This window comes from Hyla sarda, chromosome 4, assembly GCF_029499605.1.
Source record: "Hyla sarda isolate aHylSar1 chromosome 4, aHylSar1.hap1, whole genome shotgun sequence".
Taxonomy (NCBI): Eukaryota; Metazoa; Chordata; class Amphibia; order Anura; family Hylidae; genus Hyla; species Hyla sarda.
The window spans coordinates 419,756,652-420,026,731 of record NC_079192.1 but is presented as its reverse complement, the minus strand read 5'-3'; the positions used below and the strand labels follow the sequence as shown (position 1 = coordinate 420,026,731).

Below are 270,080 nucleotides of genomic sequence, written 5' to 3'. Positions count from 1 at the left end.
AAGGTAAATGAAGGCGACAGAAGCGCCATTTCCTTGTACGCCATTTTCTCCGCTTGTTCGCTCTGCCATAAAACAAATATATAAATAAGCATCTGTCCCCAAAATAGCGAAACATATTAAGATGCCGGTCCGTTCAGAAGCGAATCAGAGGTTCAAGAAATGACCTCACAAGAGGCGGAGCTACGTACTGTGTGATGTCATCATCACCGTGTGAATAGGCGCGCTCGGCCTCAGTTCTTACCTTTTTATTGACGCTGACGTATTTCCCGGAATCCTCTGCAGGAAGACATTCAGCCCGACCCTTTCCATCGCGGTCTTGAGACGCAGAGGAGTCATCCACCGCCCGATGATGTCAGACAGGTCACCGTCAACGCTGGACACGGACGCCAGCCGGCACTGCTCATCCTGCACCGGAAGGACACCATTAACACGGCGCTAACACGACCGGTCATTGGTCCGGCGTCTTGTTCTAAATTATATTAACCCTTAAAATCCACCATTTTTTTTTGTTTATAAGGCTCCAACCACATTGCGGAATATCCTTCATATTCCGCACAAATTCCGTTAACTAAAGCTTGAACGGAACTGCGTCAGAATTTGTGTGCGCAAAACACAGAATTCTGCTGAAGGTCAATGCCTCATTGAGTTCAATGGGATTCTGCCCGCAATTCCGTAAAATTTGAAGACTGGTCTATAAATTTTGCGAAATGTGGAATTTCCACCAAAAAATCCTGTTAAACATAAAGAAAACTCCACAACACTTAGTAAATCGGGGCCTTTGTGGGTTTTGATTCCCAACAGGTTTTTCCCCTACATTTTATCTGTCGTCTGACCACAGGAGGGCCCCCTGCGATCTCCCTGCTGCACCCGGCGTTCATTTAGAGCGTCTAGTTCTGCGCCAGAGGCTCGTGACGTCACAGCCATGCCCCCTCAATGCAAGTCTATGGGAGGGGGCGTGACGGTAGTCACGCCCCCTCCCATAGACTTGCATTGAGGGGGCGCGGCCGTGACGTCACGAGCCTCTGGCGCAGAACTAGACGCTCTAAATGAACGCCGGGTGCAGCAGGGAGATCGTAGGGGGCCCCCGCGGTCAGACGGCACAGTTGTGACATCAGGAGCTTCCGCCCTGCATCGCCAGTCATTCGCATGCAGTGTGCGGCACAATTTGGGCGCACAACCCGAGGAAAAACTGTCAGGAAAACGTTAGTAAATCAGGGCAAATGTGCTTTAAATTTCGGCAGAGTTCTGCCATGTGAGCCTAATGCTTTAAAAAATAAATAAAAAATGATATGATATACATTAATAAATTGTCACACGTGTCCCATTATTAGGGTGCATTCACACGCCCGTCTGTCGCTGTTTTTTTTTTTTTTCCATCCCTGTTTCGGTTAACGGATTAAAAACGGATTTTAAAAAATTCCATTTATGTCAACAGGATTTTTTTTTTTACAATCCGTTTACATGCGTCTGCGCTCATTTCCGTTTTGTTGACGGCAGAAAAAAACGGCACGTGCAGTATTTTTTTTTTTTCTATCAAAAAAAAAATGGAAGAATAAAATTGATACAGTAAATTTAACATTAAAGTTATGGAAAACGAATGAGCCTTTGATGTCATCCGTTTGCATCCGTTGTTTTCGAATCGGTTTTTGATCCGTTTTTTTACTTCTGAGCATGCTCAGAACAAAAAATATTTTTTTGGGGTTTATTAACTGAACAATAACGGACGCAAATGGATAACATCCATTTGCATCAGTTATTGTCCTTTTTTTTATTTTATTTTTTAGTCTTTATTTTTGACGTGTGAACGCAGCCTTATAACTCAATGGAAATACTCCCCATAATTCACACTGTAAATATTGGGGCTTTTTTTTTTGTTTTGTTTTTTGCCACCACTTATTTTACTGAAAACAGGACCACTTTGCATCCAAAAAACGTCACTAGGTTTGAGACACCGCTCTGTATTGTTGCAGCACTTTATTATTTCCTGTTTATTATATTTAACAATGTTAGTGTGGGTAAAGTTTGAAGTTCCTTTTTTTTTTATTTTTTAAATTTTTTATTTATTTTTGTTCTTGCGTTAAATGTATAAAAAAAAAAAAAGTGCACACTGCCTTTGGCTGTCCGGGCATGCTGGGAGTTGTAGTTTAGCAACAGCTGGAGGCACCCTGGTTGGGAAACACTGGACTAAACGCAAGGGAAGAACAATCCTCCAGCCATGGTTCCCTATAGGTTTCCTCCCTCACCTAAGTGCTGGACTCTGTCCGTATTGCTGGGAGTTGTAGTTTTGCAACAGCTGGAGGCGCACTGGTTGGAAAACACGGTCAGGGCAACATGAAAGGGGTACTCCATTGGAAAACATTTTTTTTTTCTATATCAACAGGTGCCAGAAAGTTAAACAGATTTGTATTACTTCTATTTAAAAAAAAAAATGTTAGTCCTTCCAGTACTTATCAGCTGCTGTATACTACAGAGGAAGTTCTTTTCTTTTTGAATTTCCTTTCTCTCTGACCACACTGCTCTCTGCTGACACCTCTTACCATGTCAGGAATTGTCCAGAGAAGGAGCAAAACCCCCATAGAAAACCTCTCCTGCTCTGGACAGTTCCTGACATGGACAGAGGTACTGTGGTCAGACAGGAAGGAAATTCAAAAAGAAAAGAACTTCCTCTGTAGTGTACAGCAGCTGATAAGTACTGGAAGGATTCAGATTTTCAAATAGAAGTAATTTTTCTGGCACCAGTTGATTTAGAATTTTTTTCCAGTGGAGTACCCCTTTAAATGTAAACATTCACTGTCGGCAAGCAGAGGTATTGAAACTTAAAATGATATTAGAAAGTGCGGATGACGCGCGCTCCTCACCTTGATGTCGATCTGGATGTCGGTGAAGGCGGAGGTGATAGTCAGGGACACCTCATTGTCGCCCTTGGGGGTCAGCTCCCAGGACTCGTAGGGCATGTGTAGGTGAGACTCCTGGATGAGGGTGAAGGTGGAGAAGGCGCCCGTCCTGAAGCTCAGCTCGCGCCTCTCTGCGTCGTATTTCGTCTTGGCGATCGCGTCCGTCTTCCAGTTCCCGCCTGAAGAATAAACACAAGGGGTTCAATCAGGAAAAATATGGGAAACTGATTACATATGCAAATGAGGGGGAGCGGCCTGGGGCAGCATCAGCAAAGAACATGTCCCTCTGGTGGTTATTAAGATGTATTACATCACACTCACTGTAGGAGACGCTCTACCCAACTATAAGACAGGACGACCCCCAAACGATTGTGTTTTTATCGTTACACAACAGTATATCCCAACCCACGTGCCTCCAGCTGTTACAAGTCTACAACTCCCAGCATGCCCGGACAGCCAACGGCCTGTCTGCCTCCTCCAGAGGATCCACACTGCCCTTAAAAGGTAAATCAAGGCTTCCCTCATCTCAACCATTAGTACATTTTCCTTTAAACTGTGCCTCTCAAGCCTTTGCAAAATTACAACTCCCAGCATGCACGGACAGCCGTTGGCTGTCTGGGCATGCTGAGAGTTGTAATTTTACAACAGCTGGAGGCACCGTGATTGGGAAACACTGCTATACACTATATAAGACTAGAGTTCATTATGTTACGTTACTTTCTGGGTCCCATCGAGCCACCTGAGGTTCCTCGAAGAAGATCACGTTGTTCAGAACTTTAAAGGTGATTCCAACCGGAGACATCAGACCCTCCATGTCCTTCTCCTGGAGCGAGACCCCCAGACTGGAGGAGAGGAGGGGCTCCTGAGGAAACGGGAACCACCGCAGACCACCTGACACCAGCTGTAGGGACGCAGGAGAGAGACCATCAGTATAAGGAGGATCCTATCATCCTGTATTATACTGCAGAGCTGTACTCACTATTCTGCTGGTGAGGTCACTGTGTACATACATTACATTACTTATCCTGTACTGATCCTGAGTTATATCCTGTATTATACCCCAGAGCTGTACTCACTATTCTGCTGGTGAGGTCACTGTGTACATACATTACATTACTTATCCTGTACTGATCCTGAGTTATATCCTGTATTATACTCCAGAGCTGTACTCACTATTCTGCTGGTGAGGTCACTGTGTACATACATTACATTACTTATCCTGTACTGATCCTGAGTTATATCCTGTATTATACCCCAGAGCTGTACTCACTATTCTGCTGGTGAGATCACTGTGTACATACATTACATTACTTATCCTGTACTGATCTTGAGTTATATCCTGTATTATACTCCAGAGCTGCACTCACTATTCTGCTGGTGAGGTCACTGTGTACATACATTACTTATCCTGTACTGATCCTGAGTTATATCCTGTATTATACCCCAGAGCTGTACTCACTATTCTGCTCCTGAGGTCACTGTGTACATACATTACATTACTTATCCTGTACTGATCCTGAGTTATATCCTGTATTATGCTCCAGAGCTGTACTCACTATTCTGCTGGTGAGATCACTGTGTACATACATTACATTACTTATCCTGTACTGATCCTGAGTTATATCCTGTATTATACTCCAGAGCTGTACTCACTATTCTGCTGGTGAGATCACTGTGTACATACATTACATTACTTATCCTGTACTGATCCTCAGTTATATCCTGTATTATACCCCAGAGCTGTACTCACTATTCTGCTGGTGAGGTCACTGTGTATATACATTACTACATTACATTACTTATCCTGTACTGATCCTGAGTTATATCCTGTATTATACCCCAGAGCTGTACTCACTATTCTGCTGGTGAGGTCACTGTGTATATACATTACTTATCCTGTACTGATCCTGAGATATATCCTGTATTATACTCCAGAGCTGCACTCACTATTCTGCTGGTGAGGTCACTGTGTACATACATTACATTACTTATCCTGTACTGATCCTGAGTTATATCCTGTATTATACTCCAGAGCTGTACTCACTATTCTGCTGGTGAGATCACTGTGTACATACATTACATTACTTATCCTGTACTGATCCTGAGTTATACCCTGTATTATACTCCAGAGCTGTACTCACTATTCTGCTGGTGAGATCACTGTGTACATACATTACATTACTTATCCTGTACTGATCCTGAGTTATACCCTGTATTATACTCCAGAGCTGTACTCACTATTCTGCTGGTGGGGTCACTGTGTACATACATTACATTACTTATCCTGTACTGATCCTGAGTTATATCCTGTATTATACTCCAGAGCTGTACTCACTATTCTGCTGGTGAGGTCACTGTGTACATACATTACTTATCCTGTACTGATCCTGAGTTATATCCTGTATTATACCCCAGAGCTGTACTCACTATTCTGCTGGTGAGGTCACTGTGTACATACATTACATTACTTATCCTGTACTGATCCTGAGTTATATCCTGTATTATGCTCCAGAGCTGTACTCACTATTCTGCTGGTGAGATCACTGTGTACATACATTACATTACTTATCCTGTACTGATCCTGAGTTATATCCTGTATTATACCCCAGAGCTGTACTCACTATTCTGCTGGTGAGGTCACTATGTACATACATTACATTACTTATCCTGTACTGATCCTGAGTTATATCCTGTATTATACTCCAGAGCTGTACTCACTATTCTGCTGGTGAGATCACTGTGTACATACATTACTAATCCTGTACTGATCCTGAGTTATATCCTGTATTATACCCCAGAGCTGTACTCACTATTCTGCTGGTGAGGTCACTGTGTACATACATTACTTATCCTGTACTGATCCTGAGTTATATCCTGTATTATACTCCAGAGCTGTACTCACTATTCTGCTGGTGAGATCACTGTGTACATACATTACATTACTTATCCTGTACTGATCCTGAGTTATATCCTGTATTATACTCCAGAGCTGTACTCACTATTCTGCTGGTGGGGTCACTGTGTACATACATTACATTACTTATCCTGTACTGATCCTGAGTTATATCCTGTATTATACTCCAGAGCTGTACTCACTATTCTGCTGGTGAGATCACTGTGTACATACATTACATTACTTATCCTGTACTGATCCTGAGTTATATCCTGTATTATACTCCAGAGCTGTACTCACTATTCTGCTGGTGAGGTCACTGTGTACATACATTAATTATCCTGTACTGATCCTGAGTTATATCCTGTATTATACTCCAGAGCTGTACTCACTATTCTGCTGGTGAGATCACTATGTACATACATTACATTACTTATCCTGTACTGATCCTGAGTTATATCCTGTAATATATCCCAGAGCTGTACTCACTATTCTGCAGGTGAGGTCACTGTGTACATACATTACATTACTTATACTGTACTGATCCTCAGTTATATCCTGTATTATACTCCAGAGCTGCGCTCACTATTCTGCTGTGTCCTCTCACCTGCACCATGCTCCAGCCGTTCACTTGCTTACACTGTGGCGGCAGAACAAGGACATCAAAATAATAGACTCCGCCCAGACTCGTGAACTGACGTAAATCCACCACGTCGTCCTCCAGCATTTCCTGCTCGTTCAGTGTCGGGGTTGGGGAGGGACCTGAACGAAATACATCGCGCTCCTTTAATACAGTTTTTGATAATCCAGGACGATATAACCGCCATCTGCTTTGATGATGTCACAGCCTCTTAACAATGCTCACACCCACCATCACTACTCCTACGGCTCTATCTGTATCATTCCAGCTCAGCTGCATCCATGGGATTAGTATATATAGTAGTTATACACCTCCCCTCCTGCTCTATCTGTATACTGCTGCTATCTCTAGGGGATGGATCAGTATATATAGTAGTTATACACCTCCCCTCCAGCTCTATCTATATACTGCTGCTATCCCTATGAGATCAGGATATATAGCAGTTATACACCTCCCCTCCAGCTCTATCTATATACTGCTGCTGCTATCGCTATGAGATCAGGATATATAGTAGTTATACACCTCCCCTCCAGCTCTATCTATATACTGCTGCTATCCCTAGGAGATCAGGATATATAGCAGTTATACACCTCCCCCTCCCCCTCCAGCTCTATCTATATACTGCTGCTATCTCTATGAGATCAGGATATATAGTAGTTATACACCTCCCCTCCTGCTATCTCTATGGGATCAGTGTATATAGTAGTTATACACCTCCCCTCCAGCTCTATCTATATACTGCTGCTATCCCTATGAGATCAGGATATATAGTAGTTATACACCTCCCCTCCTGCTATCTCTATGGGATCAGTGTATATAGCAGTTATACACCTCCCCCTCCAGCTCTATCTATATGAGATCAGGATATATAGTAGTAATTCACCTCCCCTCCAGGATTAGGCAGCATTAGGAAATCATTTCAGTGATGGAATTGGAATAAATATAGCTGAAAAACTCCATGTCTAAAACATCAGCTAAAACAGGTTAGCGCATGAACTGCAACACATAATCTGTCTAAGGGGATAGCGCTGTCTATGCTTTCTTCCTGAAACAGCGCCACCACTGTCCTCAGGATGTGTGCGACATTGGAACTTTGCTCCATTCGCATGATGGAACTGAGCTGTAATGCGGAACATGACCTGAGGACAGGGGTAGCGCTGTTTCTGGAAGAAGTTTTCCTAATCCTCGGACCCCACACCCACCTTCAGTGCCGTCTCCCCCTGGACTCTCGCTCTTCCTCTCCGCCTCATTCGCCGTCTTCTCCTCTTGTTCGGTCACATCGTCCCCCGGCGGCGCAGCACTCAGAACGCTCTGCGGGGCAGAAAACAGGGCGCGGTTTTGCATGAGTCCCTCTGTGCTGCTGTGACATCCAGCTTATGAACCAGAAAGCTCAGGATGAGAACTTCCACAGGTCTATGTGATGCTGTCTTAGGCCGCATTCACATCTCGTTTTTGCAATACGTGTCCCGTATCCAGTTTAAGTGTAAAAACCGTATATATAGACATATCATAGAAAACCGTACGTATAGACATCATAGAAAACCATATGTATAGACGTCATAGAAAACCGTATGTATAGACGTCATAGAAAACCGTACGTATAGACATCATAGAAAACCATATGTATAGACATGTCATAGAAAACCGTATGTATAGACGTCATAGAAAACCGTATGTATAGACACGTCATAGAAAACCGTATGTATAGACACGTCATAGAAAACCGTATGTATAGACGTCATAGAAAACCGTATGTATAGACATGTCATAGAAAACCGTATGTATAGACACGTCATAGAAAACCGTATGTATAGACGTCATAGAAAACCGTATGTATAGACATGTCATAAAAAACCGTATCTATAGACGTCATAGAAAACCGTATATATAGACGTCATAGAAAACCGTATGTATAGACGTCATAGAAAACCGTATATATAGACATATCATAGAAAACCGTATGTATAGACGTCATAGAAAACCGTATGTATAGACGTCATAGAAAACCGTATATATAGATACGTCATAGAAAACCGTATGTATAGACGTCATAGAAAACCGTATGTATAGACGTCATAGAAAACCATATGTATAGACGTCATAGAAAACCGTATGTACAGACACGTCATAGAAAACCGTATGTATAGACGTCATAGAAAACCGTATGTATAGACGTCATAGAAAACCATATGTATAGACGTCATAGAAAACCGTATATATAGACACGTCATAGAAAACCGTATGTATAGACGTCATAGAAAACCGTATATATAGACGTCATAGAAAACCGAATGTATAGACGTCATAGAAAACCGTATATATAGACATATCATAGAAAACCGTACGTATAGACATCATAGAAAACCATATGTATAGACGTCATAGAAAACCGTATGTATAGACGTCATAGAAAACCGTATGTATAGACGTCATAGAAAACCGTATATATAGACATGTCATAAAAAACCGTATCTATAGACGTCATAGAAAACCGTATATATAGACGTCATAGAAAACCGTATGTATAGACGTCATAGAAAACCGTATCTATAGACATCATAGAAAACCGTATATATAGACATATCATAGAAAACCGTATGTATAGACGTCATAGAAAACCGTATGTATAGACGTCATAGAAAACCGTATATATAGATACGTCATAGAAAACCGTATGTATAGACGTCATAGAAAACCGTATGTATAGACGTCATAGAAAACCATATGTATAGACGTCATAGAAAACCGTATGTATAGACGTCATAGAAAACCGTATGTACAGACACGTCATAGAAAACCGTATGTATAGACGTCATAGAAAACCGTATGTATAGACGTCATAGAAAACCGTATGTACAGACGTCATAGAAAACCGTATGTATAGACACGTCATAGAAAACCGTATATATAGACATCATAGAAAACCGTATATATAGACGTCATAGAAAACCGAATGTATAGACGTCATAGAAAACCGTATGTACAGACACGTCATAGAAAACCGTATATATAGACATCATAGAAAACCGTATATATAGACGTCATAGAAAACCGTATGTATAGACGTCATAGAAAACCGAATGTATAGACATCATAGAAAACCGTATGTATAGACGTCATAGAAAACCGTATGTATAGACACGTCATAGAAAACCGTATATATAGACGTCATAGAAAACCATATGTATAGACATCATAGAAAACCGTATGTATAGACGTCATAGAAAACCGTATATATAGACACGTCATAGAAAACCGTATGAATAGACGTCATAGAAAACCGTATGTATAGAGACGTCATAGAAAACCGTACGTATAGACGTCATAGAAAACCGTATGTATAGACGTCATAGAAAACCGTATGTATAGACATATCATAGAAAACCGTATGTATAGACGTCATAGAAAACCGTATGTATAGACGTCATAGAAAACCGTATGTATAGACATGTCATAGAAAACCGTATGTATAGACGTCATAGAAAACCGTATGTATAGACGTCATAGAAAACCGTATGTATAGACGTCATAGAAAACCGAATGTATAGACGTCATAGAAAACCGTATATATAGACACGTCATAGAAAACCGTATATATAGACGTCATAGAAAACCGTATGTATAGACGTCATAGAAAACCGTATGTATAGACACGTCATAGAAAACCGTATGTATAGACGTCATAGAAAACCGTATGTATAGACGTCATAGAAAACCGTATGTATAGACGTCATAGAAAACCGTATGTATAGACGTCATAGAAAACCGTATGTATAGACGTCATAGAAAACCGTATGTATAGACGTCATAGAAAACCGTATGTATAGACATCATAGAAAACCGTATGTATAGACACGTCATAGAAAACCGTATGTATAGACGTCATAGAAAACCGTATGTATAGACGTCATAGAAAACCGTATGTATAGACACGTCATAGAAAACCGTATGTATAGACACGTCATAGAAAACCGTATGTATAGACGTCATAGAAAACCGTATGTATAGACGTCATAGAAAACCGAATATATAGACGTCATAGAAAACCGTATGTATAGAGACGTCATAGAAAACCGTATGTATAGACGTCATAGAAAACCGTATATATAGACACGTCATAGAAAACCGTATGTATAGACACGTCATAGAAAACCGTATATATAGACGTCATAGAAAACCGTATGTATAGACGTCATAGAAAACCGTATATATAGACATGTCATAGAAAACCGAATGTATAGACGTCATAGAAAACCGTATATATAGACACGTCATAGAAAACCGTATATATAGACGTCATAGAAAACCGTATGTATAGACGTCATAGAAAACCGTATGTATAGACACGTCATAGAAAACCGTATGTATAGACGTCATAGAAAACCGTATGTATAGACACGTCATAGAAAACCGTATGTATAGACGTCATAGAAAACCGTATGTATAGACACGTCATAGAAAACCGTATGTATAGACGTCATAGAAAACCGTATGTATAGACGTCATAGAAAACCGTATGTATAGACACGTCATAGAAAACCGTATGTATAGACGTCATAGAAAACCATATGTATAGACATCATAGAAAACCATATGTATAGACGTCATAGAAAACCGTATGTACAGACACGTCATAGAAAACCGTATGTATAGACATATCATAGAAAACCGTATGTATAGACATCATAGAAAACCATATGTATAGACGTCATAGAAAACCGTATGTATAGACATCATAGAAAACCGTATGTATAGACATATCATAGAAAACCGTATGTACAGACATCATAGAAAACCGTATGTATAGACGTCATGGAAAACCGTATGTACAGACACGTCATAGAAAACCGTATATATAGACGTCATAGAAAACCGTATGTATAGACGTCATAGAAAACCGTATATATAGACATGTCATAGAAAACCGAATGTATAGACGTCATAGAAAACCGTATGTATAGACATGTCATAGAAAACCGTACGTATAGACGTCATAGAAAACCGTATGTATAGACTTCATAGAAAACCGTATGTATAGACGTCATAGAAAACCGTATGTATAGACGTCATAGAAAACCGTATGTATAGACACGTCATAGAAAACCGTATGTATAGACGTCATAGAAAACCGTATGTATAGACGTCATAGAAAACCGTATGTATAGACACGTCATAGAAAACCGTATGTATAGACGTCATAGAAAACCGTATGTATAGACACGTCATAGAAAACCGTATGTATAGACGTCATAGAAAACCGTATGTATAGACGTCATAGAAAACCGAATGTATAGACGTCATAGAAAACCGTATGTATAGACACGTCATAGAAAACCGTATGTATAGACGTCATAGAAAACCGTATGTATAGACGTCATAGAAAACCGTATGTATAGACGTCATAGAAAACCGTATGTATAGACACGTCATAGAAAACCGTATGTATAGACGTCATAGAAAACCGTATGTATAGACACGTCATAGAAAACCGTATGTATAGACGTCATAGAAAACCGTATGTATAGACGTCATAGAAAACCGTATGTATAGACATGTCATAGAAAACCGTATGTATAGACGTCATAGAAAACCGTATGTATAGACGTCATAGAAAACCGTATGTATAGACGTCATAGAAAACCGAATGTATAGACGTCATAGAAAACCGTATATATAGACACGTCATAGAAAACCGTATATATAGACGTCATAGAAAACCGTATGTATAGACGTCATAGAAAACCGTATGTATAGACACGTCATAGAAAACCGTATGTATAGACGTCATAGAAAACCGTATGTATAGACGTCATAGAAAACCGTATGTATAGACACGTCATAGAAAACCGTATGTATAGACGTCATAGAAAACCGTATGTATAGACGTCATAGAAAACCGTATGTATAGACGTCATAGAAAACCGTATGTATAGACGTCATAGAAAACCGTATGTATAGACGTCATAGAAAACCGTATGTATAGACATCATAGAAAACCGTATGTATAGACACGTCATAGAAAACCGTATGTATAGACGTCATAGAAAACCGTATGTATAGACGTCATAGAAAACCGTATGTATAGACACGTCATAGAAAACCGTATGTATAGACACGTCATAGAAAACCGTATGTATAGACGTCATAGAAAACCGTATGTATAGACGTCATAGAAAACCGAATATATAGACGTCATAGAAAACCGTATGTATAGAGACGTCATAGAAAACCGTATGTATAGACGTCATAGAAAACCGTATATATAGACACGTCATAGAAAACCGTATGTATAGACACGTCATAGAAAACCGTATATATAGACGTCATAGAAAACCGTATGTATAGACGTCATAGAAAACCGTATATATAGACATGTCATAGAAAACCGAATGTATAGACGTCATAGAAAACCGTATATATAGACACGTCATAGAAAACCGTATATATAGACGTCATAGAAAACCGTATGTATAGACGTCATAGAAAACCGTATGTATAGACACGTCATAGAAAACCGTATGTATAGACGTCATAGAAAACCGTATGTATAGACACGTCATAGAAAACCGTATGTATAGACGTCATAGAAAACCGTATGTATAGACACGTCATAGAAAACCGTATGTATAGACGTCATAGAAAACCGTATGTATAGACGTCATAGAAAACCGTATGTATAGACACGTCATAGAAAACCGTATGTATAGACGTCATAGAAAACCATATGTATAGACATCATAGAAAACCATATGTATAGACGTCATAGAAAACCGTATGTACAGACACGTCATAGAAAACCGTATGTATAGACATATCATAGAAAACCGTATGTATAGACATCATAGAAAACCATATGTATAGACGTCATAGAAAACCGTATGTATAGACATCATAGAAAACCGTATGTATAGACACGTCATGGAAAACCGTATGTACAGACACGTCATAGAAAACCGTATATATAGACGTCATAGAAAACCGTATGTATAGACGTCATAGAAAACCGTATATATAGACATGTCATAGAAAACCGAATGTATAGACGTCATAGAAAACCGTATGTATAGACATGTCATAGAAAACCGTACGTATAGACGTCATAGAAAACCGTATGTATAGACTTCATAGAAAACCGTATGTATAGACGTCATAGAAAACCGTATGTATAGACGTCATAGAAAACCGTATGTATAGACACGTCATAGAAAACCGTATGTATAGACGTCATAGAAAACCGTATGTATAGACGTCATAGAAAACCGTATGTATAGACACGTCATAGAAAACCGTATGTATAGACGTCATAGAAAACCGTATGTATAGACACGTCATAGAAAACCGTATGTATAGACGTCATAGAAAACCGTATGTATAGACGTCATAGAAAACCGAATGTATAGACGTCATAGAAAACCGTATGTATAGACACGTCATAGAAAACCGTATGTATAGACGTCATAGAAAACCGTATGTATAGACGTCATAGAAAACCGTATGTATAGACGTCATAGAAAACCGTATGTATAGACACGTCATAGAAAACCGTATGTATAGACGTCATAGAAAACCGTATGTATAGACGTCATAGAAAACCGTATGTATAGACGTCATAGAAAACCGTATGTATAGACGTCATTGAAAACCGTATGTATAGACATGTCATAGAAAACTGATGTATAGACGTCATAGAAAACCGTATGTATAGACGTCATAGAAAACTGTATGTATAGACGTCATAGAAAACCGTATGTATAGACACGTCATAGAAAACCGTATGTATAGACGTCATAGAAAACCGTATGTATAGACGTCATAGAAAACCGTATGTATAGACGTCATAGAAAACCGTATGTATAGACATCATAGAAAACCGTATGTATAGACGTCATTGAAAACCGTATGTATAGACATGTCATAGAAAACCGTATGTATAGACGTCATAGAAAACCGTATGTATAGACGTCATAGAAAACTGTATATATAGACGTCATAGAAAACCGTATGTATAGACACGTCATAGAAAACCGTATGTATAGACATGTCATAGAAAACCGTATGTATAGACACGTCATAGAAAACCGTATGTATAGACGTCATAGAAAACCGTATGTATAGACACGTCATAGAAAACCGTATGTATAGACACGTCATAGAAAACCGTATGTATAGACGTCATAGAAAACCGTATGTATAGACGTCATAGAAAACCGTATGTATAGACATCATAGAAAACCGTATGTATAGACGTCATAGAAAACCGTACGCCAAACGTAGGATACGGTTGTTTACGTTTTGCATCATTTACGGTTTTATCTGTTTTTTTCCTGTACACAAAACCATAATCTACTACAGTTTTATGTCTGGGTGAAAAACCAGATACAACCCGTATACGTATTATTATTTTTTTATTAGTGGTCAATGGGAGCCGTATAGAACCGTATGTGCGAGCGATTTGCATAATGCGGTTTTGCAGTTTGCACATGCGCAGTGCACGCCGAAAGTTCTTCCCACAAATAGAACAAGAAGAACTTTATTTAACCCCTTAAGGACCACAGGTTTTTCCGTTTTTGCATTTTCGTTCTTTTCCTCCTTACCTTTTAAAAATCATAAAACTTTCAATTTTCAATTTTGCACCTATAAAATCCATATGATGCTTATTTTTGGCGTCACCAATTCTACTTTGCAGTGACATCAGTCATTTTACCCAAAAATCTACAGCGAAATGGAATAAAAAATCATTGTGCAACGAAGTTAAAGAAAAAACACCATTTTGTAACTTTTGGGGGCTTCCGTTTCTACGCAGTACATTTTTCGGAGAAAATGACACCTTATCATTATTCTGTAGGTCCATACGATTAAAATGATACCCGACTTAGGCTGGGTTCACACTACGTTTTTCAACTACGGTTCCCGCATACGTTTTCTATCAAAAACCGTATGGGAAAAAAAATGGATGGAACAGTATGGGAAAAAGTAAACCGTATGGGTTTTTAAAAGTGCATACAGTTCCGTCAGTTTTTATAGAAAAAAAAACCATACGTTTTTGAAAATTTTGTCCATTTTTAATGGGAGGGGTCTTGGGTGGGGACTTTAGGATTCAATGTGCAAAGTAAAAACCGTATACGTTTTCCCGTATGGAACCGTATACATGCGCGTTTCCCATTGACGTCCATGTTAAAAAAACGTATGCGGTTGCAGTACGGTTTTTAAACTGGAGTCAAAACCGTGGTTGACCACAATTTTGTCTCCGGTTTAAAAACCGTACTGCAACCGCATACATTTTTTTTTAACATGGAGGTCAATGGGAAACGCGCATGTATACGGTTCCATACGGGAAAACATATACGTTTTTACTTTGCACATTGAATCCTAAAGTCCCCACCCAAGACCCCTCCCATTAAAAATGGACAACATTTTCAAAAACGTATAGGTTTTTTCTTTATAAAAACTGACGGAACTGTATGCACTTTTAAAAACGCATACAGTTTACTTTTTCCCATACTGTTCCATCCGTTTTTTCCCCATACTGTTTTTGATAGAAAACGTATGCGGGAACCGTAGTTGAAAAACGTAGTGTGAACCCAGCCTTAAGGTTTGATTTTTTTGTACTTCTGGGAAAATTCATAACTACATGCAGGAAAATTTATATGTTTAAAAATGTCACCTTCTGACCCCTATAACGTTTTTATTTGACCACGTTTGGGGCGGTATGAGGGCTCATTTTTTGCGCCGTGATCTGAAGTTTTTAACGGTACCATTTTTGTATTGATCGGACTTTTTGATCGCTTTTTATTCATTTTTTCATGATATAAAAAGTGACCAAAAATACGTTATTTTGGACTTTGGATTTTTTTTGCGTGTACGCCATTGATTTGAACTTTTATTAGGGAAAGGGTTAAATGACATTTAGTAACGGTTTTATTTTAAACTTTTTTTTTGCAGTGTTATAGCCCCCATAGGAAACCATAACACTGAACACACTGATCTTTTACACTGATCACTGCAAAGCCATAACTTTGCATTGATCAGTGTTATCGGCGGTCGATTGCTCAAGCCTGCTTCTCAGGCTTGGAGCAATCAATCGCCGAACAGACGCCCCGGAGGAAGGTAAGAGGACCTCCGCTCGCGTCCTAACTTATCGGGACACCGCATTTTCACTGCGGTGGTCCCGATCAGCCCCACTGAGCAGCCAGGAAGCTTTTACTTTCGTTTTTGAGATGGTGTTCAACTTTGAATGCCGCGTCTAAAGGGTTAATAGCGCGAGCCACCGTGATCGCTGCCGCGCGCTATTAGCCCCGGGTCCGCATTATATCGCGGGAGCCGGCCAAGGACGTAAATATACGTTTTGTTTTTCAAAAAAGTATTAAATCGTATGCAACCGGACATCCGTTTTCAAACCGTACAGAGGTATATACGGTTGTACGCGGTTGTACGCGGTTCGGTCCGGTTTTGAGACATACGTTTTACAAAAAACCTGATACAGGAACCGTATTGCAAAAACAAGATGTGAATGCGGCCTTAACCAGTGTGCCTCCGTAAAGGGGACCTGTAGGGATAACCATGGCTGGAGGATTGTCCTTCCCTTGGGCTTAGAGAAGTGTTTCCCAACCAGGGTGCCTCCAGCTGTTGCACAACTACAACTTCCAGCATGCCCAGAGAGCTTCCTGCACTTAGGATAGTGGAAAAACCCCAGTGGAGGAAACCTGTAGGGAAACCATGGCTGGAGAATTGCCCTCCCAACCAGTGTCCTTCTATATGTTGCAAAACTACAACTCCCAGCATGCCTGGACAGCCAAAGGTTGTCCTGGCATGCTGGGAGTTGTAGTTTTGCAACAGCTGGAGGCACCCTGGTTTGGAAACACAGATGTAGAGACATGATTACCTTCCTCTCCTCGGATTTTGTCGCCTCCTCCTCCGCCGCAGTGACATCATCGGGCGCCGCTTTCTCTTCTTCCTCCGAGGCGACCGGTTTGCAGTCCCCGCCCTCGCTCTCTGGGTCGGCGTCGCCGGCGGGTGGTTTCTCTTCCGGCTCCTTGCCGTGAGGCTGGTAGGTCTGACTCTGACAGGACAGGTGGTCGTAGTCGGTGCGAAGGATTCGGACCGCAATGTTGCTCAGGGCCAGAGTTCTCGGCAAATCGAAAGAGATCGCCTCCTCCTGGAAGTCGTAACCCCGGAACCTGTATAGATGAGAGCAGTGAGTGTCTGGTACTATAATAGGCGGTATATGGCGGTCTGTACTATGGTGGGGGGTTACCTGGGGTTCTTGTTGAGGTTCGCCCATATGCACAGGGTAACGTTTTGATTTTTTATGACTTTCTGCATGTTTCCCGTGTCGATGTCTGACAGCGCCGCCGCATTCTGAAAAAAGGTGACGACCAGATCAGCGCAAGTTCATATAAAGTGTTAAGTCGTTTTGCAAATATTTGTTACATGTTTTAAACACTAGTCACATCCAGAGCTGTCAGGGTGCAGAAAGTTACATCTCCCTGCTGGCTGGTGTCATGTGTGCAGGAATGTTAGTGCAGCATGTGGTACACTGTATAGCTCAGGGAACCTGTGCTATATATTATGCTGTCATGTATATAATGTGTACAGGAATGTTAGTGCAGCATGTGGTACAGTGTATAGCGTAGGGAACCTGTGCTGTATATTGTACTGTCATGTATCTAATGTGTGCAGGAATGTTGGTGTAGCATGTGGTAGTGTATAGCGCAGGGAACCTGTGCTGTATATTATACTGTCATGTATATAATGTGTGCAGGAATGTTAGTGCAGCATGTGATATAGTGTATAGCTCAAGGAATCTGTGCTGTATATTATACTGTCATGTATATAATGTGTGCAGGAATGTTAGTGTAGAATGTGGTATGATGTACAGTGTAGGAAACCTGTGCTGTATATTATACTGTCATGTATATAATGTGCGCAGGAATGTAAGTGCAGCATGTGGTACAGTGTATAGCGTAGGGAACCTGTGCTGTATATTGTACTGTCATGTATCTAATGTGTGCAGGAATGTTGGTGTAGCATGTGGTACAGTGTATAGCGCAGGGAACCTGTGCTGTATATTATACTGTCATGTATATAATGTGTGCAGGAATGTTAGTGCAGCATGTGATATAGTGTATAGCTCAAGGAATCTGTGCTGTATATTATACTGTCATGTATATAATGTGTGCAGGAATGTTAGTGTAGCATGTGGTATGATGTACAGTGTAGGAAACCTGTGCTGTATATTATACTGTCATGTATATAATGTGCGCAGGAATGTAAGTGCAGCATGTGGTACAGTGTATAGCGTAGGGAACCTGTGCTGTATATTGTACTGTCATGTATCTAATGTGTGCAGGAATGTTAGTGTAGCATGTGGTATAGTTTATAGCTCAGGGAACCTGTGCTGTATATTGTACTGTCATGTATATAATGTGTGCAGGAATGTTAGTGCAGCATGTGGTACAGTGTATAGCTCAGGGAACCTGTGCTGTATATTGTACTGTCATGTATACAATGTGTGCAGGAATGTTAGTGCAGCATGTGGTATAGTCTATAGCTTAGGGAACCTGTGCTGTATATTTTACTGTCATGTATATAATGTGTACAGGAATGTTAGTGCAGCATGTGGTATGATGTATAGTGTAGGAAACCTGTGTTGTATATTATACTGTCATGTATATAATGTATGCAGGAATGTTGGTGTAGCATGTGGTACAGTGTATAGCGCAGGGAACCTGTGCTGTATATTATACTGTCATGTATATAATGTGTGCAGGAATGTTAGTGTAGCATGTAGTATAGTTTATAGCTTAGGGAACCTGTGCTGTATATTGTACTGTCATGTATATAATGTGTACAGGAATGTTAGTGTAGCATGTGGTACAGTGTATAGCTTAGGGAGCATGTGCTGTATATTTTACTGTCATGTATATAATGTGTGCAGGAATGTTAGTGTAGCATGTGGTATAGTTTATAGCTTAGGGAACCTGTGCTGCATATTGTACTGTCATGTATATAATGTGTGCAGGAATGTTAGTGTAGCATGTGGTATAGTTTATAGCTTAGGGAACCTGTGCTGTATATTATACTGTCATGTATATAATGTGTGCAGGAATGTTAGTGTAGCATGTTGTATAGTGTATAGCTCAGGGAACCTGTGCTGTATATTGTACTGTCATGTATATAATGTGTGCAGGAATGTTAGTGTAGCATGTGGTATAGTGTATAGCGTAGGGAACCTGTGCTGTATATTGTACTGTCATGTATATAATGTGTGCAGGAATGTTAGTGTAGCATGTGGTATAGTGTATAGCGTAGGGAACCTGTGCTGTATGTTATACTGTCATGTATATAATGTGTACAGGAATGTTAGTGCAGAATGTGGTATGATGTATAGTGTAGGAAATCTGTGCTGTATATTATACTGTCATGTATATAATGTGTGCAGGAATGTTAGTTTAGCATGTGGTATAGTGTATAGCTCAGGGAACCTGTGCTGTATATAATACTGTCATGTATATAATGTGTGCAGGAATGTTAGTGTAGCCTGTAGTATTATATATAGTATAGAGAACCTGTGCTGTATATTGTACTGTCATGTATATAATGTGTGCAGGAATGTTAGTGCAGCATGAGATACAGTGTATAGCGTGTGGAACCTGTGCTGTATATTATACTGTGATGTATATAATGTATGCAGGAATGTTAGTGTAGCATATGGTATAGTGTATAGCGTAGGGAACCTGTGCTGTATATTGTACTGTCATGTATATAATGTGTGCAGGAATGTTAGTGCAGCATGTGATATAGTGTATAGCTCAAGGAATCTGTGCTGTATATTATACTGTCATGTATATAATGTGTGCAGGAATGTTAGTGCAGCATGTGGTATAGTGTATAGCTCAGGGAACCTGTGCTGTATATTGTACGGTCATGTATATAATGTGTGCAGGAATGTTAGTGTAGCATGTGGTATAGTGTATAGCGTAGGGAACTTGTGCTGTATATTGTACTGTCATGTATATAATGTGTACACGAATGTTAGTGTAGCATGTGGTATAGTGTATAGCGTAGGGAACCTGTGCTGTATATTGTACTGTCATGTATATAATGTGTGCAGGAATGTTAGTGTAGCATGTGGTATGATGTATAGTGTAGAGAACCCTCACTGTATTTGGTGCTGTCATGCTATATACGGTGAATGTATTATTAATTGTATAGGTGATTGACGATTGATTGCTAATAAAGATATTATCAATCTGCAGCGCAGAGTTCACATTTATTTTGGATTTTCGCCATTGATCTCATTAGGGAATTGTAAATCTGTGAGTGTTGCGGATCTGCGTTTGGCTTCATGCAGCAGAATTTCCATCAGATTCCGCATTAAAATTCCGCTGTGACAGGGTTTTCTGTGTGGAATAATGAAAAATCTGCAGCAAATTCTTCAGCACAGAAATAACATGAGGTGCGGTTTTTTTTTTACCCTGACGATTAATGTTTCAGATTTTCCGCACAGAATTCGATCTGTTCTGAATCTGCATCATTTCTGATATCCGCAGAATATGAAGCAGATATTTTTTCTTCCCATCTGGTGTGTATTTACCCCAAGAGCACCAGCAGAGGGCAGCACTGCCCGGATGATTTACTCCCCTCGGGTGTTCCGTACCTTCAGGAGGTGCTCGGTGGCGTCATCGAATTTGCGCTGTAGCAGGGTCTGGAGCTGGCGGACGGTCTGTGTGTACTGCGCGGCCTCCGCCTCTCCCAGCTCCTCCGGCGGGGTGTCATGGAGGAGGAACTCCAACTCCTCGATCAGCTGAAAAGACACAGGAAACAAGTTTACACAAAGGTGTCACATCCCAGGGGGTCATATCCTGGGGGGGGGGGGTTATATACTCGGGGGGTAGTTATATCCCAGGGGTGGGGGCTCATGGGAGCAAGGGGGGGGTTCTATACTCGGGGGGAATCATATCCATCGGGGGTATATACTTAGGGGTGCAGGAAGGAGGGGGGGGGGGGGTTACATACCAGACAGCCATATCCTGGGGGAGTCAAATCCCAGGGGGACTTATCCTGGGGAAAGGAGGGGCGTCTGGGTGCCAGGGGGGGATTTATATACTCAGTAGGGGTATCACATCCCAGGGGGTCATATTGTAGGGGGAGGGGGGGGGGGAATAGTGCCTGGGTGCTAGAGAGGGTTTATATAATCGGGGGCGGGGGTGATTTGGGTAGTCATATCCTAGGGGTGGGGTTGGGGCACCAGGGCATTATGGATGGTTTCTATGCTCAGGGGGAATCACATCCCAGGGGGGCATATACTTGGGGGTGCAGGAGTGGGGGGGGGGGGGTCACATACCCGACAGCCATATCCTGGGGGAGTCAAATCCCGGGAAAAGGAGGGGCGCCTGGGTGCCAGGGGGGATTTATATACTTAGTAGGGGTGTCACATCCCAGGGGTGGGGTGGTGTGCGGGGCCCTAGGGGTTCTATATCCCAGGGGGGCACATCCCAGGGTGTCATATCACGGGGGGATGAGTGCCTGGGTGCCAGGGGGGTTGGGGTGTCATATTCAAGGAGTGGGGGTTGGGGCACCAGGGGGGTTTCTAGGAGGGGGCGGAAATCAAATTCCAGACGGCCATACCCAACCATAGGGTGAGGGGGTATATACTTGTTGGAGGGGCAGGTTGCCATCCCAGGAGGGTTGGTGCATTGTGTGGGTCATATCCAGGGGGGGTTACATCCCAGGGCAGCAGTCTGTATTCCGTACCCCCTGGGGGGACCGTATACTCACACTCAGGACCAGGCGGCTTTTGTTGAGCACGGACTGGAAATCCTGGTCGGCCTCCTCGCTCCACAGACTCATGAACGTGTTGATCTCCTGGGGGATTGTGGGATCGGGGCTCCCGTCACACAGCATGTAGCGGTCCCACTGCAAGGATAGAGGTAGGTGACGGCGCAGGCAGACGTGGGGCAACTCATCGCTCCATACCGCCCCCTATACCGCCCCCAGGGGGAGCACAAACCAAACTGCAGCCTGATGGGACTTTCTGTGCTGTTCTGTCTCCCTCCGGTGGACAATACACAACATTACACGCTGCGGATCTGATCATGAGATGATGAGGATGTCCGGGAGGAAGCGGCGCCCCCATCAGGACAGATGTTACAGGAAGTGAATATATATATATATATATATATGTCGCACCTTGGCTCGTATCCGCAGATCCTTCCTCCACCGGGCCGCGGCCTCCAGCTTCTCGTCCACCAGCGCTCGGATCTCCCCCAGCTCCTCCTCGCGATGCTCCAGTTGCTGGGATAAGATGTGAACAGAGACGTCAATGATGTTGCTGCAAAACTACAACTCCCAGCATGCCCTGACAGCCGGAGGCTGTCAGGGCATGCTGGGAGTTGTAGTTTTGCAGCAGCTGGCCTTACACTTGCTCTATTGCTCCCTGTTATCAGCCATCAGAGGATCAGACCCCGCCCCCGGCCTCACCTTGGCCTCCAGACGTTCCAGCTCTTCCCGTTCCAGTCGCTCCTTCTCCAGCCGCGCCGCTTCGATCTGCTCAGCGAGGAGGCGAGCTTCTTCTAGAGAACGACCAAGAAGCGGGGAGGAAAGAGTTAAATACAAAATTACACCTAAGGGGTCATCCAGTCTAATAAACATATAACGAGCTGCAACTTTCTTATAAACTCCTTTTTTTTTTCCTTCAAAATCTCAGCTTGCAGTCAGTGAATGGAAACCTAATGCAGCTCACAGGTGAAGGGTTGTTACAATGGCATCCAGTGTAGACAATCCTCTGAACTAAACAGCCTGATACATTGTAACAACCAATGAGGACAGATCAGTGCTGCTGACCATTCTCTGCTTGCTGTCAGTGAATGGAAACATTCTGTTTTGCAAACCTATTGCAGCTCACAGGTGAAGGGTTGTTACAATTGTATTCAGTGTAGAGAATCTCAGACTCCAGACTGATATATTGTAAAAACCAATGAGGACAGATCGGTGCTGCTGACCATTCTCTGCTTGCTGTCAGTGAATGGAAACATTCTGTTTTGCAAACCTAATGCAGCTCACAGGTGAAGGGTTGTTACAATTGTATCCAGTGTAGAGAATCTCAGACTCCAGACTGATACATTGTAACAGCCGGTGAGGACAGATCAGTGCTGGTGGCCATTTTCAAGATCTCTGCTTGTTTTCAGTGAATGGGAACATCTAAGTTTGTACTGAAAACCTGTACAGACATAATGAAACTCATAGCTGAGGGTTTGTTACACTTGTATCCAGTCTAGTACTCCACTGGCCAGCATTGGGAACATTTAGTTCCGAACGCTGTGCGCGCGCTGCGGGGGTCGGCCACGCCCCCTTGTGTCATTAGGCCACGCCCCCTCAATGCAAGTCTATTGGAGGGGGCGTGGCGGCCGTAACAGTGGAGTACCCCTTTAACAGCCTGGACTCCAGACTGATACATTGTAACAACCGATGAGGATAGATCAGCGCTGATGACCATTTTCAAGATCTCTGCTTGCTGTCAGTGAATGGGAACATTCTTGTTTGTACCGAGAGGCTGAAAACCTGTACAGACCTGATGATTCTCATAGCTGAGGGTTTGTTACAATTGTGTCCAGTCTAAACGATCATCTTTGAGTGTCTAATACACTGTAATAAAGGAAGGATATTAGTGCTGCTAACCATTTTCAAGATCTCTGCTTGCTGTCAGTAAATAGGAACATTTCAGTTTGTACTGAAAACCTGTACAGACCTAATGATTCTATAATGTTACAATTATATCCAGTGCAGACAATCCTCTGTGAGCTAAACTGAATGACATGGACTCCAGACTGATACATTGTAACAGCCGGTGAGGACAGATCAGTGCTGAAGGCCATTTTCAAGATCTCTGCTTGCTGTCAGTGAATGGGAACATTCTTGTTTGTACAGAGAGGCTGAAAACCTGTACAGACCTAATGATTCTTATAGCTGAGGGTTTGTTACTAATTGTATACAGTCTGGACAATCCTCTGTGAGTGCTGATAAGTTTTTTACATCCACTAATACACTGTAGCAAATTATCAGGACAGATCTCTACTTGCTTTCAGCGAATGGGAACATTTCAGGTTGTACTGAAAACCTGTACAGACCTCATTCTTATAGCTGAGGGTTTGTTACAATTGTATCAGTGGAACCTGGAGTCAAGACGACTGTCTACAATAAATACAGAATCATTAGGTCTGTACTGGAATGTTCACATTCACTGACAGCAAGTAGAGATCTTGAAACTTGTCAGCACCATTAATAACCCTCGTGTCCTGATAATTTGTCACAATGTATCAGCGCAGGTAAAATATAACAAAGATATTAGCGCTGGTGACCAATTTCCAGATCTCTGCTTGCTGTCTGTGAATTGGAACATTCTTGTTTATAGCCGGAGGCTAAAAATCCCTTCTAACTTAATGCTTCTTGCAGCTGAGGGTTTGTTACAATGTATGAACCATCCGGCAGTAAGGAGTGAGGGAGAAGTGATCAGATGCGATCAGCAGCTTGATCTATGATGGGGGTCATGTGATTATTGACACGTTAAGGGTTAAATCACATGACTGGTAGGAAGGAGTAGACACATGGGCCCCTCTGGGCCCCTCTCACCTTCCTCTCTCTCCCTCCTCTCCTCTTCCTCCTTCTGCAGTCGCAGTTTTTCTGCTTTGCTGACTTTTCCCTTCTTCCGAGAAGCGGCCGACGTCCCTTTCGATGACTAAAATAGGAAACGGGAAGTGATAATAATAATATAAGGAAACCGAAAACGATAACGGCTCCACCCGACACCTGATCTTCTGTAAATTCCCCTGTACGGACATTCGGGGCAGATAATGGGTCACACACCGCACTCTCACCCTCCTCTATCTGTCCCTACTGTTTATGGAATCTGTCTGCTCTATACGGTGCTCACATGGCTGATAGGAAGATAAAAACAATGATATGTGATGGCAAAGTCATAACATCAGGTATCATTGGTTTTATCTGCCCATATAGAGAAGACACATAGAAATAATACAGAACTATGTCAGCTGTCTCCACCTCCCTGTATCTCAGCTTCACCTCTCTGTATCGTGGCTCCACCTCCCTGTATCTCGGCTCCACCTCTCTGTATCTCAGCTCCACCTCCCTTTATCTCAGCTCCACCTCCCTGTATCTCAGCTCCACCTCCCTGTATCTCAGCTCCACCTCCCTGTATCTCAGCTCCACCTCCCTGTATCTCAGCTCCACCTCCCTGTATCGTGGCTCCACCTCTCTGTATCTCAGCTCCACCTCTCTGTATCTCAGCTCCACCTCCCTGTATCTCAGCTCCACCTCTCTGTATCTCAGCTCCACCTCCCTGTATCTCGGCTCGACCTCTCTGTATCTCGGCTCCACCTCTCTGTATCTTGGCTCCACCTCTCTGTATCTCGGCTCCACCTCCCCGTATCTCGGCTCCACCTCCCCGTATCTCGGCTCCACCTCCCCGTGTCTCGGCTCCACCTCCCCGTGTCTCGGCTCCACCTCCCCGTATCTCGGCTCCACCTCCCCGTATCTCGGCTCCACCTCCCCGTATCTCGGCTCCACCTCCCCGTATCTCGGCTCCACCTCCCCGTATCTCGGCCCCACCTCCCCGTATCTCGGCCCCACCTCCCCGTATCTCGGCCCCACCTCCCCGTATCTCGGCCCCACCTCCCCGTATCTCGGCCCCCCCTCCCCGTATCTCGGCCCCACCTCCCCGTATCTCGGCCCCACCTCCCCGTATCTCGGCGCCACCTCCCCGTATCTCGGCCCCACCTCCCCGTATCTCGGCCCCACCTCCCCGTATCTCGGCCCCACCTCCCCGTATCTCGGCCCCACCTCCCCGTATCTCGGCCCCCTCCTAATAAATAACCCCAAATTATTACCCCAATACACCAGTGACCCCTCTATAACTGCCCCCTCCTAATAAATAACCCCAAATTATTACCCCAATACACCAGTGACCCCTCTATAACTGCCCCCTCCTAATAAATACCCCAGATTATTACTCCCAATACACCAGTGACCCCTCTATAACTGCCCCCTCCTAATAAATAACCCCAGATTATTACCCCAATACACCAGTGTACCCTCTATAACTGCCCCCTCCTAATAAATAACCCCAGATTATTACCCCAATACACCAGTGTACCCTCTATAACTGCCCCCTCCTAACAAATAACCCCAGATTATTACCCCAATACACCAGTGTACCTTCTATAACTGCCCCCTCCTAATAAATAACCCCAGATTATTACCCCAATACACCAGTGTACCCTCTATAACTGCCCCCTCCTAATAAATAACCCCAGATTATTACCCCAATACACCAGTGACCCCTCTATAACTGCCCCCTCCTAATAAATAACCCCAATTACCCCAATACACCAGTGACCCCTCTATAACTGCCCCCTCCTAATAAATAACCCCAGATTATTACCTCAATACACCAGTGACCCCTCTATAACTGCCCCTCCTAATAAATACCCCAGATTATTACCCCCAATACACCAGTGTACCTTCTATAACTGCCCCCTCCTAATAAATAACCCCAGATTATTACCCCAATACACCAGTGTACCCTCTATAACTGCCCCCTCCTAATAAATAACCCCAGATTATTACCCCAATACACCAGTGACCCCTCTATAACTGCCCCCTCCTAATAAATAACCCCAGATTATTACCCCAATACACCAGTGTACCCTCTATAACTGCCCCTCCTAATAAATAACCCCAAATTATTACCCCAATACACCAGTGACCCCTCTATAACTGCCCCCTCCAAATAACCCCAGATTATTACCCCAATACACCAGTGACCCCTCTATAACTGCCCCCTCCTAATAAATACCCCAGATTATTACTCCCAATACACCAGTGACCCCTCTATAACTGCCCCCTCCTAATAAATAACCCCAGATTATTACCCCAATACACCAGTGTACCCTCTATAACTGCCCCCTCCTAATAAATAACCCCAGATTATTACCCCAATACACCAGTGTACCCTCTATAACTGCCCCCTCCTAACAAATAACCCCAGATTATTACCCCAATACACCAGTGTACCTTCTATAACTGCCCCCTCCTAATAAATAACCCCAGATTATTACCCCAATACACCAGTGTACCCTCTATAACTGCCCCCTCCTAATAAATAACCCCAGATTATTACCCCAATACACCAGTGACCCCTCTATAACTGCCCCCTCCTAATAAATAACCCCAAATTATTACCCCAATACACCAGTGACCCCTCTATAACTGCCCCCTCCTAATAAATAACCCCAGATTATTACCCCAATACACCAGTGACCCCTCTATAACTGCCCCTCCTAATAAATACCCCAGATTATTACCCCCAATACACCAGTGTACCTTCTATAACTGCCCCCTCCTAATAAATAACCCCAGATTATTACCCCAATACACCAGTGTACCCTCTATAACTGCCCCCTCCTAATAAATAACCCCAGATTATTACCCCAATACACCAGTGACCCCTCTATAACTGCCCCCTCCTAATAAATAACCCCAAATTATTACCCCAATACACCAGTGACCCCTCTATAACTGCCCCCTCCAAATAACCCCAGATTATTACCCCAATACACCAGTGACCCCTCTATAACTGCCCCCTCCTAATAAATACCCCAGATTATTACTCCCAATACACCAGTGACCCCTCTATAACTGCCCCCTCCTAATAAATAACCCCAGATTATTACCCCAATACACCAGTGTACCCTCTATAACTGCCCCCTCCTAATAAATAACCCCAGATTATTACCCCAATACACCAGTGTACCCTCTATAACTGCCCCTCCTAATAAATAACCCCAGATTATTACCCCAATACACCAGTGACCCCTCTATAACTGCCCCCTCCTAACAAATAACCCGATTATTACCCCAATACACCAGTGACCCCTCTATAACTGCCCCCTCCTAATAAATAACCCCAGATTATTACCCCAATACACCAGTGACCCCTCTATAACTGCCCCCTCCTAATAAATAACGCCAAATTATTACCCCAATACACCAGTGACCCCTCTATAACTGCCCCCTCCTAATAAATAACCCCAGATTATTACCTCAATACACCAGTGACCCCTCTATAACTGCCCCCTCCTAATAAATAACCCCAAATTATTACCTCAATACACCAGTGACCCCTCTATAACTGCCCCCTCCTAATAAATAACCCCAGATTATTACCTCAATACACCAGTGACCCCTCTATAACTGCCCCCTCCTAATAAATAACCCCAGATTATTACCCCAATACACCAGTGACCCCTCTATAACTGCCCCCTCCTAATAAATAACCCCAGATTATTACCCCAATACACCAGTGACCCCTCTATAACTGCCCCCTCCTAATAAATAACCCCAGATTATTACCCCCAATACACCAGTGACCCCTCTATAACTGCCCCCTCCTAATAAATAACCCCAGATTATTACCCCCAATACACCAGTGTACCTTCTATAACTGCCCCCTCCTAATAAATAACCCCAGATTATTACCCCAATACACCAGTGTACCCTCTATAACTACCCCCTCCTAATAAATAACCCCAGATTATTACCCCAATACACCAGTGACCCCTCTATAACTGCCCCCTCCTAATAAATAACCCCAAATTATTACCCCAATACACCAGTGACCCCTCTATAACTGCCCCCTCCTAACAAATAACCCCAAATTATTACCCCAATACACCAGTGACCCCTCTATAACTGCCCCCTCCTAATAAATACCCCAGATTATTACTCCCAATACACCAGTGACCCCTCTATAACTGCCCCCCTCCTAATAAATAACCCCAGATTATTACGCCAATACACCAGTGTACCCTCTATAACTGCCCCCTCCTAATAAATAACCCCAGATTATTACCCCAATACACCAGTGACCCCTCTATAACTGCCCCTCCTAATACCCCCAGATTATTACCCCAATACACCAGTTACCCCTCTATAACTGCCCCCTCCTAATAAATACCCCCAGATTATTACCCCAATACACCAGTGACCCCCCTCTATAACTGCCCCCTCCTAATAACCCCAGATTATTACCCCCAATACACCAGTGACCCCTCTATAACTGCCCCCTCCTAATAAATACCCCCAGATTATTACCCCAATACACCAGTGACCCCCCTCTATAACTGCCCCCTCCTAATAACCCCAGATTATTACCCCCAATACACCAGTGACCCCTCTATAACTGCCCCCTCCTAATAAATAACCCCAGATTATTACCCCCAATACACCAGTGACCCCTCTATAACTGCCCCCTCCTAATAAATAACCCCAGATTATTACCCCAATACACCAGTGACCCCTCTATAACTGCCCCATCCTAATAAATAACCCCAGATTATTACCCCAATACACCAGTGACCCCTCTATAACTGCCCCCTCCTAATAAATAACCCCAGATTATTACCCCAATACACCAGTGACCCCTCTATAACTGCCCCTCCTAATAAATACCCCCAGATTATTACCCCCAATACACCAGTTACCCCTCTATAACTGCCCCCTCCTAATAAATACCCCCAGATTATTACCCCAATACACCAGTGACCCCCTCTATAACTGCCCCCTCCTAATAAATAACCCCAGATTATTACCCCAATACACCAGTGTACCCTCTATAACTGCCCCCTCCTAATAAATAACCCCAGATTATTACCCCAATACACCAGTGACCCCTCTATAACTGCCCCATCCTAATAAATAACCCCAGATTATTACCCCAATACACCAGTGACCCCTCTATAACTGCCCCCTCCTAATAAATACCCCCATATTATTACCCCAATACACCAGTGACCCCTCTATAACTGCCCCATCCTAATAAATAACCCCAGATTATTACCCCAATACACCAGTGACCCCTCTATAACTGCCCCCTCCTAATAAATACCCCCAGATTATTACCCCAATACACCAGTGACCCCTCTATAACTGATCCTCCTAACAAATAACCCCAGATTACCCCAATACACCAGTGACCCTTTTTAACTGCCCCCTCCTAATAAATAACACCATATTATTACCCCAATACACCAGTGTACCCTCTATAACTGCCCCCCTCCTAATAAATACCCCCAGATTATTACCCCAATACACCACTGTACCCTCTATAACTGCCCCTCCTAATAAATACCCCAGATTATTACCCCAATACACCAGTGACCCCTCTATAACTGCCCCTTCCTAATAAATAACCCCAAATTATTACCCCAATACACCAGTGACCCCTCTACAACTGCCCCCTCCTAATAAATAACCCCAGATTATTACCCCAATACACCAGTGACCCCTCTATAACTGCCCCCTCCTAATAAATACCCCCAGATTATTACCCCAATACACCAGTGACCCCTCTATAACTGCCCCCTCCTAATAAATAACCCCAGATTATTACCCCAATACACCAGTGTACCCTCTAAAACTGCCCCCTCCTAATAAATACCCCCAGATTATTACCCAAATACACCACTGTACCCTCTATAACTGCCCCTCCTAATAAATACCCCAGATTATTACCCCAATACACCAGTGACCCCTCTATAACTGCCCCCTCCTAATAAATAACCCCAAATGATTACCCCAATACACCAGTGACCCCTCTATAACTCCCCCTCCTAATAAATAACCCCAAATTATTACCCCAATACACCAGTGACCCCTTTATTACTGCCCCCTCCTAATAAATACCCCGATTATTACCCCAATACACCAGTGACCCCTCTATAACTGCCCTTCCTAATAAATACCCCCAGATTATTACCCCAATACACCAGTGACCCCTCTATAACTGCCCTTCCTAATAAATACCCCCAGATTATTACCCCAATACACCAGTGACCCCTCTATAACTGCCCCCTCCTAATAAATAACCCCAGATTATTACCCCAATACACCAGTGACCCCTTTATAACTACCCCTCCTAATAAATACCCCCAGATTATTACCCCAATACACCAGTGACCCCTCTATAACTGCCCCCTCCTAATAAATACCCCCAGATTATTACCCCAATACACCAGTGTACCCTCTATAACTGCCCCTCCTAATAAATAACCCCAGATTATTACCCCAATACACCAGTGACCCCTCTATAACTGCCCTCCTAATAAATAACCCCAAATTATTACCCCAATACACCAGTGACCCCTCTATAACTGCCCCTCCTAATAAATAACCCCAGATTATTACCCCAATACACCAGTGACCCCTCTATAACTGCCCCTCCTAATAAATACCCCCATATTATTACCCCAATACACCAGTGTACCTTCTATAACTGCCCCCTCCTAATAAATAACCCCAGATTATTACCCCAATACACCAGTGACCCCTCTATAACTGCCCCTCCTAATAAATACCCCCAGATTATTACCCCAATACACCAGTGTACCCTCTATAACTGCCCCTCCTAATAAATACCCCCAGATTATTACCCCAATACACCAGTGTACCCTCTATAACTGCCCCTCCTAATAAATAACCCCAGATTATTACCCCAATACACCAGTGACCCCTCTATAACTGCCCCCTCCTAATAAATACCCCCCAGATTATTACCTCAATACACCAGTGACCCCTCTATAACTGCCCCCTCCTAATAAATACCCCCAGATTATTACCCCAATACACCAGTGTACCCTCTATAACTGCCCCCTCCTAATAAATACCCCCAGATTATTACCCCCAATACACCAGTGACCCCTCTATAACTGCCCCTCCTAATAAATACCCCAGATTATTACCCCAATACACCAGTGACCCCTCTATAACGGCCCCTCCTTATAATGTATTACCCCAGATTATTACCCCAATACACCAGTGACCCCTCTATAACTGCCCCTCCTAATAAATACCCCCAGATTATTACCCCAATACACCAGTGTACCTTCTATAACTGCCCCCTCCTAATAAATAACCCCAGATTATTACCCCAATACACCAGTGTACCCTCTATAACTACCCCCTCCTAATAAATAACCCCAGATTATTACCCCAATACACCAGTGACCCCTCTATAACTGCCCCCTCCTAATAAATAACCCCAAATTATTACCCCAATACACCAGTGACCCCTCTATAACTGCCCCCTCCTAACAAATAACCCCAAATTATTACCCCAATACACCAGTGACCCCTCTATAACTGCCCCCTCCTAATAAATACCCCAGATTATTACTCCCAATACACCAGTGACCCCTCTATAACTGCCCCCCTCCTAATAAATAACCCCAGATTATTACGCCAATACACCAGTGTACCCTCTATAACTGCCCCCTCCTAATAAATAACCCCAGATTATTACCCCAATACACCAGTGACCCCTCTATAACTGCCCCTCCTAATACCCCCAGATTATTACCCCAATACACCAGTTACCCCTCTATAACTGCCCCCTCCTAATAAATACCCCCAGATTATTACCCCAATACACCAGTGACCCCCCTCTATAACTGCCCCCTCCTAATAACCCCAGATTATTACCCCCAATACACCAGTGACCCCTCTATAACTGCCCCCTCCTAATAAATACCCCCAGATTATTACCCCAATACACCAGTGACCCCCCTCTATAACTGCCCCCTCCTAATAACCCCAGATTATTACCCCCAATACACCAGTGACCCCTCTATAACTGCCCCCTCCTAATAAATAACCCCAGATTATTACCCCCAATACACCAGTGACCCCTCTATAACTGCCCCCTCCTAATAAATAACCCCAGATTATTACCCCAATACACCAGTGACCCCTCTATAACTGCCCCATCCTAATAAATAACCCCAGATTATTACCCCAATACACCAGTGACCCCTCTATAACTGCCCCCTCCTAATAAATAACCCCAGATTATTACCCCAATACACCAGTGACCCCTCTATAACTGCCCCTCCTAATAAATACCCCCAGATTATTACCCCCAATACACCAGTTACCCCTCTATAACTGCCCCCTCCTAATAAATACCCCCAGATTATTACCCCAATACACCAGTGACCCCCTCTATAACTGCCCCCTCCTAATAAATAACCCCAGATTATTACCCCAATACACCAGTGTACCCTCTATAACTGCCCCCTCCTAATAAATAACCCCAGATTATTACCCCAATACACCAGTGACCCCTCTATAACTGCCCCATCCTAATAAATAACCCCAGATTATTACCCCAATACACCAGTGACCCCTCTATAACTGCCCCCTCCTAATAAATACCCCCATATTATTACCCCAATACACCAGTGACCCCTCTATAACTGCCCCATCCTAATAAATAACCCCAGATTATTACCCCAATACACCAGTGACCCCTCTATAACTGCCCCCTCCTAATAAATACCCCCAGATTATTACCCCAATACACCAGTGACCCCTCTATAACTGATCCTCCTAACAAATAACCCCAGATTACCCCAATACACCAGTGACCCTTTTTAACTGCCCCCTCCTAATAAATAACACCATATTATTACCCCAATACACCAGTGTACCCTCTATAACTGCCCCCTCCTAATAAATACCCCCAGATTATTACCCCAATACACCACTGTACCCTCTATAACTGCCCCTCCTAATAAATACCCCAGATTATTACCCCAATACACCAGTGACCCCTCTATAACTGCCCCTTCCTAATAAATAACCCCAAATTATTACCCCAATACACCAGTGACCCCTCTACAACTGCCCCCTCCTAACAAATAACCCCAGATTATTACCCCAATACACCAGTGACCCCTCTATAACTGCCCCCTCCTAATAAATACCCCCAGATTATTACCCCAATACACCAGTGACCCCTCTATAACTGCCCCCTCCTAATAAATAACCCCAGATTATTACCCCAATACACCAGTGTACCCTCTAAAACTGCCCCCTCCTAATAAATACCCCCAGATTATTACCCAAATACACCACTGTACCCTCTATAACTGCCCCTCCTAATAAATACCCCAGATTATTACCCCAATACACCAGTGACCCCTCTATAACTGCCCCCTCCTAATAAATAACCCCAAATGATTACCCCAATACACCAGTGACCCCTCTATAACTCCCCCTCCTAATAAATAACCCCAAATTATTACCCCAATACACCAGTGACCCCTTTATTACTGCCCCCTCCTAATAAATACCCCGATTATTACCCCAATACACCAGTGACCCCTCTATAACTGCCCTTCCTAATAAATACCCCCAGATTATTACCCCAATACACCAGTGACCCCTCTATAACTGCCCTTCCTAATAAATACCCCCAGATTATTACCCCAATACACCAGTGACCCCTCTATAACTGCCCCCTCCTAATAAATAACCCCAGATTATTACCCCAATACACCAGTGACCCCTTTATAACTACCCCTCCTAATAAATACCCCCAGATTATTACCCCAATACACCAGTGACCCCTCTATAACTGCCCCCTCCTAATAAATACCCCCAGATTATTACCCCAATACACCAGTGTACCCTCTATAACTGCCCCTCCTAATAAATAACCCCAGATTATTACCCCAATACACCAGTGACCCCTCTATAACTGCCCTCCTAATAAATAACCCCAAATTATTACCCCAATACACCAGTGACCCCTCTATAACTGCCCCTCCTAATAAATAACCCCAGATTATTACCCCAATACACCAGTGACCCCTCTATAACTGCCCCTCCTAATAAATACCCCCATATTATTACCCCAATACACCAGTGTACCTTCTATAACTGCCCCCTCCTAATAAATAACCCCAGATTATTACCCCAATACACCAGTGACCCCTCTATAACTGCCCCTCCTAATAAATACCCCCAGATTATTACCCCAATACACCAGTGTACCCTCTATAACTGCCCCTCCTAATAAATACCCCCAGATTATTACCCCAATACACCAGTGTACCCTCTATAACTGCCCCTCCTAATAAATAACCCCAGATTATTACCCCAATACACCAGTGACCCCTCTATAACTGCCCCCTCCTAATAAATACCCCCCAGATTATTACCTCAATACACCAGTGACCCCTCTATAACTGCCCCCTCCTAATAAATACCCCCAGATTATTACCCCAATACACCAGTGTACCCTCTATAACTGCCCCCTCCTAATAAATACCCCCAGATTATTACCCCCAATACACCAGTGACCCCTCTATAACTGCCCCTCCTAATAAATACCCCAGATTATTACCCCAATACACCAGTGACCCCTCTATAACGGCCCCTCCTTATAATGTATTACCCCAGATTATTACCCCAATACACCAGTGACCCCTCTATAACTGCCCCTCCTAATAAATACCCCCAGATTATTACCCCAATACACCAGTGACCCCTCTATAACGGCCCCTCCTTATAATGTATTACCCCAATACCTTAGTGAACCCTCTATACCTGCCCCGTATTATTAGTATTTGCCCCTCCCGTCCTCACCATGTTGCCCCTGATCTTCGTTTTGATCCGGCTGCAGCGTCCTCGTTGCCGTGGTAACCGCGCCGGGCCTGCTGGGAGCGGCGCATCCGGTGACGTCAGGAGGAGCCGCCAGGTTGTTGCCGGAAGTGGTTTGGAGGTCAGTGCCGGGGAGCGAGAGAAAGACTACAACTCCCAGATACCCCTCCACCGGGCGCCGCACCCCTCCGGGCATGCTGGGAGTTGTAGTTAGTTTCTCATCTGCTGTAGATTGGTCACATTACATGTCACCATGGTAACCGGGAGAGTCGGGAGGTCTCCTGATCATCTCCGGCCTGTGAGGGGTTAATAGAAATGTCTGGAAAATCTGAAATCCTAATTTAACCATTTTCTTTGTTTTTGTGTCACTTTTAGACAAACTTTATAGTTTACATTAGTGTTTCCCAACCAGGGTGCCTCCAGCTGTTGCAAAACTACTGTCCGGGCATACTGGGAGTTGTAGTTTTGCAACAGCTGGAGGCACCCTGGTTGGGAAACACTATTTTACATCTCTGACAATTATTATCGGTAAAAATATCTATACTTACCGTCACCTCCCGAAAAATATAAGAAGGGAACAAAACGCCGTCTGGGCCCCAAAATGGCGCCAATAAAAACCACAGATAGAAAAAAAGCAAATAAAAAAATAAAGAATCCAGAAATATTTGTAAGGAAATTATATATAAATTTTTAAATCAGAAAAAAAATCTCCATAATCTGATATCACCGTAACCGCCACCCCGAACCGCAGCACAAAGAACAGCAGGTCCGAAACGCAAAAAACAATGGCGCAATAAATTCCCTTATTTTTCTCTTGTAGAAAACTCATAAATCTTGTTTTGTTTTGATTTTTTTCTATCACTTTTGCAACCTTCAATCACTTTATATGGTAAAAAAAAAAAATTGCGCACTTTATTGGTGTCGTTTATTTTAACACTTTTGTAAACTTATTCAAATTTATAAGGAGCCCAAAATTATTTGCACATTTTGTGAGCCAGCGCTGGGAGCTCGTGATGTCATAGCCCCGCCCCCTCAATGCAAGTCTATGGGAGGGGGCGTGACGGCCGTCACGCCCCCTCCCATAGACTTGCATTGAGGGGGTGGGGTGTGATGTAATGAGGGGGCGGGGCTATTGCGTCATGAGCAGCGGAGTACCCCTATAAATGACTTTTTATGGGATCTGTTCACTTAGTTTTTTCAAACACTTTTGAAAACATAAACCAATTTATATGGGAAAATAAACATTAAAAGAGGGGACAGGGAATGCTGGGAGTTGTAGTTTTGCACAGTTTGGAGACCACTGGATGAGATTACATAACGCTAATGTCTCTTTTTCGTACAGCTCTGCCATGATGTGCTGACTGAAGATCCATCCGTCCTGCTGCCCGGAGATGATGGCGAATCCATTGCGAGGAGAGGTGGTGAAGCTCTATAAGAACGTAAGACCCCCCCCCCCGTCCCAGGTCTCTCTATACATATTCACTGACCACTTTATTAGGTGCACCTCTAGGCCCAGCAGTGATCTATAGGATGTGATCTGGTGACTGTGGAGGTGATCTATTGGATGAGATCTGGTGACTGTGGAGGGGATCTATTGGATGAGATCTGGTGACTGTGGAGGTGATCTATTGGATGAGATCTGGTGACTGTGGAGGGGATCTATTGGATGAGATGTGGTGACTGTGGAGGTGATCTATTGGATGATATGTGGTGACTGTGGAGGTGATCTATTGGATGACATGTGGTGACTGTGGAGGTGATCTATTGGATGACATGTGGTGACTGTGGAGGTGATCTATTGGATGACATGTGGTGACTGTGGAGGTGATCTATTGGATGAGATCTGGTGACTGTGGAGGTGATCTATTGGATGACATGTGGTGACTGTGGAGGTGATCTATTGGATGACATGTGGTGACTGTGGAGGTGATCTATTGGATGACATGTGGTGACTGTGGAGGTGATCTATTGGATGAGATGTGGTGACTGTGGAGGTGATCTATTGGATGACATGTGGTGACTGTGGAGGTGATCTATTGGATGACATGTGGTGACTGTGGAGGTGATCTATTGGATGAGATCTGGTGACTGTGGAGGTGATCTATTGGATGACATGTGGTGACTGTGGAGGTGATCTATTGGATGACATGTGGTGACTGTGGAGGTGATCTATTGGATGACATGTGGTGACTGTGGAGGTGATCTATTGGATGACATGTGGTGACTGTGGAGGTGATCTATTGGATGACATGTGGTGACTGTGGAGGTGATCTATTGGATGACATGTGGTGACTGTGGAGGGGATCTATTGGATGACATGTGGTGACTGTGGAGGTGATCTATTGGATGACATGTGGTGACTGTGGAGGTGATCTATTGGATGAGATGTGGTGACTGTGGAGGGGATCTATTGGATGAGATCTGGTGACTGTGGAGGTGATCTATTGGATGACATGTGGTGACTGTGGAGGTGATCTATTGGATGACATGTGGTGACTGTGGAGGTGATCTATTGGATGACATGTGGTGACTGTGGAGGTGATCTATTGGATGAGATCTGGTGACTGTGGAGGTGATCTATTGGATGAGATCTGGTGACTGTGGAGGTGATCTATTGGATGACATGTGGTGACTGTGGAGGTGATCTATAGGATGAGATCTGGTGACTGTGGAGGTGATCTAATGGATGAGATGTGGTGACTGTGGAGGTGATCTATTGGATGAGATGTGGTGACTGTGGAGGTGATCTATTGGATGTGATCTATAGGATGAGATCTGGTGACTGTGGAGGTGATCTGAAGGATGAGATCTGGTGACTGTGGAGGTGATCTATAGGATTAGATGTGGTGACTGTGGAGGGGATCTATTGGATGAGATCTGATGACTGTGGAGGTGATCTATAGGATGAGATCTGGTGACTGTGGAGGTGATCTATTGGATGTGATCTATAGGATGAGATCTGGTGACTGTGGAGGTGATCTATAGGATGAGATCTGGTGACTGTGGAGGTGATCTATTGGATGTGATCTATAGGATGAGATCTGGTGACTGTGGAGGTGATCTATAGGATGAGATCTGGTGACTGTGGAGGTGATCTATTGGATGAGATCTGGTGACTGTGGAGGCCATTGGAGTCCAGCAACCTCATTGTCCTGTATGAGATGATGTCATGTGACCTCATTGTCCTGTATGAGATGATGTCATGTGACCTCATTGTCCTGTATGAGATGATGTCATGTGACCTCATTGTCCTGTATGAGATGTTGTCATGTGACCTCATTGTCCTGTATGAGATGACATCATGTGACCTCATTGTCCTGTATGAGATGACATCATGTGACCTCATTGTCCCGTATGAGATGACGTCATGTGACCTCATTGTCCTGTATGAGATGACATCATGTGACCTCATTGTCCTGTATGAGATGACATCATGTGACCTCATTCTCCTGTATGAGATGACATCATGTGCCTCATTGTCCAGTATGAGATGTTGTCATGTGACCTCATTGTCCTGTATGAGATGTCATGTGACCTCATTGTCCAGTATGAGATGATGTCATGTGACCTCATTGTCCTGTATGAGATGATGTCATGTGACCTCATTGTCCTGTATGAGATGACATCATGTGACCTCATTGTCCTGTATGAGATGACATCATGTGACCTCATTGTCCTGTATGAGATGATGTCATGTGACCTCATTGTCCTGTATGAGATGACATCATGTGACCTCATTGTCCTGTATGAGATGATGTCATGTGACCTCATTGTCCTGTATGAGATGATGTCATGTGACCTCATTGTCCTGTACGAGATGATGTCATGTGACCTCATTGTCCTGTATGAGATGATGTCATGTGACCTCATTGTCCTGTATGAGATGACATCATGTGACCTCATTGTCCTGTATGAGATGACATCATGTGACCTCATTGTCCTGTATGAGATGACATCATGTGACCTCATTGTCCTGTATGAGATGATGTCATGTGACCTCATTGTCCTGTATGGGATGTTGTCATGTGACCTCATTGTCCTGTATGGGATGTTGTCATGTGACCTCATTGTCCTGTATGAGATGATGTCATGTGACCTCATTGTCCTGTATGAGATGTCATGTGACCTCATTGTCCAGTATGAGATGTCATGTGACATGGGGCATTATCCTTCTGGAAGTATCATCAGATGGCTCCACTGTGGTCATAAAGGGATGGACATGGTCAGTAACAATACTCAGGTAGGTAGGCTGTGGGGTTTATACCAGGCTCATTTGGTACAAAGGTGGCAAGAAAATGCCCCACCCCCCACCATTACACCACCACCAGCATGAACCTCCGATACAAAGCAAGAGGGATCCCTGCTGTCATATTGTTCACACCAAATTCTGACCCAGCTAAATGTCACCGCTGTAATGGAGACTTCTCTGACCAGACAATGTTCCTCCAGTTTGTGGTTCGTGGGTGAATTGCCTCAGTTTCCTGTTCTTAGCTGACAGGAGGGGCCCCCAGTGTGGTCTTCTGCTGTTGTAGCCCATCTGCTTCCAGGTTGGACATGTTGTTCGATGAGACATGGTATTCTGCAGACCTTGGGTGTTACCAGTGCTTATTTGAGTTACTGTTGACTTTCTGTCATCTCGAACCAGTCTGCCTATTCTCCCCTGACACCAACAAGGCATTTTCCTCCACACAACAGATATTTTTTATTTTTCAGAACATTCTATGTAAACCCTGGAGATGATTGTGCATGGAAATCCCAGTAGATGAGCAATTTGAATTGATATACTCAACAACCATACCACGTTCAGTCACTTACATCATCTTTTTCCCCATTCTGATACTCAGTTTGAGCTTCAAGTTGTCTTGACCAGGTCCACATGCCGAAACACATTGAGTTGCTGCCATATCATTGGCTGATTAGCTTTCTGTGTTAACTAACAATTGAACTGATGTACCTAATAAATTAGTCAGTGCGTGTATGTGCCCATCAGGGTCAGTGTAAAGCTGGGTGATGTTACAAGTAAGGCTGGGTTCACACTACGTTTTGACCCATACGGGAGCGCATACGGCAGGAGGGAGCTAAAAGCTCGCGCTCCGGTATGTGACCGTATGCGCTCCCGTATGCCATTCACTTCAATGAGCCGACCGGAGTGAAACGTTCGGTCCGGTCAGCTCATTTTTGCGCCGTATGCGCTTTTACAACCGGACCTAAAACCGTGGTTGACCACGGTTTTAGGTCCGGTTGTAAAAGCGCATACGGCGCAAAAATGAGCCGACCGGACCGAACGTTTCACTGCGGTCGGCTCATTGAAGTGAATGACATACGGGAGCGCATACGGTTACATACGGGAGCGCGAGCTTTTAGCTCCCTCCTGCCGTATGCGCTCCCGTATGGGACAAAACGTAGTGTGAACCCAGCCTAAGGCTGGGTTCACACTACGTTTTTCAACTACGGTTCCCGCATAAGTTTTCTATCAAAAACCGTATGGGAAAAAACGGATGGAACAGTATGGGAAAAAGTAAACCGTATGCGTTTTTAAACAGTATACTGTTTTTAAAAGTGCATACAGTTCCGTCAGTTTTTATAGAAAAAAACCCATAAGTTTTTGAAAATGTTGTCCATTTTTAATGGGAGGGGTCTTGGGTGGGGACTGTAGGATTCAAATGCGCATGTGCAAAGTAAAAACGTATACGTTTGTCCCGTATGGAACCGTATGCATGTGCGTTTCCCATTGACGTCCATTTAAAAAAAAACTTATGCGGTTGCAGTACGGTTTTTTAACCGGAGTCAAAACCGTGGTTGACCACAATTTTGTCTCCGGTTTAAAAACCGTACTGCAACCGCATACATGGACGTCAATGGGAAACGCACATGTATACGGTTCCATACGGGACAAATGTATACTTTTTTACTTTGCACATGCGCATTTGAATCCTACAGTCCCCACCCAAGACCCCTCCCATTAAAAATGGACAAAATTTTCAAAAGCGTATGGTTTTTTTTTCTATAAAAACTGACGGAACCGTATGCACTTTTAAAAACAGTATACTGTTTAAAAACGCATACGTTTACTATTTCCCATACTGTTCCATCCGTTTTTTCCCCATACGGTTTTTGATAGAAAACGTATGCGGGAACCGTAGTTGAAAAACGTAGTGTGAACCCAGCCTAATACAGGGGATATCTCCAACTTGTGGTCCCCTCCTGTATCACATAGTAACATAGTCCATGACAAATCAAGTTCACCATTCATCCTTTTCTCCTCCCTGCAGCTTCTCTACTTGGGGCGAGAATACCCGAAAGGCGAGGTGTTCTTCAAGGAACGTCTAAAGAAAGCCTTCATGAAGAACAAAGACGTCTCCGACCCCGAGAAGATCCGGGAGCTCGTCACTCGGGGGGAATTTGTTGTTAAGGAGCTGGAAGCATTATATTTTCTGCGCAAGTATCGGGCGATGAAACAGCGATATTACCAGGACGGCCCCAGCTCCTAGTGGTCTCCGACCAACTGCAGCGTCCCCCGATATTACAGGGGAGGAAAGAGGCCAAAATCCAGAGCTGACCCCGTCTGCTCCAGAAGAGACACATTCTCGTGCCTTACACCTCGCGATGTTCACATCCGTCCTGATGTATATAAGATTCTGCTTCATGACAAATCAGTAAAAACGTCGACACAAAGACGCACAAAAGATCAAACATAGATCGACTGTGGAAAAGGCCAAATAAAAAGCTTAATCACTGACTCGTGAGGTCTCCGCTCTGTTAGATGGGTCGTGTTTTAGGCTCGAGGCTGAAACTTATCCTGATCTAATCATTTTCACAGCTATGGGCTTGTTACAGTGTGTCGGTGTAGGACTGGGGATCAGTTGTCGCAGACCAGCGAAGACGCCTGACAGATCATGTTCTACATCGCTTACGACATCCCGATATTATATTGCATAAAGACCAGTGTGCAGACCACGGCCAGGAAGAGAAGACCCTTGGGAGAAATGTCTGATTAGGGGCCTGGTCTGGAGTCTGAAATAATTCAGAGGCCTAGTCTGAATATATTTAGGGGCCTGATCTGATGTCTGGATATATTTTAGGGGTCTGCTCTGGAGTCTGAATATATTTTAGGGATCTGCTCTAGAGTCTGAATTGATTTAGGGGTCTGCTGTTGAGTCTGAATTTATTTAGGTGTTTGCTCTGAAGTCTGAACTGATTCAGGAGTCTGCTTTGGAGTATTAATCGATTTAATAGTCTGCTCTGGGGTTTTAATTTATAACGCATTTGCTATGCAGTCTGAATTGATTTAGGGGTCTTTTCTGGAGTCTGAATAGATTTAGGGGTCTTTTCTGGAGTCCGAATAGATTTAGGGGTCTTTTCTGGAGTCCGAATAGATTTAGGTGTCTTTTCTGGAGTCCGAATAGTTTTAGGGGTCTTTTCTGGAGTCCGAATAGATTTAGGGGTCTTTTCTGGAGTCCGAATAGATTTAGGGGTCTTTTCTGGAGTCTGAATTGATTTAGGGGTCTTTTCTGGAGTCTGAATTGATTTAGGGGTCTTTTCTGGAGTCGTCTGAATTGATTTAGGGGTCTTTTCTGGAGTCGTCTGAATTGATTTAGGGGTCTTTTCTGGAGTCCGAATAGATTTAGGGGTCTTTTCTGGAGTCCGAATAGTTTTAGGGGTCTTTTCTGGAGTCCGAATAGATTTAGGGGTCTTTTCTGGAGTCTGAATTGATTTAGGGGTCTTTTCTGGAGTCGTCTGAATTGATTTAGGGGTCTTTTCTGGAGTCGTCTGAATTGATTTAGGGGTCTTTTCTGGAGTCCGAATAGATTTAGGGGTCTTTTCTGGAGTCGTCTGAATTGATTTAGTCACCTGATATGGAGTCTGAATTGATTTAGGAGTAATGATTTAAGCACTTGTGTGTTAGGCTGTTTTCACACTATAAAGTTGCTACATTTTAAAGACACTTTATAACGTCCCGTTAGGAAAACCCTTAAAAACGGCCTTTATAAAATCCCATTCAAGTGTATGGGATTTTGAGATTAGCCGTTATCACCCGTTATAGCCGGTTATGAATAACGGACATTATTTGTGATGGGAGAAAATAAAACGTTACATGCACTAATTTTTCTCCCGTCACAAATAACATCAGTTATTCATAACCGGCTATAACGGGTGATAACGGCTAATCACAAAATCCCATAGACTTGAATGGGATTTTGTAGGGGCCCTTTTTAAGGGTTTTCCTAATGGGACATTATAACGGGTCTTTAAAATGGAGCAACTTTATAGTGTGAAGGCAGCCTTACTTGTGTGTTTTATTAAAAAAATAAATTGGGAAACCCTGGTGCAGATCTATCCGTAACACACGTTTCACATCCTTAAATGTTTGTTACAATGTACCAGGTCAAAGTCCAAGCCGGTTAAAACTCTAAGCCTGGCTACAACTGTAACAATCCTCAGCTGTGAGAAGTAGTAGATTAGGACAGGTTTTTAGCCTTTTTGTAGTCACCGACAGGAAGCAGACATCTTGAGGAATTTAAATAAAGGGAAATATTCTTTCCAGGCTTGCAGGGATTCTCCTATGAACATGGAGATAAAAGTCTGAAAGGTTGAAGTACAATTTCGGGGAAAAACTGGAGTTTTCTAACCCCATTTCCTGGAGATACTCTAGGTCAGCGTTTCCCAACCACAGTGTCTCCAGCTGTTTTAAAACTACAACTCCCAGCAAGCCTGGATAGCCTTTGGCTCTATTTTTCGTTCAGTTTTCTGCACATTTGATGTGCAGGATTTGAAGCAGTTTTCAGCTACATACACCAAAGGGTAGGGTCACACGTAGCACATTCACAGAGTATTTCACGTTACTAAAGCGCCAATGCAGGCACAAGAGTGAGCTCACTTCTGCAGCTGGGCAGCTCTGTGTGTCCACTCGTAGTGGCAAATTTCAAGCTGTGCATCTGCTACGAGCAGGCACAGTGTCTACAGCAGAAAATCTGCCGCTACGAGCAGACTCACAGAGCTACCCAGCTGCAGCAGGGAGCTCGCTCTTGTGCCTGCTGTCGGCGCATCCGCACCATGAAATACGCTTTGGATGTGCTACGTGAGACCCTGCCCTCAATGGGGAAAGATCAAAAATCTTTCACATGTACAGCCATTTTATGCACACAAACACACACAAAAAAGCACCTTTATGTATATTGATAAAAAAATAAAAACTAAGTGAAAAACTATAGGCAAAGACCGGATTTGTATAAAAAAAAAATTATAATAATTGTAAAGCCCTTTTTGAGCCGCATAATACACTGTGTGAACATTAAACAGGGGATCACAGGGACACAGTAAAGTAGTGACAATTCTAAGGGTCTATTCACACGGCAAAATTTCTTCAAACGGAATTCTGCAGCAGAAATTCTGAAGTGTCAATGGGAGTGCGGAATCCCATAGGAATTGTGGCCAGGATTCAGCTTGTGGAAATTCTGCCGTGTGTATAGACCCTAAGGCTGTGTTTACCGTCCAGAGATTCCAAGGCCAGTTAGTGCTGACAATAGTCGGCACTAGGAACGTGCAGACTGCATTACCGTCCCCCATAGACAGATATGCATTTCTCAGCTGACCTATAATGTTCATCCTTTCGGTGGATTCACTCAATGCAGAGCTGTCTATGGGGACGGTACTGCAGCCTGCGTGGTCCTAGCTCTGACTATTATTGCCACTGGCTTCCCCCGGGAACTCTGGCCACAATACGGTATATTCACCTACTGTATTTTGTCCTGGAGTAAAATGATACAAAATATTTAGCAGGAATTACATCTATGGGACATAGATTGGTCCCATTTTATTGGGGTTTATCTGCGGCCTCTGACATTCACTCCCGCGCAATATTATGGGATCTAATCCGGGGTGGAGCGTGTCTGAGATGGATACATATGCAGGCTACAGATAATAGACCACACACACATGTAATACACACCAAATAAGTACAAAAGTACTATGTGAACTTGTTCTTAAGACAAAGCTGGGGCACCCTCCACTGGCGCGCACACACACTGTAATAGTCACCAGAAGTCCTTTATTACATTACAATAAATAGGAGCGTTACAGTTAATGACAAAAATAAAATGGCGACGACGATGACTACATCCCCCACGGGAACAAACTCCTATAAAATCCTACAAATCCAGATCAGAAAAAAAAAAAAACAGTGGTCATCGTAAAAGGTCGCAATTCATCACGTCGACACCGTGGCCACCACAATGTATGAAAAACAGCCAAAAAAATGTAATAAAAAGCACAAATGTACAAAATGTGCACGTTCTATACAAAAATAGTCCAAATACATTCCAAGTAAACAGAGTCCGGGGTCTCCTATCACGCTGGAGGGAGGAGCGCGACACGGTGGCGAAGTGGGTACCAGATTGTGTCGCCCCACAAGGTGTCACCCGATACCTTGGATGTAGCTGAGACGATCTCAGAGTCTTCACGTTGGTTGTAGCCGGATGATGACGACCGGTTAAGCGGCAAAAACCAATCCCCCCTCCAGACGGACAGAGCGTTTGTTTTTGTTTACCAGTCCATAATAACAATTTATGTGACATTTGGTTAATACAAATTATTCTCACACAACTGATCAGAAATATTAACCCTCAAATAATATTAGAGACCACCCCCCCCCCCCCCAACCCAGGAGTCACCGACTAACCACCCACAGGTCACATACGTTCTTCACATGCGTTGGGCTGATTGAGTTTTAGGTTTACTGCATCTTTAAATAAGACCCCACCCATCTTATTGAGGCCCCTCCCACTATGTGCAGACCCATTCCCCATCCCTTTCTCCCTGTCTCTTTAGTTCCTGTGGTTTATAATATTACTGCAAGGGCAGGAGACCATTTTTTCATGTAAGGATTGCTTGCTGAGCTTGGGCCTATACAAGGCACCAAGCAGCGCTGCAGTGTAAAGCATGGAGGCAAGAGAGCAGCTGACGGGAATTTAGCTGACATTGTTTAAAGTCATCTTTCCCGCCATTTTCCCTCTGTGTACGTCATGTGTACTCCTGCCAAAGTTCAAATAAAGCGCACACTTTTTCATTAATATCTTACATTTTGCTCTTAAAGGATAGAAGTTGCAGTGTAAAGCATGGAGAGGCAGCTGGAGCCTGTAATGATAGAGTAGTATTTCCCAACCAGGGTGCCTCCAGCTGTTGCAAAACTACAACTCCCAGCATGCCCGGACAGCCAAAGGCTGTCCGGGCATGCAGGGAGTTGTAGTTTTGCAACAGCTGGAGGCACCCTGGTTGGGAAACCTTGATATAGTAGGTAGGAGTTCTACTGCAACTGAAGCTAGTTGTTATAATTATACCCTAAGGGTACATTCACACGAGCGGAACTACAGCATATTTTACGCTGCGGATCTGCCGCTGAAGGACCGCTGCATGGTGGCTTTCATGTGTGAATCGCAGCGCGCATGCGCAGTACACTCGCACATCGCGGCAGCTCTCGGCCTAGCTCATGGAGCAGGCGCAATGTGTGCGAGTACAACGCGCATGTGCGGCGACTCGCACATCGCTTCAGCGTGTCTGCGCGTAGCGGCGCTCAGAGCAGGCACATGTAAAGCCACCATGCAGCGGTCCTTAAGGGGCGGATCCGCTGCGTAAAATACGCTGTGGGTCCTATCGTGTGAACGTACCCTAATGGAGAATAGCTGCAGCGTAAAGCATGGGTTGCACGGAATAGCAAGTCTGAGCCTCTAAAGAGACAGTAAGTGGGAATAACACTACATTGTACTCCAATAGAAAATGCAACTAAAAAGGAGGAAGATTATACATAGAAGGTACCTTTCAGGCTTATACAGCAACAAGCACAGCTGCAGTATAAAGCATAGGGGTGAAGCTAAGCTTCAGTTTGAGCCTAATGAGACAATAGGTGGGGATTAAGACTGCACTAGACAACGCTCAATGTATATATAGCAGGTATCACCCGGAGCTGGGGCCTAAAACAGGTGGGACAGCAGGACTTCCAGTTTTAGAAGAAGCACTCCGCTGTATTACCAGTTACGATTACAGAGAGGTAGATGTGGGCTCCCGGCTACAGTTCAGGAGCCAAAGCCGCCACAAGGGGGGTAGTGTCACCATCTCGAAAAGCTGAGCCCAAAACTTTTACAATTATCTTCGAGTCCCCATCGGGATCACTGTTGGTTCTGTTTAAGCCTAGTCTCTGCCTGATTGATTGCTCATGTCTGCATGGTACAGACCGAACTAGTTCATCCCAGGGGGAAAAAAAAAAAAAAAATGGAAAAAAGTCTCCAGATCTCCCATTATCTCCCTTAATGTACATGGTAAAGCACTCCAAGAAGTGCCGCCACCTCCACAGCAGAGGTCACACGGCTCAGCTATGCCGTATAGAGCAAAGCTGCTCCACACTCACTTCTAATGGCACATGATGTAATAAAAAAAAAAAAAAAGAGTGCGGCAGCACCCCAGGGTGACAAGGTCCTATCCACCAGTAACGCAGAGCATCAATAAGGTGGCACCCTCGCAAGTCTGTCTCCCAGACTCCTCTACACTGGATGCTGGGGACTATAGTTCTACCATAGCTGCACATAGAAAAGGGTCATAACATGTACTTGCTGGTTGTAGTAGTTCTTCTACAGTTGGGGGGGGAGGGCGCTACATAAATGGCACAAAACTAAAAATTATTGTTAACACAAAACCCATTCAGACTATGGAAGATTTGATTGACATGCTGACTCCACCCCCTGTAGAAATGTAGGAGGGGCAATCTAAGACACAACACTGAGTCCTCTGGCCACTTACAGGAGATCATTGCTGATGGATCAATGCATTGTAATAAGCTTATCGACTGAGCTGGTCTGGAATGTATGTAATATTGCTTCCCTACAGGGGGCGCCACCACATGGGAGAACATGAGCGATCGCCGCCAGTATCGGATACAGTAATGTATTTATTCTATAAAACAATGAGTCCAGAATCTAGAGACAGAACAGGAAGAGACGCTTCTCCCGAAAGAGTCCAGACCCCCGGATACTAGCGGGAGGAGGAGGAGGGAGCAACATTCATCTAATAACCTGTCATCATGCATAATCACTCAGCTTCAATCATTGCCCTTAGCACCAGTATGCCACATTGTAGGTACAGTAAGGGGGGGGGGGGTTGTTGCATTTAGTAGAGTCATAAAAATCACCAACACGGCTGTAGTAGTGGCGGCGTGCAAGAAACCGATGAAGCACTGTAAGTCCCAGGAGCCTCACACAACGGTAAAAGAGTTGAGATGGCGGCATTTACGTCACACGATACAAACGTCTATGGTCTGTGAAGCTTGAAGGAGAAGTGGGACACCGTACGCGGCATGCACACAATGGAGGCTCCAGACGATCCCACCGGGGCTTCCGTCCGGGCCCCGATACACTGGCACGACAGGATGCAGTGCTGGAAGCAAGGAGACCGAGTGCTAATAATTTAGTGTATAATGTACAGAGGCGATGGGGAGATTGAGGTGGGGGCCCACGTTCCAGGGTGGAGCCCGGTCACAGGATCACACACTTTGACTTGGATTTCTTCTTCTTCTTTTTGCCTTCCTTGCTCATCTTCTCTTTGTGTTTTCGGATTTCTCGTACTAACGTGTAGAAGGCATCGTCAACCCCCTGGAGGAAGACAAAGTCCGGTTAATATGGAGACTGGACAGGACAGAGAACAGCCCCCCCCCCCCAAACCAAAGACCCCGGTCCCCACATGGGGCACCCCACCTGCACATACCACTGGTCACCAATAAACGTAAGAAGAAAAGAGCAGAAAATTCATAAGCCCCGCACCAAGCTAGAAACAACCTGAACCTGTGGCAAAACTACAACTCCCATCATGACACATCAGATTCCGTCTGAGAAACTACACCAAATAATGACCCCCTCCCCCCCCCCAAACGTATGGCTCTGCAGAAATGGCAAAACTACAACTATCATGCTCCCTCTGCCACCCAAGGAAGATGCAGCTTATTATCAAAGGCTGTTAGGCATAAGAGATGTAGTTCAGTTTAATCTGCAGCCATCCATCTTCTGCTAAGTGCTGAAAGCTATCTGGGCATTCTGGGAGTTGTAGTTTTGCAACAGCTGGAAGCACCATAGTTGGGAAACACTGGTCTAGACCATAGGTCTGCATGTATTAGGGCATGCTGCGAGTTGTGGTGTGGAAAGCTGCAGCCCTTTAGCTGTTGCAAAGCTACAACTCCCAGCATGCCCTGATAGATGCAAAATAAGGGTCTAGATGAGTGTTTCCCCAACCATGCTGCCTCCAGCTGTTGCAAAACTACAACTTCCAGCATGCCCGGACAGCTTTAAGCTAGGGGGGGGAAAAAAAAAAAAAAAAACAGTGGTGAAAACCATGGCTGAAGAATTGCCCTTCACTTGTGCTTTGTGCCTCCAGATGTTGCAAACACTGCCCTCTGGTTGGGAAAGACTGTCCAGGCATGCTGGGAGCTGTAGTTTTGCAACAGTTGGATGGAGCCTGGTTGTCTATCAGGGCATGCTGAGAGTTGTCACTCTTCAACAGCTGGAGGGCTGCAGGTTTGGACACCACAGGTCTAGAGCCTTAGATTGTAGATGTCCGTGCATACTGGGAGTTCTTTCATATATGCTACTGGCATGCTCCGATAACAGCAATCTGTAAAGTAAAAGCAGGTGGTTGTTCAAGGACATCCGTTGCATGATGGGAGCTGTAGTCCTGCAACAGCTGAAGAGCCACTGTTTAATGAGCACTGGTCTAGACTGATAGTTGTAGTTTGCAAACAGCCAAGATCCACAACTCCTAGCATGCTCTGCAGGCCAAACTAAAATGTAATGGGCCACCAGGGCATGATGGGAGTGATAGTTATGCCACTAGTTAGAGAACATAACTCTAATCAGACAGATTAAGACTACACACCCATCCCCCTCATCCCTACATTTTGGGGGGGCTCCCTAGAGAAGACTCTGCTCCTTACACATTTTCTCCCCCACAAGACCCGATTAGTGCATTTTTTTGGGTGCGCTCCGCCAGGATCACTTACCCGCTCACATTACAAGGCATTTTTTTATTTTCACACAGCCGGGCGTCTTTTCTTCTTTGCTCATCTTTTTCAATCTGTATTGTCGGATTTCTCTCACCAATGTATAAAAAGCATCCTCCACTCTCTGCATTGTAAAACACAACTCTTATCACTTCTATAGGGAGAAGGGGACCGTCGGGGGGAGGGGCAGCACTACGCCACAAAAAAAACGTATGCAACATGTCATTCTTGATGGAAAATACAATGAAAAGCCTGAGTTGTCTGTTGTGGGGAAAGTTGGGTAGTGGCTTGATTTTGCTACCCACTGAAATACTGGATGATCTGCTGCGGACCCATTGAAGTCAATGGGTAGCATAATCCATTGCGGGAAATCCAGTGGTGGCCATATTAGTCACCAACTTTTCCAGAAACAGACAAGAAATCTCTTTAGCCTTTTCTAACTATAAAGGGTTACTCTGAGACAAATCGATTTAGGGGTTTAAAGCTAGTTAGGGCTGGGGCCAAATAGGTCTAGAGGGATCATGCTGAATTGCAGCTATTGTAAGTGAATGGGGTTGCGCTGTGACTTACAAGTGGCTGGACCAGACAGCCACAAGAAAACAATCCGGGATGGTTCTCTCCAACAGTCAGGTGGCAGCATCTTGTGTGTCGTGACGTGTTTGCTTGCATTAACTGCAACACTAACGTGGACTGCAACTTCACCACATATTGGATCGATTTCTTGTGGCGGTCAGGTGACAGCCACATGTGTCCCAACGTGACCGCGTTCGCTTGTATTAGCTTCCAGCAGTGCGGCATGGAGATTTTTGGCAGAGCCAGTATGTAGTCTGCGCCAAAACATTTGCAGCTCGGGGGGGGGGGGGGATTCACTATGAGGTCAGTCCATGTAATGGTCCCTTATCAGCTTTATATAGAAGGACATTAAAACATAGGAGTGGCAGTGCCTCCAGATTATAATTGCACCAAATTTATTAAAAAGGAGCCTCTATAAATCATGTCAAATTTATTGTGAAATTTCTGTGATTGGATTTCTGGGAATCATTGAGGAAGCAGAGTGTTTTATCAATGCAGAGAGAAGAAGAGCAGAAGATGAGACCAACACCAAGAGCAGTGATCAGACGGCTGAATTTATACATGCAATTATTGAGGGAAGTCACTACCAGGGGGTCCGAGACAATGTCATTAGTCATCTGCCTATGAGACAGAAGTGACCAAGGACCAGAGGCTCCAGTAGTGAGGAGACCCTTATCTGGATTATGCACCAATAACTCATAGGAGACCATAGGGAGGGGACACAACACGTAGCGGCTCGGCTGAGATTTTCCAATACTGAAAGCAAAACCACTGTGTGTAGCCTGACGCCAAATGATTTGAGGTCTTAAAGCAAATCATGTCCTCATCTGTGTCACTCACCACCCAAAATCCTCTCACAGTCCTGTCACAATCTGGGAGTCTAGCCGAGCGTCCGCCAGTGAAGACGTGCCCAGGGGCAGAGCCGAGCGTCCGCCAGTGAAGACGTGCTCAGAGGCCGAGCCGAGGGTCCGCCAGTGAAGACGTGCCCAGAGGCAGAGCCGAGGGTCCGCCAGTGAAGACGTGCCCAGAGGCAGAGCCGAGGGTCCGCCAGTGAAGACGTGCTATGGGGCAGAGCCGAGCGTCCGCCAGTGAAGACGTGCCCAGGGGCAGAGCCGAGCGTCCGCCAGTGAAGACGTGCCCAGGGGCAGAGCCGAGCGTCCGCCAGTGAAGACGTGCCCAGGGGCAGAGCCGAGCGTCCGCCAGTGAAGACGTGCCCAGGGGCAGAGCCGAGCGTCCGCCAGTGAAGACGTGCCCAGGGGCAGAGCCGAGGGTCCGCCAGTGAAGACGTGCTCAGAGGCAGAGGCACACCCAGGGCGTCCACCAGTGAAGACATGCGCAAGGGCAGAGCCAAGGGTCCGCCAGTGAAGACGTGCCCAGGGGCAGAGCCGAGGGTCCGCCAGTGAAGACGTGCCCAGGGGCAGAGCCGAGGGTCCGCCAGTGAAGACGTGCTCAGAGGCAGAGCCGAGGGTCCGCCAGTGAAGACGTGCTCAGAGGCAGAGCCGAGGGTCCGCCAGTGAAGATGTGCTCAGAGGCAGAGCCGAGGGTCCGCCAGTGAAGACGTGCTCAGAAGCAGAGCCGAGGGTCCGCCAGTGAAGACATGCGCAGGGGCAGAGCCGAGCGTCCACCAGTGAAGAATTGTCATTGGACAAGTCAGTCTGGAGTCTCTAGTGCTGGCACCCAACCTGTGTTCAATTCCCCTGCAGCTCCCCCCACAGGCACACACACCTTGGAATGTAGGAGATGGCAGATGAGGTAAACACTTTTTTTTTGCAGCTATTCTCTGCTCTGGATAATAAAGGGAGCTCTGGAGTAGGGGCTGGACATCTCTCCCCTCCATTACCTCAGAAGTACACTTGAAAATAGATTTTCTAGTAGAAAGTTTTAGAAATGCTCACTGGAAAACTATTATAGTTTATGTAAACCCCTCGCCGTCTTCAACAATGTTTATAGGTGGTAATCTCTCCGTTCACCATCAGCCTCCTCAAGTAGTAAAACATTAACTTGTGAGAACCCAGGACACCGAGGATGTGAGTGCAGCGGTGCACCCTGCCCGTATGTCAAAGGGTAGATTCACGTGGCAGTGTTATTCCAGTCGAATGTGGATTTTACCCATTGCATTAGGAGAAATCCACACTTTGGGGCAGGCAGGACATAGAATGCAATGAAATCTGCTGCAACTCTACACAGTTGATCCATAACAGACACCATATGTAAGGTCTCAAATCATTTCTGCTCCAGAGGCTTTGACTGGACCCGCTCAATGGACACCAATAGACCCCAATGTCATTAACAGGGTCCGTAGCAAAATGTATCCACTCAGGTCCCACTAAATAAAAAAAGATTCTGTGACCGCACCTCCAACACAGATGTGAACAAGGCCCAAGACATGTAGCTTTTGCAGCAGACTGATTGTGACCTTCTGCTCCTCAGGGGGGGGGGGGGGGTCTGATCCTGGATGGCAGGTCCTTTAACTGCACATCTGCTAATACACCGGTATCATCGCACTTTACACAAGTTACTGGAGAGCCCTCTAGGACCCGGAGCAGAGAACCCACTACAAAAGAAAAAGCTCTAGCACTGCAAGTACCAGCAGGTCCATGAATCGAAAGGAAAGGTACCAATACAATATAGAGAGAGGTCCCTCCTCACCTGTCTGGTTTTCGCAGAGGTCTCGATAAAAGGAATCCCGTAACTTCTCGCTAGATCTTGAGCTTGTTTGGTGTCTACGGTTCTAGATGGTAAGTCACATTTATTGCCCACTAAGACCATCGGTACATCCTCGGAGTCCTTTACTCTCTTTATTTGTTCTCTGTCGAGGAGGAGAGAGAGAAAACAGAAGGTCAAGACACTATGCACTGATCCAATACTGCTGCCCTACATCATCCCCTGCTGGTTCAGGATCTCTGTACGTCAGTGTTCCCCCATCCTGTGGCTCTCCAGCTGCAGCAGAACTATGTTGGCCAGATCATGTGATATCTGAAGGTTCAGGTTCAACACCCATGTTACTCACTGTTTGGCTTTACAGCTGCTGCAGAACTCCATTTGCCATCATACCCAGCATGATGAAAGTTCTAGTTTCACCATAGCTTGGGAGCCATAGGTTGTGGAGGGGGCATTGATGTATGGCATCTTAACATAAGTTAATATGTCCAGTAAAACAACCACCTTCCTGCATTATAGGAGGGTACCTATTTCTAAGCCTGCCGATGGTTTCTGGATTGATCCTGACCCACTTACCTATAATGGTGAATGTCCTCGAACGATTTAGTGTTATTGATGGCGAACACGCACAAGAATCCCTCCCCCGTCCGCATGTACTGGTCCCTCATTGCACTGTACTCCTCTTGACCTGCAGTGTCCAGTATATCCAGCAGGCATGTCTCCCCATCGATTACTACCTGCTTTCTGTAGGAGTCCTGCGGAAAGAAAATAATGCCAATAATTAAGCAGGAAACCATCTAAGCTACAATGCCAACATGGTGCTGCCCAAAGTGAACAAGACCCACCCCCCAATATGCCATCACAGCCTATATCCAAGGGGATAAAGACAGTATGGCAGAAGAGTTGCATGTGAAGTATGCACACAGTGACTGCCCCAGCAGAATAGCGAGTGCAGCTCTGAAGTATAGTACAGAATTTAACTCTGGATTAGTACAGGATAAGTAATGTATGTACACAGTGACCTCACCAGCAGAATAGTGAGTACAGCTCTGGGGTATAATACAGGATATAACTCAGGATCAGTATTGTTCACATTATCAGGGACCAACTCTCACCTCTATAGTGGGATCATACTCGTCGACAAAATGATTCTGTATGAGTTGTATTGTAAGGGCGCTTTTCCCTACGCCTCCAGCGCCGACCACGACCAATTTATATTCTGTCATTTTTTGATAGATCTGAAACACAAAAAAAAGAAAACGTTAATATTTTGATCCAAATTTAGGAGTAGAAAACAGGAAGAGGTGTTCTATAAATACACCAGTGGCCATCGTTGTGGTCCGGCAGAGCGGTGTACGAGGCCATCACCTGCCTTCTGTACTAACAGATTCCAACCCAATGCAGACAGTGGCCTGGCGAGTCTCTGCCTATAATTATATTCTATAAATGAAGTTGAAAACAGACAAGATGTCCCCTACAATTTGGAGGGGCTGTGTATACAGAGAGGATGGTGGTGTAGGGAGCGTTATCCCACAATACCAGGCACCTCGAGGCCCAACAAATGCACTAAAAAGGTAAAAACCAACCTCATAAAAGCTGCAGCAGATAAAACATTAAACACAGTAAGCAACATCTAGGGGACACTCAGAGCCAAGGTCAGGATTGAAGTCATATGTCCAAGATGGTGGAGATGAGTGATAACCCTTGTTGTAGATTAACCAGAGTACCCAAGGCTTCTTAATCCACCTGGAGCCAGAGCGGGATTCCAAAGTCTCTGGCAGGTACACGTGATGCCAGACGCAGTTTACACATGACTGCTGGGGCACAGGTTACAGTGATAAGAATTGTTCGGGTCCTTTAAGAAACTCAAGCTATACATACCGCAACCACACTAATGGGCAACTATGCTGGATAGATAAAAATCAGGTGCGACGCCAAACCTCTACAGTACAGTACTCTGCGCAGATTTGATGGGCAGTATTTTCTCCTGCAGATTTCAATGTAAACTGAATGACTGAACACAGCTTGAAATCCTTCGCATCAAATCTGTGCAGAATACTGTACGTTTGAATAGACCCTAAAAAGGTTTTGGGGGTTTTACCAAGTGAGAAGTCCCAATCACTGCCATCATGGTATATCATAGCCACCTCCAGCCTGGACTTTCAAGTCACGTCATAACCCTTGCAGTCATATTCTCACAGATCAGGTTACGACTTCCTATCGAACCAACTTTGAGGTCTGTCGTTACCACCATTCCTGCACCTTGAATCCACCAGGCCCCCACTGTTTACCGTTATCGATCTCTGGCCATATCTGCTGTCGTCGTCATACCCTAGTCCTGCACGCACCAGTCAGCTTCTCCTCAGGCTCTCAGGAGTTCATAGTGATATGGCTGACACGTTCCTTCTATGCAGGAGAAGGAGGTGGAAACTCCACCCGCTGACATTTATGGAAGATTCTCCAGGCGGCAAATAAACGTAACATGGCGTAGATGTGACCGCTACTGTGGGAGACACCTGTAACTGCAGGTGAGACAAGGAAGAGTGCCAGACAGGTGCAGGACGGGCGTGGTAACCTGTCAAGCAGGCTCTGGCACAAGTTTTACACTGGAGCATATGTGGTTTATGTACACAGCCGAGGCCAGAATCCTCCATTTATAAATAAGGGGAGAGTACACATTGTAGCGTCAGACAAAAAGAATCACAGCAACGCCAGTCATCGAAAGCCATGGTCAGAGCATCGCACCACACGACTAAGGTTAAGAATACCTCACAAGGATCATTAATATATGGTTTGAGTTTTATATCAGAGCTTATCACAGCTGAGGGTTTGTTACAACTCTAACCAGTGTGGACAGCCCTACATGCTCTTTGTGATGACCCCAAAATAGGGTTATCAAGACTGTCCAACTATTAACATTTAACAAATGATTGTGGTGGGGGATCCAACAGTAGGACCTCGAAAAGAAGATTCAGTGTCTCCCATCAGAATGGTTGTACTTTTGCACTGCCGCTTCAGACTGTGTGTGTGTGCTCTGCCACACTATTGCGATGGAGACTTGGAAGTTGGAACCCTGTTTTCATGAGCACAGGGGGTCCCAGCATTCAGACGCTTCTTCCCTATCCTGCATATAGTGGACAAGTATTAATTGTCAGATTACCCCTTTAAAAGGGGGGTTATCCAGCTTAGAAAAAAAAAAATTATTTCCTATCCAGAATCTAGGGGATAAGTGCCAGATTGCTGGGGGTCTGACCACTAGGTCCCCACTCCCTGTAATCTCCTGCATGGTGCCCTGACTGTCCTTCTGCATGGGACTGTGTCAACCACTGCACAAAGCGGTGGTTTACATGTCCCCTCCATGCATCTCTTTGGTAGAGCCGGAGATCCCAGAGGGCTGCATGGAGAGCACATGCTGACCCCCGCTCAATGCAGGAGGTGAGCCGGGGCAACTGGCAGGAAATCACGGGGGTTCCTAGTTGTCAGACCCCCCCAGCAATCTGGCACTTATCCCTTGGATAGAGGATCATTTTTTCTAAGCTGGACTACTCTTTTAAGAAAACACTAACGAAATGCTTAGCCTCCACTGTATGATCTTAAAAGGGCCAGTTACTTCTGCTGTCTGGAGTTTATAATAATGGTGAAATGCCACATATTTGGGGGTGTCAGAAAGGTTCTTGCACGACAAGTTAGCCTCCACTACAGCAAGTCTTTCAACAGTATGTCTGATAAGACAGAGCAATAGATCGTATTCACTGGTGGAGAACATCTGTAGGTTGGATGTCCCCTATAAATTATACATGAATAGCATAAGTCCTGGCCCCGCGCCAAACCCTTATAAATATGAAGTTGAGTGGCTGTAGCGGAGGAGGGGGAATATTCACTCTTCATACACTTATTATTTGGCTCCTTTTTCTTTGCACTATATTGTGTATTGTAAGAGTCACATCCACAGCATACACTTGTCGTCCCTTGATCCTCAGAACATTTATGGTTTGCAAACTTTTCTGTCCATCTCCAGCTTAAATTTCTCTGGTCAGAAACTTCTCAACTAGTCCATATTATGAAAGGAGCTGATCCCTGAATTATCTGCAGTCAGTTAATGGATTGGGTCAGGTGACCCGTCTTGACTGCGCCAAACGGCAGAGAGCTTTGGGGAGAATAGAAGTGGTGGAGAGGTTTCCAGCCCTCATTGGGCACTTTGGAATTTATTGTTCTTATATTACCCATAATTCCCCTAAAACTGGGTCATGTTGGGAATTTTATAGTGTATACAGCAAAACTTCTACAGTGTTTACAGCAAAGGTGACATTAACTTGAACTTGTAGAGTAACATCTCCACCCTCATAGGTCGGTTCCAGCCAATGTCATCTGAAGTTTTTTTTTTATTTATGGTGAAGCTCATGTCACAGACCCGGTCATCCAGAAATTCTGATAAATCCGAAATACATCCGTCTTCCTCATTGCGAATTGGTGGGAACGTTTCCTGGCATAGACATCTATTGTTCCAGTAGAAACAGTATGAACCCCAGAACTAACCCCAAGAAGTTTACTGAGGAACCATCAGGACTCGATGGCAGAAAACTGTATATACTGTGGCAATTTTAGCCACAACCTGGGTCACGCAGCCAAATATGACTCCGCTGCTGCATTGCAGCTAGTGAAATTGAATGGGGTCACATTACAACCTGCAAGTAGCCTACCACCACAATAATCCAAAAGAGTGCCTTTGAAGCTCTGACTTCTTTAAAGAGATATTTCCAGCAGAAAATCTCCCTACCCATCTACTATTCCTATGGGAGAATTGGGTCCATGTCCAGATTGGTAGAGGACACCAGTAGTCAGACACACTGTGATAATCTAAAGGTGAGCATGTGCACACGAAAAAAAAATTCTGTACAGAATTCCGCAGAAGAATTCAGCTGTAATTTAATGCTTATTGCTTTCAATGGGATTCCGTTGTCCCATTCACACAGTAGAATTTACGTGGCAGACAATCAGCCTTATATTCTGCAGAATTGTGTCAGAATCCCAATTGAAGTCAAGTATTTGGGCAGAATCTTGTGTTCTGAGAAGTTCTGCCGAGTTGAGGAAAATCCGCCGTGTGATCATAGCCTCAGGTTACCATATTAAAAACATTTTTTTTTTTAACTGGACTCCGCAGGATGGAAGAATGTAGTCTACACTACTCTATGCATCTTTTTCTCAGTATACGGACGTGCGTAAGACAGATAGCAGCTTGGAGGATAGCCTGTAGGGTACTTGAAGCCTATGGACACATAAAAGTGCGTATGTCAGGAGCTTCCCTTATATATCAGTTCCCCCCCCCCCAAACACATTTAGCTTATTGAGTTTGCAAAAAAAATAAAATAAAAACAGCGGCTAGATGTTAGCAGGGAGTCAACAGGGAAATATGAAACACCAATCTTCCCTGGGCATATATTCCTTTAGTGGTTTTTGCACAGTTTTTGTAATTTTTTGGACTCCATAGCAGTTTACAAAAATGACCACTTGCCAAGACTAAGGGTAGGGTCACATACAGCACATCCACAGGGTATTCGCCAAACTACACAGCGAGCTCACTGCTGCGGCCGGGTAGCTCTGTGTGTCTGTTCGTGAGTGCCGGCGGGAAATCCGCCGCTACAATCGGATACAGAGCTACAGGGAACTCACTCTGCCATTGCTCTGTCAGCAATGCATCCGCATCATCACATACGCTGCGGATGCGCTGTGTGAAAACTTTGCCAGACTCTACAGCCTGGCCTATAGCAAAGTAGACCTAATACATCCCTAACATGGGCTCATGGCACCAACACAGTCCCTACAGGACTTAAACGGGTGGTTGGGATTGATAGTTCAGAGGACCCTCCTAAAACTTTTAAGTATCATCACTTAAGACTTCAAAATTCTTCATCCGTGGCAGAGGTTTGGGGGGAAGATAGAGAGGACATGCTGAATTTCAATTTGGCTCCTAGAGCAATACACCACCATACCCTCTCCATTGATTACACGAACATTTGGCTGAGCAGGGTGTGCAGGAATACAAGGTAGAGATGGACGACGGCTGAAGGAACATTAGGGCCGAACATTCTCCAATGTGTACGGCCAGCTTAAAGGGCCTCACCGGGTGAATCATGTTCGGGTATGAAGATGAGCTAATAGGAGTCTCGACGCTGAGGTCCCGAAATGTCACCTTTAAGTCACAGATTCAGAGATCACATGTCCCGACTAAAAAACTGAGCAGGAAAAAATAAAAAATAGAGCATCTGCAACACGTCCATATCCTAGTCACGTGATAAGAGCCCTGAGGTCACTAACTAGGCGGTCATGTGATTAGATGATAAAGGGACAGATACATTGTCTCCATTACTGATTGCATATATAAGAAAAACAGTAATGAGAGACACCAGAAATAATGTGATTAATAAGGGGCCCCAAGATGTGGTTTAAGGGCCACAAATTGCAAAAGGTCCAGTTATAAACATCTGCACCATTCATATGAACTATAGATTCCCATATCCTTGGGGGGGGGGGGGGGGGGGGACTCCTGCCTGTGATGAGGGCCCCCAGAACCCACAAGTGACAACCGCTCTCCCCCCCCCTCCATAGCAGATAGGGGCTCTAACCAGTAATGTGGGCTCCCAGCACCCACAAATGACCCCCAAACCATATAGTAGGAGGGTGGGATCCAGTTAGTTATTAAGGCCTCCAAAACCCACAAGTTACCCATAAACCCTATGTGGTCCCCGGTTCCATCCGCTCACTCCCCTCCAGTAGTCTCCGGTTCCGTCCGCTCACTACCCCTCGGTGGTCTCCGGTTCTGTATGCCCCCCCCCTCCCCGGTTCCATCCGCTCACTCCACCCCCCCCCCCCCTTGGTCTCCGGTTCCTTCCGCTCACTCCCCCCGGTGATACCCGGTTCCGTCCGCTCACTCCCCCCAGTGGTCCCCGGTTCCGTCCGCTCACTCCCCCCAGTGGTCCCCGGTTCCGTCCGCTCACTCCCCCCAGTGGTCCCCGGTTCCGTCCGCTCACTCCCCCCAGTGGTCCCCGGTTCCGTCCGCTCACTCCCCCCAGTGGTCTCCGGTTCCGTCCGCTCACTCCCCCCAGTGGTCCCCGGTTCCTTCCGCTCACTCCCCCCAGTGGTCCCCGGTTCCGTCCGCTCACTCCCCCCAGTGGTCCCCGGTTCCGTCCGCTCACTCCCCCCAGTGGTCCCCGGTTCCGTCCGCTCACTCCCCCCAGTGGTCCCCGGTTCCGTCCGCTCACTCCCCCCAGTGGTCCCCGGTTCCGTCCGCTCACTCCCCCCAGTGGTCCCCGGTTCCTTCCGCTCACTCCCCCCAGTGGTCCCCGGTTCCGTCCGCTCACTCCCCCCAGTGGTCCCCGGTTCCGTCCGCTCACTCCCCCCAGTGGTCCCCGGTTCCGTCCGCTCACTCCCCCCAGTGGTCCCCGGTTCCGTCCGCTCACTCCCCCCAGTGGTCCCCGGTTCCGTCCGCTCACTCCCCCCAGTGGTCTCCGGTTCGGTCCGCTCACTCCCCCCCCCCCCCCCGTGGTCTCCGGTTCGGTCCGCTCACTCCCCCCCCCCCCCCCTCGGTGGTCTCCGGTTCGGTCCGCTAACCCCCCCCCCCTCGGTGGTCTCCGGTTCGGTCCGCTAACCCCCCCCCCCTCGGTGGTCTCCGGTTCGGTCCGCTAACCCCCCCCCCGTGGTCTCCGGTTCGGTCCGCTCACTCCCCCCCCCCCCCCTCGGTGGTCTCCGGTTCGGTCCGCTCACTCCCCCCACCCCCCCCCGGTGGTCTCCGGTTCTGTCCGCTCACTCCCTCCCGGTGGTCCCCGGCTCTGTCCGCTCACTCCCCCCCGGTGGTCTCCGGTTCTGTCCGCTCACTCCCCCCCGGTGGTCTCCGGTTCTGTCCGCTCACTCCCCCCCCGGTGGTCCCCGGGTCTGTCCGCTCACTCCCCCCCCGGTGGTCTCCGGTTCTGTCCGCTCACTCCCTCCCCCCGGTGGTCCCCGGCTCTGTCCGCTCACACCCCCGGACACTCACCGGCTACACAGGCCGCTCACGGCTGCACATCCATAATCCCGTCACTGAGGGAATCACAGTCCGATCCCAGAGAGGAGAAGCCGCTCAGGCCGAGTCCTCGTCACCAGGCCGCGCAGCCGGAGACTCCCAGGGGCTCTTTAAATACGATCTATAAATACTACAGCCGCTCTGCGTGACGTCACCAGCCTATAGCGCCACCGATTGGTCGGCAGGAGGGGACTCGCTGGTAAAAACTACGCCCTCCCCAGGAGCGCCACGCCTCCTAATCCGCCCTGTTCTGACAGGATTCTACACAGCGCGGGCGCAGAGCGGGAGGGCACGTGACCCCGGGGGCGCGCAAACCTGCAGGGCGCGAAGGACGTGGGCGCGCAAATCTGGAGAAGAGCTGTAGTAATACGAGATTATATGGTGTAATAGAGAGGTCATGAGGAGAAACGTACTAAATTACCTCAGTCTCAGGTATGTGTACAGAATTACCTCAGAATATACTCCAGTCATCAGTATATATACAGAAGTACCTCAGAATATACTCCAGTCATCAGTATAAATACAGAAGTCCCTCAGAATATACTCCAGTCATCAGTATATATATACAAAAGTACCTCAGAATATACTCCAGTCATCAGTATAAATACAGAAGTACCTCAGAATATACTCCAGTCATCAGTATATATACAAAAGTACCTCAGAATATACTCCAGTCATCAGTATATATATATACAAAAGTACCTCAGAATATACTCCAGTCATCAGTATAAATACAGAAGTACCTCAGAATATACTCCAGTCATCAGTATATAAACAAAAGTACCTCAGAATATACTCCAGTCATCAGTATATATTCAAAAGTACCTCAGAATATACTCCAGTCATCAGTATAAATACAGAAGTACCTCAGAATATACTCCAGTCATCAGTATATATACAGAAGTACCTCAGAATATACTCCAGTCATCAGTATATATACAGAAGTACCTCAGAATATACTCCAGTCATCAGTATATATATACAAAAGTACCTCAGAATATACTCCAGTCATCAGTATAAATACAGAAGTACCTCAGAATATACTCCAGTCATCAGTATAAATACAGAAGTACCTCAGAATATACTCCAGTCATCAGTATATATACAAAAGTACCTCAGAATATACTCCAGTTATCAGTATATATACAAAAGTACCTCAGAATATACTCGAGTCATCAGTACATATACAGAAGTACCTCAGAATATACTCCAGTCATCAGTATATATACAGAAGTACCTCAGAATATACTCCAGTCATCAGTATATATACAGAAGTACCTCAGAATATACTCCAGTCATCAGTATAAATACAGAAGTCCCTCAGAATATACTCCAGTCATCAGTATATATATACAAAAGTACCTCAGAATATACTCCAGTCATCAGTATAAATACAGAAGTACCTCAGAATATACTCCAGTCATCAGTATATATACAAAAGTACCTCAGAATATACTCCAGTCATCGGTATATATACAGAAGTTATACTCCAGTCATCAGTATATATACAGAATTATCTTAGAATATTCTTCAGTCATCAGTATTTATACAGAATTACCCTAGAATATACCTCAGACACCAGTATACAGTGGGGCAAAAAAGTATTTAGTCAGCCACCAATTGTGAAAGTTCTCCCACTTGAGAGATGAGAGAGGCCTGTAATTTCCATCATAGGTTATAACCTCAATTATGAGAGACAGAATGAGTGAAAAAAAATACATAAAATCACATTGTCTGATTTTTAAAGAATTTATTTGCAAATTATGGTATAAAATAAGTATTTGGTCAATAAGAAAAGTTAATCTCAATACTTTGTTATATACCCTTTGTTGGCAATGACAGAGGTCACATGTTTTCTGTCTTCACAAGGTTTTCACACACTGTTGCTGGTATTTTGGCCCATTCTTTCATGCAGATCTCCTCTAGAGCAGTGATGTTTTGGGAATGTCGCTGGGCAACACAGACTTTCAACTACCTCCAAAGGTTTTCTATCGGGTTGAGATCTGGAGACTGGCTAGGCCATTCCAGGACCTTGAAATGCTTCTTACAAAGCCACTCTTCGTTGCCTTCGTTCCGTGTCTTTGGGATCATTGTCATTGTCACGATCACACCCTATCGGTCCAGCCAAGACGCTAGAGAGAGTGTGATGGTGCAAGGGTTAAAGCCGCCAGACCTCTGGGTATCCACTACTAGTCCCAGCAAGTCACCAAATTAACCCTTTAGATAAACGTGTTTCACCCGAGCTGCCTTCAGAAAGGTGAGCTCATATATTTAGAGATCAAAAACCAGAGCTGATTAATTAAACAATTGTCAGCCCTGTGACTAAAAGATAGACACTAACAAGGCTGTTAAAATTGCATATAAAGGGATTGCCCCACAGATGCAAAAGCCAAATTCAATTGTATGCTGCTATTAGATGATTAGATAGAGATACTAGCTATGCCCAACGCGTTTCAGCACATTGTTACATGTGACCTCATCAGGGGCTAACTGGCATAGAACAATACAGTCATTGCATATGATAATTAATATCGGGGTAACTAGATACATTAGCGACCCCTACAAAAAGCGTGCTGGATGTAATGCACAATTACTCAGTACAGCATATAGATGACAGGACCCGGACGCAACGGTTATGGCGTCTATCTGGGATAAATCCTGACGATGTGTGTGTAACCCGCAGTGGCGGGGAGCCTAGCATCCAAGCCGGCTGCTAACACACCATGTGTGTTAGCAGCCGGCTTGGATGCTAGGCTCCCCGCCACTGCGGGTTACACACACATCGTCAGGATTTATCCCAGATAGACGCCATAACCGTTGCGTCCGGGTCCTGTCATCTATATGCTGTACTGAGTAATTGTGCATTACATCCAGCACGCTTTTTGTAGGGGTCGCTAATGTATCTAGTTACCCCGATATTAATTATCATATGCAATGACTGTATTGTTCTATGCCAGTTAGCCCCTGATGAGGTCACATGTAACAATGTGCTGAAACGCGTTGGGCATAGCTAGTATCTCTATCTAATCATCTAATAGCAGCATACAATTGAATTTGGCTTTTGCATCTGTGGGGCAATCCCTTTATATGCAATTTTAACAGCCTTGTTAGTGTCTATCTTTTAGTCACAGGGCTGACAATTGCCTTGTCACTTATCTATACATCACTTTGTTTAATCAGTGTGTTTTATACGATTTATTAAAAGCTATGTTTTATTAGCACTTATATAGTTTTCTCCCCCTGTAATCATTTGTATAATTTTTGGGAGTTGTCTATACTAGGTAGTGGACACCATTACCTGTCCACAAGATTATTATCTGATTAATTAAACATTTAATCTGATAAAAGGTATCACAGTGCTGACTATATAAAAATACAGAAACAAATGACATACAGTTACAAAAATATATAAAAGAGTTTAGCAAGTTCAGAAAGCAAAAATGAAGTTCTTACAGCGTAATAGTATAGCAGTCCATGAGAGTGGGTCTCCAGCTGTTCTTAGGATGGTCTTGTCAGCTTATGGCACAGATCTTAAAGGGGTAGTCCAGTGGTGAAAAACTTATCCCCTATCCTAAGGATAGGGCATAAGTTTGAGATCGCGGGGGGTCCGACCGCTGGGGCCCCCTGCGATCTCTCTGTACGGGGCCCCGGCTCTCGGCCCAGATAGCGGGTGTCGACTCCCGCACGAGGCGGCGGCCGACACGCCCCCTCAATACATCTCTATGGCAGAGCCGGAGATTGCCGAAGGCAGCGCTTCGGCTCTGCCATAGAGTTGTATTGAGGGGGTGTGTCAGCCGCCGCCTCGTGCGGAGGTCGACACGCCCCCTTCCCGCGGGCTGTCGGGGCTCCGTACAGGAGATCGCAGGGGGCCCCAGCGGTCGGACCCCCCGCGATCTGCAACTTATCCCCTATCCTTAGGATAGGGGATAAGTTGCTCACCACTGAGTCACCACTGGACTACTCCTTTAACAACCAACTTCTAGTCTAGCATTATTTAAATATCATATCTGCTTGTTTTTTGGAGGGAAGCTCCACTCCCCCCTCCCCTCTTATCCCACCAAGGGGCATCTGTTATCTCCCATCCTGCCGCTTCAAAGAAACTCCTGACTTCAAACAAACAACCAGCCAGGCCCCCTAATAAAATGCAATACACAAACAGGGACACACCGTCTCAATGACCCCTCACCCATGTCCTGGATAATACAGTACACACAGATGCAATTATAATACACATATATGATTTAATACTCAGGCCTGGGCCTGACAGTCATGCTAAAAGACCCAGCTACGTTTCATCTTCAATGCCCTTGCTGATGGAAGGAGGTTTTCACTCAAAATCTCACGATACATGGCCCCATACATTCTTTCCTTTACACAGATCAGTTGTCCTGGTCCCTTAGCAGAAAAACAGCCCCAAAGCATGATGTTTCCACCCCCATGCTTCACAGTAGGTATGGGGTTCTTTGGATGCAACTCAGCATTCTTTCTCCTCCAAACACGATGAGTTGAGTTTTTACCAAAAAGTTCTACTTAGGTTTCATCTGACCACATGACAATACTCTTCTGGATCATCCAAATGCTCTCTAGCAAACTTCAGACGGGCCCGGACATGTACTGTCTTAAGCAATGGGACACGTCTGGCACCGCATGATTTGAGTCCCTGGTGGCGTAGTGTGTTACTGATGGTAGCCCTTACATGCGGTTACTTTGGTCCCAGCTCTCTGCAGGTCATTCACTAGGTCCCCCCGTGTGGTTTTGGGATTTTTGCTCACCATTCTTGTGATCATTTTGACACCACGGGGTGAAATCTTGCGTGGAGCCCCAGATCCAGGGAGATTATCAGTGGTCTTGTATGTCTTCCATTTTCTAATAATTGCTCCCACAGTTGATTTCTTCATACCAAGCTGCTTGCCTATAGCAGATTCAGTCTTCCCAGCCTGGTGTAGGTCTACAATTTTGTTTCTGGTGTCCTTCAACAGCTCTTGGGTCTTGGCCATAGTGGAGTTTGGAGTGTGACTGTTTGAGGTTGTGGACAGGTGTCTTTTATACTGATAACAAGTTCAAACAGGAGCCATTAATACAGGTAACGAGTGGAGGACAGAGGAGACTCTTAAAGAAGAAGTTAGAGGCAGGGGTGTGAAAATTTAAAACAAAACTTCTTCAAAGGACTAAAACGGAGCACAATCTACTTGTCCCTCATGACAATCTACTTGTCCTGGTACATAAAATAATTTCAACCAAAATAGTCTGTAAATAAGGTTTTTATTAATAGAAACTTAATAGGCAGACCAGTATGTTACCCCATTAGGTGGATAGGGTCCCTGATAAGTAAGTCTGCCCCATTAAGTAGGTAGTCCCCCCTTCAGGTAGGTACGTCCCCTCATCAGGTAAGCAGACATGTAGGGCTTGCCTGGTATGTAAATAGGGCCCCAGATATATATGTCCCCCCAGTTAGTAAAAAGGTAGTGCTCTCAGACAGAGCCCCAGATAGAAATGACCCCCATGAGGTAGAGCTCCCCCAGTAGGTAGACAGTCCCCCAGATAGATATGACCCCCCATCAAGTAGGGCTCCCATTTAAACAATTATACCCTCTAAGTCAAAACTTTCCAAACTTTTAATGGTGACGCCCTTGCGAAGTTTGGGGACACTGTACTTACTGCATGCATTGCATTGCATGTTGACAATGCACAACGCAGTACCAGTATCAGCATTAGAAATGTGGCTTCCACCATCCTGTGCCAGTCCCCCCCCCCCCTTTTATCACCCCATGTGCCACATCTTTCCCCCCTTGATCCTCTCCTGTGCCATATCATTCCCCTGTGACATTATATTCCCCCCTCTGATGCCCCTGTGCCATTATATTCCTCCCCTCTCTGATGCTCCCTGTGCCATTATATTCCCTCCCCTACCCCCTTTGACATTATATTTCAGCCCCCCTCCCCCTGTGCCTTTATATTTCAGCCCCCTCCCCCTGTGCCATTATATTTCACCCCGTCCCCCTGTGCCATTATATTTAAGCCACTACCCCTGTGTCATTATATTTAAGCCCCCTCCCCCTGTGCCATTATATTTCAGCCCCCCTCCCCTGTGCCATTATATTTCAGCCACCTCCCCTTCCCCCTGTGCCATTATATTTCAGCCCCCTTCCCCTGTGCCATTATATTTCAGCCCCCTCCCCTGTGCCATTATATTTCATCCCCCTCCCCTTTGCCATTACATTTCATCCCCCCACTGTGCCATTATATTTCAGCCTCCTCCCCCTGTGCCATTATATTTCATCCCCCTCCCCTGTGCCATTATATTTCAGCCCCCTCCCCTGTGCCATTATATTTCATCCCCCTCCCCAGTGCCATTATATTTCATCCCCCTCCCCTGTGCCTTTATATTTAAGCCTCCTCCCCCTGTGCCATTATATTTCAACACCCTGTCACGATTTGGCTGGCAGGAGGTGGATCCTCTGTGCCAGAGAGGGATTGGCGTGGACCGTGCTAGTGGACCGGTTCTAAGCTGCTACTGGTTTTCACCAGAGCCCGCCGCAAAGCGGGATGGTCTTGCAGCGGCGGTAGCAACCAGGTCGTATCCACTAGCAACGGCTCAACCTCTCTGACTGCTGAAGATAGGCGCGGTACAAGGGAGTAGACAAGAGCAAGGTCGGACGTAGCAGAAGGTCGGGGCAGGCAGCAAGGATCGTAGTCAGGGGCAACGGCAGGAGGTCTGGAACACAGGCTAGGAACACACTGGGAAACGCTTTCACTGGCACGATGGCAACAAGATCCGGCAAGGAAGGGAAGGGGAAGTGAGGTTATATAGGGAAGTGCACAGGTGAATTCACTAATTAGAACCAGGCGCCAATCAGCGGCACACTGGCCCTTTAAATCGCAGAGACCCGGCGCGCGCGCGCCCTAGGGAGCGGGGCCACGCGCGCCGGGACAAGACCGACGGAGAGCGAGTCAGGTACGGGAGCCGGGATGCGCATCGCGAGCGGGCGCCTGCCGCATAGCGAATCGCATCCCGGCTGGGAGAGGTATCGCAGCGCACCCGGTCAGCAGGTCTGACCGGGGCGCTGCAATTGCGAGAATGTTGCGAGCGCTCCGGGGAGGAGCGGGGACCCGGAGCGCTCGGCGTAACAGTACCCCCCCCTTGGGTCTCCCCCTCCTCTTGGAGCCTGAGAACCTGAGGATAAGACTTTTGTCTAGGATGTTGTCCTCAGGTTCCCAGGATCTCTCTTCAGGACCACAGCCCTCCCAATCCACCAGAAAATTTTTTTTTCCTCTGACCGTCTTGGAGGCCAGAATCTCCTTCACGGAGAAGACGTCAGAAGAGCCGGAAACAGGAGTGGGAGAAACAAATTTGGGAGAGAAGCGATTAATGATGAGTGGTTTAAGGAGAGAGACATGGAAGGCATTGGGAATACGGAGAGAAGGAGGAAGAAGGAGTTTGTAAGAGACAGGATTAATCTGGCACAAGACTTTGAAAGGACCAAGATAGCGTGGTCCCAGTTTGTAACTGGGGACACGAAAGCGGACATATTTAGCGGAGAGCCATACCTTGTCTCCGGGCGCAAAAATGGGGGGAGTTCTTCTTTTCTTATCGGCAAACCTTTTCATGCGGGATGAAGCCTGTAAAAGAGAATTTTGGGTCTCTTTCCATATGGTGGAAAGATCACGAGTCACTTCATCCACAGCGGGCAAATCAGAGGGCAAGGGAGTAGGGAGGGGGGGAAGAGGGTGACGGCCGTACACCACGAAAAATGGGGACTTAGCAGAAGATTCTGAGACTCTGAAGTTGTATGAAAATTCGGCCCATGGTAGAAGATCTGCCCAGTCATCCTGGCGGGAGGAAACAAAATGGCGTAAATAGTCACCCAGGACCTGGTTAATTCTTTCTACTTGCCCATTGGATTGGGGATGATAAGAAGAAGAGAAGTTTAATTTAATCTTGAGCTGTTTACAGAGGGCCCTCCAGAATTTAGACACGAATTGGACGCCTCTATCCGAGACGATCTGTGTGGGCAAACCGTGAAGACGAAAAATGTGTACAAAAAATTGTTTTGCCAACTGAGGCGCTGAAGGGAGACCAGGAAGAGGAATAAAATGTGCCATCTTGGAAAATCGATCAACGACCACCCAAACAACAGTGTTGCCACGGGATGGGGGTAAGTCTGTAATAAAGTCCATACCAATCAGAGACCAAGGCTGTTCGGGGACAGGCAGAGGATGAAGGAGACCAGCAGGCTTCTGGCGAGGAGTCTTATCCCGGGCACAGACAGTACAGGCCCGCACAAAATCAACAACATCCGTCTCCAGAGTCGGCCACCAATAGAAACGAGAGATGAGTTGCAAGGATTTTTTGATGCCCGCATGGCCTGCGAGGTGGGAGGAGTGTCCCCATTTGAGAATCCCGAGACGTTGGCGTGGAGAAACGAAGGTCTTCCCTGGAGGAGTTTGCCTGATGGAGACTGGAGAAGTGGAGATCAGACAGTCAGGAGGAATGATGTGTTGCGGAGAGACCTCTACTTCCGAGGTATCCGAGGAACGAGAGAGAGCATCGGCCCTAATGTTCTTGTCGGCAGGGCGAAAATGAATTTCAAAGTTAAAACGGGCAAAGAACAACGACCACCTGGCCTGGCGAGGATTCAGCCGTTGGGCAGACTGGAGATAGGAGAGATTCTTGTGATCGGTGTAAATGATAACTGGAAATTTTGATCCCTCCAGCAGATGCCTCCATTCCTCAAGTGCCAATTTAATGGCCAGTAGTTCTCGATCCCCGATGGAGTAGTTCCTCTCCGCCGGAGAGAAGGTCCTAGAAAAAAAACCACAAGTAACAGCATGCCCAGAAGAATTTTTTTGTAGAAGGACCGCTCCAGCTCCCACTGAGGAGGCATCAACCTCCAATAGGAAGGGTTTAGATGGGTCAGGTCTGGAGAGCACGGGAGCAGAAGAAAAGGCAGACTTGAGCCGTTTAAATGCGTCTTCCGCTTGGGGAGACCAGGACTTAGGATTGGCATTCTTCTTGGTTAAAGCCACGATAGGAGCCACAATAGTGGAAAAATGTGGAATGAATTGTCTGTAATAATTGGCGAACCCCAAAAAACGTTGGATAGCACGGAGTCCGGAGGGGCGTGGCCAATCTAAGACGGCAGAGAGTTTATCTGGATCCATTTGTAGTCCCTGGCCAGAGACCAAGTATCCTAGGAAAGGAAGAGATTGACATTCAAACAGACATTTCTCCATTTTGGCATAAAGTTGATTGTCTCGAAGTCTCTGAAGAACCATGCGGACATGCTGGCGATGTTCTTCTAAGTTGGCAGAAAAAATCAGAATATCGTCCAGATACACAACAACACAGGAATATAAGAGATCACGAAAAATTTCATTAACAAAGTCTTGGAAGACGGCAGGGGCGTTGCACAGGCCAAAGGGCATGACCAGATACTCAAAGTGTCCATCTCTGGTGTTAAATGCAGTTTTCCATTCGTCCCCCTCCCTGATGCGGATGAGATTATATGCACCTCTTAAGTCCAGTTTGGTAAAGATGTGGGCACCTTGAAGGCGATCAAAGAGTTCAGAGATAAGAGGTAGGGGGTAGCGGTTCTTTACCGTGATTTTATTAAGTCCGCGGTAATCAAGCAAGAGTCTCTGGGGCGGACAGAGGATAAATTCTGCCCCGGGGTGGAGTAGTGCCCGGGAGGAGGTCAATAGGACAGTCAAAAGGCCTGTGAGGGGGTAAAGTCTCAGCTTGCTTTTTGCAAAATACGTCAGCATAGTCCATATAAGCCTTAGGGAGACCGGTTACAGGGGGAACCACAGGGTCACGGCAGGGAGTACTGGGAACCGGTTTAAGACAGTCCTTGAAACAAGAAGTACCCCAGCTCTTGATCTCTCCTGTGGACCAATCAAGGGTTGGGGAATGGCGTTGAAGCCACGGTAGTCCAAGGAGAATTTCGGAAGTGCAATTGGAGAGGACCAAAAACTCAATCTTTTCGTGATGAGGTCCGATGCACATTAGGAGGGGTTCCGTGCGGTAACGCACGTCACAGTCCAATCTTTCATTGTTAACACAATTGATGTAGAGGGGTCTGGCGAGACTGGTCACTGGGATGTTGAACCTGTTGATGAGAGAGGCCAAAATAAAATTTCCTGCAGATCCGGAATCCAAGAAGGCCTTAGTAGAGAAGGAGAAGGTAGAGGCAGATATCCGCACAGGCACAGTAAGGCGTGGAGAAGCAGAGTTGACATCAAGAACTGTCTCACCTTTGTGCGGAGTCAGCGTACGTCTTTCCAGGCGGGGAGGACGGATAGGACAATCCTTCAGGAAGTGTTCGGTACCGGCACAGTACAGGCAAAGATTCTCCATGCGGCGTCGTGTCCTCTCTTGAGGTGTCAAGCGAGACCGGTCAACTTGCATAGCCTCCACGGCGGGAGGCACAGGAACGGATTGCAGAGGACCAGAGGAGAGAGGAGCCGGGGAGAAAAAACGCCTCGTGCGAACAAAGTCCATATCCTGGCGGAGCTCCTGACGCCTTTCGGAAAAACGCATGTCAATGCGAGTGGCAAGATGAATGAGTTCATGCAGGTTAGCAGGAATTTCTCGTGCGGCCAGAACATCTTTAATGTTGCTGGATAGGCCTTTTTTAAAGGTCACGCAGAGGGCCTCATTATTCCAGGATAATTCAGAAGCAAGAGTACGGAATTGGATGGCGTACTCGCCAACGGAAGAATTACCCTGGACCAGGTTCAGCAGGGCAGTCTCAGCAGAAGAGGCTCGGGCAGGTTCCTCAAAGACACTTCGAATTTCCGAGAAGAAGGAGTGTACAGAGGCAGTGACGGGGTCATTGCGGTCCCAGAGTGGTGTGGCCCATGACAGAGCTTTCCCAGACAGAAGGCTGACTACGAAAGCCACCTTAGACCTTTCAGTAGGAAACTGGTCCGACATCATCTCCAAGTGCAGGGAACATTGTGAAAGAAAGCCACGGCAAAAGTTAGAGTCCCCATCAAATTTATCCGGCAAGGAAAGTCGTAGGCCGGAAGCGGCCACTCGCTGCGGAGGAGGTGCAGGAGCTGGCGGAGGAGATGATTGCTGAAGCTGTGGTAGTAGCTGCTGTAGCATCACGGTCAGTTGAGACAGCTGGTGGCCTTGTTGCGCTATCTGTTGCGACTGCTGGGCGATCACAGTGGTGAGGTCGGCGACAACTGGCAGTGGAACTTCAGCGGGATCCATGGCCGGATCTACTGTCACGATTCGGCTGGCAGGAGGTGGATCCTCTGTGCCAGAGAGGGATTGGCGTGGACCGTGCTAGTGGACCGGTTCTAAGCTGCTACTGGTTTTCACCAGAGCCCGCCGCAAAGCGGGATGGTCTTGCAGCGGCGGTAGCAACCAGGTCGTATCCACTAGCAACGGCTCAACCTCTCTGACTGCTGAAGATAGGCGCGGTACAAGGGAGTAGACAAGAGCAAGGTCGGACGTAGCAGAAGGTCGGGGCAGGCAGCAAGGATCGTAGTCAGGGGCAACGGCAGGAGGTCTGGAACACAGGCTAGGAACACACTGGGAAACGCTTTCACTGGCACGATGGCAACAAGATCCGGCAAGGAAGGGAAGGGGAAGTGAGGTTATATAGGGAAGTGCACAGGTGAATTCACTAATTAGAACCAGGCGCCAATGAGCGGCACACTGGCCCTTTAAATCGCAGAGACCCGGCGCGCGCGCGCCCTAGGGAGCTGGGCCGCGCGCGCCGGGACAAGACCGACGGAGAGCGAGTCAGGTACGGGAGCCGGGATGCGCATCGCGAGCGGGCGCCTGCCGCATAGCGAATCGCATCCCGGCTGGGAGAGGTATCGCTGCGCACCCGGTCAGCAGGTCTGACCGGGGCGCTGCAATTGCGAGAATGTTGCGAGCGCTCCGGGGAGGAGCGGGGACCCGGAGCGCTCGGCGTAACACACCCCTGTGCCTTTATATTTCAGCCCCCTCCCCTGTGCCAATATTTCATCCCCCTCCCCTGTGCCATTATATTTCAGCCTCCTCCCCCTGTGCCATTATATTTCAGCCCCCTCCCCCTGTGCCATTATATTTCAGCCCCTCCCCTTGCGCCATTATATTTCAGCCCCCCTTCCACCTGTGCCATTATATTTCAGCCCCCTTCCCATTTGTCGTTATATTTCAGCCCCCTCCCCCTGTGCCATTATATTTCAGCCCCCTCCCCCTGTGCCATTATATTTCAGCCCCCTCCCTCCTGTGCCATTATATTTCAGCCCCCTCCCCCTGTGCCATTGTATTTCAGCCTCCCTCCCCCTGTACCTTTATAGTTCAGCCCCCCTTCCCCTTTGCCATTATATTTCAGCCCCCTCCTGAGCCACATAATTTACTCATTCACCAAACTCCCCTCACCCTCTGATCCCCTGCTATTACGTGTCCTCCGCTCCGTCCCATGTGCCCTCCAGCAGGCTCACGGATGCGGCGGTTGTTTATGTTGCTGGGCTGCATCCTCGGTCCTGACGGAGGTGCACGCAATGAGTGACGTCATCGCAGGTGCCTACGCCGGGACGCCGACATCCTACGCGACTCGCTATAGGCTGCAGCATACATCTGCAGTCTATAGGAGTCTAGTGACGGGGCCCCGTAATATGTGAATTCCTCAGGTATTTAGCCCTGCTAACCCAAAATATACTACCTCACTACCTCAAAATATACGTCAGTCATCAGTGTATATATATATATATATATATATATATAAACACACACAGAATTACCTCAAAATATCCATCAGTATACAGTAACCACCCCGACATGCGATGGCCCCGACATATGATAAAATCGAAATACGATGGCCTCTCAGAGGCTTTTATATGTCGGGGCCATCGCATTAACTGCTATCCGACAGCGCAAAATGCTTAAGCTGCTGTCAGATCGCAGTTTAAGCATCCCGGGCAGGTTTGCTTACCTATTCCCGCTGCTCCGGGTCCACTTCGCGATCCTCCGGCATCTTCCACATCTTCTCCAGGGTCCGGGCCTCGCTTTCCGGCGTAGTTATTACGTCACTACGCACGCCGTGCCAGCGCAGCAGCGTAATAACGTCACCAGAAAGCAAGGCCCGGACCCTGCAGAAGATGTGGAAGAAGCCGGAGGATCGCGAAGAAGACACCGGAGCAGCGGGACAGCATCGGGAGCCTATGGGACAGCATCGGGAGAGGTGAGGACCTGGTCCGGAGTGGCGGGGACAGGTGAGTACAGCTTCCTATACTTTACATTGCGCGGATCCCTCAACATACGATGGATTTGACAAACGATGGGTCGTTTGGAACGAATTACCATCATATGTTGAGGGACCACTGTATATACAGAATTACCCCAGAATATACCTTAGTCACCAGTATATATACAGAATTACCTCAAAATATACCTTAGTCACAAGTATGAATTACTTTAAAATTCAACTATAATATAGAGGATGGGATGACTCAGAGATCTGGATCATCTGACCAGGCCATGTTTCTCCACAGATATCTGGATCCCTCTGACTAGGCCATGTTTCTCTATAGAGATCTGGATCATATGACCAGGCCATGTTTCTCCACAGAGATCTGGATCCATCTGACCAGGCCATGTTTCTCCACAGAGATCTGAATCCATCTGACCAGGACATGTTTCTCTATAGAGATCTGGATCATCTGACCAGGCCATGTTTCTCCACAGATATCTGGATCCCTCTGACTAGGCCATGTTTCTCTATAGAGATCTGGATCATATGACCAGGCCATGTTTCTCCACAGAGATCTGGATCCATCTGACCAGGCCATGTTTCTCCACAGAGATCTGAATCCATCTGACCAGGACATGTTTCTCTATAGAGATCTGGATCATCTGACCAGGCCATGTTTCTCCACAGAGATCTGAATCCATCTGACCAGGTCATGTTTCTCTATAGAGATCTGGATCCATCTGACCAGGTCATGTATCTTTATAGAGATCTGGATCATCTGACCTGGCCATGTTTCTCTATAGAGATCTGGATCCATCTGACCAGGCCATGTTTCTCCACAGAGATCTGGATCCATCTGACCAGGCCATGTTTCTCGAAAGAGATCTGGATCCATCTGACCAGGTCATGTTTCTCTATAGAGATCTGGATCCATCTGACCAGGCCATGTTTCTCTAAAGAGATCTGGATCCATCTGACAAGGCCATGTTTCTCTACAGAGATCTGGATCCATCTGACAAGGCCATGTTTCTCTACAGAGATCTGGATCGATCTGACCAGGCCATGTTTCTCCACAAAGATGTGGACCATCTGACCAGGTCAAGTTTCTCTATAGAGATCTGGATCCATCCGACCAGGCCATGTTTCTCTATAGAGATCTGGATCCATCTGACCAGGCCATGTTTCTCCACAGAGATCTGGATCCATCTGACCAGGCCATGTTTCTCCACAGAGATCTGGATCCATCTGACCAGGCCATATTTCTCTAAAGAGATCTGGATCCATCTGACCAGGCCATGTTTCTCCCCAGAGATCTGGATCCATCTGACCAGGTCATGTTTCTCTATAGAGATCTGGATCCATCTGACAGGACATGTTTCTCTATAGAGATCGGGATCCATCTGACCAGACCATGTTTCTCCATAGAGATCTGGATCCATCTAACCACGCCATTTTTCTCCACAGAATTGTTAAAAAGGAGGGCTTATAGGAGTACTCTGCCCCTAGACATGTTGAGGATAACATATCTGATTGCGGGGGGTCTGGCCGCGGGGACCCCACCACCATCTCTGGGGCCTGGGGCTTCTGTGATCATGACGTCACGCTACTCCCCCTCCTTTCATGTCTATTGGAGGGGCGTGAATGCTAGTACACAGTCGACACGCCTCCTTCTATGGACATGAATGGAGGGTGCATGGCGGCTGTGATTGCCAGTCAGTGATTGGCACGGAGCAGATGTCGCTTCGTGCATCGGATGACTGGGGTGTCATGACATATTGCAGGGGTCCTTGGCCTTCCGCAATCAGACATGTTACCCCAGCGGAGTACTCTTTTAAAATTGAATGAAATCTCATGCAAAACAACAAAATTGTATGTGTCTAAAAATCATATCTGTCAGATGTATAGTAAGTAGCTTTTGTTTTCACATGATTTTACATATTTTATTAAAAAAACAAACATCTGTTTTTATGTTTTTCAATCTTTCTAGACTATTTTAAAGCTATGGCGCATGTGTAAAAAAAATGTGTACGACTAAACTGATCAAGACATACAGTTATATGATGCAATATGATTTACATAGACAGTAATCTGCACAAAAAATCATGGTCAACCACAATTTAGCATCTGACAAAAAATTTAAAGAAAATGTAACGGGTGCATGTGTTGGATATGCATCATCAATAGAATTCAGTGGAGATACATCAGTGGTATGTGGGAGAAAACCAGAGTACCCAGAGGAGATGCAGAACAGAATAACTCCATGCAAAGTAAAATCTTCATGGGAGGTACTTACTTTTACACATTACTATACATTGAATGTTAACTAAAAGGAGTTATTTTAGAAATATTTGCTTTATGTCTAATGTTAAAAAGGCCTTATGTCTGATGTTAAATATATAAGTAGATTACGTATACTTCATAGGTTTATACTTTGTATACTTTAGAGGTTTTGTTCCTTTTCCTCCATGTTTGCTGAGCCATTTTCCCTAACCGCATGGATTTTCTTATAGGAAATGGCTGAAGAAGCATGTATCACTATGGGATACATGGAGGGGGTGTGTCGGCCGCCACTTCATGTGGGGACGGAACGCCCCCTTCCTGTGCACTGCCGTGGCCGCATAGAGGCCCCGTTATCTAAAACTTAATAAGTTATATTGCACTAAATTTTTCCTTTAACCCCTTAGGAACTTAGCCCATTTTCACCTTAAAGTGTACCCGTCAGATCCAACAAAAAAAACATTTTTTTATATATCACTCAGTACCTAACCCTGACCATGTACATCTAATTTTTATGTGTCTAGCACCTTTATTTATTTTTTTATTACACTTTTAATTTAGCTCACTAGTCTGAATTCCTCTCAAAGGGAGGGGGCGTGGCCTCACTGTGCAGGTCTCCACCCCCTTCCCCTGTATGCTGTCTGCTCACATCTCCCCTAGCATTAGCAAAACTACAACTCCCAGCTTGTCCTCACTGGCAGTAGCAGGACACAAGCTGACAGTGGGAGGATTTTTCCTCCAGCTGTGAGCCCTGTGCTCACAGCTGTCAATCAAGTATGTGTGTCCATGACATAGGTGATGATGCATGGACACAGCAGGATTAGTATGTGTCCAAGCAGGCAGGGGGGGGGGGGGGCAGTTGTTTGACTGGATTTTTCAGTATGAAATGAAAGTAATTGCATAACCTATTGGTTGTACATGCTTTACAACATATCAACATTTTTTGCATCTAACAGTGCCCATTTAAGGACTCAGTCCTTGTTTTGCAATTCTGACCACTGACACTTTATGTATTAAAGGGGTAGTCCAGTGTTGAAAAACTTATCCCCTATCCTAAGGATATTGGATAAGTTTGAGATTGCGGGGGTCCGACCGCTGGCGCCCCCCGTGAACTCTCTGTACGGGGGCCAGGCTCTCCAGCCAGATAGCGGGTGTCAACCACAGCACGAAGTGACATCCAACACGCCCCCTCAATACATCGCTATGGCAGAGCCGGAGATTGCCGAAGGCAGCGCTCCGGCTCTGCCATAGAGTTGTATTGAGGGGGCGTGTCAGCCGCCGCTTCGTGCGGTGGTCAACATGCCCCCTTCCCACGGGCTGTCGGGGACCCGTACAGGAGATCGCAGGGGGCCCCAGCGGTCAGACCCCCTGCGATCTGAAACTTATCCCCTATCCTTAGGATAGGGGATAAGTTGTTCTCCACTGGATATCTCCTTTAATAACTCTGGTATGCTTTTACCTTTTATTCTGATGTTTTTTTGTGACATATTCTACTTTACCATAATGGTAAATTTTTGTCGTTACTTTCATCCTTTCTTGGTGAAAAATCCCCAAATTTTGAACTTTGAAACTCTCTGCTTGTAAGGAAAATGGACATTCCAAATAAATTATATATTGATTCACAAATACAATATGTCTACTTTATGCTGGCATCATAAAGTTGACATGTTTTAAAAAAAATTTAGGACATTAGAGGCTTCAAAGTATAGCAGCAATTTTACAAATTTTCATGAAAACATTTTCAGGGACCATTTAAAGGGGAACTCCGGCGCTAAGACATCTTATCCCCTATCCAAAGGAGCGAACATGCTCCGGGGACTGATTAGAATGGTGTGCTGCGTGCAAGATCACGGGGGTCCCCAGCGGCGGGACCCCCGCGATCAGGCATCTTATCCCCTATCCTTTGGATAGTTGATAAGATGTCTTAGCACCGGAGTACCCCTTCATGTTTGAAGTGGATTTGGGGGGCCTTTCTGTGAGATATACAACACAAATGACCCCATTATTGAAACTGCACCCCTCAAAGTATTCAAAATGACATTCAGAAAGTTTGTTAACCCTTTAGGTGTTTCACAGGAACAGCAGCAAAGTGAAGGAGAAAAATCTAAATCTCCATTTTATACACTAACATGTTCATGTAGCCCAATCTTTTTCATTTTTACAAGGGTTATAAGGAGAAAAAGCCTGCAAAATTTGTAGTCCAATTTCTCTCGAGAAAGGAAATACCTCATATGTTGACCTAAAGTGCTTTGCGGGCGCACAACATGGCTCAAGAGGGAAAGAGCAACTGTGGGATTTTGGAGGGTGAATTTAGCTGAAATGGTTTTTGGGGGGCATGTTGCATTTAGGAAGCCCCCATGGTGCCAGAACAGCAAGAAGAAAAAAAAAACACATGGCACACAATTTGGGAAACTACACCCATCAAGGAACGTAACAAGGGGTATAGTGAGCCTTAACACCTCACAGTTGTTTGACAGGCTTGCATTGAAGTTGGACGTGAAAATGAAAAATTTGATTTTTAACACTAAAATGATGGTGTTACTCCAAATTTTTCATTTTTACAAGGGGTAAAAGGAGAAAATGGACCCCAAAATGTGAAGCCCAATTTCTCCTGAGTAAGGAAATACCCCATATGTGGATGTAAAGCACCCCTGCCACCATACCCCAGCCCCGATCCCCCTTATTTTCTGGGTCATCGGAGATCCGTATGACCCAGAATCGCCGCAAATCGCTGGTCTGAATTGACCAATGTTTTGTGGTGATCGCCGATAAGGTGGGGTCCTCAGCGTCGAGGAATTCCGGTCCCCACCTAGCGAGCAGCAGGGACCGGAAATTCTCAGGGCGCATACACCCTGCGTCCCCAAGAGGTTAAAGGATACAAGAAGGAAAAGGTGTGCACCTCGTGCAGGTAAACAGGGTAACTTCGTGTATAGATAGTGATAAATGGGCCAGCAGGGTGGTCCCTTACCTTACGGTGTTATGCTCAGAGCATAACACCTGCAGTCACTTTAAGTTTGGAGAGAGAGGTCACAGCATCCAGGTTCCTCTGGGCTCTGGGCAGCGGAGTCCAGTACATCAATAGAGAAGTGAAACGGATGATCCGATCACGAAAAAAAGGGGAACATCTGAAGGAGCGCAGACCTCTAGAGGCTGAGTAAAATGAATTATTTATTTTAAAAGATGCAACGCAACATAAAAACAGCGTTTCCAGCCCGTACCGGGCTCTTCCTCAGGCAGTGATAGAAACAGGTAGTTACACGTATACATTTAAGACAGACTTGTGTTTTACTTCCGGGTCCGGTATCAGAGCCGAACCGGAACTGAACCATACGATCCAAAGTGAAAAATGACATTAATGAATATAAAGAAAATAAACAATATACATTAAAATTAAGAAGAGGACGTTCCTAAGCAGGTGGCTATGCTGGGGGAGGTGTGTGTAAATGAAATTTCAAACATTATCGATGTCGTTGAGGGACCGGTGGCGCAGGCGCAATGGTATTGGTTTTCTGAGAGGCTGAAGGTCAGATGTAGAGAGTCATAGTTGGCGCATGTGCAGCAGTGTGAAGAACCTAAACGCTGGACCTGTATGGTGCTTCTATATCTGTAAGGACAGTTGGTAAGTTTCATCCAATTACTTCTTTTACTTCATTTAACCCATGAGGGGACAATGTATGGAGTGTAAACATCCAAAATATTTCAAGTTTCTTCAGCTGTTCAAAACGGTTGTTAGCTGTTTTGGGTACAGAGTCAATAGGTTTAATGGTGATGGCGGGATCCAGTCCTGGGTGTGAAATGGTGGTATGTTTGGATAATCCGTGTAAGAGAAATTGTCTTTTCATATTTACCCTGTGTTGATTTAGTCTCAAATGGAGAGGTCTAGTGGTCCGACCTATATATTGAAGTGAACAGCGGGTGCATTCTATCAGATAGATGACGTAATCTGTGGTGCAGTTATGATGATATTTGATCGGGAATGTGTCTCCTGTAGTGGTAGATTTGAAAGTAGTATGACCATGGCATATTTGGGTGCAGCATAAGCATCTTGATTTATAGCACTTATAGCTTCCCTTCTTCTGTGATGTTCCAGGGACGGTTTGGTTCTTAATATGCCGTCTGACCTGGCTTGGTGCTAGTATGGTTTTAAGTGATGCTTCTTTCCGATAGGTGCATCTCGGTTGTGTTGGAATTTTACAGGAGAGAAAGGGGTCTGCACGTAAAATATGCCAGTGCCTGGCTAGTATTGACTTGATCCTACTTGCATCTTTACTGTAAGTCATGATTAAGTTGGTGTAGAAGTTATTGTTTGTTTGTATGGTATTATCCTGTGTTTGCTTTCGGACACACTCAAGTTGAGACAAAGATTTTGTACGGTTGTAAGCGTCATTAAGTACCTGTTCTGGATATGTACACATGTACACACTATTTTTATGTCTCTATCATCCATATTTAGCTAACAATAGCATATTACAATTGCTCAATGTTTTTTTTTCTTTTCCCAAAGGGAGGAGTTGTGTCCTTCTCTTGTCTGCACTGTATTGACTCCTCCCTATCCCTCACTCTGCTGACTCACTGCTCTTGGGAGCCTGGCAGCCCCTACTCTGTAACCCTTTCCTCTCTGGATTTATGCTGTATACAGACACACAATGATTATTGGAGATTGCCTGCACTCTACAACCAAAGACAATATGGTAAGTGTTTAACTTACATCTTCCTATGTCATTCATGTGTATCATCCTTTGCCAGTCCTGTAATGCTGGGACTTGTAGTTTTGGAATAGTTGGAGGTACAGTGTTTGGATAACTCTTTTTTTGCAGCAGTGTTGCCTTCAGCTTTTTACAGCTTTTGCAAAGCTACAACTCCCAGCAAGCCCAGACATCCTTTGTTCAGGCATGCTTAGAGTTGTAGTTTTGCAACAGCTGGAGGCACATGTTTGGTAAAACTCTGTGTTACTGCATTGTTGCTGCAAGCTGTGTTCCTCCTGCAGCCTTGTCAATTAGCCATCTCGTGTCCACGACCCTTGGACACCCTCATGGTGCTGTGGGACTCATCAGTGTCCCAGGAGGTATGGGGAACCCTAATGGTGGGATTTTCGAAGGCAGTTTTTTTTTTTAACAAAATGTGAAGTTTTGCCAAGATGTACAGCACATAAAAAGTTTTTATATCTGACAGTGCCCATTTCAGATCAGGTGTTTAAACAGTACAAGGTCACGCGGATGTCCAAAATCTAGTACAAACAAATTAGTGGTAGAACTTGTTCAGATGGCGTTGTACACTTCCTGTATCATCTATAGGAGCCACTGCTCACCAGGGGACATACTTGAAATACCAAGTAAAGATGAAAAAATGTGACATGATTGGTAAAGAGTTCTGCCTCTGCAAGTCATTTGCCATAATAAAGTTCCAGGACAGTACTATACTATGAAAACAACATTCCCTTTATATGGAAAGCCATCATATACTATCAGGATACCTGTCACTCAAATTGGAGACTTTGCATCACAGCATTCCTCCTCATTGACCTCTCTTTTCTACATTATTAGATTTATTAATTAATTTGTTTTTTAAAATGTTGGGCTATCCTCCAGTCAACATCTGTCATTTGGCCAGGCATACTGTCTGAATATGAGGCCCTCTCTATCTGAAGCCTACCTGACATCCAAAGACTGGGACCTTGAGCTCTGGTCCCGCCAAACGTCACTGCCTCTTCAAAGCCCTTTCCTGACATCTTATATGCAACACCTGGGCCAGGTTTGTGATAAATAGCAGAGCTAACCACTACAGAAACCTTCCTGAGCCACCATTTTCCAAGGTGCTGGCCTCAAAGGGTTACTCCTGTGCTACAGAATTATTAAATTATCTATTACTGTTGCATAGTTGTGCAACTTTGTAATTTTATTATATTACCTTTTTGGCCTGCATGTTCCTTTTTATCTGGGTGCCCCCTGCGCCGGAAGTTCAGTAGTTCTGTGAATTTCTGACTGTCGACCACTTAGCCATGGCACCATTTTGTGACAATATGTCACATACTATCATCATCTTTTGGGTTTGGCCAGCTCCTGTCCTCTCAGTCATGCCAGCCCCCTGAGGTGACAACATTATGTTAGTACCTTGCACAGCTTTGATTTTCTGTGAGGCGTGTGAAAGCCACAGCAGGAGTGAATGAGTGGAGGATCGCGCACCACAGTAGAGGTCACATTGCATCATGGACATGGTAGTTTCCAGGCAGCACCAAATCCAGAACAGAAGGGTTGTAACGCTATCCAAATCTAGAACGGAAGTGGTTTTGAAGAGGAGAAGAGCGAGTTTCCGGGTGTCCACAGAGTTGGAGTTTCTCTCAAGAAGCAACTTGGGTGACAAGGGAATTAATCATAAAATTGTCTCCTGCATTTTTTTTCATCCACCCTTTTTTAAAGAGTACAAAGAAGAAAAAGCGTATACGGACCATATGTAATTGCAACCAACTTTATTGTACATAACTACAAAAATGAACATACATTTAAAAAACAAGTAAATGCATAGTCATGGGTAAATTTACACTCAGAGATAGAACTGCATGGTGCAGAGAGGGAGGTCCTTAGGGCTATACAGATAATTAGTCAATGCAAAAATAAATGCTGTGTGTTATGGGACTCGCTGTCGGCCTAATAACCAACAGTGTAACATATCCATAGTGGGAAAAACTAAGCCCTACTACATCATTTCTAGGGTAAGGCTGCGTTCACACTTCATTTTTACATTCCAGTGGCCGGATTCGGCTGGGGGAGGGGCAAACCGGGCTCTCCCGTACCCCAGCCGGACCAGCGCTTAGCTCCATTTACTTTAATGAGCCGACCGGAGTCAAAGGGTGACTCCGGTCGGCTCATTTTTTACCTGTATCCGGTTTTGTGACCGGACCTAAAACCTTAGTATACTACGGTTTTAGGTCCGGTAAGGAAACCGCATAAAGGTCAAAAATGAGCCTACCAGAGTCACCGTTTGGCTCCGGTCGGCTAATTAAAGTAAATGGAGTTAAGCGCTGGTCCGGCTGGGGTACGGGAGAGCCCGGTTTGCCCCTCCCTCAGCCGGATCTGGCAACCGTAATGTAAAAACGAAGTGTGAATGCAGCCTAAACAAGGAACCGCAACTATAAAATCATCACTGTGGTATGCCTATTGCAAAATAGCTAAATCAACGGTTACCTGTGGAAATACACAGGACCTCCGAAACCCAACGTTTTGCTTATCCCAGCTTCTGGGGAGTAGTCAAGTGGGGTGAAAGACCTTCTATTTATATGTAATGAGAGTTACTTATGTGAGTCTAATTCTAACGTGTCACACTCACGGGAACGGCATTGATGTCAATTTTAATAACTTTTCATCTTATTTGCATGTGCATCCCCTGGAGCCCTTATTGTCACTTTCGGTATGATATCTTATTGGTATGGTATCTTTCCACCTTTTCTTCACTTGGGTATTCAGTGTGTTTCACTTTGTGTGTTTTGTTTTGCGTGCGTCTTGTATGTAAAGTTTACACTTCATATACAGTCATGGCTGTAAATGTTGGCACCCCTGACATTTTTCAAGAAAATTAAGTATTTCTCACAGAAAAGGATTGCAGTAACACATGTTTTGCTATACACATGTTTATTCTCTTTGTGTGTACTGAAACTAAACCAAAAAAGGGAGGGAAAAAAATCAAATTGGACATAATGCCACACCAAATTCCAAAAATGGTCTGGACAAAATTATTGGCACCCTTTCAAAATTGTGGAAAAATAAGATTGTTTCAAGCATGTGATGGTCCTCTAAACTCACACGGGGCAAGTAACAGGTGTAGGCAATATAAATATCACATCTGAAAGCAGATAAAAAGGAGAGAAGTTCACTTAGTCTGTGCATTGTGTGTCTGTGTGTGTCACACTAAGCATGGTCAACAGAAAGGGGAGAAGAGAACTGTCTGAGGACTTGAGAACCAAAATTGTGGAAAAATATACACAATCTCCAGGTTACAAGTCCATCTCCAGGGATCTAGATTTGCCTTTGTCCACAGTGCGCAACATTATCAAGAAGTTTACAACCCATGGAACTGTAGATAATCTCCCTGGGCGTGGACAGAAGAGAAAAATTGATGAAAGGTGTCAATGCAGGATAGTCTGGATGTTGGATAAGCAGCCCCAAACAAGTTCCAAAGATATTTAAGCTGTCCTGCAGGCTCAGGGAGCATCAGTGTCAGCGCAAACTATCTGTTGACATTTAAATTAAATTAAACACTATGGAGGAGACCCAGGAGGACCCTACTATGGAGGAGACCCAGGAGGACCCCACTATGGAAGAGACCCAGGATGACCCCACTATGGAGGAGACCCAGGAGGACCCCACTATGGAGGAGACCCAGGAGGACCCCACTATGGAGGAGACCCAGGAGGACCCCACTTTGGAAGAGACCCAGGAGGACCCCACTGCTGACACAGAGACATAAAAAAGCAAGATTACATTTTACCAAAATGAACTTGAGTAAGCAAAATCCTTCTGGGAAAACGTCTTGTGGACAGATGAGACCAAGATAGAGCTTTTTGGTAAAGCCCATCATTCTACTGTTTACCGAAAACGGAATGAGGCCTACAAAGAAAAGAACACAGTACCTACAGTGAAATATAGTGGAGGTCAATGATGTTTTGGGTTGTTTTGCTGCCTCTGGCACTGGGGGCCTTGAATGTGTACAAGACATCATGAAATCTGAGGATTACCAGCAGATTTTGGGTCGCACTGTACAGCCCAGTGTCAGAAAGCTGGGTTTGTGTCCGAGATCTTGGGTCCTCCAGCAGGACAATGACCCCAAACATACGTCAAAAAGCCCCAGAAATGGATGGTAACAAAGCGCTGGAGAGTTCTGAAGTGTCAGCAATGAGTCCAGATCTAAATCCCATTGATCACCTGTGGAGAGATCTTAAAATTACTGTTGGGAAAAGGCGCCTTCCAATAAGAGACCTGGGGCAGTTTGTAAAGGAAGAGTGGTCCAACATTCCAGCTGAGAGGTGTAAGAAGCTTATTGATGGTTATAGGAAGAGTGGTCCAACATTCCGTCTGAGAGGTGTAAGAAGCTTATTGATGGTTATAGGAAGACACTGATTTCACTTATTTTTCCAAAGGGTGTGCAACCAAATATTAAGTTAAAGTAGAACTACGGGATTGAAAAATGTATCCCCTATCCTAAGGATAGGGGATAAGTTTCAGAACGCGGGGGGTCCGACCGCTGGGGCCCCTCGCAATCTCCCATACGGGGCCCCGGCTCTCTGGTAAGAGAGGGCGTGTTGACCACCGCACGAAGCAGCGGCCGACACGCCCCCTCCATACACTGCTATGGGAGAGCCGGAAATTGCCGAAGGCAGCGCTTCGGCTCTCCCATAGCAGTAAATGGAGGGCGCGTGTCAGCCGCCGCCTCGTGTGGTGGTCGACACGCGCTCTCTATGCAGAGAGCCGCGGCCCCGTACGGACCCCCGCGATCTGAAGCAAAATTTGCAATACCATAGTTCTCCTTTAAGGGTGCCAATAATTTTGTCCAGACCATTTTTGGAGTTTGGGGACATTATGTCCAATTTGCTTTTTTTCCTCCATTTTTTGGTTTAGTTCCAATACACACAAAGGGAATAAACATGTATATAGCAAAACATGTGTTACTGCAATCCTTTCCTGTGAGAAATACTTCATTTTCTTGAAAAATTTCAGGGGTGCCAACATTTACGGCCATGATTGTATACATTTTTTGGCCATTGGTGTCCCTTCTATGTGTGGGACATTCATCATTGTATAATAAAATCATCTTTTGCACCTTATAATTCATAATTGGGTGGACATTGTCTGGACTCCTGCTGCCCAGTCTGGTATTACAGACTGGGCAGCCATATTCCCGACTTTGTCTCTCCTTTTTATATTTACAATTTCATGACACTTATCTTTTGGTTCCAGTATAGGGTATAACATGTAATTGAATATAATATGTTTATTATTTACTATGTTTTGTTTATTAACTATTAATTACTATTGGTTTACTGAGAATTCTGTATGCCATTCATTCCTTAGCAGGGGTAATCTTATTGGTTACCCCGATTTGCCCTCCCATTTAAGTTACGTAATGCAGTATGTTTTACCTAAGAGCAGTCCCCAAGCGAAGTCTCGCGATCTCGGAACATAGTTGGTCACATGACTTGGTCACATGATCTGAACACAGCACTGTGAATCACAGTGCTGTGAAGTGTATTCTCGGGGATGCACGTGATCGTGATATTTACCATAGCGACGGAGTCACGTGTAAATTGGCGTGCCAGTAGTTGGTATTTCTAACTAATCCTATTCTAGATTCTAGGATGCGAGCGTAGTCTGGCGTTAACATAGTGACGTCACTTCGGGATCTTGCGATTCCCGTGAGTGTGACGCATGTTAGCATTAGACTCACAAGATTTGCTCTCATTACATATAAATAGAAGGTCTTTCACCCCATTTGACTACGCCGTGGAAGAAGCTGGGATAAGCAAAACGTTGGGTGTCGGAGGTCCTGTGTATTTCCACAGGTAACCATTGATTCAGCTATTATGCAATAGGCATACCACCGTGAGGATTTTGTAGTTGTGGTTCCTTGTTTACCCTAGTAATGATGTAGTAGGGTTTAGTTTTTTCCACTATGGATATGTTACACTGTTGGTTATTAGGCCGACAACGAGTCCCATAACACACAAAATGTATTTTTGCATTGACTAATTATCTGTATAGCTCTGGGGACCTCCATCTCTGCACCATGCAGTTCTATCTCTGAGTGTAAATGTACACATGGCTATGCTTTTACTTGTTTTTTAAATGTATGTTCATTTTTGTAGTTATATACAATAAAGTTGGTTGAAATTACATTTGGTCCATATACGCTTTTTCTTCTTTGTATTGTATAATCTTCAGCATAGGATTGTAGTTATGAACAGACACATTTTTGTGTATATTATACCCTTTTTTAAAGAGGACAGGTGTCTTGAGCCTTGGCATAAGGGCTGGAAAGAAGCTTTTCTAAGATGCCAGCTGGTCATTACTCTTTCTTTTCATTCTCCATGACCGTGATTGCGAATAAAGTTTAAAAAAGTTTGAAAAATGTCCCAGAGGGTGAGTACTGCAACCTTTAGTCTTCTGAAAAAGTGTGTGACAAGCTGTGTGACTATTGGAGCTGGGTTTACTGAGCATCACTAATTGAAGTGTGCATGAAAATGAATCAGGGCATTGCAAACAACTTGGCTTTTGTGCTGTGAGATTCTATATTGTGTGCAATGCCAACATTCTCAATTATACACAAAGTAGTTGTCACGATGCCGGCTGGCAGGAGGTGGATCCTCTGTGCCAGAGAGGGATAGCGAGGACCGTGCTAGTGGACCGGTTCTAAGACACTACTGGTTTTCACCAGAGCCCGCCGCAAAGCGGGATGGTCTTGCTGCGGCGGTAGTGACCAGGTCGTATCCACTAGCAACGGCTCACCTCTCTGGCTGCTGAAGATAGGCGAGGTACAAGGGAGTAGGCAGAAGCAAAGTCGGACGTAGCAGAAGGTCGGGGGCAGGCGGCAAGGTTCGTAGTCAGGGGAGATAGCAGAAGTTCTGGTACACAGGCTTTAAACACACAAAACGCTTTCACTAGGCACAAGGGCAACAAGATCCGGCAAGGAAGTGCATGGGAGGAGGATAGATATAGTCAGGGACCAGGTGGAAGCCAATTAAGCTAATTGGGCCAGGCACCAATCATTGGTGCACTGGCCCTTTAAGTCTCAGGGAGCTGGCGCGCGCGCGCCCTAGAGAGCGGAGCCGCGCGCGCCAGCACATGACAGCAGGGGACGGGAACGGGTAAGTGACCTGGGATGCGATTCGCGAGCGGGCGCGTCCCGCTGTGCGAATCGCATCCCCAACGGCCATGACAGAGCAGCGCTCCCGGTCAGCGGGACTGACCGGGGAGCTGCAGGGAGAAAGACGCCGTGAGCGCTCCGGGGAGGAGCGGGGACCCGGAGCGCTAGGCGTAACAGTACCCCCCCCCTTAGGTCTCCCCTTCTCTTTATCCGGTAACTGCCTCCCCTGGGATGAGGACACCGGGAAAGGATGGAGGGATTCCTCAACGGCAGGCAGAACAGCAGGAGTAGGAATGGGGAGAGAGGGCAGAGGGCGAGACCTGGCACGGGGCAGTGTGACACCAGGACGAGGGCCATGCGGGGACACAGGGGCTTGCCAGATGGGACTGGGAGGGGGGGAGAGGCATTTCCTGTGGCAGGCAGAGTCCTTAATGACCTTAGGGGGACCGGATACAGGAGGAACCACAGGGTCACGGCAGGGAGTACTGGGAACCGGTTGAAGGCAGTCCTTGGAACAAGAGGGGCCCCAACTCTTGATCTCCCCAGTGGACCAATCCAGGGTTGGGGAATGGTGTTGAAGCCAGGGTAGTCCAAGGAGAACTTCAGAAGTGCAATTAGGAAGGACCAAAAATACAATTTCCTCGTGATGAGGTCCGATGCACATTAGGAGGGGCTCCGTGCGGAAACGCACGGTGCAATCCAACCTGGCTCCGTTGACCGCGGAAACGTGGAGTGGCTTGACAAGACGGGTCACCGGAATGCGGAATTTATTCACTAAGGACTCCCGAATAAAATTCCCAGAAGCTCCAGAGTCCAGGCAGGCCACGGCTGAGAGGGAAGAGCTGGCTGAAGTAGAGATCCGAACAGGCACCGTGAGACGTGGAGAAGCCGACTTAGCATCAAGAGACGCCACACCCACGAGAGCTGGGTGCGAGCGTGCGTTTCCCAGACGTGGAGGACGGATTGGGCAATCCACCAAAAAATGTTCAGTACTGGCACAGTACAGACAAAGATTCTCTTCCTTACGGCGATTCCTCTCTTCCAGGGTCAGGCGAGACCGATCCACTTGCATGGCCTCCTCGGCGGGAGGCCTAGGCGCAGATTGCAGTGGAGACTGTGGGAGAGGTGTCCAGAGATCTAAGTCTTTTTCCTGGCGGAGCTCTTGATGCCTCTCAGAAAAACGCATGTCAATGCGAGTGGCTAGATGAATGAGTTCATGCAGGTTAGCAGGAGTCTCTCGTGCGGCCAGAACATCTTTAATGTTGCTGGATAGGCCTTTTTTAAAGGTCGCGCAGAGAGCCTCATTATTCCAGGATAGTTCAGAGGCAAGAGTACGGAATTGTATGGCGTACTCGCCAACGGAGGAATTACCCTGGACCAGGTTCAGCAGGGCAGTCTCAGCAGAAGAGGCTCGGGCAGGTTCCTCAAAGACACTTCGAATTTCCGAGAAGAAGGAGTGTACAGAGGCAGTGACGGGGTCATTGCGGTCCCAGAGCGGTGTGGCCCATGACAGAGCTTTTCCAGACAGAAGGCTGACTACGAAAGCCACCTTAGACCTTTCAGTAGGAAACTGGTCCGACATCATCTCCATGTGCAGGGAACATTGCGAAAGAAAGCCACGGCAAAACTTAGAGTCCCCATTAAATTTGTCCGGCAAGGACAGGCGGAGGCTAGGAGTGGCCACTCGCTGCGGAAGGGGTGCAGGAGCTGGCGGAGGAGATGGTTGTTGCTGCTGTAGCTGTGACTGTACTTGCTGTAGTTGTGACTGGAGTTGCTGTGTCATGGTGGTCAAGTACGACAGCTGGTGATCTTGTTGGGCGATCTGACGAGCTTGCTGGGCGACCAGCGTAGGGAGGTCAGCGACAACTGGCAGAGGAACTTCAGCGGGATCCATGGCCGGATCTACTGTCACGATGCCGGCTGGCAGGAGGTGGATCCTCTGTGCCAGAGAGGGATAGCGAGGACCGTGCTAGTGGACCGATTCTAAGACACTACTGGTTTTCACCAGAGCCCGCCGCAAAGCGGGATGGTCTTGCTGCGGCGGTAGTGACTAGGTCGTATCCACTAGCAACGGCTCACCTCTCTGGCTGCTGAAGATAGGCGAGGTACAAGGGAGTAGGCAGAAGCAAAGTCGGACGTAGCAGAAGGTCGGGGGCAGGCGGCAAGGTTCGTAGTCAGGGGAGATAGCAGAAGTTCTGGTACACAGGCTTTAAACACACAAAACGCTTTCACTAGGCACAAGGGCAACAAGATCCGGCAAGGAAGTGCATGGGAGGAGGATAGATATAGTCAGGGACCAGGTGGAAGCCAATTAAGCTAATTGGGCCAGGCACCAATCATTGGTGCACTGGCCCTTTAAGTCTCAGGGAGCTGGCGCGCGCGCGCCCTAGAGAGCGGAGCCGCGCGCGCCAGCACATGACAGCAGGGGACGGGAACGGGTAAGTGACCTGGGATGCGATTCGCGAGCGGGCGCGTCCCGCTGTGCGAATCGCATCCCCAACGGCCATGACAGAGCAGCGCTCCCGGTCAGCGGGACTGACCGGGGAGCTGCAGGGAGAAAGACGCCGTGAGCGCTCCGGGGAGGAGCGGGGACCCGGAGCGCTAGGCGTAACAGTAGTCTTGAGCTTTGAACTGGTTGAGCCTTCCTCCTCCTCCACCACATAGTGCACCCAACCCTTTCCTGGAGCCATCTCTTTCTCTGTCATGGAAGGAACTCCAATTTCTGCCAGATCTGTTCATACTGGACTGGCGGGTCATCCTGATGAAGTACCGGCCTACTCCTCCCACTGCTTGGTCACTGTAACACTCACATTTCAGTAGACTGGAACACTGATGATAGTGGATCCGCTGGACCTGTGTGGTAGATGACTCGGACCATACCAGGAAGCAAAGTCTAAGGTGCCGCTGGTTTTCACCAGAGCCTGCCGCAAAGCGGGATGGAATTGCTGCGGCAGGCGGCACCCAAGTCGCTACCCCTGTCACGGCTCGACCACACAGGCGGCTGAGGAGATTTGAGGCACAGGTGGGATAAGGCAACTCGTGGTCTGGATAGCAGGAGGTCAGGGCAGACTGCACAGTAGCGTAGTCAGGAACATAGCAAATGGTCCGTAGGCAGGTGGCAAAGGAGCAAGGTCAGGTCACGGAGCAAGAGTATGATACACTGCAAGGCAATACACAGGAATGCTTTCTCTAAGGCTCTAGGGCAACAAAGATCTGGCAGGGAAGTGTGGGAGGTGGAAGAATTTATCAATGAGCCACAGGTGTTACTTCACTAATGGGCGCATTAAGCTCCAGCGCGTGCGCACCCTAGGGGATGGGGACACATGTGCCGGAGCAGAGAGGCAGGGGCAGCAGAAGAACCAGGTGAGTGACAGGCTGGAATTTGCGTGTAGGCACGTCCCTCGATGTGAATCCCAGCCCCCCCAGCAGCAGCAGGTAACGGGACCATAATGTAACAGTCACTGCAGCACAGTCTTGGAAGTTGCATGACCTTGTGCTTCAATTCACCACTTGTATCCTGTTGCCACTTAAATGCCAATGACCTATAAGTGGATTTACAACCCCTTAATGACATCAACAGTGGTTTTACACCACTCACCTTCCTAGTTTAATTACATTCAAAGTGTCAAACTTCCCATCCCCTCAGGGCATGCACATACAGACTGCTGCACTGCAACATACTGAGAATTTCCTAAATCAGAAACATGCTCTTCCCTTAGGTTAGTGTGTTTTGCATAAGGTAGGATTTCTAGGTACAGGAATTTTATATATATTTTTTTACTTGAAGGTTGCGCATAGCGACAGGGGTACTTGCAAATGGCAACAAGAATAAAAACTTGTTACAGTTTGCAGTTTCATTGTCGCGTTGCTGACCATTTTGGCCACCATCTGGAAAGCTGCAATTGAATTCTTTCGTTCACCAGCTGGCATTCAAGTATGTCATTGGCAACTAAATGAGAGGCTCCTTAAGTATCCCATTCATGGAGAAACAATTAGAAATCACCCATCTTCATACTTTACCCTACTTTCACACTATGAGTAGCTTCGCAAACTTGTGTTCTTGGGGTATTCTATTTAATTATTTAGTCACTTGTTGAAAGAAAACTAACTAAATCTTTAGACTTACAACACATTGGTCTCTCTATTTTCTTTTATATCCCTGTCAACAAAAAATATTACTCAGCTTTATACCCCTTTTATCCACTATCTATGAAACATACAATATGCACAATACATTTCTAATATTTTCTTTCCAAATTACAACTCCACGGGCTGAACCTGAGCCCTTTGCCTTTGTTGTAAGATTTGAATAGAAATATTGGCAGAGAAATGGTTCAGAGTCAAGTGAGTGGTGAATCTGCATGTTCAAATAGATTCCTTTGTTTGTATTATAGAACGAAAACAACCATTATAGGCCAATTATTACTCTCAGTTCCAAATTTAAAGGGGTACTCCGCCCCTAGACTTCTCATCCCCTATTTAAAGGACATCACGAGCCTCTGCCTTGCATTGCAAGTCATCTGGCACAGAGTAAAGTTCGCTCCTTGCACCTGATGTGGGGGTCCCCAGCGGCTGGACCCCTGCGATCTAGGCTGCGGTACCCCAGACATCCGGTGCACTGAGCAAACTTCGCTCCGTGTCGGATGACTGGCGATGCAGGGTGGAGGCTCGTGACGGTCACGTTCAGCTCGTGCATGGCCATGCCCCCTCAATGTAAGTTTTGGGAGGGGGAGTGGTTTTGACGTCACAAGCAGGCGTGGCCGTGACGAGCCTCTGGCGCTGTACCTGACGCTCTAAACGAACGCCAGATGCAGCTGGAAGATCGCGGGGCTACCCAGCGGTGGGACCCCCACGATCAGAAATCTTTTCTCCTATTCTTTGGATAGGGGATAAAATGTCTAGGGGCAGAGTACCCCTTAAAGATCTTCACTAAAATGTTGGTGGGAGATTGAATGCTTGACTGCCTCAGCTTATTCACGAAGATTAGGTTGGTTTTATACCATTTTGTCCAGCTTGTGATAATTTATGGCTTATTATTAACCTGATAGATGACATTAACAAACAATGGCTCAGATGTTGCTGCTTAGTCTGGGTGCCAAAAAGGCATTCAATCACAGTAAGTCCCATTTAAGTTTATTGCTCTCAAACATATGGGCTTACAGGGTTAATTTGTTGAAGCGTTGAGAGCTCTATACATGACATCTACATCCAAAATAATACTTACCTACACTACCTCCTTAAAGGAGTACTCCAGGATAAGAAAACATATCCCCTATCCTAAGGATAGGGGATGAGTTTCACATCACGGGGGGTCCGACCGCTGGGGCCACCCGTGATCTCCTGTACGGGGCCCTCGGCTCTTTGCCGAAATAGCGTATTTCGACCACCGCATGACGCGGGGGCCGACACGCCCCATCAATACATTTCTATGGCACAGATGGAGGCTGCCAAATGCAGCGCTCCGGCTCTCCCATAGAGGTGTATTGAGGGGGCGTGTCGACTGCCGCGTCATGCGTTGGTCGAAACTTTCCGCATTAATAATGGTGCAGGTCAAGGCTTTCCTCTTTCCCTATCATTTTTTGCTTTGTGCATTGAATCACTTGTCTTCCTCATGTGTTTCCTCAGATATTTGGGGTTCGGTGGACTGGCAAAGAGAATTTACGATACAGTATGCAGAAAATAATCTTCTGAAAATTACCTAGCCCTTTAAGCCTTTCCCTAACTTTCCAGTCTGATCCTTGAATTCCGCTGATTTGAATACCTCTGACGCAACTTAAATGAGTACTGAAACAAAGATACAAAAAAGTTATTTATGAATCAATGATCCAACACTTTATTAATATACCGTAGTAAGAAAAAAACATACATTTAAAATTCATAAAATACATATATTGGGAGATTAAGACTTGGTGGAAAACTGAACAAAAATGGAAGCATATGTAGAAAATGTGATCACAATGTTGGAAATGCTATAGTAAAACAAGTCTAAGTACCCCAAACACAATCTGCATTCTACAAAGAAAAGGTAAAGGCAAAAAGTGCCAAGGATAGAGGTCAAAAGTGCTTAGCAAAAATAGCCTACCACATAAATAATCATATAGACATACAGAGTAATGATACACTATAAGTAGTAACAGTTATTACCAAGTGGACCGGGTGCAGACAATATGCTTCCACCACCCAACGTTTCACTCAAGGCTTCTTCCGGGGTGGAAGAGGCCTTGAGCGAAACGTCGGGTGCTGGAAGCATATTGTCTGCACCTGGTCCACTTGGTAATAACTGTTACTACTTATAGGGGGAGATTTATCAAAACCTGTGCAGAGGAAAAGTTGCCCATAGCAAGCTATCAGATCGCTTCTTTCAATTTTTCAGAGTTCTTGTTAAAAATGAAAGAAGCGAGATGATTGGTTGCTCTGGGCAACTTTTTCTCTGGACAGGTTTTGATAAATCTCCCCATAGTGTATCAGTAATCTGTGTTTCTATATGATTATCTATGTGATATGCTATTTTTGCCTCCTACTTTCTGCTAAGCACTTTTGACCTTTATCCTTGGCCTTTTTTGCCTTTACCTTTTCTTTGTAGCATGCAGATTGTGTTTGGGGTACTTAGACTTGTTTTACTATAGCATTTCCAACATTGTGGTCACATTTTCTACATATGCTTCCATTTTTGTTCGGTTTTCCACCAAGTCTTATTCTCACAATATATGTATTTTATGAATTTTAAATGCATGTCTTTTTTCTTACTACTGTATATTAATAAAGTTTTGGATCATTGATTCATAAACACCTTTTTTTTGCCTCTTTGTTTCTTTATATTAGTGTTAGGTGGGGATCAGTCTTGCATGGGGATTATCTGTGTATAGTTAAATGAGTACTGACTAAATGGACACCCTTCTGCCTTTTGAAAAGTTTTCAAACCCTTTTACTTTTGTCACATTTTGTTCTGTTGCTCCTTGTATTCCCCATCATTCTACACTCAATACCCCATAATGACAAAGTGAAAACAGAATGTTACAAATCTTTGTTATTCTGTTGAAAAGGAAATACTATCTTTGAAGCTCAGACAGAGTGCTGTGCTGTAAGAGATCTCCATAGTACCTATCTCCAGCATCAAGACCCTGCACCATCGAATTATATCTCAGTGGGTCTTATTGCTGGCGAGGGCCATACAGAGATGCAGCAGAAAGCTCCTATCATACTGCACAGCTATATACAGCTGGAAGCACAGTGCTAAATGACTCTTTTAGAGGTTTGCTGGAGGGGATATATTGGATCATAGTCCAGTGATCTATTTTAGCCTAATGTTTCTCTGTATCCTTCATATTTCCTCTCTGTCTGACCACAGTGCTCTCTGTTGACACCTCTGTCCATGTCAGGAACTGTTTAAAGCAGGATAGGTTTTCCATGAGGATTTGCCCCTACTCTGGACAGTTCCTAAAATGGACAGAGGTGTCAGCAGAGAGCACTGTGGTCAGACAGATAGGACATTTCAAAAGAAAAGAACTTCCTGTGGAGCATATAGCAGCTCATTAGTACTGGAAGGATTAAGATTTTTAAGTAGAAGTAATTTACAAATCTGTTTAACTTTCTGGCATCAGTTGATTAAATTTTTTTCCCCAGCAGAGTACCCCTTTAACCCCTTAATGACACATGACGTACTGGAACGTCATGTGTCCACTCCCGATCTATAACGCGGGGCCACGGCGTGGCCCCACGTCATAGCGGGTCGGGCCCGGCCTCTAACAACGGCTGGGACCCGTGGCTAATAGCGCGCAGCATTGATCGCTGTGCCGCGCGCTATTAACCCTTTAGACGCGGCGTTCAAAGTTGAACGCCGCGTCTAAAGTGAAACCGAAAGCATGCCGGCTAGCTCAGCGGGCTGTTCGGGATAGCAGCGGTGAAATCGCGGCATCCCGAACAGCTGACAGGACAGCGGGAGGGCCCCTACCTGCCTCCTCGCTGTCCGATCGCCGAATGACTGCTCAGTGCCTGAGATCCAGGCATTAGCAGTCATGCGGCAGAATCATCGATCACTGGTTTCTTATGAGAAACCAGTGATCAATGTAAAAGATCAGTGTGTGCAGTGTTATAGGTCCCTATGGGACCTATAACACTGCATAAAAAAAGTGAACAAACATCATTTAACCCCTTCCCTATTAAAAGTTTGAATCACCCCCCTTTTCCCATAAAAAAAAAACACAGTGTAAATAAAAATAAACATATATGGTATCGCCGCATGCAGAAATGTCCGAATTATAAAAATATATCATTAATTAAACCGCACGGTCAATGGGGTGCGCGCAAAAAAATTCCAAAGTCCAAAATAGTGCATTTTTGGTCACTTTTTATATCATGAAAAAATGAATAAAAAGCGATCAATAAGTCCTATCAATGCAAAAATGCTACAGTTAAAAACTTCAGATCACGGTGCAAAAAATGAGCCCTCATACCGCCCCATACACGGAAAAATAAAAAAGTTATAGGGGTCAGAAGATGACAATTAACGTATACATTTTTCTGCATGAAGTTATGATTTTTTCCAGAAGTGCGACAAATTCAAACCTATATAAGTAGGGGATCATTTTAATCGTATGGACCTACAGAATAAAGATAAGGTATCATTTTTACCGAAAAATGTACTACGTAGAAACGGAAGCCCCCAAAAGTTACAAAATGGCGTTTTTTTTTTCAATTTTGTCTCACTATGATTTTTTTTTCCGTTTCACCGTAGATTTTTGGGCACAATGACTGACGTCATTACAAAGTAGAATTGGTGGCGCAAAAAATAAGCATCATATGGATTTTTAGGTGTAAAATTTAAAGAGTTATGATTTTTTAAAGGCAAGGAGCAAAAAACGAAAATGCAAAAACGGAAAAAACCCCGGTCCTTAAGGGGTTAATATCGTCCCAAAAGAGACTTGACAAGCAGCTTTCAGGTTGCACCTTTCCCTCCTTATGGCCACAACATAGCTTATAGCCCTATAATAGAAACAAACTTTCACAATTTAATTTGCATTTCAAGATCAGTGATGTCTACAAGAGATATACGATTACCAAGATCCAATCTAGGCTGAGATGAAGCCATCTAGCAGAAAAGTTTTATCCCATACACCTTTGGATAGTCAGTTGCCACAACATATAAGATGCATCCTTGGCAAGGAATGGGTTAACAATGTCACTTTCAATCTTAACCCCTTAAGGACTGGGGTTTTTTCCGTTTTTGCATTTTCGTTTTTTGCTCCTTGCCTTTAAAAAATCATAACTCTTTCAATTTTGCACCCAAAAATCGATATGATTGCTTATTTTTTTTGCGCCACCAATTCTACTTTGTAATGACGTCAGTCATTTTGCCGAAAAATCTACGGTGAAACGGAAAAAAAAATCATTGTGCGACAAAATTGAAAAAAAAACCGCCGTTTTGTAACTTTTGGGGGCTTCCGTTTCTACGTAGTACATTTTTCGGTAAAAATGACACCTTATCATTATTCTGTAGGTCCATACGATTACAATGATCCCCTACTTATATACGTTGGATTTTGTCGGACTTCTGGAAAAAATCATAACTACTTGCAGGAAAATGTATACGTTTAAAATTGTCATCTTCTGACCCCTATAACTTTTTTATTTTTCCGTGTATGGGGCGGTATGAGGGCTCATCTTTTGCGTCGTGATCTGAAATATTTAACGGTACCATTTTTGCATTGATAGGACTTATTGACTTATAGGACTTTTTATTCATTTTTTAATGGTATAAAAAGTGACCAAAAATGCACTATTTTGGACTTTGGAATTTTTTTGCGCGCACGCCATTGATCGAGCGGTTTAATTAATGATATATTTTAATAATACGGACATTTCAGCATGCGGTGATACCATATATGTTTATTTTTATTTTTATTTACACTGTGTTTTTTTTTATGGGGAGGAGTTAAATGATCTTTATTCACTTTTTTTTCCCCTTTTTTTTTGCAGTGTTATAGGTCCCATAGGGACCTATAACACTGCACACACTGATCTCTTATACTGATCATTGTTATCCCATAGGGACCTATAACATTGCACACACTGATCTTTATCATTGATCAATGGTTTCTCATAGGAAACCAGCGATCAATGATTCTGCCGCATGACTGCTCATGCCTGGATCTCAGGCACTGAGCAGTCATTCGGCGATCGGACAGCGAGGAGGCAGGTAAGGGCCCTCCCGCTGTCCTTTAAGCTGTTCGGGATGCCGCGATTTCGCCGCGGCTATCCCGAACAGCCCACTGAGTTAACCGGCATCTTTCGCTTTCGGTTTTAGCCGCGTGGCTCAGCTCTGAGCTGCTCAGTCGGGCTATACGGGACCGCCGCGGTGAAATCGCTGCGTCCCGAACAGCTGACCGGACACCGGGAGGGCCCTTACCTGCCTCCTCGGTGTCCGATCGACGAATGACTGCTCCGTGCCTGAGATCCAGGCAGGAGTAGTCAAGCGCCGATAATGCTGATCACAGGCGTGTTAATACACGCCAGTGATCAGCATAGGAGATCAGTGTGTGCAGTGTTATAGGTCCCTATGGGACCTATAACACTGCAAAAAAAAACTAAAAAAAAAGTGTTAATAAAGGTCATTTAACTCCTTCCCTAATAAAAGTTTGAATCACCCCCCTTTTCCCATAAAAAAAAATAAAACAGTGTAAACAAAATAAACATATGTGGTATCGCCGCGTGCGTAAATGTCCGAACTATAAAAATATATCATTAATTAAACCGCACGGTCAATGGCGTACGCGCACAAAAATTACAAAGTCCAAAAAAGCGTATTTTGGTCACTTTTTATACCATTAAAAAAATGAATAAAAAGTGATCAAAAAGAAAATCAAAACAAAAATCTTACCGATAAAAACTTCAGATCACGGCGCAAAAAATTAGTCCTCATACCGCCCTGTACGTGGAAAAATAAAAAAGTTATAGGGGTCAGAAGATGAAATTTTTAAATGTATAAATTTTCCTGCATGTAGTTATGATTTTTTCCAGAAGTGCGACAAAATCAAACCTATATAAGTAGGGGATCATTGTAATCGTATGGACCGACAGAATAATGATAAGGTGTCATTTTTACTGAAATATGCACTGCGTAGAAACGGAAGCCCCCAAAATGTACAAATTTTTTTTCGATTTTGTCGCACAATGATTTTTTTTTCCGTTTTACCGTGCATTTTTGGGTAAAATGACTAATGTCACTGCAAAGTAGAATTGGTGACGCAAAAAATAAGCCATAATATGGATTTTTAGGTGGAAAATTGAAAGGGTTATGATTTTTAAAAGGTAAGGAGGAAAAAACGAAAGTGCAAAAACGGAAAAACCCTGAGTCCTTAAGGAGTTAAAGGGGTACTCCGGTGAAAACCTTTTTTCTTTTCAATCAACTGGTGCCAGAAAGTTAAACATATTTGTAAATTACTTCTATTAAAAATTCTTAATCCTTCCTGTACTTATTAGCTGCTGAATACTACAGAGGAAATTCTTTTCTTTTTGGAAGGCTCTCTGATGACATCACGAGCACAGTTCTCTCTGCTGACGTTATTATAATAATAAGTCTTTATTTATTTATTGTTGTCCTTAGTGGGATTTGAACCCAAGGCCCCAGCGCTGTAAGGTAGCAGTGCTAACCACTGAGCCACCATTCTGCCCTTAGCATACATCTGCTACGCACAGTTGCAAAAAAAAGGACAGATGTCAGCAGAGAGCACTGTGCTCGTGATGTCATCAGTGTTCCAAAAAGAAAGGAATTTCCTCTGTAGCATTCAGCAGCTAATAAGGATTAAGATTTTTTAATAGAAGTAATTTACAAATATGTTTAAATTTCTGGCACCAGTTGATTTAAAAGAAAAAAGGTTTTCACCGGAGTACCCCTTTAAGCATCCCAAAGCTTTCCAAATCTCGTTTGTGCATGCGACTTTGCTACCCTTGACCTCGATGCAAGTCAGATGTGGTTGCGACCTGCTTGCGACTGTTTTATACAGCCAAATCTCAACTGTAATATAGTCGCGTGACAGCAAGTCATACAAATCACTTTGGTCACACAACTGAGATGTGACTTGCTGTTGCGCAACCAAAGTTGCCATGTAACTCCATATGGTCGGATGTCTCCAGCTTTTTAATTCTCTAAAGATTAAAAAAAGAAGCAAATCCTAAATCCTGGAAGAAAAGTCTTCACTGGAAATATTGACAGTAGCAAAAAGGGACAAATATGAGTAGCGCCTAATGTTTTTGTATGAATTAAAAGTTCAGACTTTGTTTCCAATCCATAAAATCTAGTGCAGATCGGGTAGACATGACAGGGAGAACTGTTCAAGTGACAAATATTCTACATGAGCGCTAACACCGCCAAATCAATTTACCACGTGTGGTTTCCTGCTTCAATAAGAACGGTGTTGATAAACTTCAGAACTTAAAGTGGTTATCCAGGAAAAAACTTTTTTATATATATCAACTGGCTCCAGAAAGTTAAACAGATTTGTAAATGACTTCTATTAAAAAATCTTAATCCTTTCATTACTTATGAGCTGCTGAAGTTGAGTTGTTTTTTCTTTCTAAGTGCTCTCTGATGACACCTGTCTCGGGAACTGTCCAGAGTAGAAGCAAATCCCCATAGCAAACCTCTTCTACTCTGTGTAGTTCCCGAGACAAGCAGAGATGTCAGCAGAGAGCACTGTTGCCAGACAGAAAAGAACAACTCAACTTCAGCAGCTATATTAATAATTATTGGAAGGATTAAGATTTTTTTAATAGAAGTAATTTACAAATCTATTTAACTTTCTGGAGCCAGTTGATATATAAAAAAAGTTTTTTCCTGGAATACCCCTTAACGACGCAGGACGTAAATGTACGTCCTGGTGATGTGGTACTTAACACACCAGGACAAACATTTACGTCCTATGCATAACCGCGGGCATCGGAGCGATGCCCAGATCACGCGTGGCAGGTCCCGGCTGCTGATCGCAGCCAGGGACCCGCCGGTAATGGCGGACATCCGCGATCGCGCGGATGTCCGCCATTAACCCCTCAGATGCCGTGATCAATACAGATCACGGCATCTGCAGCATTGCAGACACTAAACAGCATGATCGGATCGCCCGCAGCGCTGCTGCGGTGATCCGATCATCCAGCACGGCAGACGGAGGTCCCCTCACCTGCCTCCGCTGCCTTCCGGGAGTCTTCTGCTCTGATCTGCCTTCCCGCAGACCAGAGCAGAAGATGACCGATACATAGCACTGAACAGCATTAGCAATCGAATGATTGCTATAAATAGCCCCTATGGGGACTATTAGAGTGTAAGAATAAAAGTAAAAAAATAAAAAAAGGTTAAAAAAAAATGTTAAAAACCCCCTCCCCCAATAAAAACGTAAATTGTCCCATTTTCCCTATGTCACCCCCAAAAAGTGTAAACAAATTATTTTATATACATATTTGGTATCGCCGCATGCGTAAATATCCGAACTATTAAAATAAAATGTTAATGGTAACGTACGCTTAAAGGCGTAAACGTAGAAAAAATAAAAGTCCAAAATAGCTGCTTTTTTTTATAACATTTTATTCCAAAAAAAAATCATAAAAAATCTAATAAAAGTTTTATATAAGCAAATATTGTATTTATAAAAAGTACAGATCAGGCGCAAAAAATGAGCCCTCATACCGCCGCTTATACGGAAAAATGAAAAAGTTATAGGTCTTCAAAATAGGGGGATTTTAAACTTACTAATTTGGTTAAAAAGTTTGCGATTTTTTTAAGCGCAACAGTAATAGAAAAGTATATTATCATGGGTATCATTTTATTCGTATTGACCCAAAGAATAAAGAACACGTGTCATTTTTACCGTAAATTGTACGGCGTGAAAACGAAACCTTCCAAAATTTGCAAAATTGCGGCTTTCTTTTTAATTTCTCCACACAAATAGTATTTTTTTGGTTGTGCCATACATTTTATGGTAAAGTGAGTGATGGCATTACAACGGACAACTGGTTGCGCAAAAAACAAGCCCTCATACTAGTCTGTGGATGAAAATATAAAAGAGTTATGATTTTTTTGAAGGCAAAGAGGAAAAAACAAAAACGTAAAAATTTAATTGTCTGCGTCCTTAAGGTCCAAATGGGCTGCGTCCTTAAGGGGTTAACATTGCAGTGTCGACTTTGCTTTTTTTTTTTTAAATGGGCACTGTCATTAAAATTATTTTTTGCTATTGCACTCCTTATGGTAAATAAAAACATAAAATACAGAGCAATATCAAGGTAGAAAACTAAAAAAATAATAAAAATAAAGGCAGGGGGTTGTTTATGATGATGGGGGCCGTGACCTGGGGGGATTATAAAATTAAAAGATTATAAAAAGATCATGAGAGGTTCTCTTTAAAGGAAAACTACAGTGGGGATCTAAAGTTTGGGCCCCCCAGGTAAAAATTTGTATTAATGTGCATAAAGAAGCCAAGGAAAGATGGAAAAATCTCCAAAAGGCATCAAATTACAGATTAGAGATTCTTATAATATGTCACCAAAAGTTACATTTTATTTCCATCATTTACACTTTCAAAATAACAGAAAACAAAAAAATGGCGTCTGCAAAAGTTTGGGCCCCCTGCAGAGTTAATATCTTGTACTGCCCCCTTTGCCAAGTATCACAGCTTGTAAACGCTTTTTGTAGCCAGCCAAGAGTCTTTCAATTCTTGTTTGAGGTATCTTTGCCCATTCTTCCTTACAAAAGTCTTCCAGTTCTTTGAGATTTCTGGGCTGCCTGTCACGCACTGCTCTTTTAAGGTCTATCCATAGATTGTCAATTATGTTGAGGTCAGGAGATTGTGAAGGCCATGGCCTTCATGTTCCCCTTCTCCAAATGTACCTTTGCTCATTCCGTCCAAAAAGTTCAATTTTAACCTCATCGGTCCACAGAACTTGTTTCCAAAATGCATCAGCTCTTGTCTATATGTTCATTTGCAAAGTTCAAACGCTGATTTTTGTGGTGAGGACGTAGAAGAGGTTTTCTTCTGATGATTCTTCCATGAAGACCATATTTGTACAAGTATCTCTTTATAGTGGAATAGTGAACCACAACTCCAGTGTCTGCCAGATCTTTCTGGAGGGAATGTGCAGTCAAACGTGGGTTTTGAATTGTTTTTCTCACAATCCTGCCATTTTTTAATTACATTCCGAACAGAGGATATTGACATCTGAAAACGTTTTGCTATCTTCTTATAGCCTTCTCCAGCTTTGTGAGCGTCAACTATTTTCAGTTTCAGATTTCTAGACAACTGCTTAGAAGAACCCGTGGTGCTGATTGTTGGGGCAAGGTCAGATGAGTCTGGGCATTTATAACCTTTGAGATTGACATCACCTGGTCTTCCCAGATGATGATTGAGAACAATCCATGACACTGACCGGTCTCAGCTTTATAAAGGGGGCAGTGCATGCTATAAATTCTGCAGGGGGCACAAACTTTTGCAGACGCCATTTTTTTGGTTTCTGTTATTTTGAAAGTGTAAATGATGGAAATAAAATGTAACTTTTGTTGATATATTATAAGAATGTCTAATCTGTAATTTGATCCTTTTGGAGATTTTTCCATCTTTCCTTGGCTTCTTTATGCACATTAAAACAAACTATTACCTGGGGTGCCCAAACTTTTGATCCCTTCTGTATCAGCAGTCACCCAGACTAACAAGTAGTACTGGCTGGTAGTGTGGGTGACGTGCTCGGATGCGCGGCATTCCTTCGTTATCTTCTGAATGGTAATTATGCAAATGAGCAGTCAGTGGCACGGGCGGAGTTACAATGGCGACCTTAAAAGTTTTGAGGTTGACACTTTGGTTTTCACACAGTTTGCTGCTTCATTGATATAAGATATTTCAGTCATATGTTTCTGTAGTTACTGATGTACAATTAAAAGCATTTTTATAAGATTTTAAACTTTTATTGACAAATATATCAAGTTTATGCAAAGACGGATTATTTACAGTAGTTAAAGGAAAACTGTCAGCAGAGTCTCCTGCACTAACCACTGGTACTGGCTGGTAGTGCGGGTGACGCTGATTAAAACGATACCTACCATGCCCAGATCCCTTGCAGTGTTTCTCCTTTATAACTGTATTCATAATTGTGATATGGGCTACGAAACAATGGCGCCCTCAGGCACTGTGATGTCTCAGCGCTCGGCTCGCTCATACATATTCATACAATCCCCTTCGCTTCTCCGCTCTTTATTCACTCCTACTGCGCATGTGCTGCTGATCCGATCTTGGATCATCAGCACATGCGCAGTAGAAGTAAAAACAGAGCCGGAAAGCGGATGGGATTGTATGAATATGTATGAGCGAGCCGAGCGCTGAGACATCACAGTGCCTGAGGCCGCCATCGTTACTTGGCCCGTGCCACAATAGCAATTATGAAGATAAAGAAGAAACACTGCAAGGGATCTGGGCATGGTAGGTATCGTTTTAATCAGCGTCACCCGCACTACCAGCCAGTACTAGCGCGGGAGACTCTGCTGACAGTTTTCCTTTAACTTTTTCTACTGTAAATATTCTGTCTTTGCATAAACTTGATATATTTTGTCAATAAAAGTTTAAAATCTTATAAAAATGTTTTCATTGTACATCAGTAACTATAGAAACATCTGACTGAAAGATCTTATATCAATGAAGCAGCAAACTGTGTGAAAACCAAAATCTGTGTCAATTTCAAACTTTAAGCCACGGCCGTACTATCCTAGATGGCTGTAGCTGATGTGGTGCAAATTGTAGACTCAACACAGTATAAAGACAGGTAAGTCCGGCACTGGATGCAAATAGAGGTGTGTAGGTCTGTCACTGGTCACGGCTACTTATATTTGAGAACGGTGGTGCCCAGACTGAGTCAAATGCAGATAAATCATAAAGGACGAAGAATAATGCAGTCGGCACTCACCATGTTCTTCCATCTTCGTGTCTTTATTCACATATACGCACGTATACAGTAACAGGATGGGAGACGATGCGGGGGGGGGGGGGTACCACCAGGCTACAGCACTGTTTTGCTCTTTACATAGCTTCAACAGCCCCCCTCCTATGCACCGTCTCCCGTCCTGTTACTGTATACGTGCGTATATGTGAATAAAGACACGAAGATTGAAGAACATGGTGAGTGCCGACTGCATTATTCTTCGTCCTTTATGATAAATCGTAGACTCATATAATCACTTTGGGGGAGATTTATCAAACAGTTTAGACCAGTTTAGACATCTATATTTGTCTCTCAGAAAGTCTCAGTCTATTTAGTTGAGACTTTTATGAGACTTTTGCTTTAGAGCCTTTCTCCGCAGAAATAGTATAGTGTCTACACTAGAGGATAAAATGCAGTGGTCAGGAATTTATCAACTGAGACTTTTATTGGAAAGTCTCAAAAAAAAGTCTCATCAACAGAAAATACGCCGAAATGTCAGACCTGGCGGAATTCCAATCTACATAGTTATTAGGAAGCCTTTTATTAAACTTTTAGGATGTACCGTGCGACACAGTGCAGCTTACATTTCAAATGACATTTTAGCTTGAATCTGAAGGGTAATCTAATCTAATATATAACATTCTAAAATAATACAGTTTAATCCCAATGAGCCCTAATTTATTAATTAAATTTTTTGGTCATTTTTGTTATCCTTGTAGATGTCTGATGCTATTTTTTTTTGTTTGTTTTGTTTTTCTATATTTTAGTGCTCCAATTTCACTTATGCAGCTGATTCGAAGAAAGCATATGAATTTACGCCATGCGCATGGTGCAATTTAGTCTCTGCAGAATTCTGAAAACATGTCGTGGAAGCATGGTGCAGTTTCCTATGGCAACCAATCCGATTCCTTCTTTATTTTTATTTTTTTAATTGTTGAGACCTGCAAAAAATTGAAAAAGCAATCTAATTGGTTGATCTGATCACTGCACCACTCCTTCTCTACACGTTGTCATCGATCTCCCCCTTTCCAATTCCACGACACTATGCTGCTGAATAATGACTGTGCCTACGGCTGTGTTCTCCCGACAGAATGTCCACATGGAGAATCTCTTTAAGCGCACATTCCGTACAGTTCGTGCACTGGCAGAATCTTTTTGCGCTTGGACCCCACAGGAATTCGCTGTCTCATAGACAGTTATGCATTCTGTGTGGCCTCCGCACAATGAATGACTGCGTTCATTCTGTGCGGACACGGACAGAGGTTTCCGTTCTTTCCGTTCAGGAACGATCTGGCATATAAATTCCACCGTGTGCACTGAGCAGCAGAGTCGCATTGAATTAAACATGACTCTGCTGCAGCGGAATCTCCGTCCCAATTTCCTATCCGGAATTCGTAATTGAATTTCCATCGTGTGAACCTAGCCTACGATTCTGGTCGATTACCACATGGATCATCCTCTTTTTAACTTAGACTAACAAAGTTGAGGGCTAATTTAGAATGCTTTAAAAAGAAAATTATAAAAAAATTATAAACATTAAAGAATAGATAGAGAAATACTTGGTTTGGAGAGGTTAAATTTATTGTACAAAATATCAGAACCTAAGAACGAAAGCAAGTGAAACCATCCGACACCTCACAGAAGACATACAAGATGTTCGCTTTATAGGATACTTTCTGGGTGGCGGGAAGTCCATGATAATAAACCTGCAACTTTTGATATATTTGTCTCAGGCTCTGAGACTTTTATGAGACTTTTCTCGTCTAAAGTGCTGTGTAGAATAGACAATAAAGTCCATTCGCAAGATTTACTAAATGCTGTGCGACTTTTGATAAATTGCACGGACAATAGACCCATGATCAGAGACTTTTCTCGTCTAATGCACCTGCGGAATATAGGCAATGATAGTAGCTGGATCTACCCAATTCTCATAATCGAATAATGTAATAGTAACTGAGGAATATGAAGCAAAACGAACAGAGGTGATCTGCTATTGCCAAGGTATAAATGGGCAAAACAATGTCACAAGACCTTGGAAGGAATTGTAGAAAAAGGCACTCACCATTGTACTAGATAAAACTAAGATTCTTTTTTGGAGATCCATAATACAGTGGTCCCTCAACATACGATGGTAATCTGTTCCAAATGGACCATCGTTTGTTGAAACCGTCACATGTTGAGGGATCCGTGCAATGTAAAGTATAGGACAGTGGTCTACAACCTGCGGACCTCCAGATGTTGCAAAACTACAACACCCAGCATGTCCGGACAGCCGTTGGCTGTCCGGGCATGCTGGGTGTTGTAATTTTGCAACATCTGGAGGTCCACAAGTTGTAAACCACTGTTAGAGGAAGTTGTACTCACCTGTCCCCGCCGCTCCGGACCGTCACCGCTCGTCACCGCTGCCCGGAATGTCGCTGTCCATCGCTGTCGCCGCGTCCCCGAGGTGTCCCCGCTCGGCTCCAGCAAGGCCTCTGCTTCCCCGGCATCCGCGCTCTCCGTCGCCGCCATTACGTCGCTACGCACGCCGCTCCTATTGGATGACGGGACGGCGTGCGCAGCGACGTGATGATGTCGATGGAGAGCGCCGATGATGCAGAGGATCCCGAAGAAGACGCGCCAGAGCCCCGAGGACAGGTAAGTGATTGTCAGCACGGGGCACCGTAAACGGCTATCCGGTGGTGGCTGAAGCAGTCTGCGCTGCCGGATAGCCGTTTATGCGATGACCCCGACATACAAAAGCATCGAATGTTGATGCTGCCTTCACCATGTGATGGACTCTGAGAGTGATCGTATATTGAAATTATCGTATGTCGGGGCCATCGTAGGTCGAGGGGGTCACTGTAAGAGTTTCATGAGAAGCAATAAAGAGAAGTAACAGCTGCTTCGCACCTACTTTACGCCTATACTTGGATAAACCTGACGAAATGCAAGTATGCGCAAAGCAGCTGTCGCTTCCCTCTGTGTTTCTTTACCTGAAAATCTAATCAAGCTCTTATTTTAACGGATCTCCAATAAAGAATCTTTTTTTTTTTTTCTACTGCAATGGTGAGTGCCGCCTTCTACAATTCCTTCTAAGGTCTGCCATGTTATAATCATGTTTTACCACCAGATGTCAGTATTGCACTTGTCTAGAAGTCAAATTTTGTTTAAAAAAAAAAAAAAAAGACATAGAACTTTTTATTAAAAAAGATAAAACAGAGATGAGAACACATTTTAAACCTAATGATGCAAATAGATACATTGATTTCAAAAGTAGTCACTTAAGGGTACGTTCACATGGGGGGATTTGATTGTGAATTCGCAGCCTGCTTCCTGCTGTGAGTTTGAATGGGGGCAGGTTCTCCACAGCAACTTTTCGGCAGCAAAATTGATTTGTTCCGTGTCCATCTATGCGCAGCTTCCCGCTGCGTGTCTGTCTTTTGCACCAAAGATGATATTCTGAATAAAGTTCTCAGAACCAGAATGCTGTTTGAGTGAGTGACAGCTTTCAATTCTTGTTTTGATCACTTAAAGGGGTATTCCAGGAAAAAAACTTTTTTTTATATAAATCAACTGGCTCCAGAAATTAAACAGATTTGTAAATGACTTCAATTAAAAAATCTTAATCCTTTCAGTACTTATGAGCTTCTGAAGTTAAGGTTGTTCTTTTCTGTCTAAGTGCTCTCTGATGACACCTGTCTCGGCAAACGCCCAGTTTAGAAGAGGTTTGCTATGGGGATTTTCTTCTAAACTGGGCGTTTCCCGAGACAGGTGTCATCAGAGAGCACTTAGATGGAAAAGATCAATCTTAACTTCAGAAGCTCTTAAGTACTGAAAGGATTAAGATTTTTTAATAGAAGTAATTTACAAATCTGTTTAGTTTTCTGGAGCCAGTGATATATATAAAAAAAAGTTTTTTTCTGGATAACCCCTTTAAGGGTACATTCACATGGGCGTGTTTCCCCGCTGTGAGTTTGAATGGGAGCAGGCTCTCCACAGCAAATTTTCGGCAGCGGAAAATCCGCTTTTGACCCCATTGCGTTCAATAGGGGCTGCAGCGGATTTCCACAGCCGGAGAGCCTGCTCCCATTCAAACTCACAGGGGGAAACACGCAGCAAGTTCGCAATTGAAAGATTGTAGCCCTGTCATTTTATCTTAAAAAAGAATAAATAAATGTGATAAAGCTGACACTTACTTGTAACAGTACATTTGTGAAGTGGTGCTCAAAAGTTTGCATCCTCTTGGAGAATTGGTGATATATGAACACATACATAATAACATATATTAGTTGTTATTTGATTATACAAGAATGGCCCAATAATAAAATAACACATGGCAACAAATAAAACAATGAAATGAGCGCTGTTCAAAAATCTCCTTAGTTGTTCATATTATGCGTTGCCTCTTTAGCATCGGTGACAGCATGCAGGCTTTTGTAGTAAGTATCTATGAGGCCCATCATTCTTGCCTCCACACCATGCAAAGTCTTTGGTCGTCTTGCATAAACCAACCTGGTTCGGCCTTAAAGGGGTACTTCGGTGAGAAAATCTTTATTTTTTATTTTTTTCAAATCAACTGGTGCCAAAAAGTTAAATAGATGTATAAATTACTTCTATAACAAAATCTAAATCCTTCCAGTGCTTATTAGCTGCTGAATACTACAGAGGAAATTCTTTTCTTTTTGGATTTCTTTTCTGTCTGAGCACAGAGCTCTCTGCTGACACCTCTGTCCATTTTAGGGACTGTCCGGAGCAGCATATGTTTGCTATGGGGATTTTCTCCTGCTCTGGACAGTTCCTGACATGGACAGCAGAGGTGTCAGCAGAGAGCACTGTGGTTTAGACAGAAAAGAAATCCAAAAAGAAAATAATTTCCTCTGTACTATACAGCAGCTGATAAGTACTGGAAGGATTAAGATTTTTTTTTTATAGACATAATTTACAAATCTGTTTAACTTTCTAGCACCAGTTGATTTAAAAAAAAAAAAAAAAAATGTTTTCCACCGGAGTACCCCTTTAAGGACCCAGCCAAATTTTTCCTATTGGGCCCGTGTCACTTGCATTTATGCATTAATAACGCTGAGCTGCTTTTACCTATCGTCCTAATTAGTGACATATTCCATTTTATAATAATAATAATACAAGACAAACGAAGGTTTCCAGCTGGCCCGATTCCTTAAAACAATAGGCTTTATTTCAAATCTTTAAAATCTTATTCCATACAAAGAGAGACATGTTAAAAAAAAACTCTGACGCGTTTCGACCATAATGGTCTTAGTCATAAATGATTAATCATCTACGACTAAGATCACTATGGTCAAAACGCGTCAGAGTTTTAAAAATGTCTCTTTGTATGGAATAAGATATTAAAGATTTGAAATAAAGCCTATTGTTTTAAGGAATCGGGCCAGCTGGAAACCTTTGTTTGTTTTGTAATGCTGCTGCGGTCTTGCTCCAGATTTCCTATTCCCAGATGAGAACTGGTTTAGCACTGTTTAGTTTAGTAACATTTCATGAAAGATTTGCATTTTTGTACCTTGGAAATTCTGTGTTTGTTAGAAAAAAGGGTCTGTAATGGCAGATCGCAGAACCCTAAAGTAGGGCCTGGGTCACACAGCTGACGGTGCTGGGGACCCTCGAATTGCTACTGGGGGCAGATAGTGCCGAATGTACGCAGAACATCAGTGACCCCCACCATGTCTCACAATGCTCCTCCATCCGAAACTTGGTGTCCTTCCTGAGGGGGCTGCAATTCTTACAGGGAATGTTACTACTATCTACTACTCGGAGGGCTGTTGCTACCCACAGGGGGTTTGCAACTACCTACAGGGGGGACAAGCACTACCTTCAGCTCTATTTAGGTCTTGTGCTGGAAGCTGTGATCCGTCAGGGTGTTGTGGAACATATTGTATCCTGGCTTTTTTGTGAATTTGTCACAGTAAAGGCAATACTTTTCTGCTCCTGATGTTCTAGTAAGTCGCCTGCTCAGTGCATCCATGTGCGAGGGAACAAACTCATTGATTATATATATATATATATATATATATATATATACCGTATTTATAAGACGCACTTTTTCTTCCCCAAAACTGGGGGGGAAAAGTTGGTTTGTCTTATACAGCGAATACACACCTATCGGGTCGGTCCCTGCGGCCATCAACGGCCGGGACCCGCGGCTAATACAGGACATCACCGATCGCGGTGATGCCCTGTATTAACCCTTCAGACGCGGCGATCAAAGCTGACCGCCGCGTCTGAAGCGAAAGTCGGGCTGTTCGGGACCGTCGTGGTGAAATCGCCGCGTCCCAAACAGCTTACAGGACACCGGGAGCGACCTTACCTGCCTCCTCTCCGTGTCGGCATCCCCTGCATGGCGGCGCTCTCCTTCGACGTCATCACGTCGTCGCACTCGCCGTCCCGTCATCCAATAGGAGCGGCGTGCATAGCGACGTGATGACGGCGACGGAGAGTGTGGATCCCGGGGAAGAAGATGTCCAGAGCATCGAGGACACCCCAGGGATGCGGCGACAGCGATGGAGCGACATCCAGGGCAGCGGTGACGGGTCCTGAGCGGCGGGGACATGTGAGTACTACCTCCTATCGAGTGGTCTTCAACCTGCGGACCTCCAGATGTTGCAAAACTACAACTCCCAGCATGCCCGGAGGGCCCGGACTAGTATGTGTCCAAGCAAGCAGGGGGGGCAGTTGTTTGACTGGATTTATCAGTATGAGATACTGAAAATTTTCTGATGAAAGCCATTGCAAAACCTCTTGGTTATACATGCTTTACAACATATCAAAAGTTTTCGTATCTGACAGCGCCCATTTAACCACTTGGTTGCAGTGCTGAATACTCTTTCTCTTCTACATTGATGCTTCATACGATCACCATGTTTTTTTGCATGATCAGTCTTATTTTTTAATTTAATGTCGAAATTTAACAGTTGCTGTCAACGTATGCAAACTTTTGAGCACAACTGTACATGCAGGAACATAGTGTCTCAAAGCACTTTGTACGGCATTATTAGGGAAGGGTTAAGCAATTGACAATAACCCTTACGGAGTAAACTCCTGATTGTCTGAATAGAATAGAATGTTGTCTGCTATGAATGCATCTTTGTAGCATATTGTGTAGCATATGTGCTGCATTTAAAATTGTTTTAATATGAGTTTTATCATGTTTTGTATTTTATAATTTGCCGTTGCACTTAATGCTGTATTTGTGTATATGGGCAGCGTATGTAACATTATAGGAGGGTTTGAAAATGATAATGTTTGAGCATGGTGATGAAGGAGTTACTCTGTAGGCAGGAAGTGTTCGCGCTCTTTCCTGAGATTCCCGGATGTTCCATAGGATAGAAGAATGTTGGCGGCAATTTTGTAATAAACCTCTGAAGAAAGAGAGTGAGATCTCGTGTTTTCATTCTGTCTTTAAAGCTTGTTTTATTACAAGTTCTTCTCATTAAAGGGGTATTCCGGGCAAAAACATTTGATCCCCTATCCAAAAACGCCCCCTCAATTCATGTCTATGGGAGGGGGCGTGACGGCCGTCACGCCCCCTCCCATAGACATGAATGGAGGGGGTGTGATGGCACGTCCCCAGTGCCGGAGGTTTCCGAAACTAGAGACGCAGTCCCCGGGGGTGCTGTTTTTACCCAGAATACACCTTTAAGTACCAGCAAGTAGGGCTGGGCAGTATGACCAAATATGTGTATCACAGAATTTTTGTAACTTATGGCGGTTCCACGGTATATAACGGTATGCCTCCCCCCCCAGATCATGTGACCCGCAAGCGCTGCTCTGCTTCTCCCCCCCACCAAATTAATTATCGGTGCTGCGCTGTCCCCATCGGGGTAAATACTCTCATATCACCCGCAAGCGCTGCCCTCCTCGTCCTCCTGTTTGTTGCGCGCCGCCGGCGCTGACACTCTATACTGTACGCTGTATCCCTATGCCTGGGCTGCAAAGGGGCGGGAACGTCAGAGAGCCGTCAGCCTATCACTGGCTGCAGCGATGTTCCGCCTTGGCCGGTGATAGGCTGAGCGCACTGTCATGTAAGAAACCGTCCGGCTTCTGTAAGTGGGCTCAGCCTATCACCGTCCGAGGCGGGACATCGCTGCGGCTGACGGCTCTCCAACGTTCCCATCCCCAGCAAGCAGGTCCAGACTGACGGGGGAAGGTGAGAAAGTTTATTTTGTTTATCTTTTGCAGCCCGGGCATAGGGATACAGCGTACAGTATAGAGCAGTGGTCTTCGACCTGCGGACCTCCAGATGTTGCAGAGTTGTCCACTAGTATAGAGTGTCAGCGCCGGTAGCCCGCAACTAACAGGAGGACGAGGAGGGCAGTGTTTGCTGGTGATATGTGAGTATTTACCCCGACGGGGACAGCGCAGCGCTGGGATGATAATTAATTTTGGGAGAAGCAGAACAGCGCTCGTGGGTCACATATGATTAGTTCCCCCGATGTGGGGACAGCGCAGCGCTGGGTTGATAATTCATTCATTCCCGAGGGGGAGGGGCCCAACCGGTATTGCGGTATGGGAAAAATTTATATCGTGCAGCACAAGAATTTCGATATTCGGTATGAACCGGTATACTGCCCAGGAGACAAGCAGCGGCTCCGGGAGAATGCACATTACCTGTGGACAGCTGTTGTTTTTTTGAAACTTGGTGGATGTGAAAGCGTGGACGGGAAAGCGGGTGACACTGTCCTCTAAAGTGTGAGTTTGGATTTATTTCCTTGTTTATGATCATTGTGATCATGGTTAGAATGTCGCTCCCCTGCATTCATTCTCTGGGGGGTATGTGCTCCTTTACTTTTCCTTACAATAAAGTGACTCCTCTATGTTGGGCTGTAAAGTGTTCGTGTCAATGAAAAATTACTTTTCACATGTCCTAGGGTAATGTCAATAGTTCTTATTGGTCGGGCTCTGAGTGTTCAGACCCGAATCGATGATGGATGAGAATGAGCAGGCACAAAAAAAGAAAAAAACACCTTTTTAAGTAGATGTATATTTAATAATGAAGATCACACGACCAAATAGCAATGACAGCAATATAAAAATAGATTGTGTTAGCAGTGACAAAAGGATATATAAAGTATGGTATAAGGGGTATACACAGGATGGAGGTATAGAGGGGGTGATATAGATGGGGGTGTGGTAACTGTAAACAATGGAGGGTCTTATTTAGCCATACCTTACCCTTATCCCCCTACCTAGACCAAGCAGGACTGCCGCCCTTATGAGAGCAGCCTGCACCAGAACCTCCTATCTGCACCTTCTTACCAGTGATGTACTCTCTATAGATTGTACAGGTGGCAGAGATACATAGGATTTTATATATATATATATATATTCTGTATATATATACAGTATATACAACACACAAGGTAAGTAAATATAGGGTGTGGCAATCCATATGCCCATAGTACACTTTACAGTCAAAGCACAAAGGGTAGAGAATAATACACAGTAACATTTCCTGTTGGGTAAAACACTTTCTATGTAATATCCAATATACTCATCAATTTAACATCTCACATCAATACCTAAACTCAATACATTTTGGGGTCCACATACTATTACCTATAGTGTATATTTGGGGATTGTGGCGAGAGGGCTGTGATACCAAAATCCATATAAACCTATAATGTGAATCGTTTTCAGAACGCCACAATAAAATGAAGATTTTGGTATTTGTGTAAGTAGAAGACTTCTGTGTTACTTGGCACTGATTCAAGGAATTTACTAAACGTCACAAAGTCCGTCCTCTACAGGATTGGCTTCATTTATAAATCTTTTCCCGCACTTTTTCTTTTTATTACTTTCAGTTTCTACAAGATTTGAAAGACACGGCGGGAAGCTCACTATTCAGAGACGTGTCAGACACTTGTGGAGCAGGTAAGACTGCTGTAAACATGCAGTTTATATTTCTTGTAAAGGAAAGAAAGAAATAGATTTTGTGTTTTGGGAGAAAGAAATTGCAGGGCCATCATGTCTTGGTCATATTAATGGTATTTACATTAGCTCTGTGATTAGTAGGGCCATTTGTGCCATTAAAATGTCTGGAAGGCCTGATGGACCCCGTTATGACCCAGTTGGACTCATCAGTTTCTGTACAATGATTCTGAGCCATTTTACAAAGCAGCCATGACACCAGTGTGAGCAGATACAAAGATGGCAGTGAGTAGAGGTATATTTTCTCTCACTAACAGTCTGTACGTTCCGTTCCCTGCAGTCTCTATGGGGAAGCCCTGCAGGTCACCACTCGAGGCCATGTCATCCTACGTCTCCCTATTATCTATACAGTATAAGTAAATGTCGAATTCTCTTTTGTGATTTGATCAAAACCAATTGCAAATTGTTCAGTCCTGCCAAAATGCCAATTTAAAATTTTTTTGGGCTTAAATCCAATTTGTGCCAAATTATATGCTCATCTCCATCCCCAAGCTGTAATGCACTCTGCCCCTAGACATCTTTAATTCCCTATCCAAAGGATAGGGGATAAGATGTCTGATCGTGGGGGTCCCGCCAGTGATCTCCCTGCCACACCAGGTGTTTTAAACAGGTGACTCTGTTTAGAATGTTGGTGTAGGTTGTCAGCCCCTTGAATGACTAAACTCCATTACACTGTACTTCTATTGAGAAAGTCCCACAGACTGTCATGCATCTTTCAGCCACAAGATGTCACTGTTGTTGTAAGTGAGAATAAGACACAGTTGTTGTTGTTGCTTTAAGAGAATAGATGTTTCTGGAAGAGGAGGAGGAGCAGGAAGTTCCTGAGTCGGTGTGGTGTTTGGCTCTCTATGGCTGGGCAGAGCTGAGGAAAGAGACTGTACAAAGTGGCCTTGGAAAGGCAGATAGACTGTGTAATCCAGGGACTGAGCAACAGGATCCTGCCAAAGGAGACAGAGCTGAACTGTGATGCTACAGACTGCAGCTAAGAACAAGAGAAAGAGAGGAGAACATCCCAGAACAAGCAAATTACAGAGCAAGGGACCAGACTGCAGTGACCTCCAAGTGACAGAACAAGCTAAGCAACCTGCAAAGAAACCCAGACCAATGCATAAGAGACTACAGCTGTAGACAGCAAGGGAGAGATCCAGAGACCTGACTGCAACCACCATCACAGAGACTGAGATAAAGCAGCTGTACCTACAGAACTGTGAGTGTGCACCGGTGCTGACCTGTGATAGGGCATAGAGCAGGTTCTCTTAGACAGAACGTTGCAGCAATGTGTCCCGGTTAGCGGGAATCAGATAGGGTCATATAGCAGAGTAGCCTGTATTTCTGTGTGTGCGTTGGCGGGAGCGCCATTTTATGTATCACGTTGCAGTTAACTTTGCTGTGAATCTATGTAATCTGTTATTTCTGTTAACACCATTCTCCGGCCATTGTACTCTGTTGGTTAATAAAGCCAGTTTCTGCTTCAGCCTCATTGTCTGCTGTACCGTACTTGAATCCTGCACTGCGGTCCCCTACTCCTCTGACCGCTACATTGGGCTTCTGTGGTGGGGGTCGTAACGTCACACCATGCCCCCTCCATTTTTGTCTCCATTCATGCTGAGTACCCCTTTAATGGCCAGAGCTGAGTCACCTAGTGATTCCGTTCAAGCTGTTTTCTGTTATAAGTGTGGTCTGCTGTGCTATTGAGTCCATCATAAGTTTATGTACTGTATATAAGGCGAAATCTGCTTGAATTCAGTCACTAGGTGTCTCTAGACCTTTGAAATGACTGACACTCCATGCTGTACACCATAATATATGTCGGCATACTGTTTTTGATGGAATACTGACAGATACCAGTGGAGTGCAGCATAAACGATGTGTGACTCTAGCCTAAGTATTGCTTTATTTTTATTTTAAATATTAGTATAGCTACGTAAGAGGTTTATATTACAAGGTGATCTCTTGTTTTATAACCAGACATATCTGATATAATGGCTGATAAAGATGTAATTGTATTATATGATAACCTTCACAGGAATACAGATCCTCATGGCGGAAAACACCAACAATGGACAGGTGAGACCTTCTGCAGAGCAAAAATTGGTTAATATAAGAAAAAGGTCGACTTCATCCAGACCAATGACTTTTATATACTTTGATACAGGAGCGCGACCAAGGTCACCTCCTTGATAAAGAAAACCAGCCAAACCCACTGGAGCAAAATCAACCAAAATCGGCATCAAGGATGATACAAAGTCCACTACAGGTAAAAGTGTTTTCCATTTTAAAGTATCTTGTAGAAACAAAAAAACATAAGAGCTCCTCATAGAACAGTACGCCTATCCCGGTTTAGGAGGTCAATAGTATTGGAATCTTCCTTCAGGGGAACTTCTCACCTTCTTTACTTGTGTAATATATATTGTATATGTTGTCCCGACAGGAAGGGAAGGAAAAAGTCTGGATAATTGGCACAAACCATTTTAGTCTTAGAATTGATTGTAACAAATATCCTTTATTAAACCACTATCATCAGGACACGTTCCTAGGCCAAGTAGCCCCTCCTCAGATGTTGGATATCATATAATATCCTTTCAGTTCATTGCTCCCCTGAAAGAGAACTCCCGTGTATAAAAGCTTATTAAGTTTTAGATTGCTGTAACATAGCAGGTGTTGATAGAGAAATGCAGCTCAAGATTTATAGATTTATTCTCCGAATTCTGATGTATTTAGAAATATCCCTTATGTGGCCTTTGTGCCCTACGTGTCTCACACACAGGCCTCAAACCTGAAGAAGTGTTGTGTGGATTTTGGGGCCCCCTTTCAGTTTAGGATATTTTGCTGGCATCATATAAAGTTGCAGAGGCCTAAGGGTGGAAAAATATTTTTGAGAGACAAGTTGATGCTTTCATTGGTACCATTCTGGGGTACATGTAACACTAGTTTTCTATTTTTTATGACCTATAACTAAAAAATATATATTATATGGTTGTCTGTGACATTTTTTAGGGTCTATAGGTGTTAACTTCGAATCCGAGCGCTGCTCCGATCCTGAGTGCTGTGGCTGATGTCCTTTGACGGGACCCCTCCCTCTCCTCTGATCGCTTCACTGTCTGAAGCAACAGAGAAGAGGGGTAAGGGGTGAACCCCCGCAAATATCAATCCTATTGATCCGTCAGTACTGACGGACCAATAGGAGCAATCACTGGCCGCGGACCGCTGCGATATTTCCCTGGCCAGCTTTAGGGATGCTCGGCTGTGCTGCACAACCAAACTCATTAAACTGTCACAGCGGCATGTACATGGTGATGCGGCAAGTCAGCCTTAATCAACACGTACATGTATCCGATTTTGCGGCAAGAAGTTAAAGGTATGTATCATCTAGATGTCTCCTGTTAAGATACTGAAGCATTTTCTTTTTTCTCTAATCTGTAATAGTTTTTTTTTATTTAATCAAATTTTTTTGTACATTGTTATGGGGGGGGGGGGGGGGGCGACCATCTTCTTGTCTAAGCTCTTAACAACATATAGAGATATGCTTTACAGCAGAGCCCATGGACATAGGCAACATTTATGAGATAATTGCACAAAAATCCAACAATGTTGAAAGTTGTGTAGTTGCAAAAGCCAAAGCATAAAACATTGACAGAACATGTGACCTGATCGTCATCCTTAGGAATCTTCACTCTATAATCACATTTTTTGTCTTTCTTACAGGATAGTCAATTATGTAACCTAACAACAAACTCAGAAATGAGAAGGATTGAAAGCACCCAAGATCCTATTCAAACGGTACAGTCATTTACTAGAAAAAAAAAAAAAGATATAATCAGGAAGACTGTCAATATAAATTTCACATTTTATATTTAGGCAATGTCTGTGTCATGCAACCCTTTAAGTTCAAGCCATTGGGACCTAAGCTGCAGTACCCTGGGACCTCCCCGGGATCATCATCAGCTGATCGGCAGAGGTTCTGGGTGTTGGCACCATGTAGATCAATCAATTTAGCCCAGAAAACCCCTTAAGGATGGGCCCTTTTTCTGGGCTAAATTGATTGCTCATTTTCACCTTAAGGACCCGGACATTTTTGCACATCTGACCACTGTCACTTTAAGCATTAATAACTCTGGGATTCAGGCAAAGATAGATCCACGGCACTCGATGCAGATGCAATACAAACTTTTATTCCCGGTTAAGGCATTACAAAGACGTCAGGAGGGGGAGAAGCAACGGCATGTGCTGCTTCCACTGGTTCCTACGTCACTCCTCTTTCTCCACCCATTTAACAAAGTACATATAATCATTGCACCTGTCCAGCCCAGCAGTTAACCCTTGAGTTCTGCTAGACGGTGCCAATCTCTGTTATACAACAACCAATTCACATTGTGCATTTTACACATCAGTATTTTTGATTACAAAAAGTGATCAAAAAAATTATACAAACAAACATAGGATAAAAACGTGTACAAGTTACAGTGTCCGATGGCTAGATATTACTCAGATTCAGTACATGTCATACACTTATTCTCACTAAGTGAGATTTACATGTTCAGAGAACCTTACATTAAAAGGTCTTACCGTCTTGCCGACATAAAACATACCGCACAAACACTTAATGGCATAGACAACTGACTTTGTGCGGCACGTTATATGCTGGTCAACCCTGATGCATATAGCTACACCAATGACACGACCCACATCTGAAATTTCCTGTCGGGGCACATTTCATTAACCAATTTGTTTGCGCTGAGTTCACACGTCCCCTAACCAACTTATGCCCTAAATTCACAGTTCTGCGGAAAGTTATGAGCGGTTTTCTCACAACGTCCCGCAGGACTTCATCTTGTGCTAATTGAAACCAATTTTTGTGGATCACATTTTTTTAATACTCGGTCCATAGGACTGAATTCAAATTAAAAAATAAACCATTTGTCCTTTAAAGCCATGTTGCTGCATTTTTTCTTCTTCTTTTCCAGTAGCATTAGTACGATCCAGGGAAAACAGGCAAATCTTCCTTGTGACACAGCTTGATTCGGTTGCGGTGAACAACTTGAGGCTCGTACCCTGACGTCTGCATTGCATACACATCTGCGTCCAGATAGGGTACTGCGGTCACCGTATAGGGCTCCGTTTCCCAAATGGAGTCCAGTTTGTAAGTTCTTGGGAATTTCTTCAGCCAGACCTTGTTACCTATCTGTAGAGGTTTAGCGGAGGCATGACGGTTGTAATCTTGCTGCTGCCTGTTGAGCCTCACCCATCTTTCTATTGACAATTTCCTTCGCTTCCTGGATCTTTTTCTGGTGATCTGAGACCCACTCCATAGAAGCTTGGGGAGAATTATTGAAAGGAGCTTGGAGTCCAAACGTCCTATTTTTGGGTAGCTGGCCATGTCGGCCCATCATCAAATAGAATAAAGTGTACCCAGTGGAACAGTGGTGTTCTGGTAAAAACGGGGCCATTCTTCATGTCTGGACACAGACGCTGCTCGCAGCATGTGGATGAAGACTTGGTTGATTCTTTCACAGAGCCCATTCCCTTGAGGGAGATAAGCAGTTGTCCGGAGCTTTTTGCAGGCATGAAATTGACATAACTCATGGAAGAATTTGTACCCAATGGGAGTAGAACATCTGGGCGGTTGCTTTGGCTGTAAGATCTTTGACTGGTATGACTACAACCCATTTGTAGTGATCCACCATGGTTAGAGCGTGAGAATACCTGGACCGGGTAGGAGTCAACTTGACATGGTCTAGGGTGACCAACTGGTTAGGCCTTTCACACTGGATGGAATGGAGGGGTGCTCTGGCATCCTTGCGGCTGTCCTTGGTGACATTGCAGACTGCACACTCACTGCACCATTTTTTCAATGTCACTTCTCATCCCAATGCAGTAGAATCATCGTCTGACAGTAGCTTCGGTCTTGTGGACCCCAAAGTGTCCCGAATGATCATGATAGGCATTGAGGATCATCGCAGCATCCATTCGGGGAGCCAGGATCTGATGAAGTTTTTCACCCGACACCGGTCCAAAGAGTTTCGGTGCAATAGTCCTTTGTGCACGAACAGCCGTTTCCTTTGTCGCCACAGATACTTCAATTCGTAGTCACTCTGAGCCCGGCATAGACGGCACTTTTTTCATTAGAAGGTAGTCCAACAGATCCCCCATGACTCGACTTTCGTCTTGCAGAGTCCTCCAGGTATATAAGTCTTCCTGGACCTTCTTGGACCTAGATTCACCCTCTTCGAGGATGGTCGCAGCATTCTGACTCACCAATCTCTGGTAGAATGGAGGCATCACTCACTCTTGTCCTCCTTGAACTTGGGATAGGACTGCCCCTAACCCTTCGAAGCTGGCATCAGTGTATAGCCGGAACTGCTGAGTGTAGTCTGGATACGCCAGGATGGATGGTTCTGTCAACAGCTGTTTCAGGGCATGGAATGCTGTTTCGTGCTCCTTGCTCCAATCCATGGGTAGCTTTCCAATGTAGTTCTCATTCGCTGTGCCCCGTAAAAGACCTGTGAGGGGTTCTGCAATCTGGGCGAAGTGAGGAATGAATCGGCGCAAATAGCTGGCAAATCCTAGTAAGCTCCAGACATCCTTCACTGTGCGCGGGGTGGGCCAGTTCTTGACGATTTCCACCTTGTCAGGATTAGGCTGGACTCCTTCGGCGCTAACAACATGACCTAGGTAGTGTACCTGAGGTTTAAGCAGATGGTACTTGGACGGCTTGACCATTAGTCCATGTTTAATCAATACTTGGAAGACATTGACAGGTGACCAAGGGGCTCCTGGTAGGACTTAGAGTATACAATGACATCGTCGAGGTACAGCAGGACACTCTGGAAGTTTAAATGGGCCAAGCATCACTCCATCAGCCGCTGGAAAGTAGCAGGGGCATTGCACAGCCCAAACGGCATACTCTTGAACTCAAAAAATCCCATGGGTGTCACAAAATCTGTCGACTCTTGGTCTTCTACAGCCATGGGCACTTACCAATACCCGCTGGTTACGTGCAAGGTGGAGAAGTATGTGGCCGACCCAAGGGCGGTGAGTGAGTCCTCGATCCTTGGAAGAGGATGGTCTCATCCTTCTTTTTAACCAGCACCATGGGTGCTGCCCAGGGACTCTGACTTTCCTGAATGACATCTGTGTCGACTAATATCTTTTTGACAGTTTGGTACATGCCTGCTGCGACCGGACGGTGCCTCTCCTTGATAGGTGGCTTGTCACCTGTTAAAATCTGATGCTGGATCATGGACGTGCGTCAAAAGTCTGTAGGATGTTTACTGAATGCTTCTTGGTACCTTTTTGCTACATTAATAATTCTGTTGACTTGATCTTTCGGGGTGGTTTCGTATCCCACCTGAAGTTGCGTCCACCAGGGCACAGGGGGACTTCCTGTAGAACCTTAGGCCTCTTGAGCTTCTCGTTGCTGAGCCACTTTGCGCTTGGATAAGACATCACTTGACTCTAGAAGATACAATTCGGTCACTGGCGTGTACTTTGGGAAGATTGTAGCCACACTGGACAAATTGAGTAGACGAACTGGAACTCTCCCATTGACAACTATGACTAAGCTCCTCGTGGCTCGAAATAATGGATTATCTTCCAACTAAATGGGTTCTAATAGGGCTTGATAGTCATTGTTTCTCACTCCCGGACGTGCACGGCACCACAGAACTGTCTCTGTGTAAGACTGTAAGGTGACCGACCTGATATCTTGAATCCTGACTTTGCAAACTTCTCCTCGTTGATTGACAAACTTCTGCTCCACTTGGAGAACCTTTAAGAGGTGCTGTGCAGCCCGCTGGCCTGAGGGAGACATGTAGGGGAGAGAGGCATGCAAAGCATCTACCATGTCAGTGTTACGCCTAGCGCTCCGGGTCCCCGCTCCTCCCCGGAGCGCTCACGGCGTCTCTCTCCCTGCAGCGCCCCGGTCAGTCCCGCTGTCCGGGAGCGCTGCACTGTCATGGCCGTCGGGGATGCGGTTCGCACAGCGGGACGCGCCCGCTCGCGAATTGCATCCCAGGTCACTTACCCGTCCCGGTCCCCTGCTGTCATGCGCTGGCGCGCGCGGCTCCGCTCTCTAGGGCGCGCGCGCGCGCCAGCTCTCTGAGACTTAAAGGGCCAGTGCACCAATGATTGGTGCCTGGCCCAATTAGCTTAATTGGCTTCCACCTGCTCCCAGACTATATCTGCTCACTGCCCCTGCACTCCCTTGCCGGATCTTGTTGCCTTGTGCCAGTGAAAGCGTTTAGTGTTGTCCAAAGCCTGTGTTACCTGAACTCCTGCTATCCATCTTGACTACGAACCTTGCCGCCTGCCCCGACCTTCTGCTACGTCTGACCTTGCCTCTGCCTAGTCCTTCTGTCCCACGCCTTCTCAGCAGTCAGCGAGGTTGAGCCGTTGCTAGTGGATACGACCTGGTTGCTACTGCCGCAGCAAGACCATCCCGCTTTGCGGCGGGCTCTGGTGAACACCAGTAGCCTCTTAGAACTGGTCCACCAGCACGGTCCACGCCAATCCCTTGCTGACACAGAGGATCCACTACCTGTAAGCCGAATCGTGACAGTAGATCCGGCCATGGATCCCGCTGAGGTGCCGCTGCCAAGTCTCGCTGACCTTCCCACGGTGGTCGCTCAGCAATCGCAGCAGATTGCCCAACAAGGACAGCAGCTGTCGCAGTTGACCGCCATGTTACAGCAACTCCTGCCTCTGCTACAGCAGCAACCATCTCCTCCGCCAGCTCCTGCACCTCCTCCGCAGCGAGTGGCCGCTCCTAGCCTCCGCTTGTCCCTGCCGGACAAATTTGATGGGGACTCTAGACTCTGCCGTGGATTTTTGTCTCAGTGTTCCCTGCATATGGAGATGTTGTCGGACTTGTTTCCTACAGAACGGTCTAAGGTGGCGTTTGTAGTGAGCCTTCTTTCAGGAAAGGCCTTGTCTTGGGCCACACCGCTCTGGGACCGCAATGATCCTGCCACAGCCACAGTCCAGTCCTTCTTCGCTGAGGTCCGTAGTGTCTTCGAGGAGCCAGCCCGAGTTTCTTCTGCCGAGACTGCCCTGCTGAACCTGGTCCAGGGTAATTCTTCAGTGGGCGAGTACGCCATCCAATTTCGTACTCTTGCTTCGGAATTATCATGGAATAACGAGGCTCTCTGCGCGACCTTTAAAAAAGGCCTATCCAGTCGCATCAAGGATGTGCTGGCCGCACGAGAGATTCCTGCCAACCTGCAAGAACTTATCCATTTGGCCACCCGCATTGACATGCGTTTTTCTGAGAGACATCAAGAGCTCCGCCAGGAAAAAGACTTAGATCTCTGGGCACCTCTCCCACAGTATCCGCTGCAATCTACGCCTGGGCCTCCCGCCGAGGAGGCCATGCAAGTGGATCGGTCTCGCCTGACCCAGGAAGAGAGGAATCGCCGTAGGGAAGAAAATCTTTGTCTGTACTGTGCCAGTACCGAGCATTTCTTGGTGGATTGCCCTATCCGTCCTCCACGTCTGGGAAATGCACGCACGCACCCAGCTCACGTGGGTGTGGCGTCTCTTGGTTCTAAGTCTGCTTCTCCACGTCTCACGGTGCCCGTGCGGATTTCTCCTTCAGCCAACTCCTCCCTCTCAGCCGTGGCCTGCTTGGACTCTGGTGCCTCTGGGAATTTTATTTTGGAGTCTTTTGTGAATAAATTCCGCATCCCGGTGACCCGTCTCGTCAAGCCGCTCTACATTTCCGCGGTCAACGGAGTCAGATTGGATTGCACCGTGCGTTACCGCACAGAACCCCTCCTGATGTGTATTGGACCCCACCACGAAAGGATTGAGTTATTCGTCCTTCCCAACTGTACCTCTGAGGTCCTCCTCGGTCTGCCATGGCTCCGGCTTCATTCTCCCACCCTTGATTGGACCACCGGGGAAATTAAGAACTGGGACTCTGCCTGCCATAGGAAGTGCCTCTCCCCCCCTCCCAGTCCCGTCAGGCAAGCCTCAGTGCCTCCTCATGGCCCCCGTCCTGGTGACACACTGCCCCGTGCCAGGCTTCGCCCTCTGCCCTCCCTCCCCATTCCCACTCCTGCTGTACTGCCTGCCGTTGAGGAAACCCTCCATTCTTTCCCGGTGTCCTCATCCCAGGGGAGGCAGTTACCGGACAAAGAAAAGGGGAGACCTAAGGGGGGGGGTACTGTTACGCCTAGCGCTCCGGGTCCCCGCTCCTCCCCGGAGCGTTCACGGCGTCTCTCTCCCTGCAGCGCCCCGGTCAGTCCCGCTGTCCGGGAGCGCTGCACTGTCATGGCCGTCGGGGATGCGGTTCGCACAGCGGGACGCGCCCGCTCGCGAATCGCATCCCAGGTCACTTACCCGTCCCGGTCCCCTGCTGTCATGCGCTGGCGCGCGCGGCTCCGCTCTCTAGGGCGCGCGCGCGCGCCAGCTCTCTGAGACTTAAAGGGCCAGTGCACCAATGATTGGTGCCTGGCCCAATTAGCTTAATTGGCTTCCACCTGCTCCCAGACTATATCTGCTCACTGCCCCTGCACTCCCTTGCCGGATCTTGTTGCCTTGTGCCAGTGAAAGCGTTTAGTGTTGTCCAAAGCCTGTGTTACCTGAACTCCTGCTATCCATCTTGACTACGAACCTTGCCGCCTGCCCCGACCTTCTGCTACGTCTGACCTTGCCTCTGCCTAGTCCTTCTGTCCCACGCCTTCTCAGCAGTCAGCGAGGTTGAGCCGTTGCTAGTGGATACGACCTGGTTGCTACTGCCGCAGCAAGACCATCCCGCTTTGCGGCGGGCTCTGGTGAACACCAGTAGCCTCTTAGAACCGGTCCACCAGCACGGTCCACGCCAATCCCTTGCTGACACAGAGGATCCACTACCTGTAAGCCGAATCGTGACAGTCAGTGAAGCGGTGTCTCATGATATTCATCCCAAGTATGAGTTCTGCAGACTCCTTATCAGACACATCAGTTACAATTATTCCCTGCCCTATAAGCACATGGTTCCCCAACTGAATGGTGGGCTCCCAGTATCCATGTCTGGGGACTGGTTTCCCATTACCTGCCATTACCCTGAAATCAACATCCTCAGGTTCACAGAAAGAATCAACATTCCAATACTTGTAGAAAATGCTTTTAGATATGGTAGACACCTGTGACCCTGTGTCAATTAATGCTTCTAACCGAATACCATCTATGATGACAGTTACATAGGGGCAGGGGGCGACTTAAAGGGATAGTCCTGACTTAGGGCATTCTGGAGTTGTGACTGTTGGCTGTTTTCCTGGGGACTGAACAGCTAGCATTGTCAACTGGGTTTTGCCCCACTTATTATGAGCCCCATCAATAAGCCTGTTCATTAACACTTTGTTGCCCTGCTCGGGAGTGATACCATCTAGTTTTTGAATAGTCTCTAGGGCATTTTGTAAAGTTACTGCATAAGCTCTCAGAGTCTCACCTGGCTTCTGCCGTCTCTCATACAACTGGAGGCATACCTCTGACTGAGAATGTGACTCAAATAACTGGTACAACCCCTCGAAGATCTGCTTTACCGTCGCCTTCTCGGAAGCATGCCAGGTGCGGACTTCCTCAAGTGCTGGTCCCTGTAGTTGTCCTTTGAGCTGCACCTGTTGATTAGGAGGGAGAGAATAAAAGACAAACAAGTTCTGGATCTTAAAATCCCTCAGGGGGAAGGGGTCTCCATTGTAGGTCGGGAGGACAGGATTCCCCAAGAATACCGGTGCTGACATCTTGTAGACTTTTTGAGTCTACAGAATTGGGTGCGTTGTCTCTTTAAGCTGTCTGGCAATAAACTGTAACGAGTAGCTGCAGACTTTGTTGGGCACCGAGGGGTTAACGCTGACTGCCACTGGTGCTGAAGACTCTTTGCAGCAAATAGTGGATTTATACAGAGTCTGAGCTGCAGCGGGCACTTGCCGGTATTCTGTAGAGTCGGAATCTTCACTATTGCGGCACCCACGGAACTTCCTGTTTGGTGTGGTTGGTAAATGCTTCCCCTGTGCAACACAGGGCGGATTCCTAGTTCCGGCTCGCACACTGTAAAGGCATCACCACTGGGGACTGACTGGGCGGAGCTGCGACCGCTTCCGCATGCGGGAAACACCGGACATGATTTAACCCCTTCAGGTACGGACTTTGCACACTAAGAAATGGTAATTAACAGTTTTTCCTCCACCTTCTCCACTACTTTTATCCGCGCCACAGTAAAAACAAACTTCTTTAACACAGTCCCGTACACTTTGCTGGTGCACACTTTCCTCCGACTGTATGCGGTTTTGTATTAGACACAGTTCAGACTTGGGGGGAAGGACTTGCAGAAACTTGTATATGGCACACACCCGTATACTGTTGATGGGTGGTCTGACTTGACTGGGTGGCTGAGTGGTTAAGGCACACACCCGTATCCTGTTATTGGGATGCCAAGATTGTGGTGAACCAACGTGTAGCGGTGTGAGTGGTGGGATCAGATGGTATTAACCCCAGGGGCTGAATGGTATTAACCTCTAGTGTTCGTAACGCCAGTGTGGTTTTCGGGTCCGGAACACCACACGCCAAGATTCTCTGCTATCCCAATTCCTATAAGTGAAATGAGAGTCCACAACCAGTAATGGTCAAACGGAGGCTTTACTGAGTAGTAGACAGGTGTAATTATCTTCACAGCTAAGGCCAGAATTCCCAGAGAGGGGGTCAGGACCCAGAGGATCCCGCAGCTTGCTGGACCAATAAGCTTGTAGTTAATTTGACTTGTACTTAGACTTGACTTGACTATATGCAGGACTTGACTAGTTTCAGTGACAGCAGACATACACTTGAGACTTACTGGAATGACTGTAGCTTTTGGGGTCTTCCAGATGCTGATCACTTGCACTGAGATCTCTGGGGGTTGGTGTCTCAGTAAAGGAAGAGAAGATAAATTGTAATGGCCGCCCCTTTATATAGTGGGGGGCTGGACCAAAGCCCATTGGTCAAGCTGCGGGTCATAGGTTAAGCTGGTGCTCTCTGGGAGAACATGTGACAACAAATCATGTGACTGCATAACATGTGACAGCTTACACAGGTCCTTGAGACCTCCCACAGGTCCTCTATACTAACTATACATAGGGATCCTGTCTAGGCATTAAAGTGACATACATCTTTATAAAACCAACAGGGGGATACCTTGCAGGGGAGCCCCCAGGTCACTGAGGGGCTCAACCTGACAGGGCCTAGCTATAGTGCAGAACCATGTCCTGTACTGGGACATCACATCACACCAACCTCTCATTTCCATATACAGTGGTCCCTCAAGTTACAATATTAATTGGTTCCAAGATGACCATTGTATGTTGAGACCATAACTCTTTGGTCTCTATAATATAAAATATATGACTTAGAGCCATAATAAAATAGTAGGACAGAGAAAAGCCTTATCAGTATATTAAGCTACTATTGATAATTTTCATACAATCAAGGAAAACATTGCTGCATGGGTTACTGGAAACCAGACCCATTCACCACTCTGAGAACAGCTCTGTCACAACCCCCAATATGGCTGAAGTGCACCATATTTGTGCACTTGCAACAGTCCAGAAACTGCTCTGACTCTCCATGCACCATAACAAGCGCAATCCAGGAATGTGCCCATTGTGCTCTGAAGTTGTACTATTGAGTGCTGAATACCGTACAGATCCCCAAGCACAGGGTGCAACCAGGAGACCCAGCTTCATATGAGTTGACCTGAGGAAGGAGCCATCCCACATGTACTTGTCACTCAGCTCCCAGACCCCTCACGTAGAAAGCAAGTTTAAAGGGGTTCTCCGTCCCTAGACATATTATCCCCTATTTAAAGGATAGGGGGCAACATGTCCCGGCCACTGGAACCCCACTGTGATCTGGCCGACACTGCAGCGTTCCGTACACGGAAGCCTGGGGCTTCTGTGCTTTTGACATCACACCACGCCCCCTTCATTTATGTCTGTGGGAGGGGACGTGACTGCTAGTACAAAGCCATCACACACCCTCCCATAGACATGAATGGAGGGGGTGTGGCATGACATCGCGAACACGGCAGCCCGAGGCTTCGGTATTTAGAACGCTGCAGTGCCGGCCCAGAGATCGCAAGGGGTCTGGCCGCTGGGCCCCCCTCAATCAGACATGTTGTCCCCTATCCTTTGGGATAGTGAATAACATGTCTAGTGGCGGAGTACCCATTTATTGTTCCTAAGAACCCATAGGTCCTACTCCAGGAGATTGCAACAGGTCCAGGTGAGGCAGGTTTGGGTAAGTCAGTCAGAGCAGCAGCTAAGGAAGAGGTAAGAGACAAGATGGTAGGGATTCTCCAGGCCACAACAAGAGAAAGATGCTCAATAAAAATAAAGAGTCATTTGAGGCAAACGCCACAAAGTTCTTGAGAAATTCAAAGTAGTTTTCCCTTATCCAGTTGTATGGATCAGGTTCATATCTGGATTATTATGGTTAGCTGGCCTGATACAGGAGCACTCAGAGCATGTGACCGGTCATGTCAAGTGCTAGCCACAAACTGTTGTTACTGCTATGCCCCTACCAAAAGGCTTCATTTACCCCATGGGTCTTATACACCTGTTTATACATAGTCTATATGTTGGAGCCGTACCACAGAATTCTTACTAATCGTATATTCTCTTGATCTCACTCCCCCTTAGGAGTCCGGAAAGCTTGGTGATAAAAGAAAGAGTAATTGGTTAACTGATATGGGAAAAAGTCTAGAAGAGAAAATGAAAGAAAAGGTAAAATATTCTAGTCAATAATCTAATTAAAGGGGTTATCCAGGAAAAACATTTTTTTTTTATATATCACCCATATATCACCCGGCTCCAGAAAGTTAAACAGATTTGTAAATTACTTCTATTAAAAAATCTTAATCCTTTCAGTACTTATGACCTTCTGAAGTTAAGGTTGTTCTTTTCTGTCTAAATCCTCTCTGATGACACGTGTCTCAGGAAACGCCCAGTTTAGAAGCAAATCCCCATAGCAAACCTCCTCTAAACTGGGCGTTTCCCGAGACAGGTGTCATCAGAGAGCACTTAGACAGAAAAGAACAACTTCAGAAGCTCATAAGTACTGAAAGGATTAAGATTTTTTAATAGAAGTAATTTACAAATCTGTTTAACTTTCTGGAGCCAGTTGACATATAAAAAAAAGTTTTTTCCCTGGAATACCCCTTTAAAGAATTTATAAAAGGTCTTCAGAATGCGTGTGGAGACATATGGGCCATTCATGCCCCACTGGGAAAAAGTATATGTAAAGTAGCTCTCTCCAGGAAGGAAAAGATCTTGCTCTCTGGTGCCATCTGTTGGAAGTAGCTTAGCTTTAAGGCAATATTTGACTCTTTTAAGACCCTTAGAACATGACCAGGACTTTTAAAGGGTTACTCAAGACGTCACACCACGCCCCCTCAATGCGAGTCTATGGGAGGGGGCGTGATAGCCACAATGCGCCCTCCCATAGACTTGCATTTAGGGGACGTGGTGTGATGTCTCGAGGGGTGTGGCTGTGAAGTAATGACCCCCGCAGCCCGCACCCAGCGTTTGGAACTAAATGTTCCAAATGATGGGGCAGTGGAGTACCCCTTAAATAGCCAAGCCAGAATCTGTCCTATAAGGAAACATTACCCATATGTAGATAGCTATATTAAAGTCATTACCCTTCTTCAGTATAGGGCAGGGGGCTGGCTAGCATAGAGGCCTGTGTTGTGGGAGTAGATGGGAAATGTCTGTCCTTGACGAGAGCATCAAAAGGTGTAAGGCCAGTTTTACTTTTTTTTAAATACTCTTATGATCATTAGTATGATGAATGTAAAGCGGTAAAAAGATATTTGTACATTTATATTAATCCACAGAATCCAGAGGCCAAGAGCTCCCCTGGGACAAAGAGGAAGATAAATACACCAAAAAGATCAAAATCAACTTCAGAAAAGGTAAAATGATACATTATTGTCCTCACTGCACCTATGTGCCCTGCTCTCCTGTGGATACAACTCCCTAGAGGGTCCCAGGGTAGACCTACTAAGGACAGAACCCCCAAAGGCCAAAAGGGCCCCCAGGGGACTAATTCCCTATTAAAACTTAGGAACCCCCCTATAAAATGTATTACTTTATTGTATCCACTTAAAAATGCTGAAGTGCTCTAATAAATGTGCGTATAAAATAGTGTATAGTCTGTTTTTTCTACGTATGTATTGGGGCCCTCTATCACACATGAGATGGGCCTATATTCGGTTATCACTGTCCAATGTCACATGCTTTCGCACTATATAAGCACACTGGGCAACTCAGATTTTTAACCAGAGATATTTCTCTTTAAACCACACATTCTGCTATTAAAACAACAAAATTAAGGACCTCCCCGACGTTTCGCTGGCCAACACCGGCTTTGTCAAAGACGGGGGACAAAGTTTTGGCACATGTGTGTCTTATGTGCTAAATCTCATTGTAAGAGGTTTCTTAAAAATGTATGCTGGTCTAAAAGATGTTCAGGAGAGTTTGCCTTTGCTTTCACAGTTCTTATACCTTTAAGCACACACTCCTAGATTTACACTTTTTAAAGAGACAACAAGATTTGTCAACAGGGACAAAATCGGGATAAATGATGTAATCCGCTGATACTTCTGGAGCAAACGCTTGCGGTGATAATTGAACAAGAAGGGCTAGAGAAAGCTTCACATATGGCTCTCTGTTACTGTCTCTGCCTGATCCTTTTGTACCATGCTGACTCTCCTGTGTTTTACCTGGTCCGCTGACTACACCTACTTGCCTGACCCTTTGGTGACATGCACCAATTTATAAAGGTTTACAGGGTTTTTAGACAGTGTTAAACATGAGTTTTAGGCTTCTTTCAAAAGTTATTTGATTAGAAGCAAACTTTTCAAAATACGCTGCAGAGCTGGCAAAGAAAATTTTCAAAAACTTTGCTCAACACTAGTCTAGCTGTATGGTCAGATTATGGTGCTCATACATAACACAGGTCTAGGCAAACATCAGGATTCATCTAAATGTACCTGAAAGTATTATAGTCTACCCCCGGCGTCTGTATCTCAATCAATGTAAATTTTTTTATTCTTTTTTTACAGGGTCCTCAGTCAACTGTGATAAAAAGTGACGTTAAAGAGGTAGAGTACTGATACTCAATGGCAACCAGTGCACACAAAACGTTAAGATTTCAGACTGACTGAAATCAGTTTTCTATCTCTCGTGTAAATTGACTATATTCATGTCAATAATTTTATTTATTTTTTTGCATCGGGGCAAATGTCAAAATTTGAATATTGTGAAAAAGTACTTTTTTTTTTTATAGAAAATGTTGGGCGAATCATAGAAAAATGTGAATGCGTAAATTTGTTTTACATTGTTGTTTACCACTAACACCCTAATTTGCTTTTATGGCATATTAATGTTATATACAATTGATTAGAAATCAAGGTTTTTTTTAATTTTCCCATAACCTGTAGTAGTGTATACAGTAGATACCAGGTGCCCATAGATGGCTTGTAGACCACTGTCCTTGCAGAAGATCTGACATTGCTTCTGTTGCTCATGTATAAGTCGTGTAGAAAAGTATTTCACTAGAGCTTTAACAGAAGTTAAATACGACAATATCTGACCAAAAGTATGTGCATCCCTTAACCCCTTCATGACCCAGCGGTTTTTATTTTTAGCTCACTTTTTTTTTGCTCTTCTTATTCTAAGACCCATAACTTTTTTTATTTTTTCACTGACAAAGTTGTATTAAGGCTTCTTTTTCATGGGACAAGTTGTACTTTTAATTGGCGCACTTTATTTTATCATATAATTGATTACAGAGCCAGAGAAAAATATATGTAATGTAAAATAAGACTTTTGTATATATATATGGCTTTTTGATAACTTTTTCTTACGTTTTTTTTAGCATGTTATGTGAGCAAAATTCAGCAATTTTGGCATTTGGAATTTTTTTGCATTATGCCTTTTACCGTGCAGCATCAGGAACATAATAATTTATTAGTTCGGACAATTACGCATGCCGCGATACCAAATATATTATTTTTTGTTTTTTTTACAATGTTTTATTTGAACCATGGAAAAAGGGGGGTGATTTTAATTTTTATTAGGGGGAGGATTTTTTTTTTTTTACTTTTGTTTTACACCTAGGGGGCCTATCATACACCATCATTAGATGGCTTACATAGATCAATGTAATGCTATTGCAGTACATTGATCTATTTTTTCTGCACTCATCGATCCATTGATGACAAGGAAGGACGGGTAAGTCTTCGTTCTTCCTCAGCAACCCATCTGAAGCCCGCAATTACATCGCGGAGCTGCAGATGGGTTCCCTAGACCCCAGGGATAACCGCCATTTAATGTTTAAATGCTGTGATCGCTATTGATTATGGCATCGCCAACTCCGATGTCCGTCATTATCGGCACATGTCAGCTGCTGATTGCAGTGGGAATCTGCCGATTATGAAGCGGACCCAACCCGCGGGCCTGCGTCATATTTCCCTCACCCGACCCATGATGTAGAGGTTTGTCATAGGTCGGGAAAGGGTTAACATTCATACCAAAATCATGGACATTTATATGGAGCAAGGCCCCCTTTTGTGGCTATATTATCCTTCACTCCTTTAGGAAGAAAATTTTTTACCTAAAACTGCCCACAATACATCAGTCATTTGTCAATATTTCCTACTATATGCTGGGGAAAGCAGTCCAAGCCTAAAATCTGAAGAATATTGTGCCAGAAGTCATGTAGGTGGGAACCTCCTAAGAACCGGTCACATAGTCATGACTGTAAGATCAACGATTAAGTAGTAAGTGACAAGCTAGAGAGCGGCCTATATCATCACCCAACAGCGGTAGTCACGTTGAATGTGGTTCTAATTTGTCCAGACTGAAGCGATCAACAGCCGAGCCGTCAGGTTCAGATTCAGCTGCTTTTAGAGATTGTCCCGTTATATCTTAATTATTCCCACTGTTTAATATTTAAATTAAGACGTAATCATGTTCAGTTTGTTCAGTTTATTCATTTTATTTTTCAACATTGTTTTAGCTTAGAGGTATTATTAGGTTTTATCCCTGTAAATTTGTCTTTATTAAGTATTTATGACTTGATGAAGTTTCTAGATGCTGAAACTTCCACCAATCGCTGTAACAAAGAGACACTCAATGCTCAGCTGAACAATGTCCCCCATAGTTGTTGATCAGCCTGTGAGCAGTGTACAATTTTATAGATCCTATCGATCCTTACACCGAATGGTAAAAGTGCCCTGCTGAGCAGTTCCTTCTTTTTTAGTGATTGGTGTTGGTCTTAGCCAGGGGTGTACCTAGAGCATTTTGCACCTGGAGCGGACCCTTTGTTTGGCACCCCCCTTTAATTACACCCCCCCCCTCTAATTACACCCCCTCCTCCCCCTTAATTACACCCCATACTCCCCCCCCTTTATTACACCCCCTTCCTCCCCAAATTACACCCCTCTCCCCCTTAATTACACCCCCTTCCCCCCCTTAATTACACCCCATCCTCCCCCCCTTAATTACACCCCATCCTCCCCCCCTTAATTACACCCCCTCCCTCCCCCCCTTAATTACACCCCCTCCCTCCCCCCCTTAATTACACCCCCTCCCTCCCCCCCTTTATTACACCCCATTTGCCCCCCCCCCCTTAATTACACCCCATCCCTCTCCCCCCCCTTAATTACACCCCCTTCCTTCACATAGAATTATTTACTTACATTTTAATGATGCCTCCGTCCGACCGCTGGTGATGGATCCTTCCGCTCCTTTAAAAGATCCGTGAAGGCAGAGTTAGCGTTGTGATGTCACGTTGCGCGCCAGCATAACACTCCTCTCCCTGCTGCTCTGACTCTACAGATACAGGCACCGGACAGAAAAGCGTTGCGGTGCAGCAGTGGATGGTGGGGTGACTCCTTCATGGCACCCCCCTTGTGAGTGGCACCCGGGGCAATCCCCCCCCCCCACATCCAGCCCCTTGGTACGCCACTAGTCTTAGCATCCAGACCTACTACAATTAAAACCTATAACATGGCAAAGGTTTTTAAAAACGTGTTAAAACATCAGAAAGTTCTCCTACTGTTGTGGTTTAGTGTCCAGCAGGAAGTTCTGCTTCTAGTCGAGATTTATAATAGAGAGATTTGCTGCTAATTCAGGTACAGTTTGTTGATGCTGATCATGCCTTATGGAAATGACTAATAGACTTCATGAGGAATCCATATTTTCTTGTTTCAGAGGAAGAACTTCACAGCTATGCCAACAGAACCGAAGGTGTCAGTCTCTGTGTCCTACAGATGGATTAACAATGGGGTAGAGTGTGACACGGCAGGTTATAACACACCTATTATTGACTTTGCAAAAAGAACTCTTGAAGCAAATCCTTCACTAACTAAAAAGTCTGGTTACCTCCAAATCCATGCCCAGAAACTTAATGCAATAGTCAGCCCTTGGGCACCATGTGGAGCCCTGGAGCAAGGTGAGATACTAGAGTTTGACCTCAAGAAAAAGAAATCCCCCAACTCTTCAATGGAAAAATGTAAAGGATCTGATAGAATTGTGGGCCCTGAGATGTTTGCATATCCTACATTTCATGATGGTCTCTTTTTTAAAGTAGAATCTCAAGGAAAGACAAAGGGGGGGCAATCAAGGAAAATAATAGTATGCAAGAGTTACTACTCTATAAACTACCCCATGGCTGTCTTTGGCTATCCAGATCAGACAATACATGAGGCATTTCAGAATGATAAAAGGTTTACAATACCCGGTCCATTCAGTCTTGAAAATTCAGAAGGGAAGAAATATAAAACTAATATATTTTTATCAGACCTTCCACCTGACACATACAAAATTGTTGTGCACAGACGTGCAATGGCCACGTCTAGGTCGGAATCAAATGAGAAGGGTGTGCAATCTACCTCACCTGGGGCATCAGTTCCCCAATCTGAGACATGTGTAGACCCCCCTGACCTACTTGTACCTGTCTCATCCCGTCTCAGCTACAAGTTTTCAGGTGAATTTAAAAAACTTGGCAAAGATATTGGGCAAAAAAATCTAGAGTCTCAGCTTGTAAATGATTACAAAACAAATGTCCTGTACAAGGGTCCAATGCCGGCTACAACCCTCCGACTACTGAGTCAACACTTAGACAATGTCGCCTTACTCAAGTATAACGTTGGTGAATCTAATACAACAGGAACCCTCTTCCTTCTAACTGAGACCCTTGGACTTACCTGTTACCATGTAGTGAAATTACTCATAAAGTCCCGTGCTGCTAGGAATGTAGAAATTATATTTAACTATGAAAAGACAAAAGAAATATTCTGTGGTAAATATAAAGGAGTTGCATGGGCTAATAGGAAACTCGACTGCGCAATCGTACGTGTGGAAATCTTCCCATCACCTTCAGGCTTGTTAGATTATTTAGCTCCTCCACCACAAGATGGAGCTGTAAGTATCATTGGTCACCCCGGTGGCAATCCAAAAGAAATTGATCTTAACTGTTCAGTGATTGCTTTTTCTCAGCGGGCTTCTTCGATTTTTGACACAATTCTCTGCAACAGATCCTACATTCATGTCCTGACACAACACAATTTTAAGCGCATGAATGACCCAACTTATGTGACCTATGACTCCTGTTTGTATTGGGGAGCTTCAGGTGCCCCAGTCTTTGATAATAATGGGGAGCTTGTAGCCATGCACACAGGGGGGTATCCTATTGTTACACCTCTAAAAAAGAAGAGTGTGATAGAGTTTGGACGGAGCACTGCTGAGATCATTATCCATGCCGCTGTTCACTTAGAGAAGCTACATGTCCCTCTTAGAAAACTTGTTAATGAAAAAGAAAGTCTGTCCAAGTATCTGCAACCTGGGGGGCACCCAGATACAATGCAGCCTGTGGTCAGACGGCTTTTAAAGCTGTGGGAAGAAAGTGACCGCCAAATGGAGCAAAATTCCAGAGTCGATGTTATTAATCTGTCTGGATCACCAATGGACACCTTGTGAATGAGGCTCATAGATGTCTCATAGCTCAGCGCTGCATTCAGTTACTGCCCCAGCTGATATATCACTTAGTCTTATCTGCTAACCTGATCGCTGTATAAAGGGGCTGCCAAGCAGGATACTACATTTTATAGGACTTAATCTGAATTAGAAAAAAAGCATTACCTGATTTCCCATCACTCATTCCGATACTCACCAGGTCCTTCTTATCTCCTCATCCTGTGCCCATCCTGATACACATGGAATGGCCAGAGAAGTGGCCCGCCTCAGCCAGTGATTGGTTGAAGTGCAGGACGAGGAATTGGTTTTACATAATTTTATGACCATTTGTAGTAACAGATATAGCCATCACTGACTGATCATGTGCCACCCTACATACTGGACCCAGGGCACACTTGTCAGTAGACTGTATCCAAGTTATGATCTAACCCTGTGTTTCTCACTCTTTCCGAGCCAACTACCCACTGTGGAAATAAATTATCTAAAACTATCCCTGAGGTTATGCTCTTATTAATTGATGACAGTGCATGCACCCCCTATAGACATGGCATTTATCCCCTGGATTACAGTGGGGATCAAAAGTTTGGGCAGCCCAGGTAAAAATTTGTATTAATGTGCATAAAGAAGCCAAGGAAAGATGGAGAAATCTCCAAAAGGCATCAAATTACAGATTAGACATTCTTATAATATGTCACCAAAAGTTAGATTTTATTTCCATCATTTACACTTTCAAAATAACAGAAAACAAAAAATGGCATCTGCAAAAGTTTGGGCACCCTGCAGAATTTATAGCATTCACTGCCCCCTTTGCAAAGCTGAGACCTGCCAGTGTCATGGATTGTTCTCAATCATCATCTGGGAAGACCAGGTGATTGCAATCTCAAAGGTTTTAAATGCCCAGACTCATCTAACCTTGCCCCAACAATCAGCACCACGGGTTCTTCTAAGCAGTTGTCTAGAAATCTGAAACTGAAAACAGTTGACGCTCACAAAGCTGGAGAAGGCTATAAGAAGATAGCAAAACGTTTTCAGATGTCAATATCCTCTGTTCGGAATGTAATTAAGAAATGTCAGTCATCAGAAACAGTGGAAGTTAAAGCAAGATCTGGAAGACCAAGAAAAATATCAGACAGAACAGCTCGCAGGATTGTGAAAAAACAATTCAAAACCCACGTTTGACTGCACATTCCCTCCAGAAAGATCTGGCAGACACTGGAGTTGTGGTACACTATTCCACTATAAAGAGATACTTGTACAAATATGGCCTTCATGGAAGAGTCATCAGAAGAAAACCTCTTCTACGTCCTCACCACAAAAATCAGCGTTTGAACTTTGCAAATGAACATATAGACAAGAGCTGATGCATTTTGGAAACAAGTTCTGTGGACCGATGAGGTTAAAATTTAACTTGGCCGGAATGAGCAAAGGTACGTTTGGAGAAGAAGGGGAACAGAATTTAATGAAATTAACCTCTGTCCAACTGTTAAGCATGGGGTGGATCAATCATGCTTTGGGGTTGTATTGCAGCCAGTGGCACAGGGAACATCTCACGAGTAGAAGGAAAAATGGATTCAATAAAATTTCAGCAAATTTTGGATGCTAACTTGATGCCATCTGTGAAAAAGCTGAAGTTAAAGAGAGGATGGCTTCTACAAATGGATAATGATCCTAAACACACCTCGAAATCCACGGGGGATTACATCAAGAGGCGTAAACTGAAGGTTTTACCATGGCCTTCACAATCTCCTGACCTCAACATAATTGAAAATCTATGGATAGACCTTAAAAGAGCAGTGCGTGACAGACAGCCCAGAAATCTCAAAGAGCTGGAAGACTTTTGTAAGGAAGAATGGGCAAAGATACCTCAAACAAGAATTTTGAGGGAGCAGTATAAGATATTACCTCCGCAGGGTGCCCAAACTTTTGCAGATGCCATATTTTTGTTTTCTGTTATTTTGAAAGTGTAAATGATGGAAATAAAATGTAACTTTTGTTGACATATTATAAGAACGTCTAATCTGTAATTTGATGCCTTTTGGAGATTTTTCCATCTTTCCTTGGCTTCTTTATGCACATTAATACTAATTTTTACCTGGGGGGCCCAAACTTTTGATCCCCCACTGTACACATATCACTACCATAACTCTTCTATTCCACATCCGAGAACTGACAGCCAAGTATTATACAAAATAATCTTTTTTTGTTTACCAAAAACAGGTTTGGTCAGATGACATTCAGCAGCACACGACAGGACATTTTGGCATGATCAGACATTTGTGACACAAAAAACTCACAATCATCATCTAACCTTCCCCCTGTAAAGGATCCGAATATAAATTTGAAGAATACATATAGATGGACACACAGCGGGAAATCCGCATATGTGCATGTATTCTGCATCTGCAATGGTTCTTTTCAGAATTCCGCAGGTTTTTTTTTTCATCATTTGCAGAATCGGTGCGGAATTTCAGCATGAGTTCCACATGATTCCGCAGCTTAGTAAAAGGTAGATTTTATTTAATAGAACTGTCAAAGTTCGTGCGGATTCTGTGCGGAATCTGCATGCATTTCGTGTAAATTCTGCACAAATTTGCCAGACATCAAGCCCCATTGACTTCAATGGGATTCCGCAGTTGAAGTCAATGGGGACTATTTTCCCGGACTGTGGAATGCTGGATTTCCTCAACAGAATGCCTACTGGGGAAATTATGTTGTGTGAATATCCTTGCTGCATCCCATAAAAGTTAATGGACAAATTCATGCAGAATTCCGTGTGGAAAATCCCGGTGTGTGAACGCGGCCTAAAGGTACGTGCATCCTATATACACGTTGTACACAGACTGAGGATAAAGAAAATGTGTGAAATAGAAGACCAGACAGTGTGTGCAGCCTGTAGTCTGTACGCCAGGTCTCGCCTATATCCAGGAAGATCCTTGAAAGTTTCCTGATCATCACTGACTGACTGCATGTAGCCAAGGACTTGATACATAGAGCGAAATGTACCATCGAGCATGGAAATGTATATTCTGGGGGAGGTATATAGGAACAACTATAGAGAATATACATGTATGATAACAAATCTGGATACCTGTTTGTATATCTATATGTGCATGTCAGATATCTGTATGTTAAAGGGTTTTTGCAACATTCATAAATTTGTTATTTGAAAAAGAAAAATTTGTAATATATTTGCATTAAAGAATCAATTGCTAGGTCCAGATCTTAGGGGCCACAAATTGCTTTTCTAGACTGAATGTCAATTTTCCTGTAAAGATCTTGCAGATCATTTCCTGTATCCTATGTGGATGAGCTGATTCTTCAAATCTCGTTCTCATTAGTTGGACTTGAAATTATGTAGTTTTTGTAGCTGATTTTAACTATAAAGGGGCCTGCAATTTTATTACTAGCAAATCATTTTGTTTAGCATTCTGTTCTGGATTATAACTATGCATTCTGTAACTTCTGCTACTGTGTGACAACTGATGTTATTAATGTGATCATCTATATGTGGGCGGGGCAGCGATGTGATTGACAGCTCTGCACTTACGTTTTATCGTGAGAGTATCCTGTGCTGGGAGTTTAGGGGGTGACACTTGTTAGATCCAGGTGACGGTTGATTTCCCGATTGTATTTCTGATTTTCTGATTCCACAATTAAAAACTTTGTTTCCTTTATCTTCCCGATGAGTCGCTGTATTTTTATATCGCCCCAGACTGAGCAGAACGAAAAGAGAAAATATTTCATAAAAAGTGAGAAGAAAATTTTGAATTGTTTAATTATACCTAAAATACCTGATCCTGAAGCAGAATTCCAGTGATCACATGATCAGTCACATGATCAGCAGAGCCAACAGAGGAAGCAGCCCTGTATCACGGAGCTCTGTATAACTTGTAGGTCTAAATAGGATTCTTAGAATGTTCCGGTATGTTTTTTTTTTTAGCTCATGATGCAGCCGGACTCAATTGTTCTTAGATATATTTGTGGGAGCCAAATCCTCCTGTCGTATAAATCAAATCAGGTCAACATGGAAGGATCAGGCTGAAGAATCCAACATTTCCAGAGGTTCTTGCATAGTGAAAAGACAATGAGCACTCACCTGTTGTGGTAATATTTGGTCAGGATCCCTAAAACCAGAAAATTTGCACAAAGACGCATCTGGAACCAATTAGTAATTGGACAAAAAAGGACAAAGAAGTGACATTATGGCACCTCAGGGATCTCTCTCATTGTCGGGTGACAGGAAATGCACTTGGTCCAGTTTTTCTGTCCAAAGTGTTGGCCACAATGTGCTCCAGAATAGTGAAAACCAGCAAGTGAGAAAGGGAATTCAACGTAACAGAAACGTGCAGAACGTAAGAAGATCCTTAGAGGGAGGCTGCATGGTTCGTGTGCACTAGACGCATTCTAGGTCTGAATGACCGTAATGAATTGACATTTTTTTTTTTATAAGCACTGTCCTTGATAGTAACTAATAGTAACCTGTGTTTCATGCAAACAGTACAAAGGATGTCCAGCAACCACAGGGTTCCGAAACAAAAACTTTATTGAAACATAATCAAAACCAAATCACATGGAGAAACAGAACAGGCCTGATGCATTTCGTACTATAGGCTTAATCATAGACTATAAAACAGAATAAAGAAAAGAAGTTTAAAAACTTCACTTCAGGTCAAATGTCCTTGACAAAGCGAAGGTACACTGGATGCTAGAAACAAGGATAAACCTTGACCTCCCATCACTAGATCACATGTACAAACCAAAGAAGAATCACCTGATATGATCAATGATAGCGCAACCGGTGAGGGAGCACCAAAAGCTATAACCACTCAAAGTATCGTGTATTCATAAAATGTTGGGATATTTACATATGTAATAGAATACAATAATGTAGCATTACCAACGCACATGTATAAATGATATAAAAATACATTGGCTCTGACTGAGTCTAGCTGAAGCTGGGTCTGTATTCTAAAGTGTGGTATTATTAAGTGTTACATTTGAGAAGTTTTATAAGCAGAAGTTTAGAAAGCAGGAGTTGTAAGCAGGACCCACTGTAACTGTAAGTATTACACTCCCTTGATAAAAGTAGTTTTTCTTAATAGTTAATAACAGCTGTTTGTCACCAAGGATATGGACAGCAGGATTGGAGGTTTTCTTCAGTGCACATTGTGCCACATGTATACATCTCTGCAGCTTCAGGGTGAATACCGCTGTGACAAATGTGAGCATGTTGCCCACCTGGAAGCTCGTATTAGAGATCTAGAGGAGCAAAATGCAACATTGAGGGCGATTGACAATCTTACAGAGCAGTTAGTGGGGTAGAAATGGAGGTTGGAGAAAATAGCCAGGAGGCCCAAGTAGGGAGCTGGGTTAATGTAGTTAGAGGGACTGGAAAGGGGGCAAGGAAAAGGAAGGTCACTTCTGCTTCTGATCTCCCAAGTAAAATTGCCAAGTTGGGCGATGATGCGAGGGCCTCAGTATCAGAGATGGCAACCCTAGTGGATACTGGTCTCCCTAACAGCCGGGGGAACAGCTCAACTAGTAGTGTGGGGGATGGTAACGCAGGTAGGCCAAGACAGTTAGTTGTGGTAGGGGACTCTATAATCAGTAAGACGGATAGAATAATTTGTCGCCAAGACCACCTCAACCGAATGGTTTGCTGTCTCCCTGGTGCCAGGGTTCGGCATGTGGTGGAAAGGGTGGACAAATTACTAGGGGGGGCTGGGGATGACCCAGCTGTCGTGGTCCATGTGGGAACCAACGACAGAATACATGGTAGGTGGAGGTCCTTGAAGAATAATTACAAGGAACTAGGTGCCAAGCTGAAGGGAAGGACCTCTAAGGTTGTGTTCTCTGGAATACTTCCTGTGCCATGCGCATCGCAGGAAAGACAGCGGGAGCTTAGGGAGTTAAATGCATGGCTTAAGTCGTGGTGTGAGGGGGAAGGGTTTGGGTTTTTAGAGCACTGGGCTGACTTTTCATTAGGGTACAAACTCTATTCTACGGATAATTTGCACCTGAATGGAAGGGGGTCTGCTGTGCTGGGGGAGAGAATCCTGGAAGGGGTGGCTGAGTATTTAAACTAGGTGAGTGGGGGGAGGATAATAAAGCAAAGAAAGCAGACAGTGGGATGGATAGGTTAGAGAGGGGTCAGGACATAATGGCGGGTGGAGAGGAGTCCTGTGGGGGGAGGTTAAGAACAGTGGATAAGGAGATTCATGCGTTACAAACCAGCTGTAAAAATAAATGTAGCCCGAAAAATTGTAATCCCAATAATTCAAAAAATTCTATTAGCCCCAATAACTCAATAACTACAATAAGCCCCATTAACTCAAAAAATACCGTTAGCCCCAATAACTTAAATAACAACATTAGACGCAATAACGCAAAAAATCCCATTAGCCCCAATAACTTAAATAATAACGTTAGACCCAATAACTCAAAAAATCCCATTAGCCCCAATAACTTAAATAGTACAATTAGCCCTTATAACTCAAAAAATGACATTAACCCCAATAACTCTGAAAATCCCATTAGTGAGACTATATGTGTAAAACTTAATGGAAATGTAAAGTGTATGTTCACAAATGCCAGAAGCCTAGCAAATAAAATGGGGGAGCTTGAGGCCTTGATACTGGAGGAACATATTGATATAGTTGGGGTCACTGAGACATGGCTGGTGATATAGTTGGGGTCACTGAGACATGGCTGGTGATATAGTTGGGGTCACTGAGACATGGCTGGTGATATAGTTGGGGTCACTGAGACATGGCTGGTGATATAGTCGGGGTCACTGAGACATGGCTGGACTCCTCGCATGACTGGGCTGTTAATCTGCAGGGGTTTACATTGTTCCCCAAGGATAGAATGAACAGAAAAGGTGGTGGAGTCTGTCTGTATGTAAGAAGTGGTATGAAAGTCAGTGTGAACGATGCCATAGTGTGTGATGATTCTGAGGAGGTGGAATCATTGTGGGTAGAATTACAAAAGGAGGGAAATACTGAAAAAATAGTATTTGGTGTAATCTACAGACCCCCTAATATCACTGAAGAGATAGAAGGTCGGCTGTATAAACAAATAGAGAGGGCCGCCCGGGCAGGTACAGTGGTAATAATGGGAGATTTTAACTATCCAGATATAGATTGGGGTCCGGGGTTGGCTAAAACTACAAAGGGGAGAAAATTCCTAAATTTATTGCAGGATAATTTTCTGGGCCAGTTTGTGGAGGACCCAACAAGAAGTGATGCCTTGTTGGATCTGATCATTTCCAACAACGCAGAGCTGGTTGGTAATGTAACTGTGCGGGAAAACCTTGGGAATAGCGACCACAATATAGTTACTTTTCACTTAAAATGTAGAAAACAAAGACAGGCGGGGAAAGCAAAAACATATAACTTTAAAAAGGCAAATTTCCCTGGGCTGAGATCTGCACTACAGGACATAGACTGGGGGAGGGGTTCTCAAATACTGATACAGAAGGTAAATGGGACATCTTTATATCAACTCTAAATAACTATACAGCTAAATATATACCAAAGGGGAACAAATATAAACGACTAAAACGAAATCCTACATGGCTGACACATGATGTTAAAAGAGCAATAAACAACAAAAAAATAGCCTTCAAAAAATACAAATCTGATGGGTCAGCTATAACATTTAAACAGTACAAGGAGCTTAATAAAATCTGTAAAAATGTAATAAAAACAGCAAAAATTCAAAATGAGAGACAGGTGGCCGAAGAAAGCAAAACTAATCCTAAATATTTTTTTTAGATATATAAATACAAAAAAACCAAGGACAGAGCATGTAGGACCCCTTAATAATGATAATGGGGAGGTTGTCACGGGCGATCAAGAGAAGGCGGAGCTACTGAATGGGTTCTTTAGTTCTGTATATACTATGGAAGAAGGAGCTGACATTGGCCAGGTCAGTGCTGGTAACACATCATGTACAGGTCAGTGCTGGTAACACATCATATAATGTATTGAACTGGCTTAATGTAGAGATGGTACAAGGTAAGTTAAGTAAAGTAAATGTAAGCAAATCTCCAGGGCCGGATGGACTACACCCAAGAGTTCTTAGAGAGGTAAGTTCAGTAATATCTGTACCCCTGTTCATGATATTTAGAGATTCTCTGGTGTCTGGTATTGTGTCAAGGGACTGGCGCAAGGCTAATGTGGTGCCAATCTTCAAGAAGGGCTCTAGGTCTTCGCCAGGCAATTATAGACCGGTAAGTCTAACGTGCATTGTGGGTAAATTGTTTGAAGGACTTATAAGGGATTACATACAGGAATACATAGGGGATAATTGTATTATAAATGATAGCCAGCATGGGTTTACTAAGGATAGAAGTTGTCACCAATCTAATTTGCTTTTATGAAGAGGTGAGTAGAAGCCTTGACAGAGGAATGGCTGTGGATATAGAGGGGGGCTGTGTATATAGAGGGGGGGCTGTGTATATAGAGGGGGGGCTGTGTATATAGAGGGGGGCTGTGTATATAGAGGGGGGGCTGTGTATATAGAGGGGGGCTGTGGATATAGAGGGGGGGCTGTGTATATAGAGGGGGGCTGTGTATATAGAGGGGGGCTGTGTATATAGAGGGGGGGCTGTGTATATAGAGGGGGGGCTGTGGATATAGAGGAGGGCTGTGTATATAGAGGGTGGCTCTGTATACAGAGGAATGGCTGTGGATATAGTGTTTCTGGATTTTGCTAAAGCGTTTGATACTGTCCCTCACAGACGTCTGACAGGTAAGTTAAGGTCTTTGGGTTTGGAATCTTTAGTTGTAACTGGATTGAACACTGATCATGGATCGTACCCAGAGAGTGGTGGTCAATGATTCGTACTCTGATTGGTCCCCGGTTATTAGTGGTGACCCCAAGGTTCAGTACTGGGCCCGCTGCTGTTTAATTTATTTATCAATGATATAGAGGATGGTATTAACAGCTCTGTATATAGAGGGGGGCTGTGTATATAGAGGGGGGGGGGGCTGTGTATATAGAGGGGGGCTGTGTATATAGAGGATGGTAATAACAGCTCTGTATATAGAGGGGGGCTGTGTATATAGAGGGGGGGGGGCTGTATATATAGAGGGGGGCTGTGTATATATAGAGGATGGTAATAACAGCTCTGTATATAGAGGGGGGCTGTGTATATAGAGGGGGGCTGTGTATATAGAGGATGGTATTAACAGCTGTTTCTATCTTTGCAGATGACACCAAGCTTTGTAGCACGGTACAGTCTATAGAGGATGTGTATATAGAGGGGGGGGGGCTGTGTATATATAGAGGGGGGGTACAGTCTATAGAGGATGTGCATAAGTTACAAGATGACTTGGATAGACTAAGTGTCTGGGCATCCACTTGGCAAATGAGGTTCAATGTGGATAAATGTAAAGTTATGCATCTGGGTACTAATAACCTGCATGCATCGTATGTCTTAGGGGGGCTGTGTATATAGAGGGGGGCTGTGTATATAGAGGGGGGCTGTGTATATAGAGGGGGGGGGGCTGTGTATATAGAGGGGGGCTGTGTATATAGAGGGGGGCTGTGTATATAGAGGGGGGCTGTGTATATATAGAGGGGGGCTGTGTATATAGAGGGGGGCTGTGTATATAGAGGGGGGCTGTGTATATAGAGGGGGGCTGTGTATATAGAGGGGGGCTGTGTATATAGAGGGGGGCTGTGTATATAGTGGGGGGCTGTGTATATATAGAGGGGGGGCTGTGTATATAGAGGGGGGGCTGTGTATATAGAGGGGGGGCTGTGTATATAGAGGGGGGCTGTGTATACTAATAACCTGCAGCGTCGTATGTCTTAGGCGGGATTAAACTGGCAGAGTCACTGGTAGAGAAGGATCTGGGTGACTTGTAGATCACAGACTACAGAATAGCACAATGTCAGGCTGCTGCTTCCAAAGCCGGCAGGATATTGTCATGTATAAAAAGAGGCATGGACTCAAGGGACAGGGACATAATACTCCCCCTTTATAAAGCATTGGTACGGCCTCATCTGGAATATGCTGCTCAGTTTTGGGCGCCTGTTCATAAAAGGGACACTGCGGAGCTGGAAAGGGTGCAGAGACGCGCGACTAAACTAATATGGGGCCTGGAACATCTTAGCTATGAGGAGCGATTAAAGGAGTTACAATTGTTTAGTCTTGAGAAGAGACGTTTAAGGGGGGATATGATAAACGTATATAAGTATATTAATGGCCCATACAAAAAATATGGAGAAAAACTGTTCCAGGTTAAACCCCCCCAAAGGACGAGGGGGCACTCCCTCCGTCTGGAGAAGAAAAGGTTTAGTCTAAAGGGGCGGCACGCCTTCTTTACCGTGAGGACTGTGAATTTATGGAACGGTCTACCTCAGGAACTGGTCACAGCAGGAACAATTAACAGCTTTAAAGCAGGGTTAGATACATTCCTGGAACAAAATAACATTAATGCTTATGAAGAAATATAAAACTATATCCCTTTCCCTTATCCCCTTACACCCTTCCCTTCAATCCCCTGGATGGACTTGATGGACGTATGTCTTTTTTCAACCATACTATGTAACTATGTAACATAAAGAAGCAATTATACGTTTACCACAGCAAATATAAATGTAGAAGTGGAAGTGCGTCTTAGGTGTTTTCGCAGAGACGCTACCCCTCATAGTTAATCAGCACAATGGATATGGCTAATGGTAAAGTTAATATAACAATAATTCTATCTAGGAGTTAAAATTGGATCACACATTTTTCAGGGATAACTCAGAAAAATTGTACAACAAATATAATAAATATCATATAATGAGGCAAAGGCACAAACAGTCTGTTTTTGGAATTATATTTAATGTATATTTTAAGCTCATTATTGAGAGAGATAATACAAGATGTGAACTGCTGTGGGGATAGAGTAGTACTTAATGTGGGCGCCTTTTTTGGTACTACCTGAACTCCTATTTCGATCAGTATAGACAAATCATAGTCACATTTTAGAATAGGCAAATTTCACTGAAAAATGTAACCTGATTAACACCTTAAGGACCAGGCCATTTTACACCTTAGAACCAGAGTGTTTTTTGCACATCTGACCACTGTCACTTTAAACATTAATAACTCTGGAATGCTTTTAGTAATCATTCGGATTCCGAGATTGTTTTTTCGTGACATATTCTACTTTAACATAGTGGTAAAATTTTGTGGTAACTTGCATCCTTTCTTGGTGAAAAATACCAAAATTTGATGAAAAATTTGAAGCTCTCTGCTTGTAAGGAAAATAAATATTCCCCAAAATTTTTTGGGGGATTCCCATATACAATATGTCTACTTTATGTTTGCATCATAAAGTTGAGATGTTTTTACTTTTGGAAGACACCAGAGGGCTTCAAAGTTTAGCAGCAATTTTCTAATTTTTCACAAAATTTTCAAACTCACTATTTTTCAGGGACCAGTTCAGGTTTGAAGTGGATTTGAAGGGTCTTCATCTTAGAAATTCCCCACAAATGACCCCATTAAAAAAACTGCACCCCCCAAAGTATTCAAAATGACATTCATTCAGCGTTTTAACCCTTTAGGTGTTTCACAGGAAAAGCAGCAAAGTGAAGGAGAAAATTCACAATCTTCATTTTTTACACTCGCATGTTCTTGTAGACCCAATTTTTGAATTTTTACAAGAGGTAACAGGAGAAAATGTATACTTATGATTGTAGCCCAACTTCTCTCAAGAAAGCACATACCTCATATGTCTATGTAAATTGTTTGGCGGGTGCACTAGAGGGCTCAGAAGCGAAGGAGCGACAAGGGGATTTTGGAGAGTGAGTTTTTCTGAAATGGTTTTTGGGGGGCATGTTGCATTTAGGAAGCCCCTATGGTGCCAGAACAGCAAAAAAAAAAAAAAACACATGCCATACCATTTTGGAAACTAGACCCCTTGAGGAATGTAACAAGGAATTAAGTAAGCCTTAATACCCCACAGGTGTTTCACGACTTTTGCATATGTGAAAAAAAAAAAAAAAGAAAGAAATTTCACTAAAATGTGTGTTTCCCCCAAAATTTCACATTTTTGCAAGGGTTAATAGCAGAAAAGACCCCCCAAATTTGTAACCCCATCTCTTCAGAGTATGAAGGTACCCCATAAGTGGACCTGAAGTGCACTACGGGCGAACTACAATGCTCAGAAGAGAAGGAGTCACATTTAGCTTTTGGAGAGCAAATTTTGCTTGGGGGGCATGTCACATTTATGAAGCCCCTATGGTGCCAGGACAGCAAAATAACCCCCCACATGGCATACCATTTTTGGAAACTAGACCCCTTGAGGAACGTAACAAGGGGTACAGTGAGCATTTATCCCCCACTGGTGTCTGTCAGATCTTTGGAACAGTGGGCTGTACAAAAATTTTAAATTTGCACAGCCCACTGTTCCAAAGATCTGTCAGACACATGTGGGGTGTAAATTCTCACTGCACCCCTCATTACATTCCGTTTCCAAAATGGGGTCACATGTGTTTTTTTATTTTTTTTGCGTTTGTCAAAACCGCTGTAACAATCAGCCACCCCTGTGCAAATCACCTCAAAGAGCACTTTGCGCCCACATATGGGGTATCACCATAGTCGGGAGAAATTGCATTACAAATTTTGGGGGGCTTTTTTCCCTTTTACCTCTTGTCAAAATGAAAAGTATAGGGCAAAACCAGCATGTTAGTGTAAAAAATTTATTTTTTTACACTAACATGCTGGTGTAGACCCCAACTTCACCTTTTCATAAGGGGTAAAAGGAGAAAAAGCCCCCAAAATGTGTTAGCCAATTTCTCTCGAGAAGGGCGATACCCCATATGTGGCCCTAAACTGTTTCCTTGAAATACGACATTGCTCCAAATTGAGAGCGCCATGCGCATTTGAGGACTAAATTAGGGATTGCATAGGGGTGGACATAGGGGTATTGTACGCCAGTGATTCCCAAACAGGGCGCCTCCAGCTGTTGCTAAACTCCCAGCATGCCTGGACAGTCAGTGGCTGTCCAGAAATGCTGGGAGTTGTTGTTTTGCAACAGCTTGAGGCTCCGTTTTGGAAACACTGCCATACAATATGTTTTTCATTTTTATTAGGGGGACAGTGTAAGGAGGTGTATATGTTGTGTTTTACCCTTTATTATGTGTTAGTGTAGTGTAGTGTAGTGTTTTTAGGGTACATTCACACTGGCGGAGGTTTACAATGAGTTCCCTGCTAGGAGTTTGCGCTGCGGCAAAAAAATTGCCACAGCTCATACTTGAAGCAGGAAACTTACTGTAAGCCTGCCCGTGTGAGTGTACCCTGTACGTTCACATGGGGGGGCAAACCTCCAGCTGTTTCAAAACTACAACTCCCAGCATGTACTGACAGACCATGCAGGCTGGGAGTTGTACTTTTGCAACAGCTGGAGGCACACTGGTTGGAAAACCTTCAGTTAGGGTCTGTTATCTAACTCAATATTTTCCAACCAGTGTGCCTCCAGCTGTTGCAAAACTAAAACTCCCAGCATGTACTGATCACCGAAGGGCATGCTGGGAGATGTAGTTATGCAACAGCTGGAGGGATCGCAACTACAACTCCCAGCATGCTGGGATTTGCAGGTTTGCAACATCTGGAGAGCTACAGTATAGAGACCACTGCAAACTGTGGCCCTCCAGATGCTGCAAAACTACAAATCCCAGCATGCCCAGACAGCAAACAGTTGTGTGGGCATGCTAGGAGTTGTAGTTTTGCAAGATCTGGAGGGCTATACTTCAGAGACTACCATATAGTGGTCTCAAACTGTAGCCCTCCAGCTGTTGCAAAACTACAACTCCCAGCATGCCCAAACAGCTGTCTGGGCATGCTGGGAGTTGTAGTTTTGCAACATCTGGAGGGCTACAGTTAGAGACCACTGTATAATGGTCTCAAACTGTACCCTGCAGATGTTGCTAGGCAACTCACAGGCTTCTGTCGGATCCAGCCGCACGTCATCGCCGCCCGCCGATCTCCGTCGCCCGCAGCCTCCGTCGCCCGCCTGGATCAGTAAGTGGATCTTTGGCGCCGGTCCCCGTCATTTCCCCATCCTGCCCTGCCTATTGTGGGTGGGCAGGACAGGGAAAACGAAAGTAAACCCCCCCCCCCCTGCCCCCGATCTGCTATTGGTGGTCGCGTCTAGACCACCAATAGCAGGGATAGGAGGGGTGGCACCCCTGCCGCCTCACTCCTATCGCTTCAGGGGGATTGTGGGTGTCTTAGACACCCGCAATCCCCCTTTTTTCCGGGTCACCGGGTCACCATAGACCCATAATGACCCAGAATTGCGCAAATCGCAAGTGTGAATTCACTTGCGATTTGTGCCGATTGCCGACATGGGGGGGTCTGATGACCCCCCTGGGCATTTGCGCGAGGTGACTGCTGATCGATATCAGCAGTCACCCCGGTCTGGTCCCCGCCCGGCGCGCGGCAGGGGACGGAATTCCCACGGACGTATGAGTACGTGCCTGGTCCTTAAGACCCAGGGCGCAGGGACGTACTCATATGTGCCTGGTCCTGAAGAGGTTAAATTGTTGGCTATAAGAGAAATCCCATAGAAGGTCATCTATGGCATTATACTGTTTGGATTTATCACACAAAAGTAATTTAACATTTTTCAATTTGGTCCTACCATAGATTTTGTGGTAAAATGATTGATGTCATTACAAAGTCCAATTGGTGGCGCAAATAAACAATCCTTCATATGAGTCTGTAGGGGGATGGGGGAGATTTAAAGCATTATTGTAGGAAGGAAAAATGAGGAAGAAAAAAGGAAAAATGCAAAAATGAAAAATTGGTGTTATAACTTTGGTGCTTATTTTTCTCATTGTTGCACCCCTGCCACTGATTTTTGCTCCTGAGTTACGCTCTGTTATCTCGATATCTGAAGAGGTGTTTATACATCATTTTTAGCAGTGGTTTTGCCTGTTTCCCTCTCTTTGTACTGTTGTTTTGTTTCATATTATCCTAGTTGGCTGTAGTAAATCGTAGACTCAAGGTATAATCACTTTTTTACACTAGATGTCAATGTGTCACTTATGTAAAAGTCTAATAACTATATTGGCCTTATAAAAAGAAATAAGCTTTGTTCATTAATAAGGTTAATTACCTTCTTTTTCTATAATGTTGATATACTGTATTATATGTGTCATATTCCGTTGCCAATTCTTAAAAGAGTCAATACCCTAAAGATGTGAAACCTGTTGTAGACATTACAACCCTATGGGCTAAATTAAGTAACATAAGTTATCCTTTAATTCATTCCTGAATTTCACCACAATATATTTATTGTGAATTAAAATTATTTCCTCACCTTTAATAGTGTAGAAAACATATATTATCTCACATATATTATCTCCCCTCCCCCTGCTCCTACACAGCTCCTCATCTCCCCCTCCCCCTGCTCCTACACAGCTCCTCATCTCCCCTCCCCCTGCTCCTACACAGCTCCTCATCTCCCCTCCCCCTGCTCCTACACAGCTCCTCATCTCCCCTCCCCCTGCTCCTACACAGCTCCTCACCTCCCCTCCCCCTGCTCCTACACAGCTCCTCATCTCCCCTCCCCCTGCTCCTACACAGCTCCTCATCTCCCCTCCCCCTGCTCCTACACAGCTCCTCATCTCCCCCTCCCCCTGCTCCTACACAGCTCCTCATCTCCCCTCCCCCTGCTCCTACACAGCTCCTCATCTCCCCCTCCCCCTGCTCCTACACAGCTCCTCATCTCCCCCTCCCCCTGCTCCTACACAGCTCCTCATCTCCCCTCCCCCTGCTCCTACACAGCTCCTCATCTCCCCTCCCCCTGCTCCTACACAGCTCCTCATCTCCCCCTCCCCCTGCTCCTACACAGCTCCTCATCTCCCCCTCCCCCTGCTCCTACACAGCTCCTCATCTCCCCCTCCCCCTGCTCCTACACAGCTCCTCCCCTCCCCCTGCTCTGTCTTCTGAGGATGCAGGTCTGCACTGAAAGAAGACAGAGAAGATGTATGTGAAGGGGAGGATGAGAAGCTGCTCGGGTTGGGGATGTATAGACTGCAGGGGAATAAATCTCCGACTGGGGATGATTTCTATGTGTGAAGGGGGGGGGGGGGGGGACTCCTGAATGACATGCTGGGAGATGTAGTCCCTGTTATGTGTGTGTATGCTAGTGCTTACAAACCAGTCGGCCTCCAGCTGTATCAAAACTACAACTCCCAGCATGCCTGGACAGACTTTGGGCATGCTGGGAGTTGTAGTTTTGCAACAGCTGGAGGACGACTGGTTGGGAAACACTGTCCTAGCCTATTCAGCATATACATCATGTTACACCAGTGTTTCCAAACCAGTGTGCCTACAGCTGTTGTAAAACTACAACTCCCAGCATTCCCTGACAGTCTTTGAGCATGCTGGGAGTTGTAGTTTTGCAACAGCTGCAGGCACACTGATTGGGAAACACTGACCTAGCCTATTCAGTATATTACAAACAAAGTGCATTGTTTCGCAACCAGGGTGTCTTCAGCTGTATCAAAACTACAACTCCCAGCATGCCCAGACAGCTTTTGGCTGTCCGGGCATGCTGGTAGTAGTAGTTTTGCAACATCTGGAGGCACCCTGGTTGGGAAACACTGGTGTATGCCCTATAGAGGTGTGGTGAACTACAACCCCCAGGAGACTACAGAGGCAGCATGCTGGTGTTATACCACAGACTGAAGACTCCTGAATGACACATGCTGGGAGTTGTAGTCCCTTTTGTGTGTGTATGCCAGTGTATCCCAACCAAGGCTCATTATATTATTGTGCTGTGTATAAGGGGCCGACCCCAGAAAATAGTAAAGGGCGGAACAAACAAACAGAATAATGATAAGGTGTCATTTTTACAGAAAAATGTACTGCGTAGAAACGGAAGCCCCCAAAAGTTACAAAATTGTGTTTTTTCTTCAATTTCGTCGCACAATGATTTTTTTCCCGTTTCGCTGTAGATTTTTGGGTAAAATTACTGATGTCACTGCAAAGTAGAATTGGTGGTGCAAAAAATAAGCATCATATGGATTTTTAGGTTGAAAGAGTTATGATTTTTAAAAGGTGAGGAGGAAAAAATGAAAGTGCAAAAACGGAAAAACCCGTGGTCCTTAAGGGGTTAAATATATAAATAACAAAAAGGCGAAAATGAAAATGTTGGCCCTTTGAAAAGTGATGGGGGAGAAGTTATAGACGGGAATGAGGAGAATTTTTCCCTCTTGTATGGGGCATTTGGCACTGGGCTCTGGATCCTTCCTCTGGATCAACACAGTAGAGATAAAATAGGGATATAGGTTATACTTGATGGACTCTGCTCATTCTTCAACCTCATCAGCTATGTTACTATATAAACTCCAATGCTGGTTTAGTATTTTAAAATGGCAGCATGCCAGCTATGGCATTTTTTTTATTTTTTCAATACATTGTGGATTTTTTATCCTCATGTGTGAAAAGAGTGTAAAAAAAAAAAAACACAAAAAAACAGTGGGAAAAAAAACACCAAAGAAAAAAATGCTAATTTCTAACCATTTTTTAAATTTATTTTAAATTTATTTATTTATTTTTTCCACCCCTTAAGGACTCAGCCCATTTGGCCTTAAAGGGGTACTCCGGCGCTTAGACATCTTATCCCCTCTTATCTTGCACCCCATTTAAAATCAGTCCAGCATGTCAGCTGTTCGCTCTGGGTCTGATTACCGGCGACCACAGGGCCCCTTTAACCCCTTAACGATGCAGGACGTATATTTACATCCTGCGCCGACTCCCGCGATATGAAGCGGGATCGCGCCGCGATCCCGCATCATATCGCGTCGGTCCCGGCGCTCATCAACGGCCGGGACCCGCGGCTAATACCACACAATAAACGCAAAACATTTTGACCAAAATGTACTACTGAAACAAAGCACAATGCATAACAAAAAAGAAAAAAGAATCTCAGAATCACTAGGATTAGTAACATTTTTCCAGATTTAAAAAAAGAGGTACCCCACCCCTAGACATCTTACTTGACTTGGGTGCCGCAGCCAATATCACGGGGGTTCCCAGCGGCAGAAACCCTGTGATTAGACATCTTATCCCCTATCCTTTGGATAGGGGCTAAATTGTCTAGGGGCAGAGTACCCCTTTAAAGTGACACGTACAAGAATGGGATTGTTAATGAAAGCACTATAAGGTTGGGGCATTACAACTTCGCAGCACAAACACAAATAGATGCTTAGAAAACGTATTAAAAGTGAAAAACATTTTAGATACATTGTAGATACCTGGGGGCTGAGGATGTTTCGCCCTACCGGCCTTTGTTACAGAAGCTAAGGAAGAGAAAATAAATAAAAAAATATATATAATAGTAGTGAAATTAATATAATAAAAACAAATACATGATAAGATAAAGCAATAGAGGAACAGAGCAAATCCTGTAAAACAGCCAATGTATTCTATGTTCAGAATGATTATTAATTGTGCTACAATAGCTCCATCTAGTGGACAATACTGGAATAGATGACTGGATAAAATCACTGCTTATAACAGAATGCCTATAAAATGTTCTACAATAGCTCCATCTGGTGGACACTATTAGAAAAGACAACTAGATAAAATCACTGGAGGAGATTTATCACTGAAGTCGCTTTTTATGTCATTTTTCAAGTCACTTTTGCTGCAGGTTTTTTGGAGAGATGCGCATAGTTTATCATATAATCTCACGATGTGTGATAAATAATGTGTAAACCCACCAAAACTAACATAATCACAACACCATGTCTCACGTCATAAAGCAGGTTTCTAGAGCACCACTGAGGGTGGTCTGCAGTTGCGGTTTATTTTCATGCTTTGAAGAGTAAAATTGCGATTTTTAAATTATACGCAAATTATAACATAGTAAAAAAAAAATAATTTGGCTAGTAGAACAAAAAAAAGCTAAATAAACACACAAAGGAAGCATTGCACACACAAACACAGACCTGCAACATAGGAAGAAAGTAAAAACAAATATTAAATCCACTACTGTTTTTAATAAAAATTCTCAATTGTTCTACAATAGCACCACCTGGTGGGCAATACTGGAAAAGACAACTAGATAACACTATATCTGCTTAATAGATATGGCGAATCAACAAGAGGGGAAAAAAATTCATATAATAAAGACCAGGACACAAGAACTAAATAGTAGGGGCAATTTTTTAAGGAATTAATATCGTCTCATGAGGACAGGATGGCTTCTCGCAGTTCTTGTCGCACATTAGATGGTGGTCCTTATATGCTCTGAACAGACCGTTCCACCTCCTCACAGAGATGTCTATAGGATTAGGATCTGAGGGCGTTGAAGGACCAAGGAAAACTCCTTGCCATGTTCCCGGAACCTTTCCATGAATATACGAGTCTTGTGGATGGTGCCTTGTCCTGCTAACAGTCTCCTCCTGCCATAGGGGAAACAGCGGCCATTGAGGGATAAACATGGTCAACACAACACTTAGATAATCCCTACTGTCCAAATGTCCATCCACAGGTATCAGAGGAACCAGGGTGCACCAAGAAAACATTCATCCACCATTACATCTCATCCCCAAGCCTTAACTGTTCACACTGCTTGTGCCAAATTCCGAACTATCAGCATGGTACCACAGAGATCTGGATCCATCTGACCAGGCCATGTTTCTCTATAGAGATCTGGATCCATCTGACCAGACCATGTTTCTCTATAGAGATCTGGATCCATCTGACCAGGCGATGTTTCTCTATAGAGATCTGGATCCATCTGACCAGGTCATGTTTCTCTATAGAGATCTGGATCCATCTGACCAGGCCATGTTTCTCTATATAGATTTGGATCCATCTGACCAGGTCATGTTTCTCTATAGAGATCTGGATCCATCTGACCAGGCCATGTTTCTCTATAGAGATCTGGATCCATCTGACCGGGTCATGTTTCCCTATAGATATCTGGATCCATCTGACCAGGCCATGTTTCTCTATAGAGATCTGGATCCATCTGACCAGGCCATGTTTCTCTATAGAGATCTGGATCCATCTGACCAGGCCATGTTTCTCTATAGATCTGGATCCATCTGACCAGGCCATGTTTCTCTATAGAGATCTGGATCCATCTGACCAGGCCATGTTTCTCTATAGAGATCTGGATCCATCTGACCAGGTCATGTTTCTCTATAGAGATCTGGATCCATCTGACCGGGCCATGTTTCTCTATAGAGATCTGGATCCATCTGACCAGGCCATGTTTCTCTATAGATCTGGATCCATCTGACCAGGCCATGTTTCTCTATAGAGATCTGGATCCATCTGACCAGGCCATGTTTCTCTATAGAGATCTGGATCCATCTGACCGGGCCATGTTTCTCTATAGAGATCTGGATCCATCTGACCAGGCCATGTTTCTCTATAGAGATCTGGATCCATCTGACTAGGCCATATTTCTCTATAGAGATCTGGATCCATCTGACCAGGACATGTTTCTCTATAGAGATCTGGATCCATCTGACCAGGCCATGTTTCTCCACAAAGATCTGGATCCATCTGACCAGGCCATGTTTCTCTATAGAGATCTGGATCCATCTGACCGGGCTATGTTTCTCTATAGAGATCTGGATCCATCTGACCGGGCCATGTTTCTCTATAGAGATCTGGATCCATCTGACCAGGCCATGTTTCTTCTCATAGATCTGGATCCATCTGACCAGTCCATGTTCCTCCTCATAGATCTGGATCCATCTGACCAGGCCATGTTTCTCTATAGAGATCTGAATCCATCTGAAAAGGCCATGTTTCTCTATAGAGATCTGGATCCATATGACCAGGTCATGTTATTCACAGAGATCTGGATCCATCTGACCAGGCCATGTTTCTCTATAGAGATCTGGATCCATCTGACCAGGCCATGTTTCTCTATAGAGATCTGGATCCATCTGACCAGGCCATGTTTCTCTATAGAGATCTGGATCCATCTGACCAGGCCATGTTTCTCTATAGATCTGGATCTATCTGACCAGGCCATGTTTCTGCAAAGATATCTGGATCCATCTGACAGGACATGTTTCTCTATAGAGATCTGGATCCATCTGACCAGGCCATGTTTCTCTAAAGAGATCTGGATCCATCTGACCAGGCCATGTTTCTCTATAGAGTTCTAGATCCATCTGACCAGACCATGTTTCTCTATACAGATCTGGATCCATCTGACCGGGCCATGTTTCTCTATAGAGATCTGGATCCATCTGACCAGGCCATGTTTCTCTATAGAGATCTGGATCCATCTGACCAGGTCATGTTTCTCTGTAGAGATCTGGATCCATCTGACCAGGTCATGTTTCTCTATAGAGATCTGGATCCATCTGACCAGGCCATGTTTCTCTATAGAGATCTGGATCCATCTGACCGGGCCATGTTTCTCTATAGAGATCTGGATCCATCTGACCAGGTCATGTTTCTCTATAGAGATCTGGATCCATCTGACCAGGCCATGTTTCTCTATAGAGATCTGGATCCATCTGACCGGGCCATGTTTCTCTATAGAGATCTGGATCCATCTGACTAGGCCATATTTCTCTATAGAGATCTGGATCCATCTGACCAGGACATGTTTCTCTATAGAGATCTGGATCCATCTGACCAGGCCATGTTTCTCCACAAAGATCTGGATCCATCTGACCAGGCCATGTTTCTCTATAGAGATCTGGATCCATCTGACCGGGCTATGTTTCTCTATAGAGATCTGGATCCATCTGACCGGGCCATGTTTCTCTATAGAGATCTGGATCCATCTGACCAGGCCATGTTTCTTCTCATAGATCTGGATCCATCTGACCAGTCCATGTTCCTCCTCATAGATCTGGATCCATCTGACCAGGCCATGTTTCTCTATAGAGATCTGAATCCATCTGAAAAGGCCATGTTTCTCTATAGAGATCTGGATCCATATGACCAGGTCATGTTATTCACAGAGATCTGGATCCATCTGACCAGGCCATGTTTCTCTATAGAGATCTGGATCCATCTGACCAGGCCATGTTTCTCTATAGAGATCTGGATCCATCTGACCAGGCCATGTTTCTCTATAGAGATCTGGATCCATCTGACCAGGCCATGTTTCTCTATAGATCTGGATCTATCTGACCAGGCCATGTTTCTGCAAAGATATCTGGATCCATCTGACAGGACATGTTTCTCTATAGAGATCTGGATCCATCTGACCGGGCCATGTTTCTCTATAGAGATCTGGATCCATCTGACCAGGTCATGTTTCTCTGTAGAGATCTGGATCCATCTGACCAGGTCATGTTTCTCTATAGAGATCTGGATCCATCTGACCAGGCCATGTTTCTCTGTAGAGATCTGGATCCATCTGACCAGGTCATGTTTCTCTATAGAGATCTGGATCCATCTGACCAGGCCATGTTTCTCTATAGAGATCTGGATCCATCTGACCGGGCCATGTTTCTCTATAGAGATCTGGATCCATCTGACCAGGTCATGTTTCTCTATAGAGATCTGGATCCATCTGACCAGGCCATGTTTCTCTATAGAGATCTGGATCCATCTGACCGGGCCATGTTTCTCTATAGAGATCTGGATCCATCTGACCAGGTCATGTTTCTCTGTAGAGATTTGGATCCATCTGACCAGGTCATGTTTCTCTATAGAGATCTGGATCCATCTGACCAGGCCATGTTTCTCTATAGAGATCTGGATCCATCTGACCAGGTCATGTTTCTCTGTAGAGATCTGGATCCATCTGACCAGGCCATGTTTCTCTATAGAGATCTGGATCCATCTGACCGGGCCATGTTTTTCTGTAGAGATCTGGATCCATCTGACCAGGACATGTTTCTCTATAGAGATCTGGATCCATCTGACCAGGCCATGTTTCTCTGTAGAGATTTGGATCCATCTGACCGGGCCATGTTTCTCTATAGAGATCTGGATCCATCTGACCAGGCCATGTTTCTTCTCATAGATCTGGATCCATCTGACCAGTCCATGTTCCTCCTCATAGATCTGGATCCATCTGACCAGGCCATGTTTCTCTATAGAGATCTGGATCCATCTGACCAGGCCATGTTTCTCTATAGAGATCTGGATCCATCTGACCAGGCCATATTTCTCTATAGAGATCTGGATCCATCTTACCATGCCATGTTTCTCTATAGGGATCTGGATCCATCTCACCATGCCATGTTTCTCTATAGAGATCTGGATCCATCTGACCAGGTCATGTTTCTCTATAGAGATCTGGATCCATCTGACCAGGCCATGTTTCTCTATAGAGATCTGGATCCATCTGACCAGGTCATGTTTCTCTATAGAGATCTGGACCCATCTGACCAGGCCATGTTTCTGCATAGATATCTGGATCCATCTGACCAGGTCATGTTTCTCTATAGAGATCTGGATCCATCTGACCAGGCCATGTTTCTCTATAGAGATCTGGATCCATCTGACCAGGCCATGTTTCTCTATAGATCTGGATCCATCTGACCAGGCCATGTTTCTCTATAGAGATCTGGATCCATCTGACCAGGCCATGTTTCTCTATAGAGATCTGGATCCATCTGACCAGGTCATGTTTCTCTATAGAGATCTGGATCCATCTGACCGGGCCATGTTTCTCTATAGAGATCTGGATCCATCTGACCAGGCCATGTTTCTCTATAGATCTGGATCCATCTGACCAGGCCATGTTTCTCTATAGAGATCTGGATCCATCTGACCAGGCCATGTTTCTCTATAGAGATCTGAATCCATCTGAAAAGGCCATGTTTCTCTATAGAGATCTGGATCCATATGACCAGGTCATGTTATTCACAGAGATCTGGATCCATCTGACCAGGCCATGTTTCTCTATAGAGATCTGGATCCATCTGACCAGGCCATGTTTCTCTATAGAGATCTGGATCCATCTGACCAGGCCATGTTTCTCTATAGAGATCTGGATCCATCTGACCAGGCCATGTTTCTCTATAGATCTGGATCTATCTGACCAGGCCATGTTTCTGCAAAGATATCTGGATCCATCTGACAGGACATGTTTCTCTATAGAGATCTGGATCCATCTGACCAGGCCATGTTTCTCTAAAGAGATCTGGATCCATCTGACCAGGCCATGTTTCTCTATAGAGTTCTAGATCCATCTGACCAGACCATGTTTCTCTATACAGATCTGGATCCATCTGACCGGGCCATGTTTCTCTATAGAGATCTGGATCCATCTGACCGGGCCATGTTTCTCTATAGAGATCTGGATCCATCTGACCAGGTCATGTTTCTCTGTAGAGATCTGGATCCATCTGACCAGGTCATGTTTCTCTATAGAGATCTGGATCCATCTGACCAGGCCATGTTTCTCTATAGAGATCTGGATCCATCTGACCGGGCCATGTTTCTCTATAGAGATCTGGATCCATCTGACCAGGTCATGTTTCTCTATAGAGATCTGGATCCATCTGACCAGGCCATGTTTCTCTATAGAGATCTGGATCCATCTGACCGGGCCATGTTTCTCTATAGAGATCTGGATCCATCTGACCAGGTCATGTTTCTCTGTAGAGATTTGGATCCATCTGACCAGGTCATGTTTCTCTATAGAGATCTGGATCCATCTGACCAGGCCATGTTTCTCTATAGAGATCTGGATCCATCTGACCAGGTCATGTTTCTCTGTAGAGATCTGGATCCATCTGACCAGGCCATGTTTCTCTATAGAGATGTGGATCCATCTGACCGGGCCATGTTTTTCTGTAGAGATCTGGATCCATCTGACCAGGACATGTTTCTCTATAGAGATCTGGATCCATCTGACCAGGCCATGTTTCTCTGTAGAGATTTGGATCCATCTGACCGGGCCATGTTTCTCTATAGAGATCTGGATCCATCTGACCAGGCCATGTTTCTTCTCATAGATCTGGATCCATCTGACCAGTCCATGTTCCTCCTCATAGATCTGGATCCATCTGACCAGGCCATGTTTCTCTATAGAGATCTGGATCCATCTGACCAGGCCATGTTTCTCTATAGAGATCTGGATCCATCTGACCAGGCCATATTTCTCTATAGAGATCTGGATCCATCTTACCATGCCATGTTTCTCTATAGGGATCTGGATCCATCTCACCATGCCATGTTTCTCTATAGAGATCTGGATCCATCTGACCAGGTCATGTTTCTCTATAGAGATCTGGATCCATCTGACCAGGCCATGTTTCTCTATAGAGATCTGGATCCATCTGACCAGGTCATGTTTCTCTATAGAGATCTGGATCCATCTGACCAGGACATGTTTCTCTATAGAGATCTGGATCCATCTGACCAGGCCATGTTTATAGAGATCTGGATCCATCTGACCAGGCCATGTTTCTCTATAGAGATCTGGATCCATCTGACCAGACCATGTTTCTCTATAGAGATCTGGATCCATCTGACCAGGTCATGTTTCTCTATAGAGATCTGGATCCATCTGATCAGGTCATGTTTCTCTATAGAGATCTGGATCCATCTGACCAGGCCATGTTTATCCACAGAGATTTGGATCCATCTTACCAGGACATGTATCTCCACAGAGATCTGGATCTCTATGGAGATCAGAATCCATCTGAATCCATCCAGTTAGAACCCAATAAAGACAACTGATAAAGGTCTACGATGTCCTGTCCTGTTATCATGTGACCAGCTGATGTTACAGTAACATGTTTTTCCCCTTATCTCCAGTGTAGGGGAATTCTCCTGACGCCATCAGATCAATCACTCAGGAGCCACTTCTGGTATAAAACCAAAGATTCCGTATCACATAGAGGATAAAGAGACGCGGTGGTGACCTCACTGTATAGGGACTTGTCTCCTCTGTATAAAGACGTGGGACCCCAGGAGAAACCCTAACAGGTAAGAGGAATAGATGACTGCTGATCCAGGGGACGTATCACTAGTCTGGGGTCATTACTATCTTCTCCTTTATGGGGCGCCATCTTCTCTAGACCTGTTGTTCCTATAGATGACATACAGCAGGCAGAGGACAATACACATCTCCTTATTGGCCATATATATAGTGTTATGTAATACAGAGGGGGATGTGTGTGATGTATGGAGGATTATGGGGAAACTCTAGATGGAAATTATATGGCGAAAATTGCTGAAAACTATGGAGGGATTTGTGTCTGGGCAATGTGAATAAGAATAATAGGGGTACATGTGGCTGGGAATTATAGGGGTACATGTGGATGGGAATTATAGATGTACCTGTGGATGGGAATTATAGGGGTACCTGTGGATGGGAATTATAGGGGTACCTGTGGATGGGAATTATAGAGGTATCTGTGGATGGGAAATATAGGGGTACCTGTGAATGGGAATTATAGGGTACCTGTGGATGGGAATTATAGGGGATCCTGTGGGTGGGAATCATAGTGATACCTGTGGATGGGAATTATAGGGGTACCTGTGGGTGGGAATCATAGGGGTACCTGTGGATGGGAATTATAGGGGTACCTGTGGATGGGAATCATAGGGGAACCTGTGGATGGGAATTATAGAGGGACCTGTGGAGGAGAATTATAGGGGTACCTGTGGATGGGAATTATAGGGGTACCTGTGGATGGGAATTATAGGGGTACCTGTGGATGGGAATTATAGGGTTACCTGTGGCTGGGGATTATAGCGGTACTTGTGGATGGGAATTATATGGGTACCTGTGGGTGGGAATGATAGGGGTACCTGTGGATGGGAATTATAGAGGTACCTGTGGATGGGAATTATAGAGGTACCTGTGGATGGGAATTATAGGGGTACCTGTGGTTGGGAATTATAGGGGTACCTGTGGATGGGAATTATAGGGGTACCTGTGGGTGGGAATTATAGAGGTACCTGTGGATGGGAATTATAGGGGTACCTGTGGATGGGAATTGTAGGGGTACCTGTGGAGGGGAATTATAGGGGTACCTGTGGGTGGGAATTATAGGGGTACCTGTGGATGGTAATTATAGGGGTACCTGTGGAGGGGAATTATAGGGGTACCTGTGGAGGGGAATTATAGGGGTACCTGTGGAGGGGAATTATAGGGGTATCTGTGGGTGGGATTTATAGAGGTACCTGTGGATGGGAATTATAAGGGTACCTGTGGAGGGGAATTATAGGAGTACCTGTGGAGGGGGATTATAGGGGTACCTGGGACCACTTATAGCATTGATGTCATGTGACTGCCCTCAGTTCTCACTGGCTTCTAGTTTCTAGTACTAGGCATGACAGTCGCATTATGTGACCACTTATAGGTCACAGCCATTACTAGTAGCTAGCAGGATGCACAGATTGTCACATGGTCATGATGGTATAAGAGATGTCTATATCCACAGTGTAGCATTCACGTTTCAGTAGACACAGATGATAGTGGATCCGCTGGACCTGTGTGGTAGATGACTCAGACCGTACCAGGGAGCGGAGTCTAAGGTGCCGCTTGTCTTCAACAGAGCCTGCCGCAAAGCGGGATGGACTTGCTGCGGCAGGCGGCACCAAGGTCGCTACCCCGGGCACGGCTCGACCACACAAGCAGCTGAGGAGATTCAAGGCACAGGTGGGAGCTCATCAACAGCAGGCACACCGGAGGATACTGGGAGAGGAAGAGGAGAATGGAGATGGAGTCCGTAGACAACAAAAAAGGGGGATGACCTTGTGGACTCAGAATCCTTATGATTATATGAGAATTCAGCCCAGGGGAGAAGGTCGACCCAATCGTCTTGGCTAGCGGAAACAAAATGCCGAAGATAAGTCTCTAGGCTTTGATTAACCCTCTCCACCTGACCATTGGACTGAGGGTTATAGGCCGAGGAGAAGTCCAGATTAATGTCCAGACGGTTACAAAGGGCTCGCCAGAACTTAGAGACACACCTCGATCCGAAACGATATGCTGAGGAAGACAATGTAAACGAAAGACATGCAACAAGAAGTACTTTGCCAGCTACGGGGCAGAAGGAAGACCTGGTAGAGGAATGAAATGAGCCATCTTGGAAAACCGATCTACAATGACCCACATGACCGTGTTATTATAAGATGGTGGCAAATCAGTGATGAAATCCATGGCGATATGGGACCAGGGAGTCTTCGGAATGGGTAAAGGCTGTAAAAGTCCTGCAGGTCTCTGTCGAGGAGTTTTGTCATGGGCACAGGTTTCACAGGAACGAACAAAATCAGAAACATCAAGTTCAAGATGGGGCCACCAGTAGTGCCGGGAGATTAGAAGTAGAGTCTTGCGTATACCAGGATGACCTGCTGTCAAGGAAGAATGACCCCATTTCAGCACCTTGTGTCTCAATCTGGCGGGCACAAAGGATTTTCCCGGAGGAACTTGCTGAATTTCAGCAGGAGCAGCAGGAATCAAACTGTCAGGAGGAATAATATGCCTAGGCGTGGAGTCCAAACCAATGGCGTCAGAGGACCTGGAGAGAGCATCTGCCCTGATGTTCTTGTCTGCTGGACAGAAGTGGATGAAGAAGTTGAACCCCCACCTTGCCTGCGGGGGTTCAAATGCTGAGCAGACTGAAGGTATAGAAGATTCTTATGGTCGGAGTAGATGCTGACCGGATGAGATGAGATATCACCATTCCTCCAAAGCTAGCTTGATAGCGAGGAGTTCACGATCTCCAATGGAGTAATTCCTCTCAGCAGGAGAGAAGGTCTTGGAGAAGAACCCACAAGTTACAGTCTTGCCCTTGGCATTTTCCTGAGTAAGAACGGTACCCGCTCCAATAGATGAGGCATCAACCTCCAAAGCAAAGGGTCTCTCCGGATCTGGTAAGCAAAGGAGCAGAGGTAAACGCAGACTTTAAACAGAAGAAGGCCTTTCAGCCTCTTGAGGCCGAGACTTAGGATTAGAAGTCTTCTATGTGAGAGCCACGATTGGAGCAACCAAGAATGAAAAATGTGGGATAAATTGACGATAATAGTTAGCGAATTCCAGAAAGCATTGAATAGCATGTAGGCCCAAAGGACGAGGTCAATCCAATACTGCACACAAGTTATCTGGATCCATCTGCAGGCCCCGATGAGAGACAATGTAGCCAAGAAACCGAAGACTAGACTTCTCGAACAGGCATTTCTTCAGTTTGGCGTACAGATGATTCTTCCATAGTTGCTGAAGAACCAGACGAACATGAGTACGATGTTCCTCTAAGTTGGAAGAGAAGATGAGGATGTCATCTAAGTATACAACAACACAGGTGTAGAGAAGATCACGGAAGATATAATTGAAAAATGGCTGGAGCATTGGAGAGACCAAAAGGCATTACAAGAAACTCAAAATGTCCGTCACGAGTATGGAAGGCAGTTCTCCATTCATCTCCCTTGAGTATATGAATGAGGTTATACGCTCCACGTAAGTCCAACTTGGAGAAGACCTTGGTACCATGTAGGCAGTCCAAAAGTTCTGAGATAAGAGGTAGTGGGTAATGATTCTTGACCGTGATTTTGTTAAGTCCCCTGTAGTCAATGTATGGACAGAGTGCCATTCTTCTTACCTACAAAGTAGAAACCAGGACAGGACATGATGGGCGGAGGTTGAGAGCCTCCTCCCCCCGCTTCCTGCCCCCTCCATGGACCAAACACATGCTGCTGGTCCGGGACACCGCTCAGCTGCGCTGAAAGCTGGGATGTGAGTGTGCTGGATGGCGGTGGAGCAGAGGGATCTGACCTGACACAGGAGTAGCAAGCGGGGAGCAGTGGACTGTGAGCGTAGTGGCCCCCACACGAACAGCACACACAGGTGCCGACAACGCTGTGATCTGGAGTGGAGGCCCAGAAGAGGCAGTGAGGGGGAGGAACCCGGATCTGTGTTGTGCTGAGAATGCAGGCAGAGTGAGAGTGTGACCCTGGAGCTACTGGAGGAAGACACACTGAGGAGGCTGATCCATGGCTGCTCCAGGGACCCAGCTGAGATTCGGGTGAGATCCTCTCATATCTGTGTTGTTATAAGGATGAAACTGCTGCCACAGTGAACAAACTACTAAAAGAATAGGTGTGGGGGCAGGTTTTGCTCGCTCAATAATAAATCCCCCTCGTGGTGATTATAGCTGTGGAGGTGAACGCTGCCATGTTCACCTTGAATGTTTTAAGTCGATAAAGTAGGCCCTTCTGCATAAAAAATGAGAATTTATCTATAAGAACTGGATTTGGGTGTAAAACCCTAATTGGGACAATGTATTTTATAAATTTTTTTCTCCTGAGTATAAACGACACCTGGTGAAACACCTGTAGCGGGAGCAGGTCTATGGATGGGGGGGGGGGGGGGAGGTTTGCGGAACCCTGGGGAAGATTTTTTTTATTTTTTCCAAAATTTTTTTTCCTCAAAGAAATTGGGAAAAAAAATTTATTTTATTTTTGTTTTTTTGATTTTTTTTTTCTTCTCAAAAATTTTTTTTTTCTTTCTTTTCCTTTTCTTTTCCTTCTCACTATGGTGTTTATTGTGTTCAACTGGACTGTAAGAGAATGACCACGGATGACTGTTAAGGCTGTGGTATGGAATGTACGAGGACTTTGGGATAAAATTAAAAGATCAGCGGTAATGGGAGTTATTATGAAGCATGCACCAGGTATAGTCGGATTAGTTGAGACACATTTAACGGGGGAAACAGTAATGGTTTTGAAACGTAATATTTGAGGAATTTATTACCATTCTCTTCATACAGCATATTCACGGGGGGTTTCGGTGTTAATCCGTAGAAACTTAAATTGGGAATTCATTAGAAAAAGGGTAGATGCTGAGGGGAGGTTTTTTTTTATATGGGTGTTAAAATATTTTATATACAATTATAACTTATGCAAGGGTATACAAGATGGCTGACAAAAGTCAAATCTAAAATGGATGCCATGACCTTTAGAAACAGTTAAGCTATAGACAGCTGAACCTTTACATAGAATTGCTGAGGTATGCATAACACACTATTAAGGATGTTAAGGTTGAAACTACAGCAGTACCATATATGTGAAGGGTAGTAATGTCCAATCGGATTACAAGTTAAGCATGACATAATGTATACACCCTTAAGTTAAAGATATACTCAAACCAACCCACTGGGAAGAGATATATAGAGATAAGTATATTTATGGATAAAAGACTTAGTATAACCACGCCCACATATGTAAAGAACACACCCATAAGTATGGTATAAAAGAAGACTGCGTCAACAGGGGGCAGCATCATTAAGGAGACCTCACTCACTCATGGAGGACGAGGGAAGGACATCAGTCATGAAGAACCAAGAATGAAGTAAGCCAAGCTAAGAGGAAGGAGGCGGAGCCAATCCAGTCTGATGTAGAAGGAAGCCATCTTAGATGAACTTTCCATGATGGATCCAGCCCACACAACCCTCAGTTGGTGAGATGGTTCTGAGAACATGCCTGCACTTCCTAATGTTATTATTGTAATACTTAAGCAAGAACTGTTATTTACATAAGATTTACTAGTTTGTTCTGTCGGCCATATTTGTCTATGAGCCTAAAATAAATGTATGATTGTTTACTTAATTTGACGTAACCTGAGTAATTTATTCCTCTCCAATGGTGACTGTGTCAATTGAAATTTGACCAGTATAAGAATGTAACATTTTGGCGACGCCAGCCATTCGTCTTTGTTCAGCTTGTACAGGGGGAGAGACGCGTACGGATGATACAAGCTTCCAGAAAGACGAGACCCTAAGAATCTGACGACCATTGGAGAAGGCCAGGAAAAGAATTCAGCTGCGGGAACTTGATAAAGGACGTTTCAGCAGAGCAGACTGAGAGACAAGAGGCTATCGTGTGAGTATTGTTTTAATTTCTCTATATTATGGTAGACAAATGTAAAATGCAGGTTTCAGACATGTCTAGTTTTAAGTCAGATGTATCTAAAGTAGACTTAACACAGTTATGGTTTAAATTAGTAACAGAATATGAAACTAAGAATAAGGAAATAGATGGTAAATTATTTGTAAATAAAGAGAAATGTAAGGTAGCAAATCTGGTACATCTGTCACAAGTTTTCCATAATCAAGTTTTGATACATGGAAATGATCCAGAAATTGTATCCAAAAAAGATTGTGGTATACAATGTAATGGTGACGGAACAAGTCAAAACGTGTTGACATCTGATCTGGATACAGAGTCACAAGCAATGTTTACTACTCAGTGTAGTGAAGACTTAAGGGCGTCAGCTGCTGACATCTGTCAAAGTGACAGCTCAATGCATTTGTTAACAGAATTACACTATTTGAGTAAACTTAAAAAAGAAATCCCTACATTTAATAAGAAATTTCATGTAGCGAGAAGTTTAGAACTTTTTGAGGTACACGTAGCCAAGTTTGGTTTAACCAAGTCTCAAATCAATAAAACTTTCCGATTATATATTCCTGTAGATATTTGGAGAATTATAGAATTACATCACAATGTACAGGGAGAAGAATGGTTGGAATGTGATGATGTTGACAGGCTGACAATGCTCTGTACAGGTGTCAACAAGGACATTCCAAGCATGGATATGTTAACTTCCTATCAAATCGGAAAAGACCAATGTGTTTTTGAGTACATGAAAAGTTTTGAACGAATGTTCAAGGTGGTCATGGGAAAAAACACATCAATTGATAAAAATCAGATTATGATAAGTACATTTATTAAAAAGTTTCCTTTCATGGATAAAGTAATATTAGCAATAGCGTCAAAGAAAAATTCGTTAATCGAAGTCGCTAAACTAATTGATGTAGCCAGGAAGCAACAAAAAGATAAGAATTGTCAGGCTTCTAAAATATCACAAAACAACATGGCTAGGCACACTTGTAAAAAGTCCAACATACAGGAGAACATTAGGCAGACAAAGCCAGAACCAGTTTAAGACATTAGGCAAGTGAGACACAAAATGGTAGCTCAGAAGAGACACGGACCACGGAGAGATCACATGACAGAAATCACACAGCTCCAGAAAAGTTCAACACATAATCTGAGTAAACCTATATCAAAAGGAATTGTAACCCCAACATTGTCTAAAACGAGATACGTTGAGAGCCCAAATCATTGAGGTAGTGCCACCCCCTAAGAGAGGAGGATCATGGGATAGGATTCTGCTTCAATGTGAAGCGGAGTGGACTTACAGAATAGACTGTGTAAAACCTCAGGGGCTTAATGACTTTATATCATATGCGTGTTTTATTTAGACTAATAACTTATATGCATTTATATGCAGAGTCTACTGTAATCCTGGTCTAAACAAATGTGAATAAATGTAAAAACTAACAAATATAGGTAATGTACTGATTGGTAAGCGTCTCAGTCTGTTGCAAAACATTTTTTCCATTATATGTTTGTATATAGCATTAATATACTTTATCAAACTAAAACATTAGGCTGCTATATGGATAGATTTCTAAGAGTTAATATTCACCTTAGTATGACTGCTGAACTAAGAGCGAACACTAGCTCATCTATTTACATCGTGGAACGCATCCGAAAGCCTAATAGTATACATCTACCTTGCAATTGTCAGCTATATCAGAACGAGTCGTGAAACACATAACCTCCTGAATTAAGAGATTACCTGGTGCAGGTGTGATGGATGATGTGCATAGTGAGCGGCCATCACAAGGTGCACTTTGCAGTGACGTAGCCGCTCTGTATAGGTCATTCCCCCTCACGTGACCCAGGATAATAGGTATATATTAGAGCATGTTTGTCAGTTATAGTACGGCCGCCATCAGTGCCGTACGCAGTGCAATGCTAGCACTGTTAATAACAAGGAGACCATGTCTTACCCAAGGTCCCTGAGGAGATTTTGCAATCGAAACGCATTGGACCGCTTTTTACCAACCAGGACATGATGAATGGACTAGGGACCGACCGATTATCGGCACTGAAGGGGACCTCGCTCCGGGCCGGTGTTATAAAGGAAACTGTGTCCCTGTGGAGGAGTCACATTCTGCTACAGGGACACAGTTTTCTTTATTACACCAGCGATGAGTTAACAGGCAGGGACACAGCACACGACGCAGGCGCCTAACGTCACGGTCCGTACCCCGGCTGAAGGAGGAGGAGGACATCCCGCCGCCACAGAGCTGCTTCAGCTGTCCTCCCCACAAGGTGGGTGAAAAGGAGGATGGGGGAGAGAAAGAGCAGTATGGAATGAGGGAGGGGGCTGTAATTGGAGTGTGGAAAATCACAGAGGGGTTGGGGGGGGGGTTAGAAGATAATAAAGCATCAAAGAGATGTGTGTGTGCGGTGGAGAAGGAGACAAGGGCATCTGGGGGGGGGGGACTTAGTGGCTGGGGGAGGATAACAGAGGGTCTGAGAGTGACTAAGACAGTGGTGTCCAAACTGTGGCCCTCCAGATGTTGCAAAACTACAACTCCCAGCATGCTCGGACAGCCAATGGAACGGGCATGCTGGGAATTGTAGTTTTGCAACATCTGGAGGGCCACAGTTTGGACACCACTGGACTAAGGGTTCCAAACAAGGGGAAAAGGGGGATGTGGAGGAGAACTAAGAGGTCTGGGGGGACTAAGCGCTCATCCACACTGAGGACATTCGGCTGGCATAATTTCACTGTGGAAATCCACTAGCAGCAGAGTCCTATTGATTAAAATGGGATTCTGTTGCTCTGTGTATACTGTGGAATTATGCTGGCGCAATGGACGTCTTCCCAAAGAATGAACATGTTTATTCTGCCGCACTGCATTGCTGTCAGCGTGGTCCCATCACTGAGGACTGAGGTGGCGCCTGCTGCAGGCAGAATTCTGCCGACTGAATGTCCGCAGTATGGGCAAGTCCTTAGAGGTCTGAAAGACGAGGACAAAGATGAGTCTGGTGGGGGGGACTTAGGGGTCCGGGGGAGGTCACCACAAGGGTGGGATTCTGCCAAACAGATGAAACAGTGTATGGCATGATGTCTGGTTATATTTAAGGGCATAGGGGGGAGATTCATCAAAACCTGTCCAGAGGAAAAGTTGCTGAGTTGCCCATAGCAACCAATCAGATCTGATTGGTTGCTATGGGCAACTCAGCAACTTTTCCTCTGGACAGGTTTTGATGAATCTCCCCCATAGTATCTGGCAGGATTACAATAATTATTGTCTTCATACAGACAATGAGGATCTGCTGACAAAATGAGGAACCAATGATGTCCAAGCGTCAACTCTGCAGAGAAGATGGAAGAAGACCTGGCGTCTGGACCAGATGAAGAAAAAAAGAAAAGACAGCAGAGAAGACGTCTCCTGTGAGTCAAACCATTGTGTAGTCCGCCTGTTTCTCATCTGAGCTGTAGTCACTTGAAAGTCCTGCAGTGAAACTATACCCCAATAAGTGGTTCTCAAGCTGTGACAAAACTACAACTCCCATCATGACTGAAGCTTTCCATGGATGATGGGAGTTGTTCCTTTGCAACAGCTGAAAAGCCCCTTGAACCAAGGAGATTTCACCATGCAGCCCATTTTACTTTGGTGGGAGTCCAACTGCTGGGTCCCCCACAAACAAAGGGCTGCATAGTCTAATATGCACAGTCCTATTTTAGGTCCCACTCTGGCCCTGGACAGGACGGTGATTATGCAGCAGCTGCTCGCTACCTTTGGAGCTCCAACCACTGCTCCTCTGGTCCGGGTACCTACTGCTATGGCCCATAGGCTGCGGACCAGAGGAGCAGTGGTTGGAGCACAGAAGCAAGGAAGTACACAGACATATACTGTACACTGTATACTGTATATATAGTGTATATTGTAAACTGAGTGACTCTGCCACCTATGATCCCTTCTTTTGTGGCTCTGCCCTCAGCCATGGTCAGTGTCCCGGATCTTTTGTAGACCTAGCGACGCCGCTGATCCACAGCAGGCCGGCGTGATGACATCACATCATCGCGCCGGCGCCCGGAGATCACGTCTCTGTAGCTCTCACTCAGAGTACAAGAGTACAAGTACGTAGCAGCGTGAGAAAGGTGAGCACTGCTCGGGCGCTGTATGGATGGACGGACAAATTATAAGTATGGGGGGCAAATTTAAGTGAGGGGCACATATCAGGGGGGGTATTATATGTGAGGAACACAGGACAGGGGGGATTATATGTGGGGGCACATGACAGCCCCCCTGTCATGTGCCCATATAATGCCCCCTGACTTATAATACCCCCTGTCCTGTACCCTCACATATAATGCTCCCTGAGGGGGCAGGACATGGGGCATTATATGTGAGAGGCACTGGACAGGGGGCAATATATGTGAGGGGCACAGGACAGGGGGTATTATAAGTCAGGGGGGCATTATATGGGCACATGACAGGGGTGGGCTGTCATGTACCCCCACATATAATCCCCCCATCATGTGCCCCTCATACATAATACCCCCTGTCCTGTGACCCCCACATATAATGCCTCATGTCCTGTGTTCCTCACATACAATGCCCCCATCATGTGCCCCCACATATAATGCCCCTGACATGTGCCCCTCATATATAATGCCCCATGTCCTGTGCCCCTCACATATAATGCCCCCTGTTCTGCACCCTCAGGGGGCATTATATGTGAGGTGCACAGGACATGGGGCATTATATATGAGGTGCATCGGACAGGGGGTATTATTAGTCAGGGGGGGCTTTATACAGGCAGGGGGAGAGAAGCGGGTGGCGGCGACGGTCTCTGGCACCGCAAAAGCCGCTACAGTTCATTGATTTAAAGCACCCGCTTTAAATCAATGATCTGCAGCGGCTTCGGGGGGGGGGAGAGAAATAGCCGAAAATTTATACCGGAATATCGGAATAAATTATCGGCTATCGGCCTTAACCTCCACAGGTTATCGGTATCGGCCCTAAAAAATCGTTATCAGTCGATCCCTAGAATGGACTCTTGGGATATTGCAACATTTGTTTATATCTATATTCTCACACCTCGCACTTAACAAGATTAGAGACTGTGGTTATATAATATTTGCATGTTGGAGAAGTGGGAGCCACCTTATATTGAATCAATTGGATATCTATATGACGCTGTCTACACAGTGTCGGAGCTATATTCCGACTAACTCAAAGATCAGACCGCAATGACTAATGTGAACATGCATCTACTCAACCCACATAATGTATGAATTCCACCTGGATACATCTATGTGATGCGGTTTTTGTGAGATACTGCGGTGTGAGAATAGGACCTATAGCAAGACACGTTGGACTGTGCGGCATTTTATGACGCCCAATAAATAAACCAAGTGTGAACCAAAGTGGATTAAGTGCTCAGTTACTAATACATTGCGTGAGCTACTTTAAAACGCATAACTAACCACTTAGGTGTGAACTATAGCTTAACCAGTGTCCAGTGATTCCCACACTCTATCGATTAACTATTCTACACCCTCAATAGAGGGACATCAGGTGGTTATATACAGTTGATAACGATGTTTAACCACATACTCCTAGAATGGAGGACTGTGAACGTATCCTAATTCATCTCTAGAGGTGCCACCCTTAAGGATGCATATTGAGTACAACAGAATCCAGAATTCCATGTATTGATATTTGGATACTTATTATCTGGAAGCCCAATATTTTATGGATTGTGTTGAGGACATATTTGTGGAATATTTAGTTATTGCATCAATAGCACTGATGGCCGCCATTCATTTATAAACTGTATATATTTATTTTTGCTACCGTTGATATCTATTTGTACACGTTTTAACTTACGTACATATTAAAAGTTATATTTTAGGTTCCCTTTATATAGTCTATTTAGTGATTTGGAATACGTGGGTAATTAAGGTTATATTTAAAGTAATTATTAATGTGAAATAAAAATAAGAATGTTATGAATATGCTTAGATACTATATGATTTACATGACACATGAGGATAACTTATGAGCTAAGACTTGTTTACTATTATACTGTTGTATTATTTTAAGATATTTCGAATTCGCAGTCAGATATGGTTAATATAATAGTATAATAGTAATATTATGAATTGTCATGGAGTGATGTTTAGCATATGTGTCATAATAATAATAATAATTAATGTTTTTATAATTATTTCATATTTAAAATGATAAGGTATATATGATATGAAATGATGCGGTATATTGTAATGAATATATTATAGATAAAGTTTCCAATATTTTGGTTATAGTTTAGGGGAAAAAGAAGAGCTTTTGTTTTTGATTATTTTTGATATTTCCAAAATCAAGTGGGATATCCAAGTAAAACAGATGAAGAACAAAGATAAGTTTTTGGACTATTGGACTATCTGTTATTTTTAACTGACTAGAGACTATTCAAAGTACTTTGTTAAAATTATTTTAAGTTCTCCCATGGGGAAAGGACTTCACTTGCTGTGAGGATCAAGGATATTTTGAACTGTGTTTTTGGGAAAAAGACTTTATGCCTACAGATGAATAGGAGTCTGAAGTCCAGAGGTGACCAATGCAAAAAGGTTTACCTGTATTAAAGAAATATAAAGAGGACTTGCTGTAACTTCTAGTTCTACAGAAAAGCAGAGATTACGGCCTGAATGGAATTCACCACCTGAGTCAAGTTACAGAGTGAGATATTTGACCATCAGCTTTTGTCTCAAGCAAAGGAGTTAAAGAAATGTATTGTTTCTACAAATTGGGCTAAAACATAAGTCCAGGAGCCAAAAGGTGAAGAAAAAAAGTTATTAGAAAAAGGACTGTTTTCTTATCACCAGCTGTTGTTCCAGCAAAGAAAGAAAAGAGTTAAAATTAACTGTTGCAGTGCTGATGCAGAGTCTGCGTGGAAGTGACTTATCATCAAGGGATGTTAACCCTTGGCTGTCCAGGACTAAAAAGAATGTTTCCTATTACAGAAAAATTCAAGGAACCAACTGACAAAAGGATGAACGCAGAATTGGAGCAAAGAAAGAAAATTTGTTATTATTGGTAAAAATAATCAAAGGACAATGACTTTATGTTTTTCAAGGATTTTGTAAAGTTTTTCCATTTCAAGGATTTTTTATGGACTGTTTTTCCAAGGCCCAAGAAGACAAATATTTAGATTAGATTTAGGTATTGATTAAAGATTTTTTTGTGAAAGATAAATTACAGTATATCACAACACAACATAACATAACATAATATAACACAATATGGGAAAATGATAATGTATTATTGTATGGACTAGTATAACATGATTTGTTACATATCATGATATACTATGACAAAGAATTATTAGAATAATGATAATATTACCAATGTATACCATGAATGGATTAATTTACTTAAAATTGATATTCTGAGATGATATATACGAATTTAAAGGGGATTGTCTAATTTATTTATAAAATGACTACAAAGTAAGGATTTGGTTACTAATACTATATATGGTAATTGTATATTGATAAACTGTATTTTGAGTATCAAAATATGAATGTATTTTAAACTCATAACAGGGGGAAATGTTAAAATATTTAATATACAATTATAACTTATGCAAGGGTATACAAGATGGCTGACAAAAGTCAAATCTAAAATGGATGCCATGACCTTTAGGAACAGTTAAGCTGAACCTTTACATAGAATTGCTGAGGTATGCATAACACACTATTAAGGATGTTAAGGTTGAAACTACAGCAGTACCATATATGTGAAGGTAGTAATGTCCAATCGGATTGCAAGTTAAGCATGACATGATGTATACACCCTTAAGTTAAAGATATACTCAAACCAACCCACTGGGAAGAGATATATAGAGATAAGTATATTTATGGATAAAAGATTTAGTATAACCACGCCCACATATGTAAAGAACACACCCATAAGTATGGTATAAAAGAAGACTGCGTCAACAGGGGGCAGCATCATTAAGGAGACCTCACTCACTCATGGAGGACGAGGGAAGGACATCAGTCATGAAGAACCAAGAATGAAGTAAGCCAAGCTAAGAGGAAGGAGGCGGAGCCAATCCAGTCTGATGTAGAAGGAAGCCATCTTAGATGAACTTTCCATGATGGATCCAGCCCACACAAGCCTCAGTTGGTGAGATTGTTCTGAGAACATGCCTGCACTTCCTAATGTTATTATTGTAATACTAAAGCAAGAACTGTTATTTACATAAGATTTACTAGTTTGTTCGCCATATTTGTCTATGAGCCTAAAATAAATGTATGATTGTTTACTTAATTTGAAGTAATCTGAGTAATTTATTTCTCTCCAATGGTGACTGTACCTGTGTCAATTGAAATTTGACCAGTATAAGAATGTAACAATGGGAGACTAGAAAATTTAAGATGTGTATTAGCATTTGTAAATATACCCCCGCCTTTCTCATCCGCGGTCCTTCTTAAATTATTAGATTTTTGCGTGAGTTGCGGAGAATGCCCTGTGTTTGCCATAGGGGAAATGAACTGCGTCCCAGATGAGAGGCTAGATAGATGGAGGGCAAGCGGGAGTAAAGGAGAGGTGGGTTGCACCCCCCTGGCGAAAGTATGTAATGAACTGGGACTCAGCGATATTTGGAGGATTTACAACCTTCAAAAGAAAGAATATTCATGTTGGAACAAGACCTGTCAGACTATGTCCAGAATAGATATATGTCTGGGAAATGACTCTAGTTCAAATAAGGTGATAAAAATACATTATTGGGTTAGATGTCTATCGGACCATGCGGCTCTAGAAGTACTGATAAAAACAGAGGAAGAGGTAAGAGATGGGTTCCAGAAAATTAACCCTCACTGGTTAAATTTGATAGAGAATGCCACAATAGAAAAAAAACTTGAGGGAGTTTTTTGCAAACAACTGGGGCACAGCAAGTGACCCGGTTGTTTGGGAGACCCGTAAAGCTTACCTAAGAGGGGAAATAATAAGAGCAATAAAGTGGAAAAAATCAAAAGAAGAGGGCTTAATAAGTAATCTTAGGGATACAGAGAAGGAATATACACAAAATTCATCAGAAGAGAGTAAGGAAAAATTAAATAAGCTACAAAATGAATTTAATGAATATATGTTGGAAAAGGGAATTTAGAGAATATTATGAGTTACAATATAGATCTGAATATAATAAGGAAAGAAAGGAAACGCTAAATTATTTGGACCAAATGGAACTCCCTAGACTCCCCGAAATGGAAAAACAAACCTTAGATGCTCCATTAACTAGAAATTAACTGAATAAAGCTCTAGATCAGATTAGGGGTAATACAACACCTGGAAGCGATGGAGTACCCTTTGAGGTATATAGAAGGTTTGGCGGAATTTTGATCCCGGCATTACATATAGTGATTGAGACCAGCATGGTGACCGGGAAATTACCGGACTCAATGCGGGAAGCGGTTATAATATTGATCCTGAAAGAGGGAAAAGATAAAGAGGATATGGGGTCGTATAGACCCATATCGTTAATAAATACGGATATCAAGATTTTCGCCAAAGCATTAGCCATTAGATTACAGAGTAATATCACAGAGTTAATTCAGGAAGATCAGTGGGGGTTTATCCCGGGAACAATGGCCCGACACAATATATATAGAGTCCTTACCAATATAGATATGGGAAAATTACAGGGCGGGGAATCCCACTCCATCCTGTCTTTAGATGCCACTAAGGCTTTCGACGGGGCGGAGTGGGAGTTCTCGTGGGCAGTATTAGAAAAGTGCGGCTTTGGGAAAACATATATAGACATGATCCGACTGTTATACTCCGAACCTAAAGCAAGAGTGTCGATCAATGGGAAATTATTGGAGCAATTTTCGCTCTCAAGAGGCACCAGACAGGGATGCCCTCTCTCCCCCTTGCTGTTTGCTATGAGCATGGAACCTTTGGCTGTTAAGATCAGAGAGGAGAAGGAGATTGGCGGGTTTGGTGCAAGGGGGAGAGAGGACAAAATATCCTTATATGCAGATGATATCCTGCTTTTTTTTGGAAAAACAGTCGGATCTGATCGGAGTGATGGAGATTATCAAGGAATATGGGAATTTCTCAGGGTTAGAAATAAACTGGTCCAAATCAGTACTCCTTCCATTGGGGGAGAATATTATATTCATAGAAAACGAAATAAAAATATAAAAAAAGACGAGCACTTTAAATACTTAGGTATACAAATCTCAGGTAAATTAGAAGATCATTATAAATGAAACCTAGAACCATTAATAAAGAACATGGAAAAGAAAATTAAAATATGGAGCGACTTCAAAATTTCTAAAGCAGACAGAATGATATTAATTAAAACGATTATGTTGCCGAAAATATTATACGTATTTAGAGCTTCACCCATTTGGTGTGATTAATTTTTTTTTAAAAGAATGCTGTCAATCTTCAATGCTTTGATATGGGGCTGAAGAAGGGTGAGGATTAAGATAGAATATTTATGTTTACCCAGAAGAGAAGGGGGAATGGAGTTTCCGGACGCGACAAAGTATTTTTTAGCCGCCCAATTATACTTTATTAGGGACTGGAGGAGATCTCATATGATTGAGTATTTGATGGAACGATGTAGAGGATCATATGATGATATTTACCAGTTACTGGCGTCAGGGCAATTAGAAGAGAAAGGATGGAAAAACTGTATAACAATAGCTGCCTTGAAAAGAACGTGGAAAATGGTAAAAAGGGAGGTGGGAATAACTGGGATATCGGATTTAGCCCTCATTTGGAATAATAAAAACACAGTAGAGGAAATAAATAGATTAGAATTTCGAACACTAGCACAATGGGGGTGAATAAAATAGGGGCTATACATAAGGAAGGGAAGATTAAAACATGGGAAGAGTTAAAAAAGGATAGAGAAGTTGGGGTTGGGACATGGTTTGAATATATGAGATTAAGAGGTATAGTAAAAGATACGGTAGATAAGGGGAAGAAAGTAGAAATAGTAAAAGGTAGTTTTTTTTTGATAAGATGGTGAATACAGAGATGGGAAAAAAAGAGTTGTCAAAGGTATATGGAGCACTTAATACATTTTCTATATTAAAGAGAAATCATCACAGTAGAAAAATATGGCAAAAAGAATTGGGTGAGATAGAAGAAGCACAGTGGGGAAAAATACACGAAAGAATTCATGTTATTCCATTAACATTTATATTTTTTATTCAAATTTGTATAAAATATTGTATTATTCTTTGTTGTTTTTTTTTGTAATATGTGGTGGTAATAAAAAGAAGTTAAAAAAAAAAGTAGAAACCAGCTCCAGCAGGAGAAGACTGATAAATCCCTTTTGGAGATTCTCCTGGATATACTCAGCCATGGCTTTGGTCTCAGAAACCGATAGAGGGTATATCCTTCCACGAGGAGGAGTGGTACCAGGCAGAAGATCTATAGGGCAGTCATAAAGGACGATGTGGAGGCAGAGAATCAGCCTGTTTCCTGCAGAATACGTCAGAGGAATCTTGGTACGGTGGCGGCAGGCCAGGTAAAGGAGGAAAACAAGAAACAACTTTAGGCTGAACTGCTTGGAGGCAAAGATTTTGACAGGATTGTCCCCAGCAAATGATTTCTCCAGTTCTCCAATCCAGTTGCGGAAAATGACGTTGCAGCTAAGGAAGGCCAAGAAGAATCTCAGAAGTACAGTGTGGCAGAACATAGAATTCAATCTTTTCTTTATGCAATACTCCCACTTGCATGATGAGAGATTCAGTACGGAAGTGAACCTTACAGTCCAGATTTTGTCCATTAACAGAGGAGATGAACAAGGGCTTGGCAAGTCGAAAAAGGGGAAGATGATACTTGTGGACTAATGCCGCATCAATAAAGTCACCTGCTGATCCAGAATCCAAAAATGCTGTAGCGCTGAAGGAAGACTTGGCTGAAGCGAAGACTTGTACAAAAATAGTTAAGCATGGAGAGGTAGTATTCACACCCAGTGATGCCTCTCCCACATACCCTAGGCGTGGGCATTTCCCGGATGCTGTGGGCGAACTGTACAGTTCTTGAGGAAGTGCTCCGGGCTAGCACAATACAAGCACAAATTCTGTTGCGTAAGACGAGAACGATCCACTTGCATAGTTTCTTCGGCAAGAGGCGCAGCAAACTGAAGAGGTGGACGTTGAAACACGGGTGCCAGATGAGGATATCTCCGTGTTTGGGCAGGTTCCCTCTCTAAGCGCAGTTCCTCCTGCCTCTCAGCGAAATGCACATCAATACGTGTGGCCAAGTGGATAAGTCCAGTCAATGAAGATGGAGAATCACGTGCTGCGAGGGCATCTTTAATCCTGCTTGACAGTCCTTTTTTGAATGTGGCACACAAGGCCTCATCATTCCATGCAAGTTCTGGAGGCTAGAGTGCGGAACTGAACAGCGTAGTCACCAACGGAAGAATTCCCTTGACAGAGATTCAAAAATCACGAAAAACATATCCATAGAGATGTTTATTAGTATTAATAATAAACCATTCAAGACATAAATGCAAAAAACAATGTATACAGATATAGTGAAGCAGCTCCAATTGATAATCAGAGATTAGCGGACCTGAAATGCCTTAGTCTGGTGGTCCTGCCTAGATATAGTAGGTCCCCTGTCCTTGTGACATGGGCCTACTCCGGAACCTCCTCATTGTCCCTATGCTAGGGCAGGAAATGCAGAAAAACGGGCAGATAAACAGGTAACTTATAGCTGCATGAAAAACATTCCACTAATTATATACAAACTGCAATGGGATGTTATTTGACATATGTTATTAATGGTAGCAGACAGAGTCCGTGGGTGTGCCCCAGAGAAAATATTTAGTATTAATTAACATTACACAAAAGTCATAATAGACATGCATCAGAGACGTTGTCGATATATGCATCAATAGATAACAATGTATATCTATAACAATGGTCTGACATGTGGGCACAAACCACGGACAGTGCCCACACATCAGACCACATCACCATATCAACAGGGTGGGACCACATCATCGGGGCCTCCTCTACAATCTGGCTGGAACCAGCACCACTTCCTCCAAGATATCATTGTAAGATACACGGCCTTCCTACTGGGACCGTCTCCTTACCCCTCCGAGGGATATCCCTCAGGACCCTGTACTTTACTCACCAGATTCCAATCCACCCTACTACTACAGAGGACTACATGATTGGGACACACGGACTCTCCATGTACATTAGCTACAAGATTCCCGAGTCTACAACCACAGGCAACAGTCCACTCACATACTACGGGCCCTCTCCTCTAACCATAGTGAGGATCATCTCTCCCGTATTGGTATCGGCTTAACCATTACTTCATACATATGTAGGCACACACACTGTGGTGCCGCGGTCAATATAGGACCCGCGCCTTGAGTATTCTTAAGTATCCCTGATGAGCTAATTGCACTGTCTCAAGCTAGCGAAACGCGTTGGATATACATTGTTATCTATTGATGCATATATCGACAACATCTCTGATGCATGTCTATTTTGACTTTTGTGTAATGTTAATTAATACTAAATATTTTCTCTGGGGCACACCCACGGACTCTGTCTGCTACCATTAATAACATATGTCAAATAACATCCCATTGCGGTTTGTATATAATTAGTGGAATGTTTTTCATGCAGCTATAAGTTACCTGTTTATCTGCCCGTTTTTCTGCATTTCCTGCCCTAGCATAAGGACAATGAGGAGGTTCCGGAGTAGGCCCATGTCACAAGGACAGGGGACCTACTATACCTAGGCAGGACCACCAGACTAAGGCATTTCAGGTCCGCTAATCTCTGATTATCAATTGGAGCTGCTTCACTATATCTGTATACATTGTTTTTTGCATTTATGTCTTGAATGGTTTATTATTAATACTAATAAACATCTCTATGGATATGTTTTTCATGATTTTTCTATGATTACCTAAACATATTCCCTCTTACCCTAGACTGCTATGTCTACATTAAGTACCTCTATGCACTTCTTGACAGAGCTTCAGCAAAGCCGTCTTAGCAGAAGAGGCACGTGCGGGTTCCTCAAAGACATTGTGAAATTCTGCCAAGAAAGCCAACAAATTGGAGGATACGGGATCACCACGGTCCCAAAAGGGTGTAGCCCAGGCCATGGCTTTTCCGGACAGTAGACTAATGACAAAGGCCACCTTCGCACGTTCCGTCGGTAACAGTTAAGACATGAGTGCCAAGTGCATAGAGCACTGTGTAACGAAGCCTCTGCATGACTTGGAATCACCATTATACTTAGAAGGTAAAGGCAGACGTAGCTAGGAGCCAGAAGACACTGCAGGAACTGGTGGTGGGAGTGGGCCAGGTTGCGGTACCTGCTGCTGTTGTTGCTGCAAGGCCAATAGCTGTTGCATCATAACAGACAGTTGGGTAAGTTGCTGCTCCAGTCGCGCCAGTTGCTGAGACTGACATACCCCAACAGAGGAAAGATCCGCGACTTCAGGCAGGGGTACCTCAGCGGGATCCAAGGCCGGATCTTACTGTAACACTCACGTTTCAGTAGACTGGAACACAGATGATAGTGGATCTGCTGGACCTGTGTGGTAGATGACTCGGACCATACCAGGGAGCAGAGTCTAAGATGTCGCTGGTTTTCACCAGAGCCCGCCGCAAAGCGGGATGGACTTGCTGCGGCATTCTGCACCCAGGTCGCTACCCCTGGCACAGCTCCACCACACGGCTGAGGAGATGCGAGGCACAGGTGGGATAAGGCAACTCGTGGTCTGGATAGCAGGATGTCTGGGCAGGCGGCACAGTGGCGTAGTCAGGACGTAGCAGGAGGTCAGTAGGCAGGTGGCAGAGGAGCAAGGTCAGGTCACAGAGCAAAGGTATGATACGCGGCAAGGCAATACACAGGAATGCTTTCTCTAAGGCTCTAGGGCAACAAAGATCTGGCAGGGAAGTGTGGGAGGTGGAAGAATTTATCAATGAGCCACAGGTGTAAATCTGAAAGCTCTGGCGCTCGCGCGCCCTAGGAGATGGGCACACGTGTGCCAGAGCAGAGAGGCAGGGGCAGGAGAAGAACCAGGTGAGTGACGGACAGGGGCTCGCATGCAGACGTGTCCCACGATTCGAATCCCCGCCCCGCCAGCAGCAGGTAACAGGACCATGCGCTCACGGCCAGCGTGTGCGGCCGGAGCGCATAACGTAAAACAAAGCATATGTGAAATATCTTGTATTATTACATCTCCCCAGTATAGAATCAGTTACATAACATCATCCATTACCAGACATGACTCATGTGACCATCAGGAACCGGTATTGATCTATCCAAAAGTATCAGAATAACTGGTGATAATACGGGGACATTCCTAATATAAATGTATATTCCACATCCGCACTTATATACAAAATTACCACAGCAAATGAGAATGGATATGGATGGACCTGGACATCACTGACTCCAGAACCAGCGCACATCCAGACATTACTGGGGTCACAGGAGACGGGTCTGGGGAGTGTTTATTATCATACAGCTTTGGAGATAATTTAGAGTATGTGCAGGATGTGGGTGTATATATATATATATCTGTTACAGATAACATGGGTCATGCTGATATTTCCTCTGCTCCTGTCTGTTATATTGTTTGGGGCAGTTGTCATGTCTATTACTCTGGATCAGCTGATCTTGCTTCTCCCCTCAGGGCTGGGTTGGAGTTTCTGATTGATCAGCTTCTATTTTAAGATCCCAGACTTCTCCAGTACGGTGCGGATTATAGTGTATGTTCTGTGCATTTGTATCTGGGGTTTTCTGTATTTCTCTAGTCCATTGTTTGATCCTAGTTTTGTCCCTAAACAGCATATATATATATATATATATATATATATATATATATATACACCCATTTTATCGGGAGAAGCACCTTGTTGATGTCCATCTTCGTGGGTCCATTGCTTACACCATTATCCTCTTTTGTTTCTCTTCTTGTCTCTTCTCTGTTCAGTATTTCTTCAGTCTTTGTCTCTGGGTCCTAGTGTCCTCCTGGCAGGGGCGTAGCTAGAAACCCCAGGGCCCTGGTGCAAAACCGCTTCCCCAATCCCAGACAACCCCTTACACAACAATATAAGTGACTAACAGGCAGGGCCAGACAGACAAAACAGGCATTTAAGAATAAGCAGCCCATTTTTCTGGAGGGGGTCCAACTGCTGGGACCCCCACCAATCCCCCTGGTTCCAGTTGCTCTCCAGTTGTTATAAAGCTATAACTCCCATCATGTCTGGAGAACCTCAGGCATTATGGGAGTAGTAGTTTTGCAACAGATGGAGAGACACAGATTAGGGTACAGCATCACCCATCATCACTGCGGAACTTACAAGTGACTACAGCTCTGATGGGACAGTCAGGAGAATACACAATGATATCAGTGACCTGAGTGACGTCTTCTCTGTTGTCTTTTCTTCTTCATCTGGTCCAGACATCAGGACTTCTCCCTGCTCCATCTTCTCTGCAGAGTCTGACACCCGGACATCATTGGCTCCTCACTTTGTCAATAGATCCTCATCCTCTGTATGAAGAAGTAATCATTATTATTCTGCTAAATACTGTACCCCCTGAATATAATACTGCCAACCACTGTGCCCCCTGAATATAATACTGCCACACACTGTATCCCCTGAATATAATACTGCCACACACTGTATCCCCTGAATACTGCCACACACTGTATCCCCTGAATACTGCCACACACTGTATCCCCTGAATATAAAACTATCATCCACTGTACCTCCTGCATATAATACTGCCACCTACTGTACCCCCTGAATATAATTCTGCCACCTACTGTACCCCCTGAATATAATACTGCCACACACTGTATTCCCTGAATATAATACTGCCACATACTGTATCCCCTGAATACTGCCACATACTGTATCCCCTGAATATAAAACTATCATCCACTGTACCTCCTGCATATAATACTGCCACCTACTGTACCCCCTGAATATAATACTGCCACCTACTGTAACCCCTGAATATTATACTGCCACGACTGTACCCCTAAATATAATACTGCCATCTACTGTACCACCTGAATATAATACTTCTACACACTGTATCCCCTGAATACTACCTCCTACTGTACCCCCTGAATATAATACTGCCACACACTGTACCCCTAAATATAATACTTCCACACACTGTACCCCTGAATATAATACTGCCACACACTGTACCCCTAAATATAATACTTCCACACACTGTACCCCTGAATATAATACTGCCACACACTGTACCCCTAAATATAATACTTCCACACACTGTATCCTCTTAATATAATACTGCCACACACTGTACCCCCTGAATATAATACTGCCTCCTACTGTACCCTCTGAATATAATACTGCCTCCTACTGTACCCCTGAATATAATTCTTCCACACACTGTACCCCTGAATATAAAACTACCATCCACTGTACCCCTGAATACAATACTACCACCCACTGTACCCCCTGAATATAATACTGCCACCTACTGTACCCCCTGAATATAATACAGCCACCTACTGTACCCGTACACCCTGAAAATAATACTTCCACCTACTGTACCCCCTGAATATAATACTGCCTCCTACTGTACCCCTGAATATAATACTTCCACCTACTGTACCCCCTGAATATAATACTGCCTCCTACTGTACCCCTGAATATAATACTGCCAACTACTTTACCCCCTGAATACTGCCTCCTACTGTACCCCCTGAATATAATACTGCCAACTACTGTACCCCCTGAATATAATACTGCCAACTACTGTACCCCCTGAATATAATACTGCCTCCTACTGTACCCCCTGAATAATACTGCCTCCTACTGCACCCCCTGAATACTGCCACAACTGTACCCCTTAATATAATACTGCCTCCTGTGCCCCTGAATATAATACTGCCTGATACTGCACCCCCTGAATACTGCCACAACTGTACCCCTGAATATAATACTGCCACCTACTATACCCCCTGAATATTATACTGCCACCCACTGTACCCCCTGAATATAATACTGCCACATACAGTACATACACACATCATTCATACATACAGTACATACACACACATAATACATACACACATCATACACACACATATCATACACACACATGCCGCCACCAGATCCCCCCCCCACAGAATACATCTCCACACATCATACATACATCTTGTTTACACACATCTATCATTCATACATCATACATTCAGTACATACACTAATCATACAGGCACAAACATCAGCAAAATCTGATGAAGCAAATATGCAGCAAAAATATGCACACGTGAACGCACCCTTAGGGTAGGGTCACATGTAACAGATCAATGGTGTATGTTACTCTGCTGATCCGTCAATGACTTGACCCTGTAGTGTGCCTCCAGCTGTTTTCCCCTGTGTCCTGCTTACAGCAGCAATCTGCCGCTACACGATGTCTCAGAATACACTGCATGTGCCCACGGTGTCTCGCAGGTCCCTGTGTGGCTGCTTGTTAGTGGCAGATTGCTGTTGTGAGCAGCGCACAGGGGGGGGGGGGGGGAAACAGCTGGAGGCACTCTATAGAGTCAAGTCACCGGCGGATCCGCAGACATGTAACCCTTCCCTAATATTAATCTGTACAGGATGATTTATGATAAGAGAGGTTTCCACAATATATCATTTTTTTCTCTAACTTAAAGGAGAACTCCAGGAAGCAAAAATTGTCATTCAGACTGCCGGCAGTAAGATAATAAATATATATATGCACCAGGGGAGCGGCCTCCGCCGCCATCCTTTTCCTGGTTGCCGGTGGTTGGTGAGTCGCACTGCCGCTCAGCCTATCTCTGGCCGATTATCAGTATGCCTCCCCAACCACCGGCAACCAGGAAAAGGATCGCGGCGGCGGAGGCACCTGGGGAGCGACAGCAGGTATGTATATTCATTATTTTACTGCCGGCAGTCTGAATGCATCCTGGAGTACTCCTTTAAGATATTTACTGATAGTCATTGTTTTCTAACCATGGCACCTCCAGCTGTTGCAAAACTACAACTCCCAGCATGCCCAGACAGCCGTTTGCTGTCCAGGCATGCTGAGAGTTGTAGTTTTACAACAGCTGGAGGCACCATGGTTGGAAAACACTGGCTTCTGAGGTCAGAGGATGTCACTAGGCGCAACTACTATGAAGTGAGCGCAGGAGTTCCTGTAACTTCATAGCCATGTCGTAAATGAACGGCGCTTCATGCCCATTTTCTAACCCTGTCCTCCTCCATGCTCCTTTTTTCCACCCCTCCTCCATGCTCCTTTTTTTCCACCCCTCCTCCATGCTCTTTTTTTCCACCCCTCCTCCATGCTCCTTTTTTTCCCACCCCTCCTCCATGCTCTTTTTTTCCACCCCTCCTCCATGCTCTTTTTTTCCACCCCTCCTCCATGCTCCTTTTTTCCACCCCTCCTCCATGCTCCTTTTTTTCCACCCCTCCTCCATGCTCTTTTTTTCCACCCCTCCTCCATGCTCCTTTTTTTCCACCCCTCCTCCATGCTCTTTTTTTCCACCCCTCCTCCATGCTCCTTTTTTTCCACCCCTCCTCCATGCTCCTTTTTTTCCACCCCTCCTCCATGCTCCTTTTTTTCCACCCCTCCTCCATGCTCTTTTTTTTCCCACCCCTCCTCCATGCTCCTTTTTCCACTTTTTCCAACACCCTCCCCCCCCCCTCCTCCATCTCCATGCTCCTTTTCCCAAACCCTCCCCTCCTCCATGCTCCTTTATCAGGGGGTATTGGAAAAGGAGGACAGAGGGGGGCTTATTCATGCACCCCCCCCCATCTGTCCTCCATGTTCCTTTTGCCCCCCTCTGTCATACTCCATGACAGTGTTTCTCAACCAGGGTGCCTCCAGCTGTGGCCAAACTACAACTCCCACCATGCCCAGACAGCCTTTGGCTGTCCAGGCACGCTGGGAGTTGTAGTTTGGCCACAGCTGGAGGCACCCTGGTTGGGAAACACTGCTCCATGCTTTTCTAGCCAGCGAACCCTCCCCCCGCCACCCTCACCTCTGACCCTCCGTCATTCTTTTCCAGCCTCGTCTTGCAGGGAGGATGCAGCATCTCTAGGCGGCGGCGGGATGTCCTCGTCCTCCTGCGCAGCTGGGGCAGGGACCGTGACATCAGGTGCGTGCTTCCGACGTCTGCTGCTCTTAAAGCGGCAGTGTCCCCTCCCCCAGTCGACGTGACTTGGGGCCGGGGGACCGGACTAAATGAGGCCCCCCTTCAGCGCCACCAGAGAAGGGGGTCTCCCGGGGAGCAGAACTGCCAGGGAGGTTTTCTTTTTTGTAAATATGGCGAGGGGCCTGCGGGCCCCCCTGGTGTTGGGGCCCGGTCGCCATGGCGACCGTTGCAACCTCTATAGCTACGCCACTGCCTCCTGGTGTTTGTGTCAGTGTCTTTCTTACAGATTTAAGTTTTCATTAGGGATATTTGCAGGGACAGTGAGGGGCAGTGGTGTCTGGTGTTAGGGTCTGTGTTCAGGGACAAGATTCAGGACATCTACTTAGGGTCACTTCTTGTAGATTGTTTCTGTTACTCTTCGGTTTTCTAACAATTCCTGACCACCAAGTATTGACTCCATAGTCCATCATGATTCAGGTTCTGTTATACATTTGTAAGTTTTTATTCTTCTTATTCTTTTCCGGCTTATATTGATATTTGCTTTCATAGATTTGTTCTTGTGACTCTTTGGCAGTTACACAGTTCAGTCCTACTGTAAGTCATGGGGGTATCTAGGAGTCACTATTAGAACCCAGAGAAGGCAACTGATAAAGGTGACGTCTACAATGGCCTTTCCGGCTTTCATGTGACCAGCGGGTGTTATTACAGTAACATGTTTAACCCCTTGTCTCCAGTGTAGGGTAATTTAGCGATTCCTAAAATAGAATAAAAAAAACACTTTAACACAATAATAAGACGGGAGGGGCACATACTTTGATCATATGATGAACATTTGGGGAATAGGGAGGATACAAAATTCTAACCAAAACCATTATGTCAATATTTTTCCTAATATGAAAATAAAATAATGGCTCCAGGGTTTGTGTGCGAACAGGTTTATCCTGTGTATTTCCCAAAGGTCCCCACCAAACACTAGATCGGGGAATTATCAGATCAACCACTGACCGGATCGTGTGACAACCGAAAAAATCAACACCCATGACAGTGACCTCACCGTATAGAGACACGGAGGAGACCTCACCGTATAGAGACACGGAGGAGACCTCACCGTATAGAGACACGGAGGAGATCTCACTGTATAGAGACATGGAGGAGACCTCACTGTATAGAGACATGGAGGAGACCTCACCGTATAGAGACACAGAGGAGACCTCACCGTATAGAGACACAGAGGAGACCTCACCGTATAGAGACACGGAGGAGACCTCACTGTATAGAGACACGGAGGAGACCTCACTGTATAGAGACACGGAGGAGACCTCACCGTATAGAGACACAGAGGAGACCTCACCGTATAGAGACACAGAGGAGACCTCACCGTATAGAGACACGGAGGAGACCTCACCGTATAGAGACACGGAGGAGACCTCACCGTATAGAGACACGGAGGAGACCTCACCGTATAGAGACACGGAGGAGATCTCACTGTATAGAGACATGGAGGAGACCTCACTGTATAGAGACATGGAGGAGACCTCACCGTATAGAGACACAGAGGAGACCTCACCGTATAGAGACACGGAGGAGACCTCACTGTATAGAGACACGGAGGAGACCTCACTGTATAGAGACACGGAGGAGACCTCACCGTATAGAGACACAGAGGAGACCTCACCGTATAGAGACACAGAGGAGACCTCACCGTATAGAGACACGGAGGAGACCTCACCGTATAGAGACACGGAGGAGACCTCACCGTATAGAGACACGGAGGAGACCTCACCGTATAGAGACACGGAGGAGACCTCACCGTATAGAGACACGGAGGAGATCTCACTGTATAGAGACACAGAGGAGACCTCACTGTATAGAGACACAGAGGAGACCTCACTGTATAGAGACACGGAGGAGACCTCACTGTATAGAGACACAGAGGAGACCTCACTGTATAGAGACACAGAGGAGACCTCACTGTATAGAGACACGGAGGAGACCTCACTGTATAGAGACACAGAGGAGACCTCACTGTATAGAGACACAGAGGAGACCTCACCGTATAGAGACACGGAGGAGATCTCACTGTATAGAGACATGGAGGAGACCTCACTGTATAGAGACATGGAGGAGACCTCACCGTATAGAGACACAGAGGAGACCTCACCGTATAGAGACACGGAGGAGACCTCACTGTATAGAGACACAGAGGAGACCTCACTGTATAGAGACACGGAGGAGACCTCACCGTATAGAGACACGGAGGAGATCTCACTGTATAGAGACATGGAGGAGACCTCACTGTATAGAGACATGGAGGAGACCTCACCGTATAGAGACACAGAGGAGACCTCACCGTATAGAGACACGGAGGAGACCTCACCGTATAGAGACACGGAGGAGACCTCACTGTATAGAGACACGGAGGAGACCTCACCGTATAGAGACACAGAGGAGACCTCACCGTATAGAGACACAGAGGAGACCTCACTGTATAGAGACACGGAGGAGACCTCACCGTATAGAGACACGGAGGAGACCTCACCGTATAGAGACACGGAGGAGACCTCACCGTATAGAGACACGGAGGAGACCTCACCGTATAGAGACACGGAGGAGATCTCACTGTATAGAGACATGGAGGAGACCTCACTGTATAGAGACATGGAGGAGACCTCACCGTATAGAGACACAGAGGAGACCTCACCGTATAGAGACACGGAGGAGACCTCACTGTATAGAGACACGGAGGAGACCTCACTGTATAGAGACACGGAGGAGACCTCACCGTATAGAGACACAGAGGAGACCTCACCGTATAGAGACACAGAGGAGACCTCACTGTATAGAGACACGGAGGAGACCTCACCGTATAGAGACACGGAGGAGACCTCACCGTATAGAGACACGGAGGAGACCTCACCGTATAGAGACACGGAGGAGACCTCACTGTATAGAGACACGGAGGAGATCTCACTGTATAGAGACACAGAGGAGACCTCACTGTATAGAGACACAGAGGAGACCTCACTGTATAGAGACACGGAGGAGACCTCACTGTATAGAGACACAGAGGAGACCTCACTGTATAGAGACACAGAGGAGACCTCACTGTATAGAGACACGGAGGAGACCTCACTGTATAGAGACACAGAGGAGACCTCACTGTATAGAGACACAGAGGAGACCTCACCGTATAGAGACACGGAGGAGACCTCACCGTATAGAGACACGGAGGAGACCTCACTGTATAGAGACACGGAGGAGATCTCACTGTATAGAGACACAGAGGAGACCTCACTGTATAGAGACACAGAGGAGACCTCACTGTATAGAGACACGGAGGAGACCTCACTGTATAGAGACACAGAGGAGACCTCACTGTATAGAGACACAGAGGAGACCTCACTGTATAGAGACACGGAGGAGAACTCACTGTATAGAGACACGGAGGAGACCTCACCGTATAGAGACACAGAGGAGACCTCACCGTATAGAGACACAGAGGAGACCTCACCGTATAGAGACACGGAGGAGACCTCACCGTATAGAGACACGGAGGAGACCTCACTGTATAGAGACACGGAGGAGACCTCACTGTATAGAGACACAGAGGAGACCTCACCGTATAGAGACACGGAGGAGACCTCACCGTATAGAGACACGGAGGAGACCTCACCGTATAGAGACACAGAGGAGACCTCACCGTATAGAGACACGGAGGAGACCTCACTGTATAGAGACACGGAGGAGACCTCACCGTATAGAGACACAGAGGAGACCTCACCGTATAGAGACACGGAGGAGACCTCACTGTATAGAGACACGGAGGAGACCTCACCGTATAGAGACACGGAGGAGACCTCACCGTATAGAGACACGGAGGAGACCTCACCGTATAGAGACACGGAGGAGACCTCACTGTATAGAGACACGGAGGAGATCTCACTGTATAGAGACACAGAGGAGACCTCACTGTATAGAGACACAGAGGAGACCTCACTGTATAGAGACACGGAGGAGACCTCACTGTATAGAGACACAGAGGAGACCTCACTGTATAGAGACACAGAGGAGACCTCACTGTATAGAGACACGGAGGAGACCTCACTGTATAGAGACACAGAGGAGACCTCACTGTATAGAGACACAGAGGAGACCTCACTGTATAGAGACACAGAGGAGACCTCACTGTATAGAGACACAGAGGAGACCTCACTGTATAGAGACATGGAGGAGACCTCACTGTATAGAGACACGGAGGAGACCTCACCGTATAGAGACACGGAGGAGACCTCACTGTATAGAGACACAGAGGAGACCTCACTGTATAGAGACACAGAGGAGACCTCACTGTATAGAGACACGGAGGAGACCTCACTGTATAGAGACATGGAGGAGACCTCACTGTATAGAGACACGGAGGAGACCTCACCGTATAGAGACACAGAGGAGACCTCACTGTATAGAGACACGGAGGAGACCTCACTGTATAGAGACACGGAGGAGACCTCACTGTATAGAGACACAGAGGAGACCTCACCGTATAGAGACACAGAGGAGACCTCACCGTATAGAGACACAGAGGAGACCTCACCGTATAGAGACACGGAGGAGACCTCACCGTATAGAGACACAGAGGAGACCTCACTGTATAGAGACACGGAGGAGACCTCACCGTATAGAGACACAGAGGAGACCTCACTGTATAGAGACACGGAGGAGACCTCACTGTATAGAGACACGGAGGAGACCTCACCGTATAGAGACACAGAGGAGACCTCACCGTATAGAGACACGGAGGAGACCTCACTGTATAGAGACACGGAGGGGACCTCACCGTATAGAGACACGGAGGAGACCTCACTGTATAGAGACACGGAGGAGACCTCACTGTATAGAGAGACGGAGGAGACCTCACTGTATAGAGACATGGAGGAGACCTCACTGTATAGAGACATAGAGGAGACCTCACTGTATAGAGACACGGAGGAGACCTCACTGTATAGAGAGACGGAGGAGACCTCACTGTATAGAGACATGGAGGAGACCTCACTGTATAGAGACACGGAGGAGACCTCACTGTATAGACACACGGAGGAGACCTCACCGTATAGAGACACGGAGGAAACCTCACTGTATAGAGACACGGAGGAGACCTCACTGTATAGAGACACGGAGGAGACCTCACTGTATAGAGAAACAGAGGAGACCTCACCGTATAGAGACACGGAGGAGACCTCACTGTATAGAGACACGGAGGAGACCTCACCGTATAGAGACAAAGAGGAGACCTCACCGTATAGAGACACGGAGGAGACCTCACTGTATAGAGACACGGAGGAGACCTCACCGTATAGAGACACGGAGGAGACCTCACTGTATAGAGACACGGAGGAGACCTCACCGTATAGAGACACGGAGGAGACCTCACCGTATAGAGACACGGAGGAGACCTCACTGTATAGAGACACGGAGGAGACCTCACCGTATAGAGACACGGAGGAGACCTCACTGTATAGACACACGGAGGAGACCTCACCGTATAGAGACACGGAGGAGACCTCACCGTATAGAGACACGGAGGAGATCACACCGTATAGAGACACGGAGGAGACCTCACTGTATAGAGACACGGAGGAGACCTCACTGTATAGAGACATGGAGGAGACCTCACTGTATAGAGACATGGAGGAGACCTCACTGTATAGAGACATAGAGGAGACCTCACTGTATAGAGACACGGAGGAGACCTCACTGTATAGAGACATAGAGGAGACCTCACTGTATAGAGACACGGAGGAGACCTCACCGTATAGAGACACGGAGGAGATCACACCGTATAGAGACACGGAGGAGACCTCACTGTATAGAGACACGGAGGAGACCTCACTGTATAGAGACACAGAGGAGACCTCACCGTATAGAGACACGGAGGAGACCTCACCGTATAGAGACACGGAGGAGACCTCACTGTATAGAGACACCGAGGAGACCTCACTGTATAGAGACACAGAGGAGACCTCACCGTATAGAGACACGGAGGAGACCTCACTGTATAGAGACATGGAGGAGACCTCACTGTATAGAGACACAGAGGAGACCTCACCGTATAGAGACACAGAGGAGACCTCACCATATAGAGACACGGAGGAGACCTCACCGTATAGAGACACGGAGGAGATCACACCGTATAGAGACACGGAGGAGACCTCACTGTATAGAGACACGGAGGAGACCTCACTGTATAGAGACATGGAGGAGACCTCACTGTATAGAGACATGGAGGAGACCTCACTGTATAGAGACATAGAGGAGACCTCACTGTATAGAGACACGGAGGAGACCTCACTGTATAGAGACATAGAGGAGACCTCACTGTATAGAGACACGGAGGAGACCTCACCGTATAGAGACACGGAGGAGATCACACCGTATAGAGACACGGAGGAGACCTCACTGTATAGAGACACGGAGGAGACCTCACTGTATAGAGACACAGAGGAGACCTCACCGTATAGAGACACGGAGGAGACCTCACCGTATAGAGACACGGAGGAGACCTCACCGTATAGAGACACGGAGGAGACCTCACTGTATAGAGACACGGAGGAGACCTCACTGTATAGAGACACAGAGGAGACCTCACCGTATAGAGACACGGAGGAGACCTCACTGTATAGAGACACGGAGGAAACCTCACTGTATAGAGACATGGAGGAGACCTCACTGTATAGAGACACGGAGGAGACCTCACTGTATAGAGACACGGAGGAAACCTCACTGTATAGAGACATGGAGGAGACCTCACTGTATAGAGACATGGAGGAGACCTCACTGTATAGAGACACAGAGGAGACCTCACTGTATAGAGACACGGGGGAGACCTCACTGTATAGAGACACGGAGGAAACCTCACTGTATAGAGACACAGAGGAGACCTCACTGTATAGAGACATGGAGGAGACCTCACTGTATAGAGACATGGAGGAGACCTCACCGTATAGACACACGGAGGAGACCTCACTGTATAGAGACATGGAGGAGACCTCACTGTATAGAGACATGGAGGAGACCTCACTGTATAGAGACATGGAGGAGACCTCACTGTATAGAGACACGGAGGAGACCTCACTGTATAGAGACACGGAGGAGACCTCACTGTATAGAGACACAGAGGAGACCTCACTGTATAGAGACATGGAGGAGACCTCACTGTATAGAGAGATGGAGGAGACCTCACTGTATAGAGACATGGAGGAGACCTCACTGTATAGAGACACAGAGGAGACCTCACTGTATAGAGACACGGAGGAGACCTCACTGTATAGAGACATGGAGGAGACCTCACTGTATAGAGACACGGAGGAGACCTCACCGTATAGAGACACGGAGGAGACCTCACCGTATAGAGACACGGAGGAGACCTCACCGTATAGAGACATGGAGGAGACCTCACTGTATAGAGACACGGAGGAGACCTCACCGTATAGAGACACGGAGGAGACCTCACCGTATAGAGACACGGAGGAGACCTCACCGTATAGAGACACGGAGGAGACCTCACCGTATAGAGACATGGAGGAGACCTCACCGTATAGAGACACGGAGGAGACCTCACCGTATAGAGACACGGAGGAGACCTCACCGTATAGAGACATGGAGGAGACCTCACTGTATAGAGACACAGAGGAGACCTCACCGTATAGAGACACGGAGGAGACCTCACCGTATAGAGACACAGAGGAGACCTCACCATATAGAGACACGGAGGAGACCTCACTGTATAGAGACACGGAGGAGACCTCACTGTATAGAGAAACAGAGGAGACCTCACCGTATAGAGACACGGAGGAGACCTCACTGTATAGAGACACAGTATACAGTATGCTAATATCAGGAAACTCCTTCAGTCTGTGTATGAAGACGTCACGTGAACTGTGCCAAGTGCTGCTGAAGGATCTGAGAGTATTAGGATGAAGCCTCCGCCCGTCACTTGTCAGGAGCCGATCAGTCAGTATTCAGGTGCTGATTCAGGACTATGTTTCTCTAAAACCTGAGAGGAAAGGGTCATAGATGTAATCACCTGATAGTCTGGTATCTAGACAGAGTGTAATAGTCTTTTCTATGACTTCCCCTGGAAAGAACAGGCTAGAGACAGGTTGGTATCTCCTGGGTCTATGGAGGGCTATATAGGGTATGTCCACACTATGTAATTAGCTTGGAATCCTGCGCTTTGGAATTGCGCAGTGTGAACTGCTAACATTAGTGTGAATGGGTCGTCCACAGATCTGTTTACACTGCGGAATTTCAGCAGCAGACTATTTTGCAGCAGAAATTGATCCGCGCAAAGAAAGAACATATTATTATTCTTTGCATGGAAGTCCACGAGCATTGCATAGCCGTCAATGGGGACGGCGCAGTGCCACGAGGTCCTACCGCCATGTGACCACCAGATGTAATCTCTGCTAGTGGAACATAATGTGAACATACCCTTAAAGGGGTTGTCTACCTAGTTCCCTGTTGTCTCTCTTCTGATCAGGTCCCCAGTGGTCACCACTTCCTGGTCCCCATCTCGACCCAGAGACATTTCAGTTTCTTTCCTTCTCTCTTTCCTCCTGACTCTTCCCTTCTCTTCATTCCTCCACAATGCACATTGAGCCTATTGTCGGCTCTTATACTACAGGAGGTTCATGGATATTGTCACTGGGGGGGAGCGGTGGACCGGGTGTGCAGTATACAGCATCGGCACCACAACAGTAAAATATATTTCCTCCAGTAACAGTTGGGTGATACCAGTCATGTGACTGAAACCTGATCATACCAGCATTGATGTCATGTGACCAACCTCACTGACTCCTAGTTTCCAGCACTGGGCAGGACACAGTCGCATAATGTGACCTCTTATTGGTCACAGCCATTACCAGTAGCTAGCAGGACGCACAGGTGGTCACATGATGTTATAAGAGATGTCTCTGTCCTCAGTATAAAGGGAATATGCTGTATTATTACATCTCCCCAGTATGGAACCAGTTACATAACATCATCCATTACCAGACATGACTCATGTGACCAACAGGAACCGGTATCGATCTGTTCAAACTATCAGAATAACTGGTGATAATACGGGGACATTCCTAATATACCGTAAATGTATATTCCACATCCGCACTTATATACAAAATTACCACAGCAAATGAGAATGGATATGGATGGACCTGGACATCACTGACTCCAGAACCAGCGCACATCCAGACATTACTGGGGTCACATGACCAGTGTATTATTGATGAGCTTCTCTTTTAAGATCCCAGACTTCTCCAGTACGGTGCGGATTATAGTGTATGTTCTGTGCATTTGTATCTGGGGTTTTCTGTATTTCTCTAGTACATTGTTTGATCCTAGTTTTATCCCCAGACAGTTCAGTCGGTTCTTGACTCATTCTAGTGTAGTCCTTGTATCTGTATCTTGAAGTTGCTTTACATGCCCGAAGAAGAATCCTGTCCCTGGACCAGATACCAAGTATCTGAATTAAAAGTTGTAGATGTCCATCTTCGTAGGTCCATTGCTTACACCATAATCCTAAAGGTTTTTGTTATATCCAGTTTCTCTTCTTGTTTCTTCTCTGTTCACTATTTCTTCAGTCTTTGTCTCTGGGTCCTAGTGTCCTCCTGGTGTTTGTGTAATTTTTACAGAATAAAGTTTTATTAGGGATATTTGCAGGGACAGTGAGGGGCAGTGGTGTCTGGTGTTAGGATCTGTGTTCAGGGACAGAACTAGAAAAGATTCAGGACATCTAGTTAGGGTCAGGTTTGCAGTTTGTTTCTGTCCCCCCCAGTTAGAACCCAGTAAATACAACTGATAAAGGTCTACGATGTCCTGTTATCATGTGATCAGCTGATGTTACAGTAACATGTGTTTCCCTTATCCCCAGTTTAGGGGAATTTACTTTGGGGCTCAATTGTTGTTACTTTTAGATACTTTTCCTTTATAGAATTAGAATTTTCACCTGTTTGCAGTAAGTGTGCCAGAATCACCTAAACACAACACTTAGTAAGGAGGCGCACACTAAGCCAATATCATATCTCATAGTAACAATAAATAAGTTTTTAGGATTTGTGTACAAACAGGTTTTCCTTGTATGACTCACGCACCGCACTCACCTCTAGTCACAACTTATGGGGAATTATCCTGACGCCATCAGATCAATCACTCAGGAGCCGCTTCTGGTATAAAACCAAAGATTCCGTATCACATAGAGGATAAAGAGACGCGGTGGTGACCTCTCTGTATAGGGACTTGTCTCCTCTGTATAAAGACGTGGGACCCCAGGAGAAACCCTAACAGGTAAGAGGAATAGATGACTGCTGATCCAGGGGACGTATCACTAGTCTGGTGTCATTACTATCTTCTCCTTTATGGGGCGCCATCTTCTCTAGAGCTGTTGTTCCTATAGATGTCATACAGCAGGAACAGGACAATACACATCTCCATATTGGCCATATATATAATGTTATGTAATACAGAGGGGGATGTGTGTGATGTATGGAGGATTATGGGGAAACTCTAAATGAAAATTACATGTGAAAAATCGCTGAAAACTACGGAGGGATCTGTGTCTGTTAATTATGGGGGACACTGTGTATGGGAATTGTATGGGTACCTGTGGATGAGAATTATAGAGGTACCTGTGTATGGGAATTGTATGGGTACCTGTGGATGGGAATTATAGAGGTACCTGTGGATGGGAATTATAGGGGTACCTGTGGATGGGAATTATAGAGGTACCTGTGGATGGGAATTATAGGGGTACCTGTGGGTGGGAATTATAGGGGTATCTGTGGATGGCAAATATAGAGGTACCTGTGGATAGGAATTATAGAGGTACATGTGGATGGGAATTATAGGGGTACCTGTGGATGGGTATTATAGGGGGTACCTGTGGATGGGAATTATAGGGGGTACCTGTGGATGGGAATTATAGGGGTACCTGTGGATGGGAATTATAGGGGTACCTGTGGATGGGAATTATAGGGGTACCTGTGGATGGGAATTATAGGGGTACCTGTGGATGGGAATTATAGGGGTACCTGTGGATGGGAATTATAGAGGTACATGTGGATGGGAATTATAGGGGTACCTGTGGATGGGAATTATAGGGGTACCTGTGGATGGGAATTATAGAGGTACCTGTGGATGGCAAATATAGAGGTACCTGTGGATAGGAATTATAGAGGTACATGTGGATGGGAATTATAGGGGTACCTGTGGATGGGTATTATAGGGGGTACCTGTGGATGGGAATTATAGGGGGTACCTGTGGATGGGAATTATAGGGGTACCTGTGGATGGGAATTATAGGGGTACCTGTGGATGGGAATTATAGAGGTACCTGTGGATGGGAATTATAGGGTACCTGTGGATTGGAATTATAGGGGATCCTGTGGATTGGAATTATAGGGGTACCTGTGGATGGGAATTATAGAGGTACCTGTGGATGGGAATTATAGAGGTACCTGTGGATGGGAATTATAGGGTACCTGTGGATTGGAATTATAGGGGTACCTGTGGATGGGAATTATAGAGGTACCTGTGGATGGGAATTATAGGGGTACCTGTGGATTGGAATTATAGGGGATCCTGTGGATTGGAATTATAGAGGTACCTGTGGATGGGAATTATAGAGGTACCTGTGGATGGGAATTATAGAGGCACCTGTGGATGGGAATTATTGAGGTACCTGTGGATGGGAATTATAGGGGGTACCTGTGGATGGGAATTATAGGGGTACCTGTGGATGGGAATTATAGGGTACCTGTGGATGGGAATTATAGAGGTACCTGTGGACGGGAATAATAGGGGATCCTGTGGATTGGAATTATAGGCTACCTGTGGCTCAGTATTTTTTAGGACAATTGCAGCTAAAAATATATATTAGCACCAGTGACTAACCCTTTTAGGGGAAATTTGTGGCTTTCAGTTATGTGGGCACCTTTGGGTTGACACCTTTGGAGGGGGGGACCTGTGACTGACACTTATGGGGAATGCTGTGTCAGGCGATGGGACTTTTATCTGATTTATAAGGTGGCTTCACTGTAAGGAATGGACATCGGGGAGTAGGGAATATTATGTGATAGGACTGTGCAAGAACCAGGAGAACCTTACAGGACTATGAAGAGATGGACATCACAATTCTCTCTCATTATTTATTGGAAAGTTTTGTTACAAATCTCCTCCTGATTTTCTTCTTATAAACTTAGAGTTACATAATACTCTGCCTGCAGTCACCATTAGGGGAAGAACAGTGCAGCTGTATCTGTATGACCACACAGTTCTATCTATGATCATAGAGATGAGTGCAGGGAGGGGATAGAGAGGACTGTGCAGCTGTAACTGTATGACCACACAGTTCTATCTATGATCATAGAGATGAGTGCAGGGAGGGGATAGAGAGGACTGTGCAGCTGTAACTGTATGACCACACAGTTCTATCTATGATCATAGAGATGAGTGCAGGGAGGGGATAGAGAGGACTGTGCAGCTGTAACTGTATGACCACACAGTTCTATCTATGATCATAGAGATGAGTGCAGGGAGGGGATAGAGAGGACTGTGCATATGTAACTGTATGACCACACAGTTCTATCTATGATCATAGAGATGAGTGCAGGGAGGGGATAGAGAGGACTGTGCAGCTGTAACTGTATGACCACACAGTTCTCTATGATCATAGAGATGAGTGCAGGGAGGGGATAGAGAGGACTGTGCAGCTGTATCTGTATGACCACACAGTTCTCTCTATGATCATAAAGATGAGTGCAGGGAGAAGATAGAGAGGACTGTGCAGCTGTATCTGTATGACCACACAGTTCTCTCTATGATCATAGAGATGAGTGCAGGGAGGGGATAGAGAGGACTGTACAGCTGTAACTATATGACCACACAGTTCTCTCTATGATCATAGAGATGAGTGCAGGGAGAAGATAGAGAGGACTGTGCAGCTGTAACTGCCTGACCACACAGTTCTCTCTATGATCATAGAGATGAGTGCAGGGAGGGGATAGAGAGGACTGTGCAGCTGTAACTGTATGACCACACAGTTCTCTCTATAATCATAGAGATGAGTGCAGGGAGGGGATAGAGAGGACTGTGCAGCTGTAACTGTATGACTACACTGTTCTCTCTATGATCATAGAGATGAGTACAGGGAGGAGATAGGGAGGACTGAGCAGCTGTAACTGTATGACCACACAGTTCTCTCTATGATCATAGAGATGAGTGCAGGGAGGAGATAGAGAGGACTGTGCAGCTGTAATTGTATGACCGCACAGTTCTCTCTATGATCATAAAGATGAGTGCAGGGAGAAGATAGAGAGGACTGTGCAGCTGTATCTGTATGACCACACAGTTCTCTCTATGATCATAAAGATGAGTGCAGGGGGGAGACAGATAGATATGAGAGAGAGAGAGATAGATAGATAGACATATGAGAGAGCTAGATATAAGAAAGAAAGTTAGATAGATGTCAGGGATGTCTATCTACATCGATGATATACCCTAGGTGACCAACTGGCTGATGGTCCTTTTCTAAATAAGTGCACAGGGAAGGGTGGTATAGTCAGAAAGCAGAGCAAGAACGAAAGGGTATGTGAGTGGAAAAATCAAAATAAAAAAAACTGTAAGTAGCGAGAGCCAAGGCAAGAGCCAATTGGAAACGTCAAGACTACAACCAGAAGGAGGAAACAAGGGAAATGAGCCAAAAGGTCAGAACACCAAAGATCCAAACAGCAGAATAGCACTGTGTGTCACACATCAAGGAATAACAACAACAAGATACTGTGTCTGGCAGCTGGCAAATTAAATCCGGAGCCATTAGGCAGCCTGGTATGCCAGCACTAAGCCCAATTGACCTGGTGTCCCTGATAGGCTAACTAGTCCCGGTATCAGTGAGGTTTGTTGTTATGGTCTCTATATGGTGCCGACAGCGCTTCAGAAGAATAGAGGAAGAGATCGTAACTGGAGCATGGCCAGGTAAGTATGTTGCAAATTCAATTAAATGCTAGTTATAAACTCTCCTGTTAGTATATCATTGATATTACATAGGACAGGGATAAGTGTAGACCTAGGCTACCCGCAACCCCTGACCCTGTCTACTTGATGATCCAGACAGCCCAAGTCAAAACCAAGATAGCAACACAGTACAGAATCACAAAGATGATAGTAGTCAGTTCACAAGCCAGGGTAATAACACAGGTACACAGAAATACAGCAGGTACAGAGCCAGTAACAAGGAAAAACATCTATCACTGGCAATATGTAGAGGACAGACAGAAGTTTAGCCCACCTCAGGAGGGTGTGGATGCCGAGGCTGGATGCCATCATCTCATCATGTGTGCCCCCTGACAAGCCTGGGCATTGTCACGGCAATGAACGACACCACAGCTGAACACAGGAGGGGTTGAAACTACTGCCAGAACCAGAGGCAGAAACACTGTAACAATTGCTTTGCATTGAGTGGACAGTCTGCTATACTGTGTAACTAAAGTGTGTAGAAACGATTCTGCTTAAGGTTGCATGCACACTACGTTTTTGGTATACAGTTCCTGTATACGGTTTCAAGTTAAAAAACGTACGGAACAGTATAGAAAACCATATGCATTGACTTAACATTGTAAACAGTATGTCAAACGCATCATCTGGTTTAGTCCGTTTTGCGTCTTATAAGGTTTTGTCCGTTTTTTTTACCCGTACCCAAAACCGTAATCTACCACATTTCTTGGTCCGGGTAAAAAACCATATTAAACCGTATACGTTTTTTGTTTTTTTTAACATGGGAGTCAATGGGAACCGTACAGGTTCTTTCTGGTTTTCACCATACAGTTTTTGACTTTCCACAGTTTTTTTCTTGGAATTTCAATCAAACAAGTGAACCTTTATTCAAAATGGAGTGAATAGTTAAAAACGTATACGTTTTTTTCTTAAAAAACGGATGCAGTCGGATATAATTTTTCAAACCATATACAGTTTTTAAGCGTATACGGGTTGAAATTTCTACACGTTTTGATACAGTTTAGTCAGGTTTTGAGGAATCCGTTTTTCATCAAAAACCTGATACGGGAACTGTATTGCAAAAATGTGGTGTGAATGCACCCTAATATTGTTATAACTAACTATAGATTTACCTTTTTTTTGCCTAGGGAGTAAAACATTGAATTTATTACCAGAACACTGTCCAAAATCTGCCAATGGAAGACCATACCTTCCAGACCCTCGGAGAGCACAGGAGACATGTAGCATGGATCCGAGTTAAACACAATGACAGAATAGTAAGCACCGGGACCTTTTTTCTTGTGACAAAATATCTGGGTCTGACGTGTTACAAGGTGGTGAAAGACGTTGTGAAGTTTCCTGATTACCGCATCGAGATCTATGTCAGCAATACTGAAATGGGAGCAGAGGAATGGAATTCACCGGCCGAGATGGAGGCGTATTCTGAGAAATTTAATTACGCATTTTTGCATATTCCAAGTCCTTTTCCTGGGCGTCCAAGAGGTTTATTAAAACACCTAGCTCCCTTACCGCAAGACGAAACAGTGGCCATCATAGGTCATCCTCAGGGTCAGAACAAGCAAATCGATGTGCGTTCAGTGTTCAGCTTTTACAACCATGAGGATTCAGCTCACATTCACCCTTCATTTCTTTATATATTAACAAAGTACCATTCTTTGGAACTGTTAGACCCCGAGCTGAAAACCTATAAAACAAATCTCTATGAAAGTGGTTCTGGTGCCCCGATCTTCAGTGAGTGTGGAGAACTTGTGGCAATGCACTCGGGGGGCTATACAGCTGATACTTCACCTAAGTCTCTAACTGTGATCGAGTACGGAAGATCCATGGTTGAGATTATTTTGATGGGAGCTGTGGAAATAGAAGATTTACGTCACAAATTTTTGAAATTTGTACGAAGAAAGGAGTCTTTACAAAATTACATGGCCTCTGACTGTCATACTACAGATATGAAGACTATTATTACAGGTCTCAGGAAGATGTGGAAAACAGAAATAACAAGAAAACCTAAAGGCTCAAGACAAAAAGACTCTGAAATGAAGGCTCCAAAAATTACCCAGAGGATGATAGTCGGGGGCTATGCAAAGAGATACAAAAATAATGTGAAAAATGAAAATGTACCTTTGACCTTTCAGATCAATCTTAGCCTAAAATTCACACTATACGATGAGGAAGACCTGCGTAATGCATTAATGCGTTGCAGCCATTATATTTCTCAGAGACCTTCTGTCCTCGGCAGTCTACTTTCACCCAGTTTATATTGCAAGAAAAACCAAAAAACATCAAGCAAGGAAACACCTGGATGTTATAGATGCAAATTAAACTGTAACGTCCATTCTTCTATGAGGGAAGATAAAACCTTTTCTTCCTATTGTACCAAAAAACTATATGATATAACTCAGCGTATCGACTGTAACTCTTCCTATGCGGTGTATTTAATCTCTTGCACAAAGTGCGGGCTCCAATATGTTGGCTGCACTGAACGTAAACTGAAGACTCGAATTCAGAGACATTTGTCAGATGTTTCACATCCAAACCCAAAAAGTCTTTCTATGGTCTCCAAACATTTCCGCACTGTTCACAATCAGAATCTAGAGTATTTCCAATTCCAAGGAATAAAAATGATCAAAAAGCCTTTTAGACCGGAGACCAGTGAAAACTTACTGAAAAATGAGGAGACATATTGGATTTGGAAGTTAAAAACACTTTATCCAAATGGTCTAAATCATAAAACTGATTTTGCATATAGTTATTAACAGGGCTCTGTCAGGATGCCCCACATGGGCAATGGGTTATCTATTTTCTTACATGAGGAGGGCCACAAAATTCTTACTAGATAGAAAGCTTCATGCCTACAGTTCATTCACATTGTTGGTGCTGCCAATCAGAAAATCAGTTCTAAATTAAAGGAGATTTATGTCAGACACATCACATGGCACCTGATGCCAATAGTATAGAGCACCACAGAGGGTATATATGGGAGCAGGGACTCCAGGTTTTAAAATTATTACCTCTTTACTAATTGGTCTTACCTTCTCCAATATATCCTGACTGTAGTAGCCAGGCTCTTCTGTCCAGCTTCTATGCCGATGTCTCCTCCATACCCGTCACTACACTGATGTCTCCTCCGTACCCGTCACTACACCGATGTCTTTTCCGTACCCGTCACTACACTGATGTCTCCTTCTGTACTCACTACACTGGTGTCTCCTCCTGTACTCACTACACTGATGTCTCCTCCTTTACCACTCACTACACTGATGTCTCCTCCTGTACTCACTACACTGATGTCTCCTCCTGTACTCACTACACCGATGTCTCCTCCTGTACCACTCACTACACTGATGTCTCCTCCTGTACTCACTACACTGATGTCTCCTCCTGTACTCACTACACTGATGTCTCCTCCTGTACTCACTACACCGATGTCTCCTCCTGTACCACTCACTACACTGATGTCTCCTCCTGTACTCACTACACTGATGTCTCCTCCTGTACTCACTACACTGATGTCTCCTCCTGTACTCACTACACTGATGTCTCCTCCTGTACAACTCACTACACTGATGTCTCCTCCTCCTGTACTCACTACACTGATGTCTCCTCCTGTACCACTCACTACACTGATGTCTCCTCCTCCTGTACTCACTACACTGATGTCTCCTCCTGTACCACTCACTACACTGATGTCTCCTTCTGTACTCACTACACTGATGTCTCCTCCTGTACTCACTACACTGATGTCTCCTCCTGTACTCACTACACTGATGTCTCCTCCTGTACTCACTACACTGATGTCTCCTCCTGTACAACTCACTACACTGATGTCTCCTCCTCCTGTACTCTCTACACTGATGTCTCCTCCTGTACTCACTACACTGATGTCTCCTCCTGTACTCACTACACCGATGTCTCCTCCTGTACTCACTACACCGATGTCTCCTCCTCCTGTACTCACTACACTGATGTCTCCTCCTGTACAACTCACTACACCGATGTCTCCTCCTGTACTCACTACACTGATGTCTCCTCCTGTACTCACTACACTGATGTCTCCTCCTGTACAACTCACTACACTGATGTCTCCTCCTCCTGTACAACTCACTACACTGATGTCTCCTCCTGTACTCACTACACTGATGTCTCCTCCTGTACAACTCACTACACTGATGTCTCCTCCTCCTGTACTCACTACACTGATGTCTCCTCCTGTACTCACTACACTGATGTCTCCTCCTGTACTCACTACACTGATGTCTCCTCCTGTACCACTCACTACACTGATGTCTCCTCCTGTACTCACTACACTGACGTCTCCTCCTGTACTCACTACACTGATGTCTCCTCCTGTACTCACTACACTGATGTCTCCTCCTGTACTCACTACACTGATGTCTCCTCCTGTACTCACTACACCGATGTCTCCTCCTCCTGTACTCACTACACCGATGTCTCCTCCTGTACAACTCACTACACTGATGTCTCCTCCTGTACTCACTACACTGATGTCTCCTCCTGTACAACTCACTACACTGATGTCTCCTCCTCCTGTACTCACTACACTGATGTCTCCTCCTGTACTCACTACACTGATGTCTCCTCCTGTACAACTCACTACACTGATGTCTCCTCCTGTACTCACTACACTGATGTCTCCTTCTGTACTCACTACACCGATGTCTCCTCCTGTACCACTCACTACACTGATGTCTCCTCCTGTACCACTCACTACACCGATGTCTCCTCCTGTACTCACTACACTGATGTCTCCTCCTGTACTCACTACACTGATGTCTCCTCCTCCTGTACTCACTACACTGATGTCTCCTCCTGTACTCACTACACCGATGTCTCCTCCTGTACTCACTACACTGATGTCTCCTCCTGTACTCACTACACTGGTGTCTCCTCCTGTACTCACTACACTGATGTCTCCTCCTTTACCACTCACTACACTGATGTCTCCTCCTGTACTCACTACACTGATGTCTCCTCCTGTACTCACTACACCGATGTCTCCTCCTGTACCACTCACTACACTGATGTCTCCTCCTGTACTCACTACACTGATGTCTCCTCCTGTACTCACTACACTGATGTCTCCTCCTGTACTCACTACACTGATGTCTCCTCCTGTACAACTCACTACACTGATGTCTCCTCCTCCTGTACTCACTACACTGATGTCTCCTCCTGTACCACTCACTACACTGATGTCTCCTTCTGTACTCACTACACTGATGTCTCCTCCTGTACTCACTACACTGATGTCTCCTCCTGTACTCACTACACTGATGTCTCCTCCTGTACTCACTACACTGATGTCTCCTCCTGTACAACTCACTACACTGATGTCTCCTCCTCCTGTACTCTCTACACTGATGTCTCCTCCTGTACTCACTACACTGATGTCTCCTCCTGTACTCACTACACCGATGTCTCCTCCTGTACTCACTACACCGATGTCTCCTCCTCCTGTACTCACTACACTGATGTCTCCTCCTGTACAACTCACTACACCGATGTCTCCTCCTGTACTCACTACACTGATGTCTCCTCCTGTACTCACTACACTGATGTCTCCTCCTGTACAACTCACTACACTGATGTCTCCTCCTCCTGTACAACTCACTACACTGATGTCTCCTCCTGTACTCACTACACTGATGTCTCCTCCTGTACAACTCACTACACTGATGTCTCCTCCTCCTGTACTCACTACACTGATGTCTCCTCCTGTACTCACTACACTGATGTCTCCTCCTGTACTCACTACACTGATGTCTCCTCCTGTACCACTCACTACACTGATGTCTCCTCCTGTACTCACTACACTGACGTCTCCTCCTGTACTCACTACACTGATGTCTCCTCCTGTACTCACTACACTGATGTCTCCTCCTGTACTCACTACACCGATGTCTCCTCCTCCTGTACTCACTACACCGATGTCTCCTCCTGTACAACTCACTACACTGATGTCTCCTCCTGTACTCACTACACTGATGTCTCCTCCTGTACTCACTACACTGATGTCTCCTCCTGTACTCACTACACTGATGTCTCCTCCTGTACAACTCACTACACTGATGTCTCCTCCTCCTGTACTCACTACACTGATGTCTCCTCCTGTACTCACTACACTGATGTCTCCTCCTGTACAACTCACTACACTGATGTCTCCTCCTGTACTCACTACACTGATGTCTCCTTCTGTACTCACTACACCGATGTCTCCTCCTGTACCACTCACTACACTGATGTCTCCTCCTGTACCACTCACTACACCGATGTCTCCTCCTGTACTCACTACACTGATGTCTCCTCCTGTACTCACTACACTGATGTCTCCTCCTCCTGTACTCACTACACTGATGTCTCCTCCTGTACTCACTACACCGATGTCTCCTCCTGTACTCACTACACTGATGTCTCCTCCTGTACCACTCACTACACTGATGTCTCCTCCTGTACTCACTACACTGACGTCTCCTCCTGTACTCACTACACTGATGTCTCCTCCTCCTGTACTCACTACACTGATGTCTCCTCCTGTACTCACTACACTGATGTCTCCTCCTGTACTCACTACACTGATGTCTCCTCCTGTACAACTCACTACACTGATGTCTCCTCCTCCTGTACTCACTACACTGATGTCTCCTTCTGTACTCACTACACTGATGTCTCCTCCTGTACTCACTACACTGATGTCTCCTCCTGTACTCACTACACTGATGTCTCCTCCTGTACTCACTACACTGATGTCTCCTCCTGTACAACTCACTACACTGATGTCTCCTCCTGAACTCACTATACTGATGTCTCCTCCTGTACTCACTACACTGATGTCTCCTCCTGTACTCACTACACTGATGTCTCCTCCTGTACCACTCACTACACTGATGTCTCCTCCTGTACTCACTACACTGATGTCTCCTCCTGTACTCACTACACTGATGTCTCCTCCTGTACTCACTACACTGATGTCTCCTCCTGTACTCACTACACTGATGTTTCCTCCTGTACTCACTACACTGATGTCTCCTCGTGTACTCACTACACTGATGTCTCCTCCTGTACTAACTGAACTGATGTCTCTTCCTGTACTCACTACACCGATGTCTCCTCCTGTACAACTCACTACACTGATGTCTCCTCCTGTACAACTCACTACACTGATGTCTCCTCCTCCTGTACTCACTGCACTGATGTCTCCTCCTGTACTCACTACACTGATGTCTCCTACTGTACTCACTACACTGATGTCTCCTCCTGTACTCACTACACTGATGTCTCCTCCTGTACTCACTACACTGATGTCTCCTCCTGTACCAATCTGTTCCAGAATTATAAGATATGGTTTAGTTAGAAGTGGGCGGAGTGCAAGATATCACTTTTATGTTTATATATCTATAAATATTAGATGTTGCCCATTCTGGTTTCATGGGATGTGATGTTGTCTCTCCCAGAGTAATATACCTACTATATGTATATGATATCTGAATTATCCATAAAACTGATGTTATATTGTGGCATGAATTCAAACTGACTTGTAGTTGTAATGTATTGTAGCTAACTAACCTAAGCTTATAAATGCTTTATTAATATTCTTTATATACTCATATCTTACTGATATCCATTTATATATCCCTATGTTTATAAATTACTCTTATGTTTATTAATTATAACCAATAAATCTGAATATTTTAAAATGTTATTGTCTTTTTTTTTATATTGCAAAACTACCTTACTAGCGTGATAGACATCAAAAGAACTTGATATATCAGAAAAATAGTCGGCTTAGATGCGAGTTGCATTGATTTGCACCTGCATATATTTTTTCGGAATTTACCACTTCAGAATTTCTATAATTTTTGTTGACCATATTTCACAATTCAAAAGTGAGTTATGATGCACCATTAAAATTACCAACATAATGATTCCTCCCTGTGCCAGTATCTGCACTGATGTCTTCCCCCTATACCAGTCACTACACTGATGTCTTCCCCCTATACCAGTCACTACACTGATGTCTTCCCTCTATACCAGTCACTACACTGATGTCTTCCCTCTATACCAGTCACTACACTGATGTCTTCCCTCTATACCAGTCACTGCACTGATGTCTTCCCTCTATACCAGTCACTACACTGATGTCTTCCCTCTATACCAGTCACTACACTGATGTCTTCCCTCTATACCAGTCACTACACTGATGTCTTCCCTCTATACCAGTCACTACACTGATGTCTTCCCTCTATACCAGTCACTACACCGATGTCTCCTCCTGTACCACTCACTACACCGATGTCTCCTCCTGTACCACTCACTACACTGATGTCTCCTCCTGTACCACTCACTACACTGATGTCTCCTCCTCCTGTACTCACTACACTGATGTCTCCTCCTGTACTCACTACACTGATGTCTCCTCCTGTACTCACTACACCGATGTCTCCTCCTGTACTCACTACACTGATGTCTCCTCCTGTACCACTCACTACACCGATGTCTCCTCCTGTACTCACTACACCGATGTCTCCTCCTGTACCACTCACTACACCGATGTCTCCTCCTGTACCACTCACTACACTGATGTCTCCTCCTGTACCACTCACTACACTGATGTCTCCTCCTGTACTCACTACACCGATGTCTCCTCCTGTACTCACTACACTGATGTCTCCTCCTGTACTCACTACACCGATGTCTCCTCCTGTACTCACTACACTGATGTCTCCTCCTGTACCACTCACTACACCGATGTCTCCTCCTGTACCACTCACTACACCGATGTCTCCTCCTGTACTCACTACACCGATGTCTCCTCCTGTACTCACTACACTGATGTCTCCTCCTCCTGTACTCACTACACCGATGTCTCCTCCTCCTGTACTCACTACACCGATGTCTCCTCCTGTACTCACTACACCGATGTCTCCTCCTGTACTCACTACACCGATGTCTCCTCCTGTACTCACTACACTGATGTCTCCTCCTGTACCACTCACTACACCGATATCTCCTCCTGTACCACTCACTACACCGATATCTCCTCCTGTACCACTCACTACACCGATGTCTCCTCCTGTACTCACTACACCGATGTCTCCTCCTGTACTCACTACACTGATGTCTCCTCCTGTACCACTCACTACACCGATGTCTCCTCCTGTACCACTCACTACACCGATGTCTCCTCCTGTACTCACTACACCGATGTCTCCTCCTGTACCACTCACTACACCGATATCTCCTCCTGTACCACTCACTACACCGATATCTCCTCCTGTACCACTCACTACACCGATGTCTCCTCCTGTACTCACTACACCGATATCTCCTCCTGTACCACTCACTACACCGATATCTCCTCCTGTACCACTCACTACACCGATGTCTCCTCCTGTACTCACTACACCAATGTCTCCTCCTGTACTCACTACACCGATGTCTCCTCCTGTACCACTCACTACACCGATATCTCCTCTTGTACTCACTACACCGATGTCTCCTCCTGTACCACTCACTACACCGATGTCTCCTCCTGTACCAGTCACTACACCGATGTCTCCTCCTGTACCACTCACTACACCGATGTCTCCTCCTGTACTCACTACACCGATGTCTCCTCCTGTACCACTCACTACACCGATGTCTCCTCCTGTACCACTCACTACACAGATGTCTCCTCCTGTACCACTCACTACACCGATGTCTCCTCCTGTACCACTCACTACACCAATGTCTCCTCCTGTACCACTCACTACACCGATGTCTCCTCCTGTACTCACTACACCAATGTCTCCTCCTGTACTCACTACACCGATGTCTCCTCCTGTACTCACTACACTGATGTCTCCTCCTGTACCACTCACTACACCAATGTCTCCTCCTGTACTCACTACACCGATGTCTCCTCCTGTACTCACTACACCGATGTCTCCTCCTGTACTCACTACACCAATATCTCCTCCGGTACTCACTACACCGACGTCTCCTCCTGTACCAGTCACTACACCGATGTCTCCTCCTGTACTCACTACACCGATGTCTCCTCCTGTACTCACTACACTGATGTCTCCTCCCGTACTCACTACACCGATGTCTCCTCCTGTACCACTCACTACACCGATATCTCCTCTTGTACTCACTACACTGATGTCTCCTCCTGTACTCACTACACCGATGTCTCCTCCTGTACCACTCACTACACCAATGTCTCCTCCTGTACCACTCACTACACCGATGTCTCCTCCTGTACTCACTACACCGATGTCTCCTCCTGTACTCACTACACCGATGTCTCCTCCTGTACTCACTACACCGATGTCTCCTCCTGTACTCACTACACCGACGTCTCCTCCTGTACAACTCACTACACCGATGTCTCCTCCTGTACTCACTACACCGATGTCTCCTCCTGTACTCACTACACTGATGTCTCCTCCTCCTGTACTCACTACACCGATGTCTCCTCCTCCTGTACTCACTACACCGATGTCTCCTCCTGTACTCACTACACTGATGTCTCCTCCTGTACCACTCACTACACCGATGTCTCCTCCTGTACCACTCACTACACCGATGTCTCCTCCTGTACTCACTACACCGATGTCTCCTCCTGTACCACTCACTACACCGATATCTCCTCCTGTACCACTCACTACACCGATATCTCCTCCTGTACCACTCACTACACCGATGTCTCCTCCTGTACTCACTACACCGATATCTCCTCCTGTACCACTCACTACACCGATATCTCCTCCTGTACCACTCACTACACCGATGTCTCCTCCTGTACTCACTACACCAATGTCTCCTCCTGTACTCACTACACCGATGTCTCCTCCTGTACCACTCACTACACCGATATCTCCTCTTGTACTCACTACACCGATGTCTCCTCCTGTACCACTCACTACACCGATGTCTCCTCCTGTACCAGTCACTACACCGATGTCTCCTCCTGTACCACTCACTACACCGATGTCTCCTCCTGTACTCACTACACCGATGTCTCCTCCTGTACTCACTACACTGATGTCTCCTCCTGTACCACTCACTACACAGATGTCTCCTCCTGTACCACTCACTACACCGATGTCTCCTCCTGTACCACTCACTACACCAATGTCTCCTCCTGTACCACTCACTACACCGATGTCTCCTCCTGTACTCACTACACCAATGTCTCCTCCTGTACTCACTACACCGATGTCTCCTCCTGTACTCACTACACTGATGTCTCCTCCATTACCACTCACTACACCAATGTCTCCTCCTGTACTCACTACACCGATGTCTCCTCCTGTACTCACTACACCGATGTCTCCTCCTGTACTCACTAAACCGATGTCTCCTCCTGTACTCACTACACTGATGTCTCCTCCTGTACCACTCACTACACCGATGTCTCCTCCTGTACTCACTACACTGATGTCTCCTCCTGTACCACTCACTACACCGATGTCTCCTCCTGTACTCACTACACTGATGTCTCCTCCCGTACTCACTACACCGATGTCTCCTCCTGTACCACTCACTACACCGATATCTCCTCTTGTACTCACTACACTGATGTCTCCTCCTGTACTCACTACACCGATGTCTCCTCCTGTACCACTCACTACACCAATGTCTCCTCCTGTACCACTCACTACACCGATGTCTCCTCCTGTACTCACTACACCGATGTCTCCTCCTGTACTCACTACACCGACGTCTCCTCCTGTACAACTCACTACACCGATGTCTCCTCCTGTACTCACTACACCGATGTCTCCTCCTGTACTCACTACACCGATGTCTCCTCCTGTACTCACTACACTGATGTCTCCTCCTGTACTCACTACACTGATGTCTCCTCCTGTACTCACTACACTGATGTCTCCTCCTCCTATACTCACTACACCGATGTCTCCTCCTGTACTCACTACACCGATGTCTCCTCCTGTACTCACTACACTGATGTCTCCTCCTGTACTCACTACACTGATGTCTCCTCCTGTACTCACTACACTGATGTCTCCTCCTGTACTCACTACACTGATGTCTCCTCCTGTACTCACTACACTGATGTCTCCTCCTCCTATACTCACTACACTGATGTCTCCTCCCGTACTCACTACACTGATGTCTCCTCCCGTACTCACTACACTGATGTATCCTCCTGTACTCACTACACCGATGTCTCCTCCTGTACTCACTACACTGATGTCTCCTCCTGTACTCACTACACCAATGTCTCCTCCTTTACTCACTACACCGATGTCTCCTCCTGTACTCACTACACTGATGTCTCCTCCTGTACTCACTACACCAATGTCTCCTCCTTTACTCACTACACCGATGTCTCCTCCTGTACTCACTACACCGATGTCTCCTCCTGTACTCTCTACACTGATGTCTCCTCCCGTACTCACTACACTGATGTCTCCTCCTGTACTCACTACACCGATGTCTCCTCCTGTACTCACTACACTGATGTCTCCTCCTCCTGTACTCACTACACTGATGTCTCCTCCTGTACTCACTACACTGATGTCTCCTCCTCTACTCACTACACTGATGTCTCCTCCTCTACTCACTACACTGATGTCTCCTCCTCTACTCACTACACTGATGTCTCCTCCTCCTGAACTCACTACACTGATGTCTCCTCCTGTACTCACTACACTGATGTCTCCTCCTGTACTCACCACACTGATGTCTCCTCCGGTACTCACTACACTGATGTCTCCTCCTGTACTCACTACACCGATGTCTCCTCCTGTACTCACTACACTGATGTCTCCTCCTCCTGTACTCACTACACTGATGTCTCCTCCTCCTATACTCACTACACTGATGTCTCCTCCTCCTGTACTCACTACACTGATGTCTCCTCCTGTACTCACTACACTGATGTCTCCTCCTCCTGTACTCACTACACTGATGTCTCCTCCTCCTATACTCACTGCACTGATGTCTCCTCCTCCTATACTCACTACACTGATGTCTCCTCCCGTACTCACTACACTAATGTCTCCTCCTGTACTCACTAAACTGGGGCACCCTATAATATCGGGCCTTGGGGCAATAAGTAGTCATCTTTCCCATTATGTGGATCTTTTTTTTACAAGAACATGTCCAAAATCTCCCTGTATTTTTAAAAGACTCTACACAGTTGATCCATGAACTATACGAATTACCTCTAGATGAGCAATACGCCTTTTTATCGTTGGATGTTATTGCATTATATTCCAATATTATCGAAGAAAAGGGAACAAAGTGCAATAGAATATTTTTTTAATAACGATCCATCGATAAGTGATATCCAAACAAATTTTTATTAGAATCTATAAATTTTCTCTTAAACCGTAACATCTTTTCCTTTGACCAGAAAATATATAAACAGACCAGGAGCTGTGCGATAAGTACTCCTTTCGCCCCAAGTTATGCAAATTTGTACATGGGGCGTTCGAGTCCCTTTTTATCGTCTCCCTGGTATCATAGGAATATTCTATATTTTAAGTGCATTATAGACAACTTGTTTTTTTATATGGAGGGGTAGCCTTGAGGAAGCTATAAAATTTGTTCAATTTTTAAATAATAATGATTGGGGTTTAAATTTTACCATGAATTTCTCTGGAGAAAAAAAATTGTGTTTTTAGACCTTTTTTTAAAAATAATGATCACACTATTGGAACACGGACACATTTTAAGAGGGTGGATGTGAACAGTTTTTTAGGTTTTGATAGTTGCCACTACCCTAAGTGGCTCCAAAACATCCCTTACGGGCAATACTGCAGGATTAGAAAAATTCTTTTTAAACGGTTTCGGGGAAAAAAAAAAAAATTACTAAAAAATGCATTTTTAAAAGCCGGCTCATCACAGCAAACTGATTTAATAAGATATAAGGAAAAAGAAAATGTCAAATGCAATGATTTTAAATTTAACCCCTTAACTACAATGGACGTAAATGTACATCATGATGATGTGGTACTTAACGCACCATGACGTACATTTACACGCCGACAAGACTGCGGGCACCGGACCCGTGCTCGCGTCATGCGCGGCAGGTCCCGGCTGCTATCAGCAGCCAGGGACCCGCCTGTAATGGCGGACAACCACAATCGCGCGGATGTCCGCCATTAACCCCTCAGATGCCGTGATCAATACAGATCACAGCATCTGCGGCAGTTCGGTACTTTAAATGGATGATCGGATCGCCCGCAGCACAGCCGCGGCGATCCGATCATCCAGCATGGCGGCCGGAGGTCCCCTCACCTAGCTCCGGCTGTCTCCCGGGGTCTTCTGCTCTGGTCTGAGATCGAGCAGACCAGAGCAGAAGATCACAGATAACACTGAGCAGTGCTGTGTCCTATACATAGCACTGCACAGTATTAGCAATCAAGCTATTGATCTACAGGTTGGGCCATTTCTATGGATAAACCTTAATAAAATGGGAATGGTTGGTGATAATAACTTCCTGTTTGTGGCACATTAGTATATGTGAGGGGGGAAACTTTTCAAGATGGGTGGTGACCATGGCGGCCATTTTGAAGTCGGACATTTTGAATCCAACTTTTGTTTTTTCAATAGGAAGAGGGTCATGTGACACATAAAACTTATTGGGAATTTCACAAGAAAAACAATGATGTGATTGGTTTTAACGTAACTTTATTCTTTCATGAGTTATTTACAAGTTTCTGACCACTTACAAAATGTGTTCAATGTGCTGCCCATTGTGTTGGATTGTCAATGCCACCCTCTTCTCTATATACTGCTATATACTACTATATACACACCGCAGGAGAAATGCTAGCACAGGCTTCCAGTATCCCTATACACTGCTATATACTACTATATACACCGCAGGAGAAATGCTAGCACAGGCTTCCAGTATCCGTATACACTGCTATATACTACTATATACACCACAGGAGAAATGCTAGCACAGGCTTCCAGTATCCGTATACACTGCTATATACTACTATATACACCGCAGGAGAAATGCTAGCACAGGCTTCCAGTATCCGTATACACTGCTATATACTACTATATACACCGCAGGAGAAATGCTAGCACAGGCTTCAGTATCCATATACACTGCTATGTACTACTATATACACCGCAGGAGAAATGCTAGCACTGGCTTCCAGTATCTGTATACACTGCTATATACTACTATATACACCGCAGGAGAAATGCTAGCACAGACTTCCAGTATCCGTAGTTTCAGGTGCTGCACATCTCGTGTCTTCACAGCATAGACAATTGCCTTCAGATGACCCCAAAGATAAAAGTCTAAGGGGGTCAGATCCAGTGACCTTGGGGGCCATTCAACTGGCCCATGACGACCAATCCACTTTCCAGGAAACTCTTCATCTAGGAATGCTCGGACCTGACACCCGTAATGTGGTGGTCACCATCTTGCTGGAAAAACTCAGGGAACGTGCAGCTTCAGTGCATAAAGAGGGAAACATCATCATGGAGCAATTTCACATATCCAGTGGCCTTGAGGTTTCCATTGATGAAGAATGGCCCCACTATCTTTGTACCCCATATAGCACACCATACCATCAATTCTTGCCACTCTCCAGTGACATGCGGTGTGCTCTTGCTGAATGAAGCTAGGACAGCCACTGATGTTTCTTCATTAGTGACAGATTTCTTGCATCCACATTTTGGCAAATCCAACACTGAACCAGTTTCACGAAACTTAGCAAGCAGTTTGCTAACTGTATCATGGGAGATGGGTGGTCTTGTAGGGTGTCTTGCATTGAAATCTGCTGCAATGACCCGGAGACTGCGCTCACCAGACATCAACACAATTTCTATCCGCTCCTCACATGTTAACCTCGATGACATGTCAATGGCTGTAAACAAAGAGAAACTTGTAAATAACTCATGAAAGAATAAAGTTACGTTAAAACCAAGCACATCATTGTTTTTCTTGTGAAATTCCCAATAAGTTTGATGTGTCACATGACCCTCTTCCTATTGAAAAAAACAAAAGTTGGATTCAACATGGCCAACTTCAAAATGGCCGCCATGGTCACTACCCATCTTGAAAAGTTTCCCCCTTCACATATACTAATGTGCCACAAACAGGAAGTTAATATCACCAACCATTCCCATTTTATTAAGGTGTATCCATAGAAATGGCCCACCCTGTATGTATGTATGTATATATATATATATATATATATATATATATATATATATATATATAATTTTTAGGAAAAGATCCCGTGGGTGTCATTTTTAGTGATGGCATTTCCTGTATCCAAGTATTAAAACCAGTTCATTTTTGTATATACATGTCTGATGAAAAGGGCAGCCCGCCCTTGAAACGCGTTACATGTTAACCTTTTAAAAATAATTTTAAAAGATATATAAATAAATAATTTTTTCAACTACCTTGGACCCAGGACAGTGGTTTGTTTCTTCCTCATCCACTTTTCCTTGTCTGAGATGTGTCTGGAGGGGACATAGGAGTTTAAAGAAGGACAAAAGGAATCTGGAGAGGATAGAGGAGTCACATAAGGATAGAGGAGTTTAGAGAGGGCAGAGGAGTCTGGAGGGGGCATAAGATTTAAGAGAAGGGAAACAGAGGAGTCTGGAGAGGTCACAGGAATCTGGAGAGTACCAGGGGTCTGGAGAAGAGAAAATGGTCTTTATTGAGACAGAGATGTGGAGAGGACAAATGAGTCTGGAGGGGATAGGAGTCTCGGGAGGAAGCAAAGGAGTCTGAAGGATGGCAGATGGATCTTGAGAGGACAGAAGAGTCTGGAGGGGGACAGAGGGATCTTGAGTAAGCAGGGGGGTCTGGAGAGGACACAGAAATATGGGGAGGGACAGGGGAGTCTGGAGGGGACATGGGAATTTAAAGGGAACAGAGGGGCCTGCTGGGAGACAGAGAAGTCTGGAAGTGGTCTGGAACGAGACAGATGAGTCTGAAGGTGGACAGAGGAAGAAGGAGAACAGTGAAGTCTGCAGGGTTCAGAGGAGTCTGGGGAGCACAGATGGGTCTGGAAATGACAGAGGGATTGGGAAGAGGACAGAGGGGTCTAGAGGAGGACAGAGTGGTCTGGAAGAGGACAGAGGGGTCTTAAAGGGGCAGAGTAGTCTGTAGGAGGAGGGGTCTGAAGGACAGGGGAGTCTGGAGGTGGCCAATGGAGTCTGGAGGAGGAAAGAGAGATCTGAAAGAGGATGGAGGGGTCTAGAGGAGGAGAGAGGTCTGAAAGAGGACAGAGAGGTCTGAAGGGGACAGAGGGGTCTGGAGGAAGACAGAGTTGTCTAAAGAGGGCAGAGGGGCCTGGAGGAGGACATACGGGTCTGGAGGACAGAGGAGTCTGGAGGAGGACAGAGGATAATATATTACCACAGTAACTAAATAACACCATCATACTACTGTTTACACTTTTTAAAGTGATCTGTACAGCATTACAGTAAGAGGCGACACCAATATATAAAGAAGTCAATAGGAGCTCAGATTACTCCTCCCTGTAGATAGAGAAGAGAATATGAGCTCAGCCTCCCACTCCCTGAAGAATGACCCCTTCAAATACCATTCCCAGTCATATCAATAGGGCAGCTTGAATCTATTGTTGTTTATGCTTATGGGGCTTTTATTAAGACATATAACTAAATGCTGCTGAAATCATCTCAGTGTAGTGTACTAAAAATTTTATTTGAAAAAATTACAAATCATTAAAAAAAAACATGTTTCGGAATCTGGCTGTAATCAGGAAAAATAAAATCTAGACAATTCATTAACCCTTATACAGAGACCATCAAATGTTTCTAATTTCTAATTCAGTTGAAACCAAACTTCAACCACTAGGTGTGAATACACTCTTAGGTGGTATCTGTATTTTGGGCACACATTTTAGCACAACTGTGGGTCTAGAGTCTCAGACTGAAAGTATTGTAGTGATTTATAATGCTGTTAGTTTGGGTCATTAAGTCTATGGTCAGGCCGGGACTTTATAATACAGATGCTACCATGTGTCCGTATTATGCATGTGTGAACACAGCCTAATTAATGTGAGGCACATTAGGTTACTAATATGATTTACACGGATTTACACGGTGGGGTCACTTACTATTATAGTGAGGCACATAGGGTTATTAATGTAAATCACACTGGAGTAACTGTTGTAAGATTTATGATGGGGTCACTTACTATTATTGTGAGGCACCTAATGATGCTAAATTTGGGAGGGGGACAGCTGGGTCTTGTATTTACCAGGACAGCCAATCAGGATTCATGGTAGCTATAGTGGGATAGTCAGCTGTGAGGTTTCGCTTCTGACACACACACCAGTGGTAATAGGGGGGCTGCATCTATCTGTGAGTAATGGTATTCCCTCAATTACCAAAGGCAACACCTGAATACAGTGCCCAACCAATAGTGCCTTGGGGTGTTCTTGGTTTTATGCAGGTGCAGGTGAAGCCGGAACACCAAGAGTAAGAAGAATATGGCAAAAGAGGAATGCATTGGAATGGGTAAATTTATTTTGTTAAAGAGTACCTGTCACTAAATAAACTTTTCTAAACTGACTCAGGCTGTGTTCCCCAATTACTCCAAACACTCCTTCCACCCTTAGAAACAAATTCAGAGCTTTTAAAAGCTGTGTATGTTACCTTTATTCTTGCTAACATAGTAAAATCTCCCAGCAGAAGAAAGTGGGCGTTTCAAAGCAGGCATGACATCACTGAAGCCTGCTGGGAGACCACTTCTGCCCTCACATGGTTGCAGAGCTGTGATGAATAGAAGACCTCAGGCCCTGTGCGGCAGCTTTCAGTCTGTGTATATTTCAGTGAGGCTCTGTTCAACTTTCAGTCTGTGTATATTTCAGTGAGGCTCTGTTCAGCTTTCAGTCTGTGCAGCTGCTTTCAGTGAGGCTCTTTGCAGCTTTCAGTGAGGCTCTTTGCAGCTGTCAAACAAGCTCAGTGCATAGAAACACTTCCTGAGTTTGGTCTCCTGCCATTACAAGCAGGAGAACAAAATCTGAGATTTTGACCAGACGGAATGTGTTCTGGCCAAGAAGGGAGACTTTTGGTGGGCAGAAGTATACAGCCGAATAAACTAACATAAATTATTATTTTCTTTTTAATGGAAGCCAATTACAAACGTTATTTATTTGGCATAAGGAATTAAATATTAAAAATCATGGTTAATGACAGTGCCTATTTAAACAAACGATTTATCTACATATATGGAGGCACAATTCTCAAAGAAGTTACAGTCCAACTTGATCAAAACAGCAGCAGGAGTGAAACAGACACATAGAAAAAATATAATAGAAAGATTTATATATTTGTTCTATATCTGTGTTGGTTCTATTCCTAGATTTGGTTAAAAAAAAAAAAAGAAGAAAAAAAAAGAAAGAAAAGAAAAACGTGTTGAGCGAACCAAATACAGCAAACCCAGTGATGGTGAACCTCAGGTTGTTTGAGTCTGCCAAATCTGCTAACATACTGTAAGCTAGGAATTCTTTATGCATCACCAGCTTCCTGTAATCGATCCGCCAGGCAGGTTACACAAGGCTCGACCCCGGCGACCAAGGCAATCTTTCCCCTGCACTTTAAAGCAAGACAAAACTACTGTACACAGCATTGGCTGTCTGCTGACTGCTACAAGGTATCCCAGGCAGAATCAGAAACGTTTTCTCAGCTGTGTGACAGAAAGTTTCTGCCGTTGGCCAGGAAACCCCGCAGCAGTAAGCACAGAAGATGCCCGAGAGAGGAGAAATAAGTATGGTTATCATTGTATTCCTATAAAAAAGTGCAAACTTTTTATCTTTTTCCTTAACAAGAGGCCCTTGGGGTGCTATTTCAATAAAAAAAAATTAATCTGGAGTGTCTTTTTTTTTCTAGTGAAAGCTGTCTAAGAGAAGGCATCCATTAATAAGTATAAGATTAGCACTAGACGCTAACCCCTGCCCCTGTTATGACTCCTGTACCCACCGGCAGCAGAAGTACTAAGAAGAGCCTATGAGCAACATGCTGGAGCACCAGAACTGGGTTAACAGGCTAGTATTATTAGGCTTTCAATGGTTAAAATAAATGGCCCTTGCCACCCTGTTTCCTGGTGCTAAGGGATACTGTCAAGCTTTGGTGTTTTTTTTTCTCACACAACCACGTGCCAGTCTTTTACAACATAGGGGCCACAAATACACATAAAAATATAGGGGCAACATAAGGTACATAAAAGAGCAACAATTCATTCTTAAAAGGAATATACAGAATATTAACATGAGAGGGAGTATAAGGATTACCCTTTACATATTACCTCCCTTACACATTACCCTTATGGAGAAAGTGTTATGGGTCTGAAAAAGTCTGGAGTTGTCAAATGACTAAAAGAAATGTTGCGGTGTGATTATTAACATGTGTCATTCCATTTTCTGTATCTTTAGGCCATGTGTCTGGATTAAGAGTTTTACAATCAGTGAGAACCTGTTTGTTTTGTATCATCTCGGTGTTGTGGTTGATGAATGTTGAGACGCTACATGTTATTGCAGAGAATCCTCAGTATAACCTATTGGTGTTCACCATTCTCAGGTTATAGGACACTTTTATAATGTGACTCAACATCTGTAATTTCACTTTCCTTTTCTCCAGGTTTCATAGAGAATAGAACAAGAAAATATAAGGTCAGGTAACTGTGTGTAGAAAGAAGACCAAAAGGATAGAGAGTTCTTCATGAGTATCAGACATTTTCACAGATCTATTACACATTCTATGACCTTCAGATGTTTATAAAGGCCGGTGTATGTTACATCACAGGAAGCCTCTATATAATGTGTAGATAAGGCAGGATAATTATACCCTAAAGTCTGGAGGGTACTAAAACTGCTAAATACCCATCCAAAGTCCAAAATACGACCAATTTGTTTCTAGAGATCAGCCATTGTCTTATCCTCATTTGTGTTTTTTTGGGCGTTAACCAGTTCTGGCTTTTCTTTTTTTCCGCCACAAAAATTGTTCTTCTGACTGAATCTGTACAGTCAGTAACATGGATGTGTTTAGTCTCATGTGAGACTTGAGGAGTAATGATATCATTGTCAATTCTCTGTTTCTTGATCTGATTCACATTCCTCTCATCATTATTTGCAGCCATAGTCCCTCTTATGTTCTCTGCCGTGTATTTTAAGGGATTTATCACGTTTATTTAGACTGTGATGTTACAGTGTCCTGATTACTAGTTATAGGTCAGTAAACAGATTGTAATAGTTATTCCCCATTTTACAGGTGGCCGTGGCTGGTGCAGTGAGCGAGGATCAGGGTTACGTTGAGGTTGTCTGATTATTTACCTACCTGTAGTATTATGAGATAAATGTTCCTGGACAACCCCCTGTACAGCAGTAATATGCATAATGGGAGCAGGCAAAGGGAGTCCTGAGGAACTTCATATTTTGAGAGAACTGGAGAATGATGAGTCAGGAGATATTCCTTATGGTCTGCAGCCAAGAAGAAACGAAACCCCTGAGAATCTGGGCCAAGTATCAATATCAGGAAACTCCTTCAGTCTGTGTATGAAGACGTCACGATGAACTGTGCCAAGTGCTGCTGAAGGATCTGAGAGTATTAGAATGATCCTCCGCCCATCACTTCTCAGGAACCGATCAGTCAGTATTCGGGTGCTGATTCAGGGCTGTGTGTTTCTCTGAAACCAGACAGGAAAGGGTCATAGACGTGATCACCTGGTATCTAGACTGAGTGTAATAGTCTTTTCTTTGACTTTTCTCAGAAAGAGGAGGTTAGAGACAGGTTGGTATCTCCTAGGTCCATGGGGGGCTTCTTAAAAGGGGTTGTCTCCCTAGTTCCCTGTTGTCTCTCTCCTGACTCTTCCCTTCTCTTCATTCCTCCACAATGCACATTGAGCCTATTGTCTGCTCTTATACTATAGGAGGTTCCTGGATATTGTCACTGGGGGGGAGCGGTGGACCGGGTGTGCAGTATACAGCATCGGCACCACAACAGCAAAATAAATCTCCTCCAGTAACAGTTGGGTGATACCAGTCCTGTGACTGCAACCTGATCATGCCAGCATTGATGTCATGTGACCACCACCGTATCTCATTGACTCCTAGTTTCTAGCACTGGGCAGGACACTTTCGTATTATGTGACCACTTATAGGTCACAGCCATTACTAGTAGCTAGCAGGACGCTCAGATATATATAAGAGATGTCTCTGTCCTCAGCAGTCATGAAATATCCTGTAATATTACATCTCCCCAGTATGGAACCAGTTACATAACATCATCCATTACCAGACATGACTCATGTGACCATCAGGAACCGGTATTGATCTGTCCAAAATATCAGAATAACTGGTGATAATACGGGGACATTCCTAATACTAAATGTATATTCCACATACGCACTTATTTACAAAATTACCACAGCAAATGAGAATGGAGATGTACGGACCTGGACATCACTGACTCCAGAACCAGCGCACATCCAGACATTACTGGGGTCACATGACCAGTGTATTATTGATCAGCTTCTCTTTTAAACATACCAGACTTTTCCAGTACAGTGCGGATTATAGTGTATGTTCTGTGTATTTGTGTCTGTTTTTTTTTTTGTATTTCTCTAGTACATTGTTTGATCCTAGTTTTGTCCCCAGACAGTTCAGTTGTTTCTTGAATTATTCTTGTGTAGTCCTTGTATCTGTATCTTAAAGGAGATATCCAGTGCTGAAAAACGTATTCCCTATCCTAAGGATAGGGGATAAGTTTCAGATCGTGGGGGGGTCCGACTGCTGGGGCCCCTCGTGATCTCCTGTACGTGGCCCCGGCAGCCAGCGGGAAGGGGGTGTGTTGACCACCGCACAAAGCGGCGGCTGACACACCACTCAATACAACTCTATGGCAGAGCCGGAGCGCTGCCTTCGGTAATCTCTGGCTTTGCCATAGCGCTGTATTGAGGGGGCTATCTGGGCAGCGAGTCGGGGCCCAGTACAGGAGATTGCAGGGGGACCCAGCGGTCGGACCCCCCACGATCTGAAACTTATCCCCTATCCTTAGGATAGGGGAAACGTTTTTCAGCACTGGACTACTCCTTTGAAATTGCTTTACATGCCTGAAGAAGAATTCGAAACGTGTTACCAAGTATCTGAAATAAAAGTTGTAGATGTCCATCTTCTTAGGTCCATTGCCTACACCAAAGTAGTTGTTATTTCCAGTTTGTCTTACTTCTTGTTTCTTCTCTGTTCACTATTTCTTCAGTCTTTGTTTCTGGGTCCTAGTTTCCTCCTGGTGTTTGTGTAATCTTCACAAAATAAAGTCTTCATTGGGGATATTTGCAGGGACAGTGAGGGGCAGTGGTGTCTGGTGTTAGGATCTGTGTTCAGGGGCAGAACTAGAAAATATTCAAGACATCTAGTTAGGGTCAGGTTTGTAGTTTGTTTCTGTCTCAGTATTAGGAACCCCCCGGTTAGAACCTACAAAAAGACAAATGCTAAAGGGGAGTCTTCAATGGCCTTTCCTGTTATCATGTGACCAGCTGATGTTGTTACAGTAACATGTTTTTTCCATTGTCTCCAGTGGAGGGTTATTCAGAGATTCCTAAAAGAACTTTGTGGATGAATCGTTGTTACTTTTAGATACTTTTCTGTAATGTCCTTTTCTGTGTTTTTGTATTTTTCTGCTTTAGGTCCTGTGTTAAACATTGTTTTTCTGTCTGAACAGTTTATGTGCTAATTCTCCCTGGTTTGGGAAGAGTTAACTCTGCAGCACTGGGAGGATTTTTAAGGCCTCTTCTGAGCTGGTGATTAGATCTGTTTGTATTATGACCATATCTGGTTTGATATACACCTTAAGGGTGCATTCCCACTTGGCGTATACACAGCCTATTTCATGCTGCGCAATATTTGCGGCAGCAGTGGGAAATATGCTGCGTATTCCTCGCTCACTATACACACGGCAGCAGCCCTTTCCGGCGGCAGCCCTATGCGTGTAGTGAGTTTTAAGGGCAGGGCCATGTGCCGGCGTGTGTCAGTGTGCCAAAACTCACTGCACACATAGGGCTGCTGCCGGAAAGCTATGTGTGTATAGTGAGCAAGGAATACGCAGCGTATTTCTTGCTGCCGCCGCGTGAAATACGCTCCATATACGCCAAGTAGGAACACACCCTTAGTCTGTTTGAGCACATATCCTGAGCTCCCGAGAATGTCACCAGTCATTTTACCACCCATTTTATGGAGAAACCGGAAAAAAAAATATTTGTGGGGCAAAATTGGAAAAAAAAAAAGCTATTTTGTAACTTTTGGGGGCTTCCGATCCTACGCAGTGCACTTTTCGGTAAAATTGATACCTTATATTTATTCTTTAGGTCCATACAATTAAAATGATACTCTACTTATATAGGTTTGATTTTGTTTTACTTCTGGTAAACTACAAAAATTTATAAGTTTAAAATTGTCATATTCTGACCCCTATAACCTTTTTATTCTTCTGTATACAGGGCAGTATGAGGACTCATTTTTTGCGCCGTGATCTGAAGTTTTTATCGGTACCATTTTTGTTTTGATTGCTTTTTATTTGATTGCTTTTTATTCATTTTTTAATGGTATAAAAAGTGACCAAAAATAAGCTATTTTGGACTTTGGAATTTTTTTGCGCGTACGCTATTGACAGCGCAGTTTAATTAACAATATTTTTATATTACGGACATTTACCCACGCGGCGATACCACATGTTTTTATTTACTTTTATTTACATGTTTTTTTTTTTAAATGGGAAAAGGGGAAAACCTTTATTAGAGAAGGGGTTAAATCACATTTATTAACTCTTTTTTTTAAACATTTGTATAGCCCCATAGGGGACTATAGCATGCAATCTTCTTATCTGCGCTCTACTGCTCCAGTCTGGATACCAGGCATGGGGCAGCAGAGCCCAGATCGGACAGGGACGGAGGAAGGTAGGGACCCTCCCCTGTCCTCTCTGCTGTTCGGGATGCCGCGATCTCACCACAGTGGTCCCGTACAGCACTACTGAGCTGCTGGCATCATTTTAATTTCAGTTTAGACGCAGCGATCAAGTTTGATCGCCACGTCTAAAGTGTTAAAAGGGGTTCTCCAGTGCTTAGACATCTTATCCGCCACTGGGGACCCCCGTGATCTTGCACGCCGCACCCCGTTTATAATCAGTCCCCGGAGCGTGTTCGCTCCTGGTCTGATTACCAGCGACCACAGGGCCGAAGGCGTGTGACGTCACGCCTCCGCCTCCGTGTGACGTCACGCTCCACCCCTCAATGCAAGCCTAAACGGTGTGCGGCGTGCAAGATCACGGTGGTCCACAGCGGCGGAACCCCCGCGGTCAGGCATCTTATCCCCTATCCTTTGGATAGGGGATAAGATGTCTAAGCACCGGAGAACCCCTTTAATGCGGGCATCTCTGGGATCGGTGATGTCCGGCCCTAGAAACGGGTCCTGGCGGCTGATAGCTGCCGGAACCACCAGTCTATGACGCGGGCTCGGCTTGTGAGGGGAGCCATGGTTGATGCCTGTTTATGATAGATTTTAGTCTTTTAGTACATCTGTCAGTTTTTATGATTATGCATGTCAGTTCTTATATAGCCTTGTTACCTTAGTCTGTGTTCACACTGTGAGTCTTGCTTGTACCTGTGCACAGTATTTAGTATTCTTGTTTAGAGTCCTGATCCGTATTCCTCCATGTTATGGAGTTTGGTTTTGTAATATTCATGTTTGTTATCCTGATCCATATTCCTCCATGTTCTGGAGTTTGGTTTTGTAGTTCCTGTATTCCTCCATGTTATGGAGTTTGGATTTTTTTGTATCAGTTTTTATAGAGTTCATGATTCTGATCTTTTGTATTTCTAGTTCATGCACTAGTGTACAATATTAATGATCTAGAGTGTCCTCTGTACATTACCATTGGTCCTTAGTGTCCTCTGTACTTTACCACTGATCTATGTCCTAGTATCTGTTTATGTTCTTTGTTTATTGTCCAGTGTTAATAGTGTTCTATGTTTCCTGACCTGTTTACTGTTTTATATTCAGTTAATCTGTTCATCCATTGCATCTTCTGGTTTCTGCTGTATACTGATTCTATGTATAGTTTTGTTTATTTAATCATATTTGCCGTTTATCTTGATTCCAGTTTCTGAACTGTATGTTAGTACGCTATATCCTGCCCGGTTTGTATATTTATATCCTTTCTGGTTTATCTGGTTGTTTTCCCGTTATGTTTCTGACATGTCCTCGACTATGTACAGTATTATTTGTGTACCTTTATGCCCATTGCACTTTAGCACAAGGTGAGACTGGCTCCAGGTTGTCAATCCACCGTTTAAGGCAGGTGAGCAAGTAGGCAGGGAAAGTTTTCTATGGACAGCTTAGGGCTCACTCTCCCTCTCCTTTCTGTAGGTCATGACATATAGATTTTAGCTTGCCTTGTTTTAGTAGATTTTCTGGTTTTAGTATTGTGTATGATCATTTTGCTTTTACCTTGATATATCTTAGTCCGTTTTCACACTGTGCGTTTTATCAGTCCTGTTTTTACCTTGTTCATTCCGGCTACTCCTAGGATAGAATCTTGTTCTGAGCCTTGGGCCAATTTGTCTATCTAGGAGTGAGTGAGTCTTGTGTATGTACTCATGTTTGCTTGTATTTAGTATTTCTGTTTCCTCCTAGGCCAGTATCTTGATCACTCAGTGAAGAGTGCCCGCTAGCTAGGAGTCTATTTGGCTTTGATATTGATGTCCATCCATGTTTGGAGTTGGGTGTCTATTGGGTTCATTGTTCTGAGTCCAGTGAGAGCAGTGCCCTTGATTTCCTGACCTGTTTTATGTTAGTATGCCTTGTTTGCATTTACACGTTTGTTGGTTCCATTTTGTTCCTGAATTCTTCCCCGACTTTGTACAGTTCCGTTTGTTTTGTTGATTTTTCCCTGCCCTGTTCATGACAGAATTACCAGCCTACCCACGTGCTCTGGTGCCACTTTCCGTTCTGTGTTCCTGGTTTCCCGTTTTCAAGTGGACCAGACACAAGGATCTCTGCAGCAAGTCCTGGAAGCTGCAGTGATGGTGTGCCCCCGTTCATGACATTTTCCTTTACAGAATTAGAATTTTCACCTGTTTGCAGTAAGTGTGCCAGAATCACCTAAACACAACACTTAGTAAGGAGGCGCACACTAAGCCAATATCATATCTCATAGTAACATTAAATAAGTTTTTAGGATTTGTGTACAAACAGGTTTTCCTTTTATGACTCACGCACCGCACTCACCTCTAGTCACAACTTATGGGGAATTCTCCTGACGCCATCAGATCAATCACTCAGGAGCCGCTTCTGGTATAAAACCAAAGATTCCGTATCACATAGAGGATAAAGAGACGCGGTGGTGACCTCTCTGTATAGGGACTTGTCTCCTCTGTATAAAGACGTGGGACCCCAGGAGAAACTCTAACAGGTAAGAGGAATAGAGGAATACATGACTGCTGATCCCGGGGACGTATCACTAGTCTGGGGTCATTACTATCTTCTCCTTTATGGGGCGCCATCTTATCTAGAGCTGTTGTTTCTATAGATGACATACAGCAGGAACAGGACAATACACATCTCCATATTGGCCATATATATAATGTTATGTAATACAGAGGGGCATGTGTGTGATGTCTGGAGGATTATGGGGAAACTCTAGCTGGAAATTATATGGGGAATAATGGCTGGAAACTATGGAGGGATTTGTGTCTGGGAATTAAGGGGGGCAATGTGGATGGGAATTATAGAGGTACCTGTGGATGGGACTTATAGGGGTACATGTGGATGGGAATTATAGGGGTACCTGGGGATGGGAATTATAGAGGTACCTGCGGATGGGAATTATAGAGGTATCTGTGGATGGGAATTATAGGGGTACCTGTGTATGGGAATTATAGGGGTACCTGTGGATGGGAATTATAGTGGTACCTGTGGATGGGAATTATAGGGGTACCTGTGAATGGGAATTATAGAGGTACCTGTGGATGGGAATTATAGAGGTACATGTGGCTGTGAATTATAGAGATAACTGTGAATGGAAATGATAGGAGTGTAAAGAGACAGGGAGGAGACGTCATCGTATAGAGACACGGGGGAGACCTCACCGTATAGAGACAAGGAGGAGACCTCACCGTATAGAGACACAGAGGAGACCTCACCGTATAGAGACACGGAGGAGACCTCACCGTATAGAGACACGGAGGAGAACTCACTGTATAGAGACACAGAGGAAACCTCATTGTATAGAGACACGGAGGAGACCTCACTGTATAGAGACATGGAGGAGACCTCACTGTATAGAGACATGGAGGAGACCTCACTGTATAGAGACACGGAGGAGACCTCACTGTATAGAGACACGGAGGAGATCTCACTGTATAGAGACACGGAGGAGACCTCACTGTATAGAGAGATGGAGGAGACCTCACTGTATAGAGACATGGAGGAGAACTCACTGTATAGAGACATGGAGGAGACCTCACTGTATAGAGACATGGAGGAGACCTCACTGTATAGAGACATGGAGGAGACCTCACTGTATAGAGACACGGAGGAGATCTCACTGTATAGAGACACGGAGGAGACCTCACTGTATAGAGAGATGGAGGAGACCTCACTGTATAGAGACATGGAGGAGAACTCACTGTATAGAGACATGGAGGAGACTTTACTGTATTAGAGACACGGAGGAGACCTCACTGTAGAGAGACATGGAGGAGACCTCACTGTATAGAGACTTGTGTTGGACACCATCGGAGATCTAACAGGTAATACCAGAGGAATACATGACTGCAGATAAGATCTATTTTGACTTACCTACAGCCATCACTAGGGGAAGCTTACTGCATTATATCTGCAGCCATTACTAGGGGAAGCTTACTGCATTATATCTGCAGCCATCACTAGGGGAAGCTTACTGCATTATATCTGTAGCCATCACTAGGGGAATCTTACTGCATTATATCTGCAGCCTTTACTAGGGGAAGCTTACTGCATTATATCTGCAACCATCACTAGGGGAAGCTTACTGCATTATATCTGCAGCCATCACTAGGGGAAGCTTACTGCATTATATCTGCAGCCATCACTAGGGGAAGCTTACTGCATTATATCTGTAGCCATCACTAGGGGAATCTTACTGCATTATATCTGCAGCCTTTACTAGGGGAAGCTTACTGCATTATATCTGCAACCATAACTAGGGAAAGCTTACTGCATTATATCTGCAGCCATCACTAGGGGAAGCTTACTGCATTATATCTGCAACCATCACTAGGGGAAGCTTACTACATTATATCTGCAACCATAACTAGGGGAAGCTTACTGCATTATATCTGCAGCCATCACTAGGGGAAGCTTACTGCATTATATCTGCAGCCATCACTAGGGGAAGCTTACTGCATTATATCTGCAGCCATCACTAGGGGAAGCTTACTGCATTATATCTGTAGCCATCACTAGGGGAAGCTTACTACATTATATCTGCAGCCTTTACTAGGGGAAGCTTACTGCATTATATCTGCAGCCTTTACTAGGGGAAGCTTACTGCATTATATCTGCAACCATAACTAGGGGAAGCTTACTGCATTATATCTGCAGCCATCACTAGGGGAAGCTTACTGCATTATATCTGCAACCATCACTAGGGGGAAGCTTACTACATTATATCTGCAGCAATCACTAGGGGAGGCTTACTACGTTATACCTAGAGTCACCACTAGACGAAATATATTTTTATCCAATTAAATGGCTTGATGTCTGGAACTTCCACAATCTCTAGAAAGGGGTTTTCAGGACCACACCCCACATCCTTACGATGATGAGGAGTCTGAAGGGAGCAGCGGTCAGGCATGTACAATGTTGCTCTATTCTGACTGTATTGGGATTGACACTCATTTCCGGTAGATTGGTGAATAATAATGTGGTGATAAATGTATTTGATGGAATCCTCCTTTATGAAATGTTTCCTGACCTTGTTATAGATCTGTTCGTTTTTGTCCTTACATATCTCCGATTTCCATAGATCGCCGACAACCATCCCGGTAATTGTATTGTCTCATATTACCATATGGCCGGTCTCCCTGATATAGATCTCCCTGATATGGCTCTAGATTTCTCTGTGAGTATTAATAATCCTGTATGTTGTTTGTAGGATTGATATATGTAGGGATGGAAAAAATGTATAATGTACTTAGTTTCCATAATTTCTATGAAATTTCTTATAGGAGAGCGAGAGAAGTGACAGCGATACGGAGAGTTCACACTCAGAAGCATTCAGCAGCTCTGAAGAATCCACAGACTGGGTACGAACCTTCACACAAAATGTTCCTACTCAGAAATAACCCTAGAGCCTCTATTGTGAGAGTTATTTTTCCCTCTGCTGGGAGAGTCTTTCTTCCCTCTGCTGGGAGAGTCTTTCTTCCCTCTGCTGGGAGAGTCTTTCTTCCCTCTTCTGGTAGAATCATTCTTCCCTCTGCTGGGAGAGTCATTCTTCCCTCTGCTGGGAGAGTCATTCTTCCCTCTGCTGGGAGAGTCAGTCATTCTTCCCTCTGCTGAGAGAGTCATTCTTCCCTCTTCTATAAGAATCATTCTTCCCTCTGCTGGGAGAGTCATTCTTCCCTCTTCTATAAGAATCATTCTTCCCTCTGCTGGGAGAGTCATTCTTCCCTCTTCTATAAGAATCATTCTTCCCTCTGCTGGGAGAGTCATTCTTCCCTCTTCTATAAGAATCATTCTTCCCTCTGCTGGGAGAGTCATTCTTCCCTCTTCTATAAGAATCATTCTTCCCTCTGCTGGGAGAGCCATTCTTCCCTCTGCTGGGAGAGCCATTCTTCCCTCTGCTGGGAGAATCATTCTCCCTCTGCTGGGAGAGTCATTCTTCCCTCTGCTGGGAGAGCCATTCTTCCCTCTGCTGGGAGAATCATTCTTCCCTCTGCTGGGAGAATCATTCTTCCCTCTGCTGGGAGAGCCATTCTTCCCTCTGCTGGGAGAGCCATTCTTCCCTCTGCTGGGAGAATCATTCTTCCCTCTTCTGGGAGAGTCAGTCATTCTTCCCTCTGCTGAGAGAGTCAGTCATTCTTCCCTCTGCTGGGAGAGTCATTCTTCCCTCTTCTATAAGAATCATTCTTCCCTCTGCTGGGAGAGTCATTCTTCCCTCTGCTGGGAGAGTCAGTCATTCTTCCCTATGCTGAGAGAGTCAGTCATTCTTCCCTCTGCTGGGAAAGTCATTCTTCCCTCTGCTGGGAGAATCATTCTTCCCTCTTCTATAAGAGTCATTCTTCCCTCTGCCGGGAGAATCATTCTTCCCTCTACCGGGAGAATCATTCTTCCCTCTGCTGGGAGAGTCATTCTTCCCTCTTCTGGGAGAGTCAGTCATTCTTCCCTCTGCTGGGAGAGTCAGTCATTCTTCCCTCTGCTGAGAGAGTCAGTCATTCTTCCCTCTGCTGGGAGAGTCATTCTTCCCTCTTCTATAAGAATCATTCTTCCCTCTGCTGGGAGAGTCATTCTTCCCTCTGCTGGGAGAGTCAGTCATTCTTCCCTCTGCTGAGAGAGTCAGTCATTCTTCCCTCTGCTGAGAGAGTCAGTCATTCTTCCCTCTGCTGGGAGAGTCATTCTTCCCTCTTCTATAAGAATCATTCTTCACTCTGCTGGGAGAATAATTCTTCCCTCTGCTGGGAGAATCATACTTTCCTCTGCTGGGAGAGTCATTCTTCCCTCTTCTATAAGAGTCATTCTTCCCTCTGCCGGGAGAATCATTCTTCCCTCTACCGGGAGAATCATTCTTCCCTCTGCTGGGAGAATCATTCTTCCCTCTGCTGGGAGAGTCATTCTTCCCTCTTCTATAAGAGTCATTCTTCCCTCTGCCGGGAGAGTCATTCTTCCCTCTTCTATAAGAGTCATTCTTCCCTCTGCCGGGAGAGTCATTGGCCACCATGCATATCCAATTTTGTATCTACCAAAACTGACGGGTTCAGCCGACTCCTATCTATTCTCATTGTGCACTCTGCATTAGTACTGTCTGCTACAACTAGTAATGTCTCCATGGGGAAGCCCTATTGCACCTGTTAGTCTAAAGGGATGTAGTTGTAGTAATGAATGATATCCTCTTCTTACCTCGGTTATAGGGCCAGTTCCTTCAACAGATCACAATTCCCTACAGTGAGACCCAAGGGAAACAAACAAAGAAAGAAGAGACAAAGAAGAAGCCGATCATTGTAAATTTCATTAAAAGGGTTTTTCCACCTGTTAAACGTGGTCGATATCCTGTGATCTGTTACGATAAGCTCAATGCCATAATCCACCCTGAGGTGCCATATGGAGCCCTGGACGAAGGGGATCTACTTGTAGTGAATTGGGTGACTCGCCCCAACAAACTGTGCACAACACATGAAGGAAAAGTGAAGAAATATGATGGCTACCTGGGGGGGGGCCTTCTTTAAAGTGGAATGTGATGGAATATGAGATCAGGGGGAGCCGAAGAAGATAATATGTTCAAAAAGATTCACGTCTGGGCAGAAGCCACTGGCCGTCTTTGGATACTTGCATGAGACGGTACAAATCGCGCTTGATGTTGATAAAAGGGTTAATATTCCGGGACAGTTCAGTCTTAGACATGAATCCGGCTACATATATATAAAGTGACAGCAAATTGTCTGATCTTGTGTCTGGAACGTACGTTGTTCTTCTACATGGTGACAGTCCCAGTGGATCTGAGGAGGGACAAAGTTCTACATCTCTTATGCATTGAAGGGGTTATTCCAAATTATAATGTATCGCTGATCCTTAGAATACTTTACTGATCCTCTGTGCTCCCAAACCTAAGGTTAGGTGGATATTATTTGATCCTAATGATCACCAGAACTGGGTGACTAGTGGGGGGGGGGGGGGGGGGTTGAGCATGCGTGCAGCAGCTTCACTCACTATAGGATAGCGTTCAGCAGTACTATACAGAGGCTGCTCATGTGCTCAACCTCATCCCCAATCGAGGGACTCCAGTTCTCATGATCAGCGGGGTCCCAAAGGTTGAACCCTTAACAATTAGATAATTATCATCTATAAGAAGTGAGTCTCCGGGGGGCACAAACTGGGGACAATACATTGGGCAGCAAAATATCTGAAAATTACTGGAATTTCTGGAATATGTCTGTGGGGGGCACAATGCTCATGACACCCCTACATAAATACCTTGAAGGGTGTAGTTTCTAAAAAAGTGGTCACTTCTCTGAGGACTTCTACTGTATTGGCCTCACAGGGGGTCCTGCATATAAAACATGGTGCCCAAAAAACATGCCAGAAAAATCTGCACTGCACAATCCACATGGTGCCCCATCTCTGAGCCCTGCCCTGTGCCCAAAAACATAGGGTGTAACACTGAACGGGAGATAAATTGCATAGGATAATTTGTAGAACTTTTACTTCTGTAATTGTTTTGAAAATTAAACATTTTAGTCTAAAATGACATTACAAGAAAAAAAAATTACTTTTCATTTTTAATCTCCAATGTTAATACATTCTTTGAGACAATAGTCCCTGCACCCTGAGATAAATTGCTTGAGGGGTGTAGCTTTTTAAAATTGGGTTATCTGGGTTGTTTCTTATGTTTTGGCAACTTAGGGCCCCTGCAGACCAAAAATGGTGGAAAAAAAAAAAAATCCTATGAAATAAAAAAGTAAATAAAAGTAAAGCCCAAAATTCCCGCCTGTGTGAGTCAAGTTGACAGCTAGGGACACATATGGGATATTTATTTATTTGTTAAATAAAAAAAAAAAAATAAGGTGAATTAGGAGAATAAATAGCTAATTTTGTAATAAATTTTAATAAAAATGTTCAAAAATGACATTTTCAAATTTTATCTCCAATTTTAAAATTCCTTTAAAACATCTGAAGGGTTAACAATGTTTTGAAATGCTGTTCTGAATACTTAAAGATTAAAAGGCAGATTATATTTTATGTATACTTTGTGTCTTTTCTCAATTTCTTTCATTTATTAAAGGAGCGCTCCAATGTTAAACCTTGCTATGAAGCTTGTTCCATTAGTAGGAAAAATAAAGTTTTAAAAAGCTAATTTAGTTAATTATTATTTACTGATTAAGCAGGACATTTATTTCAGGTATAACATCCCTCAAAGCCATTTCAGATTTGAATGTTCCCCAATAGGTTTGAAAATTTAAAAAAAAACTGCTATATATATATAAGCCTTATAACAAAGCAATAACATTTATTTAAAAAAATTTAATAATAATAATTCCTACATTCAACATTCCTACATTTTGGAAACAGGGGGATAAGATGGGGGATAAGATGTCTGTCCCATGCGATCTCCCTGCTGCACCCGGTGTTCATTTAGAGCAGGGGTCTCAAACTCAAATTAACCGGGGGCCACTGGAGGTAGCAGCTGGGTGAGGCTGAGCCCCATGTGCCCATTACATATAATGCCCTCATCATACGCCCCTCATCATCCACAAGCAACACCCTCCCCCAGCAGTAGCACCCCCATCATCCACCAGCAACCCCCCATTCCCCCTACCCCGTGTGGTAAAAGCATGAGCTGACGGATGATGGGGGTGCTACTTCTGGGGGTTCTCCACATTAGGTAGGCAGCATGTTCCCCAAATTAGGTACCGTAGTAGCAGATTCCCCACATTAGGTAGGCAGCAGGTTCCCCACATTAGGTAGGCAGCAGTTTCCCCACATTAGGTAGTAGCAGGTTCCCCACATTAGGTAGGCAGCAGGTTCCCCACATTAGGTAGGCAGCAGGTTCCCCACATTAGGTAGGCAGCAGTTTCCCCACATTAGGTAGGCAGCAGGTTCCCCACATTAGGTAGGCAGCAGGTTCCCCACATTAGGTAGGCAGCAGGCTCCCCGCATTCGGTAGGCAGCAGGCTCCCCGCATTCGGTAGGCAGCAGGTTCCCCGCATTCGGTAGGCAGCAGGTTCCCCGCATTCGGTAGGCAGCAGGTTCCCCGCATTCGGTAGGCAGCAGGTTCCCCGCATTCGGTAGGCAGCAGGTTCCCCGCATTCGGTAGGCAGCAGGTTCCCCGCATTCGGTAGGCAGCAGGATCCCCGCATTCGGTAGGCAGCAGGTTCCCCGCATTCGGTAGGCAGCAGGTTCCCCGCATTCGGTAGGCAGCAGGTTCCCCGCATTAGGTAGAAGCAGGTTCCCCACATTAGGTAGAAGCAGGTTCCCCACATTAGGTAGCATTGTCGATTAACCCCTCCCCCCGACTCACACACAGACACCCACACACAGACACCCACACATGCACACACACATAGACAGACAGACACACACATGCAAACAGACACACACACACACACACACACACATATGCACACACACACATAGACAGACACACATGCACACACACATAGACAGACAGACACACACATGCAAACAGACACACACACACATATGCACACACACATAGACAGACACACATGCACACACACATAGACAGACACACACACATAGACAGACACACACACATGCACACACACACGCAGACACCCACACATGTACACACACACACATGCACACACACACGCAGACACCCACACATGTACACACACAAACAGACACACACAAGCATACAGACACCCACACATGCACACACACATAGACAGACACACACACACACATGCACACACACATAGACAGACAGACACCCACACATGCACACACAGACAGACAGACACCCACACATGCACACACCCACACACAGACACCCACACATGCACACACCCACACAAGCAGACAGAGACACCCACAAATGCACACACACATAGACAGACACACACACACAGACAACCTTACCTGTCCTGCACTGCACTTCTCCTCTCCGGAGTAGTGAAGAAAACTGTGTCTTTAAGCGTTCGGTGTCCCGAATAGCTGAGGAAAGTGATGAGTCACTGTGCTGAGACACTGTGATTGGTTGATGAGGGGGGGGGGGGTGCAGTCTCTGCTCTGCTCTGCTCAGGACACAGAACTGCTTCAAGACACAGTTTTTTTCACTACATACCTGGCGCGGGCCACAAACTTTCGTTCAGCGGGCCGCAAATGGCCCACGGGCCTGGAGTTTGAGACCCCTGGTTTAGAGTGTCGGGTTCAGCGATGGAGGCTCGTGACGTCATGGACGCGCCCTCAATGCAAGTCTATGGGAGGGGGCATGACGCCCCCTCCCATAGACTTGTATTGACGGGGCATGCCAGTGACGTCATGAGCGGGGAATAGCCGTGGTGCCATGAGCCTCCTCCCTGCATCACCACTCATCCAACATGGAGCGAAGTTCAGATGACTGGGGTGCCCCAGCCAAGATCACAGGGGTCCCCAGCGGCGGGACCCCTGCGATCAGACATCTTATCCCCTGTCCTTTGAATAGGGGCTAAGATTTCTAGTGGCGGAGTATCCTTTAAAGTGACACGTACAAGACTGGGATTAAGAAAGTTACAGGGTGAGATTGTAAATGGAAGCGCTATAAGGTTGGGTCATTACAACATTTCAGCACAAACACAAATAGATGCTTAGAAAACGTATTAAAAATGAAAAACATTTTAGATACATCGTAGATACCTGGGGGCTGAGGATGTTTCGCCCTACCGGCCTTTGTTACAGAAGCTGAGGAAGAGAAAGTAAATAAAAAAAAAAAAAATATATATATATATATATATATATATATATATATATATATATAATAGTAGTGAAAATAATATAATAAAAACAAATACATGATAAGATAAAGCAATAGAGGAACAGAGCAAATCCTGTAAAACAGCCAATGTATTCTATGTTCAGAAGGATTATTAATTGTGCTACAATAGCTCCATCTAGTGGACAATACTGGAATAGATGACTGGATAAAATCACTGCTTATAACAGAATGCCTATAAAATGTTCTACAATAGCTCCATCTGGTGGACACTATTAGAAAAGACAACTAGATAAAATCACTGGCGGAGATTTATCACTGAAGTCGCTTTTTATGTCATTTTTCAAGTCACTTTTGCTGCAGGTTTTTTGGAGAGATGCGCATAGTTTATCATATAATCTCACGATGTGTGATAAATAATGTGTAAGTCCACCAAAACTAACATAATCACAACACCATGTCTCACGTCATAAAGCAGGTTTCTAGAGCACCACTGAGGGTTGTCTGCAGTTGCGGTTTATTTTCATGCTTTGAAGAGTAAAATTGCGATTTTTTTAATTATACGTAAATTATAATATAGTCAAAAAAAAATATTTGACTAGTAGAACAAAAAAAAAGCTAAATAAACACGCAAAGGAAGCATTGCACACACACAAACACAGACCTGCAACATAGGAAGAAAGTAAAAAACAAATCTTAAATCCACTACTGTTTTTAATAAAAATTCTCAAATGTTCTACAATAGCACCACCTGGTGGGCAATACTGGAAAAGACAACTAGATAACACTATATCTGCTTAATAGATATGGCGAAACAACAAGAGGGGGAAAAAATTCATATAATAAAGACCAGGACACAAGAACTAAATAGTAGGGGCAATTTTTTAAGGAATTAATATCGTCTCATGAGGACAGGATGGCTTCTCGCAGTTCTTGTCGCACATTAGATGGTGGTCCTTATATGCTCTGAACAGACCGTTCCACCTCCTCACAGAGATGTCTATAGGATTAGGATCTGAGGGCGCTGAAGGACCAAGGAAAACTCCTTGCCATGTTCCCGGAACCTTTCCATGAATATACGAGTATTGTGGATGTTGCCTTGTCCTGCTAACAGTCTCCTCCTGCCATAGGGGAAACAGCGGCCATTGAGGGATAAACTTGGTGGACACAACACTTATATAATCCCTACTGTCCAAATTTCCATCCACAGGTATCAGAGGAACCAGGGTGCACCAAGAAAACATTCATCCACCATTACATCTCATCCCCAAGCCTTAACTGTTCACACTGCTTGTACCGAACTATAAGCATGGTACTACAGAGATCTGGATCCATCTGACCAGGACATGTTTCTCTATAGAGATCTGGATCCATCTGACCAGGTCATGTTTCTCTATAGAGATCTGGATCCATCTGACCAGGACATGTTTCTCTATAGAGATCTGGATCCATCTGACCAGGACATGTTTCTCTATAGAGATCTGGATCCATCTGACCAGGTCATGTTTCTCTATAGAGATCTGGACCCATCTGACCAGGCCATGTTTCTCTATAGAGATCTGGATCCATCTGACCAGGCCATGTTTCTCTATAGAGATCTGGATACATCTGACCAGGTCATGTTTCTCTATAGAGATCTGGATCCATCTGACCAGGCCATGTTTCTCTATAGAGATCTGGATCCATCTGACCAGGCCATGTTTCTCTATAGAGATCTGGATCCATCTGACCAGGCCATGTTTCTCTATAGAGATCTGGATCCATCTGACCAGGTCATGTTTCTCTATAGAGATCTGGATCCATCTGACAAGGCCATGTTTCTCTATAGAGATCTGGATCCATCTGACCAGGACATGTTTCTCTATAGAGATCTGGATCCATCTGACCAGGACATGTTTCTCTATAGAGATCTGGATCCATCTAACCAGGCCATGTTTCTCTATGGAGATCTGGATCCATCTGACCAGGCCATGTTTCTCTAAAGTGATCTGGATCCATCTAACCAGGACATGTTTCTCTATAGAGATCTGGATCCATCTGACCAGGACATGTTTCTCTATAGAGATCTGGATCCATCTGACCAGGCCATGTTTCTCTAAAGTGATCTGGATCCATCTGACCAGGACATGTTTCTCTATAGATCTGGATCCATCTGACCAGGCCATGTTTCTCTACAGAGATCTGGATCCATCTGACCAGGCCATGTTTCTCCACAGAGATCTGGATCCATCTGACCAGGCCATGTTTCTCCACAGAGATCTGGATCCATCTGACCAGGCCATGTTTCTCTATGGAGATCTGGATCCATCTGACCGGGTCATGTTTCTCTATAGAGATCTGGATCCATCTAACCAGGCCATGTTTCTCTATGGAGATATGGATCCATCTGACCAAGCCATGTTTCTCTATAGAGATCTGGATCCATCTGACCAGGTCATGTTTCTCCACAGAGATCTGGATCCATCTGCCCAGGACATGTTTCTTCTCATAGATCTGGATCCCTCTCACCAGGTCATGTTTCTCTATAGAGATCTGGATCCATCTGACTGGGCCATGTTTCTCTACTGAAATCTGGATCCATCTGACCAGACCATGTTTCTTCTCATAGATCTGGATCCCTCTGACCAGGCCATGTTTCTCTGTAGAGATCTGGATCCATCTGACCAGGTCATGTTTCTCTATAGAGATCTGGACCCATCTGACCAGGCCATGTTTCTCTATAGAGATCTGGATCCATCTGACCAGGTCATGTTTTTCCATAGAGATCTGGATCCATATGACCAGGCCATGTTTCTCTATAGAGATCTGGACCCATCTGACCAGGCCATGTTTCTCTATAGAGATCTGGATCCATCTGACCAGGCCATGTTTCTCTATAGAGATCTGGATCCATCTGACCAGGCCATGTTTCTCTATAGAGATCTGGATCCATCTGACCAGATCATGTTTCTCTATAGAGATCTGGATCCATCTGACAGGTCATGTTTATCCACAGAGATCTGGATCCATCTGACCAGACCATGTTTCTCTATAGAGATCTGGATCCATCTGACCAGGCCATGTATCTCTATAGAGATCTGGATCCATCTGACCAGATAATGTTTCTCCACAGAGATCTGGATACATCTGACCAGGCCATGTTTCTGCATAGATATCTGGATCCATCTGACCAGGTCATGTTTCTCTATAGAGATCTGGATCTATATGACCAGGCCATGTTTCTGTTTCTCTATAGAGATCTGGATCCATCTGACCAGGCCATGTTTCTCTATAGAGATCTGGATCCATCTGACCAGGCCATGTTTTCTCTATGGAGATCTGGATCCATCTGACCAGGCCATGTTTCTCTATAGAGATCTGGATCCATCTGACCAGGCCATGTTTCTCTATGGAGATCTGGATCCATCTGACCAGGCCATGTTTCTCTATAGAGATCTGGATCCATCTGACCAGGACATGTTTCTCCACAGAGATCTGGATCCATCTGACCAGGCCATGTTTCTCTATAGATCTCTAGATCTAAAGCGCTGCGGAATCTGTTGGCGCTATATAAATAAAATTATTATTATTATTATCTGACCAGGTTATGTTTCTCCACAAAGATCTGGATCCAAGAAAAGTTTTGAGAAGAGACATCACTTGGCCTGTAAAGAATGCATTACTCCTCTTCCTGATGGGAGCCAGTGATTCTATTGCAATGACTGCCGGTCTTTGACATCTATGCAAGAGCCTAATTTAAGAAGTTCCCAAATCAGTTTGTTCATTGCCTTTGCACATAAAGGCAATTCAGTCAAGGGACCAGCAGATGCCCCGAGAGATGAGCAAGTCTATGGGGGGTCTTTATGGGGGGTCTTTAAAGCTGTTGGCTCCCTCACACCTCTAATATCCTCTAACATGGAGCTCCTCTCTTTCTGACTAACTCTTGGCTTCCTCTTCCTTGGCATAAACATAAAACTTCACTGGGTATCACACTAGGTTCTTCCCCTTTTGGGTACTTAAAGGGGCTGGGACCCAGTTTAGCTGAGGACAGCTGTGCCATCTCACATAGGCATGAAGATAGTTTTGAAGGTCTTGGGGACATTAAAGGGTTACTCCGCTGCCCCAGACTTGAAGTCGGTGGCGCGGTCGTGACATCACGGCGACACCCCCTTATGATCTCACACCACACCCCCTCAATGCAAGTCTATGGAGGACCTTTTGGGGCAGAGCTGGATGAGTTTATGGAGGACCTTTTGGGGCAGAGCTGGATGAGTTTATGGAGGACCTTTTGGGGCAGAGCTGGATGAGTTGATGGAGGACCTTTTGGGGCAGAGCTGGATGAGTTGATGGAGGACCTTTTGGGGCAGAGCTGGATGAGTTTATGGAGGACCTTTTGGGGCAGAGCTGGATGAGTTTATGGAGGACCTTTTGGGGCAGAGCTGGATGAGTTTATGGAAGACCTTTTGGGGCAGAGCTGGATGAGTTTATGGAGGACCTTTTGGGATAGAGCTGGATGAGATATTCTCCCCAGCAGCCCCGACGGCCGTCACACTACCTCGTGACAATGGTAGTGGGAAAGGGGCCTAAAAGATCCTTTCATGGGAAATCCCCAAGATTTCATCCTAGACAAGATAACCAAATAGATGATTGCAGAAGACCTCAGAGAATGATCCCAGGACTCTGGAAGGGAGGGGGCAGCTGGGATCATTCCCAACCTGAGAAGCATTAATTCCAGATCTGTGGTTACTGTATTTAATACATCTATTTGAGAAGAATACGGTTTTGAAGGTCTTGGGGAAGTTAAGGGGCTACTCCGCTGCCCCGGCATTGCGCAATGTATTTTTCCTCCTGATATTCTCCCCGGCGACCACAGTCGCCTTCTACCTATCTACCTTTGACACGGTATTGACCGCAACTCTGCTTCTTGACTATCTCCTCCGCAGAAATTCAGTCAGAGGAAGATCTTGTTAGACCGAAACGTTACTTTATTTTGGATTGCTTTAATAAAACAACCTCCTTCTTTAAACGCAAGTGGTGTGCACCGTTACTTCTTTCTCTGTATTTAATACATCATAGTGACACTAGTCAGTCCTCTCTTCTGCCAGTAGATCTCTACTCCTTGGCTTCCCATATACAGTCAGATGATCCTTCATTCCTCCTTATTACCACTAATCTCTATGTAGATTCCAGTAGATGTTCCTTCTCCCAAAAAGTCCCTAGAAGTGTCCTCAAGAGCCATCCTGCTGTTCTCTATTCTCCTGACTATTAGGCAGTTTCTCTGGATCAGCTATAGTGACTACCAGTCATGGATTGTTTAAAGATAGATAGCGTCTGAATTGTTAAGAGATTGTTAGCTTCTGGATTAGAGAGGGTTAGCTTCCGGATTGTTTAGAGATGGTTAGCTTCTGGATTAGAGAGATGGTTAGCTTCTGGATTAGAGAGACGGTTAGCTACTGGATTAGAGATGGTTAGCTTCTGGATTAGAGAGATGGATAGCTACTGGATTAGAGATGGATAGCTACTGGATTAGAGAGATGGTTAGCTACTGGATTAGAGAGATGGTTAGCTACTGGATTAGAGAGATGGTTAGCTACTGGATTAGAGAGATGGTTAGCTACTGGATTAGAGAGATGGTTAGCTTCTGGATTAGAGACATGGTTAGATGCTGGATTAGAGACATGGTTAGCTACTGGAGTAGAGAGATGGTTAGCTACTGGATTAGAGAGATGGATAGCTGCTGGATTAGAGAGATGGTTAGCTGCTGGATTAGAGAGATGGTTAGCTGCTGGATTAGAGAGATGGTTAGCTACTGGATTAGAGAGATGGTTAGCTACTGGATTAGAGAGATGGTTAGCTACTGGATTAGAGAGATGGTTAGCTACTGGATTAGAGAGATGGTTAGCTACTGGATTAGAGAGATGGTTAGCTACTGGATTAGAGAGATGGTTAGCTACTGGATTAGAGAGATGGTTAGCTACTGGATTAGAGAGATGGTTAGCTTCTGGATTAGAGAGATGGTTAGCTTCTGGATTAGAGAGGTGGTTAGCTTCTGGATTAGAGAGGTGGTTAGATACTGGATTAGAGAGGTGGTTAGCTACTGGATTAGAGAGATGGTTAGCTTCTGGATTAGAGAGATGGTTAGCTACTGGATTAGAGAGATGGTTAGCTACTGGATTAGAGAGATGGTTAGATACTGGATTAGAGAGATGGATAGCTACTGGATTAGAGAGATGGTTAGCTTCTGGATTAGAGAGATGGTTAGCTTCTGGATTAGAGAGATGGTTAGCTACTGGATTAGAGAGATGGTTAGCTGCTGGATTAGAGACATGGTTAGATACTGGATTAGAGACATGGTTAGCTACTGGATTAAAGATGGTTAGTTTCTGGATTAGAGATGGTTAGCTTCTGGATTAGAGATGATTAGCTTCTGGATTGTTTTTTTTTAGATAGTTAGCTCCTGGATAGTTTGGAGTTGGTTAGCTTCTGGATTGTTTTTAGATGGTTAGCTTCTGGATTGTTTTTAGATGGTTAGCTTCTGGATTGTTTGGAGATGGTCAGTCTCTCTTTCGTTCATCTGGATCTGCTTTCTTGACTGCCAGCCCTGGATTAATTTCTGTTGGTTATTCTCTCTTGCTTGTGCAGTTTATGCGGATTATAGTCTATGCTCCTGGTGTTTATTTGTTCCTTGTGCTTTTATCGCTATGTTCTAGTCTAGATTTGTAGTTATTCCAGTCGGTTCTTCCTCTTGTTTGTATTTTGAAGTTGCTGTTTTGAATCTCACCTGTCTGTTTGTTTAGTTCTCGTGATATAGTTTGTTTTTGCCTCAAGTGTCTGCTTATTGAAGTTGTAGCCCAGGGCTTATTAAATCCCAGGCACCAGGTCGCCAGAATTTTGTGGTAGTGCCCAGGTTTTTGTCAGCTCTTTCCAATGAGTGTCTAAAACTGTTTTACTTACCTCCACCTCCGTCCCTGCACTGATCCCCTGTTTCGCCTATGGACAGCTCTCTGGTGTTATATGAGCAATGCATGTTAATTGACCACCACAGCCAATCAGGATAACGGAGCGACACGGCGAGGCTGCTGAGATACCTATGACTGTGACACACGAGGGAAGATGAGGGGACACTTATGACTGTGACACAGGGAGAGATGAGAGGACACTAATGACTGTGACATGTGGTGAGATGAGGAGAAACTAATGAATGTGACAGAGAGAGATGAGGGGACACTAATGACTGTGACACATGGGGGAGATGAGGGGGCAATAATGACTAATTATATGTATCATAACATGTTGTGTAGTGATGTCACATTATGTGACGTGCAGCATCCTTGCTCCTAATCTAGCCTTGCTAACCCGCACAGGGGTGGCCATGTTGCTTAACTGCACACTAACCTTTATAAACGTAACCAAGCTTTATAAAATATTCACATTCTAAGAAATGTCACATGGGACCAAACTCTGCCCATCATCCTCCCGCAAGGTAAACAGCACATGACGGCACAAAATCCCAACCATGGCTGCTGGCAAAACTGAAATACATATTAACGTGTGTTCATACACATACAGACGGCGTCACACGTGGTGAGATCAGGAGACGTTATAAGGAGACTGTTACAAACTTTTTGCATAGGGAACTCGCAGTCCTAAGCAATAAGAGCGGAATCAGATGAGAGCACTTTGTGGATCGATCTCCTCCATTGCTCGCGTTTACTACGAGAAGAGATTAACACTTTATGTTAGAAGAAAACAAGAAGACAACCTGAAATGGCAATGCACAACAAGACTCAGAAATCCCAGAGCAGGATTTATTGTGAAGAAGTTTAAACAGTGTGTAGAATATAAAAGACCAAGCGTATCCTCTTGGCCGAGGCCCGTTCATCTCAGGTTTTGTTGAGTCCAACTGGTTGTGGAGTAGGGTAAACTACTCTGCACATAACCGCACATAAGAAGGCCAAGGGGTCACCACTCACCTCCTTATGGCTTATCATCTGCTGTCCCCACCCTAGTTGTCTCATAGACTATTGTTTCTGGAGGTCGCATGGGGTGTTCACTCTTCTGGACATACTCTTTCATAATACACATTTAGACCTCCTTAAGTAGCAATCTGGATAAGTTCATATAAAGTTACATTTCTTTACAGAATTTAATAGACATTTGGGTTTGCACAATAGGCAGGTCGGCTTTGGTGTAATATCTGAGATTATTGCTGACTACCGGTACAACCATGTTCACATTCCGGGACTGGAGTTCGAACCTTCAGCTTGAGTTCCTGGAATTTGTAGGGTCCACCACCTTGCTCCAGATCAGGGGAAACGGTGGCTCTTTCAAATCATCCTACCCATGATCATTTCCCCAGTACCACCACCTAGAAGCCAGCTGTGCTCTCCTCCAGGCTGGGTCTCGCCGACAATGCCAAATGTAAATGTGACCAATTCAAGGTGGGGACGGTGACCTGCTATCAAGGTTAAAAGTTCTGACCGTGACCCTGCAAATATGACAGTCCACAGATAATTTGCCCCAACTCCCAACTCTGTCACGGTGGTGCTCAAAGCTTGTATACACAAAACTTGATGGTTCTAAGGAGGTTCAGTTCTTAGTTACAACTAAAACAAAAGGTACACTCAGAGTCTCTGCCCTCTTATAAGACATCACATAGGACTAATCATCTCCTAATCCAGCAGCTTTTCTTGCCAGTCTCCATCTACCACATCCCCTCCCCTCCAACAGCTCTGGTCATGGCGGGTCCACTGTCCTCCTCAGGGGCAGCCATGTCTCAAAATCAACTCTGCCCTGGAGAAACATGTAGGTCAGAGGAATGAGACGTCTCAGAAGCACTGCACCTCACAACAGGTCGACAACCTGTCAGCACATCAGTATGCTTGCAGGAAACCCGCCTGTTTGTATAGGCTCGAACAACTCTTCACCCTAAACTGATGGCTTTAATATTGCAACTCTGGCCTACAGTCACCTACAGGGCTTCCTATGTTAGCTGCTCTATGACAACCCACAGTGTATTTTTCCCATCGTCCTGTTGCTAATCCTTGCAGTGAACATCACAAACACAATGAACGATGTATGTACACACTTATTACATCCAACTAATAGCACCCACACTGAGCAGGATCTCAGAGAAACTCAGCAGTCTCCATACCCCACAGGATAGCCGCGGGCTGATGTAGACCCTATAATAAGTGCAAAGCAAACACATTCGCATTATATTCACATAGTCACATGCCCCTCCTCCTGTAAGGAAAAATGGTGTAATATATGCGCATCTTAGAGACAGAGTACATTGTACATATCCCTCGGGTAAACGGTCATGAATAATCTGCATTCAGGTTGGTACTTGTGTTGGATCTACTGTCCTAAAGACTACACATTGGGAGACTTCCATTGTGCACTTTAAAGGCTAAACAGGAACTGAGATGAACACCCATAACTGCCCAATACCATCCCTACAGTGATCATGGTGGGGGCAGCATCATGTCTGGGGGAAACCAGGCACTGCCCATCACCTGCCCAATACCATCCCTACAGTGATCATGGTGGGGACAGCATCATGTCTGGGGGAAACCAGGTACTGCCCATCACCTGCCCAATACCATCCCTACAGTGATCACGGTGGGGGCAGCATCATGTCTGGGGGAAACCAGGCACTGCCCATCACCTGCCCAATACCATCCCTACAGTGATCATGGTGGGGGCAGCATCATGTCTGGGGGAAACCAGGCACTGCCCATCACCTGCCCAATACCATCCCTACAGTGATCATGGTGGGGGGCAGCATCATGTCTGGGGGAAACCAGGCACTGCCCATCACCTGCACAATACCATCTCTACAGTGATCATGGTGGGGGCAGCATCATGTCTGGGGAAACCAGGCACTGCCCATCACCTGCCAATACCATCCCTACAGTGATCATGGTGGGGGCAGCATCATGTCTGGAGGAAACCAGGCACTGCCCATCACCTGCCCAATATCATCCCTACAGTGATCATGGTGGGGGCAGCATCATGTCTGGGGGAAACCAGGTACTGCCCATCACCTTCCCAATACCCTCCCTACAGTGATCATGGTGGGGGCAGCATCATGTCTGGAGGAAACCAGGTACTGCCCATCACCTGCCCAATACCATCCCTACAGTGATCATGGTGGGGGCAGCATCATGTCTGGGGGAAACCAGGCACTGCCCATCACCTGCCCAATACCATCCCTACAGTGATCATGGTGGGGGAAACTCTAATTGAAGCAAATCAGGGTTAACTGAAATAGCTAATAGAACATGAAAGGAATGTAGGACAAGTGGTTTGACCTTAATTGGCTGCGGCCTCATTATTTAATTAACCCAAATTCGCTCCAATTAGAGCTTCTACTGTAGCTATAACAACCTGCCTGTATTCATTCTGCTCCACATACAACCCCAGGATGGGGCCAGAGCTATATGACACCCTGCTGGTCCCGCTCTGTGGTTTCTTGCGGTGGCATCTTGAATCTAGTAATTCTAACACCCATCATCCCCCATTGCACAACACAAAAAAAAAATCTAAAACATACTGTAAATTAGGAGAAAAACAGCACTATCCAATCCAAGTAAGATGATTCAGTGGTGCACGCAGAGTCCAGACCTTGGTCAGGGGTCCATATAAAATAGAAGAAATATCCGCAGCACACACGTATTAGTGAAAAAAAATCAAACAGTGGTTTATTCCATCAGAAAAAACATGAGTGTAGAGAACAACATTTCAACCAGCTCTCCTGGTCTTTTTCAAGCTCAGTGAAAGACCAGGAGAGCTGGTTGAAACGTTGTTCTCTACACATGTTTTTTTCTGATGGAATAAACCACCGTTTGATTTTTTTCACTAATACGTGTGTGCTGCGGATATTTCTTCTAAAACATACTATACATATCTCACAAGATAAATCACACATCTATGCCAGTAATACATACTGCCCACATAGAGACCTTTCCCACCGGCTCAATACCAGTCACCTGCTGCCATCCAGTCATCTCCGCCACCACATTGCCAATACCAACTTCCCTCCAGTCCCACCACAATACCGTTACCTATAACAACTTCCATATTCCCTACTATGGCTAACAACACCTTTCCAATCCCTTTCATCCTCCTGGAATTCTATTCCACTGTCCACATCTCCCCATATACCACACAAATTCGGTCCCCGGTCATGAGACTCCTATGCCGCCACGATTTGTATTTTTGTAGTAACTTTACTTTATGATGGGAATCCCCTAAAATATAAAGGATTTTCGCTCATTTATGTATTATTGGAAGCATTTTTCGTTACTGTATTATACATACCATCGTCCGCGGCTCTCCTCCGACCCCCGCAGTTACTCTGCCCAATGCAGCTAGTGGCCCATTCAACATGTGTTTAGTGTTAATAAAATAAATAAAATGAGGCTAAAAATAAAAATGTAAATAATGATTTAAAACAAAAATTAAAGTTTCACGCCCCCTGACGAAGCACAGGCGAAACGTACGTTGGGGTAGGAGGAGGTAGGTGTGTGGCTGCATGGCAGGAGGACTTTATGGTGTCTCATTCATTTCTCCCATGGTGACTCTCTGTTTATTGTATTCTTTCCCATTTAGGACATTCTTTTATGTGTCACTGTTACATTATTTGTTACCCATATGTTTATAGACATTTTTCAATAATATCCAGTGACCTCTTCCATGTTTACATTTGTACTTTCTATGGTACACCAGTTATTCCCTGTACTCCATGTAGGGCTACACCACGTGCCTGCTCCCATCTTCTGTGACTGCTATTGTAGTGCCTTATTTTATCCTCTTTTTATTATTTTTATTGTATGTATTTTTTGCATATGTGTTAATAAAAGTCATTTTACATGATCTGGTTCTATTTTTTGGTAGTGTTATGTCTATGTATGTGTCTATGTATGTGTGTATGTATGTATATATGTGTGTATATATAATGTCTATGTATGTGTGTATGTATGTATATATGTGTGTATATATAATGTCTATGTATGTGTCTATGTATGTGTGTATGTATGTATATATGTGTGTATATATAATGTCTATGTATGTGTGTATGTATGTGTATATGTCTATGTATGTGTGTATGTATGTATATATGTGTGTATATATAATGTCTATGTATGTGTGTATGAATGTATGTGTATATGTCTATGTATGTGTGTATGTATGTATATGTGTGTATATATAATGTCTATGTATGTGTATATGTATGTGTGTGTATATATGTGTGTATATATATGTCTATGTATGTGTGTATATATATATGTATGTGTATGTATATATGTGTGTGTATATATATGTATGTATGTGTGTATGTATGTGTGTGTGTATATGTGTGTGTACATATGTATATATGTCTGTATGTTCCAGCATCACGTCCAAACGGCTAAAGATATTAACATGAAACTTGGTCACATGTTACTTATATGTCACCAACAAACATAGGATAGGTGATTTAACCCTTACTCACCCCCATTTGCCAGGGGCGGGGCTTATGTATAAAGTCCTATACAAGTCTATGGGAAATATAGGTTACTGCAGAACTTCCAAACGGCTGGAGATATTTCCATAATACTTGGTCACATGTTACTTATATGTCCACTTAAAATATAGAATAGTTATTTTAACCCCTAACTACCCCCATTTGTGAGGGTCAGGGTTTTTGTTTAAAGCCCCATGCAAATCAATGGGAAATTTATGTTCCCACATAACTTCCGTACGGCTGGAGATATTTCAATACCTGGTCACATATTACGGGTCGGGATAGGAGGGACGGGATAGGAGGGACGGGATAGGAGGGACGGGATAGGAGGACGGCGATAGGAGGGACGGGATAGGAGGGACGGGATAGGAGGACAATATATGAGGACAGGATAGGAGGGACGGGATAGGAGGGACGGGATAGGAGGGACGGGATAGGAGGGACGGGATAGGAGATCAATATATGAGGATGGGATATGAGGTTGATATATGACAACAATATATGAGGACGGGATATGAAGTCAAAAGTTTCCTCCTTTGTTTATTTTCCTCCCCAACAAGGATTAGGAAGGAAAAACCTTCTCAATATGCTGCCGGTTTTGAAAATTGCCCACTGAGCCAGAAAATGAAGAAAATGGCAAAAAGAAAGCAGAGAAAAAAACGCGCCAAACAGAAAATCGGCAAGTGGATATGGCATTTTGTGATTCCTTATTAAACTGCAACTAACATCTGGCCGCAGCGTTTTTTTCTTAGGAAAAACACTGTTCGGCAGATTTGGCGTTTTTGCTTATAAATTCCAAGTGGAAACTTAGGGGGGTATTTATGAAGCATTTTACCCTGGTTTTCTTGGGTAAATGTGTCTCAATATTTTGGCTCAGTGTGTTTTTTTGCGACTTTTCATTTACCTGTGTTTTGGTTTGTTGCTGTGGTAGACATGTTTTTGGTAGATTTTTTGCAGTGGTCAGGGATTAATGAAAATGCCGCAACCCACCAAAACGGGCTGTGGACAGCTTTATTAAAAAGTCACATAATTGTCGCATGGATTAAAAAGTTGCAGAAAAACACCACACAAAGAGGAGTAATGCTGTAAGAAATGTGATCAGCACCAGATTTATCACGTCCTGCACCATGTGATGAATTCGGTGCAGGTACAGTTTCCACTACACGAATTAATGGAGTAAAAAGACGTGCACCCCCGTTTCATAAATACCCCCCTTAGCCTAAAACCAATGATACATTTTCCCAGTTGAGATGCTGATAAAGGAAAATCACGCTGATGTCCGCCATTAACTGTTCAGATGCAGTGATCAATACTGATCGCAGCATCTAAAGTTTTATGGGGGCTTGGAGAAACTCATTGGACCACCAGTGGCAAAATCCCAGGGGTCCGATTAGTTGACAGCCGGAACTCCACTTACACAGGCAGCACATTTACACGAAAATGGTACCGATAAAAACTACAGATCACAGCGTCAAAAATGATCCTCATATATCCCAGTATATGGAAAAATAAGAAAGTTATAGGGATCAGAATAGGATAAGGAAAAATTGACTTCATTCAACCAGTTCAGGACGCAGGGCGTACAGGTACGCCCCCGAACCCAAGTCCTTAAATGGTACCTGTCATCAAACCATATTTTCTAAACTAACTCAGATTATATTTCACTAACTCCTAACACCCCTTCTGCACTGAAATTTTTTTCCCAAGCTTTAAAAAGCTGTGTATCATACCTTTCCCATTGCCGATTGGGCCGATGCCCGGCACTAACCCTTTAGACGCCGCAATAAAAGTTGATCGCAGCGTTTAAAATTAAAGTGAGAGTATCCCGCCAGCTCAGCGGAGCTGATCAGGACTATGGTGAGGAAAACTCTCGCCCTTTTGCTCCTTTAGGGTCACTTCACCTTCCAGTTTTAGCAATACTCTTGTGTGGAAATTGCCTTTTTTGACCCCTTTGGCATTTTTTTTTATTTATGTAAGTGGGCAGGGAGCTAAAAAAAAAAAAAAGTCAATATTAAAAATGTATAAAGGGGCCATTTAATTGTAAAAATAATAATATATTTTTTATAATTAATTTTGTGAAACTTTTTATTACGGTACTAATGTATTTTAATTATGTAATAATTAAATAATAAAGTGTGTGTGATTTTTTTTTTTTTTTACATTTTTTAGGTACAACTAGGTACTGTTCCATGCTAGGAGTAGTAGTAGCTGTACTAATAGACAGATCGCCCTGGGTGTCACTTCTGACACCTGTTGCTATCCTCCTATATAATGTATAAAAGCGGGCGGCACGGCCACACTTCTCTGCTCCCCTACGGAGAAGTTGAAAAACACCCAGGGAGCCAAAAATAGCTGAAAAACGCCAAAAAGACCCAAAAAAAAAAAATCACTAAACTGAAAAATGGAAAGTGGATATGGTATTTTGCAGTTCCCTATTGACAGCAAAACCAAAAAAAAATGCCATCTGGCAGAATGGGCATTTTTATTGGCGTTTTTTTTACACAAAAAAATAAAAACAAGAGGAAACTTGGTCTAATTGGGGTATCTTCTATATTCATAGCAACTTCTTACAGCTCCCAAAAGGATATCAGTATCCTCAGCCAAAAAAATAATAATATCTTTTATGTTCTAATTTTTTGTAGGTAGCAGGTAAATCGTCCTCCGAATCCAGGTCAGGAGATAAAACATTTAGGTCAGAATCAGAATCCACAGATACATTTGGCCTAGTTTTTTTAGCTGGAGGAGGATCGGCAATAGGAAGTGTAGGCAGAGCTGCTGCCATCGAAGCTTGGACCTGTTGGTTCATCATATTTCTCAATTCATCCTTGAAAGACTGAGTCTCCTTCTGACAGCAGACAGTTAAAGGGGTACTCCGCCCCTAGACATCTTATCCCCTATTCAAAGGAGGGGACCCCTGCGATCTCCCTGCTGCAATCAGCGTTCATTTAGAGCATCGGGTGAAGCGCCGGAGGCTCGTGGCGTCACGGCTGTGCTTATGAAGAAATATAAAATCCCATCCCTTCCCCAATATCGCGCCACACCCCTACCCTTCAATTCCCTGGTTGAACTTGATGGACATATGTCTTTTTTCGACCGTACTAACTATGTCATGGCCACGCCCCCAATGCAAGTCTATGGGAGGGGGCGTGACGGCCATCATGCCCCCTCCCATAGACTTGCATTGAGGGGCCATGGCCGTGACGTCACAAGGGGGGCGTGACCGTGACATCACGAGCCTCCGCCCCGCATTGCAAGTCATCCGGCATGGAGCGAAGTTTGCTCCGTGCACCGGATGTCTGGAATGCCGCAGCCGAGATCGCTGGGGGGGGTCCCCTTTGGATGGGGAATAAGATGTCTAGGGGCAGAGTACCCCTTTAACAACTGGAAGCCTTACCTTATATATGTGCCCAGCACAGAATTTCGAATCACACGCCACTCAGAAGACGGCAGTTCTGGTCTCCGGCAACCACAGCATGCCATGCGCAGTGTTACGTCACTCGCAGGTGCCGGAACCCACCGAAGACCAGAAAAGATGCGGGGAGACGAGGTCCTGCATGGAACTTCTACCCGCTGCGTAAACTCCCGGAGCGCCGTGGCGGGGAGCCAACGGAGCTGGAGAATCACGCTACTCAGATCACACGACCCGAAGTGGTGCAAAACAGAGTGGGAATCCGAGGATCCATCCACTGACCCTGTCCCCAGCCCCAGGACAAGGTAAAACCTCAATGCTTCTGATAGGAACAGGAAACGCTGAGGGGTTGTTTGGGGAGGGGCCTTTTAACCTCTTTGCCCCCAATGATCCTATAGGAACAGGAAGCACAATCTCATTAGGGGCTGTTGTGATGATGAGGGGAAAATAAAAGAGTTCTGGTTTTTAAAAGGGAAGGAGGAAAAAAAAAACGCAAAAATTTAAATCCTTAAGGGGTTAAAACATACTTTTTTTATTTACAGTTTTTATATTTAAAAAGAAAAAGGACACGTAGAAAATGTATGCAATTATATACCACAAAAAAATTTATACGATAAAAAAAAGGAATCAACATTGGGCCAAATTATTATTTATTTTTTGGTCCATGCATTTGTGGTACAGATCAAAGATCCTCAGAGATCGGAGCAATCTTGAGCATGCGGGATTTAAGCGGCGGCCCTCTGTTACTGAACGCGGCTGGGTAGAGATGAGCGAACTATCGCCAGGCTTACCGAACTTGCGGAATATGTTTGGTTAGCGCCAAACAAGTTCTCCGCGAATCGGCAATGAAGTAAGCCTTAAAACACGTGTATAACACTAAGAGCTCTGAACCCCCATAACACTGTTGTTATGGTCACCTAGGAATGTATTCAATGAGTTTTAGAGTTGTCTTAAAGGGGTACTCTGCCCCTAGACATCCTATCCCCTATCCAAAGTATAGGGGATAAGATGTCTGATCGCGGGTGTTCTGCCGCTGGGGACCCCCGCGATCTCCCTGCTGCACCCTGGGGTTTGTTTAGTGTCGGGTGCAACGCCGGAGTCATGGCCACGCCCCCTCAAATGAAAGTCAATGGGAGGGGGCATGACGGCAGTCACGGCCCCCTCCCATAGACTTGCATTGAGGGGGCATGGCTGTGATGTCACGAGCCTCCACCCTGCATCGCCAGTCATCCGTCACGGAGCAAAGTTCACTCCATGCACCGGATGTCTGGGGTGCCGCAGCCGAAATCGTGGGGAAAGGGGATAAGATGTCTAGGGGCGGAGTACACCTTTAAGGCTAAGCTAAAGTTGCCATGATAACTAACAGCTTGTTTAGAAATACATTGCGCTTGCAAATTTTGTAACACTAAAACAAAGCTGCATAAAGTGTCCCTGGTTGTTGGCAGATGCACATGGAGGTATTGGAAGAAGCAATGAGTTCATCCAGTCGTTCCAGAAATTCTCCCTTTTGGGGAGTTGCAACAGAATTGGTGATCCAAAACTGAAGAAATAGCTTTCATATGAAAAGCTAAAAAAAAAATCATTCCTTTTTTATGGATCATGGGTTGTGTATGTGTAGGCCTGGTTGTAAGTAGCAGCAGCAAGGGAGACAATGGATTGGTGTAGTTTGTAGTAGACAGCGTACAGCAGAAGATGGTGGACTTGTGGAATATGTAGTATCCAGCATACAGCAGAAGATGAGATGGCAAACTGGTGGGAGTTGTAGTAGCCATCCTAAAGCACTAGATTGTGGACTGGTGTGTTTTGTAGTATGCAGTGTGCCGCAGAAGATTGTGGACTTGTGGGAGTTATAGTAACCAGCGTACAGCAGATGGCGGACTGTGGAGAGAAGTAGTATCCAGCATACAGCAGAAGATGGTGGACTGGTTGGAGTTATAGTAGGCAGCGTACAGCAGGGATGGTGGTAGTACTGTCTATTCAGTGGCATTAAGCTCAGGAGGTTTCAATCCCTTACTGATCCATTATAACAAATGTGAGCTTTTCCACATTGCTGGCTGACAATCTTGTTCGCTTAGAGGTGAAGATGGCGTCTGCCGCACTCTCTCCGAAGTGACACTAGAGGGTGGACAAGACAGAACACCCTGGGCAAGTTCTGGCCAATGGACTAATCTGGTGACCCAGAAGTCCATGGGGTCTTGGCTCATGATGTCTGTCAGGGAAAGGGAACTGATGAGGTCGGCCTCAACCTTGGTGTACCGGTGGTGGTGAACATTGAAGATACAAGAAGTTCCAAGAACGGGAGGTTAATCGCGCTGCCACCAGGCATAAACGTGAGGCTTTATAGCACAAAAAGGATACACGCAACACGTTTCAAAGCCGCTCCGGCTTTTTTGTCAGGCGCCTGGTGGTGGAGAACACAACCTTTATAGACGATTGATGTCAGGTTGGAATACCGTAAAAGCTTCGTCATTGTTTGCCCAAATGTGAACATGTTGCTGCCCCTTACAAGATAGTTATGGCAGAGGCAGTAGAGTGTTGACTTAGTAGGGAGCGGTAAAATCTGCTGCACACACTTCAAAAACATTTTTTGACAATCAATTTTGAAAAAAAAATAAATCCAATTTTTCAAGATGTTTATGCCAGTTCTGCGCACCAGTGAAGGTGTGCCTGGGCTGCAAGCTTGAAAAACATTTTTGAAATATTTTTCCACATTCAATTTTGAAAAGAAAATTAAAAGCTTTAACATTTTTACGTCACTTGAATTCTAGTGTATCAAGAGTTATTTATAAAATGATCAGGTGAGTCTGGGCTAAAAGGTTTAAAAAAATTTGTAAATAATTCTTGGCAAATAATTTTAGAAATTATTTTTTTACTTTTAACATCTTTTCCTCAGTAGAGTTCTAGCACAATTCAGAGAAAGTCATTTATAGAGAGAGGTGGTGAGTCTGGGGTGTAGGCTTAAAGGGGTACAAAAAATAAATTCAAAAAGAAAATAAATTTTCTCTGTAGCATACAGCTGCTAATAAGTACTGAAAGGATAACTTTTTTTTTTTAAATAAACTGGTGCCAGACAGTAAAACAGATTTGTAAATTAATTCTATTTAAAAAAACGTTATCCTTTCAGTACTTCTTAGCAGCTGTATGCTACAGAGAAAATTATTTTCTTTTTGAATTTCTTTTTTGTCTTGTCCACAGGGCTCTCTGCTGACACCTCTGTCCGTGTCAGGAACTGTCCAGAGCAACATAGGTTGCTGATATTTCCTGATACATTTCCTGATACCGACAGAGGTGTCAGCAGAGAGCACTGTGGACAAGACAAAAAAGAAATTCAAAAAGATTAGAATTTCCTCTGTAGCGTACAGCTGCTAATACGTACTGAAAGAATTAAGATTTTTTAAATTGAAGTAATTTACAAATCTGTTTAACTTTCTGGCACTAGTTCATTTAAAAAAATAAAAATGTTTTCCACTGAAGTACCCCTTTAACCCCTTAACGACCACGGACGTAAAATGTACGTCCTGGTGCGGAGGTACTTCGCGCACCAGGATGTACATTTACGCCCTGTGTATGACCGCGAGCATCGGAGTGGTGTTCGCGTCATACACATCAGGTCCCGGGGACCCACCGGTATTGGCGGACATCAGCAATCGCGCTCATGTCTGCCATTAACCCCTCAGATGCTGTGATCAATACAGATCACGGCATATGTGGCAATGCGCATGATTAAAGGGGTACTCCGGCCCCAAGACATCTTATCCCCTATCCAAAGGATAGGGGATAAGATGTCTGATTGTGGGGGTCCCACTGCTGGGGACCCCTGCAATCTAGCATGCAGCACCCACCTGTAAGCACTGAAGGAAGAGCTGGAGGCTCTCAGTATTATGCCTCCCGACCACCGGGACGGAGTATCGTGATGTCACGACTCCACCCCCATGGTCGGGAGGCATAACATTGAGAGCCTCCAGCACTTCCTGCAGTGCTTACAGGTGGGTGCTGAATGCTAGATTGTGGGGGTCCCCAGCGCCGGGACCCCCGCGATCAGACTTCTTTTCCCTTATCCTTAGGATAGGGGATAAGATGTCTCGGGGCCGGAGTACCCCTTTAATTAGATGATCGGAGAACCGATCATCTAAAATGGAGTCTGGAGGTCCCCTCACCTGCCTCCCGGGGTCTTCTGCTCTGGTCTGAGATTGAGTAGACCAGAGCAGAAGATGACCGATAACACTGATCAGTGCTATGTCCTATACATAGCACTGAACAGGAATAGCAATCAACTGATTGCTATAGTCCCCTATGGGGGGCATAAAAAATAGAAAGTAAAAAAAAATGTGACAAATCCCCTCCCCCAATAAAAATTGTTTGTTTTTCCCATTTACCCCCAAAAAGCGTAAAAAAAAAATAAAAAAATTAATAAACATATTTGGTATCTTCGCATGCGTAAATGTCCAAACTATCAAAATATAATGTTAATGATCCCGTATGGTGAACGGTGTTTCATATACACAAATGTGGTATTGATAAAAAGTACAGATCACAGCGCAAAAAATGAGCCCTTATACCGCCCCATATATGGTAAAATGAGAAAGTTATAGGTGGTCAAAATAGGGCGATTATAAACATACGGATTTTGTACAAAAAGTTAGAGATTTTTTTTAAGCGGTAAAGTATCTCGCCATGGGGATCATTTTTATCGTATTGACCCACAGAATAAAGAAAACCTGTCGTCATTTTTACCATAAAAAAATACGGCGTGAATACAAAACCCTCCAAAATTTTCTAAATTGTGGTTTTCATCTAAATTTCCTGCCTAAAAAATAATTTTTGGGGTTTGCTGTACATTTTATGTTATGGATTTTATTAGGCGATGTGGAAAAAACGAAAACACAAAAATAAAAATGGGCTTGGTCCTTAAGGGGTTAAAGGGGTACTCCACTGCCTGAGTGTTAAGAGCATTTAGCTCCCAAGGCTGGGTGCGGGCTGCGGGGGTCGTTACATCACAGCCACGCCCCCCGTGCCGTCAAGCCATGCCCCCTTCATGAATGTCTATGGGAGGGGGAGTGATTGCCGTTCATCCAGAATTCTAGATACAGGATAAGATGTCTAGCAGTGGAGTAACCCTTTAAGTTACTTACATTGTATTCAGAACGCTCGGAGCCGGAGGCCGTGATGTCATGGCCACGCCCCCTCCATATATGTCTACAGGAGGTGACATGTCGGTCAACACCCCCCTCCCATAGACATGAATGCAGCATGTTGATTATGATGATTTTGCAGCACTCTTTACCTTTCCCACTTTATGGCATCTCTTTGCAGCACTCTTCCTCCCCTCCGCACTTTACAGCTCCTCTTTGCAGCACTCATCTTCCTCGTCCTTTACTTCCTCTTTTTTGCATTTTTCCTCACCTTCTCAGTTTACAGCTCTTCTTTGCAGCACTTCTCCTCTCTACTTTACAGCTCCTCTTTGCAGCACTCTTCCTCACACTTTACAGCCTCTCTTTACAGCACTCATCCTCCTCTTTACACGTTACAGCTTCTCTTTGCAGCACTCTTCCTCACACTTTACAGCCTCTCTTTACAGCACTTATCCTCCTCTTTACACGTTACAGCTTCTCTTTGCAGCACTCTTCCTCCTCCTCTCTACACTTTACAGCCCTTCTTTGCAGCATTCGTCCTCGCCTCTACGCTTGACAGCTTTTTTTCAGCACTTCACAGCTCTTCTTTGCAGCACTTTTCCTCACAATTTACAGCCTCTCTTTACAGCACTCTTCCTCCTCTTTACAGCTTCTCTTTGCAACAATCTTCCTCCTCCTCTCTACACTTTACAGCTCCTCTTTGCAGCACTTCTCTCTACTTTACAGCTCCTCTTTGCAGCTCTGTTCCTCACACTTTACAGCTCTTCTTTGCAGCACTTTTCCTCACAATTTACAGCCTCTCTTTACAGTAGTCTTCCTCCTCCTCTCTACACATTACAGCTCCTCTTTGCAGCACTCTTCCTCACACTTTACAGCCCTTCTTTGCAACACTAACTCGCCTCTACGCTTGACAGCTTTTTTGCAGCACTTCTCCACACTTTACAGCTCTTCTTTGCAGCACTTTTCCTCACAATTTACAGCCTCTCTTTGCAGCACTCTTCCTCCTCTTCCTCCCCTCTACACTTTGCAGCTCTTTTTTGCAGCACTTCTCTACACTTCACAGCTCTTCTTTTCCCCGCTCTTTACGGCCTCTCTTTGCAGCACTCAGCAGAGCACTTTACGGCCTCTCTTTGCAGCACTCTTTGTTCCGTGTCCTGCCGCTGCCGCCGCACAAAGCCTCCTCATCTACATTCCAGGCAGGACCACGGGTTAATATTCATGAGTAAACCACGCCCAGATCATGAATTATTCATCACGCGCTTCCTATTGGATAAAGGATTGGGGGCGTGTCCTCAGCAGCCCGCTCGCTTGGCGGAGCAAAGGAAAAAAACATAGTTGGACTGCACCACGCCGCGGGGGGATCCGTAGACCACAGTCCGTTCTCCACCGTCTCGTGTTCCAGCAGTTTCGCTCGGACCCAGCCGCGGTTGGAGTGGTACCGGCCGCAGGGAGGCGTGTCTGGATCGGGCGCTCAGTCTGCGTCGGGCGGCCGTGCCTGTCGGATGTCAGGAGGCGGAGAGGCGGCCGGAGAGGATAGAGCAGAGCGGGCGGAGAGGAGCAGGAAAGTCCGAGGACTGTGAGCATGGAGGGGGCCGCGGCCTCCACACAGCCGGCACCTCCGCCACCCCCACCGGAGAATGAGGCGGAGAGCCGGCCGGGCCCGGAGGAGCGCAGTGGGGAGAGGGCCGCCCTGAGCCTGCTGGAGACGTGCGGTGTGTGCCGGCAAAACATCCAGAGCCGGAGCCCCCGCCTGCTGCCCTGCCTGCACTCCGTGTGCCTGAAGTGTCTGCCGGCCCCGAGCCGCTACATCAGCCTGCCCGCCACCGGGCCCCCGCCCGCCAACCAGCCCGGGCCCCAGGGGAACGGCCAGAGCACCGTGCAGGGTGAGTACCACCGGGTATCACTGTATCTAAGCCCCTGCCAGAGCACCGTGCAGGGTGAGTACCACCGGGTATCACTGTATCTAAGCCCCTGCCAGAGCACCGTGCAGGGTGAGTACCACCGGGTATCACTGTATCTAAGCCCCTGCCAGAGCACCGTGCAGGATGAGTACCACCGGGTATCACTGTATCTAAGCCCCTGTCAGAGCACCGTGCAGGGTGAGTACCACCGGGTATCACTGTATCTAAGCCCCTGCCAGAGCACCGTGCAGGGTGAGTACCACCGGGTATCACTGTATCTAAGCCCCTGTCAGAGCACCGTGCAGGGTGAGTACCACCGGGTATCACTGTATCTAAGCCCCTGTCAGAGCACCGGGTGTATCACTGTATCTTATTCCCTGCCAGAGCACCGAGTGTATCACTGTATCTAATCCCCTGCCAGAGCACCGTGCAGGGTGAGTACCACCGGGTATCACTGTATCTAAGCCCCTGCCAGAGCACCGTGCAGGGTGAGTACCACCGGGTATCACTGTATCTAAGCCCCTGTCAGAGCACCGTGCAGGATGAGTACCACCGGGTATCACTGTATCTAATACCCTGACAGAGCACCGTGCAGGGTGAGTACCACCGGGTATCACTGTATCTAAGCTCCTGTCAGAGCACCGGGTGTATCACTGTATCTAAACCCCTGCCAGAGCACCGGGTGTATCACTGTATCTAATCCCCTGACAGAGCACCGTGCAGGGTGAGTACCACCGGGTATCACTGTATCTAATCCCCTGACAGAGCACCGTGCAGGGTGAGTACCACCGGGTATCACTGTATCTAATCCCCTGACAGAGCACCGTGCAGGGTGAGTACCACCGGGTATCACTGTATCTAATCCCCTGCCAGAGCACCGTGCAGGGTGAGTACCACCGGGTATCACTGTATCTAATCCCCTGCCAGAGCACCGTGCAGGGTGAGTACCACCGGGTATCACTGTATCTAATCCCCTGCCAGAGCACCGTGCAGGGTGAGTACCACCGGGTATCCCTGTATCTAAGCCCCTGTCAGAGTACTGGGTGTATCACTGTATCTTATTCCCTGCCAGAGCACCGAGTGTATCACTGTATCTAATCCCCGGCCAGAGCACCGTGCACGGTGAGTACAACTGTATCTAATCCCCTGTCAGAGCACCGAGTGTATCACTGTATCTAATCATCTGCAAGACCACCATGCAGGGTGAGTACCACCGTGTATCACTGTATCTAATCCACTGTCAGAGCACCGAGTGTATCACTGTATCTAATACCCTGCCAGAGCACTGTGCAGGGTGAGTACCACCGGGTGTATCACTATATCTAATCTCCTGTCAAAGCACCAAGTGTATCACAGTATCTAATCCCCTGGTGAGTACTGCCGGGTGTATCACTGTATCTAACCTGCCTGCCAGACCACCGAAGTGTATCACAGTATCTAGGCCCCTGTCAGACCACCGAGTGTATCACAGTATCTAAGCCCCTGTCAGACCACCAAGTGTATCACAGTATCTAAGCCCCTGTCAGAGCACCGTGCAGGGTATGTACCACCCGGTGTCATTGTATCTAACCTCCTTGCCAGACCGTGCAGGGTGATACCGCCGGTGTCTCTATCGAATACTTTTGGGTGTATCACTGTATCTAATCCCCTTGTGGACCACTGTTCAGGGTATGTACCACCTGATGTATTACTGTATCTAATCCCCCGCCACACTCTGCTGGGTGAGTACCACAAGGTGTATCCCTCTTGTATTTAACCTCCAGCACCACTGTGTATCCCATCTGTATCTAACCTCCTGCCAGACTGTAGAGGGAGTACCACTGGGTGTACAACTGTATCTAACCCTGTGGTGGGCCGTGCAGCGTGAGTACCACTGAGTGTATCCCATCTGTATCTAAGCCTTATATTACTGCACCCCAACATGCATCACCGAGGTGCCCCCCTGCTTAGGTTGAGTACCACTACATGTATCCCATCTGTATCTAAGCCTTATATCACTGCACCCAAATATGCATCACCTAGGTGCCCCCCTGTTTTAGGTTGAGTACCACCAAGTGTATCCCATCTGTATCTAGGCTCCTCCAGCATAACTGTGCAGGGTGAACACCATCAGGGCTTATCACTGTATCTAAGCCAGTGTTTCCCAACCAGGGTGCCTCCAGCCTTTGGCTGTCCAGGCTTGCTGGGAGTTGTAGTTTTGCAACATCTGGAGGCACCCTGTTTGGGAAACACTGATCTAAGGTGAGCTATCCTTATATCCCTCTCAGGGCATGCTGGGATTTGTAGCTGTGCTCAGAGCTGAGGGTTTGTCACAATGTGTCTGTGTAGATAAGCTCTGCTCTTTCATCTCCCTGGATTCCAGCCTGATAACTCTTATCTGCACTGATACATTGTAACAACCCCTCTGCAGGACCATAGGATCATGTGACTCTGGGGGCTGGTGTTGGTCGCCCCTGACTATGTAGATCCTGGCAGGGCATGCTGGGAGTTGTAGTTCTGCATTGATCGGTCATTGATGTAGATGATGGTTTTAGATACATTTGTTGCAGTGTTACTATGTGTAAAAGTTACTTCACTTCGCCATCTGGTGGTCGTTGGGGCACATGACAGACGTGTGTATTCCGCATTCCTATTGGTTTTCAGCTGTCATGTGACCACAGAGGATCATCCCCTTTCATGACTGCTCAGCTGACTGAAGAAAGTTCTGCACAATTTTGTCAACTAAGCACTGATCCTGGATTCTATCTTCTACTCCAGAGCTGCACTCACTATTCTGCTGGTGAGGTCACTGTGTACATACATTACATTACTGATCCTGTACTGATCCTGAGTTATATCCTGTATTATACTCCAGAGCTGTACTCACTATTCTGCTGGTGAGGTCACTGTATACATACATTACATTACTTATCCTGTACTGATCCTGAGTTATATCCTGTATTATACTCCAGAGCTGTACTCACTATTCTGCTGGTGAGGTCACTGTGTACATACATTACTTATCCTGTACTGATCCTGAGTTATATCCTGTATTATACTCCAGAGCTGTACTCACTATTCTGCTGGTGAGATCACTGTGTACATACATTACTTATCCTGTACTGATCCTGAGTTATATCTTGTATTATACCCCAGAGCTGCACTCACTATTCTGCTGGTGAGGTCACTGTGTACATACATTACATTACTTATCCTGTACTGATCCTGAGTTATATCCTGTATTATACTCCAGAGCTGTACTCACTATTCTGCTGGTGAGGTCACTGTGTATATACATTACATTACTTATCCTGTACTGACCCTGAGTTATATCCTGTATTATACTCCAGAGCTGTACTCACTATTCTGCTGGTGAGATCACTGTGTACATACATTACATTACTTATCCTGTACTGATCCTGAGTTATATCCTGTATTATACTCCAGAGCTGTACTCACTATTCTGCTGGTGAGGTCACTGTGTACATACATTACATTACTTATCCTGTACTGATCCTGAGTTATATCCTGTATTATACCCCAGAGCTGTACTCACTATTCTGCTGGTGAGGTCACTGTGTACATACATTACATTACTTATCCTGTACTGATCCTGAGTTATATCCTGTATTATACTCCAGAGCTGTACTCACTATTCTGCTGGTGAGGTCACTGTGTACATACATTACATTACTTATCCTGTACTGATCCTGAGTTATATCCTGTATTATACTCCAGAGCTGTACTCACTATTCTGCTGGTGGGGTCACTGTGTACATACATTACATTACTTATCCTGTACTGATCCTGAGTTATATCCTGTATTATACTCCAGAGCTGTACTCACTATTCTGCTGGTGAGATCACTGTGTACATACATTACATTACTTATCCTGTACTGATCCTGAGTTATATCCTGTATTATACTCCAGAGCTGTACTCACTATTCTGCTGGTGGGGGTCACTGTATACATACATTACATTACTTATTCTGTACTGATCCTGAGTTATATCCTGTATTATACTCCAGAGCTGTACTCACTATTCTGCTGGTGAGATCACTGTGTACATACATTACATTACTTATCCTGTACTGATCCTGAGTTATATCCTGTATTATACTCCAGAGCTGTACTCACTATTCTGCTGGTGGGGGTCACTGTGTACATATATTACATTACTTATCCTGTACTGATCCTGAGTTATATCCTGTATTATACTCCAGAGCTGTACTCACTATTCTGCTGGTGAGATCACTGTGTACATACATTACATTACTTATCCTGTACTGATCCTGAGTTATATCCTGTATTATACTCCAGAGCTGTACTCACTATTCTGCTGGTGAGGTCACTGTGTACATACATTATATTACTTATCATGTACTGATCCTGAGTTATATCCTGTATTATACTCCAGAGTTGTACTCACTATTCTGCTGGTGAGGTCACTGTGTACATACATTATATTACTTATCCTGTACTGATCCTGAGTTATATCCTGTATTATACTCCAGAGCTGTACTCACTATTCTGCTGGTGAGATCACTGTGTACATACATTACATTACTTATCCTGTACTGATCCTGAGTTATATCCTGTATTATACTCCAGAGCTGTACTCACTATTCTGCTGGTGAGGTCACTGTGTACATACATTATATTACTTATCCTGTACTGATCCTGAGTTATATCCTGTATTATACTCCAGAGCTGTACTCACTATTCTGCTGGTGAGATCACTGTGTACATACATTACATTACTTATCCTGTACTGATCCTGAGTTATATCCTGTATTATACTCCAGAGCTGTACTCACTATTCTGCTGGTGAGGTCACTGTGTACATACATTATATTACTTATCATGTACTGATCCTGAGTTATATCCTGTATTATACTCCAGAGCTGTACTCACTATTCTGCTGGTGAGATCACTGTGTACATACATTACATTACTTATCCTGTACTGATCCTGAGTTATATCCTGTATTATACTCCAGAGCTGTACTCACTATTCTGCTGGTGGGGTCACTGTGTACATACATTACATTACTTATCCTGTACTGATCCTGAGTTATATCCTGTATTATACTCCAGAGCTGTACTCACTATTCTGCCCCGTGGACTCAGGATCAGTCCCTGCAGTGATCGGTCATGTGATCTGACTGTATAGTCCGCGGCTGTGTGAGGAATAAGATGTAGATTACTCGTTATTGCTCTTACTGTAGAGAACCCTTCCCTATGTACATGATGGAGCCTCCTTTCTCCTCTGCTGTCAGATGTTTTGTTGACCACATTTGTTTCTTGACCAATAGACTTAAAGGGGTTCTCCGGTGCTTACACATCTTTTCCCCTATCCAAAGGATGGAAGATAAGATGCCTGATTGCGGTCCCGCTGCTGGGGACCCCCGGGATCTTGCACGCAGCACCCCGTTTGTAATCAGTCCCCGGAGCGTGTTCGCTCCGGGTCTGATTACGGGTGACCACCGGGCCGGCGGCGTGTGACGTCATGCCTCCGCCCCCGTGTGATGTCACGCTCCGCCCCTCAATGCAAGTCTATGGGAGGGGGCGTGATAGCTGTGGGGATAAGATGTGTAAGCACCGGAGAACCCCTTTAATTATTATGGTACCTGATAACTAACAGCTTTGTGACTGCTGCCGGGCATTGAGTGGTGTTACCAATTTATGTAATAGGCTATCCTTCATATAAGAGAGAAATAGACACAAGGCTATCCTTCATATAAGAGAGAAATAGACACAAGGCTATCCTTCATATAAGAGAGAAATAGACACATGGCTATCCTTCATATAAGAGAGAAATAGACACAAGGCTATCCTTCATATAAGAGAGAAATAGACACAAGGCTATCCTTCATATGAGAGAAATAGACACATGGCTATCCTTCATATAAGAGAGAAATAGACACAAGGCTATCCTTCATATAAGAGAGAAATAGACACAAGGCTATCCTTCATATAAGAGAGAAATAGACACA

The 270,080-nt window shown here is 44.7% G+C and overlaps 5 protein-coding genes and 2 long non-coding RNA genes across 17 annotated transcripts in view; 3 read left to right on the top strand and 4 right to left on the bottom strand.

Annotated features, from left to right (window-relative positions):
- Positions 1–5: 5 nt before the first annotated feature.
- Positions 6–36,059, bottom strand: DNAI7 (dynein axonemal intermediate chain 7; the record flags this gene model as incomplete). Its single annotated transcript, XM_056569947.1, is given in 15 exon segments — positions 6–62; positions 242–285; positions 288–405; positions 2,859–3,073; positions 3,612–3,795; positions 6,395–6,549; positions 7,630–7,738; positions 17,310–17,604; positions 17,682–17,785; positions 21,087–21,233; positions 22,208–22,345; positions 22,619–22,723; positions 22,910–23,001; positions 25,058–25,163; positions 35,930–36,059. Coding segments are annotated over 15 exon segments (1,872 nt in total), but the record flags the coding sequence as incomplete, so codon positions are not given.
- ETFRF1 (electron transfer flavoprotein regulatory factor 1) lies at positions 36,005–42,839 on the top strand. 3 transcript variants are annotated; one of them, XM_056517987.1, is made up of 3 exons: positions 36,005–36,065; positions 37,287–37,383; positions 42,217–42,828. In XM_056517987.1, the coding sequence occupies exons 2-3, from the start codon at positions 37,336–37,338 to the stop codon at positions 42,433–42,435; spliced, it is 267 nt and encodes an 88-aa protein (XP_056373962.1). In that variant the 5' UTR covers positions 36,005–36,065; positions 37,287–37,335; the 3' UTR covers positions 42,436–42,828. The 3 variants fall into 3 exon arrangements, with proteins under 3 accessions (XP_056373962.1, XP_056373963.1, XP_056373964.1); XM_056517988.1 differs by lacking the exon at positions 36,005–36,065 and adding an exon at positions 36,104–36,242 and having other exon boundaries at positions 42,217–42,835; XM_056517989.1 differs by lacking the exon at positions 36,005–36,065 and adding an exon at positions 36,110–36,153 and having other exon boundaries at positions 42,217–42,839.
- A 3,130-nt stretch (positions 42,840–45,969) lies between these two features.
- KRAS (KRAS proto-oncogene, GTPase) lies at positions 45,970–62,395 on the bottom strand. Of its 2 annotated transcripts, XM_056517982.1 has the most exons (7): positions 62,242–62,395; positions 55,328–55,450; positions 54,789–54,967; positions 54,201–54,360; positions 50,979–51,102; positions 47,225–49,581; positions 45,970–47,113 (listed from the first exon to the last, which is right to left on the bottom strand). In XM_056517982.1, exons 2-5 carry the CDS (start codon positions 55,436–55,438, stop codon positions 50,983–50,985), a joined length of 570 nt encoding a protein of 189 aa, XP_056373957.1. In that variant the 5' UTR covers positions 55,439–55,450; positions 62,242–62,395; the 3' UTR covers positions 45,970–47,113; positions 47,225–49,581; positions 50,979–50,982. The 2 variants fall into 2 exon arrangements, with proteins under 2 accessions (XP_056373957.1, XP_056373958.1); XM_056517983.1 differs by lacking the exon at positions 50,979–51,102 and having other exon boundaries at positions 62,242–62,392.
- Positions 62,396–62,561: 166 nt separating this feature from the next.
- On the top strand, positions 62,562–164,291 carry LOC130267785 (uncharacterized). Of its 6 annotated transcripts, none has more exons than XM_056517979.1 (11): positions 62,562–62,700; positions 77,452–77,749; positions 116,354–116,423; positions 118,507–118,547; positions 118,636–118,737; positions 120,186–120,260; positions 131,132–131,215; positions 132,328–132,405; positions 133,558–133,596; positions 136,712–136,952; positions 164,196–164,291. In XM_056517979.1, exons 2-11 carry the CDS (start codon positions 77,567–77,569, stop codon positions 164,198–164,200), a joined length of 918 nt encoding a protein of 305 aa, XP_056373954.1. In that variant the 5' UTR covers positions 62,562–62,700; positions 77,452–77,566; the 3' UTR covers positions 164,201–164,291. The 6 variants fall into 6 exon arrangements, with proteins under 6 accessions (XP_056373954.1, XP_056373953.1, XP_056373949.1 ...); XM_056517978.1 differs by lacking the exon at positions 164,196–164,291 and adding an exon at positions 140,693–142,122; XM_056517974.1 differs by lacking the exon at positions 164,196–164,291 and having other exon boundaries at positions 136,712–139,058.
- On the bottom strand, positions 136,650–142,154 carry LOC130267790 (uncharacterized). Its single transcript, XR_008843284.1, has 3 exons — positions 142,023–142,154; positions 137,707–137,772; positions 136,650–136,764 (listed from the first exon to the last, which is right to left on the bottom strand). It is a non-coding gene; the product is annotated as an uncharacterized LOC130267790 (long non-coding RNA).
- Positions 164,292–220,256: 55,965 nt separating the features above from the next.
- LOC130267789 (uncharacterized) lies at positions 220,257–263,354 on the bottom strand. 2 transcript variants are annotated; one of them, XR_008843282.1, is made up of 4 exons: positions 262,356–263,354; positions 241,097–241,141; positions 220,923–220,982; positions 220,257–220,378 (listed from the first exon to the last, which is right to left on the bottom strand). It is a non-coding gene; the product is annotated as an uncharacterized LOC130267789 (long non-coding RNA). The 2 variants fall into 2 exon arrangements; XR_008843283.1 differs by lacking the exons at positions 220,257–220,378; positions 220,923–220,982 and adding an exon at positions 220,995–221,857.
- Positions 263,355–263,630: 276 nt separating this feature from the next.
- Positions 263,631–270,080, top strand: part of TRIM24 (tripartite motif containing 24) — a 107,537-nt gene continuing 101,087 nt past the window's right edge. For both annotated transcript variants that reach the window (XM_056517972.1, XM_056517971.1), the window contains exon 1: positions 263,631–264,086. In XM_056517972.1, the coding sequence (XP_056373947.1) occupies positions 263,786–264,086 (301 nt within the window). In that variant the 5' untranslated portion in view covers positions 263,631–263,785. The remainder of the gene's footprint in view (positions 264,087–270,080) is intronic.

Coding starts and splice junctions, on each gene's coding strand:
- ETFRF1 (XM_056517989.1), top strand. CDS start 37,336: ATGATGGCGAATCCATTGCGAGGAGAGGTGGTGAAGCTCTATAAGAAC. Junction 37,384..42,216: donor TGGTGAAGCTCTATAAGAAC/GTAAGACCCCCC, acceptor TCCTCCCTGCAG/CTTCTCTACTTGGGGCGAGA.
- KRAS (XM_056517982.1), bottom strand. CDS start 55,438: ATGACAGAATATAAATTGGTCGTGGTCGGCGCTGGAGGCGTAGGGAAA. Junction 54,968..55,327: donor AGTATGATCCCACTATAGAG/GTGAGAGTTGGT, acceptor TTCTTTCCGCAG/GACTCCTACAGAAAGCAGGT. Junction 54,361..54,788: donor GAGGACATTCACCATTATAG/GTAAGTGGGTCA, acceptor CCTCCTCGACAG/AGAACAAATAAAGAGAGTAA.
- LOC130267785 (XM_056517974.1), top strand. CDS start 77,567: ATGGTCAACCACAATTTAGCATCTGACAAAAAATTTAAAGAAAATGTA. Junction 116,424..118,506: donor GTCAGACACTTGTGGAGCAG/GTAAGACTGCTG, acceptor TAACCTTCACAG/GAATACAGATCCTCATGGCG. Junction 133,597..136,711: donor TAAAAAGTGACGTTAAAGAG/GTAGAGTACTGA, acceptor TTCTTGTTTCAG/AGGAAGAACTTCACAGCTAT.